General features: G+C 47.0%; 9 protein-coding genes and 1 non-coding gene across 13 annotated transcripts; 6 read left to right on the top strand and 4 right to left on the bottom strand.

Annotated features, from left to right (window-relative positions):
• Positions 1-53,718: 53,718 nt before the first annotated feature.
• Positions 53,719-55,052, top strand: LOC113833862 (POU domain, class 3, transcription factor 1-like; the record flags this gene model as incomplete). The annotated part of the gene is given in 2 exon segments (XM_027399500.2): positions 53,719-53,802; positions 53,805-55,052. Coding segments are annotated over 2 exon segments (1,332 nt in total), but the record flags the coding sequence as incomplete, so codon positions are not given.
• A 20,954-nt stretch (positions 55,053-76,006) lies between these two features.
• Positions 76,007-90,701, bottom strand: Utp11 (UTP11 small subunit processome component). The gene is made up of 8 exons (XM_027399218.2): positions 90,537-90,701; positions 83,723-83,784; positions 81,447-81,549; positions 80,879-80,992; positions 79,901-79,994; positions 79,671-79,801; positions 76,939-77,049; positions 76,007-76,277 (listed from the first exon to the last, which is right to left on the bottom strand). The coding sequence occupies exons 1-8, from the start codon at positions 90,597-90,599 to the stop codon at positions 76,194-76,196; spliced, it is 762 nt and encodes a 253-aa protein (XP_027255019.1). The 5' UTR covers positions 90,600-90,701; the 3' UTR covers positions 76,007-76,193.
• Positions 90,702-94,543: 3,842 nt separating this feature from the next.
• Positions 94,544-94,646, bottom strand: LOC113833907. Its single transcript, XR_003482098.1, has one exon. It is a non-coding gene; the product is annotated as a U6 spliceosomal RNA (small nuclear RNA).
• Positions 94,647-98,575: 3,929 nt separating this feature from the next.
• Positions 98,576-105,934, top strand: Fhl3 (four and a half LIM domains 3). Of its 3 annotated transcripts, none has more exons than XM_027399222.1 (6): positions 98,576-98,745; positions 103,166-103,342; positions 103,450-103,624; positions 104,625-104,794; positions 104,880-105,090; positions 105,175-105,934. In XM_027399222.1, the coding sequence occupies exons 2-6, from the start codon at positions 103,187-103,189 to the stop codon at positions 105,321-105,323; spliced, it is 861 nt and encodes a 286-aa protein (XP_027255023.1). In that variant the 5' UTR covers positions 98,576-98,745; positions 103,166-103,186; the 3' UTR covers positions 105,324-105,934. The 3 variants fall into 3 exon arrangements, with proteins under 3 accessions (XP_027255023.1, XP_027255022.1, XP_027255021.1); XM_027399221.2 differs by lacking the exon at positions 98,576-98,745 and adding an exon at positions 101,710-102,005; XM_027399220.2 differs by lacking the exon at positions 98,576-98,745 and adding an exon at positions 102,612-102,768.
• A 4,482-nt stretch (positions 105,935-110,416) lies between these two features.
• Sf3a3 (splicing factor 3a subunit 3) lies at positions 110,417-128,540 on the top strand. The gene is made up of 17 exons (XM_027399219.2): positions 110,417-110,599; positions 110,846-110,893; positions 111,221-111,273; positions 111,382-111,487; positions 112,313-112,385; positions 113,615-113,706; positions 115,606-115,688; positions 116,961-117,099; positions 118,348-118,416; positions 119,179-119,246; positions 119,477-119,584; positions 120,395-120,464; positions 122,374-122,538; positions 122,625-122,735; positions 123,900-123,990; positions 127,284-127,339; positions 128,253-128,540. The coding sequence occupies exons 1-17, from the start codon at positions 110,504-110,506 to the stop codon at positions 128,328-128,330; spliced, it is 1,506 nt and encodes a 501-aa protein (XP_027255020.1). The 5' UTR covers positions 110,417-110,503; the 3' UTR covers positions 128,331-128,540.
• Positions 128,541-137,654: 9,114 nt separating this feature from the next.
• On the top strand, positions 137,655-206,148 carry Inpp5b (inositol polyphosphate-5-phosphatase B). The gene is given in 25 exon segments (XM_027399223.2): positions 137,655-137,795; positions 138,343-138,469; positions 138,862-138,968; positions 141,994-142,091; positions 142,241-142,270; positions 144,419-144,529; positions 151,456-151,646; positions 151,648-151,837; positions 178,313-178,415; positions 181,007-181,174; positions 182,612-182,713; positions 184,449-184,563; positions 184,913-185,029; positions 185,576-185,763; positions 187,233-187,344; positions 188,170-188,279; positions 190,126-190,261; positions 194,771-194,881; positions 195,514-195,676; positions 197,163-197,398; positions 200,513-200,626; positions 202,488-202,572; positions 202,915-203,042; positions 204,257-204,368; positions 205,386-206,148. Coding segments are annotated over 24 exon segments (3,000 nt in total). The 5' UTR covers positions 137,655-137,795; positions 138,343-138,412; the 3' UTR covers positions 205,502-206,148.
• Positions 206,149-206,832: 684 nt separating this feature from the next.
• Mtf1 (metal regulatory transcription factor 1) lies at positions 206,833-257,531 on the top strand. Of its 2 annotated transcripts, none has more exons than XM_035439631.1 (12): positions 206,833-207,297; positions 207,948-208,009; positions 209,149-209,604; positions 227,354-227,592; positions 228,416-228,547; positions 231,888-231,961; positions 232,548-232,684; positions 239,172-239,249; positions 245,992-246,094; positions 246,546-247,135; positions 250,612-250,672; positions 252,350-257,531. In XM_035439631.1, exons 3-12 carry the CDS (start codon positions 209,200-209,202, stop codon positions 252,544-252,546), a joined length of 2,016 nt encoding a protein of 671 aa, XP_035295522.1. In that variant the 5' UTR covers positions 206,833-207,297; positions 207,948-208,009; positions 209,149-209,199; the 3' UTR covers positions 252,547-257,531. The 2 variants fall into 2 exon arrangements, with proteins under 2 accessions (XP_035295522.1, XP_035295521.1); XM_035439630.1 differs by having other exon boundaries at positions 206,834-207,297; positions 250,609-250,672.
• A 127-nt stretch (positions 257,532-257,658) lies between these two features.
• On the bottom strand, positions 257,659-258,735 carry LOC103163945 (uncharacterized protein C1orf122 homolog). Its single transcript, XM_027399230.2, has 3 exons — positions 258,688-258,735; positions 258,398-258,599; positions 257,659-258,135 (listed from the first exon to the last, which is right to left on the bottom strand). Exons 1-3 carry the CDS (start codon positions 258,720-258,722, stop codon positions 258,040-258,042), a joined length of 333 nt encoding a protein of 110 aa, XP_027255031.1. The 5' UTR covers positions 258,723-258,735; the 3' UTR covers positions 257,659-258,039.
• A 190-nt stretch (positions 258,736-258,925) lies between these two features.
• On the top strand, positions 258,926-263,523 carry Mtf1 (metal regulatory transcription factor 1). The gene is given in 5 exon segments (XM_027399229.2): positions 258,926-259,338; positions 259,905-260,019; positions 260,112-260,231; positions 262,371-262,513; positions 262,796-263,523. Coding segments are annotated over 5 exon segments (843 nt in total). The 5' UTR covers positions 258,926-258,946; the 3' UTR covers positions 262,869-263,523.
• A 1,402-nt stretch (positions 263,524-264,925) lies between these two features.
• Maneal (mannosidase endo-alpha like) lies at positions 264,926-270,609 on the bottom strand. Its single transcript, XM_027399228.2, is given in 5 exon segments — positions 264,926-265,562; positions 267,486-267,562; positions 268,734-268,843; positions 270,073-270,432; positions 270,435-270,609. Coding segments are annotated over 5 exon segments (1,359 nt in total).
• Positions 270,610-284,361: the final 13,752 nt, after the last annotated feature.

Raw genomic sequence — 284,361 nt, 5'->3', positions numbered from 1 at the left:
GGCCTGGCCAACACTGACCAACAGACACCAGGGCTAGAACAGAAGGAGACAGGCAGCTGCAAAGAAGGGGGACACCCCTGGCCAGTGCCATAGAAACCAGGCCTCTCTTCTGGCATGTTCCTTCCTCCGGAGGGAAAATAGCCAGGTGAGTATAAAGATCAGTCCCAAGGCAGGCTGCTCACACCAAAACTCAGAAACTGAATCTTTCTTACTTTTTTTTTCTGGGTGGCAGGGATAGAAGACGTGTATTTGCTGCTCCTGCAGAGGACTGGGGTTCAATTCCAAGCACCTGCATCAGGAAACTCATGACCACCTGTAACGCCAGCTCCAAGGAATCCTACGCCCTCTTCTGGCCTCTATGGACACACACACACACACACACACACACACACACACACACACACAAATAAAAATAAATAAATATTGAAGATGCTTTATAAAATATGTCATTTGGGGCCTGATCTGGATGGAATGTCAGGGCCAGACTCAAAAAGAAAAGGGAAGGCTGGGGCTGTTAGTAGACTGTTTGCCTAGCATGCATAAAACCTGGGGTTCAATGGCCAGGTCCAGTGGTGCATACCTATGATCTCAGCACTCAGATGGATCAGGAGTTCAAGGACATCTTTGGCTAGGCAAAAAGATGAAGTCAGCCTGGGCTATGTAACATCTACCTCAAGAGAGGGGGGGGGAATGAGAAAACAGAAATGGCACCTACCCTTCAAATATGATCCCTAGAGACCGCAGCAAAGCACAGAAACTGAGGCTGGATGTTGGCCTGCTCCTTTGACCCAAACATCAGGCCTCCAATTAAGGTAACCCAGCTGCAGGCTGCAGGGGCCCCCTTTAGATGGGTCCTTCTAACATATGAGCATCCCACCTGCTGTGGTTAAAGCTAAACCACCTCTGTGCCCTCACAGGAGTCCCAGGTGTCCCTATGGGTCATGAGAGGCCTTACCCAAAATCTGCAGAGGCCACAAGACAGGGTACAAAGGTCAGACAAGACTAGGTGTGAATCCCAGGTCATTTAGTCTCCCAGAAAATTCACTTCTCTGGAAAACTGTCCCATGATGTAGACTGCCACATGCCACATCTAGGACACAAGCTTGTGAGGATTAGGTAAGAACACATGTGACTCATTATTGCCTCCTTTATGCCATTGCTGGCTCATGAGCTTCACCTACCAGTCATTTAGCTACCAACCTGAAGCATGTGCCCAGTCTTGGTAAAGTCACACTGGCTCCAGGGATCACTGCCTTCTCTATCAAGTGTCACAGATTTCCTCAAGCATGCCACCAACTCAACATCTTCTCAAAGCTTGGCTCCTTTTTTTTTTTTTTTTTTTTTTTTTTTCAAGACAGGGTTTCTCTGTGTAGCCCTTGGCTGTCCTGGCACTCGCTCTGTAGACCAGGCTAGCCTCAAACCCACAGAAATCCACCTGCCTCTGCCTCTGGAGTTCTGGGACTAAAGGTGTGCACCACCACCACCACCACCACCACCGGCTCTTTGTTTTTTTAATCAAATTTTTAAACATTTACTATGTATGCATGTATGTGTGTGTGTGTGTACACATGTGTGCACACATGTGGAGGTCAGATGACAACTGGCAGGGGTCAGATCTTTCTGTCCACCATGTGGGTTCTGGATGGAAACTTATCAGCAAGTGCCTTTACCCACTGAGCCATCATCTCCACATACCCTTTGGGTCTTTTCTATTTGGATTCCTATTAGGACAGTCTCCCGTTCTTAGCCCTGGTCAGACTTTTAGTTTGGTTTCTTTTTTTTTTTTTTTTTTTTTTTTTGGTTTTCTGTTTGTTTGTTTCTGTTGTGTTGTTTTGGGAGACAGGGTATCATTATGAACCTTGATTGACCTGGAGCTCACTACAGACCAGGCCAAACTTGGACTTAGAGCAATCCTCCTGTTTCTGTACCCTGCATGCTGTGATTAAAGGTATGTACCGCCATAACCAATAAATTCTACTGTTTTGTTTTTTGCTTTGTTTATGTTGTTGTTTTAATAAAAATTACAGTTGGGATGAGAGCTTAACCCGCAGATGCCAATGTGAAGACTGTTTGCAGGGCCAGTATGAAGGGTTCACCACCCCATCTTCCTGGATAGCTAGAATTGGCGCTAGAGTACAGCTAGCTGAGGGGATGAGGAAAAGAGGAAACTGAGGTTTGGAGAGGTGACAAAACCCCTCCAAGGTCACATAGCAGGTCAATGTAATAGCAAAAGCCAGCTCAGCCAGATTCTACACCCCACATACTCATCACAGGTTGGTCTGAAGAGGTAGCTGGCCTCTCAACCTGCTGCATTTAGTTTGTGGTCCAAGCTCCACTCTGCTGAGCATCATCTGTTTCCTTTCTGGTACGATCATTCACAGGAGGCCTACTCCTCACCCTGTCTCCCGGCAGCTCTGCGCCCACCACCCTCAGCTAGCATAGGACTGTACTCTGGCACCAATTCCAGCTATTCGGGAAGACGGGGTGGTGAACCCTTCATACTGGCCCTGCAAACAGTCTTCACACTGGCATCTCAGCTTCCTGTGATGGCTGACCTTGGCGTCAACTCCACCGTATCTAGAATCAGCTAAAACCCAAGCAATTGAGCACACCTATGAGGGATTTTCTTTGTTGGATCATTTGAGGAGGAAGACCCACCCCCAAATCTGGACCACATCTTCTGGGAGGCAGCCCACATAAAAGGACATGGAAGGAGGGAGCTTTCACTTTTTGCCTGCTTTGCCCTCACTCTTGGCAAGTTCATCTATCCTGCTGCTGAAGCATCCTTTTGCTGAATCTCCTTCTTCCTAATCCTAATTCCTAAACTGAAGGCTTGCAGCTCTCTGGGACTTCCCTGGGACTCTAGCACCGGACTGGGATAGCTGAGACATCCAGGGTTTTGGAATGAACAACTACCATATCCTTGGCCTTTCCCTCAGGAGACAACCACTGGTGGACCACAGGATGTAAGACACTCTAATAATTCCATATATATTATATATATATATATATATATATATATATATGCAATATTAAAGTAATATGTTAATTTTAATATTATATAATATATATATATATATATAGTCTTAGTTTTGTTCCTCTAATAAACCTTGACTAATCCAGTTCCTAATGCTAAGCCATTGACTACTCTGCTAGCCAGGCACAAGGCCAGCTGGACCCTCTTCCCCAGTCATTTGTCAAGCTCAGGCATCTGCTCCCCCTCCATGGCTATACTCCAGAACTGACAACCAGCTTTCACCCTCTGGTCATGTGCCCATCCTGGGAGGTCAAACCAGGATGTAGAGCTTCTGGAAGCTGAAGGCACAGACCTGCCAGTGGTAAGAGGAGAGATACCTCGGGGCTAGCCCTAGAACTCGGGTCTATGGCTACCCTGGGGACAACCAGTGGAGGAAAAGATTCCCTTTGATTCATGAGCAAACCACCTGTGAGTCTGTGTACCACATCGAGGCAGAAGGCTCAGTCACAATCCTGCCCATGGGAACAGAGCGCTGGAGCAAGCCCAGCCTGCTGCCATCACAGTTACCCACGCAGCCACTGGCAACCAGACCCATAAGCACACTTACAATGAATACTCTGAGTCCACTCAGCCCCCTGTGACTCACAGAAGCCCACCTGTTCATCTGGTGACTCTGGGTGATGTACCTGCTTCCTCCCAACATTATGCTAAGTGTTGGGAGACATCAATGGAAAGACCACTCCCACCATTCAGGCACTTGTATACCAGCACTTGGGAGGCTGTGTATTCAAGGCTGGCCCGGGCCACCTAGCAAATCCTGTTTAAAAAAAAAAAAAAAAAAAATCCATTGTGAGGGATGCCAGGAACAAAAACAAAAGTTTAAAAAAATCTTAAGTGACTGATCATTTGGCATATTGAAAAGTGTGATGGTTGGCTTTAATAGTCAATTTGACACAATCTAGAACCACCTGAGCAGGAAGTCTCGGGGAGGGACTGTCTAACTTTGTCAGGTTGGCCTGCAGGCATATGGGGGCTGGGGTTTGGGGGCAGGGTTGCAGACTGTCATGATTAAGTTAACTGATATGGGAAGACCAGTCCTCTGTGGGTAGCACCATTCCCTAGGCAGGGTGGGAAAAGAGAGCTGAGCACAAGCAAGGAAGCCACAGAGTATGAATACATTCACTTCTGTGTTCTTGACTATAGGTGTGATGTGATCACATCAACAGAAATAAAACTAGAACAGAAACTAATTGGGGGGGTGTGGAGGAAATCTTATTCTAACTATGAGAATTGGAAAGTGGGCAGGGGAGCAGGTAGCAATTTCAAGTGATATGGTCAAGCCATCAAGAAGAATGCCACTTGAGGAAGGGAGGTGATAGTGTCATTCAACCACTTGTTTGTAATACTAAGCATCCATGATGCCACTCTCTGCCAGAGACGGTTTTAATAGTGGGGACACATTCATGAACAAACCCTCTACAGCTCCTATCCTCAAGGAGTTTCCATTCTGGCCTCCATCTTCGAGAGAAACCGTAAGCAAGCAGACCCATGAGTACCCATTGTGCCCAGACTTAGCCCAGGCACAGAGAACATAAAGACAGCGTTAAGAAAGCCGCTGAACCTGCTTTCTCTTGCTGTGACTTGACACCACAAGAAGGCAATTTATAAAGAAAAGTTTGCTTAACTCGGTGGTCTTAGGAATCTGACATCAGCCAAGCATGCTAGTGTTACACCTTTAATCCCATCACTCTTGAGGAAGAGGCACGGTTAGTTCTGAGTTTAAGGCCAGCCTGGTCTATGTAGTGAGTTCCAGGACAGCCAGGACTACATAGAAAGCCCCTGTCCCAAAACAACAACAAGATTTGGCAACCATATCTGGTGAAGTCCTTGCTGTTGGAAACACTCAGAGCATTTGCTGCCAAAGAGGGTCTGAGTATCCTACAGTCTCCCTTCCTCTTCCTATGAGGCCCCCATCCCCCAGCCTCAGGACCTAGCCCTTATGGTCTCATTAAACCTTCTTAGCCTCCCAGAGGTCACACTCCAAATGCCAGTCAAATATACCTTCTACCTTTTTAAGAGCCACTATACAGGATAGATTTTTACAATGAGGCCAGGTGTTGATGGCACTCATGTGTAATCCCCACACTTGAGAAGCTGAACCAGGAAGGTGGTGCTTCCAAGCTATCCTGAGCCTCCTCTCAGAAAGCTGGAGAAAACATTGTTCAACATAAATTTTGGGGATGCTCAAGCTACAGTGGGGTGAGGAGGATGTACATCAACTTTAAGCAAGGATGGTCTCTGGGTCTTGTCTCACAGATCCTTCCACAAAGCAGGGACTCCCACAGATCACCCACCAGAATCATGGCTGCACACAGAGGCACATGGAGTACCCTCTGCTGTGAAAGGTACACATACATACACACACAGAGACACACACATACATATACATACACACATGTACACACACACACACACACTTACCTCAACCAGGCTTAAAAGGCAGGCTCAGAGAAACTCTCTGAGACCATAGACCTAGAAAGTGAGAACAGACAGGACCCCTAAAGGGTCAGCAGTGGAAGCTAGGAAAGAGACAACAGTTTACTGCTGTTGCATGGCAGTGCAATCGACACATCCCAGTTCTGAGATCTAGTCAATGAGCCACAGTTTCCCATGTCCTAGACTGTCAGCCTCAGCATTCAACAAAGGCCCTCAAGCTTGCAAACAATCACTGAAATGCACACAGTGGCTAGATGCTTCAGTGGATAAGGGCATTGGCCACCAAGCTTGACAGCCTGAAATCCATCCCTGGGATCCACACGGTAGAAAGAAAGAACAGACTCCCACAAGCTGTCCTCAGACCTTTATACCAGTCTCATATAAAAACACACATCATGCCGGGTGGTGGTGGCGCACGCCTTTAATCCCAGCACTTGGGAGGCAGAGGCAGGCAGATCTCTGTGAGTTCGAGACCAGCCTGGTCTACAAGAACTAGTTCCAGGACAGCCTCAAAGCCACAGAGAAACCCTGCTCGGAAAAACCAAAAAAAAACAAAAAAACAAAAAAAAAAAAAAAAAACCATCACACACATACAGAGAAAGAGAGAGAAAGAGAGAGAGAAAGAGAGAAATTAAAAGTTAATTTAAAAAAAAAAGAAAGATATGTTCAGGGCAGTGGTGGCACACACCTTTAATACCAGCACTCAGGAGGCAGAGGCAAGTGGAGTTTAAGGCCATCCTGGTCTACAGCAGTGAATTCCAACATAGCCAGGACTACACAGAAAAACACTGTCTCAATAAATAAATAAATACAGAGAAATGCAGGACCCACAAGATCGCTCAGTGGGTAAAGGTACTTGCCACCAAACCTGGCAAACTGAGTTCAATCCCTGGGACTCACACAGTAAAAGAAGAGAACCAAAGTTCACAAATTATCTTCTGCCCTCCACTTACACCCTGTGACACAGGTGCCCGAACACATACACACACATATAAATAAACTAATTAATTAATTAATTAATTAATTAATCAAAAGAAGCTCATGCATTTTCACACAGGAACACAAGTTCAAGCAAGAGGTCAATCCCAGGCCTTCGTGCAACAAGGCCTGGAGGGTCTCTGACAATTAGTGTCTGTTGTCCCTTGTCTCCCTCCCATCCTACTCACAACTGCTGTTCTAATTACAAATTAACTTCCCTCTTTCCTTAACCTATGGCCATGAGCTGTATCTGCATATACATACATCTCATGTAAAATTGGCTTGCGTGTGGATCAGAAATGAGTGGGCACATTTGCATGTAAGTATTCACACACAAGCCAGCAAGAATGGGGAGTCTACAACCTTTGTGTGCATGCAAATGTGTATACATGAGTGCATATGTGCGTGTGTTATGTGTGTGTGTTTGTGTGTGTATATATAAATGTGTGTATGAGTGTGTAAAAGTGTGTGTGTGTGTGTGTGTGTGTGTGTGTGTGTGTGTGTGTGTGCAGGTTCCCAGCATGTCAGAGAAATTTATCATCTAAATCTTGCTTCCCAGGGGATGAGAGGAAGTGAAGCCAAGTTCAGGTTTAAATCACACCCCCACAGACAGGGAGAGGTTCCCCAGCCTTGCATGATTACCTGCCTGTGCATAGCAGAACGGGCTGGCAAGCAGGAGGCAGCGAGCCCATCAGCAGGGAGTCATTTGTTGTCTCCAGGCCCCTGGGACCCACTGTGGTTGCTCTAGGAGCGGGAGACCCAAATGTAGTGACAGCTACAACAAGCAACCCAGGTGCTAGGGAGTTGGGGGCAGGGTGCTGGCCTCCACCTCTGAAAAGCAAAAGGACAAGACCAGAGAGAAGCCCCACAAAGAGAACGGATCCAAGATGAAGGTGGCACAGATGCCAGGGCAGGCTGTCCCAACCTTTGCTCAACCTTTGCTCTGTCCAGGGAAGTGTGGCCTCAGAGCCCCAAGCAGCCCTGGGCAGCTTGAGTCCCCTTCTTCCCAAAGATAGTCTCCTCTCCTCTCCTTTTCCCTCCCTCTCTTCCTCCCTTCTTTCTCAACTGCTCCTTGCCTACCTCAGCTCTCAGGTCTGAGTATTCTGTTGTCTCTTGTGTGACTGACTGACTGACTGACATCATCTCTCCGTCTATCCATCTTCCACTCTTTTCACGCCTCTGCTTCCCTGATCTGCACATTTCCCTCTACAGAGTTCCTTGTCCCCTGGGACCTAGCTTGCATCACATCCCAAGCCTCCCAGTGCATTTCACTCGGCTAGAGCCTCTCACCCACCTTCCTTTGGGGAGTCTGGAAACAGGAGAGTTGAGATTCTCCAGCACAGCAAAAGCAGATATCTGTAAGCTGAAGGCCAGCCTGATCTACATAGCAAGTTCCAAGCCAGACAGGCTACCTAGTGAGACCTTGTCTCAAAAAATATAAATATTAGTTAATTAAAATTCCAATTCACAGATGAGGAAACTAAGCTCCCAAAACTTCCTGTGACTACGCAGCTGACAAGGAATTAAAAACCCTGGTCTTACTGGGCAGGGGTGATACACACCTTTAATCCCAGCACTCAGGAGGCAGAGGCAGGAAGATCTCTGTGAGTTCGAAACCAGCCCGGTCTACAAAGCAAGTTCCAGGACAGCCAGGACAGACTCTCACTGTGTGGCTGATCACACTCCTCCACCCTCAGCCTGCTGGGGTTACAAGCATGCCCCACTTCCTGACTCTAGGGCTGCCATCACCCCGTCTGCACAGTGGCAGCAGAGATCTTGCACTACTGATACAGGCCCAACTCCAGCAAATGCAGTGATTTCTGGCCTCTCCCAGACCCTGATCCCTAAAAGACCTTAGACATCAGCCACAGGGAGCCCTCATTCGCCTCAGGGAATCCCTGTGTTACCAAGAACGCTAGCAAGCCTCCAGTGTCCCAGCAGTTGGATAGTGACCATTAAAAACACTGGGCTCAGAGGAGAACCCCATCCGCACAGGGTCCCACAGCCTTCAATAAGCCTCCACCGGTGCCTCCAGCCCCCACCTGAGAGGTGTAGGCACCAACGACCCGCCAGGGCCTGCCCATTTTCCTTTCTTTTCATTGCCAGCTCCACGCACAGTTATAGACCCAGGGTCTCCACAGAGTAATTTACTGGCAGAATCTCTCCCAGAATCCAGCTTGAAACCAAGCTGTAAAAACAGCTTCGAGTGTAAATAATTCATGCAGACAATATGACTTTTTTATGTAAATTCGGTGCATTAACCCTCTATTATAATGATGGACGACAGATAGGGGCGACGTTGCCTTGGTAAGAGCTAATGGATGGCCGCCATAAATTCACTGCACATTTTATTGTGTTGCTGGAAATTGTGCCTTCAGGCAATGCTGTTTACTTTTATGTAAAACTCTAGGTTCCCTAAATATTACAAATATTTTACACCCAGCTCCTCAGCATTCGGGCTTTGCCCACAAATCAAGCTTTCTCCATGTGAGTTGTAATTAAAGGTTTGTTTTTTTGTTTTTTTTTTTCCCTGGGACAATTATCTCCAACTATAAAGAGAAATATTTTTCCCCTTTAGATGTTCCGTCATTGACTTATTAACAAACCCTTTGAAGGAGGAGGCAAGTGACTGGCTGTGGTACTTGGCAGGAGGTGAGTCTGCAGGCAAAGGGGCGCTGGGGTGCGGGAGTTCGGCAGCTGGCTTTTATGTCTGGCCGCCACTCCACTTTATTTACACATATGATATTCTGGGCCTTCCTCCCCCTCTTCCTTTCTATAATTCATGGCCGCTTTAACAGGGTAATTCCTCTAGCCAACTTTCCATGGGATCGGCCCCTGGCACGCCCCCTGACCACACTCATCCGAGGACTCATCGGAGGACTTGGGCCTTCAGGCCTTGCTCCTGAGAGGAGGAGAAATGGAATCACTGCAGCTGGCTGCCCACACACAAACCTTTCTGGTCCCCTGCCTGCCCTCATATATTGCCCAGAACTCCTTGGAAGGAAACTTGGGGTTTCCTACATCAATTACCTTTCAGCCCAAAGTGTTGGAAATGTCTGCTGGGCTCAGCTCCGCTCAGGCAGAGGTCAAGAGCATACCATGGTGTCTGTCAGAGGTCTGAGGAGAGAAAGGCCGGGACCTCAGAGGCTTCCTAATGAAGGGAGGCAACAGCTGGAGTAGCAGTCCTCTTTAAAAATAATCCTCACACTTGTTTATTGTTGTCATTAATATTAATGGACATGCTATTAATATTCATATAGCTGCATTAATATCATCCAGGAGCACCTGGGATCTCTAAGCACTCCTAATGGCATGTGGATTCAGCCTCCTGAGTCTCCCAACCCCCTGCCTAGCCACCCCACAGGGACAATGCATGCTGGCCTACACGGGTTCCAGTCCTCCCCCTTCCCACCCACCTCCATCAGCTCTGATTGGCGCCTGCCCTTGGTAACCCACAGCCACTTGGGATTCATCTCTAAGACCCAGGGGCTCTACTCGGAGGATGGGACCCTGTGAAGCCTAAGGACTCCTGGCACTTCCTCCCTCCCTAAAGGATGTAGGAAGTTTTCTGACAAAGGTAGTTCAAGAAAAATGGTTCATTTCCATCACCCCGCCCCCTCCAGAGAGCTCAATTTCCTGCAGAGTCCAAAACGGGGAAGAAAAAAAAAAAGGCACATTGGCTAAAAACAAAGATGAAATATCATTTTTCACTGATTAGATTGGCAAAGATAATTAGAATAGTGATGACTTGGGCCGAGCGGCTCACTTCCTGCGTGCGATTGCTGTGCTAATCCTGCTCAGTGCTAGCTAGCTGACTGAACCTTCATGGGTAGCCTGGAAGAGTTCCCTTTATAGGGCTGTAAATTCTCGACACCTTCCCCAAGTGCAATTTACAATCTGTAACAAAATCCAAGTTCTGCTTACCCTTTGACCCAACTATTCCAGTTTTAGGAATTCCCCGTATGTTTGTCATGGAAACACCACATTCTGCTTTTTGTCTACACATCTGCCTTCTTTCTCCTTTTGCGATGCTAGGAATCAAACCCAGGGCCTCACCCACACATGCCAGATGAACCCTCACCCACCAAGCTATACCCTTAGCCTCCTTATCATCCATCACCTGCTCTGAGACGGCTTCCCTGATGCCAAGACAGGTGACCTTTCTAGTTTCGTTTCTCTCTTTGCTTCCTAACTATGGGCTTTTTCTTGGTGGGATGGATGGAGTGCTAATTGGGTAAATATTCGTGAGACTGCTTAATACATATGCTCGCTGAAAAAAAATCACTGTATTCCCCGTCCTGTCTCTCCACATCACCATAAATTCCATGAGAGCAAGAACTGACCAAGGCTGTCCTGTACATGGTTCGTACCTCCAGCCCCTGGTATTGGGCTAGTATATAGATCCTGCTTGAATAACATCTTCAGTATAGATGAATAAATGGAATATTCAAAGACAGAAGCCCATAGATGTTCACTGTAGGGATGTTTATAAACAAAACAATTAGAAATACCTCCATCTCCATCAGCTGGGGACCTCGGGACAGGGAAAGGAAAGTGAAGCATATCCACAGACCAGGCAATCCAAACAAATAATGCAGGCATAAAGTCTGTGAGTGGATCTATAGGAACTGACATGAAGGATGTCCAGGACATATTGCTGAGTGGTGGTGGGGGGGGAGAACAGGTGACAGAACAGCACGTGTCATCTGATCTCGCTCAGGGTGGAACTGCATACGTAGAATCTATTTGTGTATATTTATGCACAGAGAGAAGTCTGGAGGGACGTTCACCAAAATGTTATGTGGTTATCTCTGGCTGGTGGAATCTGAGGTGGTTTTTACATTTTTTCTTTGAACTTTTCCATATTGTCTGATTTTTTTTTCTTTTTGCAATGAGCATATGTATCCTTTTTTTTTCCCTTTAACAAAATGATAAAGCTGCTTTCAAAAGAATTATAGGTGCGTTGGGAAGGATAGGAAGTGCTTTGTGAGGGACCCAAAGGCAAGGACACCAGACAAATCAGACTGAAGGGGGCTGGGGACACCCAGGAGCTTGTCTCCTTTTCTGGAATAGCTGGATACCCTCCCAGTCTACAGCAGAAGGGTGCGTAGGGCCAGACACCTGCCCCTGTCCATCCTCCAGGAGCCCTGCCTGTCCAGAGCGGAGTTTCTAGATAGGCTTTTCCACATCCGTGTCTTCTGACATGCTTTATCGCCTCGGAGCTGTTTTGCAAAATTCATAGCAATTTTCGAAGGCTCCAAGCTTCCTGGGACCAATTCCATTTTGAACAATAGCAGAGCGTCTGCTTGCGAGAAGGGTCTGCCCACCCCAGAGCGGCCTCCGGGCCCCTGTGAGCTGGGACTGTGGCTGAGTGTCGAAGCTGCTGCATGAAAATACATGAGCTCTTCCTCGTCCTTGTCCTCACCCTCCTCCCACTCGCCCTGCACAGGAGGGGGAGAAGGAAAGCAGACGGGAAGCAGCCTTCCCTTCACAGCACCCCCCCCCCTTCAGTGCCCTGAGGGGACCCTGCACCCCATGAGGTGAAACAAAGCCCCTCCCTATGTTCCTCTTTCTGCAAACTCTGGCTTCTTACCTAAGAACTACTCAGTGTCCTGTGGCAAAGCCAAGTGGCTTGACCAGTCCATGGCCTAGAGTGAGGTAAAGGCAGGGAGCAGAGCAGTGGTAGATTGCAGATACCTGCTCAGTGCCCACTCACAAGTCCATACTTCAGAAAACAGTAGGCAGCCAGGTATGTGGTAGGAGAATCAGTAGTTCAAGGGTAGCCTTAGCTACACAGGAAGTTCAAGGCCAGCCTGGGCTACAGACTAAGCCACAATGATTCCACCTCTGCTGCCTTTAGCCCAGCCCTTCCTCCATCTGGATCTAGGATGCAAGGCTGTGTAAAATACAAACCCAGCCTTCTGTGACTCCATATTCCCAATGGAGAAGGGGAGTTCTAAGTGCCTCTCCCTGACACTTAAGCCCTCTATGATCTGATCTGCCAGTCCCCAGATCCCTTCCACACCTCACTGTGCACACCACTTTGGTCACTCTGATGATATCAGTCTCACCAGCCCAGCCCTCGGTTCGGCCCATTACCTTTCCACACCTGGCGTGTGTCCTGTCTGTCATCCTTTAGGATCCAGTCTGGAAGTCATTTCATCTTTGAGTCTCCCTAGTCCCCTACCACAGGTGAGTCGGATGCTCCACCAGCCACAGCAAAAGGTCATCTCCATTCAATCAATAATTCACTCAACAATTTTTTTTGTGAGAACCTGTCTGTTGTAGCGTTCCCTAAACAGTAGGGTCTGTTTCTGTGCCTGCCTGCTCCCTCACCACACAGCAAGCTCCCTGAGGACTGAGACAGATTTTTAGGACTCAGCATTCACCCTCATCCACACATGTGGCCAACTGCAGAGATCACCATCGGTCCTTACTTCTCAGCTCAGAAGACCAGGGAGCCCTCAACTGGGGAAAGAGGAGGTTTCCTATGAGCAAATCCATCCGACCCTGTCCTCCTACTGTCCTGCTGTCCCTACTGTCCTTCCGAAGTGTTTTCTCTGTCATCATTACAGGCCTTGCATGATGGGGCCTTTTCTCCTTCAAGCTCCCACCTCCCAGAGCCTTTCATAGTTCTTCCCAAGATCCACCATGTCTTGCCTCTGGGCTTTTCACCTGATTTTACCTCTGCCTATGGCAATCTTCTGTCTTGTTCTTCTTGGCCTCTCAATGTCTGACACATGGGGGATGGATGGACAGATGAATAAATGAATTCCATTTTATAGTTATCTCAAGCTGATCATGTCTAATATGCATCACCCTCCTGCCAGAGACCCTTTCTGTATACACAACTTCCTCCTCCTGTGTCTATTGTCTCAGTGAGCATCCTCACCCATCTCCTAACAACTGAGCAACAGATGGAGCGCCACTGCTGGCTCTCCCTCTCGGCCCCCTCCGTTCATTTCTAATCAACCTCAGGACACCTCAGTGACACCTCCCACTCTCCCCCTACATCGGTAGTGGCCTTGCTGTCTCCAGTATACCCTCAGCAAGAGTCACCTCTCTGGCCACTGCTTCTCTCCTTGCCTTTGTTCATAAACAAGTGAAGAAATGTTCTTTTGTGAGGAAGGAGCTCAGCAACTCCCCATCACCCTCAGGACCCACAGCCTTGGGTGGTCCTCTCCAGTCACCCCTGCCCTCCATTTTGCTCTGCAGCCACTCTAAATGGGGTAGGTGGTGGTGGTGGTGTTACAACTCTGAACTCCCAAGGGATGGCCTGCGCTACCCAGGGTGTTTGTCTGCTGAGATCTCTAAGATATCACTTCACAGAGAAACATTCTCTCTGACCCATCTTCTACTCTGGGCTCTATGACACTCCATAGCACAGCACATGCTGGCCTGGGCTGTCTCTGTGACGACCAAGTTGCCATTGTCTGTTTCTTGGTGCATCTCTCCTGCAGTGATGTGACCATGCATTGCAGTGATCCAGTAACTGGTGGGCATGTGTCACCATGTGTCACCATGTGTCACAGGTTCATCAGTCCTCTGTCACACAGGCTCAGGAAGGTGGATTGACTTTCCCAAGGTCACAGGCTAGCAAGAGATGGAGTTGGACCTTGAATTCAGATGTTACCATTTCCAGGGTGTTTCATTCCTCTTCACAACAACTCTAGAGAGTTACACACACAGACACACACACACACATTCACACACGCACAGACACACAGACACAATTTTTAGACAGATATAGGAATACACATTGATGTATACAAACACATATAGGCATACACAAACACAAATCTCAGTCCCTTCAAACATGCTCAATGATCCACAGAGGTGTTTGCCCATGAGATATCATGATACACACACTCACACATACACATACAGTATTACACATAGACACATGTACACATAGGCAACATAGAAGCACAGTATAGACATATATATATATATATATATATATATATATATATATATATATATCCAGCACCAAGTAAACTCACAGGTGTGTACACAACCATGCTAAGATGTAAACCACACACACACAAAATTAAAGACATAAATAAATGAAACCACAGAGTCTTGTGCACACAGGCACAGGCAGACACACAAAAGCAACTTTCATACTACATGCATGCACTCATATAAACACAGGCACACATGTGTATTCACACAAGGACACATGCATGCCACAGAGCCACACAGAAGCAACATACACAGTGGTCTGTGTGCACAGATGCATTGCATGCACCTAGACTCCCAAGACATGTTAGTGAATGACGTGGGTCAAACGAAGCTGTCTGCTGGGGGTGGGGGCCTGTCTGAGGTACCTCGGGGCGCTCGCATTTTTGCAGCTCAGGAAGGCAGCTGACATACCAGCCTGGCTGTGATGGTATTTTGCATAAATGCTAATGTATTAATTACCATGTACAGTACACAGAGCTGCCATTTAAAAGAAAAAGTTAAGACTTTTTAATTCAAAAGCCCCATGTGGGTGGGGGTAGAGCTCTGGCCTGCGTAGGGTGGAAACAGGCAGCCATGCCCATGCCCTAGGCACTGCTGCTCTCCAGTCCCTGCCTGTGGCTTCCCGCCAATCCTCTGCTCCTAGATCCTTGACACTCTCTGGGGCCCTGGAACAACTAGGACCCCTGACTGGAAGAGTCAGAGAAAAGGTCTCAGCAGATAGAGGAATAATCCTTCTGCCAGGGCGAGAGCAGGAGCAGAGCCAAAGGTGGCCACGTGTGTTGGAGCCCCCCTCCTCTTGATCCCTTCCAGCACGGCAGTGAAGCAGACTGTATTCTGCCCAGGTTCAAAGCTCTCAAAGGCTTCCCAGGGCTCTTGGAATCCAGCTCACACTGGCAGGGCCAGGTGTCACACACCTGCCAGCTCAGCGGGGCAATCTCTTGGGCTCAGGAGTTCGAAACCAGCTCAACACACTGAAACCATCTCAAATAAATAAAATAAAAATGTTTAGGGAGAGTTTGCATGCCCCGGAAAAGCCTGTCAAGGCCCACACAATCCAGCTTCTCTCCCATGTCCCAGTGTTCTCCTGCCACACTCTACTTGCCTGCACTGGCCAGTGTCCCTAAGTGTCTCAAGACGGCAGACATCTCATCAGCCAGCCCTCGGCTCATCTGACACTCCTATCAAGGAGACCTGACATCCCCTGACCACCTGAAGAAGCCCTTCTCCTGTCTCTCTTTGGTGCTAGGAGTTTGATTTTGGCTTTATTTATTTGTTTGTTTGCTTGCTTGCTTGTTTATTTACTTATTTTTGTCCCTGTAGAACATTCTGTTGTTTCTACACTCTGCTGGTGGTTTGGTTTTGGTTTTGGTTTTGTCTTGACATGGTCTGTCACAGTGTGCTTTGGGAAGCTAGACCTTTGCCAGCCTTGAGTCACCGCCATGTCGCAGGCCAAAGGCCAGGGTCTGCCTGGCACTCTGTGCTGCTCTGTGCTGCGGTCCAGGGCTGTAAGATCAAACATGCTGGGAAAGCATTCTACCACTGGGTTGCACTGCCAGTCGGGGTCTGGCACTTTGTAAGCATGGTTGAAAGAATGGATGAGCTTGGCATGAATAAGATGACATTGGAATCCAGCCTGAACCCAAGAGCTAAGTGGGCATTACTGCTCTCTCCACTACCTGGTAAGACTGTCCTGACTATCCAACCACTGGGTGTGAGGGATTTATGTTGCTGGTTAACTAACGAAGGCCCCAAATAAAAAAGGTGAGCCCAACATTATACCACATACTGGAGCCCAATGCAGACCTCCTGAGCCTGCCCTAGCCAGCCTCCCCTGATGAGCTGAACAGTGCAACTAAACTAGCCCAGAGAGCCCTAGCCCCCTTCTCCTGAGGTTCTTCCTCCTACCCATCACCTTTTACAGCCCTGGGGAGGCAGAGAGTTGTTTCCCAAGGCATTCTGTTTGAAGAAATTAAAGCACAGTCTTAAAGAGAGCCAACACTTAAAGATGATCCCCAGGTCATCTATGGAACCTGGACTCAAATACAAGGCTGTGGCCCAGCTCTAGGCTTCCTCTGAGTGCACACACCTTCTCCTAACCAGCTCATGAGGATGTCCCAACAGCGAGAGGACAGCAATGTCTGTGACCCCAAACATGTCCCACCTCCCTGAAGAAGAGAAAAGCCAAGGTGGGCCTGGCAAGCAGGTAAAGCCAGCAGCTGATGAAGCTGGCTGGCTCATGCCCCAAGCTCTGGGTGGAGCCCTCAACTCCACCTTCACCCTTGCTCCCACACCTGCCCAGCCCCCAGCGACTGCCATTCCACACCCAGAGTCTCTTCCCATGCCCTCTGCCTCTGCCCAGATGGCTGCCAGTTCCCACCTAAACCATCGTGACAGCCTCCACCCAGCAACTCAGACCCTATTCTTGCCCCGAGAAGTTCCTCACCCACCCCCAGCTCATCCTAGCACTGCCCCTGTGGTGGTTTGTAAATGTGAGTCATTGAGACTACACCACCAATGTTCAAATCCTGGCCTTGCTTCTTACTTGCTGTGTGACCTTCAGCAAGTCACCTCACTTCTCTGTGCTTCGAGTGCCAAATCTATGAAATAGCAGGACCCTGGTAGGATTGCTGTGAGAATGAAATGTGTGATGCACCCAAAGCATCCCCGAGAGCTGTCCTGTAAGAGGCAGTTCATATCTGCTATTGTTTTTGTAACTGATCTGTGTCTTTCTACTCTACAAAATTACAACCTCTGGGAGGATTGGGCCTAGATCAGGCAGACTGCCCGCCTCTTCTTTGCCCTTGCTTGGCTTCTATCTGCCTGCAGCCTTTGTTCTGTCTTTCCTGGTCCTGATGGGTGCCAACCCTCTAGGGGGGAAGGGCATGCCCTCAGCAGGAAGCACTGTCAGAGGCAGAGTTCCAGGAGGCAGCCAGAGAAAGCTGTTCCTTGCTGTACCCTCCAGAGCCCCAAGTTCCTGGGAGCCCCCACATGGCCAAAGCCTCCCTTTGTCCTGAAGGTCAGGAGCAGAGGGCCAGCTGTGGGGGAGTTCCGCTGCCCCGCTCCGGACAGCAGCCCAGATGTGCGTGTTTGCACAGCCGAGCCCAGACTCTGAAGGGGCCTTGTTGAGTTCTCTGAAAGGGGGCTTGTGCGGCTTTCTTCAGCCTCCAGGACATCCAGCAGGAATGCAGCCCGCAGGAAGCCCTTCCTAGCAAGCCTGCCAAGTGCCCTTCTTGCTGGGGAATCAGGGACGCTGGCACAAACAGGTTGAGTTTGCCAAATGCAAACTGCAACCCTGGTTTCTGACCTGTGTCTAGGTTCCCCTTCTGCAGAACGCAGAAAGGCCCCATTCTCAAAAGCCATAATCACACAGTCATCTTGATTAAGAGTCCCGGCATCAGGAGCAGGATGTGACAGCTCATGCCTGTAAACCCAGAACTCTGGAGACTGAAGCAAGAGGATCACAGACTCCAGGCCAGCCTGGGCCACACACGAAACAACAAAAACAGGGGGGTTCGGGAGATGGCTCAGCCCCCTGCAAGCATGAGGGCCTGAGTTCACTCAAATAAAAAGCCAGCCACGGTGACACACACTTGTAATTCCATCCCTGGGAAGGCCATCTGGGGAAAGGAGGGTCCTTGGGGATTTCCAGCTAGCTAGTCTAACCAGTGAACCCAGATACCAGTGAAAGATTTTGTCTCAAAAAAATAAGGTAGACAGAGCGTACAGAATAAAACCCGAAGTCGCCCTTTGGTCTCCACATCCATGCACACATGTGCACACACACATATACACACAAAAACCAAATAATGGGTAAATGAATACAGGGTTCCCAATTCAGAAAAACTAGAAAATATTTTAATCTGCGAACCTGTTTTTTACCTGTCAGTGGGAGGGGGGAAGTTATAACTCCTGCATCACAGGATTGTCCTGGAGAGGAAACATGATGGGCACGAAAGACCAATGCACTGACATACAGTTGTTTGTGTTCAATAGCACTTCGTTCTTTCTCCCTCCAACTTCCCAGGCTCCAAACGGGCATGGGGCCTGAGACTGATTGTGTTGAGCACAGTTGTCCTCCACCCTGTCCCTCACCCCAGGCACAGTGACACGCAGCTGGACACCCCAAATGCTAACCCCATTACTTCATGTCCAGGCATAAGAGTCTCTCTCCCTACCTCTGCACACCCTCGTCCCTGTACATGGCTGCCCATGTGTCCTCAATTTCTATATATGATATCCCCTCAAGCCCAGTCCAGCCCTAGGCAGGACCAGTCCTTGGTCTCAGCTGGTTTACCAAATCCAGCTGTCCTTGAACATAACTGACATCTGGGAAAGGCTGGTTCCTGGACCTAGGCAGTCCCTGGAAATAATCTCTAAGCCCAGGCTTCTCCATGCATATCAATACAGGTACATTAGTCCTCTTGATATAGACACTATGGACATCATTAGTTTATTGGCATAGGTACATTCAGTGTAGTTGGTGCTCAGGCATGGATCCAGTAGGCAAGTTAGTCATCAGTTCAGATGGCCCCCAGCATGGCAAGTGCTCAGAGGGTCTCTTAGAACCATTGTTCCTAGGCACAGCCACCCTACAGGCACAGGTAGCCCCTGGATACACCTAGCTCATGGACTGTTGGCCCTCCCTGGGCATAGTTAACAGCCAGTTTCCTGAGCATGGCTGTGCCTGAGCATAGTTGGACTCCCAAATGATGAGTACTTGGAAAAGAATCAACTTTGAGCTTTAGTGCAAAGCAAACTGTGACGCAGGCCAAAGAGAAGACCCTGTGAGTTTGCATGATTCTGCCCTCCTATCAAGGAGCCAGAGCTGGGACTCACAGAGGAAAACACTGTTCCTGAGAGCCCTGAACTGTCTGCTCAGAGGTAGGCAGAGGTAGCAGGGCAAGAAACCAGGGGAGTGGGGTTTATGCCAGGCCTGCACCAGTCTCCTCTAAAGCATTTGGTCATTGACACAAGAGGAAAATTGTAAGATAAGACGGAAAGAGGACCGTTGTCCCTCTCCCCACCTCTTCATATGTGTGAGGAGGCTCCTGTGCTGGCAAACCTTCCCAAGATCTGAACAATACATTGGACATGTGTCTTCCAGCTGTAACGTTAGAATGCCCAATGAGGTGGCCCTGTCCTCTAGCTACCCTGGTCTGGTCAGTCCCACAACTTAATCCCAACCCAGTTCCGCCGGGCTCAGATCCACACTTCTAGAGTCTGTCCCATATGGAAGCCCTGTCCTGTTTTGGGCCTGTTCAGACCTCATTCCCTTGCCCTTGTTATTGTCTGAGGGAGCCTGGTTTCTGCAGGACAGTAATGCAACGTGGCATCCCATTAGCCTGAGCCTGCCCTTTGTACCCACCTCCCTCCCCCAGCCCCCACACGCATCAACGCTTCGTTGAATCACCAGGGTAGTAGTGCATGTCTCATCTGTGTCAGGGTCTAGGAACAATGTGAGCAACACAGTCAGGTCACCCATCACAGGTGACACCACCCACCCATCAGCCCGGCCATCCCTGACAGGACCCGCTGTCACAGGGGACAGCTCTGAGTTTGCTCATTCGGATCCTGTTTGTACCTTCAAAAAGAAAGAGAGGAATGCTGTAGCTCAAATGGGAACAGCAGGAGAAGAGCAGGCATGCAGCAGGGGAATTGCGCAGGCGGGCAGGGGGGCAGCAGAAATAGAAGAGGGGGAGATGATGCTCTGGCAATCATCCAAGTTAGGGCTGGCCAGCTGAGGTCCTCCAGCTGCTGGAGACGGGAGAGCCAGACCCTACAAGGTCATTTGTCTACTTACACTCCCTCCCTCACAACTGCCCCCAACCAAAGCCACATAAGCAGGCAGTCCAAGAGGATTTCAACCTGGAGTCCTAACTCTAGGCTTGGAAAGCAAGTCAACCAGAAGAGACTGCTAGTATTTAAGTGGATCAGTCCAGTTCAGACTGGTGCCAACTGACAGCAACCAGATCTAATTGATTCAAGCTGGCTTCGGCCAAACCAAGTCTGTTGGAGCCAGCTCCAATGTACAGGGCTGCCCAAGACTGGATGGAGCTGAACCAAACTGGCTGTGACCTGCTCAAATTCCTTAGGGCCGTTAGAAAGCCAGATATCCACACATTTTTCTCTCATGTTACTCTTGGCCATGTATGTCTTTATGTATTCCTTCCTCTGAAGACGTCACCAATCCTTTTGTTTCTAGTATATATTTAGTATGCTTTTTTATACGTCAAGCATTGCAAGACATCCCAAGTGTGTGTGTGAGCACATGCACACATGTACACTCAAGAACACATGTACACACATCTTCCTGCTGGGTCAGTGATAGGGAGCTGGATTCTATTGCATGACCTGTGTAGACCTAGGCTCAGGTCTCTGTGCTGCAGTTTCTCAGCTTGTGTGATCTTGAGAAGGTAACCTCATTTCTACCAGTCTCAAAAGTCAAGAACTCAGCTAGTGAACAGGACCTGCTTCTCAGAGGGCAACTTTTAAAACCCAGACACAGATATACACATAGGTATATAGATACAGGCTGAGATACGAGAAGGGAGCTACAGTTGGCATGAAATAACCACTTAATCTACAGAAGCTTTATAATACCATGATTAGTCCAGGGCTCTGATCATATACACAGAGAAACTCCCAAGGGGCAGAAAATACAAATTCAGACTGACCCCCCCCCAAGCTGGGGGGGTGGCTCAGCAAATAAATTGATGGCTGTACAAGCATGAGGATCAGAGTTCAAATCCCCAAAACTCATGTAAAAGCTTAGCAGGCATGCCAGACCATTGAGGAGGCAGAGAGAGGATATCCCTAGGGCAAGCTGCTATCTAGACTAGCTGGAACTGATGAGCTCCATGTTCAACAGAGAGCCTACCTTGACAAATAAGGTGGACAATGATGGAGGAAGACACCAGATGCCAACTTCAGGCCTCCTCATGAACACACACACACCCATGTGCCCACACATGTGAACATGCATAGACATACATGTGTATAATAAACAAATAATTGAATTTTTGTTAAAAATAAAGCCTTGGATGCCTTTGCTGCTGTTTCCTTACTGTGTGAACTTGGGTTCTGCAGGTAGTGCCTCATAAGCCTCAGTTTCCCCAAAATGATAGGGGGTTCCCACATTATTCCCAAGGATTGGCTTGAGTATTGATAAGAAGCAGTTTACCAAGCATGGAGCACATTGCTTGGAGCATAACTAGCACAGCGTCTGACACACAGTGGCTGTGCTGGTTACTTAGGTGCCAGCTCTGCCAGGTAAGGTGCTGAGTGCCTTGTGACTGTTGGATCCATGCTCACCACAGTCCTAGGAAGAGGGTGCTTTATTATCCCCATTTTCAGGAGAGGAAGACCACTGTGTGTGGTGTTTAAGAAATGTTTCAGGGGGAACAAGACGGATCCATTTGTCATGGTACAGAGGTAAAAGGCTGGGCCACAGGACATGTCTTGGGAAGAAAGTGGTGTGCTGAGAAGATGGAGGTTCTGCAGTCAGGCATATCTGGCCTTGGGTGCCCAGCTCATATGCTGTGTAGGTCTCCATTTTCTCATCTGTCAAAGGGGGCTAAGAAGTTTTCTTTTATGGAGTTCTGCAGACTCTATTACCTATGAGTTCAATGCTCAAAAATCCAAGCTGGGGCAAGAGAGATGTCTTAGCTGTTGAGAACACTGGCTGCTCTTCCATAGAAACAAGGTTTGATTCCCAGCTCCCACATGGTGGTTCAAAATTCCAGTTCCAGAGGATCTGACTTCTTCTTCTGGCCTCTGTGGGCACCAGGCAAACACACGGTACACAGACACACATGCAGGCATAGTGTTCATATATATATATATAATATATATATATATATATATATATAATATAAATAAATAATAATAAATCATTAAAAATAACTTTTAAAAAGGCAAGCTGCCTGTCTTCTTCCCCCAAAGATATTAGAATCCAAAAGTGTGTGAGTTTATGCAGTGATATTTGTCGGGGCGGTGGGGGGAGGACGACCTTACAGAGTGCACAGGATGGCATCTGTCAGTGTATGTTGTCTGTTTCTAATGTAGCACCTATCCAGCATCTCTCCCTTTCTACACACTGAACACCAGTCCACGAGGACATGGCCCCAACTACGTTGTTACCTCATCCAAGTTCCAAGCAGAACCAGTCAGAGTTGCACTGGAGAAACCAGCCCAATGATGTGACATCCAGCACAACCAGCCAGACATTGCTTCACGAAATCCAGTGGGGGCAGAAGAAAAGTCGGAGGTCATCTTCTGAGGGACGGTCCAGCAAGGACAGGCCTAGGGTGTGGGCCTTGGACTAGAAAAGATATACTTGACCTGCACTTGTCAACTGCCTATCTATGGCTGCCTTAGGCAGGGCCTTTTCCCAGATGGTTCTCTCTTCTCTGCCTGCACAGATGTCTGGAGCACCAATGCTCCCTGAACCCAGTGACAGTGACAATGGTGATGGTAAAGATTACACCTGGCACTTACTGACAATACAACATGCTAGACGCTTTTTAATGTATTTAATAATATGCTATAAAACATATTATTATATTCTCAGTTCCTGAGACACTGGGACTATTATCTTTATCTGACAGAAATTTAGAGTCTACATAACTATCCAAGTAACACCCATTAGGTCAGTGATGGAAGTTGTGTGTGTGTGTGTGTGTGTGTGTGTGTGTGTATGTGTGTGTGTGTGTGTGTGTGTGACACATGGCAGCGGGTGTGGGCAACACCCACACATGCACATGCAGAGGGCTTCAATGTCTTACTCTATCATTCTCCACTTATTGCCTTAAGTTAGGTTCTCTTACTGAACTAGTTAACTAGTAACTAGTTAGCCAGTGAGGTCTTGGGATCTCTACCCCACCACTGTGGGGATTACAAATATACAAAGCCACTCCTAGCTTTTCATATGGGTACTGGGGATTTCAATGAACCCAGTCCTCAAACTTACACAGCAAGTGCTCTTCCCCAGAACCTGAGGTTCCAATCCACACTTCCTCATTCCAAAGAAAGCCCTGTGGGGAATGCTGCTTGCCTCTCTGCTGGGATGCCTGGAACTTCCTTTTCCTCCTCTTTACTCTGCCAAGGTTAATATCCTCTGTACAAGAGAGCAGGTCCTGGGAGACATATAAGGAACATTGAACAGCCACTAACCTCAAAGTCAGTAAATAAAAATTACCACAGCGTGCAGTGGGCACAGGACAGAGACAAGTGCTGTATGGGTGACGAAACAGATGGGAACCCTGAAGTAGCCAACAGCAGCAGGCTGACCTGCTAGTCAGGTCTAGTGAGGCCGAGCTACCCGAACTGTAACCAGTACTCAATAGCTTCAGTGACTTCATACATAACACTGATTTTTGATCAAGTCTGCTGTGGGTCCAGCAACCCTTCAGGGCAGCTCTAGCTCTGTCTCCAGGGAGTGACTCAGGGACCCAGGATGCTTGGGTCAGACACTGGAGCATCTAGAACACATGGCTTCTGGGCCACCAGGGCAAGGAAACTGAGTTGGAATGCCATTCCCCATGTTTCAATCCAGAAGGTCATCTATCACTTCAGGCCACAGGTCACTGGTCAGATGAATCATGTGGCCCTGGCTGGCTACAAGGAAGGTAAGAAATTATGGAAGAACTAGAACTAAAGAGGCAGCAGCTGCCAGGAAAATGAAGCTATTTACCAAGCAACTCCTAATCATTTTTTGTTGTTTTTGTTTTGTTTTGTTTGAGACAGGGTCTCACTGTGTAGCCCTGGCTGGCCTACAACTCACTATGTATACTATGCTGGCCTGGAACTCACAGAGCTCCACCTGGCTCTGCCTCCAATGTGCTAGGACTAAAGGCGTAAGTCCCCACATGTGGTCCTAATATTCACATTTTTTATTTTTTATTATTATTTGTTTCTTTTTCTTCCTTCCTTCCTTTCTTTCTTTTCTTTCTTCCGACAGGGTCTCAAATAACTCAGGCTGGCCTCAAACTTGCTATGTAGTCAAGAATGACCTTGAACCAGGCTCTTATATTTAATGTTTTTTAATTATGTTACATGTAACTTGCGTGTGCATACATACACTAGCACCTGCACTCATGCTCATAAATGTACATGCCACAGCATATGTATGGAGGTCACATGACAACACACAGGAGTCAATTTTCTCCTTCCACCATGTAGGTCCTGTCTGAACTCAAATCATCAAGCTTGGTGACCAGCACCTTCACTACTGAGCCATCTCAATGACCCCTCTAATACCCACCTTGAAAAAGGAGACGGTTCTGTTGCCATGTCACGCACAGGCTGGTCCTGAGGCGACATGCCCAGTTCAGAAATGCCCAAATGCACTGGATTCCCATGAAAAGAGATCAAGTTTGAGAAGAGACTCCAAGTTGAATCTCCTGAGTAAACACTTGTCTCTGAGAGACAAGAGACTTCAGATCTTTGAAAGTTTATTAGTGGACGAAAGATATACACCACTGTTCGGGGCTCCAGGGAGCAGAAACAGACCAGTGGGAAGGGCATAGACAATTCCAATTCTGAGAGAAATATTCCCTGTCCCAATAACATGCAAACAGCATTCAGAACGCCACTTGGGGTGGGTGTTGTAGAAGAACTCAAGCATCAGAAGGAGTAGAAATAGACATAGGAGTCCTTATGGGTGGGACCTGAATGGCAGGTGGAGGGAGCATATCCCCATTCGGACTCTAAGCCTGGTATTGGGACCGTCCAGGCCTTCAGAGCCCCTCCTTGTCACAGTGTGCTAGTTTCTACCATGACAGCAACAAAAACAAAAGCCCCCAACTCTACAGGCTTATTTGTGAGGGGCTGGTCTTTCCAGATCTGCCGCTGCCCCCCCCCATTCAGCCTTCTCCCCGCTGCTCTGAAGTAACAAGCTTTGTGTCTGATGCCTCCCTCTCTCAGGGACACTTATGAAGGACACCCAACGTGAAAACAAATAAAAGGAAATCACCCCATCAGAGCTATAAGTAATAATCAATAATTCAAAGCCTTGATAAAGTCTTACTGGAGAGCGCTTCAGAGAGAAGGCACGGGCTGAGTTTCATGGTTAATTCAATGTCAATTAGCTGATTGCTAACTTCCCTCCAGCTAAATCGCATGCAGTGCAGGGGAGAGAAATCAAACGTGCTCTCGCTTTAACAAGCCTGGTGTTTCAATCATTCATCTCTGGCCGCAGGCTCCGAATCACTGTCAACAGACATTCCCTCACAGTTTTATCAGCCATTTCTGCATGCCACTGTTTTCTCTGCTGCCCTTAATTGTCCTGAGACTGGACCTGGAGCCCAAACTCAAGGGAGTAGCTTTCAGCTTCCTGGAAGATGTTAGACCCACAGCTCCTGAAACAGTTTCTCCTAGTAACTTCCTCCAAGACGTGTTGTGGTTACTACATGTAAACAAGAACAGACTGCTTGTTGCACCATAAAGGTAACTTTCCTCTGTCCAAAATCCTGAGTCCAGCACGAGGCTCACCCTTCTGCCTCTGCAGGCCCTGCAGAGACCTTGACTGTCTTCAGCACCATGGCCAGCACCTATGCCTGTAGGCTGGAGCTACTGGGGTAGGGATGGGGGGGCTCCCAGCTGAAAAGACTGCAGAAAAACAGATGAGAAGGAATCTCAAAGACCCATGAGATCACTGCCCACTTTTGCATGGAAGCAAAGAGGCCAGAGATGGCAAGGAGACCCTCAAAATTACAAGGAACACTCCATATCTCACGCTGATCCACAAAAGGATCATGACATTTTTAGTTTCTTCTTGGGATTCTTTAGGATGTGGGGGACACAAAAGTTACTGATACACAAGGAGACCCTGAGAAGTGCTGACTGGTGGAAGATACATCAACTAAAGCCCCCAAAGGCTTGCCCTTGCCCAAATTTCCTGCTAAGTTCCCTCTGCTGCCCCTACCACCACCACCACCACCACCACCACCACAGGTTTGCATAGCCCAGGCTGGCCTTGAACTCACTACATAGCAAAGGACAACCCTGAACTTCCGATCCTCCTACCTCTATCTCCCAAGTGGTACTGGGATCACAGACCTGTGCCACCATGCCCCGTTAGGTAGTACCAGAACTCAAGCCTACAGCCACACGCAGGCTATGCTACCACTATTATCAAATGAGCAATATCCCTAGCCCCAAATTGGGGTTTTAATGGGTCTTCCACATGGCCTTGCACTATGCACAGCATGGAGCTGCTAAGGGGTGACTCCTGACACACCCACCACCTTCCCAAGCAGGAACACATCCTCTTCTTCAATGTGCAGCTTACCTGCACCTAGTGGAGTACACCCACACACATGATGAGTGCAGACACAGTGTCCTGTGCAATACAGAGCACCCATGCACAGCCCACAGGCCTGGCCATCTCTTCTGCTTCCCTTAGGTGACAGCAAAGAAAACACATCCTCTCTCCAGCCTCCTTCATCACAGGCTGCCCCTGAGCTGCACACACAGTACCTATCTGTGCCAGCATCTTCTTAAGGATATGTAGGCTGTTTGTTTGAAGAACAGAGAAACACTACTGCTTCTGACCTTTTCTTCGGTGAGGCGTTAAGAGTGAAAACCTACAGTGCTACTGAGACCCAGGTTTGAATCCTAGCTTCACCGCATACCAGCCAGGGAACACTAACCTTCCTGAGTCTTATAAATTTATAAATAAGGGGTGGCCGGGCATTGGTGGTGCATGCCTTTAATCTCAGCACTCAGGAGACAGAGGCAGGTGGATCTCTGTGAGTTCCAGGCCAGTCTAGTCTACACAGTGAGTTCCAGTACAGGCTCCAAAGCTACAGAGAGAAACCCTGTCTCAAAAAAAAAAAAAAAAAAAAAAAAAAAAAAAACATAAGGAGCACGATACACACTAACCTTTATGGGATTGAGGGGACTGCAGACATAATCCATATGAGGGACTTAGCATGATACCCAGTACAAAGTATTTCCTAGGTATCATGATTTTTCTTCAGCAAAAGTTTCTTTTGGAAAAATTCCCAGCCACAGAGATATTCCTAAGGAGGTCCTACTCAGAGGCCTAGATCAGAGCTCAGGCTCCACCTGGGGCCACGTTCAAAGCTCTACTTATGACCCAGCCCCTTCCCAATGAGCCTTAGCTTCTTCCTCTATTAAGTGGGAATGATGGCCCTTCCTCAGCTTGCCTTCAGGAAGTACCACCGCGATGTCAACAACTCGTGAAATCTCAGGTGGTGTCAGCCTGGAGCGCCGAGCATCTCTCCTCCATATTTTTATGGCACGGGTGTATACTCTCTTGTGGAAGGTGAGGTAAAATGTAGTGGTTGAATCTGGCTCAAACTAAACCTGTTGGTCAGGCTAAAATGGAAGTCAAGACCATGACAGGTGGAGTTGAGGTCGGGTCAGGGCTGAGTTTAAGGCTGTGCTAGACTGAGGGCTGGGGAGATGGGTGAGTACCGGACGTTGAGGTTGGGGTGTGATCTGGTCCGAGGTTAAGACGGAATGAAAACAAGTTGGACAGCGGGATGGGTTAAGATTGGATGGGGAGCAGTCAGAGAAGCAGGGAGAGAGCTTTTGGATCAGACCAAAGTTGGAGTTTCAGTTGGGTCTGAGTCTGAGATGAATGACGAAGGGGATGCTGAACAGGGGCCAGAGTACGAGGCTCAGGGCCCTCTCTGCCGGCTCCCTCCTCCATGTAGCCTGGAGAAGCCGCCTGACCTTACAGTGAAGATGCTGCACACTGGCAGCTCACGCTTCCCCTCTCAGGTGACCGCTCCATCCCTTCGTTTCTTACCTCCTCTGTCTGCTCAGTCACCTAACAGCTGCACTGCACCCTGGAATGGCCACAGTCCTAACAGATAGGGCCCCTCACGGTGCGGAGGCGTTTTCTTCCTATGTTCATTACTTTTCATTTTACAAAATATCCTGATTTATTCTTTGACAATTTTATACATGTAAAGAATGTATCTTGGTCATATCCACCCCTTTTGTCTGTGTGTGTGCATGTGTAATATGTGTGCATATGTGTACATATGTTCAGATGTGTGATTGCATGTGTACATGTGTGGGGTGCATGTGTACATGTGTGGGGTGCATGTGTACATGTGTGGGGTGCATGTGTACGTGTGTGGGGTGCATGTGTACATGTGTGGGGTGCATGTATACATGTGTGGGGTGCATGTGTACATGTGTGTGGTGCATGTATACATGTGTGGGGTGCATGTATACATGTGTGGGGTGCATGTGCACGTGTGTGGGGTGCATGTGTACATGTGTGGGGTGCATGCGTACGTGTGTGGGGTGCACATCCACAGGGGCACACATGCGTGTGCAGGCCCAAAGTTGACACCCCAAGTCTTCCTGATCACCCCACCTTATGGAATTGAGGTATGGTCTCTCGCTGAATGTGGAGCTCACGATTTTGGCGAAGTCTGACTAGCCTGCTTGTTCTGGGCAGTCCCTGTCTCTGCCTCCCACACTGGGATTACAGGTGGCCATCACACCTACCTGGCTTTATTTGTGGATTCTGGGACTCAAACTCTGGCCCTTATGTTTGCCTGGCAAGTGCTTCACCACTAAGCCCTCTCCCTAGCCGTGTACTCATTTTTCTCATTGCTGCAACAAAATACCCAACAAAAGCAACTGAAGGAAGGGTGTATTGTGGACCACAATGTGTAGGGACGTAAGAGACATAACCCATTGTGTTGCAGAAGGCATAGAGGCAGAACCGTGATACAGCTGACCACATCCTGTCTGCAGTCAGAGGAGGGACACTGGTACTTGACGCTTGTCATTTTTCCCCTTTTACTCAGTCCAAGACCCCAGCTCATGAGATGGTATACTCATGTTCAGGGTGGGTCTTCCCACCCTCCCCGGTTAAACCTCTCCAGAAACACCCACACTGGTCTCTCATAGATGGCTCCAAATCCAGAGATGTTGACGACAGAAACGGATTATGACAAGTCCATCCCTTTTCAACTTGACACCCAAGCATACCACTTCCGTTAAGAGTTTGGTTGTGGGTTTTTGTTTGACTGGTTGCTGTTATTTTGAGATGAAGTCCCTGTGTGTAGCCCAGGCTGACCTCAAACTTGCATCAGTTCTCCTGCCTCAACCTCCCAAGTGCTGGGATTACATGTGTTTGCTACTATGCCCGGGTGTCATACATGGAAAGAAAAAGAGCAGTGCAAGGACCACAAAGCTGGTGCAAGTTAAAAGCTAGGAATGAAGCACAGGGAGCATGCCAGTGCAGCAGCGCAGGCCTGTTAGCACACACTTGGGAACTAGGAGAATCATGAGTTCAAGGACAGCCTCAGCTGCATAGTAAATCTGAAACTAGCCTGAACGACATTAGACTCTACTGAACAGAAGGGGTGGAGGGAGGGAGGAAGGGAGGGAGGCAGGGAGGGAGGGAGGGAGGGAGGGAAGATCAGGTCATGGAAGGTCTCTAAGCATGATGAGAGCCTCCTAGGTGATCCAAAGTGATAGACTCCAGCTGGGAACCAAGGAGGGCTCCATGGAAGAGATGGCAATCAGCTAAGCTGTTTGTGACATCAAGCATGTGATTTCCCTTCTGAGCCTCAGAACCTCTTGTGTTTGTTTGTTTTGAGGTAGACAAGCAGGGCAGGTACCATTTTTCCCAGGCTGGTCCCTACCATGGACCTCCTGCCTCAGCCTCCTAAGTGCTGAGGTTACAGGTGTGAACCACAACTTCTAGCTCTTAGACTCTTTGAGGAGGTGATGGTATTCCTATGTTGGAGGGCTTCACATTCCCAAGAAAATCAGGTGTCAGCGAGCGAGAATACAGGAGCTCCAAGAAGGCAGCCCACTCCCCCACACACCCCACACCAGGGGACCAGTCAGTCAGGCTTGAGTTGTCATCTCCCCAAGCTGACACCTGGTTGCCTCCTAGAGTTCCCACCCCTCAGAGAGCCAGGCATGATCTTCACAGCTCTCAGGACAGCTCCAAGCTGGACTAAAACCTAATGACTAGAAACCTGAAGGGTCATGAAATTCCACGCAGTAAAATTGACTGGGGAGATTTATTGATGGGGGAGAATTATGATGCTGAGCACTCAGGGCTCTGGGACGGGTACGGCATTGGATCAATAAATCTGGTCCACGTGTCCAGCCGATACCACACCCTACACCACCTCCACCCAGCAGTCAGAAACCCTGCTTGGTAGGAGACTGCACCAGACTCAATCTGCTCACCCTGCTATTCCTTCCTGGGCCACCTTGTCCCTGCACCATAGGCATCTCCAGGCTCTGGGGCCCTCCTGCATCGTCTCTGCCAGGCTGTGGTGGACCCCAGGACAGAGAGAGGAGGAACTGGCATGCAGGAGCTTCGGTATAGGACATACTCCTGCATCGCTCCAGACAACCATGTGGCCTCAGGGTTCGAGCTTCTTATAATCAGGACACAGGAACGGCTTGCAGTTGCCTATAGAGTAAACTGAGACAATTCTATGCTGTACCAGGATCTACAGAAGCCAAAGGTGGTGTGTGTGTGTGTGTGTGTGTGTGTGTGTGTGTGTGTGTGTGTGTGTGTGTTCACACACCATGCACTTGGGTCACACAGTGTACATGCATGCACAAACAGGTGCATTTCAAGTGTCATTCTCAGGTCTCAGCCAGCCACCTACCTTTTTTTCTTTCTTTTTTTCTTTTCTTCTGAGACAAGGTCTCTCACTGGCCTAAACTTCTAGAACTCCAGTTGGACTAGGGGTGACTCGCCAGAGAGCTCACAGATCTATCAGCCTAACACTGTGGTTACAAGCACATGCCACCACTCTCAGATTTTTATATTTTTAATGTGGTTCCAGGGATGGAATTTACATCCTTGTGCTTGTAAAGCAAGCTCTTTACCTACTGAACCATCTCCCCAGCCCAACACAGACTATTTGAACTACTAAAGGTAGAGCCCCTCCCACCCCCAGTATCTGACCCTACCTAGGGCAGAGGGGGAAGCTGCGGTCTTTTAGAACCCTCAGCCTACCTGCTGGCCCTTCTCTCTTATCTGCTCCTAAGTGTAATACCTCTGATCTATTGCCTCCTCCAGTCACTGATTTCCTTGTTGTTCACACATATCCAGCAGACCCTGCCCCAGGATCTTTACACAGGCCAGTTTGCCTGCTCATTCACTGAACTGTCACCTTCTCACTGAAGTCTGATGGGCTCCTTACCAGCCCATTGAAGTCTGAACTTCCCTGCACACTTCTGAAGCCATTTCTCACTTATTTTTTTTCCTCTGTAGCACACAACACTAAATGCTTTATATTCAAGGCTGGAGAGATGGCTTATGGTTAAGAACACACTGCTCTTGTAGAGGACCCCAATTCAGTCCCAGCACCCAAGCCAGGCAGCGCACAGCCATCTGTAACTCCAGTTCCAGGGGATCTGATGCCCTCTTCTGGGTCACTGCAGGCACAGGTGTACATGCAGGCCAACACACATACACATAAAACAAAAATAATTTTTTTAGCCCGGCAGTGGAGGCACACACCTTTAATCCCAACATTCAGGAGGCAGAGACAAGCAGATCTCTGTGAGTTTGAGACCAGCCTGGTCTACAAAATGAGTTCCAGGACAGCCAGGGCTGTTACACAGAGGAACCCTGCCTCGAAAAACAAGAAGGAGGAAGAGGAGGAGGAGGAGGAGGAGGAGGAGGAGGAGGAAGAGAAGGAGGAGGAGGAAGAGGAGGAGGAGAAGAACAAGAAGAAGAAGAAGAAGAAGAAGAAGAAGAAGAAGAAGAAGAAGAAGAAGAAGAAGAAGAAGAAGAAGAATTTTAAAGGAGGAAGAAAAGGAAAGGAACAAGTCCAGGAGAAAAGAACAAAAGAACAAATTTAAGCCAGGCAGTGGTGGCGCACTCGTTTGATCCTAGCACTCACAAAGTTGAGGCACATGATCTCTGAGTTCAAGGCCAGCCTGGTCTACAGAGTGAGATCCAGGACAGCCAGGGCTACAGAGAGATCTTGTCTCAAAAAAACAAACAAAAAAAAACAAAACAAAAAAACAAATTCGAGAGAGCAGTCTGGGCAGAAGCCAAGGGGCAGAGGTCAACAGCAGGAGTGTGGTCCTGCTGAGAGTGGGACTTGGCAGGACCTTCATGCAGGTTCCAGGGCAGTGCTAAAGACAGAAAACTCAGTCTTCCTCCCTGGGCTCCCAAGTACTGGAATTAAAGGTATGTGCCACTGTGACAACCAACTCTGCATTTGCTGATAAGATTTTTACTTTATTACTGTGTGTGTGTGTGTGTGTGTGTGTGTGTGTGTGTGTGTGTGTGTGTGTGTGTGTGTATACATGCCATGGCACTCCTGTAGAGATCATAGGACAACTCTGAGGATTTGGTTCTCTCCTTCGACCTTTATGTGGGTTCTGGGACTTGAACCAAGGTCTCCCAGCTAATGCCATAAGCACCCTTACTTGCTGAGCCATCTCACAGACACTGAATTTGCTTATTTTTGAGGCACAAATACTCCCACTAAGGCCAAGTTCAAATAACTAAGATGACATTATTGTGCTTGGCACCTGCAGGTCTGTGCAAGTAGCTCCCAGACTGTACGCTGGCTGGCAGGATGGTCTTTACCCACCCCACGCGTGCAGGACTAGCTCCCATCTACCTCTTTCCTTTAGTCCTTCCGTTATGATCTAGAAGGAAAAAGAGAAGAGGTCAGGGAGAGGCCAGCTCAGGTATGGCCCTTGTGTGACAAGATGTCAGCCATCTCCTACCCAGGGACTCCTGGGAACCAGTGTCAAAGGAGTGCAGTGGGTGTGTGTATGTGCTTTTTTGAGACATGATCTCACTAGGTTACCCAGGCTTACCTCAAATTCACAATGTAGTCCAGGTTGGCTCAAACTCTTAAACAGCCCTCTTGTCTCCTAAGTGTTGACACTGCATGTGTGTGCTACCATGTCTGACTATGGAATTCAGATTTTCCCCCTCCCTCCCTCTTCCCACAATCCCTGAACCCATTGCCACTTGGATATGCACATATCTCCCTCTGAGGAGGACCAAAGTCATAGGTACTCTTAGTGTCCAAAATGGCTTAGGGGTGGGACTCCCCAGGCTCCATGCCCCAACCTCCTACACGTTTCCTTTAAAGGACCAGTCCCCTCCAAGGAGCTCTGTCAGACCAAGTGGAAAGGCTCTAGGAGCCAACTTCAGAGGCTTGGGGCTGTGCCAGTCCCACAGAGCGCTCTTCCACGGGGGAGGCCTCGAGCTCCAGGGTTGGCCACCTTGCTCCCTGCCTCCTCCCACCTCCTCCCCAGCAGGTTATCAGCGTGAAAACAGGAAGGCTGGCAGTACTATTAATAAAACATGAAGCAGAGCTCTGCCCCATCAGGCTGCGGAGGCAGGCGGCAGCTCACAGGCAGCCCCGGGGAGGGAAAGAGCCCTGCTTCTGGGCCTGGGCAGGGGTAGCCATTCCTCCTCACTGATGCCAGACACCAGGGGCTGCCTCCATTTTTCTGACTGCTGTTTCTCTCCCCAGTGACCTACAGAAGCTTCAATCCATATAGAAAACCCTCTGGCCTGGGACCAGGAGACCAGGAATTTGGTAAAAGGTAAACGATGTATGCAGTGTGAAAAGAAATCAAAGTATGAGGAGTTAAGGGGGCTGCAAAAGAACAACCCAAGCCTGAGTAGCAAATCTGAATTCCAGCGCAGACCCACCTCCTAGGTGACTTCAGACAAGTCACTTTACCTCTCTGAGCCTCGGATTCTTTACTTGCAAAGGCAGAGATGATGGAAGAAATGGTAAGAAAAAGCCAAAGAAGATCTGGGGACTTCCTGCCACACAGCAGACACTCAATAGAGGGGTTACTTTGATGACTGTGGAGTTGGGCAAGCTCTTAACTTCCCTGGGCCTATAGGAAGATCACTGCTCTCCCTAAGGCATGGGAGAGTGATGGGGGCGGGGGCACGTTTGTTTGTCATGGTGGGCAGAAAGTGTTTTCAGGAGGGGCAGCTAAACAGGAATGTGAACCATGTGAAGAGATGGAAACTGGTCCTGGAAAGGGAACTAGGGAGTTCAAAGGCCCTGGGGTAGAAACGAGCTCAGCCCAGTATAAGCACGGAAGGGAGGACAGAGTGGCGGCAAGGACGATCTGTGAAGAACCAGAGAGGTGGGTCACCTTCAAAGGGAGAGAGAAGCCAAGGTAGAGAGTCGGGTTTGGATATGAGGAATTTCCTCACCCAAAGGCTAGTGTGTTAAAGGAACAGAGCCTAATACAAGGAGTGAACAGGGCTAGGGACTTGGGGACAGTGGCTGGGTCACAAGAGGCCTGCCTTCACTGATGAAAGGTGCCTTCACTAGATGAGAGAAATGTGTCACCAGGGGTGTGCCTTGGAAAGATGTCTCTCTCCCTGTCCCTCTCTGATTCTCTCCACTTTCTGGCTGCCAGGAGGTGCACAGTTTTCCTCCCCCAGTGCTCTGCCTCCACACAAGACAGTCTGGAGCCAGCAGACCCTGAGCTGAAACTTCCCACCAAGTGCACAGAATGAAATCCATCCCCAGATAGAGGGTTGCTCAGTGGCGTTTGCCACAGCCATGCAGAGTCGGCCTCACCAGCCTGCACACAGTGGATACTTTAAGGGCTGTGAGCTGAGGGCAGACACATTCACCAAGGTCTAAAAGCCTCCCCTGGTGAATAACGGGCTCTGGAGCAGCACTGCCCACAGAAATGCCACTCAATATTCACGTGCAATGTGAATCTTTCCGGTGACACATCCAAAAAGGTGACTATGGTGACTCATGCCTGTATCCTAGCTCTTAGAAGGAAGAAGCAGGAGGAACAGGAGTTCAAGGACATCTTCTATGTCCAGGCTGAGACTGGGGCTAGCCTATTCTACATAAGAATCTACTGTCTCAGAAAATAAAAATATGGAAACAAGTGAAATTAACTTTAGGAATGAATATATTTTATTTTACCCATCTCAATACATCGTCTATATAAAAAAATTCTCAGAGACATTTTACATTTTTTTTCCTCAGACTAAATCTTCCAAATTCAGTACACTCTTTATGCTTACAGCCTTTCAATTTGGCCTAGTCTTGTTTTAAGGCCTAGAAGCTACATGGGGCTGCTATTTGGGACATCGAGGGTGAGGACCAGAAAGAAAGCAAAGAGACAGAGAAGTGCAGAGACAGGCCTGGGGGAGGGGCAGAGACTGTGAGAGGAAAATGAGGAGGCAGGGATGAGCTCTGGGGCACAGGAGCCTCTACAGCATGGTGACCAGATGCTATGCTATAGGTACAACTCATCTAACCCTTCGAAGCTAGCTCAGTGGCCTTGCATCTGATCCCATAGAAACCGGGTAAGGCCAAAACCTGGCCCTCCAACCAGGGGTAAGGGGATGAGTCTGGAGTAGGTGTCACTTCTGGATAATCCATTCCTAAGCAAGCGCAGCCTCCTGCCTAGAGGTGTGGCTACGACTGTCTGATACCTCAGACGGGTTTGCCATAGGGACTGAGAATGGAACCCGAAGCAGGCTCAGGAATGAGACCCCAGAACCTGAGTCTGCTCAGGCCTGAAGCCCTGAGAAGCCAGGCCACTTCTCTGCCTTGGCTGCAAAGTGGGGGGCTGGCACTGTGTAAGGCCACAGGACACAGTGGCCACCCAGAAGACTCCTTATTCACCTGAGGAAGGACTACCCTGCCCTGATATCTCTTACACGTGAGCTATAGAGTCATACCAACAGAATAATTGGGTGCTGTTTCAGGATGCTGTGGTCTGGATGGATGGTCTCCTCAAAAACTCAGGCTGAGATTTGATCCCCAGCACCTCAGTGCCTTGAAGTGACTGGGCTGTTCAGAGGAATTAATGCAGCTCTCATGGGCTTGAAGCCACTTGCTAAAAAGCAAACTCAGCCCTCGTGTCCACCAGACTCTCCCCCAAGCACACCTGTTTCTTTTCTGATATAGTATAAGGCCCTGGCCAGAAGCACCCAGTTGATCTTGAACTTCTAGCCATCATATCCATGAGCCAAATAAGCATCACTCCAAAGGCCTGGTGTGAGCTATCAGTCAGTAACCCTGGCCCTGCCCACCTGATGACCAAGTTAATATCCCAAACTTATGGCTCTAAAGGTCACAAGTCTGGTCTAGAAGGAGCAGGAGCATCATGCAAGATTCCCCACCAGGGTACACAAATTGGGCAGCCACTGCCAAGCCATAGCCAAGGCAGACTTCTTCCTTGGCTCTACAAGGGGGGCAGTGTCCCCACAAACCAGATGGGGATAAGACAGAACAGAGGATTCACAGAACTAGAAGCACTGGCCAGCTCCCCAGAATACTAATTCAATGAGTAAAAGGGAGCTGCAGACTGCATCAGATATCAGTCAGTAGGCAGACAGGTGACCCAAGAGCTATATGGATGGAGTCACAGGTTGGTAGATAGGTAGGAGGAATGCCTGAATCCATGGATGGATATATGTGGATGGATGGATGCAGGCATGAATGCATAGATAGATAGGTGGGTGGGTGGATATTTGGGTTCAGGGATTAGTAATAGGTGGGTGGATGGATGCATGGATGATAAATGGATGAAGGCATGGGGAATTAGATAGGTGAGCAGGTGAATGGATGGTTGATGGGCAGACAAGTGAACAGATATAAAAGTAGACGGAGCCACGGTTTCCAGACCAGTACTTGCTTGGAGGAAATCAAGCCTCCAAGCAAGACTTGATTTCCCTTCCTCTCACCAACAAAACTCCTTTTGCCAGGTTTTTCACTCACTAGAGGCAAACTGAAGAAGCATCAGGCTTCTTCTTTGGCCCCTGGATTTTGAGAAAACTTCTCTCCCCAACGCCCCCTTTTGCACCACAAGTGGGTGAGGAGTTCAGATCATGGCTGCCAGCTAAGCACATGGCCACTGGTAACTGCCAGAAACTAGAAGCCCACAGGGGCTAACCCTTGTGAATTCTGCATCACAAAGAACAGGGTGAGCTGAACAGGCCATAGAGCAGCCTTGCTGCCTCCAGCAGAGTTAGTGAGTCTGACCAGAAAAAGTTACAAGAAAAAAAATTTTTTTGTTTGTTTTTTGTTTTTTGAGACAGGGTTTCTCTGTGGCTTTGGAGGCTGTCCTGGAACTAACTCGTGTAGACCAGGCTGGCTTCAAACTCATAGAGATTTGCCTGTCTCTGCCTCCCGAGTGCTAGGACTAAAGGCATACCCCACCACCACCCAGTGGAAAAAAAAAATTTTTTAAAAAGAAAAACAGAGGTCCTTCTTCTGTCCCTCCCTGGAGCCTTGGTCCTGAGCTGGGGTGTGGCTTCCCAGGAAGAGTTGATACATCTATCAGCTTGAGCAGTGCAGAAGAGTTGCGAATAGCTGGGTGAGTCTGGGTGGAGCAGGGCAGGGCAGGAGGAGAAGGGGAATGTCTTGGAAAAAAATTATTTATAATGTTACCTAGGTTAGGGGTGGTGGCGCACACCTTTAATCCCAGCACTTGGGAGGCAGAGGCAGGCGGATCTCTGTGAGTTCCAGGCCAGACTGGTCTACAAAGCTACACAGAGAAACTCTGTCTCGAAACCCCCCCCCAAAAAAAAAGAAAGTGTTATGTATCAGCACCTAGGATAGTGCCTGTCACAAAATGGGCACTAAATATTTGTTGAATGAATGCATGTGACTCTCACTGAGGTCCTCTGCTTTGAACATCGGAGGGCAGGAATCCTTATTGTCGCTACAGCTACTATGGGAAACAAACACATCAAGCCCATTCATATTCCACGTGTCCTCTCCTGATTTAGAATTGTGCAGCTGAAAACAAGGAAGGGCCTGAGCACTGCCTGCTGGTGGAGCTCCCTCTTCCCAAGTCCTCACCACACACACACACACACACACACACACACACACACACACACACACACATCCAGGTGGCCCTGACTAGCCAGCCTCAATGTCCCCTGCAACCCATGGCTAGGACTTACACAAACAGGACTCTCTCCTGGCAGGTGGTTCTACCTACACAAATGGCCTCCAGTTTCCACACATGACAACAACCAGGAGTGAAGACTCTTGGCTCCAACACATTTCTGAAAGTCTTTTATTGAGCATTTACTTTGTGCCAGCTGCCATGCTAAGCTCTCCACGATTGAACTCATTCACCCTCGAAATAACCAAAGAGGCTGATATCCTTATTTGGTGCCTAGCTAAGGCAGAACGAGGCTCCAGAAGGAGGTGGAGCTGGGTTCTGAATCAGAGCTGTGTGACCTTGGACAAGTTGCTGCAGCAGTCTGAGTCTGCTTCCTCCTCCACAAAGAGGAGATAAGAGAGCCTCTGCCCCTCTGGGCCCTTGTGAGGATTAAGGTAGATAATGGATGTAAATACCACAAGGTGCCAGGCTCACAGCCCTCAGAGGTGAGGTCAGAGCCTGCCCTTCCCCCCTTATCTCACCAGTTTCCCTGCCAAGGCTTGCAGGCTGGGACAGACCTTCTCCACAGTTCCAGGCACAGGGCTGGGCGCTGCCTGCACACACACAAATTATTGCTGATCAGCAGCTCTTCTCTTTTGGGGCATCTGGGGCCAGCAATTGCCCTGGCAGTACCAGGGGAGGGCACTCTGGAGCCAGGCCCCTTCTACCTCTCAGTTTCTGGGTGGCTTGGAAAGCACCTCTGCAACTCCACCACACTTGCTGTGGGCCACCCTGGGACTTCAGACTCTGTCTTACTTCCCTGAGTCTGAAATCCTTAGACAGTCTGCCTGTCACCATGACACCTATCTGTCCCCCTCGTGCAGGCACACACGCACGCGCACACTCCCCTCAGCTGTTCAAACCATCCATTCTGGAATCCCAGGCTCCAGTCTGCCCATTCTGTGCCCCTGAACCCACCAGCCACCAACCCACAACAGCCACTTGCACCCTACCCAGCAGCCCCGCACACATACGCAGACTTTCACCCACATCCACACAAGCCGTGGCCTCTGCAGGGCCCTGAAGCCTGACAGGAAAATCACAGACACACTCTGACATTAATCAAAGACTCTCATAAATAAATATGTGTAAATCATATGCAAACCAGGTAGGAATTTACATCTCTCTCTGATGAGTCAGCATCTCCAGGCACCAGGGAGGCTGACTGCTGCTTGGGAGGTTTGGGACAAGAGGCCTCAGCATCCAGGGGAGCCCACTGAACTCACCATCTCAGATTCTAGAATTTTCGTGTCGGAAGTATAGATCGTTTTGCTGCCACAACACGCTCTCCTACACACTAGCTACTAAAAGTATTTAATGAGATTATATGTGATGTGTTTAGAAGGGTCACTGGTAGCATGTACCCAGTTTATCTGCACTCTTCTCCATATTATCTCATCTAACTTTCACGGTAATAGCAATAACCATTATGACAGTAATAGATAAAGTAATAGATGCTCTTCTTTCTTGAAGGCTTCCAATACCACAACCTCCCTGTGTGCAGGCAGCAGAGGCCTAGTGTACCACCCCATCCCCCCAGGCCCTACCATTTCAGTCACTCCTGCCTGGCTTCCTACTGCCAGGAACTGCAGCTTTGCCTGAGGGCTTCTGCGGATCTCCAGGACGCTCCTTTTCCCCTCCTAGGGCCACAAGGGTTGGAGAGTCAGGGGCCCCAAGGCAGAAAGAGTGGTACACAGCCAGAGATAGGACCCAGCTGGTAGGAACGGAGTCATTCATCCAGTGGTGGAGCTTCCAGATGTGTGGACACTGATGCCCAGTGGGCCTTGGTTGGACAGGTGTCCCTGAAGCTAACTTGTTACTTGCTGAATAAAGCTCCAGCTGTTGGCTAAGCTCCCCATCTCCCCCATCCTCTCCCCCACTGTTTCCTGGATCCTTTCCTGTGGTTTGCTTGGGGGAAAGCTAAACTGCAACACCAGGTATCTCAAGCCTCCTAGTGACCACCCTACGAAACAAGGATATGCCTTTATCAGGGGCTCAGCACACTGTTCACATTTCCACCAGATCCTACTCGTCTGGCCCAGCTTCCTCCAGACTTTCAGCAACTACTACTCCCTCCTCCTTTGCTCTACAAGGATAAATCAGAAGTCCTGAACACCCACCCCATCTTCTAGCTCAGAAGCTCGTTAGACTCAGTGTGCAATGGGCTGATCTCATGATGCAAGACTCAGAGCTTACACAAAGTCCTCAAAGGCCTTTCCCAGGCTGGAATCCATACCCTTGTAGCAACTCCACTGTCTCCACTGGGGCCTCCTTACAGCTCTTGATACAGTCTGTACTGAGTCCTGTCTTCCCTTCTAGAAAGTACTATGCCTCCTATGGGCAGAAGCTGGTCCTTTCTGTTGTTATCATTTCAGTGCTTGGCCCCAAGCAAGAAATTAGTATCATCAATAGTGGGCCTGTGAGATGGGTCATGGGGGAAAGGGGCTTGCCACCAAACCTAATAAAAGTTCAGTCACCTGGACCTACATGGAAAAAGGGTAGAACTCACCTCCACAGGCACACATGTTCCCACACACAAGGGCAGGCAGACAGAAAGAGAAACACATGCATATACACACACAAATAAGCAAATAAATGTTTGTTTTTTATTTGTTTATTTTTAAATAATAGTTGAGAATGCTGACAACATGCTAGTAAACCAACATTTGAAAAGCAGAACCAGGAGGTGGTGGCACACATATTTAATCTCATCACTCTGAAGGAGGAAGAAAGCAGATCTCTATGAGTTCGAGACTAGCCGGGTCTACAGAGAGTGTTCCAGGACAGCCACAGCTACACCGAGAAACCCAGTATCAAAAAACAAAATAAATAAATAAATAAAATAAGGAAAAGAAAAAGAAAAGTGGAAGCAGGGGGACCAAGAATTCAGGGCCTATGGGTATGGTAGCACACATCTTTAATCCCAGTGCTTGGGAGACAGATGCAGGCAGATTTCTAAATTCAAGCCCAGCACAGTGTACACATCGAGTTCCAGGAAGGCCAGGACTATGCAGAGAAACCTACTTCAAAAAAAAAGAATAAAAAAGAAAAAAATAGAAAGAGTTCAAGGCCAACCTGGTAGCAAGACATTCAAAAAATAGCTGAAATGGGGTGTGTGCATACTGTTACATACCTTTACACCCAGAACTCAGGAGGCAGAGGAGTTGGATCTCTGAGTTCAGGGCTAGCCTGGTCTACAGAGCAAGTTCCAGGATATCCAGAACTACACAAAGAAACCTTGACTTCAAAAAAAAATGAAATGGGAGAACTATGGTTAAAGCTAGGAAAACTACAGCTTAGAGTTTGCAGAAATTCACCTGACCAGGCAGCTGAAAAAAAAAAAAAAAAAAAAAGCCTAAGTTTAGGCTTTTTTTTGCAAATCTGAATTTGACTGGTTAGCTCCCAGTTGATAATCTGAACTGCTTCAGCAACTGCTTCCCACTTCCAGGTAGGGGAAACTGGAGGACAACTGGAAAACAAGCCTCCTGAGACCAGCTTTTCCACCATGCCATCCTAGACCCCAGCCCCCAAGGTCCGGTGCAACTTGTCTACTCCTGGGCACTCAGACACAAGCTACAGTTTGAGGGGGGTTGGTTTGGTTTGGTTTGGGGGGACAGGGTTTCTCTGTAGCTTTGGAGACTGTCCTGGGAATAGCTCTGTAGACCAGGCTAGCCTTTACTCAGAGATCCACCTGTCTCTGCCTCCCAAGTTCTGGGATTAAAGGTGTGTCCCACCACTGCTCAGCTCAAACTACAGTTTTAAGAGTCCACAAGGAGTGGGTTGGACACATAAATTGTCACATGGGACACAAATGGGTAGTATACTGTATAGCAAATCCAAGGGGAGGGAACATGAGGCTGTATTTTATAACATACATATATAAATAACCAAAATACAGCATTTTGTCTGTTTGTTTGAGATAGTGTCTCTCATTGTAGTCCTGGCTGACCTGGAACTCATTGTGTAGACCAGGCTGCCTTGAACTCTCATATATCCACCTTCCTCTGCTTCCAAGTTCTGGGATGAAATGTGTGCACCACCATATTCAACATAGTTAATTTTTTAAAAGCAAATTTAGGTAGGGTACAGTGCTTCAGGCCTATAATTCCAGCACTTGAAAATCTAAGGCACAGATAACTGTAAACTTCAGCTTTAGAGAATTCCAGGCCATCCTTGGCTACAGAGTTAGACCCTGTCATAAAGATAAACTCCTACACACTGTCCTCTGACCCCCACACATGTGCTGTAGCATGCACAGGCTGTTGGTATTCAGGCATCTGTACTGGCCTGCCGTTGGGGTCCTGATAGGATACGTCCTCAGCTGCAGCCACTAAGAGCACCACCTATGTACATACACTACATTCCCTTTTAAAGATGAGCATTGCCCACCTCCTCTCTCTCTCTCTCTCTCTCTCTCTCTCTCTCTCTCTCTCTCTCTCCCTCTCCCTCCCTCTCTTTCTCTTCTGCCAATCTTGTTCCCAGGGACCAGTCTCTGCCCTCCTCTCTGCCCCCCTCTCTGCTCCTTATCGCTCCTTTTCCAATAACCCTCCTATGTGAGTTCTGCTGTATGGCGTGACTTATCTTCACGGTGTTTTAAATAAATTACAACACAGGCACAAATAAATACTTGTAATTTTAATAGAAGAACCCATATCCTATCTAGCTGGGCAAGGTGGTGCATGCCTATATACCAACACACACAAAACCGAGACCAAGGTCAAAGTCAGCCTGGGCTATATACCATACCCTTCCTTGAAAAGAAAAAAGAAGCCAGGCATTGGTGGCACACACCTTTAATCCCAGCACTCGGAGGCAGAGACAGTGGGATCTCTGTGAGTTCGAGGCCAGCCTAGTCTACAGAGTGAGTGCCAGGATAGGCTCCAAAACTACACAGAGAAACCCTGTCTCAAAAAAGCAAATAAAAAAAGAAAAGATAGTTATATCTACATCTATAACTATATGTTTATGTAAAATCCATCCATAGGTATATGAGACAAGCTGTCATTTTGGCAGATTAATTCAATTCTCCAAGCCTCAATTTCTTCATTTGTAAAACATGGTAATAGTGGCAAACATTTCTGTAAAGATGCAGCATGGAAGGCCAGGTATGACCATGAGCTCAGCACCTGCACAAAGCAAGCACTCATTAAACCCTGGCTCTTATTAAATATTGTGTATATGTGCAGAAGGTTCTGGAAAGACGTGTCTAGTTAGAAGAGGTGAGGCCAAGAGGCAGATACAGGACTTTCACTTCCTAGTTCAGACACTTCCAAGGTAAAGAATCTTTATAAATGAAACTGTTGCTTTTGTCAGCAGCAGAAAGTTACAGATACTCCTATTTGCTACAATAAAAGCTACAATGTCTAAACCATGTCTCAGGTATTCTCCTGGGACTCTATATCCGGCTCATGCTGGCCAGATGCCAGGCTGGCCCACCTGAGAAATCACTTTGCTCTACACAAATGGATGTTGCTAATACCTTACTTCTTTCCCCTTCGCCCAGATAAGCAATGCCCAGGACCCCACAGCTTCTCCATTAGAGTGAAGCCAGATTCTATACTCCTCCATCCCTCTGGGGAAGATCCTGACATGTGTTGGGACACTGTCCTCTAGATTTCTTGTCATCCACCCCACACAGAGGCTAGTGTGGCCAGGCTCATGGCTATCGATGGCCTTCCCTGCTTTGTTCCCTGCTCCTGCTGGCAGCAATGGTTTCTACTCTTATTATCCTAGTCATCTTCATTCTGGTCATAGATAAAGAATGTAAGGCAGAGAGAGACTGGGGTGGGTGGGGCGCACGCCTTTAATCCCAGTACCCCAGAGGCAGAAATGGGCAAATGTCTGTGAGTTCCAGGACAGCCAGACTGTTACACAGAGAAACCCTGTCTGGAAAAAAAAAAAAACAAAGACTAGGCAAAGGCTAGGCAGAACAGAGCCCTAACCAGCCCCGTCCTGGAGCTCTGGGTCCCTTACCCAGCCCACTTTGACTAGAGGCAATGACCCAGTGTGAATAAGAAGAACCAGCAGTCTCTGAGGCTGCAAGCCAGTACCTATAATATCTTCTCGTCATCCCCTTTTAAAAAAGAAAGCACTAAGCCAGGCATGGTGGTGCGCACCTGTAATCCCAGAACCCAGGAAGCTGAGGCAGAAGGACCATTGATTCTAAGCCAGCCTGATTTACATAGCAAGATCCAGTCTCCAAAACCCAAGAAAATAAATAAAAAATGTTAAAAGAAGGAAGAAAGATGGGTATATCTTTAATCCCAGCAAGAGATAGGTGGATCTCTGTAAATTCAAGAGCAGTCTGATCTACATATCTAGTTCCAGTCCAGCCAAAGCTACATGGTAAGTTCAAGGCTAGCCTAGCCAAGACCCTGTTAAAACATTTTTTTTAAAATGGGTGCTCACTATAAATCAGGAATGGAGCTGGATCCTAGGGGAACAGGTAAAATGGAGCCAGAAAAGAAAAATACAACAAACAATTCAAGGAATGTGGGCCTATAAATGCTATCACAGAGATGGGCTATGTCAGTGGGGCAGAGACCATGTCTCCGTCTGGAGGGGGAAAGGTAGGGAACACACTAACCACGCCTCCTTGGGGCTGGCTACAGGTGTACCTGGCCATGTCCCCAAGGGTGTGGTCAGAGTGATGTGAGGGAGGTTTAAGAGTGAGGGGCACGCACATGGTAGCCCCTTCTTCCCTTTCATCATCTGCTTGCTCTACTTACTCTGTTCCCTGCAGGCTGGCTAGGTTGCTCTGTAAGTAAGGCATCTCCCAAACAAATACCTTAATATCTTTACCTGACTCCGTATTGGTAATTCACACTTTAGGGAAATGTCCCAGTACTACTGACCCTTGAACCCAGACATAGAAAGCATGAAGCAGGGAGAAAAGCATTCTGGGAAAGAGAGTCTGGTGTATACAAGCAGGAGGCAGAGGAGGGCCTGGCTGCTTTGGGAAAAGAACTTGTGCTTCTGTGTTCAAAGAGACATAGGACAGGACCACCAAGGTCTGGAATTTGCTAAAGTGCATATACAGAAAGTCATGACATGATGCTCAGAGCCAGGTGTCATGGCTGAGCTAGGTCTTTGTGGGAACACTCTGACTTGAGTCAACTACTCAATAAGGATGAGAAGGAGGCAGAAACCTTCCAGTCCAGTAACTAAACTGAACCTGTCACTTCCCTTATAGCTTCCTTTAACCTTGGCTTCTGGGAGTCACTGAGGTACAGATTTGGACCATCCCTCAAGATACCCACACAACCAGACCACGGCACTCACAAGTACAGGTAAATTGATGCACTCCATATAAGTGCTCTTCTCTAACGGAGAGTGGAGATGGGAGCCTTCCACACACAGTTCTCAGCCACAGACCAAAGTAACACTTCAGGGTGATTTTATCTGCAATGACAAGCCCATTCCTGGGCTCAGGCAGGTGTTGTTCTGGACCCAACAGATGTCCCCAAGTCAGACACATGTCCAAAGCTCAAACAGACATTGCCCCCAGGCCGGGAAGATGTTGCATGATGCCCAGACAGATGTTGTGCCTGGCTCAAACACATGTCCTGAGCCCAGACAGAAGCTATCCCGGGGCCAGATAATGTGCTGGGCTCAGTCAGGTGTCCCAGCCTCAAACAGATGTTGTCTCCAGCCAGGCAGATGCTAGCCTAAACTCAGACAGATGTCTACCACCAGAGATACATAAAGATGCTGAAAGGTCTCTAGGAAGAGATCGTTTCTAAAGTTCCCTTTGCCCCTTCACCCTCCACCTGCCACCCCAAGAAAGCTGAAGAAGACCAGCTAACAAGCCCATAAAAGCCACCAAACCACATCCATGTACTCCTTCGTCTCCCCTCAGCTCCAAGCAGGAGGCGGCAGAGCCACACAGTATGAGCCATCTGCACTACAGTGTAGGACACCCTGACTGTCTGTGTAGCCGTAGTACTTGAGCTGAATGTAAAGGAGAGGGACACTCTAGGAAGGATCTAAGGACCTCAAACCCTCACTGGAGGACTGAAGAGGAGGAAGTGCTGTGACCTCATCCTCATAGACATACTTTGGCCAGCACCCAGGCAATCTCATTCCTGGGTCATTTAAAAGACTTGCTACCCCAAAGCTCAAGTGCATATAGTGAGTGTGAAAAAGGGACCCAGAGGCTGTCCCATGAGGAACAGAGTAGGAAGGATGGGGTCCTATCCATCAGCTTAGCTTTAGTTGGAAGTCCTTCTCCAAGAGCATCTTGCCCTGGGTTTAAAAAAAAAAAAAAAAAGTCCCCCTTGTGGCCACAGAACTGCCATCAGGAAGCTAGACTTGTGGATCTCCATCCAAGGCCTGGGGCCACTGGTGGAAAAGGCAGCTTGGTCACCCTACCTGTAGTGGGAGCCTGACTATTCCATCTGCCCTGAGAGGTCTCTGTTGCCAGCTGGCTCATGAATATGTAAATAAAGCACAAACCACATCTTTCAGCAGACGCTGGTTGGGACCTCCCTCCAGACCTAACCCTCTTGCCCTCAAGAGCTAAGCCTAGGCTGAAGAAGGTGAACGAGGTATAGTCTCACACACAAGAAGGCATCTTCAAAACAGACACTGGTGTGTGCTCTTTAGCACAAACCAAGCCCAAACAGTAAAAACAAACGCACACACTTACAGGAAGCCTTAAAACATAACCAGTGCACTTACATACATGTAAAGTATGTATGTATGAGCGACACTCACACAGCGACACTTCAACACTCACGTACATGAAATAAAAATTGTGTGTGTGTGTGTGTGTGTGTGTGTGTGTGTGTGTGTGTGTGCGCGTGCGTGCTTGCGTGCGTGCGTGCATGTGTATACGCAGAGCCGGTGATATGGCTCAGCTGGTAAAGACACTTGTGATAAGTCTGATTGTATGAGTTAATCCCCAGTCCCTGCACTGCAGAGTAGAAGGAGAGGATCAATACCCACAGGCGTCCTCTTGCCTCCACATATGTACCATGACATGCACATGTGAAGCTAACACTAAATTAAAAAAATGTAAAATACAGCCACAGTAATTCATGGAAGCCAACATATATACAGCCACCCTACACCAAAGCTCCCCAAGATACTAGCTACCACTGCAAATACAGAAACACAAGGCAACTCCCCTCCCTCCAGTCACCCCAACCAAGCTACCTACACCAGTCTTCAGCTGAACCACAAAGGCAACCCCCAGCCTCACTCTTCCAACAATGGTGACAAGGACTTAAACTAGTGCTCACTACCCTCACCCTACCCTGCTGCGGTGAATTTTGCACACACTCAAATAAAAGTGAGAAGGGAAGGAGGGAGAGGAGGAAGAGAAGGCAAGGAGGTCGGGGAGGGAGAAGGAGGAAGGAAGAAGAAAAGGAGGAAGCCAAGCCCAGTCCCAGCCTTTCACAGTAATTAATCCCCTCGAATAATTTACCCGTTTGCAGAGAGCATGTTCCACATAACAGGACTATGGGCACTGATCCCACTCAGACACTCCATTCTACGAAAATAGAAGTACATTCCAATAGCAACTAACCATTCCTGATTTAAATACTACGGACTAGAAGGACCATCACTCCCACGCAAAGGCCTGAGGTGGCAGGGAGAGCCGACGAAATGCATCCCTCCTTCTCTTCACAAGCAAAGACAGGAACTCTAAGACTCCAGTGACACTGCTTCCTCTGTCAAAAGCTGAACCACCACTAGCCCTGCCCTCCTCGGCCTTAAGCTTGAGAGGACTCGGGAAGGACTGAAGTTCAGAAAGAAAGGGGATTGCGGCTTTAGGTGGTGTTGAACACCTAGCTGGTGCCCACCCAATGGACGGAATGACCCCAGCACCCCCAATTCTACCTACAGAGGCTAGGGATCTATGTGTGGGGGCACACATCTGTAATATCAGCACTAAGGAAGCTGAAATGTAGATCGGAAGTTCAAAGGAATCCTTGTCTACATAGTTCATTCAAAGCCAGCTATAGTCTTTTTTTTTTTTTTTTTAAAGACTATGTCTTAAAAAAAAAAAAGATTCCAGCCCAGAGCAAGCAGGCAAGCAACAGGCCCCAGTGCATGGTCAGCCCTGACACCTTCAGCAAGAACTACTGGGGGAAGGCAGGTGGACAAGATGGCTCAGCAAGTAAAAGCCCTTGCTCCTGAAAGTTGTTCTCTGTCCTTCTCACATGTGCTGTAGCATGCACGCATCCACACACAAACTCACACCATACACACAGACAACAATGTAAAATGAAGTAAGAACTAATCTGAGGAACAGGCAGTTTCTGTTCCCACTGACTCACCCAGACAGCTAGTAAAGAGCAAAATAAGCCATGGGTACCCTTTCCAAACTTCCATAGGGTGGTAATCTCCCTCCACCTTCTTAATTACCATCAGAGCCCATCCTGCCCTGTTTATAAAGGAAGCTATGCAGAGGTCAAAGGTCGCAGAGATTAGGATACTGAGATTGGCTCAAGGTCTACAAGCCCTGAGCCAAGGCGCAGATGAAACCCACGACCCTGGCTCCCAGGCCCTGCTTGGCGTGTACATCAAATCCAGCGCGTGAGAAGAGTGGCAGAAGCGAAAGCAAGTGGTTGGTGAGTGCTACCCAAGCCCAGCCAGCCCCAGAGACTCCAAGCCCTTGGGTAGGAGGATGTACTAAGACTTTCAGCAGCCCAGCAGGTGGACCCTATCCCTCCTTCCTTCCTTTACCTCATCCCAGCATCCCAGATTTGCAAGGGCTCCTGGTGGTGCTTCTGGAATCTGCCCCCACACCACAAAGGCGTTCAACCACAGCTGAGCCTGCCCCCTGCCCTTCCAAGCCTCCCGACTAATGGTTTAGAAGAAATCTCCAAGGGCTGAGAGACCTAAGAAGAAAGCAGTCAGATCCAGCTGCCACCAAGAGACACTAAGCAGGACTGCACCTCTTTCTCCCCAAACCTGTGCTCATGAATCACAGCACAAGTTGTCCTACCAGGGACAGGGAATTGAACTGTAAGAGTGAGTGCATGCTGCCAGGTGCTGATGGTAACAGCCTCAAGAGTGTAGCTGGGGCAGCCTGTGTGGAGGTCTGTGTCTGTGACCTCAGGCTTTGCAGCCTGGAGCTTGCACAGCTCTGACTCCTCCCTACAGAGCCCTCCCCACACCCACACCCACCCCCAACTGCCCTGCAGCTCAAAAGGCCCCCCACAGCGAGGGCCCCATCTGCTGGAGGCTCGGTGACCTGTGTCAAATGAGCAGGCGCTCGGTCACACTCCAGAGCCTGGAGGAGGCTGTGCACTCTGGGAAAGCTGAGGAGCTCCTGCCTGGGGTCGGCTGGGTAGGGGCCCCATGAGGGAGCCTGAGACTGGCAGCAGACTAGCTGGGAGCTGCCCTGCACGGGCAAGAAGAATGGAGGGGAGGAGAAACAAATAGAAGAGCTTTCCTATCTCCTAGGGGCTAACATCACCAACAAACCACGTGGACCAGACCCTAGACTGAACACAGCCCACTCCTGCCTTCTGGTCCCTAGTACAGACCTGATGGTTCATTCAGGGAGTGGATAAGGGTGTCTGTGTGTCTTTGAGATGGGGAGAACTCTTTGTATCTGTTCACTCAAGTAAAAGAGTGTGTATGGCCCGTTCCAGCTAACAGATACCAAAGTGCACCTAATACTGTGTACTAGTCAAGAGTCACTGTGTTTGTGACCTCAGGGGCCCATTGGTCTCAGATTTTTTTAGTGTCAGACAAAAAAGACCCATTTCTGTCTATGTTGAGTGTCTGTGTCTGAACTTGTTTAGACACAGTTATTGCCTGTATTTATTTGTCCTGCTTTGTGTAACTGCAGGTTTAGCCTACTCATGCAAGACTATGTGTTCCTATGGTAAATTAGTACATGTGTCCCTGTGTTGGCTTGCATATCTGTATCTGTATGCTCAATGTGTGTGATAATGTTCATCTCCTGGCATGCCCTGACTATCCCATCTGCACCAGCCAAGAAGAAGGCACCTGACTTCCACGGGTACACCATGGCTGTGCAGGATGGTAATGAAGATAAGTTCTCTGGGTCTGTGAAGGTGGTGATCCTATGGCAGTGGCTCTCAACCTTCCCAGTGCTGCCGCCCTTTAATACAGTTCCTCATGTTGTGGTGACCCCCAACCATAAAATTACTTTCACTGCTACTTCATAACTGTAATTTTGCTATTGTTATGAATCATAACACAAATACCTATGTTTTCCTATGGTCTTAGGCAACCCCTGTGAAAGAGTCATTAGACCCCCAAAGGGGTCTCAACTCATAGGTATAGGAACCGTTGTCCTTATATCTATAGAGGCCAGTCTGGTACAGGTATCTGCCACGGGTCTATGGTGGTCCTCACACAATCTCCAAGAACAAGAGAGAAAAGTATTCTAAGATTTTCTATGAGAAACTTAACCCCTAGGAAAAGTAAGACTCAAACCCATACCATTGTAAAGGATCTAAAATCCCCAACACAAAGTTAAGAATTTTACCTTTCCTGGTTCATGCTGCTGCTCACCCCTGGGCAGTATCCACTATGTACAGGAAGGACACTTAAATGACACTCTTTGTTACATTCTTGGAGCATCAGAGCGATCCTAATAAACAGGCATCGCTATCCCCCCTTTAAGATGGAGAAAGAAGCTGCAGCTCCAAGAAGCAAGTGACTCGCACAGACTGCTTATAGGAATGTTAGCCCAGGGACTGAGATGTGCTGGGCCACAAGCTGGAGCCTGAGTACTGCTTTACTGAAGATAACCCTCTGTTCAGCACAGACCAGGAAACACAGCTTCCAGCTTGCCCTGGCCAGCCTGTAAGCATGGCCAGAGATAAGGCTGCAGGCCATCTTTGCCCTGAAGGCCAAAACCGCCACTTTTTGCAACCTACAGCAATGCAGAGAAGGATGAGGAAGGCTCAGCTCTGCTCTATACTCCGAGGATGCTGTCATTAGCTCCCCCAAGGGTTAAGGCACAGGCCAAATGATGGGAAAAACAGGGCCATGCCCATGGATTCTTCTAGCCTCAGTGGTAACCCCAAAATTTGTATGGCATAATATCTGCTGTCCAGTCATTTCCCATCCTGCAGCAGGGTCACAGATAGCTGTATAGACTGTCAAAGCTGGAAAAGCAAAGGAGGTAAATTGGTCCAAACCCTATAGCCCACTGTACAAATGAGGAAACAGATTTGGTTGCCCAGCCAGCAGACACCAACAACAGGAAAGATCAGAGTAAAAAGCCCTTTGTGTGTTGGGGGTACACCCCACTGTCTGACACCACCCTCTGCTCACCTTAGACAGGAGGACTATCAGATATCATCAGCTCTAATTTACAAAAAAAAAAAAAAAAATTCAGACAGAACAGACCAGAGTACTCTAACTGGGAAGACAGGGAAAGCTCCAGTTTAAGTCCAGTCTTCAGAGGAATGCAGGCCTGGTGAGGGCTGGCACTAGAGACTTCAGCTGTAGGAATCCAAGCCTTGGTCCTACTCTTCTTCGGTCTGGAGAAAGCTTAACCAGGTAAGTGGTCCAAGAGAACCTGAGCTGCCTCAGAGTGACTACTTCCTGGGTCAAGATCCAGGAAAACCAGCATTCCTATCTGGGTCCAGACACAGGAATCCATCACAACTCCTGCAGCTAGAATGGGACCTGAAAGTGCCTGCTCAGGACTGTGGCCAGTAACCAGACAACACTGACCTCTTCCATTCCTTCCCTTGGGGGCTACCCAGGGGCTGGACTTGGGGCATTCAGGGCTCAGAGGACACCGTCTATACCCAGGGTATATATACTCTTACCACTGTTAACTCTGTTCCCTGAGATCATCTCCACAGCAGCTGTCAGAGCCCTTGGATCCTTTCTTCAAATACATAAGCTTCATTCCACAGTCCTGAGTGGACCTGTCCACTAAGGCTCTAGCTAGGCCCCCAGTTTGGCACCCTGGAACCTCTGAATCACCTTGAAGCAAGACGAGGGGCAGAAGAGGGCAGGGCCTAGCAGTGGACGGAAACCCGGCACAGAAACAGACATAAGTATTAAACCATGCAGGGTAAAGAAACACAGACCAGCTGCAACTGAGGCCCTGCTCCATTCAGGATCCTTAGGAGATACTCCAAACACGGCAAGGATGAAGAGATTGGCTGCATCCCACTGTCCACTTCTCCAACAAGGACTCCTCAGTCGCAATTCCCTACCAAGTCCTAGTTGGCTTCACGGAAGGCTGGACAGCTGCCAGCCTACACACTGGATTTCTGAACTGTCCTTCCCTGAGTCAGTCCACCCAGTTTCCCGCCTGTATGACCCCATCATAACCAGCGCCAATGACCCACAACCGGTTCACGCTGGGAAGAACATGACGAAAAGGCTACAGCAGTGCAGGACAGGGCCCAGTATCCATCCCCCACCCACTGGTGGCGCTTTCTCCGGAACCAGTCTCCACCTCGAGGTCCTCTCATTCCAGAACCCCTCTCATTCCTGTTTACAGGAGCCAGCATCTGTGTGTAGAGCCTCTGCCGCCCGCTGTCCTGGTGCAGCACCGCCCACGAGGTACTCACCTGGCTTCGATGCCCAGGAGAAGGAAGGAGAGCCGGCGAAAGGCATGAAGCCCGAGTCGATGCGACTCTGTCCGTGCCTGCTGCACTTTCAGGACTGCAGAGGTCCGGGTAGTTGTGACGTTGAGTCTAGAGAGAGAAGGGGGAAAACAGAGACCATGGGAGCGGCGCGAAGAGGAGCGCTCGGTGCAACCTGGAAGCCGCAGGAGGCGAGGCCGCGGAGGTGAGCAGCCGCGCGGTACCGAGTCGGGAAGCCACGCCGCCTCGCTCTCGCTGCAGCCCACACTCGCGGGATCCTGGCCCGCAGGCAGCGGTGCAGCGCGGGGTTGGAGCGGCGGGCTGAGTCTCTGCTCGGAGCCCGAGCGCCTCCCGGAGCCCGCAATCCCCCCCGCCCCATTGGGATGCGGGCGGAAATTCAGCTTGTGTGGAACGTGGGACCGACCGAGCTCCGAGTCTCCGGCGCTGCAGGGAAAGCGGGGCCCACGCAGCGGGGACCAGAGGGGGTGCGGTCCCAGTGCCACCCCCACGCCACTCCCCACGTGGCGGCCGCGCCCCCGGGGCGTGAATGTGTACGCGGATGGTGTTGGGGGGGTCATGAATGAAGCCCCAGCGGCCAATCAGCACGGCCGGCGCGCGGGACCCCGGGAGCAAGGCCCAATGGCGAGCTCCGGGCTGCAGGCCCCGGCGGCGGGCGGGGCGGGGCGGAGGCCGGGCCGGGGGGCGGGAGGCGGCTCCGCGGGCAGCCAATGGGCGGCGGGGGTGGGGCTCAAAGCGCCCAGCGGGTCCCGGCTTTAAGCCGGCGGAGCGCGGCGGCGGGCCCGCAGACGGAGCGAGGCGGCGGCGGCGGCGCGGCGCGGCGCAGGGCGCGGGCGGCATGGCCGCGCAGTACTGCCGCGGCCCGGCGCGGAGCCGGCGGCACCGCCGCTCATGCATCCCGATGCCGCAGCGGCGGCGGCAGCGGCGGCGGCGCCGAGCGGCTGCACGCGGGGGCCGCGTACCGCGAAGTGCAGAAGCTGATGCACCACGAGTGGCTGGGCGCGGGCGCGGGCCACCCCGTGGGCCTAGCGCACCCCCAGTGGCTACCCACGGGAGGAGGCGGCGGCGGCGACTGGGCCGGCGGCCCGCACCTGGAACACGGAAAGGCGGGCGGTGGCGGCACCGGCCGAGCCGACGACGGCGGCGGCGGCGGCGGTTTCCACGCCCGCTTGGTGCACCAAGGGGCGGCCCACGCGGGCGCGGCATGGGCACAGAGCGGCACAGCGCACCACCTGGGCCCCGCCATGTCGCCGTCGCCCGGGGCCGGTGGGGGCCACCAACCCCAGCCGCTCGGGCTGTACGCACAGGCGGCCTACCCGGGTGGCGGCGGCGGCGGCCTGGCCGGGATGCTGGCGGCGGGCGGTGGCGGCGCGGGACCCGGCCTGCACCACGCGCTGCACGAGGACGGCCACGAGGCACAGCTGGAGCCGTCGCCACCGCCGCACCTGGGCGCACACGGACACGCACACGGACATGCACACGCGGGCGGCCTGCACGCGGCAGCGGCGCACCTGCACCCAGGCGCGGGCGGTGGCGGCTCGTCGGTGGGCGAGCACTCGGACGAGGATGCTCCCAGCTCCGACGACCTGGAGCAGTTCGCCAAGCAGTTCAAGCAACGGCGCATCAAGCTGGGCTTCACCCAGGCCGACGTGGGGCTGGCGCTGGGCACTCTCTACGGTAACGTGTTCTCGCAGACCACCATCTGCCGCTTCGAGGCCCTGCAGCTGAGCTTCAAGAACATGTGCAAGCTCAAGCCACTGCTCAACAAGTGGCTGGAGGAGACCGACTCGTCCAGCGGCAGCCCCACCAACCTGGACAAGATCGCGGCGCAGGGCCGCAAGCGCAAGAAGCGCACGTCCATTGAGGTGGGGGTCAAAGGAGCGCTCGAGAGCCACTTTCTCAAGTGTCCCAAGCCCTCTGCGCACGAGATCACCGGCCTGGCCGACAGCCTGCAGCTGGAGAAGGAGGTGGTGCGTGTCTGGTTCTGCAACCGGCGGCAGAAGGAGAAGCGCATGACCCCCGCGGCCGGCGCGGGCCACCCGCCCATGGACGACGTTTACGCGCCTGGGGAGCTGGGGCCTGGTGGGGGTGGCGCATCGCCACCCTCGGCGCCCCCGCCACCCCCGCCGGCCGCGCTGCACCACCACCACCACCACACACTGCCCGGCTCGGTGCAGTGACCCTGCGGGCTGGGTTTCCCACCGGCGCAGCGATGCCTCTGGCGCGCAGTCAGCCCGCGCGGCCTGGACTCTTTTTTGTTGTTGTTTATTCGGTTGCTTTGGATTTTACAAAAAGGAAAAAAGAAATCCCAGAAACTTTTAAACAAAACCAAACACTCCGGACCGAACCCCTCTCCGGCGAGCGGCGAAGAGCGGCCAAGAGGCTGTGTCGCCCCGAGTCCCGGGAGAGAGCAGCGAAGATCCGGAATGCGCCAACTCACTCTGGGCGCCCTCTGCCCACTGCCTGCTCCCTGTCCCCATACCCTCGACGACCCCCGCCCCTGCCCCCGGGCTGTTCGGGGCCGGATCCCGGCAGCGGCCTCCCCACAGCGAAAGGTAACGCGGTGCGGGGTTAGGGATTCCCGGGAGAAAGGACGAAGAGAGAGGAGAGTCCCCAGCAGCTCTCCCGGACGCGGACTCCCTGTAGCCTGCAGGTCACGGGGGGGGGGGGGGCTGTCACTTTATTCTCTACGCGCCTCTTCTCTCGCACCAGGATGCGCCCCACCCCCTCAGCCTTTCTCCGGGCTTGGTTTTTTACGGTTTTTATTTATTCGTGGAGCCTCTCGGTTCCTGGGGTCCTTCTAACTCCGCCCGCGCCCTTAATTTAAATCGCTGTATACTGTATTTATCGGGGCCCCGGAGGGGAGGCCGCGAGAGCCGCATCTGTGTATAAAAGCAGGAAATAGCCAAAGCTTTAATCTAGCCTAATTTATTTTCCCTTTCTCTTACCCTCTCCTCCTTCCTCCAAGAACGCAAAACAAAAAAAAACAAAAACAAAAAAAAAAACTAACAAAAAAAATTTTGAGTGTTCATTTTCGTTTCGTTTTACCCGAGCCCTCGTCTCGGTTCCTGGCCTAGCAGAGAGGGTCTGCGCTCCCACGCACACCCGAGTGGGAAGGGGCATCTCCGCCCGCAAGAGCGAGCACGCACTGCGGGCTGCCGCTTCCCTGCCGGGCCTTGCCCCTCCTGGCCTTAACGAACGAAACTTGGAAAAGTTGGAACTATTTTTTAACCAGCTGTAGAAATACACCATTCCCCCAAGAACCTTCTGCCTGATTCCCTACCGTTTACCCCTGCTCTCTTTCCAGCCCCTCGGGATGCTGGGGGAACTCTGGAGAGAAATTTTCCAAATTTGGGGTGAGGTGGGAACCATGTAAATATGTGAGATATGTACACACTGGCAAGGGGGGAGAAACATTTTGTGCTTGGTTTTTATTTTTTTGGTTTTCTGGGTTGTTGTCCCTCCCCGTCCTAAAGGGTTTTGTACGCCCTACTAAACCGAAAAAGATATTTTAATATGGTTTCCTGATTTCTGACCCATCTCTATTTATTTTCTGGATGTGTTTGGAGCTTCCCCCTTCACCATTTCTTCATCTGTTTGTTAAGGTTTAAGCTTAAATTTTATTTTATTTTTATTATTTTTGGAACAATGTTTGGTGCATTCTCTTTGTATCTTTATTGCAAAAAAAATAATGTAGACTGGGAAGTTCCCTTTATATTTATGTTATAGTAAATATTTTATTACTCACATAAACATGTACCCCAGGGCTGTGTCCTGTGCTCTTTACTGCTAGGGTTTGTTTTTCCGGGAAGGGGTGAGATTCCCCTACCAGGTCCTCTCTCCTGAAGTTCTGGACTCAGAGAGGAAAGGAACCACCAGCCTTCTTCTGGGTCAGTACCAGGAGTGACTGCCTGTTGCTTGGTCAACAGTTGGGCACCTGGCCCAAGTACACCAGTCTAGAGAAAATGAATCACATCCCTTCCCATTGACTTCTGAGACCAGATCAAGGCCTAGGACAGGAAACCATTGAGACCACATGGAACTTGGGGTCAGTCAAAGAAGCTGCTCGTCTCTTCCTGGATTACCAGCCTTGAATCTGTTTCCCTTGCCTGACACTCCAACCCCTAACATTGATCTCACCTTGCATTCCATGTACAGGGTCCAAGCCAAGTTTCATCATCATGAGGCAGCTGGGAACCTGGTCAAGCTCTTCCATCCTATCCCAACTGGTTCTCCATCCAAACAAATGGTACCCAAACCCACCTAGATACTTTGGACATCTGGAGGGTTCAGCCTGAGGTCCTGCAGAGCTAAGTCGGCTTGGGAAGGAGTCCTGCCTGTTTTCTTGGGCAGAACTAGTTCTGCTTTGCAAACAAACCACCAGTCCCAGCCAGTAAACCATGCTGTGGGAAAGGCTTGACACATCTCCTAGGGCAGACACCGAAGAACAGCACGGAGGGGAGAGATAAGTGTGCTGGTGAAAGGGAGACTGCAGGGCTATGCATCAGGACCTGAAGGGAAAGCATTCTGAGATGTTCTCATCTCAATTCTTCAGTAGCAGCACCCACTCAGAGAGCCCCTGTACTGGCTCTCCATTCAGCTCAAAACCCAAGACGGCTGGCATCCCAGTCAGGAAGATTTTTTTTTTTTTCATTTAAAACTCTTCCCGTTTCTGCCGTAAACCATGGTTCTTACCCCTTCTCAGGAGAAATCATACAAGGTCCCTCTTACTCTTGGTGGAGCACAGCTTGAAGGCACAGTGGCTTGCCTGGGGAGAAAGTTGTATCCCTAGTGAAGAGGTATTTGGAGCTGCTCAAATCTGGGCCTTGGAGGGCCCTTGGCTCTAGCTAGTAGGCTGGGTGATACCCAGAGTCAGGTGTTCCCTGGCTGGGCTGAGACCTTAGGATGACTGATGGTTCCTAGTGACTTTTCTGGGTTCTGCCCCTCAAGCCCAAGGGGGTCTTATCTCTCCAAGCACAAAGGTTCCTGAATTTTTCAAAAGCTCAGCTCACTCTGCTACTTTTTTTAAATTTTTTTAGTTCATGAATAGCCCTATGATGGGCACTGGAGTCCCTGCTGTTTTCCTGTCCCTGCTGAGCCTCCTTGTGCTTCTCAAGGAAGAGACAGACTTGTGGGCCAGCGGGCAATGGCAGAGTCGGGAGTCACTGGCCACCCTACCTCAACTTCTCATCTCATGCTTTATTAAATACAAAACTCTGAAGCCATTGCATATGCTTCCCTACTCCCTAGTTCCCCACCCCTAGATTCGTCCCTGCCTTGGGGGTCCCAAAATGGAAGCAAAGGAAACTTGGCTTCCCAGCCCAGAGTCTCTGCCGATTTTGAGATTGGAAAGGCCTCAGGGAAGACTGGGGCCTTTCACTGGCCTCTTGCCTGCAGCTGACACCAATTGATTGATTGATTTCCTAATTGTCTGCTTAATCTTGTACAAGAGGGTGGGCTTATTATTTCAGCAAGTCAACTCAAAAATAGCAAAACAATGCAGCCTCCCTCCTGAGAGTCAGTGGCAGCTGAGGATTGAAACAAAAAGAGGGAAAGGTGGGGAAGTGGGTGGGGGAAATCTTGCAGTGCAAGGATTTTGCTTAATGAGACACCAGCCTGGGATAGCTACCCAGTGATAACCCCTTCATAGCTGAAGGCCCTAGGGCTTCTTCCTCCAGACTCCTGCTCCAGACAACGTAGGAACCCAGAGTCCTGATCCCTTGGCAAAATAGTTTAAGAAAGGCACATCAGTTGTAGGCTTCTGTATTTCCTGTATGCAGGTCCACCTGCTTGCTCCAGAGTTCTCCAGATTTTTCATTTGTCAGAGAAGCTCGTGTCCCTAATGATAACCTCCAAAGAAGCCCAGCTTTCCATGGCAAACTTGGAATTTCTGAGGCCATCTCTCACCTTTTACACTCAAGCAAAAATTATTTCTTGTAATCATGCAGCCACAGATCGCTAGAACTGGTCTCATGAGAACACCTACCTGCTGATGTTTGTGTATTCTGTTGCATATGTGAAAATCCATGGCTGATACCAGAGCCACATGGTAGGGGGGAAATCCATATTATACTGAGAATCTGATCTAGAGCATTTTCAGGGGTAAGGGGCTGTTAACACTGAAAAGGGGGGTCACCTGTGGTCAAGGCAAACCCAGAAGGTACCCTGTCCTGATAACCGAGCACAGATATTCTTCCTCACCTCCTGCCCCAAGTTATACAGGCTTCTGTGTTGCTTGGCATTAAGTCCCAAGCAGTCATCCCTTGTCCCTAGAATGGTCTACCTGAGTCTTAACCACAGCTGCCCACTTGAAGCCATTTGGAAGTTCCTAGTCAGGCTCAGGGACTGCATAGGTGAAAATGAGTCAATGTGACCCACCCAGGACCAGTCAGTCCTCTTCCTTCCTGAACTTTCCATAACAAGGCTTGCACTCCAGAAAGGAGCTCCCCTAGGCAGAGGGTAGAGTGAGAGGTTATCTGGCCTAGCTACTCTCATAAATATAGCCAGGATCTTCCCAGGGTCTCAGATTAGAGTCTACTGCCAGAGACAGCTTAGAGACACTTCAATTTTGTCCTCTCCTGGAGTTAGTGTTTGCTAGGTCTGCCCGGGCTTCCCTAGTGCGGCTCAAGACTCCATGTGGGAGGACTGCCCTCTATTGGTCCCTGAGCTGGGACATGACACCACTCACCAGAAACACCTAATTGTTGAACATGTTCTCCTCCCAAGTCAACTTCAAGATGATTACTCCACAGGCTTTGCCAGCTAGAGCAGAGCTGACTGCAGGCCCCAAAGGAAGCAATCCTGCTTCACACACAGACAAAAATACGCCTGTTTGTGGCCCTTCCCTTTCCATCCACCAACTGCCCACTCACGCAGCCACACTGAGAAACCCACTACCAACCACATAGTGCCTCTTCCATGTCTCCTACTCACACACATCCCCATCACTCCTATCAGAAGCTTACACACACACACACACACACACACACACACACACACACACACACACGGCCTTACCCACACTACCCTTCCACCACCCAGACCCACCTTTCTGGTGCTGGTGGTTGGCACTGAACTCTTGAGAGTCCAGGTACCTGGCCCATGTACTATTTGATTAAACACACACCACTGTCTGCTGTCACATTGAGCCAGGCCCTCTCCTTCGGAGATTTCTAGGCACTTACCCCACAAACCACTTTCCAGATATGTCCCTGCCCGTCATTGCCCCAGCTCCTCCCAGATCTCTTTCTGCTCCTTTCAGATAATTAAAGTTAGGCTGCGTGTTTGTATGTATGTGTGATCTTTATTTTTTAAACACACACCCCCACACATACATATGCGTGTATATATACAAACACACACAGCAATTAGCTCTACCCATTCCACCATTGAACAGTAAAACCTAGCTATGCACAGGCCTCCACGTGGCCCTGTGATAAATCCAGTTTCACATAGTCACCAGGCTCCTGATGTCATACACACACACACACACACACACACACACACACACACACACACTAGAATTTCACAAAATAATACCCACTCTACAATACAAGAATATGACCCACCCCCTGCTTCCAACCTCCCTCCAGAGATCTTAATGGACTCTCCTCAAATGACCCAAGGACCAGGAGCACAGTGCTACAACCTTTTGCTTGCCCACCCCATCTCCAACCACACAGAGCAGTGGACACATCTCCCTGCAGAGCCTGACCAGGGTGGGTCTGGGTATTATTAGGCTATAGAGACAGCACGGAGGCATATGGTCTCGTACACAAGAAATAATGTTCATGTTAAATCAGACCTCATGCATAATGCATGGTGCCTGATCTCACATTATTTTGGGTGTTCGTCAAAATCAGTGTTCTTTCTTGTGAGGGCTCCTGAAAAGAAGGGAAAAAGGCGTTTGCTAATTACACCCACAGCCTGGACCCAGGGATCCCAAAGTGCCCTGGGAGCACCCTCTGCCCCACTTCACCCACCAGTGGGTCCTGTCCCTCTCCTCCACTCTGTCTTCCCACATGGAAAGAGGGCTTGCCTTGGGTTTGTAGCAGGCATAAGGCCCCGTGTTATTTTTATTTCTTTTCTCTCGGCTTTCTGTCCCTGGAGGGTTCTGGGGAATAGCGGTGGCTCCGTTGCTCTCACACCCGATTCATTTGCCGTTTTATGAACTCCTGGTTGATTCATCGCCTCCCTAAGTCAATGATTCACTCCTGATGGCTTTTCAGAAATCCTTCTTGAAGGGCTCCCAGTTATTCAGCTTTGAACAGGAGCCTGAGCCAAAGCAAACCTGGACCCTGCCACTGCCACTGCTCCCTTGGCCTGGAGTCGCCATTTGGGCTTTTGCAGAAGCTGAGCTGGGGAGGAGGGGGGGACTTCCTCCATGCGGATGGACGCTGGGAGAATCTCGAATCTCTCCAAGCGGTTCACAGCCTGATCTAGTCTATGGCAATGCCCCCTTCTGCTTCTGTGGATCACCTGCCTTCTCCTATGTCATCAAAGTCCCAAGAAACTTGCTGTGACTCAGGGGGCAGAACACACAGTGTGAGCACAGGGGCTGTGAAACGAAACAGACTTGAATACCATTCCTAGCTCCGTCTTTCATCAGTTGTGTGACCTTAAGCCAGCAACTCACATATCCATGCCTTAGTTTCCTGGTATGATGGCAATGGCCATTCTGTATTGTAGAGTTGTTTGGAGAATTAAGTAGGATAATGCACATAATATTTAACATAAGTGATGAATGAATCAAAGTTGTTTTATTCTGAGGCCTGAGCTTAGAGGTTACTGTATTGGAAAGAACACCATTAGATAATGAATAACCTCTGACCGGGGACCCCATTTTGTCCAAGGGCACTTTTATAAATAATACATACTCATCACTCACCTTGTGCTTTATGTATACTGTCTTACACAATATAGCCCCATTTTATAAAAGAGAAAACTGGAGCCCAGAGAGTAGTCATAGCTTAACCAAGACAGCATGACTAGTAAATGCCAGCAATCAGGGCAGAAGCCATTTTATTTGGCTCCTGAGCCCCTGTTCTTTTTATACTAAGGCCAGCAGCAAAAATAATAGTCAGTGCTTGAGTGTCTATTCAAAGCATGGAAAGCTCCAGGACTTGGGCGTGGAAATTGAGAAACAAGGGTGTTTGAGCTAATTGGCTACCACTATCGAGAATCAAGCATCCATGAGGATAACTTGCCTAAGATAGTTCAGATGATCAGGAAGTCCTCCTGAGTGGTCCACTCACTCCAAGCCTCCATATCCTGAACAGCCACACGTGTAGGATGGAGCCACACGTGTAGGATCTGCCCAGGCATTCATCCTGATGCATCTACCTATGACCTGTGAGTCTTCTGGAAAGTTCCTTAAACTCCCATACCTCAGTTTCCTCTTCTGTAAATGCAAGTAGCAACAGCATCTGCCCCATAAAACTGCAGTGAGGACTTGATGAGGGACGATATACAGCATGAACACTTAGAGCCTGGCATGTCATGAAAGCACATTAAATGTTAGCTGTAAAAAATAATTTTATATGTACAGTGCATATTATTGCTGAGCTGTTGCAGAAAAAATATAATAATGTCAAGTGCTTCCCCTACCACCACTACCCGCCTAGAATGATTTCTCTTCATTCATAAAACCACTATAGGAACTTTTTTTTTTTTTTTTTTTTTTTTTGGTTTTTCAAGACAGGATTTCTCTGTGGCTTTAGAGGCTGTCCTGGAACTAGCTCTTGTAGAGCCTGCCTCTACAAGAACCTGCCTCTGCCTCCCGAGTGCTGGGATTAAAGGCATGCACCACCAATGCCTGGCTAACCACTATAGGAAATTTAAGTCTAAAATTTCTATTCCCAGTCCACAGGTGAGGCCTGAGGATATTAAAGGCCTTTCTCAGGGTAACCCAGAAGATCAATGATAGGTGCAGCTTTTTTATTATTAATTTTTTTTCATTATTTGATAGGTGCAGTTTTTTTTTTCCTGAGACAGGGTTTCCATGTGTAGCTTTGGAGCCTGTCCTGGAACTCACTCTGTAGACCAGGCTGGCCTCGAACTCACAGAGATCTGCCTGCCTCTGCCTCCAGAGTGCTGGGATTAAAGGCGTGCGCCACCAACACCCTGGCTTAGGTTCAGCTTTTAAGCCTAATGCCTACTTCCATTTTGTGTCAATCCTACTTCCCCAACCATGTCTGCTGTTAGGTACTAGTACTGTGTACCAAGGTTTTGTACTGGCCTCTGCAGAAACAGCACCCAGTTGAATTAGGATGGGCCATGAAGACCAGGCAAAGATTTGCTTAGGAGTCCCTGGACCATGGCCCTGATCACAGAGACTAGTCAGTCATTCAGCCCCTCAACCCTCAGACCCCATTCACCTGCCTTTTCTGACCTCTGAACCTTTATAGCTTTTTCGCCCTGTTCAGGACCTCCAGCAGGCCCTGGCACATTTTTGACCTTAGCACAAAAGATTTAGTGCAGGGCAAGGGCCTCTAAACCTGATAAGGTCATAAGCCACGAGATTAAGTCCAACTGAAGTTTCCTTTAGGTTTCCCTGACTGGTTTTACTGCAACCCTGGCCAGAGGTTAACCACTAAGCCATTTAATGGGGTACCTCAGCCTCAGGTACTTAGGTGCTGGTCTCACAAATTGGGTCATTTGTCAGGATGGACCTCAAAGTATGAAATAAGTATTCCCTCATTCATTTACCCATCAGTCCATTCTACACTCACCTGCTCATCCATTCATGAAGCCACCCACCTATCCACGCAACCATTCAGCCACCTACCCTTAAACTACCTCTTCAACTACCCAGTCATCTGTCTGCCATCCATTCATCCAGTCAGTCCAGCTGATCAGAGGCAAAGAAGACCAGTGCCTCCAACCTCCACACACTTGTAGCTAGGTCTTATCCCCTCCTGGCCCTCAGCCATATTGGGTAGGTATATGGGAGCCAATGAGAAAAATGATGTTGGAAAAAAAACAATGAAATCTGTTGTTGTGTCTATGAAATTGTGTGTGTCAAAGTGCTGGAACCCTCCACACTCCACTTATTTCCACAGGGCCTCGAAGAAGGTGTCCATACAGCCTCTGGCATCAGTCTAGGTCCCCTTGCTCTCATTTCTTACCCAAAGAACATCAGTGCTGACCTAAATACAAGGGGTTTCAAAGGGCACTGGGGAGATGGAGCTTGACAACATAGCCTTTACCAAAGCCGGTACTGGCTTGCCTTTTTCTTTTGAATATGGCAGGCACATCTAAGCTCCAGGGAGATATGGGGTGATGGTCTGTTGCCAGCCTGTCACTACGTGGATGTGTAACTTGGAACAAATCCCTGCCACATCCATCACCTCAGTTTCCACTAGTGCAATATGGGGGTCTTCTCAGTTTTGAGGACCTCGCCTGCCTTCTAGCCTGGGTGGGCCTACTTCTTTGACAATGGGGCTTCTCTAACCAGCCCACACAAGAGGCAGGATAGGAGATGACGTGGTTGGTGTTCAGAGCCCTGAGGACTCAGCTCTAGCTATTCAGCCCCCCTCCCCTGACACAAACAATCCTCAGTCACCTCCCCCTCCTGCTCCCCAGAATCTGGGCACAGCTGGAGCCTGCTATGCCCTAGCCACCCCATGAATCACCCCTCTATGGTCCCCGGGGGAGTGGTCCAGGGAGCATCCTACGCTCCACGAGGAGTGAGGGCCAGAACTGCAGCCCTCAAGCAGGCAGTGTCCACAGAAACAATGGGGGCCTGTGGCTAACAGCCGGAATGCAGCCATTGTCCTGCCCTGGCCCCCAACCCCAAGGCCTCAGGTCCCCAGGCCAGGCAGGCTGGCGTGGATCAGTGCGTCAGACTCGTGTACCATAGCTGGGCACACATGACCTGCAGCTTACCTTCTCTGGTTAGGCAGGAGGGTAGGCTGATGGGCCAGACCCCACCTCCACAGACAACCTCACAAAGGATCCCCCTGCACAGAATGAGAGCCAATATGGGACCCACGGGAGCAAAGGCAACCTGCAACCTACTCATCCCTGGGATACTCCGAGACTCGCAGCAGCTCTGAGACCCAAGCTATACATCACAGTGGGGAGGGGACCACATTAGAATAATGCAGGATTAGAGTGGGGTTGCTATAGCGACGTATTAGGGCAATACATCTAGGGAGCCCCAGCCCCTTGGTGATGTATGGCTCTGCTCAGCTGTGGGGAGCAGGGGGAGGGGACCTGTCCCGCCCCTCCAAGGGAGAGCAGACACCAAGCACTCCACTGGAGGAGAACATCTGCATTAGACACTAAAAATAGGCATCTCAGAACCCTGTCAAGCCTGAAAGGAATAGCCAGCCAACCCCCACCATCCCACTGTCCTCCACATTCAACTTGGTGTCAACTTCAAATCTCAGCTCTAACCTTAGCCTCAGTCTCTGCCTGTGTTCTATCCATAACCCCAGCCCATAAGGTAGCACTAAGCCTCCAGCCCCTCCAGGCTCCATTTGTTTCATTGCTAAGGACCAGTCCCATACTGTCTCCCTGAATATCTGATGGTATTCATAGGACCTGGTAGGGGCCGAGGGTCTAAGAAAGGAATAGAGCCTAGCAGTGGTGGTGCACATCTTGAATCCCAGCACTCAGGAGGCAGAGACAGGGGGATCTCTGTGAGTACAATGCCAATTTGGTCTACAGAGTGAGTTCCCGGACAGCCAGGGCTACACAGAGAAACCCTGTCTAAAATAGGTGGAGGTCAGAGGGAAAGGAGATAGGAGAGTCCACAAACTCTCCTCAGGCAAGCCACTGGAAAACTCACCTGAGTGAAATCCAGGGAGCCAGTCTTAGGTACACGCATGTGCTGTCCCTTCTCACCAGAGGTCTCATGTGCTGACAATGCAATCCCATTGCATCTATCCAAGTCTATCCAGCTTCCCTGCACCTGATCTCAGGGCCATAGAGAAGCTGTACAGGTGACTAGAGGGCGGGGGTGGGGGGGGAGGAAGGAAGGAAGGAAGGAAGGAAGGAAGGAAGGAAGGAAGGAAGGAAGGAAGGAAGGGTAAGGTTGTCAATAAAGAAATACAAAAGAAAAAGAAAAGAAAAAACTTTCACATAATATTTGTACTGATATGTGACAGTCCAATGGCAGGCTGCCTTCCAAGCATGCTATCAGGTCATTTGTACTGGCTTGCCCACCTCCAAAGCCCTGAACCTCAACTCCTTGAGGGGGATATCGAGAGAAGATGCTCTAGAGATACCCGACATTTCTGCACCTACCTCAGAGTCAGGGTGAAAGGAGAAAGAAAGGAAAATCTGCTCCAGAAGCAGACTATCTGTCTTGACTTTTCGTGCATACTCCATCTTTGTGTTGTATGTGTGCATATGTGTGGAAGTGCATGTGTGCAAGGTGTGTAAGTGCATAGGTGTGCATTTGCATGCCCTGCTTCCTCATTAAATGATATCTTTTAGTTCATTCATTGAGTACAGTGATGATACAATTCCCCCAAATCCTTCCGTTTTGTTGTTGCTACTTTGTTTTGTTGTTGTTTTGAGACAGGTTCTTGCTACATGACCCAGACTGGCCTTAAACTCAATCAATGCCCTCCTGTTTCTGCCTCAGAAGAGCTGGGATAAAAGTGTGAGCCACCATACTGACTTTCTCCTTTTTTACTTTTGGAAGTGACACCAAGGTTCTGGTTGCAGCCTGGGCTCCATGTGGAACAAGAAGATGTGTCCACAAGAGTCAGCCTCACACCGGGCGTTGGTGGCACACGCCTTTAATCTCAGCATTCAGGAGGCAGAGGCAGGCGGATCTCTGTGAGTTCGAGGCCAGCCTGGTCTCCAGAGCGAGTGCCAGGACAGGCTCCAAAGCTACACAGAGAAACCCTGTCTCGAAAAACAAAACAAAACAAAAAAAGTCAGCCTCCATCACTGTCATCTCCTCCAGAAATAAGGAAGACCAAGATCAAAGGATAAGACAGAGTAGAGAACCCTTTACATAACCTCATCTCTGGTGCCATTCCCCAAAGAAGAAACAAGGTCTTCATTCCGGATTTTTCTCCCCCTATCTTCCAGTCTGTGTGTGTCTTCCTTCTCATGGTCAGCCAGACACACACAAAATACATTCACAATGCACATACTCTTACACGTGGTGGAACAGAAGAAAGACTAAAAAGAGGAGGTAGGAGGAGGACAGAGTGTGTGCCCAGAGGGCAGTTCCTGGGGTCAGGTGGCAGGGTGCCCAGGGTACTGAGTGGGCAGGAGACCTCATGGCTTCCTCTCTTCTCTAGCCAGCGACCAAAGGTCAGCTCAGGCGGCTCAGCCACGTGCAGTCCACCCACAGCCCTACTCAGGTCATGTGAGACCAGGACTGAAGCTTTGTCAACACTCCATTGTCTCCCAGAGCCTAGCCCATGTGGAAGGGGAAAAACCCTCTCCAGCCCAGGCTAGCTGGGGAGTCTCCAGAGCCTTAATCGGCTCCCAAAGGGATGCCTCCACTCAGGAGTCCTGCAGTCCTCATGGTGATGATGATGGTGATGCCCAGCAGGACCTCATTCCTCTTTGGGACTTCACCACCCTCAACAAGTGGGGAGGAGTGACCTTCCTTGGCATTGAGAGAGGGAACGAAAGGAAGAAAGGCCATCTTCCCCTGTTCTTCTATGGTCACACTATGCCACAGTGTGACCCCAGCCCCCCACCTCACCCATTCCACAGATACTCTGGGGGGAAAGAGAGCAGAGCAGAGAAGACTTAGACATGGCCCTGAAGGTCATCTTGCACGTCAGCACTGGGAGGGGCCACGGAGCCCCTTATGTCCTGGCTCTCAGCCTGGACCACAACACAGGCTCCATTGACTCCTATGTACCCTCTTTCCCAAATGCCCACAAAGCCATAGGCTCATGGTTCCTGCCCACAGGCTCCTGAGCCACAGAATCCACCCAAGAAGAAGGCCAGGGTTGGCCAGAAGGACAGATACTGCACCTGTACAAGAGTCTCCCAGATCCAGGGTGAAGATCATGGTCAACCTCTAAGTCCTGTCCTACCCAGTCTAGAATGAAGTCAAATGGAGATCCAGCTAGGGCACATCCCCAGCCAATGCCATCTCTGCCTACCAATAGTCTTATGTATACTTTAAGGATACCCCCTGACTCAGCCCCTACCACTAGGATGGAAAGCAAAGCCACATTGGTCCACTGTGTCTTACCAGGGGAGTCAGGTGAGGGAAGAGGGTTGTGCCTGGGGGAGGGGGACTGGAGGGAAGCTGGGGCTGAGGAGCTCCAGTGAGGGGAGGGCTGGCCCTGCCGGATGACAGAGAGATGATTAAACCCACAGAGAAGATTGATAAGGGAGCTAAACAGCTGCAACTCTGCAAGGTGGGCTGGGGACAAATCTCATCTTGTCCTGGCAGTGCTCAAAGCACTGGGGGGCTGGGCCAGCCTGGCTGAGCTCACGACCTGTACAAGTCCCACAACAGGAGCTTGGAGAGGCGGGGCTAGAAGGCCACTCCCTGCTTCTCCCTCCTGGCCCCTGATGATGGCTTCCAGAGCTCACCCCAGAAACCCCCGCCCCCTTAACACCTGGGCAGTGCCATCCCTTCTCAGCAGTGCCCCCTTCACCCACAGCATCTCTGCCTCAGCTCTCACTCTCGTTATTATTAGATGTGATTTACAGCGGAAGCGCTGAGTCAGACAAACTGAGATTTTCCCCTAGACAGAGGCAGAGGGAGAGAAGAGAGTCCTGGGGAGGTAGGCAGGGTCCTCAGGAGGGAGCCAGGAGCTGGGTATGTCGGACTCCAACTTCTAGAATGAACAGGGAGTATTTTGCTGCTGTGTTCTCCTGCCTGCTCTAGGCCCAGGATCCTCGGCTGGGATTCTTGGACATTCAGACCCCTTTTCTGACTTCACACCTGATCTCTGAGCCTGTCTTTGAGCCCTCAGATCCCCCTTTACACGTTGAAGAGGCGAGCCCAGAAGTCCTGAAGTATGGGAATGAGGTGATCCTACTGGGCCCTGTGTCCTCAGAACGGCTCTGAAGGTGGTCCCTGGCTCCCAGAGATGGAGAGAGGCCCCCGACCACCCCACCCCCAACTCTGCAAACAGACACTATCGCTGAGTTGGGGCAAGCGAAAGGCTATTGGGGAGGGAGGTGCGGTGTCCAAAGGCCCAAGACTGCCATCAGGGAAAGCACACATTTCTGCTTCCACCTTGTGCAGAAGAGAGTGGTGGGCAGGTCGGTCTCTGCTCCCTGGGTCTCTGACTCCCTGGCAGGGAGGAACTGGGCATTGTTGCCAAAAATAAACGTTCCTTCTCCCGCTCCCTGGCTCCCGGCTCCCGCTCATTAGGATGCGTGGCGTTTGGCTGCGGTCCCACACCTTGCAGCTCATTATAAATATGCAGTCGCTGCTGGCGCTACCCCAATCATCTCTGCAATCAGAGCTTTTAATTAGGTTAATTAAATTGTATCAAATCTCGCAGGGACGCAGTTCACTGATGCTGATGAGGCAGCCAAAACAGACCCCAGCTCCTTGGCTAATGAAGGCCGCTGCCTGCCTGAGCAGTGAGGGGGCAGGAACGCATAATAAAGGGGTACGTCCTCTGGGAGGAGCTGCTGCCCAGGCCCAAGCTCTGGAGACCCGGTAAAGGGTCTTCATCTAGCATGTTGGGCTCCAGCTGCAGCAGTCCCCAACCCCAGGGACTATCAGCTTCGATGGAGAACCAACCACAGTAAGCATCAGGAGCCAGGGCAGGTGGGCAGTGTTAGGCCTAAGCACCTGCCACCCCCTACCACACGCCACACGGCAAACTGTGAGTCTTGAGATCCACTGGCTCTTGAGATCCACTGGCTCTCTATGCGAGCTTCTCACTTCTTCCACGGAATATTTTAACAAGGCTCAAAAGCAAGCTCTCTCTCTCTCTGTCTCTCTCTCTCACACACACACACACAGAGAGAGAAAGAGAGAGAGAGAGAGAGAGAGAGAGAGAGAGAGAGAGAGAGAGAGAGAGAGATCTGTCACTGCCTCGTTGGTTGCCTTATTAGCCTGAGAAGAGGCCAGGCTGAGGCTAGGAAGCCCATCCCACTGCTAGCCTAGTCTCCATCTGCCATGGAGGCCATCTGCCCCTGGCAGGGGGTAGTTTATAATGCTACCAGCCAGAGACAGGAGGGGTGGCACCCCCCTCCCCAGCCTCTATGTGCCAGATGGACCCTGTATTTTCCCACCTATCACTCTACCTAAAGAACCCTCTCTGGGGGAGAGACACTTGTCCCAGAAGAACAGGATCAAATTAGCTAAGAGAGGTGATTCCTTCCTACTCTGGGCCCTTCTCTCCCTGTCGCAGGTCCTGCAATCTACCCCCGCCTGCTGGAACCCATACGGCCTAGAGCTGGAGGAGCATGGGGAGGTTTTTCCCTAATTTGAAGAATGGCAGGTGCTGCCATCTCCAAAGGGGCTGTCCCTGATATGCTCAGCTGGGTTCCAGCCTCTCTTCTTAACCCTTCAGGCTCTGGTTGTGTCTGAGTACATGAGGAGAAGATGGTGACTTTTTCAGCACTTTCAAGGTGAAGTTCTTTTCTGTAGGAGCTGCTTTTTTTTTGGGGGGGGGGGTATAGAAAGGGTTTGTTTGGTTGGTTTGTTTTTTTTTCCACCCAGTAAAGTGAAAACATGAAACTCAGAAACCAACCCCCAATATTTGTCACCTCAGAAAGAAGCCTTTGGGGTAAAGAGGGGGGGCTGTAAATTAGCTTAGCTCAGGGCAAGGGAGGAGAGTGCCCACCTGCCTCCAGGCACCAGGGTTTCATTAACACTGGTGATCTGAGCATGGCCATCAAGTGACAGACAATGAAAACAGAAACAGACTTCCTTCCCACCTTCCTTAACCCCCAAACTCAGGAAGCCCCCTGCCTAGGTCCTTGGTTCTATTCTAAACCAGCCTCTACTACCACCTGACAGGAACAGACTGCCTGACCTTCCGGCAGTAATGTGTTCTTTCATATGACAGGGTATGGCCATCACCCTTCCTAGGCTGGTCACGTTAGGTAGAGCAGATGGACAGGGAGAGCTGGTGTAGCTGAGACAGGACCTTCCAAAATGCCATGACAGTGGGCCTGGGAAGAGGAGGCAAGGAGATTCCTTACATGGGACAGAAGCAGTCAGAGAGATGCTTTCTCTGGCCAGACAATCTAGGGGCAGACAAGCAGGAGCATGACCTACCTGCACAGCCTCTTCTGGTCTCATGAGTCTCAGAAGTAGACTTGGGCTTTGGGGGAGAAATACTAAGGATCATGTCGAGGCCTTGCATACTCTAGGTCAAAGCTCTACCACTGAAGTGACATCCTGGCCCCTGGACCTAGAAACAAGCAGCTTTGCCTTTCCTTGTTGCGCTGCTGCTCTGGCATCCATATGCTACAGACCCAGAAGCCAGTGGGAGCCCTGCCAGCAAGGAGGCCCCATGACCTGGCTAGCTAGAGAGTGCACCCTCTGACCCCAGAAGGCATCTGCAAAGCCCAAGAAACCTGCCAGCTCAACCTCAGACAGTCTACCCCCACTCCTCCATTCCTCCACTCATCTGCGGTTTTGGGCCAGGACTCCTACCCAAGGCTCAGTGCGCCCTTCCCAATGCCCCATGCATGAGGCTTTGGGAACTGGCAAGCTGAGATGGCTTTGGGAGGAAAAAAGCCCAGAACCACACACCTACTTGCTTCATGGTTTCCAAGTCCCAACAGGCCCTGGCCTCACCGGCCTCCACAGGCAGGCAGAACAGTCTGCGTGTTGGCTGCTTTCCCTAGTGAAGGATGTGCGCTTTGATTGTTCAGTGACCCACAGCCAGCAGCACAAGGAGACAGCAAGCCACAAGTCAACCCTTAGACCTCCACAAAAGGAAACCCCCTACATCATCCCGGTGGACCAACCTCTGGGAAACCTGAGGCCTTGGGAAAGACCCTTAAGTCCCTACAGGATCCTCATTAAAAGTGGGAAAGCCACGATACATCCAGACTAAAAGGAAAGATCTTTTTCATGAAGCTCTCTTCTGTGGCATTAAATTCAATAAACAAATCCATACTCGGCATCTCTGGGGGGCAAGGAGGTTCTGGCAGAAGCTACTTTCGAGGTAGACACAGGCTCGCTGATAACCAACCCAGAAAGAGGCAGCAGCTCCACCTGCTGGCCTCTTTTCCACCTGGCAGTTCCTTCAGTGGACAAAAAAATCAGAATTAGATTCTTTTTGTGGGGGCAGGGGTAGGGGCGGTATCGGTTCGAGACAGGGTTTCTCTGTGGCTTTGGAGGCTGTTCTGGAACTAACTCTTGTAGACCAAGCTGGTCTTGAACTCACAGAGATCCCCCTGCCTCTGCCTCCTGAGTAAAGGAGGCACCTAAGGCATACCACCACCCAGCTGAATTAAATTCCTATACTGAAAAATAAAACAAGGCCTTGACATGCTCCTGTTTTAGTCAAAAGGATCCGAGGATGTGGCTATAAGCTAAGCTAGCTTGGAGACTGTCCCTTGGACAGATCCATGGGTTCCAACGGTTGTTGCTTTGAACTCTTGGCTTATGCCAAGACATGATTCTTGTTTGGTCCAGGCAAGTTCTCCACTTCCACAGACTGCCTACAGCCTTGTGGCACAGCCAGAGTGGTATACCATGTCAACAGGCCAAACCATCCCAAGCCTAAGAAGGTGGCTACAAAGAAAACAAAGCCTCTCCCTCTCCTAGCGAGTCTGTTTGTGGTCCCACTGAGAGCCCTACCTTAAAGCTGTGGCCTGGTCTCAGAATCCATGAGACTGGAGCTGTGATGGGTCAATGACAAGGGACCACTAATCTCCCCCCTTAAGAATACTTGGGACCGGGCTGGAGAGATGGCTCAGAAGTTAAGAGCAATGACTGCTCTTCCAGAGGTCCTGAGTTCAATTCCCAGCAACCACATGGTGGCTCACAACCATCCGTTATGAGATCTGGTGCCTTCTTCTGGTGTGCAGATATATATGGAAGCAGAATGTTGTATACATAGTAAATAAATAAAATCTTTAAAAAAAAAAAAAAAAAGAAGAATACTTGGGACCTCCAGACACTGTGGCTCATAAGTTTGCAGTGAGGGTAGAAGAGTAAGTTTGAGAGCAGCCCAGGCCAGCATGAGACCATGTCAAAAAATTAAAACAAGGGGCAGGGGAGATGGCTCAATAGTTAAGAGTGCTTGCTGCTCTTGCAGAGAATCTTTGGGTCCCAGAGACAGCCAACAATGATCAGCAACAAGGACACCTAGTTTTGATTACCTCCAGTTTGGAACTGGGGAACTCCAAACACAATGGACCTTACAGCCCCTTTGGACTGAGCACAGCCCCTTCAAGCATCTCCACTGGTGGTGTGTTATGTGCCCAGAGGTGGGTGCATAACTGTATCCATACCTGCTTATGGAGCCCAAGTTGTTCCTGCCCATGCCTCTGTTAACATGAGGGCCCATGCAGTGTTGTGTACTTTTGTGTGGGTGTACACTTTATGAGAAGGTGGGCAGGTATACTCCCAATCCTCTCCTACCTTTCTACCCAGGAATGGCAAGAGCAGAGCTGCAGTGCCTGGCAGCTATCCCCAGAATAAACCATTGCTTGGCTTATTAACTCCTTAGAATGTCAAATTCCCTTTCAAGTACCATCTAAAAAACACTATCTTTGCCTTGCTCCAGTCAGGGTTTTTCCTTTTCTTTTTTTTCTTTCTTTCTTTCTTTTTTTTTTTTTTCTTTTTTTTTTTTTGGTTTTTCGAGACAGGGTTTCTGTGTAGCTTTGGAGTCTATCCTGGCACTCTCTCTGTAGAGCAGGCTGGTCTCAAACTCAGAGAGATCCACCTGCCTCTGCCTCCTGAGTGCTGGAATTAAAGGTGTGTGCCACCAACGCCCGGCTAGCCAGGGTTTCTTTCTTTTCTTTCTTTTTTTTTTTTTTTAAAGATTTTATTTATTTATTATGTATACATCATTCTGCTTCCATGTTATATCTACACACCAGAAGAGGGCACTAGGTCTCATAACGGATGGTTGTGAGCCACCATGTGGTTTCTGGGAATATAACTCAGGACCTCTGGAAAAGCAGCTGGTGTTCTTAACCTCTGAGCCATCTCTCCAGCCCATAGCCAAGGTTTCTTAACAGTGTTGCCCACATCTCCATGGAAAGGGAGACTCAGATCATTGGCACTAACTGAGCTCAGCACCTCTTTACAAATTCTGCTCTCTGGAACCTTATTTTCAGGGCTCCTGGATCTGAATCCCACAGTATACATTCTGAGAAAACAGGCTTTCATTCTAGGCTTTACACAGGAACCCAGTAGCTATGTCACTTACTAACATTATAAATATACAATATATATACATATATATATGCCTGGAGAGATGGCTCAGAGGTTAATAGCACTGGCTACTCTTCTAGAGGACCTGGATTCAATTCCCAGAACCCACATGGTGGTCACAATCACCTATAATTTGTTCCAGGAGACCCGACACTCTCTCTGGCCTCTGCAGGTATCAGGCATACATGTGCTGCAGACATAAAGGTAAAACTCTCATATACACATTTTTAAAAAAGAAAATCTACCAGACTGATGTGGCTATTCCTCTCCAGGAAGTAGGGTATAAACAAGACTCCCAGAACCCTATTCTCAGTTCTCCTACATCTTCTGTAAGCCTGCTCAGTCCTGTTCTGACTAGCCATGGCCAACCATCCCTATATATGGGCAAGGAAGCAAAGGGTGGGACCCGAAAAAGAGAAAAAAACAGTTCCATATAGCCTGGGGTCTGTATTCTCAGGTGAAGTCATTTATAGCCTTGGAATCAGCAATTGGCCTGGAGCAGAGGGCAGGAACAGAGCCAGTCCTAGTAAATTCTGATGTGAGCTTTCTGAACAAATAGGAACCCATAGGGTTGCTAGTTCCAAGGTTGTCTATCTCTGAATGTAAGGAATGAGAAATGGACTCTTAGACAAATTATGAAACCACCCAAATAATAATAAAGATCCCTCTCCCCACTGTACACATTAAATCCTTAAAACCATTACTTCAGCCAGGTGTTTCGGCATGTCTGTAATCCCAGCCCTTGGAAAAGAGGCAGAAAGATCAGGAGTTCAAAGTCACTCTTGGCTACACAGCTAATTTTAGGTCAGCCAGGGTTCCAAGAGATCCCATCTCAAAATAACAAAAGAAAATCATGTTCCATTGCTGTGTAAGCATGAGGGTTGAAGTCTGATTCCCAGACAGGAATCTGTTGTTTTTCCCAGACAGGGTTTCACCGTGAAGCCCTGGCTGCCCTGGAATTCTAGATTAGAGGAGACCCAGTTGCCTCTGCCTCCCTAGTACCCACAATGGTCCTGCCACTGCCCAGCCCCAGAACCCATATAGTAGAAGGAGAGAACTAAATCCAGCAAATTGTCCTCTGACCCCAACAAGTGTGGTGTTCCTCACCTACCATCCCAGCAAAAGCAAGCAACGACAGGTGGATCCTTGAGGCTCACTGGCCGGCAGCCTCATAGAATCAATGCACTCCAGGCCAATGAGACACTGTCTCAAAACAAGGCGGACTGAGTCTCAGGCCAGGCATTGTCCCATGTCCTCTACATGCACCACCATATATGTGCATCCACCCAAACACAAACACACAAAAACAATGACTTTACCTTTTACTTTGACCTTCTATTACTTTTGAAAAATTCTGTAATATAACAAAAGTAGAACAGAGCTAGTGATTTAATTAAAAATGAGAATGTAAAATTTGCTTTAAGGAGTGTGACAAAAGAAAAACAGATGTGTAACTCTCCCAAATGGTGGACATACACCAGAATGCTCACAGCAGTTCACTTCTGTAGCCCTAACTCCTACTATGGAATAAACATTTGTTGTTCTTAAATACTGAGATCAGAAATTAATTCATCTATTTTCTACTTTGCTATATGAGATTATATAACTTGTATAAGGAAAAGTAAGTACTCTATGTAAGAGAATGAATTCATAATATAAAACAATGGCCGGGCAATGGTGGCACATAATTTAATCCCAGCACTTGCGAGGCATAGGCAGACGGATCTCTAAGAGTTCAAGGCCAGCCTGGTCTACAGAATGAGTTCCAGGACAGTCAGGGCTACACAGAGAAACCCTGTCTTGAAAAACCAAATAATAGTAATACAGAAACAATGATATTGGGGAAGGACTTTACTATTCTCACAGAAAGATATCAAAATCAGGTTGACAATAAGTCATGATTACAAAACAATAAGACCAAGATATCTGAACTAATGAAATCTGAAGTTATTACAAAAGGAGGAAAAAAAAAAAAAAGAGTTCTTTTCAATGTAGAACGACGAGGCTTATTTTTAACACATCAACGTTTTCGGCGAGTCTGGAATCTGTAAATAGCTGGGGAGTTCACTGTTTCTTTCTTCACCTTCACCTTGTTAGTTTTATCCTGTAAGGGTAAAAGGTGACCAGTAAACATAAGTAGGGTTTCATGGAGCAGCAAAGTCAGTAAGCTAGCTAGGGGCAAGCCGGACAGAGCCTTCTCCAAGTTCAGAAGAGCCATAGCCACCCACTGTGGACAGTCTTTGGGAAACTGAGGAGAGAGCAGCTCGAGTAATTATTTTGTTTAAATTATAAATTTAATTCTCTCTCAGAACCCCAGTTGAGAAAGGCCAACCTAAACGATCTGCAAGGCTGAAGAATTTGACATTTAGAGGAATGATAATGCGAAGGAGCTTCTTAGATTCCTTAGCTCTGCTATTTAACTGCACAATGTTGTCTATTTTTAAACACCCGTGAGTGGCATGCACTGTTTGTTAACCTGTTTAAATGTTACGGGAGCTGCTCATAAGCTGTAAAGTCCACATGCTACCTGATCCTACCCTCTGCTGCTCCAGGGCACTGACTAATAACCCATTATTACCTTCTTAATCAAGGAATGTTTCAACAGTGTCAGAGCAATAGACACTGGCTCAAACCACTGCCCCAAAGGAGCAGACATTTTCACTGCTGTTGATTTACACACAGCCGAGATCCAGTCTCAGTTAAGACCTTTGTAAAAAAGAGAGAGAGAGAGAGAGAAAGAAAGGCTCAAGCCTATGCCTCCTCACCATAAGATCTTTGCGGGTTTGAATTTTCTGTGCAACCACGAACAGCTTCTTCTCCCGATCAATCCGCTGTGTCAAGCAATCATACTGCTTTTGTCTTTCTTTAGCTATCCTCTACAGAATAAACATATATTTAAATAAAACAATTAACAAGACAAAAATGAGGAAGAAGCTAGTTCTTGAATCCAACTATATCAATACTTTCATCAGTCCCTCTTTATTCCACAATCAACTCAAAGTGACTACTAAAATGCCATCTTTAAAGTGAACACATTTACAAGTGAAAGCAACTGTGGAAACTACACTATCAAAATCTATCATTTAACAAATGTAGAAAGAGACCCAGAGAAGAAAAGTAACTGACTCAAAGGTAGAAAGTTTGCCTAAAAAGTAGTCAGGACTGTCCTGAGCCCCCTCTTCCAAGAGTGTTCCCAGAGGTGTAGGGAGAAATCCTGATTAGAGGTGCCGCTGGTCAGAGTAACAAGGGTTTAAGAAGGAGGGAGGTGCTCTCTTTCGCCTTGCTGAGCTGACTAGGAAGCATTTCAGGGTCCCTCCTGCTCAGGTGCAAACCTGGTCACTGGTTCCCTTGCGTTGAGTACTTTTCCCCAGTAAACTACCGTTTATCAACCTATCTCTGACTCCACTTTGTAAACATCAATACAGAGGTATACTAAGTGGCCTCCAACTGTGAGTGTCTCAGTTACTAGAGCTGAGGGCAGCACCCACCTAGGACTGGAAGCCTGAAAAAGTGAACACAGCAACAGAAGGTTGAGTGATGGGCAGGGTGCTGGGGCCTGAGATCTCAATCTCAAAGAGCACAAGGGGAATTTTTAGCACTGAGACCTGAAAGACTCAGCGGCTAAGGATTCCCCAAGAGGCTACAGTAATCCTTACATTCCAAGACTTGAAGCATCTGAGAAACTAACAACTTTGGCTTCTGCTCTGAGAGAGCACACAGATTGAGTCTCACTCATCCCTAATGCTTGGAACCAGAGTGTTTAGATTTCAAATTTGGGGGTGTTTGAAATATTTGAATGCACATGAGATAAATTAGGGATGAAAACCAAGTCTAAATAAGCTATTCATTACTTTTCATGTATTCCTTATATACAGAGCCTGAAGATAATTTTACACAGTATTTTTAGCGTGCCTGCATTTTGACTGTGGCCCATCATATAAAATCAGGTGTACAATTTCCCAATTGTAGTATATCAATACTCAAAACATTTTAAGTTTTGAAGGATGTTAAGATTTTATTGTTTTGGGCTGGATAGATGGCTCAGAGATTAAGAGCACTGACTGCTCTTCCAGAGGTCCTGAGTTCAATTCCCAGCAACCACATGGTGGCTCACAACCATCCGTTATGAGATCTGGTGTCCTCTTCTGTCTTCTGGTGTGCAGATATACATGAAAGCAGAATGTTGTATACATAATACAGAAATAAATTCTTAAAAAAAAAAAAAAAGATTTTACTGTTTTGAACTACCTGTATGTACATACATACAAAAACCTGTACATGCATATATGGACAAAATTTTAGTGTTGGGGAGCTGGATGTTCACAGACTTCAAGCCATTCACAGATTTTGTCTATCACTTCCAAATTGCAGACTTGAAATCTACTCACCGACAGCAGCCTCTTGATAAAAATAATTACGCTTTAAGCAAAGCAATGGAATGAAACAATCCAGAGCAAAATTGGCAGGCCTGAGCCCTCTTATCTTCATAACGGATCTGATGGCAGACCATTCTTTAGGGTCTGGGACACTACCCTCTGAAAGGACAATAATACTACCCGAGGTACACCAGAGATTCAGCTAACTGAAAACACAACTAATTGAGAAACAAGGCTATCACGAGAACATGTCAGCCGGCTCCTCAGCTTCGAGTGTTACAAATGTGAAGGGGCCTAGCACTGGGCCTCAGACCAACAACTCACCAGCTCGAGCAGAGTCTCTCTCACAGCGGTGGTTTCAGACAGCTTTTGTTTTCACTTTATTGCACAGACTGTCAAATTTATGGGATTACCCAATATAGTCAAACTAATTAGGGGTATTTATATTACTAAAGCAAGTTTAGCTGCCTCTGAGCTAGAGGAAACTGCTGTGAAATTAAACATTGGAAGCAAAACTGATGCGGTGTAAATGCTTCAAATCAAAACAGAACAGCTGTCTGCTTGAAACACATTGACAGCATTTTTTTTTTTTAAATGAGTCAGTCAGAAGTGAGAGTTCAACTCCAGAAGGCTTTGAGAAAAAGCCTGTCATCTCCACAACCCAGTTATGTGATAGAAAGCACCATAAGGAAAAGTCAATACAAAAGCTTGGTTACAAACGAGTAATATGAAAACATTTTAATATGCGTATTCACTGAAAAGGGTTCTAGATCAAAGCACCACACATCACAACCCTAGTCTTCAATGTTCCTCCCCTGCTCTGCGTTTTCTAAGTGTCAGCAAAGGATGTACGCATTAAAAGCACAAAGGACCAGATCAGAGTTGGGATTCAAACCCAAAATCTAAACTCCTGACCACTATGGAACATGTCCTCCAAAACAAATAAACAAAAAAACCCACTTCCACTCCATCACCAATTATCTCTCTACTTTAGCAAGGGTTTCTGAAGTTTCCCACAAATAATTTTATGAAACACCGTGGCAAAAAAAGAATCACAGACAAAAAAAAAAAACCCTAAGCCCCCCCCCACACTCCCATCTGAGTGCAATAGAGAAACATACCTTGAGTCGAGTCTGAGGGGTAACGCCTTTCACTTTCTCCTTCTGCAAGGTCTCTATCCTGGGTCTATTAAAGACCCTGTCTACTAGCTCTGGGGCTGTTTGCAAGTGAGTCGCAATATCAAACCGTTCAACTGAAATTCAAGACAATCTTTAAGGCACAGGTTGTCCCTAACACCATCCAACACACAGTGACATAGCAGACCATCCCAGACACCTTCAACATTTCATACCTTCCTTTTTGGTGTCAAAAAAGAACACGTGCTTATTCTGTTGCTTCCCCTGGAAATCCAGCAGGTGGAGCTCTGATTTCAGTCTTTCAATTTTCTAGAGTAAGGAATATGGTCTTTAAAGTAGGTTCTTCCCAAGTCTCAGAAATAAACTTTCAAGAACTTAGACATTTCACATCATCACTGTCAGTCAGCAAAGAATTAAAGAATTTACCGCCTCAATCTTTTTGATATTTTTAGGTACTGACTTTCATTGTGGTATCATCACACGTCTGACATTATACTTTGTTCTCAATGGTTTCATTTTTTTTTTTTTTTTTTTTTTTTTTAAAGACAGTGTTTCTCTGTATAGCCCTGGCTGTCCTGGAACTCACTCTGTAAACTAGCCTTGAACTCACAGATATCCATCTGCCTCTGCCTCCAGAGTGCTAGGATTAAAGGAATGCACCACCACTGCAAGGCAGGTTTCATTCTTTTAAATGGAAGCACTTAAACTTGCCAAGCACTAGCTAGTATTTATCAAACACTAGACTAGGCATTCCACAAAATTCAGTATTTAAAATATATGACTGAAATAAGCATTCTCAAGTTAACTGGTCCATAACCATGAGGCTAGAAACTGGCAGAGCCAAAATTTAGCCTAAATCGGTCTCATTCTCAAACCTGAACTCTATTTCACCATGCTGATTATACTTCTAAATCATCATCACGCCCAAACACACTGTAGACTGTGGAATGAGCTGATAACTTGACACTATAGAATCATTTCCTTTGTTGTCATTAAACCAGGACCTCGACACTTATAGCCTCTACCTCCCAAGTGCTGGAATTAGAGTTTTATACACCATAATATGCTGCGTCCTTTCTTATATTTTTGGTTGTGAACCTAGCCTTTAACAGCTGAGCCATCTCTCCAGTCCGTGTTGTGTCCTTTCTTAATCAACCAACAAAAATGCATCACAACAAAGATGCAGTGGTTACCTTCGCTTCTGCAACCCTTTTCATCTCTATATATTTGATATCCTGAGTTCTCATCAGCTTTAGCTGCTCTGGTGTCACTTCTTCCTTGGTCTCCTTGAAGATATGAACTCCATCCTAAAAGTGAAGTTTAACAGATAGTCTGTAGCAGAGTAAAGCCATTAGTAAGCTGTTAGCATAATTCATGTTTAAAGCAAAGACAAGCAGGAGTACTAAGAGTAATCCAAGGCCTCAGGATACTCACCCACCCTGAACAGACACATCCCCATTCACTTAGTCTTCAAACTAGAGGCTGGAGTATAACTAGGGGTACAGCACTTTGTCTACCATGCAGAGGTATGGGGCTCCATTTGCAATACAAAAATAAAACAAACGGGAAAATAAACAGAAGACGGTGCAAAGGTAGGAGCATGCTGACCAAGAAAAGCACAGTCTGCAGTGGACCTCTCACCAGGAGCACCTGGTCCAAGTGGAGAAGGACCACAAGGATGCTTCCTCACTCCACCTCATTCCCCATCCTTATTTCCCAACACTTAGGGCTCTGAACAACTATTATCTGTTTTGTACCTACCTGGAGCTTAGCCCGGGTCATTTTATAGTAGAATTCATCTGGATTTTTTTCAAGAGCCTTCTTCCGAAGAGCTCTGAGGAAATCTTGCTTTTTATGATAGTCACTAAAAAAAAAACAAGTCAGGAGAGATTCATTACAAAAGGAAGAAAAAAAGAAAACCTATCTACACAGATGAACTACACGCATTTAAAAGTTCATAATCTGGAGGCACATCTGCTTCCTCAACACTTGGGATGCTGAATAGAAGAATCACAAATTTGAAATCATCTGATTTAAAGTGAGCTTGTCTCAAAATACAAACACACAAAATCCCTCAAAGCAAACAAACCAATGAAAACCACAATGAACAAATGTTTAAGAAACCCAAGGCAGTGACCAGATTGCTCCATGGTCCACTATGACAAATCAGGCTCCCTGTAAGACCCACCATCCTCAGAGTCCTCTGTTCCAGTCATACAGGTGACTGTCTCCTTTCCACAAAAGGACACCAAATAAAGCACAACTTCAAACTCCTCAGGAAGGGCTGTGGTCCAAGCTTCAGCACCAAAGTACTGCCATAACTCACCATTCACTGCCACGGGGCACAGCAGCAAAATAGTGACCTCTGCAGCCATACTCCTAAGTAAGCCTGGGGAAGTTGAATAACCATTCTAATCCTAGTTTCACATATAAAATGAGTGTAACAGTAACCTCTCCAGAAGGTTGTTGGAAGGAATAAACAAACATGCAAACTCTATATCCTAGAACATTGCCTGACCCAACCACAGCACTCAGGGATAGGCTATAGCTCACCGGTAGAGAGCTTTCTCTCGAATTCATAAGGCCTAGAGGTTCAAGTCCCATTTCCTACCACACTACAAAAAGGAAACCAATCACAGCGCTCAGTTTTTACAATTAGCTTCAACAGTTCCAGGACAGCCAGCATGGTGGCATACAACTTTAATCCATGCACTCGGGAGCCAGAGGCAGGGGGATCTCTGAGTTCCATGCATCCTGGCCTACATGGGGAATTCCAGGACATCCAGGGCTACAAAGAAAGACCCTGTTTCAAAAGAATCCAAAACAACAACAACAAAAAGCTCTGGTGCCAGCCAGGCATGATACGTAGAAATGTAATCCTAGCACTCAAGAAGCTGAGGTAGGCCAGGCATTGGTGGCTCACGCCTTTAATTCCAGCCCTCCAGAGGCAGAGGCAAGTGGATCTCTGTGAGTTCAAGGCTAGCCTGGTGTACAGAGCAAGTTCCAGGACAACCTCCAAAGCAATACAAAGAAACCTGGTCTCGAAAAACCAAAAAGAAGAAGCTGAGGTAGGAGACCTTGAGTTTGAGGCCAGCCTAGACTATACAGGGAGAATACCACAAAAATAAAGTTTAAAAGGGAGGGAGGGAGGGAGGGGAGGGAGGGAGGGAGGGAAGGAGCTGACTGCTCTTCCAGAGGTCCCAGGTCCAATTCCCAGAACAGACATGGCAGGTAACAGCTGTCTATAACTCCAGTTCCAAGGGGCTCTGATGCCCTTTTCTGGTCTCCACAGGCACATATCAGGAGGCAGAGACAGGAGGATTGCTGTAAATTTGAGGTCAACCTAGTCTACACAGTGAGTTTCAGGCCAACCAAGGCTACATGGTAAGACCTTATCTCCAAAAATAAAATAAAATATTTTTTTAAAAATTAAAATCTGAGACCTACAGAAATCCATTTAATCATTACCACCCGCCAAACCAGGAGTATAAGAACCTCAGCTGACTTGTATGCTAATAAGCAATTACAAGCGTTTTGCAAATGAAGTGCTAAAGAAAAGAATAGACATATTGTTTCATAAAATGTTTTCAGAGTTCATCATCACCCACTCTCAGGCTCATGAATCCATCTTTCACAGCTCTTCATTCCACATCACACATAATGATGTAAGAGACCCAACAAATAGAATTTTATATTGCATCTTTCACTTCAAGAAAAGGGAGCAGAAAGATTCAGCATTTGGTTCAAACACCAAGGTGAAGGCAAAGCAACACCACTTTGAGAAAACCACATGGAAGGGCATATGAAAAAAAAAAAAAAACAAAAAACCGACAGTTCAAGCACTTAAATAAGTAACGCTCTGTCTGAACAAAGGGAAGCCTGGGGTCACAGGAAAATCTTTAACAGGCTGCCAGAGCTTTGAGTATTTTATCAATGGCAGGAAATTATTCCCCCATTAGACACTTGGACACTTTAGCTGTAATATGGGATGTTGTAAGCGTTCTTGGCAGCATCTCTACCAGAAATACTGGACTCACTTTGCACGAAGTTTGTAATCTTTCTTCTTCTCCAGCAAACCCAGCCGTTTTCGAAAGCCAGGCTAGAAGACAAAAGGAGAAAGATGCACTTAGTTCTCTTGGCAAACGCATGCTCAAAGCAACATGACACCTGACAGGAACAAGACTGTAGTACTCAGTAAATCTGTCCTTGGATCCAGCCCGATACCCTGTTCCACCCTCCTCCCCCTCACTAGGCCCTGCCCAGGGATGAGAGGGCTCATCCAGGAGCCAGACAGGTCACAAGCACCACTATAGTAGGTTTCTTGGCCTATTAAGGACAGAGAGAGAGGCAACAATGACTCGGCACTAAGCAAGCAGTTGCCAGTTGTACTAAAATTACTACCAACTTAATCCAAGGGCTTATAAAATACTATGAAGGGAAAACATAGTAACAGGAGGCAACTGTGGCTAAGGGAGCTAAATTTAGGGTTTTCAGACTTAGGTTCAATCCATGCTTTACCTCTTAACAATCTGTGACCTTGGGCAGATAAATCACTTAACTTCTCTGAGCTGTCATTTCCTAACTATAAAATAAGAACAGTAAGGCTGGTACTTGCCTGCAATTGACACTTGGGAGGCTGAGGCAGGAGGATTGCAAAGGCTACACAATAAGACCACAAACAATTAAAAAACAAAACAGAGAACAGTAGAGGCAAGCGAAGTACAATGGGAAAGTATTATCTCTGACATTCACTTCTGTAGCACGCAGCATTCAGTGACTACATCTTGAGCTATCCTTCTATTAGCTACAATGTTACTTTGAGTGCCTAATGTCAAGTTAAATTAGTACATGTCTATAATACCAGATCTTAAAAATAGAAACAAGAGGATCAGGAGTTCAAAGCCAGTCTAAGCTACATGAGACCCTGCATAAATTATGTGTGTGTCTATGTCAGATGCTTTTCTGACTTTTTGCTGTGGAGGACAGCTTTTGAGAATGGGTCAGTTCTTAATCCTTCTGCTTACTTGAACTCCTAATCCCCCTGCCTCCACCTACAGAGTGCTGGAATTATAGGTGTGTGCCACCATGCCTGGTATTTATTAGGTGCTGAGGATCAAACCTAGAACCTCTAGCTGCTAGGCAAGTACTTTACACACCCAGCTCTACCTACATCATCTTAACAATTATGTACCTACTCTGTTCCAAAGCAATGTGCCATGCTTGCTACATACCCCTATTCCTTCTTTATGACCATTACAAAAAAAGTAAAGCATATTCCAGAAGGGAATGGCATTTAGACAATGTATTCAAGAATGCAAAACCAAGGCTGGGGATGTACCTCAACTGGCAGACTGGTTGCCTAGCATACAAAAATCCCTAGGTTCAATCTACAGCACCACACAAACCAGGCATGGTGGCACACACCTGTAATCCTTACACAGAAAAAGTAGGCAGGCTAAGTCAGCCTTAGCTGCATATAGAGGAGATATTCACCCTAGGGATGCAAAACCACTAAGCCCCAAGGCTAAAACTAGAACACTACCTTCTGTGGCCAGTCTAAGCTATTTCTGAGCCCACTATACTCTCTTTCTGCTCTGAATAATGTTTGTTTGGCTCTGGTTTTGGAAGCAGGTTATCATACAGCTCTGATTGACTTCAAACTTATGACCACCCGCCTCATCCTCACAACAGCCTGATGATGGGTATGTGCCCACCATATCCTGCTTTGTGCTTGACTTTTTTTCCCGGGACAAGGTCCCATCTATTGCCCAGGTTGGCCTGGAACTCACTATGTTACTCAAGGTAGGGCTTGTAATTCTCCTGGCCTGAGCCTGCCAAGTGCCAGGATAACCGATCTGCACCACTATACCCATGCCTCTGAATAACCTTAACCTGTGAGGCTACACATTCATGTCTCTACTGAACTTGGGATGGGATTCTTACATTCACCTTTGTCATCTCTTAATCTTTCCAGGGATAACATAACTCAGTGAGTAAAATAACAACCCAAGAATGGCAAGATGGTTCAGATGGTAATGCCTGCCATTGAGCCTAGATTTGATCCCCTAGGGTCTACATGATGAAAGGAGAGCTGACCTCCCACAAGTTGTCCTCTGACCTCTATAAAGACTCCCTGGCATGGATGCCTCACACTCATACCCATAGAAACCAGTAACCATAATTTAAAAATATTTTAAACTCTATGTGGTGGCCCTAGCACTCAGAACACTCAACAGACAAGAGGCAGGGGATCTCTGTGAGTTCAAGACCAGTCTGGTCTACACAGAGTTCTAAGCCAGCCAAGGCTATGAAACAATATCTTAAAACAGACTTTCATAATTTTAATTTTTTTTGTTTGTTTTGTTTTGTTTTTCAAGACAGGGTTTCTCTGTGGCTTTGGAGGCTGTCCTGGAACTAGCTCTTGTAGACCAGGCTGGTCTCGAACTCACAGAGATCCACCTGCCTCTGCCTCCCGAGTGCTGGGATTAAAGGCGTGCGCCACCACTGGCCAGCCTAAAAAATTATTTTTATGGGCAGAGGTGGTGCATGCCTTTTTTTTTAACAGTTTAATCTTTTTTTAATTTTTATTTATTTATTATGTATACAACATTCTGCTTCCATGTATATCTGCACACCAGAAGAAGACACCAGATCTCATAACAGATGGTTGTGAGCCACTATGTGGTTGCTGGGAATTGAACTCAGGACCTCTGGAAGAGCAAACTGTGCTCTTAACCTCTGAGCCATCTCTCTGGCCCCGGTGGTGCATGCCTTTAATCCCAGCATTTGGGAGGCAGAGGCAGTTAGAGGCTAGCCTGGTATACAAAGTCATTTCCAGAACAGCCAGAGCTACATAGAGAAACCCTGGAGAGAGAGAGAGAGAGAGAGAGAGAGAGAGAGAGAGAGAGAGAGAGAGAGAGAGAGAGAGAGAGAGAGAGAGAGAGAGAGAGAGAGATGCTTACTCAAAAAAATGGGCCTGGAAAGATGGCTCAATGGTTAAGAGCACTGGCTGTTCTTTCAGAGAACCTGGGTTCAATTCCCAGCACCCACATGGCAGCTCATAACTGTGATTCTAGTTCCAGGGGATCTCACACCCTAATACATGCATGCAGGTAAAATACCAATGCACATATTTTTTTTTTTTTTTTTTTTTTTTTTTTTTTTTTTGGTTTTTTGAGACAGAGTTTCTCTGTATTGTTTTGGAGCCTGTCCTGGAACTTGCTCTGTAGACCAGGCTGGCCTTGAACTCAGAGATCTGCCTGCCTCTGCCTCCCAAGTGCTGGGATTAAAGGTGTGCAACACCAACACCTGGCCCATAAAATAAATCTTTAAAATTTTTCAGGGTTTTTTTTTTGAGACAGGGTCTCTCTGTGTAACAGCTCTTGCTATCCTGGAACTTGCTTTGCAGACCGGACTGGTCTTGAACTCACAGAGATCCACCTGTCTCTGCCTTCAGAATGCTGGGATTATAGGCTACACCACCTCCACCAAGCTTAGATTTGTTTTATGTGTATGAGCGTTTGGCCTACACATATGAATTGTACCTAATGCATGCCTGGCGCCCTCAGTGGTCAGACAAAAGCATCAACTGTCCTGAAACTGAAGTTACACATGGCTGTAAACTACCATGTGAGTGTTGGGAACCAAACCTGGGTCCTCTGCAAGAGCAGTAAGTGCTCTTAACCGATGAGCCATCTCTCCAGCACCCATGATAGCCATGATAACTTTTATCTTTAAAAAAGCAAAGGGAGAGGACGGGTGTTGGTGGTGCACACCTATAATCCCAGCACTAAGGAGGAAAGACAGGCGGATCTCTGTGAGTTCGAGGCCAGCCTGGTCTACAAGAGCTAGTTCCAGGACAGCCTCCAAAGCCACAGAGAAACCCTGTCCCGGGAAAAAAAAAAAAAAAAAAAAAAAAGCAAAGGGAGACTGACAGAGAAGGAAATTTCAAGGGTCAAAGGGTCAAAGAGCAAACAATGCAGAGAGCTGGCTCAGAGATTAAGAGCACTGACTGCTCTTCCAGAGGTCCTGAGTTCAATTCCCAGCAACCACATGGTAGCTCACAACCATCTGTTATGAGATCTGGTGCCCTCTTCTGGTGTGCAGATAAACATGGAAGCAGAATGTTGTATACATAATAAATAAAATCTTTAAAAAAAAAAAAAAGTTGCCTCTAGATTATTTTATTCCTTTTTAAATTTTTCTCAAGATTTTTTTAAAAATCTGTTTTTTTATTTTATGTGTAAGAGTGACCTGTCTTCATGCACACCAGAAGAAATCATATCCCATTATAGATGGTTGTGAGCCTCCAAGTGGGCTGTTGGAAACTGAACTCAGGACCTCTGGAAGAAGAGCCAGTGCTCTTAACCAGTGAGCCACTTCTCCAGCCCTCAAGATTTACTTTTATGTTCATTGGTGTTTCGTCTGCATGTATGTCTCTGTTAGGGTGCCAGATCCCCTAGAACTGGAGTTACAGACAGTTGTGAACTGCCAAGTGGGTACTGGGGATTGAACCCAGGTTCTCTAGAAGAGCAACAAGTGATCTTAATTGCTGAGCCACCTCCACAGTCCCACCTGTATATTCTTGAAACAGCTGATGTGATTTCAAGCTTTGCCGTAAGACAGTTCTAGCTGTACCTCTTTGGACAAAGTACTTGACCCTTGTGAGCCTTCATTTCCTCAAGGAAACATGAGGACATACTAATTTGCTTCCAAACAGCTGCCCTGAGTTAAATGGCCGTGAGAGTCACGCATGTACACTCCACCAAGTTCTAGCTAGCTACTATTAGTTTTAGATAGGCCTGTATACAGTCTCACAAGTAAGATGTTAAAATACACTACTGTGAGGTGACTCAGTGGGTAAAGACATTGGCTGCCAAGTCTAATGACTTAAGTTTGAACATGGAGATGACTCCTGCATGTTATTCTTTGACCTCCACATACATGTCTGATACTGCTTCCACTAAGCAGTCACCCTAATAAATGCTATTAAGCAGAAAGGGTGAACTGTGCTTAAGAAGACGCAGCACTATCACCTCTCATCCCTTTGGCTAACATCAACTACAGAAGGATTTTTAAAACAGAGGCGAGAAAGAGACAGACAGACAGAGGCCTCAGTTCTACAGCAGTCAGTTGCACAGTTTCAGAGATAATGTACTATCCCTTTCTTCAGCTTCTGTACAACAGGATCTCTAAAAGCCTTGCTGGTTGTTTATATGGGGGTTCTGCTTGCTGTTATTGTGTTTTAATTGTGTGTGTATACATGACATAAGTGTATGTGGGTATACAGGCTACTGCATATATGGATGTCAGAGGGACAAGTTCTTAAAGAGTCCATTCTCAAAAAAGAGGCCAATTAGTTGAAAGAGCAAGCATCTGTATATGGGGGGAAGGGGGTTGGGGGACAGAAAGGAAGGGAGAAACGTTGTAATTAAGTTATGTTCTCAAAAATAAAAAATTGCACACCCATTCGCAGACTCACATATAAGTTAATGTTCTGATTTAAAAAAAAAAAATAATAAGCTGGGACGTAGTGGTACACACCTTTAATCCCAGCACTTGGGAAGCCAGTCTGATCTACAGAGTTAGTTCCAGGACAGCTAGGGCTGTTACACAGAGAAGCCGTGTCTCCAAACAAACAAACAAACAAATATAAAAAACAAAAGCTAGCCTAGTGATGACAAGAAGACATTGTCAACCAATCCCCCCAAGGAAATGAGAACAAAAAATAAAAAATAAAAGCTGGGTGGTGCACACCTTTAATCCCAGTGCTCAAAGGCAGGTGAGTTCAAGGCCAACCTGGTTTATGGAGTGAGTTCCAGGGTAGCAGGGTAGCCAGCCAGAGCTGTTAGAGGAACACCGCCCCCCCCCCCCCGTCTCAAAAAAAAGTAAATATTTTTAAAAATATGTATAATTGTGTGTGTCTGTGTGTATGAGCATTGAGTGTGGGGCCTGTGGAACCTAAAAGGGTTCCACAGATATCATGGAGCTGGAGTGACAGGTATCTGTGAGTCCACAATGTGGGTGCTAGGATTTGAACTCTGCTACAGCAACCAAGTGCTCTTAATGACTAAGCCCTCGCTCCAGCTATTAAAGGCTTGTTTGAACATCATGTGATTTTTGAGAATAATAAAATGGATAATGTGATTCTGGGTATATCTTTATTTCTATCGGATATACCCACACCGACACATTCTCCTTAGAAACCCCACAATTATTTATTCTAACTAAAATTTCCCTCCTTTCTTCCTACCGAGGACTAAATCTTTTTAGGCAAACAGTTCACCACTGAGCTGCACGTCTAGAATTTTTTTAGACTTCTATTCTGGGACAGGTCCAAGTTGCCCAGGCAAGCCCTGAATTTGTGATCCTTCTGCCTTGGCTTCAGGAGTAGCTGCAATTACAGACCTGGGCTATCAGGTCCCCACAGTTTGTAAATGATCAAGTCACTCTCCTCAAGAAGGAAAGTACCACGATTTCAGTGTGAGGCATGTTACAGATCTACATGAACCACAAATCCCAAGCCAAAAGTTGGGCCCACTTTAGGAACACCTGTCCTCGATCACAACTCCTGCATGCGTCCGATGTGGGGCGCCCACTGCTGCTGGTCACCAGGGGAAGGCATGTGACACACCTCGCCTCAATTTATTCACCCACTGAATCTCCTACCGGAGACAATGGCAATCCCCCTAACCAGGTCCCCAGGTCTCCCCGACAAGGCACGCTGGGGTCAGGCCCCCTACGTCGTCGGATATTTACAGAAGGCAAGATGCGCTAGCCGGTATCCCGACGCTGGGATAGCGAGGGGGCAGGGGCCGCAGGCCGTCGCCCATGGGGCCTTCGAGGGCTTACCTGGCTTCGTTCTCGATGTTCCCGCTGCCGGGACTTAGCTGCTTTGCGAAAAGCCGCCGCCATGCCTACTGGGGTCCAGAAAAGGCTCACCAAACTCGACCACCGATAGCTGAGCAGCAGCGTCCGCCAAGACCAACGGAAGCAGGCCTAGCCGCTTGATGCTTGCACACTATGCAGCCTATCAGAAGCCTACTTCACCGGAAATACATCCCCACTCAAGCAGCCTACACAAGAGGCTTCTGGGAGATGTGGTTTTCTAGATCGGGTCACGTGATTCCTCCAGGGTTCTCACTTGTCTGAGAGTGTTCTTAGAAGGACCTAGTCTTCGTTCTCGTCGCAAATTGGCATCTGGGAACACGTGGCTGACACTGCCCTCTGGCTGAGCTCGGCTTGCGTGTGCGCATGTGCAGTCACCTGCGACTTGGCCTGGGTTAGAATCCTAAATAGAACCGGCGTGATGGCTCACACATTTAATCCCAGCAACTTTTAATTCAACGACTCTGGAAACAGAAAGTGGGATTCTGTAAATTCAAGCCTAGCCTGCTCTTACATAGTAATTGCCAGGCCAGCCAGGGCAACCTAGTGAAATGAAATCCTGGTCTCAAAAAAAAAAAAAAAAAAAAAAAAAAGGAAACGATAATGGTGGGTAGCACACACCTTTAATCCCAGCACCCAGGAAACAGAGGCAGGCAGATCTCTGTGAGTTCGAGGCCAGCCTGGTCTACAGAGCTAGTTCCAGGACAGCCAGTGCTACACAAAGAAACCCTGTCTCGAAAACCAAAAAAGAAAAAAGAAAAAAACTGGAAATAATGTGAGTTTTACAATACACTAGAAAGGCCCAGCGTTGGTGGCGCACGCCTTTAATCCCAGCACTCGCGAGGCAGAGGCAGGCGGATCTCTATGAATTCGAGGCCATCCTGGTCTACAGAGTGAGTTCCAGGACAACCTCCAAAGCAATACAGAGAAACCCTGTCTTGGAAAAAAAAAAAAAAAAACACACTAGAAAGAACACTTTAAAACCACCTTTGGCTCTGCCACTGACTACTGGCTGTAGGACTTTGAGCAGGTTTCTTGACTTTAATGAGCATCACTTTTCTCTTCCATAAAGCGAAGATAATAATAGCACGCTGGTCTTGCTCATAGGAGTGTCAAGGACACTGAGTTGCAGAATTGTATCTATAAGCATCGCAGAAGAGAATCATCCAATAGCAGTAAAGTTCTGAGTCCTTCACAACCATCAAAGAACTGGCTGGCTGGCAGACTCAGTGCAAGGTGGTATAATGTGATGGAAAGAGCAGTGAACTGTGGTGAGAGTGTTCTGATCCCACCCCCACCCCTATTCTTTTTTGTTTGTTTGTTTTCCAAGACAGAGTTTCTCTGTTTAACAATCATGGCTGTCCTGGAACTCCCTCTGTAGTCCAGGCTGGCCTCCAACTCACTGAGATCCACCTGCCTCTGCCTCCTGAGTGCTGGGATTGAAGGAGTGCACCACCACCATTTGGCCCACCCCTACTCTTAAACAAGAAAAGTTAGTTGTGCTGAGGTTTGGTATCCACATCTAGTTATAAAATAATAAAATACTATACCCACAGGATTGTGAGACTTAAATGACATAATATGTTTAAATTGCTTAACACTCTGTTTACTTGTTAGCAGGTTCACCATAACATTGTTTTGTCTCTGTTTTCTGGTTTTATTGGGTTTGGCTTAGTCTAATTCAGTTTGGTGCCTTGAGGCAGGGTCTAGCGATGTAGGCCTGCCTGCCCTGAAACTCACCAGACCAAGCTGGTCTCAGACTCAAAGGATTCTCTTATTATCTGCAGAGTGCTTGGATTACAAGTGTGCACCAGCATGCCCAGCTACGGGTGTTATTTTTATCATCACTAAAGCTACCTCTAAGTAGTACAAGAGAGAGCTGGACCCAGCACAGCAAGAAGTGGCATTTGGGGTTGTTTGCTCTGTCTCTCACCTTCTCTCCCTCTCTCTATCTCACATTCTCATTTTTTTATCTGTTGGCATTTGGATTATTTTCCACTACATGAGGCTCATCTTCGACAGGCTCTTTTTTGTTTTGTTTTTGGTTTGGTTTGGTGTTTTGTTGTTGTTGTTTTGTTTTGTTTTGTTTTTTGGTTTGGTTTGGTTTTTTTTTTTTTTTTTTTGAGACAAGATCTCACTATGCTGTCTCAGAACTCACTATGTAGACCAGGCCGGCCTCAAACTCACAGAGATCCACCTGCCAAGTGCTGGAACTGAAAGCACACACTAGTAGGCTTAGACAGGCTCTTTAATTGCATCTATTTTACATGTCACTGGTCACCTCTCCAGCTGAAGAATGCCATGGAAACCCTTTTTAGAGAGTCCAGGGGACAAGTGGGTATGAAAAGGGCCACAGTATGAAAAGTTTTTCCTGCATCTGTACACTTGATCTTTGCCCAGTTAGGTCCACATGCATTAGGAAAATTCCTAATTGGAAAGCAAGCTACTTCACGATCTAGTCAGGAACCGCCTTTCCAGCCTCGTCTCAAGAAGCTTAGCTATCTGATAGATGGGCCAGATACTGCTGTCTCCACTCCTGCCTTGTCCAGCAGCATCTGGGAAAGCCATGGATGTACCCGGGAGGTGGAGGACTCTAGAATTAGCCCTAGATTGGCATTGCACAACTACCACCCCTTAGGTTGGCATTTAGAGCCACATCATCAAAATCTTTGTAAAGTGATAGCAATAACCAGTTCACATGGGGTTTTTTAAAGACTAGAAAAGGTAATGAGTACCATACACATGCTACCCACATAGCATTTAACTGTTTTCTCTGCTTCCCTGCCTGTGTTCTGTCAAAGATTCTTCATTTTACCCTCTCTGACACTCTTATGGATTTGGGAGCACAAAGCACGTTTCTAAGGGATTTGAAAGAGAGTGTTTTTGCTAAGGCTGAGGCCTGCTCTGGGCATTGGAGTGTTAAGAGTAAGCAATATACCCAGGGAAAAAAGGAAAATTTCTCACTAGGAGGAAGGAGGTCTTGTGGTTGCAGGCACCAGAGTGATTCAGCACCGAGAGGAAGCCATGAGAGGCTTGGCAGAAGTGACCCAGACAGAGCCTTCTTTTAAAAGCTCTTGCAAGGCAAGAAGACAAGATGGAGCTCTGTGAGCTTGAGATAGGGAAATGTGTGTAGGAGTCCCCTGGGTAGGGAAGGAACAAACACCCACTTAACCTAAGCCTGTGGCCAGCCAAGCACTCTGCTTCCAGCTCTGGCTCAGAAGCACCTGTTTCCAAAAAAAGGGGGAGAGGACAGATGGGTAACAGGGACAGAGAGTCCATGAGGCTGATCCCTGAACTCCCTGGGGCACGTCTTCCTGCGCCAATGGAAAGAAAGTAAGCAGGGAAATGTGAACCCACTGGGAACAGAGAGGAGAAAGGACACAGCCCCCTGGCGTGGGTAGGCTCCCTTCCCCCAGGCTGGCCAGAGCCAAAATCTCCTAACTTTCTCTGACCTTTAGACTCCAAGTCCTAACAGCAGAACCTTAACACTTAACCGTGAAAGGGAAGGAGGGGAGGGCTCCCCACCTACTGAAGACTTATTTCATGGTCTTATCAGTCCTCAATAATGGTATCCTTGAGAAACAGACTGCCTTTCAGAGGTTCACTGACTACCCAGGTAATGGTTAGGGTCATTTTGGGCACGAGAAGCTTTGACATTTGACGGTCTGGGTTTCAACCTTGACTTCGCCATCCTTGGCAGTTAACGTATTTGTGCTTCCCATCTCCATCCCTCTCCCTCTCCCCCACGCCTCTTTTTCCACAGGGTCTCACTAAGCTGCCTTGGCTGGCTGGATAGACCAGACTGGCCTCAAACTGACAGAGATCTGCCTGCCTATGCTTCTTGAGTGCTGGGATTAAAGGTGTGCACCATCACAGGCCCAGCCTCTGTTTTCCCATCTTTGTTTTGTTGTTGCTGCTGCAGGTTAGTGGATTTTAGTGGAACAAATAACTACACAATAAAATCTTATTTAAAAAATACGGAATTCTTTATGAATTTGCATTTCATCCCTGCACAGGGATCATGCTGATCTCTGTATCATCCAGTCTTAGTATCTATGCTGCCAAAGTGAGCACCATTTTCTCACCTTTGAGAAGAAGATTAAAAATGTATATTTAGGGCTGGTGAGGCAGCTTAGTGGGTAAAAGCTCTTGCTATAACCCTGATGATATGAGTTCAATCCCCTAAACATATGCTGGCAGAATCTAACTGACTTCGGAGCCAGCAAGATGGCTTAGTGGGTAAAAAGCACATGCCACCAAGCCTGATTATTCCCAGGAACCACATGGCAAGAAGAAAGAATTCCTTCCCACAACTTGTGCCTTATTTCTTACATGCATGTTCATGTGTACAAACACACACACACACACACACACACACACACACACCAATTTTTTATAATTTATTTATTTTACTTTTTTTTTTTTTTGAGACAGAGTTTCTCTGTGTAACAGCCGTGGCTGTCTCAGAACCTCTCTGTAGACCAAGGTGGACACAAAATCACAGAGATCCGACTGCCTCTGAGTACTGGGATGAAAAGCCTGTACCATCACTGCCCGGCTATTTATTTTTAATTATATGTACATGTTTGTGTTTGCATGAATAAATGTCACCTGTGCTGGTGTCTGAGGAGGCCAGAAAAAGGCATCAGATTCCCTGGAGTTACAGGCTGCTGTGAGGTACCACACAAATGCTGGGGCCTGAGTTCGTGTCCTCTGGTAGAGCAGTGTACTGGCTGGTTGACATGGAAGGGTCCAGCTCACTGTGGGCAGTGCCACCTCTGGGCTGGTGGTCCTGGGTGTTCTAAAAAACAGGCTGAGCAAGTCATGAGAAACAGGCCAATACACAGCAGGTCCCTCCATGGTTTCTGCTTCAGTTCCTGCCTCCAGTTTTCTGCCCTGCTTGAGTTCCTGACCTAGTATCCCTGAGCAAAGCTGTCATGTGGAATTGCAAGATGAAATAAACCCTTTCCTCTCCAACTTGCTTTTTTGGTCAGGGTGTTAGAAAGCTAACAGCAAGCAGTCTTAGCCACTAAGGCATCTTAAAGATAACTGATTCCAGAGGGTTGACCTCTGACCTCCACACAAGCACACAGGTACACACACAGCACTAGCACACACATGTGAGCCCACTCAGGCAAACAAATATACACACAACACCTATAAAAATACTGTATGCGTCGGGCATTGGTGGCACATGCCTTTAATCCCAGCACTCAGGAGGCAGAGGCAGGCCGATCTCTGTGAGTTCAAGGCCAGCCTGGTCTCCAGAGCCAGTGCCAGAATAGGCTCCAAAGCTACACAGAGAAACCGTGTCTCCAAGAAAAACCATATATATATATATATATATATATATATATATATATATATATTTGTATATATATACAATATATATACAATATATATATATATTGTATGCATGTATATAGATATGTGAAAAAAATATATATATATATGTTTATTGGATAATCTTGTGCGTTCATTTATGTAAAGTGTTTAGGGAACAATGCAAAGTGGGAGCTCACAGAGTCCTGGTTCTTGGTAAAGCCCTTCAGTAGCACTTCAAACCACAAGAAAAAAACAAAGATTCTAAGATGAAGCACCTTCACTGCTCAGTCAGAACTCTCCCCTGTCTGAAGACTCCTATCTTAGTTAGGGTTTCTAGTGATATGAGGAAGCACCATGACCAAAAGCAAGTTGGGGCAGTATATTTGACTTACACTTCCATCATAGTCCATCACTGAAGGAAGTTAGGACAGGAATTCAAACAAGGCAGGAACCTGGAGGCAGCATCTGATGCAGACAGAGGCCATAGTGGGGTGCTGCTTGCTCAGCCTGCTTTCTTTTTTTATTTTTTTTATTTTTTATGTATTTGAATTACAAACAAGATTGAATTACATGACAATCCCAGTTCTCTTCTCCCTCCCTTCCTCCCCTACCACCCCCAACTAAAATCCTACCTATCATATGTCCTTTCTTCTAATCTACACCTGACTCAAAATTTCTGCTTCCTCATGACCTCTGCATCCTTCCTTTTCTTCCCTTCTCACTCTCGTAGCTTCCTCCCCCCTCTTGCCATGTTCTCAATTTGCTCAGGGGATGGTGACCCTTTCCCCTTCTCCAGGGGACAAAGTTTGTCTCTTTTAGGGTCTTCCTTGTTTACTAGTTTCTCTTCAGCCTGCTTTCTTATAGAACCCAGGACCACCAGCCCAGGGATGGCACCATCCACATGGGCTGGGTTCTTCCCCATCAATCACTAATTAAGAAAACACCCAAGCCAAGAGGGTGGTGCAGGCCTTTAATCCTACAGTCAGAGGCAGGTGGATCTCTGCGAGCTCAAGGCCAGCTTGGTCTACAAAGCAAATTCCAGGACTGTCAGAGCTGTTACACAGAGAAACTCTGCTGTCTCTGGAGTGGGGGGAGCAAGGAAGGAAGGAAGGAAGGAAGGAAGGAAGGAAGGAAGGAAGGAAGGAAGGAAGGGAAAATGCCCTATAGGCTTTCCTACAGCCTAATCTTATGGAGTCACTTTCTCAATTGAGGGTTCCCTCCTTTCTGATAACTCTAGCTTGTGTCAAGTTGACATAAAACTAGCCAGCACAGCTCTCATTACTGCTATCACCTCATCCCAGAACAGACCCCCTCGTGCTATTTACTCCAACCACGAATAGTGTTTGCTGCCTCCCTCCAGAGGAAGGGCAGACTGTCTATTCACCTCCTGGTAACAGGTGCCTGGCAGGGAGTGGCAGGAGGATCCAAACTGAAGCAGTGTGTGTCATTCACTCATCAGTTATTTATTGTGTGCCAAGCACTGGAGTAGATGCTGGGAATGCAGTAGTCAACAAAAAAATGACCCAACCTCTGTCCTCAATGTGCTTACAATTTAAGAATCAACAACGTAATAAGCAATCATTTAATTTTGAAAGGAAACCTGGCCTGGAGGCTGTCTTCGGACCTAGGAACCAGACACATGCTACAGAAGAGGAGGGGCCTCACCAGCCTTGGAGGGGTCTTAATCTCTACGGTGCAAACTTGGCGGGATGCAGCCTTGGATCAGGGGAGCCTCACTGGGCATCTGAATCACCATGGATACAAAGGTTATTTCCAGCATTAGTTTGTTGTCTCTTGTTTTGCAAACAGCATCACAGAGCCTCCCCCTTCCACCACCACTCCCCTCCAGATCGAGGCTATTTATTCTTAGTGACAAGCCTGAGGATCCCAGGGGGGGTGGCCTCGAGGACCTGGATGGGCCTTGTGTCCCTGGCAGGCGCTTGTCTTCCCTTCCCGGCACAGGGCAGAAGCTGGAGGATCAGAAACTGTATAAGTCCCCTCCCTTCTCCTTCACCGCCCCTGCCTGCAGCAACATAGCCACTCACACTCTTCACACCCCTCCCAAGAAACCAAAAGCTCATTGAGCCAAGGATTAGGGTCTCCCTTAGCATGAAAGGTCAAAACTATTCCTGGGGCACTGTAGAAAGCTCAGCGCCAAGGTACATCTGAGGTTGGGGAGGGAGGTTGTTGCCTGGGCTTTCGCCACTCAGTTATAGAATAAAGCCCTTTGAAATTGAGGAGGATAAAGCTCTCTCTCTTTAGCCCAAGTTTCTAGAAAATACCTTGATCTCCACTGCTAAGGCTATGCCAGCAGAATCAAAACCACCCCCTCCTGCAGGCTGGATTAAGGCCTCCTTCACAAGCTAAGGTTTAGTGTAACATCTAGGGATGAGCTAGGAGGAGATGATGAGGGGGTTTGCCCCCCCCCCCAGACGGACCCTGATCCTAGTAGTCCTGCACCCTTGGCCTGGGATCGCTTCTAGCAGTTCCCGTGGGTCCGAGGGGCATAGGGGGGCGGGCCAGGCAGCAGAGAGCCAGCAAGGCGGGGCCGAGAAGGTCGGAGCGCCAGGTTCGGCTGGGCTGGGCTTGCGGTAGGCAGGAGGGGGGCGGGGTCTGGCCCCCGCCGGCGAGTTGGGGGCCCGGGGGCGGGGTCCGGGCGGGGCGGGCCGCGCACTTCCTCGGAGGCTTAGGGCCGCGCGCCCACTCGCCCACACAGTCTGTCGCAGCCGGCTACCTCTCCGCGGCTCTCTCGGCCGGCTCGTCCCGGCCCGCAGGTAGGAGCCGTGGGGCGATCGGCTCCCGGCCCCACCCACGCCCGCGCGCGCCCGGCTCCCGCGCCCGCTTCGAGGTGAGCGTCCCCCGCCCCGTCTTCCAGCCCTAGTACCCGCGCGCTGCGCTCGTGCCGGGGTGCTCCCGGGAGCCCCCGCCACTGTCTCCTACTGGGACACCTCCAAGTACCCAGAGCTTGGGACCACGCGCACCAGCACGGACCTCACCGCCTCCGGGCCGGGAGGGGACCGCCAGAGTTGCAGGGGGAGGGGACCAAATTTGAACTAGAAAAACTAGAGAGATCAGGAGGGTTGGAGAAACTGAGGCTCTTAGGAAGCCTGGTAGAACAGACAAGGACGCACGCCCCAGGAGGCTACAGGAACCATTCAAACTAGTGCAGAGAATGGACCGACAAAGTTCTGGAGACACTGCGGGGACCCGGGTTCTATGGAGCATTTTAAGAAGCAAATGTATGACCCCAGGGAACTCATTGCTAGCGCCCTTCCCAGGGCCTTGGAGGGCCCTGAGGCTGAAGCTTGTTAGACTAGTGCTAAATCTGCCTCCCTGAGGCCTAAAGTGACTTTTCAGAGTCTGAGACACGGAGAGACCAAGACTTGGCCGCAGAGGGATAGAGATTCCCCAGAGTGGGCCCGCTGGGACACAGCTCCAGAGATACAGGGACACCCCCATCCAAACACAAAGACCGCAGCCCAAGGGTGCTGAGAAGTGAGGGCTAGAGTTCGCGGAAGAGAGACTCCTAGGTGCACGCACTGACAGCCGCCCCAGGCCTGAAAAGGTAGAGGCAAAGCTTGGGGGAAATTGACTCCCAGCCAGCCCATCCCCCAGGAGACAGAGGACCTGAGGCTGTAAAGCTGAGCTCAAGAAAGAGCCCCATGTACACACAGCCACTAAGACAGCGCCAATTTATTTTTAAACTCAAATCTTGGACGCTCTGCTTCAGCCCTGGGGGACTCGGGGGTGAATGAAATGTTCCTCTCCTGTCCTCAGAGCAGCTGCTGGATCTGCTCCCTACCACCACCACCCCCTTTTTTTCCTAAACTGCTTTGACTTCCAGGCCCTGTGGGGAAGAGGGGCGGGAGAGAGTTTGGGGTTGGTGCCTGGTTGCCGGGTGGGGGGAGTAGAGGGTGGTATTAGTTTCTCCCCTTAAGTCTCCTGTCAAGGGGGAGGGGGTCTGCTCTCATTCTGACTCACAGCTGCGGGGCCTGGTCAGGGTCCTCCTGGACTTTGGGGGTATGTGAAAGGGTTGAGCAGTTGGCATGGGTAATTGGAAAGACTTCTGGGTGTCTTCCAATGGCAGGATTGGCGGCTGGGGAGAAGAGCCAGCTCTAGTGTATCTCCTGTCCATCTATGTCATGTCCGTCAGTCTGTCGAGTCCATCCGTTCCCCCACCCCACCCCCACCACCCTAAAAGGCTGACTGACTGCCCCTTCCACCACTACCAAAGCATTTCTAGGCAGAGTTACTTGCTGGGGGCCAGGACACTTCTGCTCCAGGTCCTGAGCAGCCTTGGCCATCCATGCCTCCAGCCTGCCTGCCCTTGGTATCTTGTGCTGAATTCTAAAGAGGAAATGATATTTCCTGTCCTGCCTGCCTTTGTGAGATGTGATGCAGTGGTGGTAAACTATATATTTTGTGAATGACAAGGTGTCATACAAGTGTGAACACCTCTCAACTACCCATCTGTAAGATCTATAGGGTTTCTCTCCCTGGTGTGTCCAGCTGACTGGGCTCCAGTGAACCCCAGTGGTTCCCTCAGCTAGATCCTAGGCTTAGACTTCACTGAGCCTCTCCCAGTCACATCCCAGGTCAGCTCCTGCCTCAGCTCTGCCTGAGACCCACTGTCTGGCTCCAATAGGAGTGAGGGGTTGTAGTGAACAATAAGCGTGGCTACCATTTACCTGGACTTATTATCTGCTAGATGCTTTACAGGGATTATCATTACCCCCCTCCCTCTCCTAGCCTGACAGCCGTGCTGGGAGAGGGGGGGTAATGTTATCTCATTTAACTAGATGGACTAACGATCTCAGGGCATGAAAAGTATGTACCCAAGGTCACAGGATCCTCAAGTCAGGTTTATATTTTATGACTGAACCGAACTTCTACACACTGAACACCATACAGAAAGGAGTCTTGTCATTCAGCTCCAGGAAGCTCACCGGTGTGTGTAGAAATATGTGCATTAGTGGGAACCACAGATGAGGGTCATCTAGAAGATTCAATGTCTCCTCTGAACCTACCTGCTACCAGCCAGGAAGCAAGGAGACTAGCTCCTTGCTCATCCTTTTAGTCCTCCAGCCTTGTGAGGGAATGGGGAGAGGCTGAGGAGGAAGAGGAAAAGGGATTGGAAGAGACAGGTGGGCCTTGGTGGTGTCCTTTGCTCTGTCCTCATTAGAAACATAGATTAAGGGATTGGGGGATTCTGGGAAGGAAGCAGAAGGCACGCCCATACCCTATTTGGGGTGCCTCATCTCAGCCTGGTGACTGGCTCTGAGGGGGTGGATCCAGGGCTAGCCTGGGCCTGGGAAGGTAGCTGCTGTTGATGCTGCTGGCCAAGCCCGGAAGGAAGGAAAAGACCTAGGGCGCTCCCCAGTGAACACATGGTCACAGGCCACCTGTATGGCCGGCTGTTGTCCAGTGGCTAGCAGCCCAAGTAACCCTCAGATGCTGGGCCAGAGGAAACCAGGATCTGAATGACAGGGAGGGGCGTGAGAAGGAGAGGGCTCTCTCCACCCTTCAGCATAACCGGTACCCTGAGGACGCTCCACTCTGAAGGCTTCAGCTTTGGTGGCCTGTGTCCTGCTTTGGGTGTGAACCCGGTGTCTCCTACTTTGTGGAAGGGAAAGTTCAAACTCATAAGCCCGCAAAGAGGCAGGCCCTCCAGGTTTGAGACATCTGTCGCTGCCTGAAGTCTGAACTCTAAGGCAGACCAAGGTGTTGTGTGAGAATTTCCCACTGTGCTTGCTGAGAAAGCCTTTTCCTTCATCTTAAGCCAGTACAGCCATGGAGAAGGGGGTTAGGATAAGGGGGTTCCTTGGTGCACCCCTTTAACTTCCCCCAGTCTCCTTTGCAACAATGACACCACCTCTTTCCTGTGGGTCCTAGGGGAATCTTCTTCACTACCCAGCCCTTTGAGCATGTGCTTCATAGTGGAGGAGGGTGGAGCTGGGGAGTTCTGACTTTGGGCCCGGAGACTGGCATTGGCCAGCAGAAGAGACTGGGAACCCCATTTCCCTGCCCCCCCATTCTTCTTGCTCCTGTTCCAGAGGCAGCTGTGTGGGTGACCTCATCCCACAAACATGCTTTGTTCCTGAGAAAATGGAAAGTGTCTGAGGTTTGGTGGGGGGCTGGGTGTCTGCAGCAACAGCTCTCTGGGCTCCCCTTCTGTTACTCCCCGTCAGGAAGGAGCCTTACTAGGGCTCCAGGGCCTCCTGTTTTCTCACCTTTTCCTTCTCTGGCCTTAAACCCTGGGGAATCAGAAAAAAATAGGCAGAGGCTGTCTGTCCAGATGCAAGCCAAGGACATATCATGACCCTGGGTCTTTGCAGAGCTACCAGCAGAGACACCTGGAATGGGGGGGGGGGCACAGAGTGCTGCCCTCTTTCTGTGTCTCCACTTCCCTTCTGCCTCCCCAGGGATGTCGGTTTTCCCCTTTTTTTCTCCCTCTGGCTGGCAAAAAGCTGACATCTGGCCCTCTGCAGTGCCTCAGCTGCAGCAGATGTTGCAGCCAAGACTGCCCAGGCTGGTGTGACCAGAGACACAGCAGAGGTGGTAGGGGATGAGGCCCAGGGTCCAGCTGGGGAAATTTGGCTGTGTCCAGCTTGCAGGGTTTCCTTCCTGCCTGAACCTAGGCTGAGCCTCCTAAGTGCTTGCTTGGCTGATTCTCCAGGGAGGGGAGGCCCAACTTCTCACACCGCCCTCATCAGTCAAGCATCTCTCTAGCATTCCGCTGTTTCCTGCATCGGTGGGGAGTTGTGGGGGTGGGGGTGGGACAACAGCCCATCCCACCCGAAGCTCCCCAGATCAGAACTCTAGATGAATGTCCCCATATCTAAACTCCTATGGCCATCCCGGGAATGAGGAGGTGAGAGTTCGGTCTATATACAGTAAGGTTGGTGGCCCCCTGTCCTGGCCTTTAGCACCCTAGGGACAGTACAGAGAGTGGAAGCAAACCTCAGGCTGCACTGCGCTGCAGGAAATGAGTCACTGACCCAGGAAAAGCCCCCTCCCCCCAGATCAGCCAGGGCCTAGATAAGAAAACAACTTCTGCTTCCTGATTTTTTCCTGACCCCTTCCTATCCTCAAGCATGCACTGAACCTAAGACTCTTGGGTTCCCACAACAGTCTCCCCCTCCACCCCGACCTGCTTTCATCTCTTCTTTGCCTCCTCTCTTTTTTTTTTTTTGAATGCAAAGAGCTCTTGTCCTGTCTATGCTAGAGCCCTTCTAGGTGAACTCTGCCCCATCTTGTGTTCCTAACAGGGCTTACTCAGCATCACCACCATGAGCGAGGCATTTGACTGTGCAAAATGCAGTGAGTCCTTGTACGGCCGCAAATACATCCAGACAGACAGTGGCCCCTACTGTGTTCCCTGCTATGACAACACCTTCGCCAACACCTGTGCCGAGTGCCAGCAGCTCATCGGGCATGATTCAAGGGTAAGAACCAGACCAGATGGGTGAGAGTAAAGTGCAGACTGGTGGGAGGGGGGCAAGGATAAATCCACCAAGCCCAGATGCTAGTGCCCCCGCTCTGTCTCCCAAAGGAACTGTTCTATGAGGATCGCCACTTCCATGAGGGCTGCTTCCGGTGCTGCCGCTGCCAGCGCTCCCTCGCTGATGAGCCCTTCACCTGCCAGGACAGTGAGCTTCTCTGTAATGACTGCTACTGCACAGCCTTCTCTTCACAGTGCTCTGCCTGTGGGGAGACTGTCATGCCTGGTATGTCCCAGGGCCTCATCCTGGGTTTGGGACCTGTCATCTGAGAAGGGTCTTTGCGTCTGCCCATCTCATACGTGCATGAGGTTTGGTGTAGGTAGAGACCTAGGCATACTACAGGTTCCTGGAACATGTACGGATCTGTTGTGCATGTATGCTCTTTAGAGCTTAATGCACACACAGATTGATGCACCCAGCTGTACACTCAAAAGCTTGGTGAATACCAAAACTGACAAGCTGGAGGCTTAGTGTGTATTAGACCAATAGGCTTATGTGCGTAGCACTGACATACTTGATGCACACACAGGCCTTAGCATGTGTGAAGACCTGCATGCTTGGTTCATATAAGAGCTAAGGATATACTGAGATTCTCAGGGTTGCTGCATTGAAATTTTGTGTGCAGAGATCAAATTGTAGGCTTAAAATGTATGGTGTCCTGCACACCTCATAGGTATGTGAGGACTTACATGTGTAGAAAATGATATACCTAGAACTTGCAAAGGCTTAGCATGTACTAAACCTGTCATTCCTAGGGCATTAGGCTTTGTGTAAGCAGAGTTGCCTGGCTAGTGGGATCTTGCCTGAGTGTTAAACTGGTATTTCTGGACAGGTAGTAGTGGCACACAGCTTTAATCTCAGCACTTGGGAGGCAGAGGCAGAGGCAGGCGGATCTCCGAGTTCCAGAGCAGCCTGGTCTGCAGAGCAAGTTCCAGGACAGGCTCCAAAGCTACAAAGAAACCCTGTCTCAAAAAAACCAAAAGAAAAAAAAAAAAAAAAGAAAGATCCTATGAGGGGGCATGGAAGGTTTAACCTATGTGCTTAGCATGTGCTGAACCCTCATGTCCAGTTTGGGGAAAGAGGCTGGCATATGTAACATAGATGGTGGGAGTCTTACAACTCTACTAGGTTATAGAAGCAGTAGGGATAGGTTGGGGAGTAGAATTGACTGTGACCCTCGGGAACTTGGGACAAAGACTCTAAGTGGGATTCCTGTTTCCCACAGGGTCCCGGAAGCTGGAGTATGGAGGCCAGACATGGCATGAACATTGCTTCTTATGCAGTGGGTGTGAACAGCCTCTAGGCTCCCGTTCCTTCGTGCCTGACAAGGGCGCTCACTACTGCGTGCCTTGCTATGAGAACAAGTTTGCTCCTCGGTGTGCCCGCTGCAGCAAGGTGGGGGCTGGGCCTGTGAATTCAGGGTAAGACCTGTTGTGGGTGGGAATACTCACTCCCCTGCTGATGGGTGATGCCCCCACAGACGCTGACCCAGGGTGGAGTGACATATCGAGACCAACCCTGGCATCGAGAATGCCTGGTCTGCACTGGGTGCAAGACCCCCCTTGCAGGACAGCAGTTCACATCTCGGGATGATGATCCCTACTGTGTGGCCTGTTTTGGAGAACTCTTTGCACCCAAGTGCAGCAGCTGCAAGCGCCCCATCACAGGTGGGAGCAGTGGCGAGGCTGCAGGTAAGAGTATGGCTGTGATCCTGGGTGAGGCTGAGGGGCAGCAGCGCCACCAGTCTGCAAAACTAACCTCCACCTCTCCTCCAGGAGGAGGCAAGTATGTGTCCTTCGAAGACCGGCATTGGCACCACAGCTGCTTCTCCTGTGCCCGCTGCTCCACCTCCCTGGTGGGCCAAGGCTTCGTACCAGACGGAGACCAAGTTCTGTGCCAGGGCTGCAGCCAAGCAGGGCCCTGAGCCAAGGCTCCTGACTCTTCCCCTTTCCCAAACCAAGGGTTCAAGACTTTGGCTCTTTTTCTGAACCACTTTTGGAACCCAGCCCCTCCTTAGAATGGCCTCCACCTGCCCCTGTGTAGTGCAGAGGCTTCAGGGTTCAGTCTCCTAATTCCAGCATACCCAGCTGGTACTCTCTGACCCAGGCCCCAAATCTGGGCTCTTGTGGGACACCCATCAACTTAAGTTCTTCAAGTCTGGACTCCAGAAATGAGTCTTCCCTAGATCAAGGCTCTAGACACACACACCCACATCCTCCCCAAACCTGAACTCTGGGACGTAGGCCTCCTTAAATCTAGACTTACTGGATAGATTTTTAGGTTTCCTATGGGTGCCTGAGAAGTCCTCAAAGATAGATTGCACCCCAGTTTGACCCCATCCCCATCCCACCCTTTTCCGCGATGCAGCTGCCTGGATAGCAGATTAGGGGCTGCCTGGTTGGAGAGTCATAAGGTACAGGGTGCTGTCCGTCTATGAGTACCACTTTATTTCAGCTCCATGTTGCCCAGAGATAGGCAGGGGGGGTGGCTTACCCCACTTCCAGATTCTGCAATAAAACAGTGTGAGGGAGCACAGGCCCCCGTGTATTTGTCGGGAGGGTGAAGGAAGGTTCCTTGGCTGAGTCAGGTTTTTGTAAACCTCCTAGTGGGCGGGCCTTGGGGTAGGGATTCTCGCCCCAGGAAGAGGATCCCCTTTGGCAGCCACACTAGTCCCTCTAGCTTGGCCAGCCTCCCCACTGCTGGCGGAGGGCTTTTTCCTCTGGAAGGGAGGGAGGGAGGGAGGGATTGGGAGAAGTGCCAAACAGAGCCGGATGGCAGTGGGTTTCTTGGTCTGGTACACATCTTCCCCCGCCCCCAACAACCCTGCCCCAACCCGACATACAAGCACGGAGTTCTGATCCCCAGTTGGGCCCAGACCCTCAACCCCCTTCCCCCTCTACCCAAGGATTAGTGGGGGTGGCTCAGGATCCGCTCACGGCCGCACGTTTTTTTGCCAAAAAAGGCAAGGATGCAGCTGCACGCGCCGGGGAACATCTGGATCCGATTCCCAGCATGAATGGGTCATGGCCCCGCCTCTCGTGATTCACTGGCGGGGGCGGGAGTGAGCCGCCGGAGGGGCTGTCCCCTGGAGTGGGGCGATGGGGTGGAGCACTCTACCGCTGGACGCCTAAGTCGTCTGGGCTTGGCCCCTGGCCGCGGTCTCCGCGGTGGGACTGTGGCGGCAGGTACGCACCCCGGTGGCTACAGCAGCCTCTGGAGGCGGAGACTCGGGGGTAGAGGGGAGGTGCCAAGAGGAAACAGTGAGAGTGTAGTATCTCAAGAAATACTACTCCCTAACTCTAAGCCGGCCTTACTGCGGTTTCTCAGAGATGCAGACTCCCGGGTCATCTGCCTAAAGTCGCAAAGACAAGAAACCTGAAGATCAAGATTAAATCTTTGTACTGGCAGTGGTTGGATTTTACTGGGTGAGGAGGGAAGGAGGAACAGGTTCTTACTGTATAGTATAGCCCGGGCTGATTATCTTGTCTCAGCCTTCAGAGAGGTAGAGTGAGCCAACCCCTAGCCACTCGGAGGATCCTTTTGTATTCCCCCCACCCCCAACAAGAGTTTCTCTGTGCAGCTCTGGACCTGGATCTCCCTCAGGCCAGGCTGGAACTCAGATATCCATCTGCCTCTGCTCCAGAGTGCTGGGATTAAAGGAGTGTGTCACCATCGTCCCGTTTGTAGTTGGCCTTTTTTATTATTTTTGCTTGCCATGGCACAAAGTAGAGGTCAGAGGACAACTTATGGGAGTCAGTTCTCTCCACCATGTGGGGGAACTTAAGACTCAGGTGGCGCTGCACTCGGGAGGCAGAGGCAGGCGGATCTCTGTGAGTTCGAGGCCAGCCTGGTCAACAGAGCGAGTGCTAGGATAGGCTCCAAAGCTGCAGAGAAACCCTGTCTCGAAAAAAAAAAAAAAGGAAAAAAAACGACTCAGGTGGCTTGATAGCCAGCACCCTTCAGTGCAATCATGCCAACATCACCAGAGCCATACTGCCAGCCCAACATTTTCAACAAACTTTTATGAATGCTCACCATACATGCTTATAACAGCTGTAGGTCTACATTTTCCCGGCATTCTCCCACGACCAGAGAACTGCTGTTCTTACGCACCTGCCTTCTCAGCTTCCTGCACTCGAAGCCTTGCTAAAAGTTCAATAAACACTTGTTGAGGCATAGCAGTCTAAGCATAGAGAATAGCTGGGGAAAGACCCAGAGGCCTAAAGACATGCGCTGGTTTGGGGAAGCATAAGTAATTCATTACAGAGGGAGTGCCAAGCCACTAATATGGCAGGCAGAGCCGGGGTAGTCAAAAGTCAGGTGCCAACTTAAACAGACCTCACCCTACTGGTGAGCAGCCCTTGGAAATGTTGAAGCGGGGGCATTGGAGGGTCAGTTTGAGAAAGATCATTCTGGCTGTGTCTGAATAATGGATTAGCAGTAAAATGAGCAGGCTGATCAGAACACTGGTGCAGTGGGCCAGGAACTATCATGAGAGGTATGGCAGTGGCAAGGGGGAAGGTGGGGCCTAGTGACTGGTTTGGAAGCAGTGTGTAGTGAGTGTGTGTGGACAGTAGCATTTAAGGGAGGCGGCAGACCTGAGGCAGAGTGAGAACGGCAGGGCTGAGGTCCCCGGCTCATCTCAGAGAAAGAGAGTTGTAAATGGTTTCGTTTATCTCAGTATGAACACTGTTCAGATTCAACATCTCAAGCTTAATTTATTTTGAAACTAACATAGTGGGCTAGAGAGATGGCTCAGCAGTTAAGAGCACTGGCTGACTGCTCTTCCAGAGGATACAAGTTCAATTCCCACCACCCACATGGCAGCTCACAACTGTCTATAACTCCTGTTCCAGGGGATCCAACACCCTCACGCAGACATACATGCAGGCAAAATATCAATGTACATAAAATACAAATTAAAAAAAGAAGAAACTAACATAGTAACACCTGCTTGGCACATGCCTATTATCCCAGCACTTGGGTGCGGGCAGAAGTTCAGGATAATCTTTGGCTACATAGTGAATTTGGGACTAGCCAAGGACCCTGTCTCAAAAAACCAAAAAAGAAAAGAAAAGAAAAAGAAAAGTGTATGTACATTAAAGACAAAGAAGGAGGGATGCTGTATCTTGAGTATAAATAAAGAAAAATTTCAAGGAACTGGGGAATTTTTTTTAATGATAGTGCACTTTTTCTTTTTTTAATAAAGCATAAGGCCGTAGTAGCCTAGAATTCAGCAAGTCCTAACCATCCTCCTGATTTTTTGTTGTTGATTTTGGGGAGTTTTTTGAGGGGGGTGTTGAGACAGGGTTTCCTCTGTGGCTTTGGAGGCTGTCCTGGAACTAGCTCTTGTAGACCAGGCTGGTCTCGAACTCACAGAGATCCGCCTGCCTCTGCCTCCTGAGTGCTGGGATTAAAGGTATGTGCCACCACCGCCTGGCTGCAAGCAGTACTCTTAAGTGCTGATCAATCTTTCCAGCCCCCCAGATGTTTTTTTTGTTGTTGTTGTTGTTTTTGTTTTGTTTTGTTTTTTTTGTTTGTTTGTTTTTCGAGACAGAGTTTCTCTGTGTAGCTTTGGAGCCTGTCCTGGCACTCGCTCTGGAGACCAGGCTGGACTCGAACTCACAGAGATCCGCCTGCCTCTGCCTCCCGAGTGCTGGGATTAAAGGCATGTGCCACCAACGCCCGGCTCCCCCAGATGTTTTTAAATAGGAGATTTATTGAGGTTATAATTACCATTCACTTTAAGTGCTACAACTCGATTTCATTTTAGCAAAGTTGATAGAATTGTACAAATATTGCCACCCTCAAAAGGATTCATTCCTTCTGCTCTTTTTAAGTCACTTCTTATCCCAACCAACCCTTCTCTCATCTTCCCTTTGTCTCCATGGATTTGCTGATCCAAACATTTCATGTGAACACTGTTTCTGTTGTTTTTTTTGTTTTGTTTTGTTCCTGGTTTTTCAAGACAGGGTTTCTCTGTGTAGCTCTGGCTGTCCTGGAACTTGCTCTGTAGTCCAGACTGGTCTCCAACTCAGAGATCCACTTGCCTCTGCCTCCCTAGTGGCAGAATTAAGGGCTTTTACCACCACCACCTGGTGTTTGTTTATTGTTTTGAGATGCTCTCTTACTACAAAGGGCAGGCTGAGCTTGAACTTGCTCCCTTCCTGCCTCAGTCTCCCAAATATTAGAATTACAGGTGTGAGCCACTCTACTTGGCTCCAACTCTGTTCTCAGTGCATGCTGGACAAGCTCTTTATACTGATTCAGATCTCAAGTCCTAATCTGTGTGTTTGTTTCCTGAGTCCCAGTCTCTCCATGTAGCCCTGGCTGTTCTGTAACTCACTATGTAGACCAGGCTGGCTTAGAACTCACAGAGATCTGTCTGCCTCTGCCTCTGGAGCGCTGTTAATCTTTTTTGCTTCTTCCTCTTCCTCCTCCTTTAAAGAAAGGCAGCCTAGATCTCATTTTCTAAGCCGTACAGCCAGCACATGGTAGGCAGAGGCAGAAGAATTAAGGATACGGAGAATCAGAGGTAACCCTGTACTGAATAGCAAGCATTTCATTGCTTGAATATACCACATTTTACTTAAAGAGCCCTCTGCTGATAAAGGTTATTTCCACATAGGAGTTAAGAACAAAACCACCTCCTCACTTTACTGACAGATACTAAAGTCCAGACAAGGAGAAAACACCAGCGGTCACACCCTGAAACTAGAGATTCCAGTTCCTCTTTCCCTTCTTGTATCCTTCAACTTCTCAATCCCGGTCCACATCAGTGAGTCTTGCCGGCCCAGCTGGCCACAGAGAGCCCCAGGCAGCAGTTGCCTCTCACCCTCCGCCTACAGCATTTTTGCAGGCATTCAGTCGCTGAGCATCGCTCCTCCACACCTCCAGCCAGCGGGGGGCAGTGGTACCGACAGCAAGGACTTGCTCTCCGTGTGGTGTTCATTTTTTGAGGTCCCCCAAGGCACTTCCGGAACTCACGGAACTTTGGTGCAGCCGGATGCAGCGCGTTGAGAGAGAGACGGAGGCGCACAAGGCGGCAGGCGCTGCTTCCGGCCGTGTTGGTCGTCTGAATTGAAGCGCCGCGGCGAAGGGAAAATGGAAACAATTTTGGAGCAGCAACGGCGCTATCATGAGGAGAAAGAACGGCTCATGGATGTCATGGCCAAAGAGATGCTCACTAAGAAGTCCACGGTGAGTGGACCGTGGTCGGGAACGCATCCGGAGCCCCTGAGCGCTTTCTTCGGCCTTAGACCCTCCCCGCGCCCCATCTTCGCCTTCCTCCTGGGCTGCCTCTGCGCTCTGGCCTCGGTAACATCCTCCGAGGCCCCAGCAGTCCCTCTGCTTCAGCTCCTGAGACCTAAACCAATAAACTCGTCCTTCGGGTGGCCTTTCCAACCCCCGAACTCAAACTAACAGCATCTGTTTGCCTTTCTCCAGCTCCGGGACCAGATCAATTCTGATCACCGCACGCGGGCCATGCAAGATGTGAGTGCCCCGCTGTCCGCTTCCTTTTAGGTTGGGCTGGGCGGGGAAAGTGCTGGCAGGGAAGGTGCGGAGGCTCAGCGTGAGGACTGCTTGTAGGTGCTGAGAATACCCCGTCTCAGGTTCTTAGACGTAAGTCCTGTCTCTGCCTCCACATGCTGGCATTAACGGTGTGTGCCACCACTCCCCACTCAGGCTGTCTAGAGGAACTTTCAAGAGCTCGTATCTCATGAGGTTTCCTTGGGCTTGGCCAAGAAAGCCTTCGTTGTTTATTTAGCCCTGTCGTTGTACAAATTGCTTCATTCTGATGGATTTGTGTTTGCCTTTCAGAGATACATGGAGGTCAGTGGGAACTTGAGGGATTTGTATGATGATAAAGATGGGTAAGTGACAGTCACATACATCCCCTCAGCAGGTAGAGCTTCTGAGGCGGCATGGTGAGAGGATTGGCTTTGTGCTTTATACTCTTCGGGTTTGTCATTATTTTGCAGACTTCGAAAAGAGGAACTCAATGCTATTTCAGGACCCAATGAGTTTGCTGAATTCTATAACAGACTCAAGCAGATAAAGGAATTTCATCGGAAACACCCAAATGAGGTATGGTCTCCTGAAGTATTTCCCCAAACCTACCCTAAAATAAGAAAAGGTGCAAGGAAAATGGGGGTATGCCATTCAGATGTCACTCCAAGAAAGGGCTTGCCACTTAACTGCAGTGAGCATAGTTAGCTGACATCGTTCCTGACATCTCTCAGCCAGTAAAGGAACACAGTGAAGGCACGAGGGCCTACTTTTTTCTTTCTGATGAGAAATGATTAATTTTTGCTCCAGAGTTCTTTATTGGCTTCATTCAGATTTTGTCTGCATCATAGTCTAGACTCCTTATCCAAACTTACTTTCTCCTTTTTATCTTTCATAAGAATTCTCCCCCACCCAATACACTGTGCTCCTAATTCTGCCTTGAAATCTTCTACCAACACAACATCACTCTGCTCACTCCAGAGTTAATGAACACCTTCAGGATTCATGTCCAGCACCAACTCCTTTATCATATATCTTTTCTGCTAGGCGGTGGTGGTGCAAGCCTTTAATCTCAGGGATCAGGAGGCAGAGGCAGGTGGATCTCTGTGAGTTCGAGGCCAGCCTGGTTTGCAGAGTGAGTTCCAGGACAGGCTCCAAAGCTACACAGAGAAAACCTGTCTCCAAAAAAAAAAAAAAAAAAAACTTTCCTAGACTATCTCTTCCAATGCAATCCTTCCTTAAGAGCCCAGATTTTGTGGTAATGACTGCCTTCCAGTTATACTAAGCAAAGCAAGAGGAGAACAGTAGTAAGCTCCTGAACACCACAGGGCAAATCAGGTATCAGAAGTCCAGTTCTATGCATGCATGAGACACTGATCCACCTGCGCTTTCTCCTTCCCCCAGATCTGTGTGCCAATGTCAGTGGAATTTGAGGAGCTCCTGAAGGCTCGAGAAAATCCAAGTGAAGAGGCACAAAGTAAGTATGATTTAATGTTTCTTTCTGAGAAATTTGAAGCCATCCTGGGCTATATAGCTAGAACCTATCTTCTCTCTCTATCTTTTTTTTTTTTTAAGCCTTTATTTTTATTTTGTCTGTATGGGTGTTTTGCCTGCATGATACCTATAGACAGTGTGTGTGCTATGCCTGAGGAGGCCAGGAGAGGAAGTCGTATCCTCTAGGACTGGATTTTGAGTACCATTTGGGGGCTGGGAATCAGACCTGGGTCCAGGTCTAATATATCTGATATCATTTAAATCAAAAAGTTATGGACAGGTGTCTTTGTTTTGTTTTTGTTTTTCTTGTTGTTTTTCTTCCTTAACTATTGAGCCATCTGTCCAGCCCTTTCTTTCTTTGTTTCTTTGTTTTTCAAGACAGGGTTTCTCCTTGTAGCCCTGGCTGTTCTGGAACTTACTCTGTAGACCAGGCTGGCCTAGAACTCAGACATCTTCCTGCCTCTGCCCTCCCCAATGCTGAGACTAAAGGAGTACCCACCACCGACTGACCGACTGGCATTTATGTTTGTCTGGTTTTGTGATTTTTTTTTTTTTTTTTTGGTGGTGGTGGGTAGTGGTGGGTTTTTTTTTGTGTGTGGGGGGGTGTTTGTTGTTGAGACAGGGTCTCTCTACATAGCTATAGCTGTTCTGGAACTCACTATGTAGATCAGGCTGCTCTTGCTCCCATGTGCAGCTGGCCTTGAACTCATGATCCACCTGCCTCAGCCTTCTGAGTGCTAATTTTAAAGCAATGTACGGGGTAATGTGGAGATTAGATCTGTGTACAAAAATTAGCTCAGTTGGTAGAATATTGCTGAGAACCTGAGTTCACTTCCGACCTGTGTAAACCAGCATGGTGACACGTGCCTGTCATCCCAGCACTTAGGTGGAAGCAGGCACATCAGATGTCTGAGGCCAGTTTAGACCATATGAAATTCTACTTTTAACCCCCACCCCCGAGTACCTCAGAAATTGATAGTTGGGTTTTCAGATTGGTTTCTGGGCTATATTGGCATCCTGATGATCTTGCACAAAATACTTATTTTGTGCTATCTAAGCTCAAAATGAAAGCCTAGATGTGTTAATTTAATGAGAGTAAGGAGAACATAGGAGTGAAGGGCTACTTCATGGATCGTCGAACAGGTAGTGATAGAGCAAGTTCAGGAAAGTGGTCTGTAATATCAGAATCATTGACATGTGTGATTCCTACAGACCTGGTGGAGTTCACAGATGAAGAGGGTTATGGTCGTTACCTTGATCTTCATGACTGCTACCTTAAGTACATTAACCTGAAGGCGTCTGAGGTAAGGCCTGAAGAGGGGAGGGATGAAATCAAGATACCTAGTTAAAGTACATGGAGTGTGCCACATGTAATGTGTGTTGATATTAAGTAGGTGATCCCATTTCTTGGAATAATAAACAATATTTATAATAAAATGGCACCTGCCTACAGTTAACACAGCAAGCCCATTATTTTCTTTAATAATTTTCATTATTTTAATGTGTTCATGCAGTTGAAATCTGAGGGGAGTGTGCACATAGAAGCCAGAGGCCAACATCAGTTGCTTACCACACTTGTTTTGTTTGTTTGTTTTTTCTTTTTGTTTTTCGAGATACGGTTTCTCTGTGTAGCTTTGGAGCCTGTCCTGTTGCTCTCTGCCTCCCAAGTGTTAGGATTAAAGACATGTCCCACCACTACCAGGCTTCCGCTGTATTTTTTTAATAGAGGGTTTTTTTTTTATGTATTTCTATTTTATGAGTGTTTTGCCTGCATGTATTCATCATGTGTGTGCTTAGTACCCTTAGAAGCCAGAAAAGGGAGCTATATCCCCTAGAGCTGGAGTTTCATTGCACATGGTTGTGAGCCACTCTGTGAGTGCTGGGAATTGAATCTGGGTCCTTTTCCAGAACAATAAGTAGTCTTAATTGCTGAGCTGTCTCTCTGGTCCTGCCACTTTAGTTCTTGAGACAAGATCTTTCACTAAACATGGAGCTCACCTTTTGAGCTATTCTGGCTGGCTTGTGAGCCCCAAGGATCTTTGTCTCTGCCTTCCTGGCACTAGGAGTCTGGGTGTGTACCACCATGTCCAGCTTTTACATGGGGTTTGGGGATCTGTTGTTAGGGTCTCATGTTTATGCTATAAGCACTTGACTCATTGAACTAACCCCCTGCCCAAAGATAAATAACTTTTTTGTTCGTTTTCTGAGAAAGGGTTGCTCTGTGTAACTCTTGCTGTCCTGGGGCTAGCTCTGTAGACCAGGCTGGCCTTGAACTCACAGAGACCCCCCTGCCTCTGCCTCCCATATACTGGGATTAAAGGCATGTGCTATCACTGCCTGGCAAGTTTTTAAACCCATAAATACTCTGAATGTTCTTGTGTTAGATGCACAGTATGAGGCATGTGAGAAACATAACACGATCTCTGTCAGAAAAGGAATAGTTCATGTCTTTTTGCGGGGCAGGTGTTTATTTGTTGTTTGTTCAGTGATGAGGTTTAAAATGGCAAATTGGTCACATGGAAGTTTAATAGTAAGTTCATAGATGGGGCATGGTGGCACACCTGTAACTCCAGCACTCAGGAGTCAGAGGCAGAAGGATCTCTGTGAGACCTTGTCTTTATGGGGAAATGTCCCCAAGTTCAGCTACTAACCTGTAAACTCTGCAGACAAGATGTCTTGTTCTTTTTTGCACCCCCATGTTTGGTTCAAAGATCTTCAGGAAGTGGCTTCATGAATTAACATAGGTAACCTTTCAGGACCTTATTTGAGAATGGCAAAATCCTTAGACAGGAGCCTGGCCCACCCTAAAAATCCAACATGTGACTTGTTTGGATTTGGGTTTGTTAACTTGATCTTGTAGGGTTAGTTTCATTTCCAGCAATCTTCTGCTCACTTAAGTGGAATCAACAGCCTTAGGGATTGAAAGACAGGAAAGAAAAGCCAAGCCTTGATACTTGGTTAGAGAACAGTCAATTTGGCCTTGCTTTTTAAAACAAAATTTATTTATTTGGTATATGTGTGCAGTGCCCTTCAAGTATAGAGGTCTAAGGGTAACTAGAGGGAGTTAGTCCTCTGCTTCCAAGAACTCAGGTCTTTACACTTGGCAGCAAGCACCTGTATCCACTGAGCCATCTTTCCAGCACTTGACCTTACTTTTTGAATAGTAATTGACTTGTCTTTTGTTATTTCTCTTCTCTTTTCAGAAGCTGGATTACATCACTTACTTGTCCATCTTTGACCAGTTATTTGACATTCCTAAAGAAAGAAAGAATGCAGAGTATAAGAGGTAGGCATTAACAGTTTGCTGGCCTTTTCTGGATTTAGCTAGAATTTCATGGGAAGTTTTGAAGTCAGAGTTCTGGCTTTTGTTGCATGAATGTTCTACATAAATGACTTCTGGATTTATCAGAAGATAAGTGAGTGTTAGTTTAAAAATATTTGTGATGCTGATATAATGGTGTGTGCCATTAGTCCCAGCACTCTTAAGAGGCAGAGGCAGGTGGATCACTGAATTTGAGGCCAGCCTAGTCATAGTCCAAGCCAACCAGGGATGTATAGTGAGACCCTGTCTCAAGAAATAAAATAAAAATCTGTATTTTTGGTTGTGGACAAAGGTATCTTTGTTGGTTAGGGTTTCTATTGCTGTAAAGAGACACCATGACCATGGGAATTCTTATAAGGGAAAACATTTAATTGGGTGGCTTAAAGTTCAGAGAGTCAGTCCATTATCATGATGGGACATGGTGATGTGCAGTCAGACATTGTGCTGGAGAAGTAGCTGGGAGTCCTACATATTGATCCAGAGGCAACAGGAAGGTAACTGAAACACTGAGTTTGTCTTGAGCATATTTGAAACCTTAAAGACCACCCCCACAGTGACACAGTTCCTCCCAGGCCACACCTATTCCAACAAAGCCACATCTAATAATGCCACTGCCTATGAGCTTATGGAAGCAGTTACATTCAGACTACCATAGTATCTATGGGAACGTCTGTGGTCTTACCCATACCTTCCTTAATTTTGTGGAATATAGAAAAAAGTCTGTTTGGGGACCTCTGAAGTTTTTGGAGTTTAACAGGGAAAGTTTCCAGGACTGGCTACGTGCTTGGATCTGGTATTAAGTGGAAAGTAATAATGAATTTATCACACTTTTCCTTAGTGTTCCTAAGCTTGCTCTTTCTCATATTCTGTTTACTTGACCTTTTTTTTTTATCTGTGAGTTAATTAAGACCTAGTAATTGACATTACTTCTCGAGGATAAAAGGAGGTAGGAAAGGTCATGATGTGAAAAAAAAAAAATTACGCTCATTTTAAAAATTTAGTGGTGAACCAGGTGGTGGTGGCACACGCCTTTAATCCCAGCACTTGGGAGGCAGAGGCAGGCAGATCTCTGAGTTCCAGGCCAGCCTGGTTGAGTTCCAGCAAAGTCAGAGCTACACAAAGAAACCTGTCTTTAAAAAAGAAAAGAAAAAGAAAGAAATGAAGTATAGTTTGCAGGGCATAGCAGTATGTCACAGATAGAAGCTGTGATTGCTTTCTCTGTTGCGTGTTCTGCAGATACCTGGAAATGCTGCTGGAGTACCTCCAGGATTACACAGATAGAGTGAAGCCCCTTCAGGATCAGAATGAACTCTTTGGGAAGATTCAGACCGACTTTGAGAAGAAGTGGGATAATGGTACCTTTCCTGGATGGCCGGTGAGCTTCAGCGGGGTTCATGCCCGGGAAGTGAACTTAGGTAGCAAGTCTTTTTCTGTCCTGCTAGCAGATCCCAAATAATGACACGGAGGCTTACTGTTAATTATCATAGCCTGGCCTATAACTTAGGCTTGCTCCTTACTAGCTCTTATAACTTAAATTAGCCCATTTATATTAATCTACTTCCTATCATGTGGCGTTACCTCTTTTCCATCTTGTACCTCCTGTTTCCTCTCTATCTTCCACATGCCTAAAATCCTCCTTCTCTCCTTCCTCTCTCTGGAAATCCTGCCTATACCTCCTGCCTAGCTGTTGGCCACTCAGCTTTTTATTACACCCATCACAGCAATACACCTTCACACAGTGTACAAATATCCCACAGCAAGCTTACTATTTCAGTCTTGAGTCTCTGCTTCAGGACATTGGATGCCAGTCCCTCAGGATCAACTCTACCCTAAAGCAAGGCTTTCTTTGTACACTTTGAACAAGATTTGTCAGGACCCACTGGCCATTGTCTAGGGCCAGGGGTTTTTTGTTTGTTTGCTTGCTTGCTTCTGAGACAGGGTTTCTCTGTAGCTTTGGAGCCTGTCCTTGAACTTGCTTTGTAGACCAGGCTGGTCTCAAACTCACAAAGGTCCACCTGCCTCTGCCTCCCCAGTGCTAGGATTAATGATGTGTGCTATCACTGCCTGGCTTGGGCCTGGGATTTTTTTTTTTTTTTAATATTTTTTAAACATTTATTTTTTTATTTTTTATTTATACAACGTTCCACTTGCATGTATGCCTGCAAGCCAGAAGAGGGCACCAGATCTTGACAGATGGTTGTGAGCCACCATGTGGTTGCTGGGAATTGAACTCAGGACCTCTGGAAGAGCAGACGGTGCTCTTAACCTTTGAGCCATCTCTCCAGCCCTGGGCCTGTGATTTTTTACAACCATATCCTGATTACTCTGTGTCTCCTGCTGAACAAAATCTGATCGGTTTGAATGATTAGATATGACACACACACACACACACACACACACACACACACACACACACACACACACACACGTGTTCTGTTGATAAACTTGAACCTTCAGGAAGAAACTAGCCATCTTTTTAATTTTTTGCTTCATTTCTGTATGATTTGATCATTATTTGTAAATGTGATTAAAGAAAGGGGCCAGCCAGTCCTGGGAATTTAGACGGCTCGCGTACCTTCATTCATCTTATTAACCTGGATCTTAAACTTCTTGTTCTTGCCAGAAAGAGACGAGCAGTGCCCTGACCCATGCTGGAGCCCATCTTGATCTCTCTGCATTCTCCTCCTGGGAGGTATGTTTTAGGACAGTAGATGATAGTAGCCTTGCTTGGCCATCTTTGTGTTGTTATTAAATTTATTGTGTAGGAGTAGTTGTATGTCTCTACACATGTGCCACAGCACGCATGTGCAGATGATAAGCTGTGAGCATTGGTTCTCTCCTTCCACCAGCTTCTCTCCTGAGGCTCAAACTCAGGTTATCACTTAAAGCAAACATTGTTTCTTTCTTAGCTGTCTCACTAGCCCTGGCCATCCTTCAGAGGGACCACTTGCTTCCTGTCTTCAGTGTCTTAGACTTGCAATAATACCATTTCCTGAGGACAGGCATGTACTAGGCATATGGAAAAACCAGGAGGAAAAAACCTTTCAACTTCTTTAAGAGAAGTGTGATAAGATGTTACAGTATTTAGAGTTAGAGGGTAGCTGCAGCAGGAGAATTGCTGTTAATGTGAAGCTAGCTTCAGAATGATACCCTGTCTCAAAACACAAAGACAGTAATTCTAAAGGAGAACAGTGTACTGGAGACAGCTCTGTTGGTGTAGTGCTCTATCAGCAGGTGTGGGGTCCCAAGTTCAGTTCCCATCTCTGCGAAAATACTGGTAGGACCGATTCTACCTACAGATAGAATTCTACCTACACCACCCTCCCAGTGTGGCAGCATCTAGACATGGCAGTAGTCTGTCTCTGGATACTGAAAGCTAGGTTGGCTGTAGAATGTAGTCTTGCCTGTGGAAAAAGCTAATTGTTCTATTTTGTAATTAATTTATCTTTTGTAGGAGTTGGCATCCCTGGGTCTGGACAGGTTGAAATCTGCACTGTTGGCTTTAGGCCTGAAATGTGGTGGGTAAGAACCCAGTTTTTCTATCAAAGCTACTTATTGTGTGTTTACTGTGTGGTTCAGATTTTGTTGTTTTCTGTTGCCCTACACTGCAAAAACTATCTTGTGCAGGGCATGATGGTGCACACTTTTAACCCCAGCACTTAAGAGGCAGAGGCCAGTAGGCTCTGAGTCTCACGCCAGCCTGCTCTACATAAAGTTCACCCTAAAATCCTATGTACCCCCTGCCTCCTTAGGACCCTAGAAGAGCGAGCTCAGAGGCTGTTCAGCACCAAAGGAAAGTCCTTGGAGTCACTCGACACTTCTCTGTTTGCCAAAAATCCCAAATCAAAGGGTACAAAAAGGTGAGTAGCTGGGGCGCATCTCTATTCTTATTTTAGATTTCTTTCCCGTAGGGTCTGCTTTCCCTCTTTCCTTTTGCTTTGCTTTTTCCTTTTAAGACAGGATCTCCTGTACCTCAGGTTGGCTGCAAACTTGCTACATTTCTGGGCAGGACCTTAATCTTTTTTTTCAAGACAGGGTTTCTCTGTGTAGCCCTGGCTGTACTTGAAGTTGTTCTGTAGACCAAGCTGACCTTGAACTCACAGAGATCTGCCTGCCTCTGCCTCCCTACTGCTAGGATTAAAGGCATGTGCCACTGTGGCCTAGCTTCTACTTTTACTAAAGACAGTCAAACGTATTCAAAAGCCACATACCTATACAGAGTATTTTATATTATTTTTTTGTTTTGGGCATTTGGAGGTTTTTGTTTGTTTTAATGTTCTTTTCTAATTTGTCATACTAAGCCTGAATAGTAGTTGTTACTCTAATTTTTTCGGGGGCTTGGGAAAGTTGCAATATGTGCCCTTTCTTGCAGTTTCTAAGCAGTGAAGTTAGGACTTTGTCATGCATTTGCTTGCAGGACTTCCTGTATACTATGGTCCTCTATAAGTTACAGTATTAGGGTTGGAATAGTCTTACGGGGTCATTGACTTTATAGGCAATGTGAAGAGGAGACAGCAGGACTTAAAGCAGAGAGCTTGCTCTGCATGGTGTTATGTTGCTCGTGTGCCTGGGGGTTTCTAATGCAGTCACAGAGTCAGTGCTCCTTTCAGGAGTAAAGCTGTAGGTGCAGAAAGAACCTTTAACTGACACAGCTTTCTTCTTGTTCTCAGAGACACTGAGAGGAACAAAGATATTGCTTTCCTGGAAGCTCAGATCTATGAATACGTGGAGATTCTAGGGGTGAGTGCATTGTCTTGTGAGAGCTGTGGTGCTGCTCCGTGTGGGAATTAGATATGAAGAATTTTTTTCCCACGTTCAAATAAGGAGGGGGTAGGCAGAAAATTCATTTTAAATTGTGGTTCTCTTGAAGTCCTTGGCCCTTCAGTAGGTTCCTGTTCTGTTGTTAAGTGATATTCCCAAGGCTGCCCAATTCCCACAAGGCCAGACATAGACAACAGACCCCCCCACCCTTTCAGCCAGATCAAGAATAATGCAGCTCTTTGCTGAGGTTCAGCATAGACCGGGGGTGACCCAAGAAGCAGGCACTCAAAAGGCAAGACAAAGGTGATTCATAGCAGCGCTTCAGGGGTGATTTACTGTGACACAGTGTTCTGCCCATGTGGAGATTGTAAAACCAAGCAAGGCTAGAGGAAGGCTAGTACCAAGACGGCTATGAACATTCCTGCATTGTCTCAGGGAGTCCCAAGGGTGGGTGGGAGGTGGAACAGGTTTGACTTGTCCAAGATAACTTGTTTGTATATCTGCCCTTTCTGTGGACAGAAATAAATGATTCTGATTTATTTTTAGCACCCACCAACACAGCTGGGGAAGTAGTCCCCTGCTGCTTCTCTAATGAGTGAGTCTCTTGAAAGATTGGTCAGACATTAGATGTCCGAGGCAGTGACCATGGGCTGTTGTAATGTGGGTAGCAGTGTGGGTGGCCAGTCCTCTGAAGCTGGCTGAGAAGCCATTACCTCCGTGCCCTTGGCCTGATGTATGCCTACTGCTTTCTCCCTTTTCTGGAAGTGTTTTGCTTTTTCAACCAGGACATGGCACCTCTGAATTCTAACCAGTTCTACTGAATTCTAACTAGTTCTAGCCTGTGCTTCCCAAAGTTGCTCTCACTCTGAACCATAGGATGTTTGTCATTACTTCGCCATTTATTTATGGCTGTTGGTTTTGAAGCATTATACTGAATTTTCCATATGAAATGAGTGTGTCGTGGTCCTTAAGTACCTCACACTGAGGTCAGAGAAATGAGTGGCTGCATTGAAAGTCAACCAAATAGGGAACTCATTGTGAATGGAAGTGGCCGTCTTGGGCAGGGCGGTCACCACAGTAGAAAGACTGGCTCAGCAGTGCTGAGACCTGTGAGGATCCAGGCTTGTGCACTAAAACCTTGGACTTCCTTCAGAACCAGGTGTGGACTGTGAGCATGGTTCTAACAAGAAGGCAAGACTTACTCTCCTATTTTCTATTAATTTTTAAAGTTACTGAGTGGGGTGTGTGTGTGACAGAGATACATGTGTATGTATGACATGTATGTGACGTGTGTGAATATAGTCTCACATGTGGAGGTCAAAAGACAAGTTTCAGGGGCTGGAGAGATGGCTCAGCAGTTAAGAGCACTGACTGCTCTTCCAGAGGTCCTGAATTCAATTCCCAGCAACCACATGGTGGCTCCCAACCACCTTGAATGAGATCTGGTACCCTCTGCTGGCATGCAGGCAGAAGACTGTATACATAATAAATAAATAAAATTCTTTAAAAAAAAAAAAAAAGACAAGTTTCAGGACTCTGTTCACACCTTCACACCTTGGTCTGAGGCCCCATCTCCCTCCCATTGGTACTGTGCTTCATGCTGCAGACTAGTCTGCCATGGGCTTCCAGGTGAGTCTCCTGTCTCCACCTCCCATTGTGTTCTAAATGCTAAGATTGTAGATGTGGTTTTTTACCTGGATTCTGAGGCTTGAACTCAGGTCATCAGGCTACCTGGCAAGTACTTTTTAAACAGCAGAGCCGTCTTGCCAACCCTTATTCTACAACCAAAACCTATCCTTGGCAGGAAAGCATCAGCAAGAGTTAGAGAAACTGTCCCTTCATGTCTACACTAATTTCCTCTGTCTTTGCTCTTTATTACCCATCTTAGGAACAGCGACAGCTCACTCATGAAAATGTACAGCGCAAGCAAGCCAGGACAGGAGAAGAGCGAGAGGAGGAGGAGGAGGAGCAGATCAGTGAGAGCGAAAGTGAAGACGAAGAGAATGAGATCATTTACAACCCCAAAAACCTGCCCCTGGGCTGGGACGGCAAAGTAAGCCTCATGGGACCCCTCTCCTCTCCCATTGTGGAAGCACACAAGAGCTTGGTAATCTAATGCTGTTGTTTGGTTTCTTTTAGCCCATCCCCTACTGGCTGTATAAGCTTCATGGCCTGAACATCAACTACAACTGTGAGATTTGTGGAAACTACACCTACCGAGGGCCGAAGGCCTTCCAGAGGCACTTTGCTGTAAGAAGTTCAGAGCCTTTTCTCTTGGGAATTGAGTAGAAACAACTCTTTAGAGAGGAGAATGGTAGCAGTCTGTGAAGGCCTCTAGTGTCCAGAGCTGAAAGGAATCAGAGAGGCCTGTGCCAATGGCCATCGGCTGTGCTAGCCCTGAAACCTGGGTCGTATCTGGAATCGTGCTACCACTCTGCTGTGGAACTTCATGTGGCTTCCTCCTGCTTGTTCTTATACTTTTCTCTGGAGACAGGGTTTCTCTGTGTAGCTTTGGAGCCTCTCCTGGTACTCACTCTGTAGACCAGGCTGGCCTTGAACTCAGATTCACCTGCCTCTGCTTCCCAAGTGTGGATTAAAGGCTTGCGCCACCACTCTTTTCTTGTTTTTCTATAGCATCTTGGACCATCTCTGGCTTCTTGGTCGTCTCTACATTGCTATTAAAGGGGGCTGAGCAGGTTTTTGTAGTTGTGGGTTCTTTTTAGGTTTTAAATAGGCCTTTGCCTCTTTGCAGAAAAAAATAGGCCCTGATATTTACTGACCTATTCTTGACACAAGTTGTGTCTGAGTACTACTACCTCATTTTAAGTGGGTTCACCCTTGTTGCATTCTGTCCATTTTTGGAGGGCATTTTACATAATGGAAGAGACTTAATACTAGACAAACATGGCGAATTACATGAACTCCCCTCTGAGACATGTTACTAGCTGCCCCTGGGTCTTTTTCTCTATGCCTCTGATGAGCTGAGTTTTTCTTAGTACCACCTCAGGTGATTGGGGTTGGTGTCCAGGATAAAGCCTATGGTGGCTTTAAGCTGAAGTTGTGATTTCACCATGCTCTGTCTGCTCAGCAGTTTGCTCCTGTACCTCCAGGGATACCAGCCTGCCCTCACAGCCCTGCTGCTATGGTTGCTGGCTCTATCAGCTTCTCCATAGGATTGAGTAATGAGTCTGAGTTGCACTTTTCTAACAACACCAACCCTGGAATCTGATGTTTGTAAGCCTGAGACAGTGCAGCCCTGCTTGACATTGCCAGCCTGTGTCAGTCACAGCCAGCTGTGTGTGTAGACACACCTCAGAAGGGATGCTTCCTTTTGCTGGAGTTGGGTCTGGTAGAATGAAGTGAGTGCTCTCTCAACTGTCTCTGCTTCACATTGTCCCTTTGCTTCTCTTCTAGGAATGGCGTCATGCTCATGGCATGAGGTGTTTGGGCATCCCAAACACTGCCCACTTTGCAAATGTGACACAGATTGAAGATGCTGTCTCCTGTGAGTAAGCTTGCGGTCTCTTCCCTAGCCAGAGCAAGTGGCCCCTCCTACAGCTGTGCCAGTGCCCTGCTGTCTCCAGGCCCAAGGACAGAGGTTGTGACTGTAGAAAGCTTCAGCACACAGGCACACATATAATTAGTGCATTCTTTAGGGGAGTGAGCCAGGCAGTAGTACTGATTATATCTCCCTTGAAATAAATCCTATGCTGAGGTTAGAACAGGGCTTTTAGCCTGAGTCTGTGAACTTTCCTCTCTGGAAGATTCTGAGTGTATGTTATGTGTTTACACTGAATTGACTTTAACGTGTTAAGAATCAGTGGTCCAGAAGAGGAAAACAGAGATGGCTTGGTAGGCTTTTTTTCTGAGCTGCAGATAACAGAACACAGCAGCAAAGTACTTGTTGGAGGAAGAGCTGAGCAGAATGTGTGATGGGCCTCTCCTTGCCTAGCAGTCTCTGCTACTAACACCTTCCTGGCAGAGTCCTTTGCTTTCTCACTCACCTTTTCTTGTTGTGTTTCACTTTATGCTAGCTAGACAGTTGGGTTTGGCTTGGTTTGGTTTTAGGTAGGGTCTTACGATGTAGTCCTGGCTGTCTTGGAACTCACCATATAGACCAGGCTAGCCTCAAACTCAGACCTGCCTCTGCCTCCTGAGTGCTGTAATTACCTGTATTGCCACACCCAGCTTCAAGAGCTTATATATGTGTACATATGAGTAAATGTGTGTGTATGTAAAGGCTATAGGTTCCTTAATCACTTTCCACCTTATTTTTATTTTTTTAATTAAAAATGTGTGTGAGTTTGTGTTTGTGCTTGCTTATGTGACTTTTTGTACACTGTGTGTGTCCAAGATCCAGTGGAACAGAAGTGAGCATCAGATCCCCTGGAACTGGAGTTACAGACATTTGTGTGCTGCCATGTGGGTGCTGGGGTGGTGAACCCCAGGTCCTCTGGAAGAGCAGCCAGTGCTCTTAACTACTGAGCCATTTTCTCCAGCCACTCTTTTTTTTTTTTTTTTAAGATAAGCTCTGTCCTCAAACTTGTAGCCCATTGATTGAGCTAGGCTGGAGTCCAGAGAGTTACCCCCTCCCCTTCAGCATCAGGGCCATGGACATTGTGCTGCTTGGCTTTTTTTTTTTTTTTTTTTTTTAAGATTTTTATTTATTTCTTATGTATACAATATTCTGCTTCCATGTATATCTGTACACCAGAAGAGGGCACCAGATCTCATAATGGATGGTTGTGAACCACCATGTGGTTGCTGGGAATTGAACTCAGGACCTCTGGAAGAGCAGTCAGTGCTCTTAACCTCTGAGCCATCTCTCCAGCCCGTGCCGCTTGGCTTTTACATGGGGGTTAAAGATCTAAACTCGGGTCTGCATGCTTGCATCGTAGACTCTTCACCTTCTGAGACATATCCCAGCTCTTGTTTTCTTATGGGCATGGGGTCTGACTCTTGGTCAGACTGCTGTGAGACTCACTTTGAATTGGTGGTAATCCTCCTGTCTCAACCTCCTATGTGCCAGGATTATAGGCATGAGCTACCACATCTAGCACAATTAACTTCCTGTTTTATTTTTTTCCCTTTTGCTTTGTTGGTAGGAAATTGAAGCATAGTTTATAGAATGAATCATAATTCTACATTTCAAGGGCTGGAGAGATGGCTCAGTGGTTAAGAGCACTGACTGTTCTTCCATAGGACCTCAGTTCGATTCCCAGTACCCACATGGCAGCTAACAACTGTAACTCCAAGATCTGACACCCTCACACAGACATATATGCAGACTAAATGTCAATGTACACAGAATAAGAATAAATAAATTATAAAAAAAAATTCTACATTTCAAATGCTTAAAAAATTTTTTTTTCTGGACCCTGTGGTGGTAATGGTACACACCTTTAATCCCAGCACTTGGGAGGCAAAGACAGTCAGATCTTTGAGTTTGAGGCCAGCCTGGTCTACAGAACAATTTCCAGGATGGTCAAGGCTATACAGAGAAACTCTGTCTTGAAAAACAAAACAAAAACTTTTTTTCTTATATTTATTTACCACATGTGTATGTTTGCATGTGGGCTCACATGTGTGCATGGCACTGCATGTGTAGATCTTCCACTGCATGCGCCTGTATAGGTCAGGGCACCTGATGCAAGGTCATGCAAGATCAAACTCAGGTCATCATTCACAGGCAGTTACTCATATTTTAAGATTAAACATGCATGCACACTGCATATTCAGGCAAAAAATAAAAAATAAAAAGGTGGCAGCAGATGTTGACTGCTTTTTCAGGCAGTCAGTGTGGATAGTAATGTGGGTTATAGTTTGGTTTGCTTTCTGTCTCGTGAAAACATAGCCAAAATCAACTTGGGAAGGAAAGCGTTTATTTGGCTTACACTTTGACATCACAGTCTGTCACTGAGGGAAGTTACTGTAGGAACTCAAGACAGGAACCAGAGCAGAGGCCATGGAGGAACACTGCTTTCTGGCTTGTTCTCATGGCTTTGCTCAGTCTGCTTTCTTAAAACCACCTACCTGCCCTGAGGGGGCAGCACCCACAGTGAGCTGAGCCATCCCTGTCAGTCATTAATCAAGAAAGTACACTACAAACATTATCATGGGGACATTTTCTCATTTGAGGTTCCCTCTTCACAAATAACTGGTGATGCACTCCTTTAATCCCAACACTCAGGAAGTAGAGGCAGGATCTCTGAGTTCCAGGCCAACCTAGTCTACACAGTGAACTCAAGGACAGCCAGGGCAACAGAGAGACCCTGTCTCAAAAGAATAAGAAAATGTAGCCAGGACATGTATTTAAGCCTTCTCAGCTATGATCCATTGTTATTTTACTCCATAATCCCTGAGGACTGCTCCACATTAACTTCTTTGAAATAATTTCTTTTTACTGTTATAATTGTTTCATGAGGTAGGGTTGCCCATTTAGCACAGACTGGCCTCAATCTCACTATGTAGCCAAGGCTAACCTTAAACTGCCTGATCCTTCTTCCTCTGTCTCCTAAATGTTGAGATTACAGGTGTATGCCCCCAAGCCTGGCATTTTTTTTTTTTTTTCATACTCTATTCTAAAAAGTCCTAATGTACCTTCCTTTTACCGCACAGTGAGATCATGGTAAATTTCTGAATAAAAGGAGTTTCATCTGTAGGTGGTTCTAAATCAGAATTCCCTCTGGGGGCAGCTGGAGTCTTGCAGGAGGGGCTGCTGGAGCAGGGCAGTGGGAGTGATGTGACATTGTACCCCGTGGACTGTGGGTCCTAATGGTTGCTTATCTCATCCTGCAGTGTGGGCCAAGCTGAAACTGCAGAAGGCTTCAGAACGATGGCAGCCCGACACCGAGGTGGGTGCAGATATGGAGAGTGTTAGGTGTGACATCAGGTGGCAGCTCCCTTACCATGCAGAGAGGAGTGGAAAGGAGGTGTACTGCAGGAGCAAGTGTAATGGGACAGTGTCTACATAACCCTGTTGTCATACTTAAGTCTATTCATTAGGCAGTTATGTTCTCCCACTGAGGGTGATGTGAACAAGAGCACCCAGTCTCTTGTGCTACCCTGAGGATTTCTAAAGTTAAGAAGTCTGTCACCTCTCCAGGCGTTGGTGGCGCACGCCTTTAATCCCAGCACTGGGGAGGCAGAGGCTGGTGGATCTCTGCGAGTTCGAGGCCAGCCTGGTCTACCGAGCAAGTTCCAGGCCAGGCTCCAAAATAATACAGAGAAACCCTGCCTCAAAAAAAACAAACAAAAAAGTCTGTTACCTCTTAGATGACTGAGAAAAGTATCTAGTCAGAGGAAGTCCTCATTTGGAGTGGGGATGTGTCCTTGTTGGGCTTGACATGTCTTGGAGATGAGTGCCACACTTTGAAAGTAATGGTGTCTGGGTCCTGTGGAGACTGGCGGTAGTCTCCTTTATTCAGTATCAGTATTTCAGTCAAGAGCCTTTCTAGCTTTGTAATGTAGGCCTGAAGCACCAAGCCTGTTTGGCCTCCCTGTCATCAACTGCAGTGGCCAGTGAGCAGAAACCCAGACTTTTTGGGAACCATTTCACATTGCTGTGTTTGGCCAGCCTTCCCCTACCAGGCTTTCTTGCCTCAGACACAGGGTGAGCACAACTGGTGCTGCTCTAGATAACTGGAGGTAGCATTGTTCCCTTGTGGAACTCTAGTTGAGAAAGCCATGTTAGATGAATGCTGGTTTCTGGGTACCAGGGTTTGCTGTGGAATTCTGTGTAGCTAACAGAGAGCCCTTCCTTTTCAGGAAGAATATGAAGACTCCAGTGGCAATGTTGTGAACAAGAAGACATACGAGGATCTGAAAAGACAAGGACTGCTCTAGTGGTCGGCCTTGCCCAGGCTTCCCTGAGATCTGCTTTTTCTATTTTTCCCCAACCAAATGCTCTTAAAGACTTTTTGCTATGTAGTCTTCAGTCTAGTGTGTGTCTTATAGAAACAAGACATGCTGGCAGATTGCAGAATTGAGATGTGTTTTATCTTTGTTTTATATTAAAAAGATCTGTGGGAAAATAAAACCAGCTCTTGTTCTGGATGTGTTGGTTCTGAAACCCAGGTTTATGAAGTAATGTCCTTTTGTTCTTAGTGCCTGTCTGCTTTGTTCTCGCCAATTTCAGGAGCAATTTAGGCTTAGGAGGTAGTTCTTATTGCCTCTATCATGTGAGGTAATTCTCTGTCTGTATGTGTCTCACTCTATAGCCCAGGCTGGCCTTGAACTCTGACCAATCCTGCTTCAGCCTCCGAGTGCTGAAATTATAGGTCTTTACCACCACACTGGCATGTGTCAAGTGATTGACACCTAACCTTTCTCCTTATCATCTGTACCTTCCTTGCCACTCCCCAAATGAGCATCATACTAGAATGGGCTCTGCCCTCAGTGAGTCAACTATCAGTGTACACATAGAAGACAAGAGGGTGAGGACTGAAAGTAGCCTCAAGGCTTGCCTGTTTTACATACAGAAATTAGCCATAGACAAAAGGAAAATGTGGGATATTTGTTCACACTGACACTCCTAGTTTAACCTTCAATCAGGGGGCAGTTATTGACTAGCCAACCAGAATTAGCCATAGAGGTTTTGGAGAACCCAGAATACATATAAAGAGACACAGGAAGTAGTAAGGAGGGACTTAGAAAGATTTGCAGGCCCTTTGGACGGGAGAGAGAGAGAGTCTGTCTGTCACTGGTTGCTTCTCTGCCATTTCTCTGATTAATCAGGTTTTTCCCCTGATACCTAACGCCCAGCTGTGGCTGGCAATCTTCTTCCGTATACCCATTGTCCTTGTCATGCCCGTGGCAGCAAGGGTCTCATCACCCCTACTCTTCATTACATCTCTCTGGTCAACCCATTCCTTGTGTGATATGTGCTTTGGTTCTGCCAGTCCTTAAAGGCCAGATGAGCAGCTTCCCCATGGGGCTTGTGCAGCAAGGAACCCATAATCACATCTACCTGAGTCATTTAGGAGCTGATTACTCAAAACTAGGCCAAGGTGAAAGGAGATATTGCCATGTGGAGAAAGAGCAAGTAAAACCTTGGAATGGAAAATGGGGGAAGCCTTCTAGCTGAAAAAGTACCCACTGGGGGCTGGAGAGATGGCTCAGCTGTTAAGAGCACTGACTGCTCTTCCAGAGGACCTGAGTATAATTCCTAGCAACCACATGGTGGCTCACAACCATCTATAATGAGTCTGGTGTCTTCTTTTGGCCTGCAGGCATACATGCAGGCAAAACACTGTATACAACATAAATAAACCTTTAGAAAGGCCATACTGGACTGTCAATGTTCCACTGCTTTCTGCTGTCACATCCTTCAGAGTGGGAACATGAGACTCCAGGGTTCATGAGATGCTTTTACAGTGTGGAGAGGAGATAGGATCAGAGCCTGAGGAGTCCTGTGAATTGTGCCAAAAAGGCCTTGCTGGGAACTGTGCTCACCAGTTGCAGCAAAATCTGCCCCTTTTTTTCATTGCTTAAATTTAACACTCCCCCCCCTTTTTTTAGACACGATTTCTCTGTGTAACAGCCCTGGCTGTCCTGGAACTTGGCTGAAGACCAGGCTGGCCTCCAACTCACAGAGATCCACCTGATTCTGCCTCCCGAGTGGTGGGATTGTCCAAAACATTGAATCATTATTATTTTATTTTTTTACAAAAGAATGTAACTATTGTATGACTGGCTGTACACTCCTGGGTAGATACCCAGAAGACTCTAAATCAGCACACCATAGAGGTTGAATCAATCTGAATGTCTGGTAAAAGACAAGAAAGAGAATGTATTCCAAATGTACAATGAAATTTTATTTGGCTGTAAAAGAACAAAATGGTATTCAGAGGCCCAAAAGATGCTTCAGGAGTTAAAGACAAGCTTGAGCTGGGTGTAGTGCGATGCATGCCTTTAATCCCAGCACTGGGGAATCAAAGACAGCAGGATCTCTGTGAGTTTGAGGCCACCCTGGTCTACAGCCTGAGTTCCAGGATAGGCTCCAAAGCTACACAGAGAAACCTTGTCTTTAAAAATCAGAACAACAAAAGATTTCCCCCCTTCTCTACATTTTTTCTTGTGCTTGCTGTGATAACTAACTCTTCCCTCGTCCCTTAGATGCCCTCATTGGCAGGAACTCTGGGAGGACACGTTGCCCGTTATGCTCTCTTTGAGAGCCCTCCCCAGCTGTCAGGTTTCCGGCGTTGTCAAATAAGACACCTTCCCATCCCAGTTGGACCCTGGGATGTTGGTCCTCTGCTCCGCCAGGACTGCCTGCTGACTTTATTTTATCCCGACTGCAGTGTAGACATGAACTGTACTTCCTTCTTTTGCATGTGGCTTCTGTGGGTCTCCAGAGGCAGCCATGTCAGACCAATTCCCCAAACTGACAAATGATTGGAGGGAAGGAAGGGCTACTAGCAGCTTCTAGTGGCTGCAATCGAGCCTCCCCGACTTGTGCATAGATGCTTGATGCCTTCTGCGTCTTCAGGTGTGCAGTAGGTCTACCGCTGGATGGGACAGGCACAGGGAATGCTACAAATGTTCCTTCCATCCATGGAAGGGCACAGACTAAAGCTGGTAGATGAGAAGCTCTATGGACACTCCCATACACATATCCTCATGACCATGTCTGATTCTGCTGAACCCCCACCTATCATACACCTGAGCTGCCCCTCCAGCCATGTCTGTTCAAACTAGAGGCAGAAAAGGACTTTACACGGAAAGTCTGGGTCCTTTTCAAAGTTCAGACCTTAAATCCTTACAGCATGGACCATCTTCTGGGCTTTACTTTTCACTGGAACCAAAGGCCCTGGGTAGAACATTGGGCCCTTGACCCCTTTATCCTTTGAAGTCTGATGTATCCTTGGAGAGATACTGACCACAGAATAACTAATTTTTTTTGAGACATAGTCTTATGTAACCGAGACTGGCCTTGAACTCCTAATTCTCTGATTCTACCTACAAAGTACTGAAGTTACAACTGTGCACCACCACTCTCAGCTAAGAACTATTGGTTGAGTGGCAGAAGAAAAGGAACAGTGAGGAGGCTGAAGGCGTGAGGGGTGAAGGTGAAGAGAAGAGCCCCCACTATCACACTTCATCTTAGCACTTTTTACTTCCCACGTATGGCCTCATCCATGCAGTCAGTAGAAGGTCTTCAGTGAAGGCTGTATCCCATCATCCTAGATGTCCCGAGCAGAGAGATCTGAGTGTGTGGCCATTACAGGGAACAGAACCCTTGATGGTCCTGGGAGTGGCGGGGACGAGGCTATGCTCAGCTTTGCAGGCTTAGGCATAATGAGAATGGTTCCCATTTCCATCTCCAGCAGGGAAGATGCCAACCCCCAGTTTAACAGACCCTTCCAGGTCAGATCCCACAGCGGCTAGGATCCCTGACCTCAGGATTAATTATACACACCCCTGCCCTTGGCTCACTCGGATCTACCTTAGTGAGGCAGGAGAGTCTCCATCCTGAAAACTCTTGAATCTTGGAATAGAGCCTTTTGAGCCCCTCTGTGACCCAGAGTTCCCCTGGCTTGCTCTCTAGTCCCCCACTCTGCCATCCTCCCCACAACTTCAGATGTTGGAGGTAAAGGAAGCCAGACCAGAGGCACCCATTCCAATGCTGTCTCTCCTCAGACCGAAGATGCTGCGTTTGCCATGCCAGCATATATTCTCAGAGGGACTGATGCTAGAATGCAGGTCCTTTTATGCGTGTCTCAGGCTGTGCCTCTGACAGTATGACTTTCTTTCAAGGAGGAAAGAGACTTCCTGAGACCTCTTGTTCCCTATCAGTAGTCTCTCCTGCTCCCCAGCTTCAGTCCATTTGTCTATATAATGCAATCATAGGAATCTCTGCAGCCTCCCCTGGGCTGCTCAGGGCTGGTTCTTCCTCTCTCCTATTCAAGATGTCTGGGGCCAATGGTTGCCACAGGACTGCTTTCCTCGAAGGTGTGTGTCCTCAGCTTTGATATCCTGTCCTTCCTGGACCCTGGGACCAGGCCTAGCCTCAAGCTTGTTGCTGACTCAGATGCTCCTGTTTCTCCTGACTGCACATCTCTTCCTTTTAACCCCTGCATAGCCTTTCCTTTACCTTTGGTCTGGTTACTTCCTGCTGTGTCACCCCCTTCTCTTCCTCCAGCCAGTTCTACTGCTGGTCTTCCTGTGAGCCTAGAATCTGACAAGAGGTCAGCTGAGCCCTGCTCCAGTCCAGGTAAGCAGCGTGTGTAGGAGACAGACCTTTCCTGACTGAGGCTCTCCCCTTGAAATGGGGCCACGGCTGGGCTGGAGAGATGGCTCAGAGGTTAAGAGCACTGACTGCTTCTCCAGAGGACCAGAGTTCAATTCCCAGCAACCACATGGTGGCTCACAACCATCTGTAATGAGATCTGGTGCCCTCTTCTGGTGTGCAAGCATGCATGCAGATAACTGTATAAATAATAAATAAATAAAATCTAAAAAGAAAAGAAATGGGGCCACGGCACTCAAATACATCCATAGACCTTCCATAGATTCCACTGCTTCAGAGCCATGTACTGCCAGGAGGTGAGGTTGTCCCACCAGGCAGCAGTCTGGGGACAACACTGCAAGGTAGGGGGAAGGGTGTGATGGGACCCAGAAGGGACACCACTCTAAGATGAAGAAGGATAGGGGGATATTGGAAGGTCTGGGGACAGAGATTCAGAAATGGGAGGGAGAAGAGTCCCTTTTACTATGCTGGGAGAAGCTGAGATAGGGCCTAAGACTGGGAAGAGCCACGTGCTCCTGGGTGTGCCTGCCTTTCCTTACTCAGCTAGTTCAAATTCATGCCCCTGCACACTGCAGTGCTACAGTGGAAAGCCACTCTGTCTAGTGCTCCAGAAGTCTTCAGTCTCTGGTGAGCGCTCGACCCTGACACTCTGCAGTTCCTGCCCCCGGCTCTGACTTCCATAGCTACTAACCCACCCTAGCCTTTGATAGATCTTCAGATCTCAGCTCAGTTGTCACCAGTCCCCTGATCTCTATCAACATCCTGACCTTTAAATCCTATCTAGCTGTGCTGGACAGTGGTGGCGCACGCCTTTAATCCCAGCACTTGGGAGGCAGGGGTAAGCAGATCTCTGTGAGTTCGAGGCCAGCCTGGTCTACAGAGTGAGTTCCAGGACAGCCTCCAAAGCTACACAGAGAATCCCTGTCTCAAAAAACCAATAAATAAATAAATAAATAAATAAATAAATAAATAAATAAATAAATAAATCCTATCTAGCTGACTCCTGCCTTTGAGGTCCTCATCAACTTCCCCAAAGCTGGGTTTCTTACTCTCTCACAGGCCCCCTTTCCTGACATATTCCTTCCTTAGCCCAGTCCTCTTTCCCCTCTCCTGCAAGCTTCAAAGGGATCTAGAGCAACCACCTGTCCTTTCCAGGGTGGTAGCAGAGAGGACTGCTGGGTTGTGAGCTGTCCGTACATCCCAGAGGGGCAAGGTGGGGCTGTGGCTTTGCAAAGGTGTGTGCTCCCATCCGAGAGTGTCACATTACTTCCCCAGGCAGAGTTCTCTGTTTATAGAAGCGGGGGTCTCTGAGCATCTCAGGGGCCAAGCAGCTCCCCCATGCCACCTGAGTCCACTCGCTGGAGAAACTGAGTATCTTGTAATCGGCTGCCTGCCGAAGTCCAGGGCACAGGCAAAGTAAGGTTCTCACCTCAACTCTCTGTCCAGTATTAACCCTTCAAACCTCTCATTTTCTTCCAAGAAAAACACCTGTACCTCCATTTTCTGCAAAGGGGATACCTACTTCAAAGAGCAGGACACTCCAGCCATGTATCGCAAGGGCTTGAACTTCTGTGAGGTAGGACCTTAATGCTCTCAGAATTGGGTATGTCTTCTCTCAGAACTGTAGGCCTAGAGGATCTCAACAGTGAAATCTAAAGGGAGATATGTTTGTGGAGAGAGAGCCTGCCTGGGGTTGAGCAAGCTTGAACCTCTCTGCTTTGCATAATGTAGAACATCAGGTGGATTTTTCCAAGTCTCCCAAATGGGGTTCCTTGTTTCTGACCTACTGGTTTTCTGGGAACTGACTGCCAGACCTCATGGGGAAGCTCAGCTCAGTTCTAGTTTCATTGAGGCTTCTTGTTTTCATGAGCTGGGGGAAGGGCAAGGGCAATGTGAATGGACCTGTCTGTTCTTGGAGCTCAAATGGTCCGGCTCAGGCTACATTGCAGGCTGCAGCCAGGCTTGCCTGGCAGATACACCCAGGTGTCACAAAGCTGGGACTGGGCCCTGCCACCTGGAGTGTTGTCAAGCCTAGGCCTCACCCAGATGCCTCCAGCTGTATAGGACTCTTCTCTTCAACAAAGCCACTCCAGGAGTCACCAGGAGCCTCCTGCCCTGGATCCTGATTGCAGCTACTCGGCCATTCCTACGCATTCTCTGCTCCTGCCCCCAGTGCACTACTTGGGTTCAGCAGAATCAGAGAGCAGCATTTGAGAAGACTATGTGGGCCCTGCAAGCCTCCACATCTCCCTATTCCAAATCCTGGCCCTGTATCTTTAGTGAGCGAGACTTATCAAGTCCAGGTTCTTCCCTTCCCCATTCACAGGCCTGAACATGGGCCCTCCAAGGTGACAGGTCCTTATCCACGATCAAAAGGAGAAGCTTGTGCTTTACTGGAAGGGATACATCTGCCTGGTCCACATACTGTGGAAAGAGCCCCAAGTCCTGCAGGGAGAGTTCCTTCATCTACAGAAACAGCCTGGTCCCATCTCATATTCCCCAGATGCTCCTCTCCAGGCAGCAGCATTAAGGGGCTTCCCTGCTTTCCTTCAGTGACATCTAACCCCTTGATTCTAACCAATTCACTTTCCCCTCATGTCCCACATGACTTTGAAATTGCAGTCCAATAAACGTATGCTGTGGATATTTCTAGGAAGAGACAACGAGGAAGACATCCCCGCTTCTGGTAGGGGTTCGGATATGCAGGTTGAACTGGTTAGCAGAATGCAATTCAGAACAAAAAGTTACAGTGGGGATCAGCGAGATGGTTTAGCTGATAAGAAGGGCAAGTGCCACTAAACCTGGGGACCTGAATTTGATCATTCACATGGTGGAAGGAACCAACTCTGACAAATTGTCCTCTGACCTACACAAACAACATGCATGCTGGTGTGTGTGTGTGTGTGTGTGTGTGTGTGTGTGTGTGTAAACAATAAATACATGTAAACATTTAAAAAACTATTTTTAAAAATTACAAGGTTGGCTGGGCGGTGGTGGCGCACGCCGTGAATCCCAGCACTTGCGAGGTAGAGACAGTCAGATCTCTGAGTTCAAGACCAGCCTGGTCTACAAGAGCTAGTTTCAGGACAGCCTCCAAAGCCACAGAGAAACCCTGTCTTGAAAAACCAAAAATAAGGGCTGGGCATTGGTGGCGGACGCCTTTAATCCCAGCATTCGGGAAGCAGAGGCAGGCAGATCTCTGAGTTCAAGCGAGTGCCAGGATAGGCTCCAAAGCTACACAGAGAAACCCTGTCTCGAAAAGCCAAAGGAAAAAAAGAAGAAAAACCAAAAATAATACTAAAAAAAAAAAAAGTTACAGTGGTCACCCACCAGCATTGGAAACCCAAAACAGGAGAATTAGGAGTTTGAGGCAAATTCTAGTCTAGCCTGGACTAAATAGTGAGACCCTGTCTCAAAACAACAGCAACAGAAAGTCACAGTGGTCGTCCCTTCTCCAGCCCTAGCCCAACTGCTACTGTTACTTTCCTTTGGGACAAAGTTGAGACATACTATATTTGATAAGCTAATTTATTCAGTAACTAATCCAATGAGTATGTTCTGGGCTGGAGATGTGGCTCAGTGATAGAGTATTTAATGCCTGGTTCCTCGGTTCCATCCTCAGTACTGCTCAGAATAAATGACATTCTAAGAGCCACTGTGCCAGAAACTGTGCAAGTGTGGTGAGGGCAAGACTCAGCCTGGTCCCCAGGGAACACCTAGCTTACTGAAATAGCTAACAGTTGAGAGAGAACCATTCTAGAATCTTCCATCTGAGCTAGTTTCTTCTGTCCTGTCTTGAGCTATATTCTTATTTGTTTTTTCGAGACAGGCTTTCTCTATGTAGCTTTGGCTGTCCTGGCACTCACTCTGTAGACAAGACTGACCTGAAACTCATAGAGATCCACTTGCCTTTGCCTCCCGAATGCTGGAATTAAAGGCGTGCAGCACCACTGTCTGACATTGAGCTATATTCTTAACCTAGATGGGAACAATGAAGCCCAGAGGAGAATGGTCCTGTAGATGGCCAATAGAATATGGGAAAGGGGCTTGAGAACAAAACCTAGTAGGGCTGGCTGTCTAAAAGACCCCGGGGGTTGGGGTGGTTGGCATGAGATGGCTCCATAGTTAATGGCACTTACTGCTCTTCCTGAGGACCCCAGTACAGGTACAATTCCCTACATACACATCAGGCAGCTCATATCTCCTGTAACCAGCTTTGAGGATCTCTGGCCTCCTTGGGCACCTGGACACACGTGGTGCACATAAACTCATGTAGGCACACACACACACACACACACACACACACACGTAAAAAATAACGGAACAAATCTTAAAAAAAAAAAAAAAAAAAAAAAAAAAGACCCAAGAGGGCCACATCCTCCTCCACTCTAGGAAAAGTGTCCTCCACACAGTCATCACCACCACACACTTCTTGTTCCATCGGTGGACCAGACGAGCTAGATAGGCATGAAGGACACTCGGCAGTTCCTAGCTGGGAAACATGACACAGGAATTGGAGTCAGACTTTCCTCTGAGCCCCCAGCGCTTGTTGGCTGCAGGCTCTGTCAAACAGGTTCACCTCTTTGCCCGTTTGTTTCTCCACTTAGGATGTAGAAAAGGTGGTTTTCCATAGTCTTACTCCGTTAAGTCAAGACAGGGTAATTATTTAGAAGAGTTTATAAAACATGTGAATAGTTGAGGATGTAACTAACTCGAAGATTAAAAAAAAAAAGTTAACATTCTTTCCGTTAGGGTAACGTGACCATCTTCCTTCCGCCTAGGGCAGGAGCCCATGCCCTTTGATTTGGTGGGCTGAATTAAGGCTTTCCTTGGACAATCTTTCCAGACCTGGGACGCCAGAGTAAAGTAGGAAGCCAGACTCTAGATTCTAGATCCTCTTTGGGGCGGGAGACCCACGCACTTGCTCATGATTGACTCGGGCATGCTGGGACTTGCAGGCTGGCTGACCATCCTGTGACGCCAGGGCCGCTGGGAAATGTAGTCCTTGGCCTGATCCGGGACATCGGTGTCCCACCGGCCCAGCGGTGACAGCTCGCGAGGTAGGCGGCAATGACAAGGGTCTGAAATAGGTGCAGAGTGGGAGGGAGCTTGCAAGCTGGCTGCTGGGGCCCCTGTTCTGTGGATGCCAGAATGGACACCCCCGGCCTGCAGCTGATGCAACGGGGCCTGTTGGGTGGGGCGGGGGCAAGGAGCACCGGGACACTTTTCCATGCTCCAAGAAAAAAGGAGCGGGACTCGGTTATTCCCCAGTATAAGACCCTCCTAGCTGAGAATAAGAAGTCTGTCTCCCATCCCTATTTGGATATGCTACCAATCTTTCCCAGATGGACCACAACTGCTCTCTGAAGAAGGAGTCAGAGCTCTGCCCAGAAGCAAGGGGACCAGCAAGTATACTGGACCCCATTGGGACCATCTGGTTGCTCTCCCAAAGGGAGATTCAGCCAGGGGCAAAGGAGTGGAAACCCATTTCCTGGAAACGTAGAGAGAGGCTCATTGTTGAAAAGAAAGAGAGGAAAGGCTTAGAGGAGCAGCGGGATGATCAGACCCCCTTTTCCATCTACAAAGCTCCTCCTTCTATTCCTACAGCCCCCAGAAGCAGCTTTCTTGCAGCATGGGAGGTTTTCACGTGCCCTTCATCAGAGTTTGACGGCTCAGCATGGACCAGTCTGTGGCGATCCAGGAGACACTGGCTGAGGGGGAATACTGCACCATCATATCCTTCCCGGCTCATGCCCGCCTTGGTGTTGGGAAATGGGATGGAGGGTGTGGAAATTTCTGTTCTCTCTCTCTCTCTCTCTCTCTCTCTCTCTCTCTCTCTCTCTCTCTCTCTCTCTCTGTTTCTCTCTAAGCCATATGGTAATGGGTAAACCAATATTCACTAAGTATTCACTTGGCTCTGGTTTCTCTATGAGAAATTTTAATATGCAGATGTCCTCCAAACAAGTTGTGAAGTTGGGGACTATTATACCCATTTTGCAGATGAGGAAAGCTCAGAGGAGTGAAGTAATTTGCCCGTGGTCACACAGTGAGCAGGAGGGAGAAAGGCATCAGTGGTGGAGTGGGCCTGATGGGGAGGCTTGTTCTTAGCTTTTAGTTTCCCTTCACCCAGAGCAGCAGGCTGTACAAGGTGTGCTATGTAAGGGGGACAGCAGGCAGAGTCGCCTGCTGGGACTGGTGCGGTACCGGCTGGAAAATGGTGCACAGGAGCATGCGTAAGTATAGCTCAAACTCTACCTGTGTGGGCCAAGGGTTGTTCTTCACTATCCTCCAACTTAACGTCAGTCATTTTGTCTGAGTCTCCTAGAGTAATTAACATAATGATAGTATTCTTGGAACACCATGTTCTAAGCCCGTTATAACCAACAAGATGAGACATGGAAGCTTCTAGAAAAGAGACAGTTACCACACCTGGCTAGATTTTGAGCTTGTGTGAGTGCCTGAGTTCGGATCCAGACACTGTGATCCTAAGCAAATTGTTCTTCATAGCTCTGTTTATCCAGAGTAAAGATTAGAAGGCCAAACTGGAAATGGGACTCGAGCCAGTGATCCTCGCACTCAGGAAGCTGAGGTACAACTGTTACAAGTTCTAGGCCATCCTGGGCTACATAGTAAGTTCCAAGCCAGCCTAGACTGACAGAGTGAGAGCCTGTCTCAGAGAGAGGAGGAGGGGCTGGAGAGATTGCTCAGTGGCTAGAATTCTCTTGCAGAGGATCTGAATTTGGTTCCCAGCACCCACACCCAGATCGAGTGGCTCACAACCCCTGTGACTCCAGTTCCAGTGGCTCTGAACCCTCTTCTGGACTCTATGGGCACTTGCACTCACATGTTCTTGTGTACGAGTGCGAACACACACTCACACAGAGTTATAAAAGAAAATATTTAAAAAGAGAGAGGGCGAGCTGGAGATGGTTCAGTTAGTGAAGTACCTGCCACACAAGCATGAGGACTTGAGCTTGGATCTGCAGGATCCATGTAAAAAGTTGGGGTGTGGGGTGTGGAGAGATGGCTAAGTAGTTAAGAATACTTGTTTTTGTAGAGGTTCTAAATTTGGTTCCCAGCACCTTCATCGGCAGCTCACAGATACCTGGAACTCCAGCTGCAAGGGTTCAGATACCTTCTTCTGGTCTCCATGGGGATCTGAACTCATGAGGCGCGCGCGCGCACACACACATACACACACACACACACACACACACACACACACACACACACACACACACACACACCTATACATAACTAAAAATAAATCTTAAAGAAGTTAAGGGAGGTAGAGAGACAGGCAGATCCCTGAAGCTGATTGGCTAGCTAGTTTAGCTGAATCAAGGAGTTTCAGGTTTATTGAGAGACTCTGTCTCAAGAAAATAAAAATGTCGGTGCTGGAGAGATGGCTTAGAGGTTAAAAGCACTTGTTGCTCTCAAAGAGGACCTGGATTGGATTCCCTAGCATCTACATGGTGACTCACAACCATCAATAACTACAGTTCCAGAGAATCTGACATCCTCTTCTAATCTCTGTCAACACCAGGCAGGCAGACAGATGGTACAAACACATACATGGAGGCAAAACATCCATACCCATAAAATTAAATAAATAGATCTAAAAAGCAGTTTTACAAAGTGGAGAGCGAGTAAGGAAAGACACCCGAGGGTCACCCTGCAGCCTCTGCATGCGCATGCATGTGCACACAAATATGACCACACGTGCGCATGTGTTACATACCCACACTAATGAGCCACACACAAAAATTTAAAAATTAAAAGAGAGAGACTAATGGCTGGGAGTGGTGTTACAAGCTTTAGTCCTAGCACTTGGGAGGCAGAGGCTGACACATGGCTGTGAATTTGAGGCCAGCCTGGTTTATTTACATAAGGAGTTCCAAGACAGCCAGAGCTATGTAGAGGGAGCCTGTCTTGGAAAAAAAAAGGGTTCATTCAATGTTGCTTGGCAACACTTCGTATTCCACAGGAGCAGAGGGAGTAAATAATACCTGCAGAGGTCTCATAGCTTGTAGGTGAACCTCAGGATCTCAGAGCCAGGAGGGAGCGGGCTTTAGACATTTTCTACTTTGCCACTCCAACTTGATAGGTGGGGAAACCGAAAGACAGGGAGATGAAGGGGCTTCATAAGGACACACCGTTGCTGTCACTCACATGCTAGATGGTACCAAATTGCTTTTTCTTCCAACTGTGAGGAGTTATGCTTTGATGACCTCATCCATAAATTACAGCTTTCCTGGGCACTGTGGACGGAAAAGGCTTAAGGCATAAGTATGGCTAGTGCACTGCCAGCCAAGCACTAGAGGCTACCACTAAAAGGATTGGTATTGGCACAGACTCCCCAAGACCCAGTTCTTAGCACAAAGGAGATTTATTCGCATCAGAGGGACAAAGGGCAGGGAATAAGAGACAAAAACAAGAGATAGAAGACAAGGGAGAGGGGAAGAGATACTTGCCCCAGAGGGACAAAGGATTGCATCTGGAGAGAGAGGAGACAGATGTGACCTTTAAGCAAATGGCAGTTTATAAAGGCGAAAGGGGAAACCCCATATTAGTATTAAGTGTTTAATTTTGATTTGGCATGTTAATTAGGAGAGTCAAAAGGGGGCTTTTGATTGTTGAACTTCAATATTTTGATAGCTGGACATTGGTGGTCAGCCTCAAGGGGAGGAAGTAGTCAAATAAAGGAATAGACCTTTGTGGCTAGCTTTAGAAATGTAATCTAAGGATTTAGCAAGGTAGAGGGGCTGGGGGAGAAAGGCAAGGCCTGTCAGAGCCATGTCTGTCATGCTCAGGCCTACTAGAGCTCCTTCAACTACAAGCACTGTAATGTAGCAGGCCTTTCTTTGGACCGACAGCTCCTAATAATAACGTGGAGACTTCTTATTAAGTATAAAAGCTTGGCCTTAGCTTAGGCTTGTTCCCAACCAGCTCTCAAAACTTAAATCAACCCATTTATATTAATCTGCCACGTGGCTTGCTACCTCTCCTCTGTACCATATGCCCAACTTCCTCCACATCTGGCTGGTGAATCTCCTGCCTCAGATTCTTTCCCAGAGGTCCTATCTCCGCCTGGAAGTCCCACCTATCTTCTTCCTACCTAGCTATTGGCTGTTCAGTTCTTTATTAAATCAATTTATTAAACCAGCTTAGGTGGATGAGGAAGGACAGAGACACATCTTTACAATCAAAAAGACTATCCCAGCACTCTAAAGTGTACCCTCTGCTTTCTGCCTCCAGTCTCTTCCTGTATACACACCGGAGGATGGCCATCACAGGAGACGACGTATCTCTGGACCAGATAGTGCCACTCTCAAGAGATTTTATGCTGGAAGAAGGTGCTAGATGGTCTGGGTGGTATAAATTACTCTCCTCTGGGCCCCCACCCCAGTCATCTCTGCCCTTGCTGTTGGGGGGCGTGGGAACGGAGGATGATGTGAGAAAGGAATGTTCAGTTGCTAAAGGCATTCTCATTTCCCTCCCTCAGTGTCCCCAGATGGTGAGCTCTACATCCTTGGTGAGTAGTCTTTTCAGTCTGGGTTCCTGTTGGGGCATTGGGACAGGATCTTAAGACAGAGAGGTGGTGTGAATGAGAATGTGCCAGAAATCCTAGCATGTAGAAGGCTGAGGTAGGGGGATTGCCTTGCCTGGACTACACAGTGAGTTCTAGGCCAGCTAGCACTATTGACTAAGACTGATTCAAAACACAACAACAAACAAAAATGAAACTCTTGGGTTGATGGGATGGCTTAGTGGAGAAAGATGCTTGCCGCCAAACCTAACTACCTGAGTTTGAGCCCCAGAACCCATGTCGTAGAATGAGAGAACCAACTCCTGGAAAGTTGTACTCTAGCTGTCACACACACACACACACACACACACACACACACACACACACACACACACACACACACCTAAATAAATAAATGAATGTAATAAAAGATATCCATGCTATCGGAAATAAGACCCTGAAGAGTCAGACCCTGCCCCTCCACTACTAGTTATTTTCCATCACTTATCCCCTTGTCACTGCATTTAAATCCTCCAGTGCTTTCCATCACCTCAGACATCACAGATTGTCACAGCAGAGTTCTCTTTTCCTTCTCTTCTGCCTCTTCTTCATTTTTGTTTTCCAAGACAGGGTTTCTCTGTGTAGCTCTGGCTGTCCTGGAATTCACTCTGTAGACCTGGCTGGCCTGGAACTCAGAAATCCACCTGCCTGTGCCTCCCAAGTGCTGGGATTAAAGGTGTGTGCCACCAAAGCCCATTGAGTTCTCTCTCTCTCTCTCTCTCTCTCTCTCTCTCTCTCTCTCTCTCTCTCTCTCTTTTGGTTTTTCGAGACAGGGTTTCTCTGTGGCTTTGGAGGCTGTCCTGGAACTAGCTCTTGTAGACCAGGCTGGTCTCGAATTCACAGAGATCCGCCTGCCTCTGCCTCCCGAGTGCTGGGATTAAAGGCGTGCGCCACCACTGCCTGGCTTGAGTTCTCTCTTCTTAAAAAAATTATTACACAGGCAGTGGTGATGCATACTTTGAATTCCAGCACTCAGGAGGCAGGGGCAGGTGGATCTGTGAGTTCAAGGCCAGCCTTGTCTACAGAGCAAGTTCCAGGACAGCCAGAGCTACACAGAGAAACCCTGTTTCAAAAAAACAAAAACAAAACCAACCAACCAACCAAACAAACAAACAAAAACCCCAAAACGTTATAGACACTAATAGTAAAATGACACAGATACTAGAGTAATTGGAAAAACTTTTTAAGAGGCCACCATAAAAGTGCCTTACTAGCTGGGTAATGGTGGCACACACCTTTAATACCAGCACTAGGGAGAAAGAGGCAGGTGGATCTTTGTGAGTTCAAGGCCAGCCTGGTCTCCAGATCCATTTCCAGATTGCCAGGGCTACAAAGAGAAACCCAGTCTCAAAATACCAAAGGGGAAAAATTATCACACTAATTAGTGTGTGTGCTGACTTGAATGGCATGGTGCCTGTGTGAAGGTCAAAGGACAACTTGTTCAGGCTTGCCAGCAAACACCTTGACCTGCTGAGCAACCTCCAATGGCCCTGGAGTCACCTCTTCTTGTGAACGTCACACCTTTCAGCTTGGCCCTTCCCCATGCACCATCTTGTCTCTTTCCCATGTCATTCTCAGTGCCTGGAACTACTGTGGACCGATGGACAGGCACACAGTCCACTTCTGCATGCTCTTATCTCACAGGGCAGGGAGGATACAAGTCTGGAGAGCTTGTCCCCGCCAGTTCCATCTGGTATAGGGGTGGCAAGGCTGAGTAACACTCAGAGCTGGACTCTCCTCTCCACAACATGGAGATAATTCTTGTTCGTAAGAGGAGACACACAGGATTCCTTTGCTGTTTCATTAGCTGAAGGTCAGAGGAGCACTGGGAGCCCAGATTTTTTCATTTGACATTTTGCAGATGCCAATCTTCCTGCCCACCCCCCCCCCAGACAGGGTTTTTCTGTAGCCCTGGCTGTCCTGGAACTCACTCTGTTGACCAGGTTAGCTTTGAACTCACTGAGATCTGCCTGCCTCTGCCTCCTGAGTGCTGGGACTAAAGGCTTGCATTACCACCGCTGGGCTGGGATTCCACTCTTGACAGCACATTTCAGTACTTAGCTCCTGGCCTCATTTCTTGCCTCCTCTCTACAGGCTCTGATGTGACGGTACAACTGGACACAGCAGAGCTCAGGCTTGTATTCCAACTACCTTTTGGTTCACACACCAGGATGTTCCTCCAGGAAGTTGCCAGAGCCTGTCCAGGTAGGTGGTAAGAACCAGGCTTCCAGGGAAGGCTGTGTTGGCTGCAGGCACTGGCCTACCCTCTCAATAGCTGAGCCCACTGGGATCATACACCACAGTTGCTGCACCATCTCAAAGCTGCTGGCATGGAGTCACAGTACCCTGGGCTGCCAGCCACCTATTGTATTTGCTTTTCCTTTTTGAGATGGGGGTCAGGCTTCCAACTCCTAATCCTGCCTCAGCCCCCATCCCCAGTGCTGTGATTACAGCCGTGTCTCACCACACCTGGCCAGCATTTGTTTTTCTCTTTTGGGTTTCTCAATCTGAGTGTTAACTGGGCTGTAACTCTGAGAATGCAGGGCTCCTTCCAAGTTAGCTAGGAGGCCCAAATTTCTATATCCATAGCTACGATCAAGGGAAGTCTGTCAAATGTATTCTGTTCCCAAACCCTGCTCTGTTCCCCACTGCAGGAAAATAAAAAAGTCTAGCTTTGGCTCAGTAGAGAGAAGTTAGTGGACATTTGACAGGATTTGTTTAGATGCGAGGTCAGCCAGGCAAGGAGAGGAGAATTTGTATACAGAGCAGAGGCCTGGTGACAGAATATGCAAATTCATGCTGCCCGGTGCTGGGGCTCAGGGGCACACCCAGTGCCATTTCGCAGGAGCTCCTTTAACGCTAACATCTTGTCTCTGCAGGGATGTACGGAGGGTTTGTCTCCTATTATAACCGCCAATGGGGCTGGACCTTATGGCTCCAGGCATCTCACTAGATGCGTCAGAATGGTGACTGGCTTTGGAGGCAAACTGGCTTTGGGGTAAAAGGAAATCAGGTCAAGAATTATAGAGCCTTGAATGGTTAAGGAGTTTAAGTGTTATTATATAAGCAGGAAACTTTACCTCTAAATTGTAAAATAATAAGAATAATTTATGACTGTTAGTAGTGGTTATAGGTAGGAATAATAATAGTAACAGTAATAATAATAATAATAATAATAATAATAATAATAATAATAATAATAATAATAATCCAGGTTGGGCATCCCTAATGTGGAAATACAAAACTGGAAATCCTCCAAAATCCAAACTTTTTTTCTTGTTTTGTTTTGTTTTGAGACAGGGTTTCTCTGTGTAGCCTTGACTTTCCTGACACTTGCCCTGTAGACTAGGCTGGCCTCAATCTCACAGAGATCCACCTGCTTCCTGAGTGCTAGGACTAAAGGCGTGTGCCACTACAACTGGCTCAAACTTTTTTTTTTTTTTAAGACAGGATCTTATGTAGTCCAAGCTGGCCTCAAACCTGCTATGTAGCTAAAGATGACACTGAACCCCCCCCTGATCCTCCTGCCTCTGCTTCTCAAATGCTAGGAGTATAGGCCCAAACTTACTTAGTTTTCTTTAGGCAGGGTCTCATATAGACCAGCTTTGAACTCACTATGTAGTCAAGGATAGCTGTAAACTCCTGATCCTCCTGTCTCTACTTCTCAAGTGCTAGGATTACAGGTATGAGTCACCATGCCTGGGTTTTATAGTGCTAGGGATCAAAACAGGGCTTCATGCAGGCTAGAGTGATACTCTACTGAAATACAGTTCCATCCCTTTCATTGTTACTTTTGTGTTGTTGTTTTTTGAGACAGGGTTCCTCTGTGTAACAGTCCCAGCTGTGCTGGAACTTGTTCTGTAGACCAGGCTGACCTCAAATTCACAGAGATCTACCTCCCTCTGTCTCCTGAGTGCTGGGATTAAAGGCGTGCACCACCATTGCCAGGCAAAATCCGGAATTTTTAGACTGCCAACATTGTACTGCAAATGGAAAATACCACATCATGAAATTCTGTTTTATGCTCAAAATTATTAAGTATTGTATATAATCACCTCAATCTGTGTGTGTAAGATATATGTGAAGCATACGTGAATTTTGCATTTAGATTTGGGTTCCTTTGCTAAGGTTGTCATCATGTCCCCAAATATCCCAGCATCTGAAGTCTGAATCCCTCTGGTCCCAAGTAAGTAGAGTAAGAAAGTCAACCTGTTAAAGCAAAAAGCAGGGCTCTTCAGCTACACAGGCCTTGGATTTGACCGTTCCTTCACTGTGTGGAAGCTGTCTCGCATCTCTTAAATCTTCCTTTCTTCTTCTTCTTTTTCTTCTTCTATCTCTTCCCCATCCCTCTTTTTGAGGGAGGTTTGAAATAAAGTATCTCTCTATAGATCAGGCTAGCCTCAAAGTCGCAAAGATCTTCCTACCTGACTCCCAAGTGCTGGCATTAAAAATGTGTGCTACCACCCCAGGCCTGTTTTTCTAGTTTACTGTATGTAAAAAGTATCTTTCTCATAGGGGTTGTGAAAATAAAAAGAAATAACACCCGTGAAAATGGCTAACGCACAGAAGTCCAGAAAATGCTTCTCCTCTCTCTATATGTCTAAAGTGTTTTTTTTTTTAATTGTTGATTTGGGTTTTTTTTTTTTTCAAGACAGGGTTTCTCTGTGTAACAGCCCTAGCTATGGCACTCATTCTGTAGGCCAGAATGGCCTTGAACTCACAGAGATCTACCTGCCTCTCCTCCTGAGTGCTGGGATTACAGGCAGGCAGGCACCACCACCACCTGCCTTAGACTCTTTTCCAAGACAGCTAATCCTTACCATAACCTTACAAGGTAGGTATTATCAGTGACTCTATTATATAGATGAAGAAACTCAGGCTTAGTGAGAGCAAGTGCCTACCTGCCTATATGGCTAGCAAGCTAGCAAATGGTGAGAGCAGGCCTGGCTAGATGTCCTCTGCATCCTGAGGCTTTGCTCTAGGGTTTCCTTGGCCTGTGCCTTTCTTTCCATGTAAACTGTTCAGAGAAAACTTCCTGGAGGAGTTTATGTTGAAGCCCAGACTATAAGGAAGAGAAAGCATTTTTTTTTTCTCCAGTGGGACAAAAGGAGGGGAAAGGGCATTGAGACTTATGGGCAGAGCAATTGGTGGGACTGAACTTGGTCAGGTGTGGAGAGAGCTAAGCCAGGAGAAGCTAGCAAAGGACAGCTCACAAAGAGTAACAAAGTACAGAGGAGCTTGGACTATGCCCTGTAGCTTGTGGAGAGGCCTTAGCAGAATTTCCAAATGTTTTCAGTAAGCTTTACAAGTTTAAGAAGCTCCTCTGGCAACAGGTATGGAAGGCAGCAGGCACCTGGAGCAGGGGAAGCAGTAGAACAATAAGAAGGTATGTACTACCATAAAGAATAAGGCTTAGGGGGCTGGAGAGGTGGCTCAGCAGCTAAGAGCACTAGCTGCTCTTACAGAGGCCCTGGTGTGATTCCCAGTACCCACATGGCTGCTTATAACTATCTGTAACTCCAGTTCTAGGGGACCTGACACCCTCTTCTGGCCTCCTTAGGTACCAGCATTTGTATGGTATACACTTATAGATGCTGGCAAAGCATTCATTCATATAAAACAAATTGGTTTTTAAAAATGAGACTTAGGCCAGGGACATGGCCATGGGACTGGGGAAGAAGTGATAGAGAGATAGTGAGGAAATCATTCAGCTGAGATCAAAGGTGCCAGGAGGCCATGAGTTTGGGTTGTGTTGACAACTTTATCCCAACTGATTAGAACAGTACCTATATATATTAGACATGAAATAAATGCTTGATGAGTGGAGGAACAGAGTGTGGTATTATTACTGGTGGTCAGGGTCTGGGCTGGGTGTTTCTAGGTTCTTGGCCTCTTATCCAAAGAACTGAAAAGAAGGGCTCACCTAGATTGCAAAAGAAGCAAGCTATCTTCGGCAAAGCAAAGGTTTAGTGAAAGTTACTGAGGGAGACACTGTCAAGATTGACAGTGGGCTGCCTGAGGAAGGGTCCTCAAGGGTCCTGGGCTATGCCTAGTGTTAGATGAATTTGTTACTAAGGGGTGTAGTTTGGGTGGTTTTCTATTTGTATCGGCGGGTCAAGTCATACATTCATTTTTTTCTACTCTGCGTATCCTTCCCCTGATGCCTCTGATTTTAATCATATGCATTCCCAGTTATGCATAGGCATAAGACGGTAAATAGAGAATTTTCTCTAAAAGATTGCTAGAGGACACAGTTTTGCCTTATTGTTGATGCACCCAAACTAGTTCAGGCTGGGTCAGGCCTTCTATTCTTCTTCACATGTAGATCCACTGGGAATAGGATTGAATAGAAAACTGTCTAAATTTGATTGCTATCAGAGGTGGGGAAACTAACACTGTTGTTCAGAGGCAGGAGTATGTGGAACCTGTCCAGGTAGGAGGTTGAGGTAGTTCTGAGGTTGCTAGGTCATTGTTTAGAGAGGGGTGTGTGTGTGTGCATGGTATGTGCAAGTCAAGGAATTAGGAAGCCAAATGAATTATTACAAAAGGTGTGTGTGTGTGTGTGTGTGTGTGTGTGAGAGAGAGAGAGAGAGAGAGAGAGAGAGAGAGAGAGACAGACAGACAGACAGACAGACAGACAGACAGAAGTTGGTTGATTAAGGATATATTACTTTGAGGCTTGAGTGTCTGTCTTGTGGATATTTTACTCTCTTACTTGCTCTTTCCTTGGGGGGGTGGTGGTCCACAACCTGCCTAGGTTAACCAGCAGGGAAGTTATGTACTAACTTTTATTTCTCTGATGAGATTACAACAGGGATTCCTTAGGAAGGAACCTAGGTGACAGGGACAGATGGCTATTCACCAACCAACACTTTACATATGAAAGGATTAGGGCCCAGGATAAGGCTCCACGGGACTGAACCAGGATGTACTTATTAATCCTCCCTGGGTAAGGCAGTGCCTTGAACAAGAAACAACAGGTAAAGAAAGGAATGGGCTCACATTAACTGAGCATCTATTATATGCTAGACATTTTTCCTAGCTATCTAGACAATGCAAACCAAACCATGATTATTATTTTTCCATCTGTGGAGCAATAGTTGTAAGGAGTAGATGCCCCATTTTATTGATGACCCAAGTTTTAGGACAAAACCCCTCTAGATCTGGTAACCCCAATAGTCTAATCTTGCCCACTGACTCCAATTTTGCAATTAAAGAGACTAGTAAAGACCAGATCTGATGGTACACACCTTTAATCGCAGTACTCAGGTGTCAGAGGAGGTGGACCTCTTCAAGTTCAAGGCCAGCCTGGTTTTCATAGCCAGTTCCAGGACAGTTCCAGGACAGAATTATATAGTGAACAAACAAAAAAAGTAAAATACATCTTTTTTTAAAAATTATTTATTTATTATGTGTACAGTGTTCTGTCTGCATGTACGCCTGTAGGCCAGAAGAGGGCACAAAATCTCATTACAGATGGTCGTGAGCCACCATGTGGTTGCTGGGAATTGAACTTAGGACCTTTGGAAGAGCAGGCAGTGCTCTTAACCGCTGAGCCATCTCTCCAGCCCGTAAAATACATCCTTAAAAATTTTTTTTAAAGGAGAGGGGCTTTTAAATGTCATGAATAAGCTGACACAGAACCTGTAAGAAACTTAACCTGAAACCATTTATGAGCTGAAGTAACAAGATAGGTTTTTGACACTAAAGCTCTCAGAATGCCACACTTTTAGTTCAGACCCCAGCTTGGCCACTTCTTGTATGTGAATGCGGGTGGTTCATTTGCTTCTTCATACTTACTTTAGTTTTATGATCTATCTGATGGAATTGTAGAGATAAACTTGCCTTACCTAATAATCTAGGGGTGTTGTGAGAGTCATTTGAGGCTGTATATGGGTTGGTACAAAGTAATACTGAAAATAATTTGAAAGCAGTGTCCAGCCATGCTGCAGCCCAAGACTTGAGCTTAGATCTCCTCGGTATGATGTCCTTTCAAATCCAATTCATTTGGGTCTGGTTCATGCAGTTCTACAAGCTGAGCAGGCAGGACAAGAAGGGTTTAGCAAGAAGGGTTAATGCCAGGGTTAGGTAGTCAGACCTGGGTTTGAATCAGAGGCAAAAGTTGCTCAGGAACTTGTGTGTGTGTGTGTGGGGGGGGGCTGCCAATCGAGTTAAGAGTACCAGAAGATTGTTTTGGCTTTTTTTTAAAAGATTAACTTATTTATTTTATGTGCATTGGTGCTTTGCCTGAATGTATGTCTGTATGAGGGTGTCGGATCCCCTGGAACTGAAGTTAGAGACAGTGGTGAGCTGCCATATGAGTGTTGGGAATTGAATCCAGGTCCTCTGAAAGAACAGCTAGTGCTCTTACCCACTGAGCCATGTCTCCAGTCTCTGTTTTGGCTTTTTGTAGACAAGATTTCATTATATTGTCTAGGCTGGCCTGGAATTCACAATCTTCCTGAGTGCTGAGATTACATGAGTATAGCTCAGGCTCGTCCTTAACTTCTGATCACCCCCATTTCTATGTCCTGAGTTCTGGGATTACAGGTGTGTCACCACCACCACCACCACCAACCACCACCACCACCACCACCACCACCACCACCACCAGTTTTATGTGGTGCTGGGTATTGAACCCACAGCTTGGTGTATGCTAGGCAAGCACTCTACCCAGCTACACTCACAGGCCCCCAGAGGGCTTGTCTTAATGGTATATTTCATTGCATGTGAAATCTAGCTTATTTCTGGGTTATCTGGAGTGGCCAGGTAGTTGCAGGTGGTTGGGGGTAGTTAAATCCCCCAACCCATTCTTCAGTGCTGACATCCAGCTAAGTCTCCTACTTAGCGCTCACTTTGTGACCTTGCATTTAGCTTTTCTGAACTTAGTTGCCTTCTCTATAAAATTAGGATAATAGTTCCCTACCTAATAAAGTTTGTAGGATAATGAAGCAGTCCTGTTTTGGCAGACCACTTTCGTCTTCATTTCTGTTAATTACGTTTGGATTTCAGGTACACACTGTGCAAGAGGAAAGCGGGCCTGGAGAGTCTCCGCCACACACAGTGTTACAGAAGTGCAACTGGCTTTCCAAACCCCTGGCTCAATCTGTGTTCCATTGTCCCTGCCACAGGTTTTGACCCTGAGACCAGGGATCCGGAGTTTCTGTGGCTTTCTAGACACCTGTGCGCAGAGCCAGATGCTCAGTCGCCGAAACCGCGCGAGTGGAACTCGGACCCGGGTAACTGGAGCGGGTTCACGCCCATTGGAGGAGGCAGGTATCAGTCTCGGAATGCACGGCGAGGATTGGAGGATGTCTTGCTTCAGGGGCTTTTGCTACATTCTGCTTGGGGGCGGGGCCACGGAGGAGTCGGAATTTCTATTGGCGGAGGAGGCGCATGGGGGCGGGACCGTGGGAGGTCGGAGCGCGCGCGGCGGGCTGCGGGATGAAGCGCTTGAGGAAGCAGCCTGGGAAATGTCGGCGGGCGGCGGCTCTCGGGAGCGCGACTGTGCAGGTCGGGCGGTCGCTGCGGAGTGGGTCTGCGGTGTCGGGCCTTCGGGAGGACTGGCGGGTCGGCCAATGGCCTTGTGGGGCACAGGTCAAGTCTTGGGATGCTGAGGCTCACTCAAGTTCTGCCGGGAAGTTTCTCTCCGCCAGGCGTCAGGGCGACAGGCCGGTGATCAGCGGGTACCCGGGAATCCTGAGGCAGAGGGGTTAGGGAAGTCCCGTTGGTGGCCGGGTGCGTGACCTCGGGTTGCTTGTTACCCCTCTCGGCGTTTCGGTTTCTCCAGCCGAGATAGTTCCTCCGTCCCGGCCTTGCGAGGGTGGCCAGTATCTGTGGGGGTGTGCGCGACTGTGACAGAGTTGTCTTCATGAGGTGTGGTGTGTGCTGGCGCTCCCTGTGTTCCACAGAGGCTGGGACAGAGTGGCCTGTGCACGTAGCTGTAGTGCAGGGGAGCCCTGGCTACCGTGAGACTGGAGGCCATCAGGGATGAGGTTACAGGTGAACCCAACTAGGTTTTTGCCACTTGTCCCTTGGTGAATAACGTGCAGCACAAAGGCTAATTGTTGAACATGATATTGTATTTTGCACAGGGAGAGAGAGGCTCGGGGCTGAAATTTGGGTCAGCCCTGTGATTTAGGGCTCTCTGGTGTTTGTTTTTTCCCAAGGTGTTGTCCATGAAGCACCAGGCTCCTGAGGGCTTTGGCGCAATCACTAATACCCATTTCTACCACCCCTGTCCGACCTTACTAGCGGTGGAAATCTGTCAAGTAGCCTTGTCAAGTATGGGCCAGGATGTTTGCAATTACAAGGCTTGGAAAGTATGAGGAATGAAGTGAGGAGACACGTTGGGCAAGTGTTTGTAAAACCAGAGGAAACTAGGTAGCAGAGGACTTCCTCAGTCTTTCCTTCCTCCAAACTACCACAATGTCACCGAAGCCCCCGATGGCCCAGATAATGTGCATCTCTCTTGGGCTTATCTCAAAGTTCACTTGTGCAGCTGTTGCTTCAGTTTCCATGACCTTCTGGTTTGTGGTATTGGGACTGGTGAGTGTTTAAGGTTAACATCCTCTTCTTGTCCTTTACAAGAGGCTGCCAGAAACATAGTGAAGTAAATCAGCCCAGTGGCAGCACAAAGTGGTGGTCCTGGCTTCTGCTCACAGGCTAGAGCTGGGCTATTTGGAGTTCTTTGGGCTTCTGGTAGAGAGATATAGAGCATGAGAAATCAGGCCAGCCAGCTCTGAAAAGAGTTATCTGCCCCAGGGTGAGAAATGTGCACTGGTCGCAGAAGCATTCATTTCGTTTCACAAAGGAAAAACTGGCCACATGATGGAGAGGAATTATTGTCAAGATTTTGCTTTGACTTTTAATTCAAAAGATTCATCCCCGTCATAATACCCAACAGTATGTGAGATTACATGAGTAGCCGCTAGGTTGCTGCTGTTGAAATTGGAAAAAATGGTACCCAACCAAGCCCCCGTTTCCGTTTGGGTTATCTCTGATTCCAGAGTTGCTCTGCCCTCAACAGGGAGTTGCTTCTTCTGTAAGAGATGGAAGGAGCCCTTCGGGCCACCTCTGGATGCACCAATAGATTCAGTCTCAGTGGAAACAAGTAGTGGATTTTGATTCTTCCCATGTGTAGACTGTCAAAATACCCACTTCCCCAAAACCTGGGGAACTAACCAGAGGCAGAATGCTGCCTCCTAGTGCTGTTTGTAGCCAGGTGTGGTAACAGATGCCTGTACTCTCAGTACTTGGGAGGTGGAAGCAGCAGGACTAGGAGTTTAGAGTCATCTTTAGGTGTACCAGTGAGCCCAAGGCCAGTGGTCAGATGGGCTACATGAAATGCGACATCACCTTACTAAAACAACAGCAACAAAACCCAAAACAGGCCAGGCGGTGGTGGCGCACACCTCTTATTCCAACACTTGGAAGCAGAAGCGAGCATATCTCTGAGTTTGAGGCCAGCCTGGTCTACATAGTGAGTTCCAGGACATCCAGAGCTACACAGAGAAACCCTGTCTCAAAAAAACAAACAAACGGGGGCTGGAGAGATGGCTCAGCGGTTAAGAGCACTGACTGCTCTTCCAGAGGTCCTGAGTTCAATTTCCAGCAACCACATGGTGGTTCACAACCATCCGTTATAAGATCTGGTGCCCTCTTCTGGTGTGCAGATATACATGGAAGCAGAATGTTGTATACAAATAAACAAATAAAATCTTTAAAAAAATGAGACCCCAAAACAATAACAAAAACTACTTTACATCAACAGCTGACATTCTGATGGAGAAAGGTCTAGTGTATAAATAGAGCTGAGGGGGCAAAGGGTCAGTCTGGCAGCAGGGTGATCCTTGTAGGGTAGACAAGGGCATTTTTAAGGTCTTGGTGTTTGGGGGGCAAAGTGAATCTAATTTTCACCTATCCCTTTGCCTTGTTAGAGGAAGATCTCACTTTAGTCATTCTTTCCCCTGAACTCCTTTCTTTGATTTGTCTCAGCTGAATTTAAGCATACCAAATGAGGCTGGGGAGATGGCTCAGTGAGTAAAATGCTCACCTTGCAAGTTCAAGGACCTGAGTTCATATCCCTGGATCCCGTGTAGGGCCAGGTACCATCGTGGCATCTGTAATCCCAGGGTTCCTGTGAGGAGATGGGGAGGTGGAGACAGGAGAATCTCTGGAAGCTTGAAGGCCACCAACTCTATTGTATTCAAGGATGAACAAGAGACTTTGTCTTAAACAAGGTGGAAACTCATCATGCAAAGATTTAGATAAGAGAGTTCCAGAGTCACTGGTGAGGTTGTAGTAGGAAAAAGAGATGGAGCTAGTTTCTGACTAAGTCTGTGTTTTCAGTGTCACAGGTGTCTGGGTGCTGGGCTGTGGTGTGGGATCACAGTGGCTGACGCTCTTGCTTTCTGGAGTGTTATGGTCTTGTTTTGACTTTAGATTGGTCGCTGTTTCAGACAGTAGCTGCTCTGCTTCATTACTTATTTTATTGCTCTTAACTTTGGGATGCTCTATCCTTCCTTAATAAGAACAGAGTGTGCCGGGCGTTGGTGGCGCACACCTTTAATCCCAGCACTCGCGAGGCAGAGGCAGGCGGATCTCTGTGAGTTCGAGACCAGCCTGGTCTACAAGAGCTAGTTCCAGGACAGACTCCAAAGCCACAGAGAAACCTGTCTCGAAAAACCAAAACCAAAACAAAACAAAAAAACAGAGTGTGGCTTAAGAAATGCCTCATTATTGCTCTCTGGCAACCAAAGGGCCTCTTAACCCATATAGCCCCACTGGGGATAATGCATTTATTTCAGTCTGGGTTCATGGCAGAGCCCTGGAGTTGTATTCTGGAGGATTCTGAGCAATTCTCAGGGAAGTCCCGTGGGGGTAATTTAACCAAGTGACAATAACAAGAACAGTAAAATAGCTTATTGGGTAAAGGCACTTGCCACCACACCTGATGACCTGAGTTTGACCCCTGGAATTTATATGGTAAAAGGAGAGAACTGACTACCACAAATTGCCCTCTGATGGCCAAATCTGTTTGTACCGAGGCATGCACTTGGATACTCACTTCACACACCTATACCCACACACAAATTCAAATTCATAATAAATAAAGGAATTAATGTAATTTTAAAAACCAACAAAGTGGTAATAACCAATTTTGGTGATTTGAAGCAGTTTCTTTTTCTTTTCGCCTAGTTGATTCAAAGTTAGGCAGCTTTATAGTAGCTCGTGTGTGTGTGTTTGGAGGCCATAGATCACCTCAGGTGTTGTTCCTCAGGAGCTGTCCATCTTGGTTTTGGAGACAGGGTCTCTCATTGGTCTAGAGTTCTCATTAGTATAGGCTGACTGGGTATAGAGTCCCAGGAACCTCCTGTCTGTGCCTCCTCGCTCCTGTGATTCCAGGTGAAAGCCATTGCACCTGGCTGTTCACATGGCTGTTCGAACTCAGGTCTCTTTGCTTCTGCAGCAAACACCTTACTGACTGAGCTCTCTCTAGCCTTGTAACCAAATTCTCACTGAAGTATGCTATGAATATTTTCCCCTGGACCCAGGAAGCGAAGCATTAAACAGCCTGGCCTGTGAAAGGAAATGACTGCTATTTATATCTCAGGGTAGCATAAAGGGTAACCTAGATTACCAGAGTCAGAGCCAGAGAAAATGTTTAAAAAAAATAGCCTGTGGGTTGCTTTTCTGTGTCTTTCATCTGGCTTTGTCTGTATTAATAAGTAAAACCTGTGTGACCGATGTAGTCTTTCATTGTGCAGCAGATGAATTTGCCTTTTGTTTATCTTTGAGGTAGAAATACTGCCCATCATGTTCGTCACTGTAGGAAGTTCTCCAGGCTCCTAAGCAAATTGATTGATTTTGAATCTACTTGTCTCTTTAAAAAAAATGGTACTCACTTTTCTTCCATTTGTTGTTTCTGCTCTCTTTTCTTCCTTGTCCCATTCAACCTCTTGTTTCTACAACAGGCAAACCTCCTTAATAACTGTTTTCTTAAGAATATAGTTGGTTTTGGAATTCTGCAGTGTCTTGTCTGAAACAAGAGAGATGACCCACTCAACTAGCAGTGGAGCTTTATACAGAAATCCTAAGGGCCTGACAGTTCAGGAAGAGGGAAGCATCAATATTTACAGGAGGAAGGACAGTGTTGGGGCATAGAAAATGACGTGTGTGTGTGTGTGTGTGTGTGTGTGTGTGTGTGTGTGTGTGTGTGTGTGTGTGTCGTTGCCTCAAATACACAGTAACAACAACAAAAACACAAAAAAGAAAAATAGCTGGGTGATGGTCATGCATGCCTTTAATCCCAGCTGTTGGGAGGCAGAGGCAGGTGGATCTCTGAGTTTGAGGCCAGCCTGATCTACAGAGTAAGTTCCATGACAGCCAGGACTAAGACTATATAGAGAAACTCTATTTCAAAAAAAAAAAAGTCCCAATAAAAACAAAAATAGCTGGGCATGGTAGCACATGCCTGTAATCCCATCACTAGGGAGGCTACATTGATCCTAGCTTGCTATTATGTGCAAGTCCCCAGCACTAGAAAAAAGAGTGAAACAATCTTTTTATAATTTTGTAGACTTCACAGAATGAACCATATATGAACTGGAAGCTAGCATATATAACAGGGAAGAGGCTTTCGTTCTTGGTGTTTTGATAAGGATTTAAGCAAAGTATGTGTCCAAATGGCCTGGATATTTTAAAAATGAAAAACTATCGTTTTTATACATTAGTAACCTGTCTCAATTGTTTTTTTCTTTTTCCTTTGTATGTGTATGTGGTGTGTGCCTGTGTGTATGAGTGGAGTGTGTGTGTGTGTGTGAGGGGGTGTAAACAGATGCCTTTGTCGGTGTGTGGAGGCTGGAAGAGGGTATAAGGTGCCCCCTTCCATCTATTTCTGCCTCATTCCTTGAGACAAGGGCTCTCCCTGAACCTGGAGCTTCACTGTTTTTCTGCTAAGCTGGTAGCCATTGAGTCCAGCAATCTTCTTATGCCCCTAGCCCCTTTTTGCTAGTGCTGGGCTTACAACATACACAGCCGTGCTGTCTTTTTCCATGGGTGTGGGGATCTAAACTCAGGTCCTCATGTTTATCCTCATATTTGTATAGTAAGTGCTCTTACCGACTAAGCCATTTCCTCCCCTGCTGCTTGACTGCCACTCTGTAAAATGGGAGTAAAGGTTTGCATCCTGAAAGGAGGAGGAATGCTTACTTACTTAGGGGTACTTTTGCTTGGGAAACAGATGTTGTACATGCCTACCCACAAGAGCTTAGACCCCAGCCAGAGGCATCCTGAGCCTGTCCAGGAATGGTTTCCTCCATCGAGAACTGAAGACTCTTTCTGCCATGTGGGTCTAGGATATTAGACTCTGATTGTCAGGCTCAGTAACAAGAGCCATCTCTTCAGCCCTGGCTCCATTTGTATAAACTTGAACTTAATGTCTTGCTGTTTTGCGTTGGTAGGTGCTCAAAAGAAGGTCTGTGTGAACCAGTGAGATGTGGCTCATTAATTGTAGCACTGGGAAGTGGAGACTGGAGACCAGGAGTTTGAGGGCCAGCTGGGCTACTTGAGGCCCACTCTTAAGGAGGGGAAGATCTACCTTTGGTTGAGCTGAGGACACTGTATAAATTGTAGTCTTCACAAGCAGCATGCCCCCTCCCCTTCTGTGAACCGCTCTGCACTCCTTCCCCCGCTTCCTGGCTTGTTCTCCCCACTTCTCTTTCAGCTTTATCACCAGACCACAGACAGTTCACAGAAGGCCTGCTGAAGAAAGCCAGGAGGAAAAGTCAAGTGGCCTCTAATAGCCCGTCACTATTGACCTGCTGTTGTCAAGTGATTGTACAGGAGTCTCTCTTTGAAGCTTGTCTGGTTGCTTTTGTCCTTGTTTACGTAATTAAATTTGTACAGGGTACAAACCAGATTTTAAATTTAAGACTAAGGGCACAAAATGTGATTTGTATACTCGAGTCCCTGTTCCCCTGTCCCTGACTCCTTAAACATTTTAATCTTGATTTCCCTGTGTCCATCTCCCAAGTGCTAAGATTACAGGCCTGTTTTTGTGGTACTTTTTATAAGGACACAAGATACTGGTAAATGTTAACAAAATCGACAAAACTAAATGATTGAAGCATAGTTATTTGACTTAGGAGAACATAGGAGAACTTGCAGGAAGGCTGAGTGCAGACTCAGGCACCTACCCTGCATAAGGAAAGCTGAAAATACCTAAGCCACTGGTAGTGGTGGACACCTTTAATCCCATCACTCAGGAGGCAGAGGCAGGCAGATCTCTGTGAGTTTGAGATCAGCCTCGTCTACACAAAGAGTTCCAGGACAATCAGGGCATGCATAGATCCCTGGGGCTCACTGGCCAATCTGACCTAATCCATAAGCTCCAGGTCATTGAGGGGCCTTATCTCAAAAAGCATACACATGAGCATAACACACACATATACAGTGTATTACATTTTTTTCCTCATTTGTGCTTCCGAGATCTATATGGATATATAAAGTCACATGTGTGTAGAGGATAGGCAAATAGATATGAAGCCATCTAGGGGGACGAAGAGGGTGAATGGGAAGGGGAGGGGAACGAAGAGGAGGGGAGTGGACATTGGGGTGTGTGTGTTCAAAGTGCATCATATACATTCATAGAGATGGCCTTATGTAGCCCAGAATAATATAATAATAAAATAATTAATTAAAAATGTCCTCTTATCCTCTAAAGAAAAAGAAAAAAGGGAAGTCCAAGGTTTATGTGGAGTTCAAAGTCTTACCATTTGGCTCAGAATGTGTCACAATTATTTGCTGTTGTAATTTATTAAGCAAGTGCCGTGATCTATGGACCCTAATACTGTGCTGTAAAAGTTCTAGGGGCCAGGTGTGGTGGTGCATACTTGTAAGGTGGAGGCTGGAGGATCAGGGATTCAAGGCCATCCTCAACTACATAGTGAGTTCATGAGTTTGAGGGCAGTCCACCATGAGACCCTGTCTCAAACAACAAGAAGAGTTCTGGAAGGGAATCTTCATTTTTGCTTTTGTTTCTTTTTAATCAACATGACAAAATCCCAGAGGAAAACAACTTAAAGTGGGCTAGGAGATGGGTCAGTGGTTAAGAGTACTTGCTGCTCTTATAAGGGCCTGAGTTCACTTTTCAGCACTCGTGTTGGGCAGTTCATACCACCCATAATTCAGTTCCAGGGGACTCAATTTCTTATTTTGGCCACAGAGGATACCCACACATATGAGTACCTTTGTGCGTACACACACACACACACACACACACACACACACACACACACACACACACCTGTCTCCATTGCTTTCTTTTTTGTTGTTGTTGTTGTTGTTGGTTTTTGGTTTTTGAAGACAGGGTTTCTCTGTATTGTTTTGGAGTCTGTCCTGGAACTCAAGACCAGGCTGGCCTCAAACTCACAGAGATCTGCCTGCCTCTGCCTCCCAAGGGCTGGGATTAAAAGTGTGTACCACCATGGCCCGTCTTTTTTTTTTTTTAATTTAAGATTTATTTAACATTGCGGGGTGGTGGTGGTGGTCAGGATGCAGAGACAGGTGGATCTCTGTGAGTTCGAGACCAACTTGGTCTACTGAGCAGGTCCCAGGACAGCCTCCAAAGCCACAGAGAAACCCCGTCTCACCCACCACCACCACCACCCTCCCCTGCAAAAAAGATTTATTTAACATATAAGGGTACTGTGTTTGCATACCTTCCTTCACAGAAAGGGCATCAGATCCCTTTATATTGTGAGTTACCTTGTGGGTGCTGGGAATTGAACTCAGGATCCCTGAAAGAACAGTCATTGCTCTAGTCCCTCCCCACTTCTCCTCCTTTTTGTTCTTTTTTTCATGTTTCTGTTTGCTTTAGATTTCTGGTAAAGCAAAAGCATCCTACTCTGGAAGACCATGGTAAAAGTAAACTGTTCACTCTCTGGCATCCAGGGAACATGGAGAGTGAGGGGAGAGGGAAAGGGCCTGGGGCAAGATGCATCCTTATGCCAGAAGAGGGTGTCTGATCTCTTGGAGCTAGAGTTGTAGGTGGTTGTCAGCTGCATCTTTACCTTGATCCTTAAAAGAGCCTGATGTAGGTGCTGGTAAGTAAACTCGGGTTCTCTGCAAGCGCTGTCTCCAGCCCAGAAGGCTTATAGTCCAATACTTCACTGTGAAAGGACACTCCATCAAGCAGTATGGGGTTTAGAACTAATGGAGAAGGAGGAAAAGAGCGGAGCAAAATTTCTGAGTGTCTGCTATGTACCAGACAATGTGTTCTTTATTTTGAGACAGGGTTTTATTCTGTATCCTGTTCTGGTCTGGAACACACTGTGACTCCAGGGCTGGCTTTGAAGAGGCCTTCTATGTGTGAGGGTTACAGGTGGTATGAGCCATCATAGCTGTGCATTTGCTGATCATTTGGCTCCTTTGTAAATGTGGTCGAGCTAGTACCATTTTACAAATGAGGAAACAAATCTTGTGCTTGATATAATGGATGGAGCCAGGAAAATATCCAGCTTTGTTTATTCCCAAACGTAAGGTTTTCCCTGAAGTCCCCTGTCTCTTAAAGTGCCAAACAAGGCCCTCTGAATTCACAGACACCCATTGAAGACTTGGGTGGGTGAGCAGGGTTGTGTGAAAGTGGCGGCACTGGTTGAGGCTGGGTTCTACAGGCGAGGTGGCCAGAAAGGAGGGGCTACATGGTGGAAGTAGAAGTGAGGGTGGCATGTGTGGGAACCTGTCCTTCTAGATTGAGATGTCTAGGAGGTGAATTAATGAGGGAGAATAAAGCCAATATGCAAAGAGCCTTGGGTGCCAGTTGAACCAGTTTTGGCCTTAACCTGCAGGCATCCTCTAACCCTGAAAGTTTTGGAACAAAAAGATGAAATCAGAGTTTCATGTGGCCAAGACCAGAGACTACATTGGGCAAGGAGAAGTGGGAGGACCGCTTAGCAAATGAGGTGATTGCCTGGTTGCAGAATAGCAGTGTGAGAATGAAGAGACACTTGGCTGACTCCCTCTGGAGGCCCCACAAGAAGGCTGAGTGGATGGCAGGATGGCGAAGCTGAGGTCACAGTGATGAAGGCTGCTGCTGATGGCAGAGAGAACGTAGGGAAAGAGCATAGAGTGGGACCACAGTTTTACCTGGGACCCACTCAAGTATAGAGCATTCTGTGGGAACTCTCGGGAGATAGGAGGGCTGAGCTGGATGGCCCCCGCCTACAGTAAGCCATGATATCTGGCCATCCCCAGAGGAAGGAGCAGGCTCAAATCTGCACTGGGAGTTCTGGTAGCTGCCAGCCATATGTGCTTGTTAGCTTATATAAGTGAAGTTTAAAAATTGAGTTTCTCATTTGCTGTAGTCATTTTCCTTTCTTTCTTTCTTTCTTTCTTTCTTTCTTTCTTTCTTTCTTTCTTTCTTTCTTTCTGAGATAGGTCTTGGCTGTCCTGGAACTCATTATATAGACCAGGCTGGCCTTGAACTCACAGAGATCTGCCTGCCTCTGCTTCCCAAGTGTTGGGATCAAAGGTGTGTGCCATCAACCCCGAGGTGCTGTAGTTACATTTTATGTGTTTGGTGTAGTTAATGGTCACACTATTGGACAGGGCATCTATAGAACATTCCATCCTCAAACATCCTCAAAAGTTCTTTTTTTTCCCCCCCCTGAGACAGGGTTTTACTATATAGCCCTGGTTGGCCTTGAGCTCACTATGTAAAACAGGCTGGCATTGAACTTAGTGCTGTACCTGCCTTTGCTTCCCAAGTGCTTGATTTGTTTGAGTTTTTTAATATTTATTTGTGTGTGTCTGAGTGAGTAGGGTGTGCCAGTATGCCTGTGGTGGTCAGATGACAACGTTATGGAGTCACTTCTCTCCTATCTGTATGTGGGCTCCAGGGATTGAACTCAGGTCATCAGGCTTTCATGGCTAGTGCTTTACCCAACTGAGCCATCTTAAAAGACCAGAAATAGGATATTTTGACTTGGGTTTAAGTTTCAGACTCCACATGAGTGGTAGACCTGGCATCAAGGGTTTGAAACTGAGGCTGTATTCATTTTGTAGTTTTGGGCCTTCTCCCTGCCTCATTTGACTTCTAGAGCACCTTGGCTACTGAGTGAAGGATGGCTTCGAGTTAATTATGGAAAAAAGATATAACAGTAGGAGGAAGATGTAGTTGATTTTCTTCAGCTGAGGAGCAACGGCTTTAGGGTAGATAGCTTGTTCTAGGTCACACACAGTAAGAGGCAGTGGAACCTAAGTGTCTGATTCCAAAGCCTGTGTCTTTATGTAATTCGAAACCACAGATTAGGGCTGGGGATGTGGCTCAGTCGGTAGAGTGCTAGTCTCATGTTCACAAAGCCTGAGGTTTGACCTACAGCCCTGTATAAACTGACTGGCCATAGTGGCACATATCTATATTCACAGCTCTCAGTATGGGAAGGCAGGATGATCAGAAGTTCAAAGTCATTCTCTTCTACATATTGAGTTTATGACTAGCCTAGACTACATGAGGACCACCTCATATATAAAACCCAAACAAAATGAAAACAAAAGCAAAAATAAGCAAAAAGAGAAACATCACCACAGTGAAATGGCCATTATTAAGTATTTGCTGTGTACCCTTCCAAATTTTCTTCTTAATTAACTAATTGTTTATTTTATGTGTATTGGTGTTTTGCCTGTATAAGAGTGTTGGGTCCTCTGGAACTGTAGTTACAGACAGTTATGAACTGTCATGTGGTTGCTGGGAATTGAACATGGGTCCTGTGGAAGAACCACCAACCAATGAATCATCTTAATAATTGAGCCATCTCTCCAGCCCCCAGATTTCTTTATGTTTATAGATCTCTATTTTCTGATACTTTCAAAAAATTCCTGGCTGGCTGTGATGATGTACATCTTTAATCCCAGCACTCAGGAGGTAGAAGCAGGTAGATCTGTGAGTTTGAGGCTAGCCTAGTCTATTTACTGAGCTCCAGGCCAGCCAGGGCTACTAGAGAAACTGTCTCAGAAAACAATAACAAAAACAACCCCCCCAACCGAACAATAGGCTATGAGTTTGAAAGAGAGAAGGAGAAGGGGAGAGTTACATGGGAGGATTTGGAGGGAGGAAAGGATAGGAGCAAATTGTATAACTTTTAGAAAAAAAAACAAACCAAAAAAGTATTTTTTAGAAGTTGTTTCTTTAGTTTACAATTTAAGAGGCTAAAGGTCCAAGTTTGAGCAGCTCCATCTGTTCAGGGCATTGCAGTACATGTAGAACAGGCTGTTTTGTGTCCCCCAACCCCCCATAGGATTTCTCTGTGTAGACCAGGCTGAGATCCACCAGCCTCTGCTTTCCAAGTGCTGGGATTAAAGGCGTGTGCCACCACTGGGGGAAGGGGGTGAGGGGTTGGAGGGTTATTCTTTCTGTAAGGACTTGCCATTGAGGAGACAAACTGGTGTCTTACAGGATAAACCTTAATCCTTTCTGAGACTAGCATCCCCAGTTGACCGGATCACCTCAGAGCCTCAGCTTTTAGAAGTTCCACTACCACTTGCCATTGCTAAATGAAGGCTAGCCTTCCAGAGAAGCCTTGTGGGCAAGCTGCATCCAAACCATAGCAGTATGTATGTATATTATGTATGTCGTATATGTGAATGTAGATTCACAGTCCTTTCTCACACATGGCGATATAGCTGGCCACACTCATCACCACCATCTTCCATGTTTCTTCGGCACTTCTGAACTCCCAAAAGCTTTGAGGGCTGAAAAGAAGTTTTGTTTGGCTCAAGCTAGATTTGGTGGTGAAACTTCCTTTTACTGATATGAGTCTATTTATAGGCTTTATTTATCGAAGTGTTGCTATTCATAAGTTGTACTGCATCTCAACTTCTACTGGGATTTTTACAGCAATGGTGTAGGTAATGTCTTATTATCCTAGAGTGTCCCAAATTCTGAGTTCCAGTGTACACTGGGCTTGGAGGTTTCGAAGCCAGGTTCCGTGGGTCTGTGTTTGACTATACTGCTATTCAGGCTAAGAAGGAGCCTTAAAAGGAAACATTATCTGTTAAGGTTTGTGTGGGAAGATTGTTGGTATTTTTTTTTTCTTTAAGATGTGAATGCAAATCCCAGCACTCAGGAGGCAGAGGCAGGTGGATCTCTGTGAGTTCGAGGCCAGCCTGGTCTCGAAAAACAAAACAAAAGAAAACAAAACAAAAAATATGTGAATGCAGAGTCAGAATTAAAAAAAGAAAAAAGAAAGAAAAAACATTCCACACTTCTCCACACCCAGATCAAGCTTCATGCAGTTGTTAGGACTGACCAACTAGGTAGGCTGTTGATGGGAAATGACTCCAAGCGTAGGCATGATAGGTAGTCATCAGGAATGCTTTCAAGGATCACCCCTGAAAAATGTCTCCTATGAGGAGAAAACTGAGACTGTTTTGTTTAGTATTCTTTATCGACTGCCAAGTATGCAGCATTTGTTATGGCAAGCCAGCGGCTGCAGGAAAAAGAATCCTGTGTCCTCTCCCGAGAAACCTGTGGTCCAACTAAAGAGGTGAGACATCTAAGACCCCTGAGCCAGTTAGGGTTCTGCTGTGACAAGTCCCTGCACAGATGGAAGTACCATGAGCTGGGTGTGCTGGGATCCCAGAAACTGGAAGGCAGAGGCAGCAGGTTCCGTAAGTGTGAGGCTAGCCTGGGCTATACAGCAAGTCCCTGTCTCAGAAGACATGAGGGTGCTGGAGAGGTGCCTAAGTTCACTTCCTGGCACCCACAGGCATTTCACTACCACCTATAACTCTGGCTCCTGGGGATCCATGCCCTCTTCTGGACTCCTTAGGCACCTGAATTCACATGTACATTCTCTCTCCTCTCCCTCCCTCTCTCCCTCCCTCCCTCCCTCCCTCCCTCCTCCCTCCCTCCCTCCCTCCCTCCCTCCCTCCCTCCTTTTCTCCCTCTCTCCCTCTCTCCCCCTGCCCCACAATTAAAAATAAAATAAATCTTGAGGCTAGAGAGATGGCTGCTCTTTGCAGAGGTCCTGGCTTTATTTCCCAGAAACCACACGATATCTCACAGCCATTTGTACCTCAGTTCTAGGGGATCCGACACCTCTTTTGGCTTCTGCAGGCACCAGGCGTTACATGTGGTGCTGGCCAACACCCATATACATAAACTAAAATTTCAAAATTAAAGAAGTATATCCTTTAAGTCAGGACGTGGTGGCACATGCCTTTAATCTCAGCACTTGGGAGGTAGAGGCAGGCAGATCTTTGGGAGTTCAAGGCCAGCCTACTTTACATTATACAATTTTGTACAACCTAGGGCTACGTAGAAAGACCCTGCCTCAGAAAAAAGATAAATAAATAAAAATAAATCTTTAAAAAAAAAACCAAACAAACCCACGAAATTGGGCTGTAGAGATGGCTTAGCAGAAAAGGCACTTGCTGCCATGCCTGACAATCTGAGTTCAGTCCCTGAGACCCAAGTGTCAGAAGGAGAGAACCAACTCCCACAAGTTATCCTCTGACCTACACACACACACACACACACACACACACACACACACACACACACACATACACACACACACTTAAACAAAAAGCTAATTAAAAAGAGGGCCAATAAGCTGGCTTAGCAGATAAAGCACTTATTGTGCAAGCCCAGGAACCTGAATTTTATCTCCAGAACCTACATAAAGGTGGGAGGAAAGAACCAACTCCACGGAGTTGTCCTCTGACTTCCTTCCAATAATAAAGGGGGGGGAAAAGACACTGGTGGAGGAGGAGAAGTAAGCAGAATAAGAGGGAAGAAGGAGAGGATCAGAGATGGCTTTATGGAGATGGTGGTCCTGAGTTGGGCTGTGGAGTTGAAGGGTGAGTGTGGCTTACCAGATGCTGACGGAATTGGCAGGTGGGCTTAGATACACACAGGGTCACGGGTATGGCAAAAAGGTAAATAGTTTTGATGTGAGTAGATTGAGGACTTGGAGAGGTGGGGATGAGGGTGGGAAGTGCAGCTGGAGAGGCAGCCTGGGTTATCTGTAGCCAACTTTGCATGTGCTAAACCCACAGGTGTTCAGGTTTATTTGAGAGTGACTCAAGTTATTGAGGGACCTTATACACAAATGACCTGCTGAAATGGTGCTTTCTTCTGACTGTTGATGCAGCAGGTTGGAGGCGGGGATGGCAAGCATGCACTTTGTGGAAATCAAGGCTGAAGCTAAGGCATGGCCATGGGGATGAATACGAGGGCTAATAGAAAAATATTTAAGAGAGCCTTTAATTCTAGCACTCCAGAGGCAGAGGCTGGTGGATCTCTGAGTTTGAGGCCCAGCCTGGTCTATATATGAAGTTCCAGGACAGCCAGGACTACATAGTAAACTCCAATCTCTAAATAAGTCAATAAGGATAATATTCCTAGATCTGGTAACTTTTCTTCTTTTTTAAAAAATTGAACTGTACATTCCCCCCCCCTCCTCTTCTCTCCCCTTTCACTCCCCCACCCTTGCCCTAAATGCTCCCAATTTACTCAGGAGGTCTTGTCTTTTTCCCCTTCCTACCCAGATCCATGTATGTCTTTCTTAGGGTCCTCTTTGTTACCTGGGTTCTCTGGGATTGTGGCCTATAGTCTGGTTGTCCTTTGCTTTATGTCTAATATCCACTCATGAGTGAGTAGATACTGTATTTGTCTTTTTGGGTCTGGGTTACCTCACTCAGGATGGCCTTTTCTAGTTTTTTTTTTTTTTTTTTCTTTCTTCTCCAAGACAGGGTTTCTCGGTAGCTTTGGAGCCTGTCTTAGAACTCGATCTGTAGAATCTCTGAGAGATTCTGTAGACAAGGCTGCTTCTGCCTCCTGAGTGCCCAGCTTAGACCTGGTAATTTAACATGAGAAGGAAAGAAAAATCTTGTCACCTCTTGGACTGGGTGACAAGGGATTGGAGGGCTGAGTCTGGGGAGAGGCCGAGAGGAACTAGGGAAGCTGGGGCCAGAGAGGGAATAGTGCTATGTACTAAGGAGTAGTAAATGCGGTTGACAACCAGCTTCCATGCCAGATCCTAGGGAGAAAAGGTTCCAATAACTGATCGTGGCTGGAAATCCCCCAAATGGTGCTCCCTAGTCACTAATGAAGACAATCCATCCCACGGAGAGGACTGGCAAGAGGGAGTGGTACTAGGCAGCTTCCACAGCACACTACCTCCATGCCATGGGCACACTAAATGGCCTTTAAGTGCACAGACATCATAGTCATAGCTCCCAAGGCTGAGAAGCTCAGGTCTCTCTGCCTGTTACAGAGCTCTGTCTTTACATTTTCCAGCTGGTGATGTTAATGTTACTATGTTATAGGTCAACAAAGGAAGACCCAAAGGAGGAAGTGACTTGTCATTTACACAGGAAGATGGTGGTGGAGTAGGCCTTCAATTTCAGTCCCCTGATACTTTAATTCTGCTACCACGGTGCAAGCCTGCTATACACCATCACCTTTTTACATCTCAGGGACTAGTAGCTGGGGGTGGGGGTGGAGCCAGCCCTGCCTCCCCAGGCTTATCTTTTAGTGGGAGTGGCATCCAGTGTCTGGTATAGATGAATGATTACAAATTTTTTGTTGTTTTTATGAGACAGCATTTCATGTAGTATAGACTGACCTTGAACTTCTGATCCTTCTGCTGGTGTGCACCACCATGCGGTTTCATGCAATGCTGGTGTGGGACCCAGAGTACAAACTCTCAGCTGAGCTACATCTCAGGCCTAATTACAAATAGTGTATGAGTAAAATTACTTGATATCAAATGATGCTAGTACTAATAGACAAACTATTTTTTTTTTTTTTTTTTTTTTTTTTTTTTTTTTTTGGTTTATCGAGGCTGGGCTTCTCTGTGTAGCTTTGGAGCCTATCCTGGCACTCTCTCTGGAGACCAGGCTGACTGGCCTCGAACTCACAGAGATCTGCCTACTTCTGCTTCCCAAGTGCTGAGATTAAAGGTGTGAGCCACCAACGCCCGGCCCTAGGCAAACCTTTTTATTCTTAAGTTTACTTAGGATGTGTGTGGTATGTAGGGTGTGTGTGTGTGGCTGTGTATATGTGTGTCTGTGTGTGCATATGAAAGGCTGGGGTCAACATAGGGTGTCTCTCAATTATTCCCTGTCTTATTTAGGTTTTTTTGAGACAGGGTCTCATTATGTAGCTCTTGCTGTCCTGGAACTTGCTCTATAGATCAGACTATAAAGCCTCAAACTCACAGAGGTCCGCCTGCCTCTGCCTCCCGAGTGCTTTGATTAAAGGCGTGCACCACCAACACCCAGATAAATCTCTCTTATTTTTAAAATTTTATTATAAGAGCACACCCTTGCATTTGTGTGGATGTCAGAATGACCTTGTGGGAGTTGGTTCTCTCTTTCTGTCTTTACTTGGGGAGCAGGGTTAGAACTCAGATTTACATCTTGCAGCTGCAAGTGCCTTTATCTTTTAGAAGTTAGATGTTGTTCCTATGCTTCTCTGAAGCCCTTCCGAGACTAAGTATTGACATAGGGATGTAACATGAAAAGACCCAGAGACAGATATTGGGGTTCATGCTTCAAGCTAAAGATCAGAAAAGCAAAGCAGCTGGGCACTAGCTCCCACTCTAACTCAGACTGAAATGTGATCCTGTCTCCACCAAATCTCAGACTGTAACCTCTCCTCAGCGTGGCTGAAGAATTCTGAGACTTCAACGTCTTCCTATCCTCAATGTGGCTGGAGAATGAATCCCTGATACTGACTACTGAAGATCCTGCTCCTTTCCTTCATACCCCTCTAGTGCTAGAATTAAAGGCTTGTGATCCCAGGTGCTGAGATCATCTTTGTCTGAGCTGTTTCTCTAAAGGACTGGATCAATCGTGTGTAAATCTGGGTGGCCTTGGACTTAAAGAGATCTGTCTACCTCTTAATTCTGAGTTCTGAGATGAAAGGTGTGTACCACCACCTCCTAGTTTCTGGCTGCTGGGATTAAAGGTGTATATTACCACTGTCTGATCTCTATAGCTTGAGACTGATTTTGCTTTTCTGAATCTTTAGGCAAGCTTTAATAAATCATAAATAATATATCACCACATAGGGACATAGTAGGAGTGTAAATTTTCAATGAGAACACAGATCTATTGAACACCAGATAGCTTGTAGCTCAAGGGAGTTGGCAGTTTCAACAGTAGATGGTGCTGCATTCCTGGTGATGCTGTTCGTCTTGGTGGTTTTGTGATTAAAAGCAAATAAACAGGGTGAGTAAACATCACCTTATCAAAATGTTGGGAACTGAAGGGTTTGGGAGTGTGGAATTGTTTTTTTTGTTTGTTTCTTTTTAGACTTGCTTATATATAATACGATTTATTATGGAGATGGTACCCAAATGTAAACATGACATTTAAGTAGAGCTTGTACATACAGCCAAAGGTATATGTTCGTGTGAATGTACATGTGTGTACATGTTTGTGTGTGAGTGTGTGTACATGTTTGTGTGTGAGTGCAGGTGTATGCATGAAATGTTGAATTGTGTGGAATTTTCCATTTCTGTGCATCATGGTAGCGCTCAAAAATTTTGAAATTGGACTGTTATACAGAGAAAGCCTTTTTTTTTTTTTTTTCTCTGTGGCTTTGGAGCCTGTCCTGGAACTAGCTCTTGTAGACCAGGCTGGTTTCGAACTCACAGAGATCCACCTGCCTCTGCCTCCTGAGTGCTGGGACTAAAGGCATGTACCACCACCGCCCGGCGAGAAACCCTATCTTGAAAAACAAACAAATTTTTTTTGGAAACTGGCCATGGTGGCATAGGCTTGCAATCCCAGTACCTGGGAGGCTGGGGATGGAGGATTTCTGGAAGTTTAAGGTCAGCCTGAGCTAAATAGCAAGATTCTGTCTCAGAAGACAAAAAAGGGAGGGGGCATGAAGAGGAGAAGGGAGATGGCTCAGAGGTCAAATGCTTGCTACTCTTGCAAAGGACATAGTTTAGTTCTTGGCATCTATGTTGGGTACATATTAGACCCAATGCTCTCTTCTGGCCTTCTTGGACATCCACACTCATGTACACATAGCCCCACATAGACTCACATACAAACACACAATTAAAATTAAAATAAGCTTTTAATCCAAGTGTGTGTGTTTGTGTGCATTTTGTTCCTGGGGAATTGAACCTAGGGCCTCACATATGCTAGGTAAGGATCCTACCACCAAGTTATAGATCCTCAGCCCTTTTTTGTTTTGTTTTGTTTTGTTTTTTGTTTTTTGTTTTTGTTTTTTTGGTTTTTCGAGACAGGGTTTCTCAGTGGCTTTGGAGCTTATCCTGGCACTCACTCTGTAGACCAGGCTGTCCTTGAACTCACAGAGATCAACTGCCTCTGCCTCCCAAGTGCTGGGATTACAGGCATGAGCCACCAACGCCCGGCTGATCCTCAGCCCTTTTATCTGTTTTTGTTTTGTTTCAAATAGGAGCTCAGGAGCTCATTCTGAAGCACAGGTTAACCTGGAACTCAGGACAGTCCTCCCTCTTCATCCTCCAAGTGCCATAATTTTGAGTGTATGCCACCACTCATACTGTGTAATTTTTGTTGTGTTTGGTTTTCAAGACAAGGTCTCTCTATTAGTATCTCTAGCTGTCCTAGAACTCAATATGTAGACTTGGCTGTCCTGGAACTCACTGCTGAGTAAATTTTTTACTTAAATGTAAAAAGATCAGGGTTCAGTGGGTGAAGATGCTTACCTCCAAGCCCGGTCACCTGAATTGTCTCATCCAGTACCCGCTTAGTAGGAGGAGAGAACCAACTCCCTCAAGTTGTCCTCGGACCTCGGCAAACATTCTGTGGCACATGTGGCTCCCCTCTCTAATAAATAAACATGTATTTTGACAGTAAGGTGCTATGAACTGAGGAAATTTAGGAGCTTTTAGAGTAGAGATAAAGGGGTATCCTGGAACGGAGGGCTCCCACAGTGTCAGAGTGAGCATCTAACATCTGAGCCCAGGCTTGGATGGCTGAGGAGTGAGCAATGTGGGTGTCTGGAGGAAGTGAATCCCAGACAGAGGGACTAGCAAGAGGAAAGCCCCTGGTATGAGCTTAACATGTTCTGGGAACAGTGAAGAAGGAAACAGGGCAGGGCCAAAATGTGTGGGGTCCTAGAGGCATCAGAGTCCCAGGGCAAGGCCTTCTCAACTCTTTCCTCTGAAGGTGTGTTTTATTTTCAGTGTGATGGGAAGCTGTTTGAAAATTTGAAGCAGAAAAATGACCTCATCTAATATTCTCGTGTACTTTAAGGTTTGCTGTGGCTACTCTATGGCAAGCTAACAACAGGCCTTGTACAAGGAGGCACACACACAGGAAGCTGCTGCTGTAGTCTGATGAGAACTCCTGGTCATGGATTTGAAGGCAGAACTCGCTTTGGTTGTCAATGAATTGAATGTAGGAGGGAGTGAGGAAAAGGAAGAGCCAGGATAAGGCCTTGGGGTGTTTGTTTCAGGTCAGCTCTAAGTAGCTCAGGCATCTTTGGACAGCAGTGGTCTCCCAAGTGCTGAGACTATGGGTATGTCTCACCCTGCTAGTTGGAGCCCTAAATTCTTTTGTTTTCTTGTCTTGTCAAGACACAGTTTTATACTGTAGCCTAAGCTGCTGTCAGACTTGAGGCAATTCTTTTGCCTCAGCCCTGAGTGCTGGGATTACAGGCATGTGCTGCAGTACCCAGGGAGTATGAGGTTTATAATCTGATCAGCTGGTTGAGTGCTGGTGCCATTTTTACTGGCATGTAGAAGATGAGGCCAGGATGTGGCTGTAGGAACTGGCAGTCAGGTGGAAGGTGGAGCAGAAATGCAAACCTGAGATTTTGTTTAGTTGTTGGTTTGTTTGTATGCCATGAGATAAGTTTTCATACAGTTTTTCCATAGTATCCCAGGGCAAACTGGAACAGTCTGACTGGGGCTCCCTAAGACCCATACATAGGTCAATGGAATCATGCAAAGCACCTGGTTCACAGTGCAGCTTGTTATTTGTGGCTTTTCCTCCAGGACTTTCAGATGATGTAGGTGGAGACTCTAAAGGTGTTTAGAAAACTTAACTCTGCTTTTCCTGCTCAAAAGTCTCCTTGGTGGGTGGGACATTCTCCCACATCTCTTTTTCTTTCTTTCTTTCTTTCTTTCTTTCTTTCTTTCTTTCTTTCTTTCTTTCTTTCTTTCTTTTTCTTCTTCTTCTTCTTCTTCTTCTTCTTCTTCTTCTTCTTCTTCTTCTTCTTCTTCTTCTTCTTCTTCTTCTTCTTCTTCTTCTTCTTCTTTTTATCTGTCTTTGAGGCAGAGTCTCTACATAGCCATTGCTCTGACTGTCCTGGAACTCACTATATTGACCTGGCAGGCCTGGAATTCAGAGATCTGCCTCTTTTTTTTTTTTTTTCCATTTCTTTCCTTTTTTTTTTTCCCCTCCTAAGACAGGGTTTCTCTGTGTAGTCCTGGTTGTCCTGGAACTCACTCTGTAGACCAGGATGGCCTGGAACTCAGAGATCTGCCTGCCTCTATCTCCCAAATGCTGGCTGTTACCACCACCCAATTGGTAACATGCTCTTTGTTCCTAGCACTTGGGATGCAGAAGCAAGTGGATCTTTATGAGTTTGAGGCCATTTGGAGGTCAGAGAACAATTAGGGAGAGTTAGTTCTCTCCATTCACCATATGGGCCCTGGGAATTTAACTCAGGTTGTCAGACTTGGTGTCAAGTGCCTTTACCTACTGAGCCTTCTCCCTTCATGGTGCATCTTATCAAAGCATGTCCCCCATGTTCACCTTGTCTGCCATTTTCTTAAAGCGGTAATGAGTCGCATTCCTAGACTGTTCTCCTTGTGCTCATTTGCATTTATGTAACAAGAGACCCATACGGAGGTAATAGAGAGGGCCTAGAGGTTAAGAACACTGGCCACTCTTGCAGAGGACCCAGGTTCAGTTCCCAGCACCCACATGTTGTCTCACAACCATCTGTAACTCTAGTTCCAGGGGATTCTATGCTGTCTCCTAACCTCCTTGGGCATCAGGCACACAGGTGGTGCAGTACATACATGTAGGCCAGACATTTACACACATGAAATAAAAAAATCTGAGGGTGGGGGAGAGGTAGTTGAGAGAGCAAGCCATGTAGTTTTTAAAATCCTGAGACTAGGGCCGGGGAGATGTCTCAGTGGGTAAAAGTATGCAGAATCTCCAGCACTCACATTGAAAATAAATAAAAAATGAAACCCTGAGGCCAAGTGAGGAGGTTAGGGTCTGAGGAGGAGAAGAGCTAGGGAAGAGGTGCTGTGCTTAGGATCTTGCTAGGGCCTGGGTGGAAAAGGGAGGAAGCCCCAAGGACTAATTCCCGAAGGAAGCAGTGACATCCACCAGGACTTACTTCAAGGAGGTCAGAGTGGACACAGCTGCAGACTGGGTGGACTGCTGTATCTGGCCACATTATTATCAGTTACCATAAGCAGCAGGTAGTGGGAGATTAGAGACAAGGCTTCCTGGACCACAGAGGGCCAGACAAGGCTGGACTGCAGCAGGGTGAAGAGACAGGATAAGAGCAGAGGCTGGATAGAGATGAACATCCCACACAGGGTTTTGGTCTAAGCTCCCAATACTAAACTCTTTTACATGTTAGAACTTTTTTTTTTTTTTTTTTTTTGAGATGGGGTTTCTCTGTGTAGCCCTGGCTGTCCTGGTACTCAAAGGTCCTCCTGCTGGGATTAAAGGCAGGCTCCACAACCGCCCTACTTGGCACATTTGCTTACAAGTATTAAACCGATGTTGATAGGTAACTATTAACCAAAGTCCATATTCAGATTTCCTTAGATTATTACCTCATGACTTTCTCTGCCCATAGTCCCATTCAGGACCCTTATGACATTTGAATTGTCATGTGTCCCCTTAGTTTCCTCTGATGCCTGACAGTTTCTCAGTCTTGCTTTGTTTGTGATGACCTTGATAGCCCTAAGGAGACTCCCTTTCCTCCTTAGCCTAGGCCCCTGTAGAGGGAGGGGACAGTCTATGTGTCAAGGGTACAGGTTATCAACATGACTTTATCACAGGTGACCGTTGACCTCAGGAAGTGCTTGGCCCATTTCTGCCCCACAAAGCTTTGATTTCCTTCCTTTGTGTGCTTCGTCACTTGGAAGGAAGTCACTCTGCACATCCTAAGGAATATAGAGTTAGCTTCCCCCTCTCTGAAGGGGAAGCTGCTATGTGAGTTATTTGGAATTCTTCTGAGGAGTTATGTCTTCTCATTTGTTTTATCATCCCAGAGATCATTTATTATTTATTCCCATATTTTTAGCGATTTCCTACTTTCCAGTGGTGTTGGGTATTTCAGGCCCATTTTGTGTATTTCCGTTCTCAGTCCCCAAATAACCATACATCTCAGGAGCCCAGTATTGGAGATCAGTATTAGGAGCTGAGGTCTCACATCAAGTGTGCTCATTGCTCTTTGTTCCTGCTTCTGAGATGACAGCAAAGGACTATGTGTCTATGGAGGGGGCGGCAGGTTTTTGTTTTCGTTGTCTTTGAGAAAGGGTCTTATGTATCCTAGACTCAAACTCACTGTGTAGTTAGTTGAGGATGATTTTGAACTTCTGACCTTCCAGCCTCCACCTAGGATTGTTATAAACTACCACATCCAGTTTCTATGGTGCTGGGGCATGAACTCAGGGCTTCATGCATGCTCGACAAGCACTCTCCCAACTGAGCTACATCCTCAGCCCATAGGAACATTCTTTTATTTATTTAAATTTTAATCGTGTATGTGTGAGTATACGGCATGTGTTTATAGGTGCACTGGGAGGCCAGCATCATCGCTGGATTGGAGTTACAGGTGGTTGTTTCTATATTTAATCGCCTGTATTAAGATAAATATTAATTTATAATGATATTTCTAAGTCTAATATGTTACCACATGGATCATTCTAGCTCTTTCTTTGGTCATCGAACCCTCCTGCTCCAATAATGGGTGGGTTGTTTGGCTTACATCATCCATCATCTCTACTCTGCTCCACAATTGTTAATCTGTCCCCTGTGGTAGCCACATTCTGAACTGGAACATCTGCTTGCCTACAGTCTCATCTGCCCCCAGGCTTACAGACTTCTCATTTTTAAAGTTTTGTGGCTAACACTTTTTTCTTTACCCCATGTCGGTGTGGTGGTTCCATGCTTTTGTGACATAGTTAGATGCCTTTGTCAGTTTCTGCATTTAATTCCAACAGTCTCTAAGGTCTTAAGTAGTTTTAGTTATTTATTTTTGGCTGGTGCTAGGAATTAAATCCAGGGTCTTGCACATGTTTGGTAAGCATTCTACTGCATCTCTAGTCCTTGAGTTTTGTTATTGATTTGTTTATTTCATTTTTTGAGTCTGGGGCTTATTATGTAGCTCTGGGTGATCTGGAACTTACTAAGTAGACCAGGCTAGCTTTAGACTCACAGAGATCTGTCTGCCTCTGCCTCTGAGTGCTGAAGTTAAAGGCATGTGCCACCACTGCCCTGGCCCCATCTCCACTTCTTAACTGCTGGAATTACAGGTATGTGCCAACTAGCCCAGTTTTTGTGGTGCTGAGGATCAAACCCAGGGCTTTGTGCAAACCCAGGCGTAGTGCCAGGCAAGCTCTATGCTGACTGAGCCACATCCCTGGCCACTCCATTATCTTTTGATGCCTAGACTAGTGTCATGTACTTACTCACTGTTACAGCTTCTCCCTGGATAGTTTCAATGCTCCAATAATACTTGTCCTTCACATACTTAGCCTCACACCCCAGAACTCCCAACATCTACAGGTCTGGTTACTATTACTGTGCTGTACCTTACCTAGGAGGTTATGTAAATAAAATCACACTCTATAAGGCATTTTTGGACTTACTTCTTTCACGTAGCAAAGTGCATTTGAGGTTTACTCTTGTCTTCTTGTGGCTTTGAGATTCATTCACTCATTCATTTATTTTGGTTTTTCTGAGACAGGGTTTCTCTGTCTAGCTCAGGCTATTCTGGAACTTGCTCTATAGACCAGGCTAGCCTCGGATTTACAGAGATTCACCTGCCTCTGTCTCCTAGCTACTGGGATTAAAGGTGTGTGCCACTGTTGGGTGTTGTCCAGCAAGGTTTAGTTAATGTATTTTTTATGTGTATGAGTATCTTGCTTACATGTGTGTATGTGCACCCACATGCATATCTGGTCTGCAGAGTAAGAAAAGGGTGTTGGATCTCCTGGGACTGGAGTTACAGGGGATTGTGAGCTGCCATTTGCATGCCTGGAATCAAGCTTGGGTCTTCTGCAAGAACAGGTGCTATTAACCACTGAGTCAACTCTCCAACCCCCTCCCTTTTATTTTGTGGCTTTATAATCCACAGTGCATTCCTTGTTTGTTTGTTTGAGTCAAGGTTTCACATTGTAGCCCAGGATGGCCTGGAACTTGTGGCTATCTCCCTGACTTAGCCTACCATGTCCTAAGATTGCTATGTATCACTATGCCTGACTTCCATTCCTTTTGTGTATGTGTGTGTGGTTCATGAACGTGTCTTAATCAGGGTTTCATTGCTGTGAAGAGACTCCATGACCACAGCAACTCTTATAAAGGAAAGTATTTCATTGGAGCTGGCTTACAGTTTCAGAGGTTTAGTCCATTATCATCATGATGGGAAGCATGGTGGCATGCAGGCAGACATGGGGCTGGAGAGGTAGCTGAGAGTTCTATATCTGGATTGGCAGGCAGCAGGAAGAGAAAATGAGCCACTGGGCCAGGCTTGAGCTTCTGAAACCTCAAAGCCCACCCACCGGGACACACTTCCTCCAACAAGGCCACACCTATTTCAACAAGGCCATACCTCCTAATCCCTGTCAAGTAGTGCCACTCCATAATGACCAAGCACCCAAATATATGAGCCTATGGGGAGTATTTCTATGCAAACCACATATTGAGCATGTAGATATGTATGCTGATCCAGGCAAATGTGGGGGCAGAGTAAGATGTTGATTGTTTTCTGCTATCACTGTCTATCTCTTTGCCTTGAAACAGGGTCTCTCATTGAATCAGAAAAATCTCAACATTTCAGCTAGGCTGGTGGCCCAGTAAGCTCTTAGCACACTCAACTCATCTTCACCGTACAATGCTGGGATCATAGGCAAATGTTTGACTTTTAAAATGGGCTCTAGGGGTTTGAACTAAGTAAGGGTTTTCATGCTTGTAGAGCAAGTGTTATGTAGCTGGTCTTTCTTTGGACCACCAACTCTTGAATAATGACATGGAGACTTTATTAATTATGAAAGCTTGGCCTTAGCTTAGGTTTGTTTCCAACTAGCTCTTCAAACTTAAATTAACCCGTTTGTATTAATCTATGTTCTGCCATGTGGCTCGTTACCTCTCCTCCAAACTCTATGTCTGACTTCCTCTGAATCTCACTGGTGAATCAATTGAAGATTGTGCCAGTTAAGGAAGGCTTGTTGTCGAGCTGGGCATTGGTGGTGCATGCCTTTAATCTTAGCACTCGGGAGGCAGAGGCAGGCAGATCTCTGTGAGTTTGAGACCAGCCTTGTCTCCAGAGCGAGTGCCAGGATAGGCTCCAAAGCTACACAGAGAAACCCTGTCCCCAAAAAACAAAACAAACAAACAAAAAAGGAAGGTTTGTTGTCTTTGGGTATCCATACCCCCACCCTCACCCACGGTAAAAATAAATAAGAGAAACCAAAAAGAAGAAAATGAAGTCCTTAGCAAAACAGATTTCTGGGTTTCATGTTACTTTTTCTGTAATTTGCATTCCCAGAAGGGGGTGGAATAGCAAGAATAGCTTTGTTTTCAGCAGCAAAGCCATCTTGGTAAGCTACCTTTCCACTCTGTACATGTCATGTGCAACTGCACCTGTGGGCCAGCATGGGCTTTGCAAGAGTTTCTAAGCAATGTATAAGCTGCCAGTGATTCTGAGGTTATTGTCTGAGAAGCTGTGGTTTGTGCACTCAAGCACACTAGTATACTTTAATTCCCTCTCCTTAGGTGGCTCTAACTTGGACAGCTCGAGGCCAAATGGGAGAGGCCTTCTTATGGACCAAAGCTCTGGGGCCAGGTGTCAGGATAAACCAGACAACTCTGTTGCAAGGTAACGCAACTCCCCCCCCCTTCATTTGTGTCTTTTATGAGTGAGACTATATTCATCAGAGAATAATCACCCTCACTGTGTATAACATAAATTGTTCCAAGCCTGAGAAATGTTTCTAATGTGCGTGACACAGCTCTCGTACTGTGTATGCCAAGTTGCATCCTCTTACTGGGACTGTTGTTTACATCAGAGTTTCATACTTTTCTGTTCTAGAGCTAAGGAGACTCAGGTGAGAAGAAATTACATAAGTGGGTGAAGAGAAGGCTCAGCAGTTATGAGCACGGAGAACCCAAGCTTGATTCCCAGCAGCCACATGGCTCCAGGGATTTGATGCTCTCTTCTGGGAATGGTGCTCATGTGTACATATCCTTATGGAGACAACATTCACATGCTTAAAAATAATAAAATAAATCTTAAAAAAAGAAAAGAGATGCTGATGGATAGGGGCCCACACCTTTAATCCCAGCACTTGGGAGGCAGAGGCAGGTGGATCTCTGTAAGTTCAAGGACAGCCTGGCTACAAAGTGAGTTCCAGGATAGCCAGGGCTACACAAAGAAACCCTGTCTCAAAAATAAATAAATAAATAAATAAATAAATAAATAAATAAATAGGAAGAGAAAGAAAAGAAAGAAAGAAGAGACTACATAGGTTGGGTAGAGAAGATGACTCAGGAGAGAAAGCATTGTCTCACTAACTTAAGGCCCTGAGTTCAGATTCCCAGAACCTGTGCTTTTTTTTTTTTTTTTTTTTTTTAATAAGGCATCAAACTTGAACTTGTAAGCTCTCTTACTCTCCTGTGGAGATTTAGAAAATGGTCTAGAGAGATACTTTGACAGTTTAGAGCACTTATGTGCAATTGTGAGAACCAGTCCAGATCCCAACATCTGCGTACCAACCAGCTGCTAGGTGAACACGTGTTTGTTATCCAGGTCCCAGGACAGGAAGATGGGGCATGGGAACAGGAGGATCATTGAGACTTGCTGGCTTCCACCCTGGGCCAAACAGGAGCCTCAGATTCAGGGAGAAAACTATTCTAAACTACCTGAAGGACTAGACAGTGATGGAGGAAGAGATCTAGTGCCCTCTTCTGGCCAGTGTGTGCATTCAAACAAATAGATCATTTTAAAAAGCTTAAACTTGGCCAAAGTGGCTCTCTCCTTTAATCCTAGCACTAGGGAGGCAGAGGCAGGTGAATCTCTGATTATTCAAGGCCAGCCTGGTCTACATGGTGATTACAGGCCATTCCTCTACACAGCAAAACTCTTGTTTAAAAACAAACAAACAAACAAACAAACAAGGGGGTTGGAGAGATGGCTCAGTGGTTAAGAACATTGACTACGCTTCCAGAGGACCTGGGTTCAATTCCCAGCACCCACATGGCAGCTCGAAACTGTTTGTAACTCCAAGATCTGACACCCTCACACAGACATACATGCAGGCAAAACACCAATGTACATAAAATAAGAATAAGTAAATTTAAAGAAAAACAAGCAAAAATATAGGAAACTGAAAATGTTTGATTTTCCCCCTCACATTCTTTTTTATATTTTTCTGACTTGGAAAACACTTATTTTTTCTTCATTCCTTTCCCATCATGTACATCATATATAGTGTGTTTTCTAGTTCCTCCTACTGGTGGTAAGTAGAATCATATGGTCAAGATAAAATACTTTTTGGTCAATGTTGTAGTTACACCTTAAGGAACAATGGGCAATCCCCAAATTTGAATGCATTCGGGAATCTGCCATTCTCCAACCATTTGGGTATCTATGTTATATATTCTTAAATTTGTTTTGTTTTTTTGAGACTGGGTTTCTCTTTGTACACCTGGATGTCTTGGAACTCACTTTGTAGACTAGGCTGTCCTTGAACTCACAGAGATCCGCCTGCCTCTGTGGGGGGCATTTTTATTCAAACAGCCATACGTGTCATTTAGTCAGTGCTGGGAATGGTTTCAAGAGCCTTATATACTTTAGTACATTAAGACATCTTCAATGAGTTTCTTAGGTTGTAACATAGGACCCTAGTAGGTGAATATATCATATTTTTCTTACATTAGCTCTTGAATGATTTATGTCTTGACTACAAATACTACATAACAATGTGATCTAAATTTCCATTGTCTTTTTATTTTGGCTTATTCCAAGGGGTCCAGAGGACCTTACATTCTTGTTCTATGAGGCACAAAGGTTCAGAAGGAATGCTGTCCCATCTGAGTTCTAATCATGCTCCACTCCCTCCAGCAGGAAGAGTGAATTCTACTTTTGTAGCACTGGGGGTTTAAACCTAGGGCCTTGTGTATACAAGTCAAGTGTTCTGTCTATGGAGCTTTGTCCCAGTCTTCCTTCTTTTTTCATTTATGGTCCCTTTGTGACCCGAGATGCTGTGAATATATTATCAGAAAAAAAAATCTCTATGTGTAATTAACATGTCAGTTTACTTAATCTCCCACTTGTTATTAGCAAATAAGTTTAACTTGGACTCTCTTATTCTTCTGTGATACAGGTGCTAATGTGTGGGAACATTTAGCTTTATATTCCTTTTTCCATGCCAGACTCAAAGTGTGATTAAATTGCTTTTATTTTTCCAGACAGAATAAATCTAAGTCTGAAATTACTGACATGGTTCGCTCCTCCACAATCACAGTATCAGACAAGGCTCACATTTTATCCATGCAGAAGTTTGGGCTGCGAGACACAATGGTGAAATCACATCTTGTGCAGAAGGAAGAGGATTATACCTACATCCAGAACTTCAGGTAGCTACCCAGGTTCTCCACAGTTTTATTTCTCTTAAGACAGGGTGTCACTATCTAGTGTTGTCTGGCCTGGAACTGTCATGTAGACCAGGCTGGCTTCAAACTCAGGAGATCCCCTGCCTTTGCTTATGGAGTGCTGGGACTTAAGGTGTGCATCAGTGGATTTTCAAAATGACCGTCCTACTCTCTGGAGTTTAAGCAGCTGCCTCATACACCTTGGATTCGGAAGCAGATTGCTCTGTTTGATGTTTTTCTTTTTCAAAAAGTATCGTTGCATTCCCTTTTTGGGGGTGTGGGATAGGGCATAACGCCCCCCTGTGCTATCCAGCTCGGTCTAGAACTTAGTCATCCTCCTGCCTCAGCTGTACAAATGCCAGGGTTATAGATATGTGCTACTGTGCCCACTCTGAACGTGCTGTGTCTTCTCTGGGCAGGCTCTGTGGGTGATGGCTGAAGTGAGTGGCACATCTTGCAGGTGGCTGCAGAGATATTTACAGGGATAAATGAGTACAGAACAGTGAGCAGTACCCAGAGTCTCAAGTTCTTGCCTAAGGTTTTCTATTCACTCCAGGCCTTTGAAGAAAACCGTTGAAAATGAAATGAAAATGAAATTCATTGACATTCAGTAATCCTGTTAGCTGGGGTAACTGAACATTAAATGAATAAAACTTTCAGAGTTCTGCTGGAGCTTTAAAAATCATTGCACTGGGACTATTTGGTAAAATAACATTGTTTCTAGGCATCTGGTGAAGAAATAACCTTTGACCACTCCTGTCACTTTTACCAAAAGGAATTATTAAGCGCTTACCATCTTTTTCCTTTTAGTAGCACCCACAGGGCAAAGTCATTTTGTGGCTTATGACACCACAATGGCTATTTAAGGGAAGGAGGAATGTTCCAAGCAGGCTGGCTTGTATACTTGCCTATCTGTCTATCTGTCTATCTGAGGTAGTGTCTCTCCATGTAACTGTGGTTGCTGTAAACTCAGTTTGAAGCCCAAGCTGGTCTTGAACTCACAGCAGTCCTCCTTCCTTACTATCTCAAGTGCTAGGATTGCAAGCATGTTCCACCACGCCTGGCTCAGAGAAGAACTATGTTGTTTGCAGTTATCACAAAGGCCGATTGCTGACCACCTCTTTGGTGGTGTGATTATTGGTCTAGGTTAAATAGGACATTTCTTATGTGTTTCCCTTTTGTGTTTTCAAGACAGGGTTTCTCTGTATAGCCTTGGCTGTCCTAGAACTACCTCTGTAGACCAGGCTGGCCTTTAACTAACTGTAGGCAGGGCTGCCTCTGCCTCCTGAGTGCTGGGATTAAAGGCATGCGCCACTACTACTACTGCCAGTCCATTTTTTATGTCTTAAAATGCCATTCCATGGAGACTGAACCTTAGACTTAACTGTTTCCAGATCACTGATTGAGTCTCTTTGGTTATAGGTTTTTTGTGGGTACATACAATGTGAATGGACAGTCCCCCAAAGAATGTCTCCGGCCCTGGCTGAGCCACAGCACCCAGGCCCCAGATGTGTACTGTGTAGGGTGAGTGCTCCTCTTCTGTTGTTCCCATGCTGAAGGAATGGGGACATGAATTGAGCTGAGTCTTCATAGCAGGTGAAGGAATTGAAACATGAGCTCAGCTCAGGGACAGCTGCTTCTCTGTTTGATGCTCTGGCTGATAAATAGAGGTCTGGCCATGTACTGTGCTTAGCATTTAAATGCCAATATTAATTTAGTATAACCTTCTGTTAAAATTGGTGTGTCATTAATTGATATTCAACACATTTTTCTTCTGTTAAAAATTGGTGTGTCATTACTTGATATTCAACACATTTTTGGTCACAAAGCAAAAAATATTTTTGCCAGGATAGGAAGGTTCCCTAAATTCTAATCAACTAGTCAGTTTTGAGTATGTGTGTGCATGGGTGTAAGTGCATGCATTAGTATGGGAGCCAGAAGACAGTCTGGCATTCCTTAGGTGCATGTGTGTGTGTGTGTGTGTGTGTGTGTGTGTGTGTGTGTGTACAGGACAGACAGAGACAGGGTTTCTCTCTAGTCTGGGGTTCATTAGGACTAGGCTAGTTGACCAGCAAGCCCCACGAGTCTGCCTGTTTCTGCCTCTCAGCACTGGATATGGATCACCATGCTTGGCCTTCATTTTTTTTTTTTTTTTTCTGTTTTGAGACAGGGTCTCACTGTATGGCTCTGGCTGGCTTGGAAGTTGCTATATAGACCAGATTGGCCTTGAGCTCACATAGATCTACATGCCTCTGCCTTTGGAGTATTGGTAGTAGTGGTGTGAGTTACCATGCCTGGCCCTATGTTTAACTTTTTTGTTTTGTTTTGTTTTGTTTTTTTTGAGACAGGGTTTCTCTGTGTAGCTTTGGAGCCTGCCCTGGCACTCGCTCTGGAGACCAGGCTGGCCTCGAATTCACATAGACCCACCTGCCTCTGCCTCCTGAGTGCTAAAGGGTTTAAAGGTGTGCAACACCACTGCCTGGCATGTTTAACTTTTTTTAACCATGGATTCTGGGGATCAAACTCAGGTCCTTGTTCTTGAAGGACAAAATACTGACTGAATCATCTTCCCAGCCCTTTATTTTATAGTTTTGAGAAAGGTTTTACCATGTAGCACTGGCTGGTTTAGAACTTGCCATGTGGACCAGGCTGGCCTTACATGTGTAGCAACTGTCATGCCTTTGCTATACACGTACTGGCTTTACAGATGTGCACCATCACACCTGGCTTGGTTTTATTTTGTTTTGCTTTTACAATGCAGTGGATTGAACAAAGGCCATTAAAAACGTGTTTGGCAAGTGCTTTCCTACTGAGCCCCTCCCTGAACTCAAGCATTAATTTCTGCACACTATCCTGTCATCACAGTCTGGGGTACAGTTGGTGGGAGGGGGACTTAAAGAAGCCCAAATGATGTATTGGAAAAAGCTAGAACTTGAGGTTTCTATAGATCAAGTAAAACAAAACCAACAAATAGACCTAAATGTGAATTCCAATTTGCCATTTGTCCTTGTTGACCTAATGATTCTAGATGTAAAACTGGGGCGTGGGAGGTGCTTCCTACCAGTTCAGTGGCTAGATCATAGAGAGGAAATGAGCTCATGTTCAGAGAAGCACCTGGAAGTCGCACGGCATTCCATTCTCTGGTTCTGTTTGCTTTTAGCTCCTCTGGAGGGTCCCGCAGTTCAGCATTCGAGCAGACTTAGTGTACATTCCCTGCATGTTGCCTTTGTCTCTGGTTCACTGTTGCCTCTCCTCATAGGTTCCAGGAGCTCGATCTGAGTAAAGAAGCCTTCTTCTTTCATGACACCCCAAAGGAGGAAGAGTGGTTTAAGGCTGTGTCAGAGAGCCTTCATCCAGGTGCCAAGTATGCAAAGGTAAGGGAGGAGCCAGGGACGTCGTCACTTTCTGTATCCTGCAAGGAAAGCCAGAGATAAGTGCTCAGCTTATTGGTGATCCTTCAGTAGAAGCCATTCCTAGTCAGCTTCACATTTCTCCAGAGGAGCCTGTCTGAGCAGAAAGATGCAGGGTCTGGGCACTTGTAAGTAGTTTGGGGTATCACGTAGCATGTGCAGTGATTGGCACAGACTGCCTTGTGTCCTGACCTGGGGGAGGAGGTGCATTAGTACTTCAGCCAGCTCCCACACCACATTTCCCTCAGAACACTCTGGTTTCCAACTTCTGTCTGCCACAGCCATCACTTGAGAATTGGGCTCTGTGTTCTAGGTGAAGCTCATCCGGCTGGTTGGAATTATGTTGCTGTTGTACGTCAAACAGGAACACGCAGCACATATCTCAGAAGTGGAAGCTGAGACTGTGGGGACAGGAATCATGGGGAGGATGGTGAGTCCTTGGTAATGTTTTGCACATGGAGGACCTTGATCTTGTTTTGACTCAGCTTCTCAGGATGTAGGAATCATACAAACCCACCTGAGATGCTGCTGTTTTATGATGAGCTGGATTGAGCAGACAATTTAGAAATCCAGCTGGTGCATTTCTCTATCCTAGTAGTTAGTCAGTGCCAGAGCCTCTGGTTGACTGACCTGTAGTGTAATACAGTACAGAAACTGTTTAGGCCACCTAGGAAAACAGAGTCCTCTTGGTTTGCAATGTCCTCTTCTTGCTCCTAGAATCCTGCTCTTAGATTCCTCTGCAAGAGCTGCATTGGACATGTGGCTGACTCACCAGTGATACAGAGAAAAGAACAGAAGGTCGAGAGAGGCAGATCCTGACCCGAGCTTTCTATAAATGGCTAGTCATTTTGCTTGGAGATTTGTATTCTTATCTGTAAGATATAGCTAGTAACCCCATAAGGCCATTATGAAGACAAAGGCAAAATATGTGAAATTCTGAAGGTTTAAATGACTGAGGAGGGGGTCCTTTTACTAGGGTAACAAAGGAGGAGTGGCGATCAGGTTCCAGCTGCACAACACGAGCATCTGCGTTGTAAATTCCCACTTGGCAGCCCACACAGAAGAGTACGAGAGGAGGAACCAAGACTACAAAGACATTTGTTCTCGAATGCAGTTCTCTCAGGTGGACCCAAGCCTTCCCCCTCTCACCATTAGCAAGCATGAGTGAGTCTGAGTTTATTCCCTCCTCAGTCCCCTCCTGTGACTGCTAGGCTCTGGGTTCTCTGTCATGCTGGGGAGGTGAATGCTGGAGGGTGGGTAGCTGCCAGCTCTTATTTGTCTCTTGGAAATTCTTGGCTTCCTCACTTACCATCTGGAAGACCTCTAGAACCATTGTCAAGCATCACTCATCCCTGGAGAGGCATGGGGTTTATTTGCCTAGAAATCTGTCTTGATTTGCACTGGGAGCAAAGCAGCCAAGGAGCTTGCATCTCACGCACAGTTTGGAATACTGTTTTAGGTTTCCATGTCTGTTCTTCCAGAGCACGTGCAATTGAGAGTTGGACCTGTGCTTCTTGCCTGCACTGGCTCTTTCATTCTTGATTCTACTCGTCAAAACCATAGTTGCAACTGCACAGAGCATATTGTGTCCATTTTTGTTCATTCTCTTTATTTCATTTATCCCCCAAATTTGCTATTTTATCTGATTTCAAAGCCTTGGAATTTTAGACTTTATGATCACAACTGAAATTTGTGAGTCTTCTTTTATAAAGAGGAGGAAACCACTGGGGTCCTGTCCGAAGCAGCAGAACTGTCCCTGGCTTGTTGGTATTCTGGAAGCTGACTGGATGGCTGTTCTTTTCCAGGGCCCCTTGTAGAGAGTATGTCTCCTTTGTGAGGCTGCAGCTGGCACGGCCTTTTATTTGCTTTTAGCCTGAGTATGTGTTTGCTGGGGGAAGGGGCACACTGCTAGGCAGATTATTTAGTGGCATGGCTGTTGGCTTCAGGTAGAGCAGTATTTGACTTCATGGCATGTCTGATAACCTCAGGGAGCAGCAACAGGGATATATAATGAACCATGTGATATAGTTCTTCCCAGGAGTGCAGAGTAAGCCAGTGATGTGGTGGGCAATCCCGGCCTTACTATTAAATGGGAGCTTTGCTTCAGATAGTTTTCCCTTGAAAAATGCCAAGAGCATGTTTGTGGGCTAGAATCTAACAGGGGTGCCTGGGTGACTGGTGGGATCTATACTTCTTGATCTTTTTAAAACTACTTACTACTATTCAATAAACAACTATCTTGCGTTTAGACATCTTTTGTTTGTTTGAGTCATGGTCCACTATATAGCCAAGCTAATTTTTAACTGGCTATACTGCTGAATCAGCCTCCTGAGTGCTTGGGATTATAGGCATGTATCATGACACCAGCAAACAGGCATTGCTTTTAGATTTTATGAGTCTGTCTTTTCAACCATACCTGAATAAAACTGTCAAGAACTCCAGCACATTTATGAAGAGTGTGAGCCAAGACAATTGAGTCAGCAGTACCTTAGATGTGTTAGTAAGTGGGTGGGAAGGAAAATTCTGCCATAGCTAAGTGTTTGTCCCCCTCTGGGACTTCTGTCTGATGTGTCCTGAATAGGAAGGTTCAAGCCTCTCCTAACCCCTGTCACTTTTGTGCTCCGTCCTCACAGTGTGATCTTGTGGCTGGGGGATCTCAACTACAGAATAGAAGAGCTGGATGTGGAAAAGGTGAAAGCGCTCATCGAAGAGAAGGCCTTTCAAACCCTGTATGCATATGATCAGGTACAGATGGGCACCGTGCCTTCCTCAGGCAGCTGCTCCTCCGCTGTGAGAGGAGAGCCCCATTTCTCCTTCCCCAGCTTGGGAGGCTTCCCTGAGGACCTGATGTCCACTCATGCCTGCATTCCATCTGCATTCCTCTCTCTTGGCTCTGTTCTGGAAGCACTTTGTGTCCCTTAGAGTAAAAACATGCTCTTTCTTGTCTACAAAGAGATCAGGAGTTTGTTTTTCCTTCAGTAAAGAACCCACTTGGTGTTTTTTTAGGTGATTTACTAATTCTCTCTAGAATGAGTCTGCTGCTCCTGCCACCTCCTTCTCACAAGTTTTCTCCAGTGTGAGCAAACTCTCTCAGCAGTTCTCTTCACTTTGATAGTCAGTTCTGTGGCCTGCTGTTTCCACCGTCATTTGACGTAGCATGTCCTTCTGAGAGCAGCAGCCACTTCACAAGCTGACTTTCTTTGCTGCTCTCCTCAGACTTGAGGCTTACTTCTTAGGTGCTCAGAACTTCAGGATGCTGAAGCCGTCTTTCTTTTCCACCTGAACTCTTGTCTCCTTCTTGACAACCTTGGCATCATTAGGTCTGATTCCTTCAATTCTCCTTCTCTCTCCCTGCGCAGGATAGTTGAAGGAGAAGAGTCTTAGCTTTGCTGTTTCTCTTCATGAGATCATTTCCTTACTGACTCGTGGCATAGGAATGGTTTTCTCATGGGTTCTTATGTTCTTACCCTTTGAAGTAGGGCCTGGGATGTGGATTGATTTCATGGTCTCCACTAATCCCAGGTTTGACCTTTTATTCTGAGGGCTTTTCTCTCCCATTCTTTTGTATAGCTGAAAATCCAAGTGGCTGCCAAAACCGTCTTTGAAGGCTTCACGGAGGGTGAGCTTACCTTCCAGCCTACTTACAAGTACGATACTGGCTCTGACGACTGGGATACCAGGTGGGTCAGAGGTCACTTCTGGGGGTTAAGGAGATACAAACCTAGGAGTTCTGGGAAGTACTTGCCCTTGTGGCCCTGTTTAAATTCCTTGTGACTCTCCATGTTTTCCACTGTGGCCAAACATTTCCTCTTGGTATCTACTCCCTAAACTCCTAAACCCACCCCTCCACATTATTTCTTTCTGACTTAGGCATCATTCTATCATGGGCCTTGATACTGGATACTGATTGACTTTCCTTTTTTTTTTTTTTTTTTTTTTTGGTTTGTATTTTTAGATAAGGTTTCTCTGTGTAGCCTTGGCTGTCCTGGAACTCACTCTGTTGACCAGGCTGGCCTTGAACATGCAGAGATCCGTCTGCCTCTGCCTCCTGAGCGCTGGGATTAAAGATTTGTGACACCACCACCCAGCTTTTCTTTTTAAAAAGATGAATTTATTTTATTTATTTATTTTTATTTTATATGTAAGAGTGTTTTTGTCTGTTTATGTATATGTGCATTGTATGCTGGCCTGGTACCTGCAGAAGCCAGAAGAGGGCACCAGATACCATGGAACTGGAGTTATAACTTCAGCTGGTTGTAAGCCACTATGAGGGTGCTGAAAACTGAACCCAGGTCTTCTGCAAGAGCAGCAAGTGCTCTTAACTGCTTAGTTATCTCTGCAGCCTACCAATTGACTTTGAGCTGTGTTTAAGGTAGTGTGATGATTCTGGCTAAACCTGTGCCTTGGTCTTAACATACTAGTTGATATTTCTTAATAGTGCTTACCACACTCCTGGATATATTTGATTTGTATGTCTCATTCTAACCTGTGAAGAATCTTTTGAAGGGGCTGGAGAGATGGCTCAGCAGTTAAGAGCACTGGATGCTCTTCCAGAGGACCCAGGTTCAATTCCCAGCATCCACGTGGCAGCTCACACCTGCATGTAACTCCAGTTTTAGGGGACCCAAACCCATGGCAAAACACAAATGCACATAAAAAAGTTAAAAAAAAAAAAAGAAAGAACATGTTGAGGTAGATGTAGTTTATTATGAGACTGGGCACTGAGTGAGGTACAGAAAGTCATGAGACTGGGCACTGAGTGAGGTATAGAAAGTCATGAGACTGGGCACTGAGTGAGGTACAGAAAGTCATGAGACTGGGCACTGAGTGATGTATAGAAAGTCACGAGACTGGGCACTGAGTGATGTATAGAAAGTCACGAGACTGGGCACTAAGGTATGGAGAGTCCCAGAGCCTCCCAAACATGCAGGTGGTAGAGCAGAATTTGAACTGGGGCAGCAAAAGTCCACAGCCTGTTCCCCTAACCACTGTCTTCTTCTTCTTCTTCTTCTTCTTCTTCTTCTTCTTCTTCTTCTTCTTCTTCTTCTCCTTTTTAAAGATTTTATTTATTTATTATGTATACAGTCTTCTGCCTGCCTGCAGGCAGACGGCACCAGATCTCATTCAAGGGGGTTGTGAGCCACCATGTGGTTGCTGGGAATTGAACTCAGGACCTCTGGCAGAACAGTCAGTGCTCTTAACCGCTGAGCCATCTCTCCAGCCCTAACCACTGTCTTCTAAGGAATACAAAGTGCTTATTCTCCTGCTGCTTTTTCACTATCCTCACACGATGATATAGGGCAGGGACTCAGTCTGCAGGTTTCTGTTGGAGCTTTCACAGTTGCTGTGGATGACACCCACAGGGACACCTTGTTCCTCCATGGACCTAATCATCCGCCATCTTACATCCCCTGGCTGCATGGACACAGAGGTTCTGCTTTGTTGCTCCCGCCTGAGCCATGGCACACAGTAAGCAGCAGGTCCTGCTCCTTCTGTGAGCCTACCTGTGTGGACTTTGTATTTCAGTGAGAAGTGTCGTGCTCCTGCCTGGTGTGACCGTGTCCTCTGGAAAGGAAAAAACATCTCTCAGCTGAGTTACCAGAGCCACATGGCCTTGAAGACCAGTGACCACAAGCCCGTCAGCTCGGTGTTTGACATCGGGGTAGGTGGGCTGCTTGTTTTTATATCTGGGCTACCTTTTGTCTTTCTGATCTCCTCCTCTTGACTGTGAGGAAGCTCATTTTCAAATTTGTTTAAGGTCCTGGAAAGATGACTCAGATATTAAAAGCCCTTGCAGTTCTTGTAGAGGATCCAAGGTTGGTTCCTAGCACTCATGTTGAGCTACTCAGGAGCACCTGAGCAGGTGAATCCAGCTCCAGGGGATCTGGTGGCCTCTGCAAGCATTTCATGCATGTGGTGCACAGACATACATGCAGGCAAAACACCGTCTTAGTCAGGGTTACTATTGCTGTGATGAGATACCATAACTAACACAACTTGAGAGGGAAGGGTTTATCTGTCTTATGTTCAGAGGCCATGGAGGAGTGCTGCTTGCTGGCTTGCTTCCATGGCTTACTCAGCCTGCTTTCTAATAGAACCCAAGACCACCAGGCCAAAGGTGTCCCCACCCCATCCGCAATGGGATGGGCCTTCCCCATTAATCACTACTAAGGAAAATGTCCCACAGGTTTGCCTACATCTCCATCTTATGGAGGTATTTTCTTAATTGAGGTTCCCTCCTCTCAGATGACATTAGCTAGTGTTAAGTTGACATAGAACTAGCCAGCCCACAACCATATACATAAAATAAAAAGTAAATACATTTAAAAATACAATAAAATTTAAGTGTAAAGTTAATTACTACTTGCTTTTGTATACATTTGAATACTTCCACATACATGGATGTTCCCTTTTGCTTCTTGGACTTTGTTTATGCATTTGCAGCTGAGTGTGTCAGTATTCTAGTGTTCTGCATGCAACACACAGACCTTAGAAAGAGCTCACATTGTACACACTCTGAGAACATCTTTTCCTTCACTGAAAATGTTTTAGGGCTGGGGAAGCTGGTACAGAACTTGCCTAGTTTGCATGAGGTGCTGTATTCAGGTTCCAGAACTGCACAAACTAGATATGATAACACATACTTGTAACCCCAGCACACAGAAGGTGGAGATAAGAAGATCAGGGGTTCAGGGTCATCCTTGGCTACATAGGGGACTGTCGAGAGACTCTGTTCTTCCCCTACTCCCACTCCAAGAGATAATACGTTTTAGGGGATTTTTCATGACAGTAATGGTACAGTTTCTTCTCATTATTTTAGTTTTTTTATATTTTTGTATTGTGTGTGTGTGTGTGTGTGCTCATGGCAAGGTCAGGGACCTCTGAGAGTCCATCATGTGGATTCCAGGGATCAGATTCAAGTCCTCAGGCTTGGAGGTAAGCCCTTGTATCTGTTGAGCCATCTTGTAGGTCTGCTCCTTAGTAGTTTTAAAGGCTGAAAACTTTTCTGTAGTAGGGATGAACCATAATGTATTGATGATTTGTTTGCAAAATATCTCCATTACATGTGGTGCTTAGTGACCATCCTTTGTGTGTATTTTTTTAAAAAAAGATTTTATTTATTTATTACGTATACAGTCTATACAGTCTTCTGCTTGCATGCCAGCAGAGGGCACCGGATCTCATTCAAGGTGGTTGTGAGCCACCATGTGGTTGCTGGGAATTTGAACTCAGAACCTTTGGAAGAACAGTCAGTGTTCTTAACCGCTGAGCCATCTCTCCAGTCCCTTGTGTGTATTTTTTTTTTTAAGATTTATTTATTTATTATGTATATACTGCTCTGCTTGCATTTAGGCCTGCAAGCCAGAAGAGGGCACCAGATCTTATTACAGATGGTTGTGAGCCATCATGTGGTTGCTGGGAATTGAACTCAGGTCCTCTGAAGAGGTCAGTGCTCTTAACCTCTGAGCCATCTCTCCAGCCTGTCTGTGTATTTTTTAATTTTTTGGTTCTTTGTGACAGGGTTTCTCTGTGGCTTTGGAGGCTGTCCTGGAACTACCTCTTGTAGACCAGGCTGGTCTCGAATTCATAGAGATCTGCCTGCCTCTGCCTCCCAAGTGCTGGGATTAAGGCATATGCCACCACCGCCAGACTCTGTGTGAGCACTTCTATAGACTGAAATTCTCTCTCTCTTTCTCTCATTCTTTTTTTTTCTTTTTCTTTTCTTTTCTTTTTCTTTTTTTTTTTCTTTTTGAGACAGGGTTTCTCCCTGTAACCCTGACCCTGGCTGTCCTGTAACTCCCTCTGTAGATCAGGCTGGCCTCAAACTCGCAGATCCACCTGCCTTTGCCTCCTGAGTACTGGGGTTAAAGGCATGTGCCACCACTGCCTGGTTTAGACAGAAATTATTAGTGGTGACATTAGTAGTTCGAAAAGAATTATATTTTAGCAGTGTGGTGGTGCATGTAGTTGGAACTATTCAGAGAGCCGTGACAGGATTGCTTGAGCCCAGGAGTTTGAGACCAGTTTGGGAAACATAGCAAGAGTGAGTGAGTGTGTGTGTGTGTGTGTGTGTGTGTGTGTGTGTGTGTGTGTGTGTGTGTGTGTGTACACATGTACCATATATTTTTATTAGTTTAAGAGAGGGGTGCAGTAAACGTATGTAAAGGAACACAGTAAAGAAACTACCTACAGCCCTTCTCCATTATTTTAATGTGAATAAGAGAAAATATCCAGAGGCATCTGGAATAGTCCAGAGCTGAGAGAAAGAAGACAGCATGGCCTCTGCTAGGAAGTGGGAGAGAATAGTGGAGATAGTGAGATCAGAAGGGATAGAGGGTAGAGCACAGCAAAAGAGCAAGAGGATAGCAAGAGCTGGGGGGGGGGCAGTGACGGACAGACAGACAGACAGACGGAGGGAGGGAGGAAATAGTAGAGAATAGTGGGCTATATAGGAAGGATGAGTAGCTGGGGGAGGGAGAGGCCAGCAGACTACTGTGGATTTAGAAACATGTAACCGGTCCTGTGATACTGAAGGAGCCTGGAGGCCAGTGTGGGATTTGATATGCTGATATGCGCCACAGATAGCCATATGTCCCTTCTGCCAGAGGTAAGGGAAATGACTACTTTTGGTAGATGGGAACTGGTTTCACAAGTTCCTGAGGAATGCTTTTATCTACCCACTAGCAATCCTCTGTAGTCCAGCATGAGCTCGTTTCTACATATATGGGCTGCCTAAGACCTAACAGTCAGCACCTACTGATTTATCATGTCTGTTCCCAACAGCTCTTACCATTAAAAAAAGAGAGAGACTTATTTATTTTTTTGTTTATTTGCTTTTGTGACAAAGGCTCACTATGTAGACCAGACTGGGGTCAAACCCAGAGATTTGGATTAAAAGTACAGGCCACCATGCTGGGAAATATTTATTTTTTTTTTATGTGTATGAATGTTTTGCCTGCATACATGCATATGTAGTGCCTGCATGCTTGGTGCTCCCAGAGACAGGGAGAGGGCATGAACCTCCTGGAACTAGAGCTCTAGATGGTTGTGAACCACTATATGAGTGAGGGAAACCGGTCCTCTCTAAGAGCAGCCTGACTCTGAACCACTGAGCCATCTCTCCAGCCCCAGTTCTTACCATTTTATACTTCCACCAACTGCATATGAGCTCGATTTCCCATAACTTTGCCAATAATTTTTTAAAATTTATTTTTAGTTCATGTGCATTTGTTTTTGTTGTTTTTTGTTTGTTTGTTTTGCCTGAATGTATGTCTGTGTGAGGGTGTCAGATCCCCTGGAACTGGAGTTACAGATAGTTGTGAACTGCACATGCATGCTGGGAATTAAACCTGGGTCCTCTGGAAGAGTAGCCAGTGCTCTTAACTGCTGAGCCATCTCTCCAGTCCCCACCAATAATTTTTTAAGAATCTTCTTAGTCAATATGATGATGAGAGAATGAGAAAAACCATTGTTTTAGGTTGCATCTCCCTGATTCCTAGTGAAGTCAGACACGCCAGTACTCATTATTTATTTGCATTTCATCACCAGTGGTTTCTGTGTTGCTTTGTATTACCTGTTCTTGCAGGTGTAGTAGAGTAGATGTAGGTCAGAATCTGAAATTAGAGAAAAGCCTAAGGCTGGGTGTGGTGGTTCTCGACTTTAAGCTGTGAGTTAGATGCCACCCTATTCTACATAGTGAGATGTTCTCTGAGGGGGGTACTAAGTAATGTTGTAATTAACATTTTATTGTTGGAAAATGAAAAAAGGTGTTTATAATTAAAATACAGAAGACAGAGCCTGACATATTCTTCCTTGCCGATGAGTTTGGGTTAAAACTATAGAGAAAATATCCCACTGATGGCCTTTGGGTGGCAGCAAGCAGTACACAGATAGAAAGCATCTTTTGACCAAGACCTGGAACCCAACAGGAGGAGCAGCCAGGACATTCCAGTGTCCTCCTGCTGATCAGGAAGCAGACAACCTTGCAGTAGCTTGGGGATCCTACTAATCTGTCATTAATTAGGTTATTTGTTAACGAACTAAATCTACTTAGCTGTCACTTTCTGAAATGCAGGCAGCTGCTGTTTCCTGATGCCCCAAGCATCCTCAACTCCAAGAAAGAAGAATGGGCAGAAGGCTGCATACTCAGTCTCTAATGTTTCCTTCCTAGGTGAGGGTTGTGAATGAAGAACTCTATCGGAAGACACTCGAGGAAATTGTCCGATCCCTGGATAAGATGGAAAATGCCAACATTCCCTCTGTGTCACTGTCCAAGCGGGAGGTAGGAAAGACCCAGACTCATTAAGAATATTAGCATCAGGGGTTGGGGAATTAGCTCAGTTGGTAGGAGCTAAGTTAAAGTTCCAGAACCCATGTTGGTGTGGTGATGGGTCCTGGGCATTGTGTTGGGTATGGTGGCACAGCCTTTATTCTCAGAACTGGGGAAGCAGAGGCAGGTGGATCTCTGAATTCGGACTAGCCTGGTCTATAGAAAGTTCCAGGAATTCCAGGTCAGCTAGGGCTACATGGCTCAAAAAAACAAAAACAAAAACAAAACAAAAAAAACAAATGGAGTTTGAGGGAAGACACCTTATGCTGCAGATGTCTAGCCCTTTGGCAGAGTGAGCTTGACCTTCAGGTTCAGGGGCCTACTTGAGCTTGGTATTTTGGAAGTGGTTTCAGATGTAGAAGATGGAAGCTTTGTTTGCTTCAGGAAACTTATTATAAATACAACTTGGGCTTTGGCTTGCCTAGGCCATTAGTCTTCATCGGCAACTGTGCCCTCTCAGCTAAATACATTGCAGAGAGGCGGTCCTTCATTTTCTTTCCAAGACAAATATTTTTACCAATCAGGGTGGTTGCGCAGCTCGAGAAGAGAACCCTGGTTCTAACTGGTCCCTTGTCTGTTCCCAGTTCTGTTTTGAGAATGTGAAGTACATGCAGTTGCAAACCGAGTCCTTCACGATTCATAATGGCCAAGTACCCTGCCAATTTGAATTCATCAACAAGCCTGATGAAAAGTCTTACTGTAAGCAGTGGCTGACTGCCAAACCCAGCAAAGGCTTCCTACTGCCAGGTAACACGTCTCTTCCTAGGTTCTGGTTTCTGAATGTTCTGCCTGTCCGTTTCATTTTTCAGCATGAGCTTTTTGCTTCTAAATGCTTTATTCTTGGCCAGAAACTTTTCTTGTTTTGCTTTGTTTTGTGTTTTTGAGATAGAGTCTCTCCATTATATAGCCCTGGCTATCCTGGAACTCACTGTGTAGGCCAAGGTAGCCTCACAGAGATCTGCTTGCCTCTGCTGGATCTGAAACTTCTCTCCCCCAAATCCCTATAGGTGAACCCAACCATATATAAAATGTAAAACACTGAGGATGGTCATGTGTTCAGTTTCAAGAACATTTTAGTCACTTGTGTGCACCATAACCTTGCAGAGTTGTGAGATTATGGCTGGTGCTGTTACTTCAGGGGCCATCTCTACTACCTCTTGTTGTAATCAGTGCCCAGGTGTCTGAATGAAAAAATAAAAAAATAAGCCGGGTGGTGGTAGTGCATGCCTTTAGTCCCAGCACTTGGGAGGCAGAGGCAGGCGGGTCTCTGTGAGTTCGAGACCAGCCTGGTCTACAGAGCGAGTTCCAGGATAGGCTCCAAGCTACACAGAGAAACCCTGTCTTGAAAAACCAAAATAAATAAATAAATAAAAAGTAAAAGGGAAAGGACATGGCTACTCCTAGGTATGGTGAAGGAGAAAGTTTATTATAAATAAAAGGGAGAGCGTAGAAGTAGAGACATCTGGGAGAGTCCAGAGTGGACATGACCAGACTGAGCTGGGCCATATGGGGAGAAAGGGAAGGGAAGGCAAAGGGGGAAGAGAGAGGAACCAGGTGCAGCAGCCAGGAGGTCAAAGGCACAAGAGAGTCAGGTAACCAAAATGCCTGGATTATATAGGGAAGAACCTCTGGAAAAAGGGCAACCCAGCCCCGGGGCTGGAGAGTTCAGGATAGAGCGTGGGGTATACCAGCCATACCCTGTAACAGGTAGGGACTGAGGGATGCTGGATATGTTAAATAAGCACCTCAGCCTCGTGTCCCGGGGTTTGAGACTTAACAATATCCACCCTTGTGGAGAGAGAGATAATGAGTAGTAATCTAGTAATGGTAACAGTCGCTTACCCCCCATGTTACATTCCCATTCTGCAACTGGAGGATTAAGAATGTTTCCTGGGTAGTTCCCAGGTGATAACTTCCCTGGACCTTCATAGGGGCAGGTGTTTTCATCTTACCTGGTCCAAGGCTGGTCCTTTGATTCAAGCCTTCTTACTGGATTCATTCTCCTGGTTTAAGCTCTGCTACTCAGTACTTGAGTTCTTAGCATTTGTCTGCAGTTTGCATGTGTTACCTTCACATTTCCAGACTGGACTATGCCAAGCACACAGGTTCTTGTCAGTTGATACCTTCTGCTTCCTTTCTTAAGCAGCCTGTCTGCTCTGCTCTCTCTCTCCTGGCTTTTCCTCTTTCTCTTGACTGCTCCCTAGCTGATGTTACTTTTAAACTTTTTCTGCAGATTCTCACGTTGAGATAGAATTGGAGCTCTTTGTAAATAAGGCTACGGCCACAAAACTCAACTCAGGTGAAGACAAAATTGAAGACATTCTGGTTTTGCACTTGGAACGGGGAAAGGATTACTTTTTGTCTGTGTCTGGAAACTACCTGCCCAGCTGTTTCGGGTCTCCCATTCATACATTGTGCTTCATGAGGGAACCAATCTTAGACCTGCCACTGGAGACTGTTAGCAAGCTGGTGAGTAGCAGACCTGAGGAAACATCCAGTAGTGGGCAGCTTGGGTCAAACACTGTAACTCTACCTCTACCTTCTTGGATGTAAGCTTTTTGCAGCGTAACAAGCCACCCCCAGTCAAAATGATAATGAGATGTCTCTCATGATTCTTGCTTTTTTTCTGCTGGTCCAGCTGAGGCTTATTTGTGCTAATGTAATGAGGCAGCAGCTGTGTTGGCTGCCCTGGTGAAGGTAGCCTCTCTTGCCTGCCTCAGTATTGGTTGCCCTCTGGCCTCTGTACATGGGCCCTCAGCTTTCAGGAAGTGAGCTCAAGCTTCTGCAGGTAGAAGCAAGAACAAGAGAAAAGCGAACACTGTACATAGCTGATGAAGCCTACACAATACCACTTCTGCCTTGCTGTGTGGTTTGGAGCAAATTGTGAAGTCAGCCCAGATTCCAGCATAGAGAGACTCACCTCCTGCTGTAGACAGCTGCAGAAGATGGACACACTTTCCAGGCTGATTTCATACCTGTTCACATGTTAGGGCAGCAAGCGGTGGTAACAAAACTCCATAGGCTGACACTTTATAAAGAACAGAAGTATAGTATTCACAGTTTGAGAGGCTGAGGTATATGGTGAGGGCCCACTTGGTTCGTAAATGGCTGGCTCAGTGTCCTCATATCAGGAGTGAGAGACTCTTGGTGTTTGTTTTGTTTTTGTTTTTGTTTTTTTTCCAAGACAAGGTTTCCCTGTGGAGCCTGTCCTGGAAGTGGCTCTTGTAGACCAGGTTGGTCTCAAACTCACAGAGATCCACCTGCCTCTGTCTCCCAAGTGCTGGGATTAAAGGCATGCACTACAACCACCTGGGGACTCTTGATTTTCCTGCTGCACACCAATCTCATTTGTGACCACACAGCCCTCAAGACCAACCACCTTCCAAAGGCCCCACTTCAGATACCATCACATTGGTGACTGAGATTCATCATGGTAATCTCAGTGGGATGGAGGAAACACATGGCATAAACATTCAGTGTCCAGCAAGCAGTGCAGAGGAGAAACTTAGCCTCGATCCTGCTGGGATTAAAGGCGTGTGCCACCAACACCCGGCACTCGAACTCACAGAATCTAATCGGCAGTATCGACGGGCGGTGTGCACAAAGGGCAGGGAATTAATCAATGCAAGCTTATGACCCACACTTACTGGGAATTCCTCGTTCATGGGGAATAATTGCAATCCCTGATCCCCATCACAAATCGGGGTCAATGGGTTACCCACGCCTGCCGTCATAGGATAGGCACACACTGAGCCAGCCAGTGTAGCGCGCGTGCAGCCCCAGACATCTATTAGAGCATCACAGACCTGTTATTGCTCAATTTCCAGTGGCTGAACGCCACTTTGTCCCTCAAAGAAGTTGGAGGACGCCAATCACTCAGGGGTAACTAGTTAGCATGCCAGAGTCTCGTTCATTATTGGAATTAATCAGACACGATCCTAGATCCTAGTGAGAGTTTCCGTTATAAAAAACTGTCGGACTGGAGAGATGGCTCAGAGGTTAAGAGCACTGGCTGCTCTTTCAGAGGTCCTGAGTTCAATTCCCAGCAACCACATGGTGGCTCACAACCATCCATTATGAGATCTGGTGCCCTCTTCTGGTGTGCAGATATACATGGAAGCAGAATGTTGTATATATAATAAATAAATAAAATCTTTTTAAAAAGTTAAAAAAAAAAAAAACAACTGTCATCTGGGAGCTGAGAGATAGCTCAGCTGATAAAGTGCTTGCTATGCAAGCATGAGGACCTGAGTTCGGTTCCCCAAAATCCATAAAAGAGGTACATGTCACCAGGCAGCAGTGGCACATGCTTTTAATCCCAGCTCTTGGTAGGCAGAGATGGATGGATCTCTGTGAGTTGGAGGCCAGCCTGGTCTACAGAGAGAGTTCCAGGACAGGGACCAAAGCTGCAGAGAAACTATCCCCCCCCCCAAAAAAAAGTACATGTCTGTGATCCCAGTGACCATGGGAACCCATTGGCTAGGCACTCTAGACAAATTGGAAAAGTTCCAGGTTCAGTGAGAGACCCCCTGTCTCTAAGAATAAGTGGAAATCAACTAAAGAAAGTACTCAGTATTGCCCTCTGGCCACCACATGCATATGTACGTACATAGACACACACACACACACACACACACACACACACACACACACACACAAAACAGATAAACAAATAATGGTGATCTGGCAGTTTATCCTAAAATAAATTTGCTAAGAACCAAAAGACTCATAGACCATTCAAACACAAGGGAACAAATTACCAAAAAATTTAGGTAATTTCTACACCTTTTTTAAACTCATATTTTCAGTTAGGGACTCTTGAACTATCCTGTCTATTATTCAATGTAGATGAAAAACAAACCCAGTCAAGGAGAGCAATTTGTCATAGGTCACGAGGTAAGTGGCAATGGACCTGGAGCTTGGGCTCACAGTTCTGGGCTAACAAGTGTGTGCTCTTTCCTCACTGGTTTTATCAGTGGAATGTTGGAAGAACTTTTTTCTATGAAATTAGGGTATATACTACTCCATTCATTGAAACTGCTTGCCATAATTCTCCTTATCCTTAGAAATTACCTATTGTAAGCCGGGTGTTAGTGGCACACACCTGTAATCACAGCACTTGGGAGGCAGAGACAGGCAGATCTCTGATCTCTGTGAGGCCAGCTTGGTCTACAAAGTGAGTTCCAGGATAGCTGAAGCTACACAGAGAAACCCTGTCTTGAACCCCCTTCCCCCCAAAAAAAAGAAAGAAAAAAAAAAAGAAGCACCTTTTGTCACCCAGGTGTATTACCTGGTCTTTTGTGTTGTTTTGTTTTGTTGTTTTTCAAGATAGGGTTTCTTTGTAGGTTTGGAGACTGTCCTGGAACTCTCTTTGAAGACCAGGCTGGCCTCGAACTCACAGAGATGCCTTCCTCTGCTTCCCGAGTGCTGAAACTAAAGGCGTGTGCCACCACTGTCTGGGCTGGTCTCCTTTTCTAATTTTTACTTTTGGCCTCACTGAAGAGCTTTCCCTTCCTGTTTGCTGTCCCCATATCATGCATTTTCCTGAAGTTCTACCTTGTCATGATTTTTCTTTCTTTGGAGACTTTGATGCCAGTGCAGACAGCAGATGACAGGAGCCAGCTGGAGAACCCCATGGAAATCCCCAAAGAACTCTGGATGATGATCGATTACCTGTATAGAAATGCTATCCGGCAGGTAGGTTGGGTTAAGGCAGTCAGCTGGGACTGTAGCCAGGCTGCCTTGAGAACTTGTATGGAAAGCGTTTGTCCCAAGGAATCTGTGGAGAATTTTTCTTTCCCCAGGGGTGAGTGCATGTTTGGTTCTTGACCCTGATTCTGAAGCAAAGCAGACTTCCCAGCTGTGTGTTTCTTCCCCAGGCCTCTTAGTCTCCCCAGAGAAGGGCTTCTGAATGCCTTCTGGGAGGTCATTTTGATGTCATTTTCAGGAATCCCACCTGCTTCTGAGAATGGGAGGGGCTATCTTGTTGACATTTCAGACAGAGGACAGCTGGCACTTCCAGGGCCTGAGTCTGTATAGATTCAGGCAGGCTTGCTGGGGTTAGTCGGTCAGATGACTGACTTGGCTATAGGTTTGTGAGGTCTAGGCTCCAAGGCCAGGAATGGAAGAGGGGGCCACAGGAGGCTGAGGGTTGAAAAGAATTCAGGGAATCACAGACTATGAAAGATGTATTTTATTCAGCAGCACACAGGTCACTAGTCAGGCTGACACTGATAGGCACCCACGCACAGGACTTTACACAGGCACCCACATGAGCTATACAGAGGCTGGTAAAGGCAAAATCTCTTGCCTCTAATTTCAAAGCCATATTCATAGACATTTTAATATTGTAGCAAAATATATTCATATTCTCTTTCCCTCTCTCCCTCCCTTTCCCCTTACTGTTCTCCCTCTCTTCTCTCCCTCTCCAGTCCCCACTCCCTTGCCCTACACTTCCAGTACTGGGGACTACACTCAGGCTTCATGCATGTTAGGCAAGCGCTCTAACAACTGAGCTGTTGTTTTCTGAGATAGTATTTCACTATAGCCCAGGCTAATGGCAAACTCACTAGTCTAAGACTAGTATTGAACTCATGACCTTCTTGCCTCAGTCTCCTACATGCTGGGACTGAAACGATAGCATGTCTGCCTTTTTCTCAATTTTCCCCACCCACACTGGTGTTGCAGTATACCAAGTTGTGTTCTGTTTATCCCATTGCTTCATTTAACTCTCATAACAACGCTTGGAGGAAACTTGCCCTGAAAGGTGAATAATTTACTCCCAAGCTGATTAATACACAATAGTGGGCTTTGTTTTTTAAAATTGAGTATGTATTTGTATACATATTTTACTTATTATTGTTGTTGTTATTATTTTGGCCATGCTGTTATTGGAACCCTGGACCTTAACTCACTACCACTGACCTACACACCTAGACCCAGGATTCAGTTTTATAAGAAGTCGGTCTTCTCTGTAGATCTTTCAAGTATAATTTGTTAGCAGTATATGTAATATTTTTATTATTGATAGTTATATTGAGTTGCTTTATGGAACAAATGAATTCAAAGTATCTTGAGACTTTGGAATGATGGAATGATGTTTACTTACATATTTTTATTTGCATAAGGTCTGAGGAGTCTTTGCCTAACACACACACACACACACACACACACACACACACACACATCTGTTTTTGTTGTTGTTGATGTTTGTTTTGGCTGAGGATAACAGTAGCTTTTCAGTCTTACACATGGCATGTCACACATAACCCTGTAGGACACATGCTCTGTGTGACTTTTCTCTTATCCTGGATCTTGTCTTTGTAGCATGGCCTACCCATAGCTTTATAATGCATGCCTAATGACCTGTGGTAAAGCCATGCCTGGCAAGGCCTGAAGATGAATTAGTCACATCAGCCTAAGTCACATCGTCCACTGGGGCAATTCAGAGATCTCACTACACAGCTGCATTTTGGACTCTGGTGATATGGGTAAGTCAGGAAATCACTGCCAGTTTTCTGAGGAAATAATTGTTTTGTGGCTTTCTACCCTTTTGCAGGAAGATCTGTTTCAGCAGCCAGGCCTGAGGACGGAATTTGAGCATATAAGGGACTGTTTGGATACTGGAATGATTGATAACCTCTGTATCCTTCAGAAATTTGTATGTGCATATGAGAATATGAGAACTTTTAAAAGAGAAAGAAACATATCTCAAAGCCCGGAGTCTAATACTGTGCCCTTGGCTAACAGGCTCTTGCTCAGAACCTGCTCAGGGAGGATATTATGACTTCCAGCAGTCAGTGTGGCAGGAACTCAGGAGAGCCTGGCTCACCTGAGAAACAGCATGGTGCCTTCCAGATGTGGGCTGGCATCCAGCGCTGAGTAGAGTCTGCCTGGGCAGGCAGCCCTTCTGGCACATGCTTGTCCCTGGACCTTCTCCTATCCCCAGGCAGCACCATCACCTGTTCCTTAACAGTGGGCCAAAGGCGCTAGCAACCATTCCGTAGCCGAAGCCTTGCTGCTTTTCCTAGAGAGCCTACCAGAGCCTGTCATCTGTTACAGTGCCTACCATAACTGCTTGGAGTGTTCTGGCAATTACACAGCCAGCAAACAGGTGAGGGGAAGCACTGAGCATCAGCATGCATAGTAGCTAGCCCTGGGCAAATGAAGCCTACAGAACAAAATAGAACAGCCCCTCAAGTGTGATGGCTCAGAAAATTAATATCTTACCTTCTCCTGCAGTGGTTTGGAAGATTAACAGCTTTCTTTCTCAAGCCTGCTCTTCCTCCCATGTCCCCTTTGCTTTTAATAGCATCACTCTTAATTCCAGTGACTCAACCCCGATACTTGAGTCATTTCTGATTGCTCCCACTCCTCACCTCCCACGTGCCCAGTCCCATTGATGTATCACTTTCCTACTCTCTCCATTGTCACTCTGCTTACTTGGTGCAGTGTTCTGTGGTAATGCGCTTCTATTCTTTGTTTTGCATGCTACAATTAGATCGTGAACTTAAAGGTGCTGTCTTTTTTTTTTTTTAACAAAACCATACTTACCTCTTGTTCACTGTTTTTAATGATCCTTCCCCTTCCTTCCTTCCTTTCTTTTTTTTTTTTTTTTTGTTTGGTTTTTGAGACAGGGTCTCTCTGTATGACCAGTCTGGTCTGGAATTCAGTGTGGCCCAGATTGACCTCAAATTCACTATCCTTCTGCCTCAGCTTCCCAAGTACTGAGATCACAAGTGTGCATCACCACACCCAACTCAATGATTGCTACAATAATGTACAACGGTAGCCAGCAGTAAGGGTTCCAAAACCGTCGCTCATATCCATTGAACGTGGGTATCTTCTGGAACCTACCTTTTCCCAGCTCCCTAGTTGATTCTGCTGTGCAGATATGTGAGCTATTCATTGGATTCCAGCCCGGATAACCCTTTCGGGCTTAGTGCCTGTGCAGCAGTATATTCTTGCCAACATTGATGTCTCCTGTTCTCCCTGATTATCATCTTGCTTTCTCTTGCCTTCTATGCCCCCAATTCCCTAATCCTCACTGCTACAAGTCTAGTTTTATCTTATATTCAAGACCCAACTAAAATGTCTTAGTTCCCTTAAGTTGTCTGAGAACATGGAAATTCTCAGGAAGTCTGACCACTAAATTCATGCAGCATTTGATCTTTGTGCGTGTTTAATACTTATGCCAAGTGGTGAGTGATTAGCTCTGTGTATTCTTAGTCACATTTGTAAGTCATGTTCTCAGTTCCTGGAATACAGCAGGCAACTTGTCAAGTAATGAGTGAGTGAAGCTGAAAACCGCATTTCTCCCTTTTTCAGGTCATTTCTACTCTCCCCACGTTCCACAAAAATGTCTTCAACTACTTGATGTCGTTTTTGCAAGAATTGCTGAAAAATTCAGCAGAAAATCATTTGGATGAAAATATTCTAGGTAAGTAGCCAAGTGTCTAGGGCAAGCATCTCTACAGAAAAACAGAGGAAGAAAGTGGAATTAAAATGTGTTTTCTTTTCTACACTCATCTTTTTCCTCATCTTGCCTTCCTTTTCTCCCCAAGCTCTGAGGAAAGTGTTTGCCTTTTTTTTTTTTTTTTTTTTACTTTTTTTTGTTTTGAGACAGGGTTTCTCTGTGCAACAGCCCTGGTTGTCCTGGAATTTGCTTTGCAGACCAGACTGGCCTTGAAATCACAAGAGATCTGCCTGCCTCTGCCTCTGGAAGCTTCTTTTACTTTTTTAAAAGACAGGGGCAAGATATATCTGTTGCCAAAGCTCAAGCTCTCCATGTAGCTCATACTGGCCTTGGACTCAGGATCCTTTTGCCTTGGTCACCTGAATGCTGCATATGTCCAGAATATGCCCTATTCTGGACAAAGTTTATATGCAAATAAGAGTTTGCAGTTGGTGGTAGAACACTTACCTAACATGTATGAGGCCCTGGAGCTCCCTGTTTTGGCTGGACTAGCTGATTGGCAAGTCCCCAGAATCCACCTCTCTCCACTTCCACATCACTGAGTGTGTAAGCCAGTGTGCCTGGCTTTAAAAAGGTGGGTGCTGGGGTCTGCACTCAGGTCCTCTCATGTTTGCATGGCAGGCACTATGCTGAACTGAGCCACCTTCCCAGTCCCTATTTATTTTTGAGGCAGAGTCCCACTGTGTAGCTCAGACTGGCCTGGAATTGAGGACTGGTAGGGATACTGACATCTATCACCACAACCAGTTGTTTGTTTTTCCAAGAAGAAAATACCTGGGCATAGTGGCACACACCTTTAATCCCAGAACTCAGGAGGCAGAGGCAGGTGGATCGCCTGAGTTTGAGGCAGCCAGGGTCTGCCTTTGACAGATGTGTGTGTGTGTGTCTTTGGGGTAGTCTGCTTTGGGATAGTCCAGCCTCTTTCCTAACCACCCTAGTGTCCTAGTTCCTAATGGTGTCTTCTGTTTCTGTCATGCACAGCTAGTATATTTGGCAGCTTACTGCTCCGAAACCCAGCTGGTCGCCAAAAGCTTGACATGGTGGAGAAGAAGAAGGCCCAAGAGTTTATTCACCAATTCCTCTGTAGTCCAGTTTGAACCTCAATCCTCCTCTCCTGTTTTACCCAAGGCAGCCACAACTGTCAGCTCAAGAGCTGCTCTAAAATGCTCTGCAGCCAGCTGGAAGCAAGAATGGTAGCCTAGGCCTGACCCATGCCATTGGCTAGTACTCCTATGCTGCCTTGTGAAGACATGGGACAAATCCACAATAATAGAACTGACATTCAATGTTCAACTTTAGTTATTTAACACAAATAGATCTCTATTCATTTATATTTTTAAAAAATTTAAGTAACTATACATTGCCTTACTCAAACTGTCTCCAGGAAATACAGTGAGTTCCCTGTATCCCTGACTGAACATCTCATAATTAGATATTTGGACTAACTGAAGTCCTTGAAGGAGAATGAGTTGAACAGCAGGAATTTGATTGGATGTTCCTGGACAAACAAGTTTTAGCCATTCCAGATGCTTCCACTGTCCAATCTGAGGACATGTATATACTGGGGCAACTCTGTCCCCTTTGTACTTGGCTCCAAGGCCTCTCAGTGGCCCCTAGAAGCATGGAAGGTCTTTGGTGAAACAAGTGGGATTTTGTAGGCCAGACAGTCCTCCCAACTGTATATAATGCATTCCCTCTCATATGTGTAATATATTTTAATGATAAATGTATTTTTTAACAGTCATGATTGTATGGGTTTTTTTTTCCTCTTAATTTTCTTTGTTGTTATGTGTGTGTGGGTGTTGGTGGTGTTATATGCATGTGTGATTGCTGGTGCCAGGAGAGACCACAGATCTTTGTTAAAATGTAATTATATGCGGTAGTGAGCCACCCAATGTGGGTTCTGGAAATTGAACTCTAGTCTTCAAAAGAGCAGTAGATGGATGACCTTAACCATCGAGTTTTCTCTTCTCCCCTCATTCCCCTCTCTTAAAATTTGGTAGTTCTTGGCAGATGGGCCTTTGTGGCTTAAGCACAGAAGCAGCTGGTCAGGGGCCAAAGAGACATGTGCAGCAGGCTAGCGTGTGAGAGTCACTATTCAATATCACCCAAGCACAGCAGTTTGGGTTTGAATCCTGATCTAGCCTATAAAGGCACTGCTCCAACCTAAACGTTCCAGAGAAGTCGCTCTTGGGGAAGATAAGCAGTGGCTTATACGAGGATCTAATAATTATATTTACTGGACTAGAGTAGAAGTATGCCCAAAATCGCTTCTTGGCTTCAGAATACTGCTACCAGGTAGTGGTTTCAAGGGTCTATAGGGATGAGTGTTAACAGCTGAAGAGGGGATGGGCCAGTAGGTGGCGCTGACCCTCCCGAGCGCGAAAACCCTCCCTAGGACAGGAAAGTTGGGACTGCCAGCGCCGGCGGGCGTCAGAACGGGAGGCGTCTGGAGCACTCGGCTCTGCTTTCGGGTCCTGAGCCAGGTTAACTACGCTGCGTTACGAGGTCGCAGTGGAGGGAGAGGAGGGATGCCGCGGGCTGGCCTACGCGTCTGAAAAGCGGCGGCTGACTGCGCCCATCCCGCTGCAGCTATGGGCACAGCCCGGGCCCCGGACACCTCGGGTTCTCCCTCCCCGGAGGCGGTCCGCTCCCTACGGTCTGCTTCCCCAAGCCGCACAGGAGCGGCTGACGCCGCTCGCACCTCCCACAGTCTGCCGCCGGAGGCGCGAGCAAGAGCCAATCAGAAGCTGCAGCGGGCGCATGGACACGCCGGCTTCTCCTTCCTCCGGAAAGCGGAAGCGGAAGTGACGCGAGGGACAGGTGGGGGCAATCATGGTGCCGCTGGGGAGGGGAGAAGCTGCCGCTGCCGCCGTTGCCGGGAGCCGCGGAGGTAAAAGCAGAAGCTGGACTTGGCTGGGGCTGGGACTCCCCGGGGGGCGCGGGACTTGGGCTCCCTGCGGAAGCCGTTCCCGGTGGAGACTTCATTCCACTCACCAGAGGGACCCCACCCCTCCTCCGTTTCCATGGGGATGGGTATCCAGCCCCCCTTTTCTGTTTCCATGGAGACCCGGACCCTGCCCCTCATCGCCCAGCTCGTAGCCCCCAGCCAGCCTCGGGGTTTTTCTATGTAGCCCTGGACTGGGGGTGCCTTCCCGGTCAGGTTCCTTCTGCCAGTCTCTCAGGGGTGTTCGGTTCGCACTCCTCGTCCTCACTCATACCTCCTGATCTTGTTTGTTACGGAAAGTTGGTCTCCGCGTTGCCGCCGAAGGTGCCGGGACAGCCCACCGGGAGCTCTCGGTATTCTTATCTCTCCTTTCAGATACAGAGAAACGTGCATTTCTAGGGTTGCGTAAGCAAAGGTTCGGGCTGGTTCCTCTCAGATTAGATCCCTTGACCTGTGTCTGGTAACTACCTCGCCTTGTCGCTCTGGCTGGTAAAGGCTCACTTGCAGAAGAGAAAGTGCAGAACCAGGCTGAAAACCAAGTGATGTGCTGATTATTTTAAATTCTCCTTTTGTGTCTGCCAAACCCACGTTTGTAGAACCTGTGTGTTTTCGGGTGAAGGAAGACTCACCATTCCAGACCATGAAAGCTTCAAATTTGGTAATTTCCTCAAGAGACTGTATCTTCGAAAAAAGACTTTTATCTGCTTGTCTGTCATTCATTTTGTTGATATTTCCTGAGTTCCTCGTGTCAATATGCTGTGCTAGGGACAGCCTTTCGGGGCAGAAAGCCTAGTCACGATGTACAGGCATACTTTCAGGTCCTTGTCATGTTTTAGAATATAAGTAATTAAAATGATTTGCATTGGCTGTTCTTTATTGGAATTAACCCCTCCACCCCATGTGTTCTAGAAACGACAGAAGGAATCCATACTCTTTCTACTCTCTGACAAGATTGTGCTTTACATGTAGTTTCTCTTTCACTCCTTATGAGACAGGAACTGTTAGTCCCGCTGTAGAAAGACAAGGCACAAACAGGTTGGCCAAGCAGTAAAGGGCAAAACCAGGAATTGTAGGTGATGATGTTCAAAGTGTTGTTACTGCACCATCAATTACATGAGGCTGTATACTGTCTCACAGTGTAATTGAGAGGGAGGGTGTTTGATGAGAGTGCTTCTCTTCAGGTTTACAGCTACGGTCCCTTGAAGCAACCACCTGTTTGCTCTTTTATCCTCATTAGGTGCATACCCACCTTTAAAGTGTGTGACAGTAAATCACATTTAGAAGGTCTTGTGAACTGCTGACTTTAAATTTTTGAAGAAAAAAGTTATATTGCTTTCCCTTAACAGTGACTGATTTTGCCAATTTTTAAATATTTTCAAGGAAGATAATTTTTTTTTTTTGCTTTGGTTTGCTGATTTTTTTGTTTGTTTGTTTGTTTGTCTTCCTTTGAAATTCTCACTGTGTATCCCTGGTTCACATGGAACTCACAGAGATCCACCTTCCTGTACCTGCCAGGTGCTGGGATTAAAAGTGTGCACCACTGTGCCTAGGCCTGGATCACTGTCTTTTTTTTTGGTTTGTTTTGAAACAGGGTCTTACCATGTAACGTGGTTGGCCTGGAACTCGATATGAAGACCATGCTGGCCTTGAATTCAACATACCTGCCTCTGCCTGGCAAGGTCTGGAATTAAAGCTTTAGTTTGCCTTTTAAAAGGCAAAGGGAAAAGGATCACTACAGTGGTTAGGAGGTAGTTGAGTCTCATGCTGTGCCTCTAACTCTGGTGTTGTCTGTTGCAGAAAGGCCATTACCTTTCCATTTCTCACAATTGGGCTGAGCACAACTGAACCATGGGGGAACACAGTCCAGAGGACAATATCATCTTCTTTAAGGGAGAGGAAGATGACCTAACCCCGGATGACAAGATGCTCAGGTTTGTGGATGACAACGGACTGGTGCCTTCCTCATCTGGAACTGTCTATGATAGGACCACTGTTCTTATAGAACAGGACCCTGGCACTTTGGAGGATGAAGATGATGATGGACAGTGTGGAGAACACTTGCCTTTTCTAGTGGAAGGTGAAGAGGGCTTCCTAATAGATCAGGAAGCAATGTCCCAGGGTTATGTACAACACATTATCTCACCCGATCAGATTCATTTGACTATAAACCCTGGTTCCACGCCCATGCCAAGAAACATCGAAGGTGCAACCCTTACTCTGCAGTCGGAATGTCCAGAAACGAAACGGAAAGAAGTAAGTAAAGCAGCAGATGAGGGCCCAGTGTGGCTGTGGGGCAGCTCCTTATGCAGCGTGCTGGCAGTTTTTTACTGTGATTAAAGGAGATCCTGGGCTTAGAGCCTGTGGTGGTAGTCTTGCCTCTCAACAACACATCTGTGTCCTGTTCTGTTGTGACTGCTTTCTAGAACTGTTGGATTGTATGGCCACATTGTAACTGAGGAATACTACATTGTAATATCTCAGATTTTCCTCTCTAAATCATAAATAAAGTAGAAATTTCACCAAAGTGAATTCATGTTTATACTACAAAAGTAACAGCATGGCTACTCTGATAACAGAGTGACTAGATTTGTATGTAATAACTAGAACTGGCTATAAATGATTTGTTTTGGAGATGCCTGTGAGAATGTGCTTTATTAATTTAGTGAATAGTTAATAGATAATAGCGGGTAGTTCTTATCATTCAGGCCAGAGAACACAAATGAGACCAGATTAGCTGGAAGTTGTCACATTCATATTCAGATACTATGGATGAAGTAATGCCTTTCAGGGTATCTTGGAACTGTAAAGCATTTTTAAAATTGTAGTAGTGAATTTGAATGAAAGGCCTAAAGGTAGTGAGTGGTAAACATTATTCGGGAACTAGTGCAAGTTAATTTGAAAAAAACAGGTCACTGCAGTTCCTGTGCTGAGGACTCCATGTCAGGTACTACCAAGCAGAAATAGGCTTAATTTCTGGAGGAAATATTTTCCTTTTTTGTTGTAGTGGAGGTTTGAAATTACATACAACTTGTATAGATGACTTATTCATGACATTTGGCTTTTCCTTTATAACTCAAGGGCGGAATGCCTACCTAGCCTACATGAGAGTTTGAACTCTAGTATTGCAAATAAATGAATGACTTATAAATAAGTATCTTAGAGCTATGAATATCTTAGAGAAACCATCATTCCTCACGTCACAGTGGACACGGTAATGTTTGAAGCATCTCCAACATCTGTTTGGTCTGTACTTGAATACTTCCAGAATGGTAAGAGCACAGGCTTTCATAGCTCAGTCCAGTACATTTGTTGGCCTGCTCTGATTGCTAGGAAGCTTTTGCTTGTATGAGACGCAAGCCTGTCCTTGTGTGATGCTGCTCCCAGCCTCCAGTTCTGTCTCCCCGAGAGCCTGCTTCCGTGGGACAACCTGCACATCTTTAAAGGTCCTGTCATGCTCTTCGGTACAAGCTAGCCACCTACACTCAAATACTTTTCTGATGGCACCTCCCCACCCCCACCCCAGTCTCTCATCAGTCTGGTTGCCTTTAATTGAAGGAATTCCAGTTTTTCAAAGTCCTTTTAAAATCCAGAGTTGAGCATAATCTCACAAGAGTGAGTCAGCAGTGCCAGTTGTGTGGTGCTTATCTATGTCTTCATCTGGACACTGTACTATAATGGCCGTGCCATCTGTGCTTTATTATCAACATCTCACCGTTTGCTTGTACTTGGAAACCTCTAGAATAGTGGTTCTCAACCAGGCACAGTTTTGCCCCCCAGGAGACATTTGGTTGTCACACTGGGGAAGTGCTAACTGGAATCTTGTAGGTAGGGGTAATGATGCTGTTAGATACTTTATAATGTACAGGACAGCCTCCGACAACAAATCATTAACCCCCGATGTCTCCAGGGCTTGGATGGAGGAACCCTGTTCTGCATTATCATGAATGCAGCTGTCAAGTTTTGTTCTGGTGAAGGTAGCCAGGCTTGTAAGCCTTTGGAGTGTCTCCATACTGGAATTTTCTTGATGGTTTCAACCCAGTATGTGAGCTTGTATTAGGGGTTCATCTGTCTTCAACAGAATATTATTTGTTGTTGCTGCTGTTGTTTTTGAGATGTTCCCATGTAACCCAAGCTGGCCTCCAACTTGCTATGTGAAGTTAAAGTTGACCTTGAACTCCAGCTCTCCTGCCTTCCCCTTTCCAGTGCTAGGATGACAAGCATGCACCTGGCCTCACAAACATTTGCCAAGCAAGGTGCTGTGATTGCAGATGGTGATTTGCAAAATAGAGGTAGAAATACCTGATGGCAGTAATGTGAGCATTGGGGATAAAGTGTAAGTGTGAAGGGTACCAGTGCTGTGTTTGGGAGCACAAGGAGCTCACTTGTGTGCTTAGGCGAGCCTTCAAGGTAGTCTTAAAAAGTGTATTCAGTTTATGAGAAAAGCAGGGCAGGAGAATTTCTGAGACATGGGCACAAAGTGAACAAAGAGAGGGAGGTAGAAAGCAGAGGCCCCTTCCCCTCTTTAGGGAGTGGCCAGCCATCCTTCTAAAATTAGTGTGTTTTGTTTTCTCTTTTGAAACAGACTTGTGCAGCCCAAGCTTTCCTCAAAGTGGTGATCCTCCTGCCTCTCTAGTGCTAGGATTACAGGCATATACCACACGTGACCAGTACATTTTCTGTATAGGGCTAAATAGTAAATGTTCTTTTCCTTACAGACTATGTAGTCTCTGTTAACAGTCAGTTGTAGACCATGCACATATGGGCTGGGGGTAGAGCTTAGACTGGATCACATGCCACAAGGCCCTGGGTTCTATTCCCAGAACCACAGCACAGGAAAAAGGATAGCATGTAAATGAGCATGCTGGCCAGAATTGACTTAGGGGCTGTAGTGAGCGTCTCGGTCCTTGGACTAAAATCCCGGGAGTAGCAGGAGATGGGGATAGAAAGATAGCAAAGATCCAGATCTAGAACATAGTGATAGCTCCACGAGTGTTTGTGATGTTTACGAAGAGTAGGAGACTTGCAGATCTGGGAGCCAGGAGTAATGTGGCTAGAGGAGCGTATAGATGTGGCGCACGCCTTTGATCCCAGCACTCGGGAGGCAGGGGGGTGGGTCTCTGTGAGTTTGAGGCCAGCCTGGTCTACAGAGTTCCAGGACAGTCAGAACTATATAGTGAGACCCTGTCTCAAAACAAACAAACAAAAACAAAACAAAAGAGGAGCATTTTAGAAGGGATATTCTGGCAGCAGCAGGTAGCCAGGAAACAAAGGAAAGAAGGGACGCTATGGCCTGCTAGAAGACACTTGAGTTTCATTTAACAGTTGAAGGGGAGAATCTAAGACCCAAGGAGCTTTGTCTGCTGTTGGAATTTGCATAATGAGCCCTGAGTTGAATGTGAGTCAAAGGTTTTGAATCACATTCATTGAAAAGATTTGTTTAGGCTAGGTGGTGGTGGTGCACACCTTTAATCCCATCACCTGGGAGGCAGAGGCAGGTGGATCTCTGAGTTCAAGGCCAGCCTGGTTTACAGATGGAGTTCCAGGACATCCAGGGCTACACAGAGAAACCCTGTCTCGAAATCCCCCCCCACCACCACCACCAAAAAAAGGGAAAAACAAAACAAAACAGAAAAAAGCTTCGTCTAGGTCTGGGCATGGTGGTTGCACACCTTTCATGCCAGCACTCTGGAGGCAGAGTCAAGTGGATCTGAGTTCAAGGCCCACTAGGGCTATCCAGTAAGATCCTTCCTCAAAACAAAAGATAGGTTTTTCTCAATGCCTTGAGTTGCTGCTGGTTGATGAATGGTAAATATTTAGTAGTTGAGAGTCTATCACGATGTGTCATTCAGTCGTGTTCAGACTGCATGTTGAAGACAAAGTGGCTAGCTCTGCCTTCTACCCACTACCTCCCCACTCTAAATGGTGAGTCTGTTAACAAGAATTGGCACAAGAGCAAAGTTGGTGGGGAAGTGAGTACATTTGGTTGGTGCGTACTGAATGTAGTCCTTGGGCGTAAGGAGCATAAGTTGAAACCCACTGGAAATGTGGGTCTGAGGTCAAGCAAATGACACAGATCCTAGATGCCTTCAGGGTGGCCACACAAACAAGGAAGAAGATAGGGACTGGAGAGAGAAAGGGAGCCAGAGAAAAAGACAGTAGTCAGGAGAGGTGGGTCAGGAAGGCTGACTTCCTGTATGGCCTGGAAGAGGGAGTAGGGAGGAGCTGGAGAAAACACTAGTTCTTGTCTCTTGTACTCAACATTTTGAAAATGTTTTCAGTTGAGCCCTGGGCACAGAGTGTGTGAGGTAGAAGTAAGCTGGGATGAGAGAGCAGGAAGCAGAAGTGTGGAGTTTTGTTTTGTTTTTAAAGTTTGATACTTGGAAGAAAAACCATTGAGGCAGTAGTAGTAGCTCAGGGGCATTGAAACTTTGAAGTTTAGAAAGTTAGAGCTGGGCATGGTGATTCATGCCTTTCAGTCCCAGCGCTGGGGAAGGAGAGGCAGATGGAGTTCTAGGCCAGCTAGGGCTACGTAGTAAGAACCCATTTCTAAATTAATTTCATTAAAGCCTCAAAAGTTTTGGCATAGTTTAGGCCCTAGCTTTAGGCCAGCCTCAGTTAATGATTACTGTATGAGTGTTCATGAGCAAATGTTTGAGAAATGTTAAGTAAAATCAAACTGTTTCAGAACTTATCAGGCGGGACCTTTTGGCTTGCTAATAACTAAGAGAAGTATTTTCTAAATTCTGTAAGCTTATGTTATAAACCATTTTCCAGACATTAGCTGAGCATGGTTTGGGAAATGCTGATCTAAGCAGAAGAGAAGATAGGAGGGTGGATGGGATTATGCAATCTGATATTAGCTGTCACTTTCTTGCTTTGTACTCCTTACCAATTAGTTGCTTCTGTTTGCAAGCCTGGCTTGCCCCATTCGTTTCTTGGGGCCATTTAATCGTGAACAGGGTCAAGGATGTACGAGCTCTTCATCCAGTGTACTATGGGTTTATCTCATAGGCTCTTCCTTCTCTCTTCAGTTTTTCTATCCTATATGTAACATCTGTGTAGAAGAGTCTATATGCTAGACTTATTTATTTTCTGAATTGGATTTTAACAGCAGCCGATGCTGGCCTCAGACTCACAGCAGTCTGTTGAAGTCTGAGATTAGAAACGGGGGCCACTGCCCTGGTCTTAAACTGGTATTAGGCTCAGTAGGTTTGGGGCCTCGATGGGGATCAGGAAGAAGTAGCCACAGCCCTGTCTTCGGAGGCCAGACAGACATTCAGGAGGCTTGCCTTACCTCAGTCAGTGATTGACAGTGGTTCTATTTTGGCTTACAAATCCACTTAGTTGGCCTGAGGAGGCCAGTGTTTACAGATGATAACAGCTGCATGATCTTTAACCATCCTTGTCCCGGGAGCCTGTTTTAAGCATGGCTGTTTTTGCTGCATGGCATTCACAGGTACTGCTCTTGAGAAATGCAATCCTTTGATAACTAAGTCTTCTTGGCTTCCTAAGCAGCTTAGTTTCTGAGTCAGATGTTAGCCTGATTTTCCTGTTTACCCCGGGTTGTACCTTTGTTTCCTTTAGTGTGCAGTTGGCTTACTGATCACTTTCTTCCTCCTCCTCCTCCTCCTCCTCCTCCTCCTCCTCCTCCTCCTCCTCCTCCTCCTCCTCCTCCTCCTCCTCCTCCTCCTCTTCTTCTTCTTCTTCTTCTTCTTCTTCTTCTTCTTCTTCTTCTTCCTATTATTTTCATCATGCTTATCTTACGCAAAAACAAGCCAACCAGGACCTTGCCACACACACTGTCTCACCCTACCACAGACTTCTGGGCATCCTGGCTCTTAGTTCACATTTCAGGTTCTCATCCTAACTTTACTGCTTTTTCCCTGTGGATTGGTAGCTTTGAGAGCTTCTGTCAAAACACTGTCATTCTGCATCCCATATACTCAAAGGCCTCCTAAATAGTCGGCAGATATGAAGAAACCAAGGGTCCAAGGATATTGTTCATGGTACCCTAAATATCCCAGAGCATTGATTGGGAAAGAATGGCTTTCCTTGCAAGAAGCAGGTGCAGTGGTCTTTGAATTTTGCTCTTGGAGTATTGGATTACTGTCAGTGGCCTTCTGAAAGGAGGGGATGGGTTCTTTCTCTTTCCTATTCCTCTTTTTTTATTTTATATTTAATTTTTTTTAAAATTTTTTGAGACAGGGTTTCTGTGTAGTCCTGGCCGACCTGGAGCTCACTGTGTTGACCAGGTTGGCCTCAAACCTCTTTGCCTCTGCCTCCCAAGTACCAAAGGCATATGCCATCACAACTAGCTGAATTTATTTAGCCTGACAGATTTTAAGTAAGAATAAAGGGGTTAGAATGGGGTGGCTTGTGCCTATAATGCCAGCATCTTGGAAGGCTAAAGCAGAAGCTTGCCGTGAGTTTCAGGCATTCTGGGCTACATGGTACTTTGCAGGCCAGCCTGGGTTACAATGAGAAATCTGTCTCAGGAAAACAAAAGGGAGCAAACAGAAGTAAGGGGGATTTGACTCCAGTGTTCAGAGCCTTTTTTCAGTTTTCCTTTATTTTAGGAAGACTGATCGAAGCCTGGTGGTGGTGGCACACTCCTTTAGTCCCAGCACTCTGGAGGTAGAGGCAGGCAGATCTCTGTGAGTTCTAGACCAGCCTGGTCTACAAGAGCTAGTTCTAGGACAGCCTCCAAAGCCACAAAGAAACCCTGTCTCAAAAAAACAAAACAAAACAAAACAAAAAGACTGATTGCAGTCCTGTTCCTCAGTGGGAATCCTCGGGGAGTGGAGCTATGCGCTCAGACACACCAGGGTGTTTAACTGTGCTGGAGTGGATCCACCCACCTTCCACTCTGCACGCCACGATTACATTTCTTCACAGATCCCTGTTCAGCTCCCACGGGATTGCCATTCAGAACTAGGACCGATGAGCCTGTCACTGCTTGAAAGTGTAGTGTTGAGCATCTGCTCATTTCCCTCCAAGGTCTGACGTAACTTTGGTCAGATGCTCTGTTAGTTCTCAGAACCCTCTGGTGCTTGGCGAGCAGTAGGGAAATGCTGGTGGCTCTGTATGGCTCTGTTGGAGGCTAGAGTAGGGTGTGCTTTCCCTGTGCCACCACGTGAAGCCGATTTATCAACGTGTCTCCTCCATGAGGGCATATGTGATACTTGTCCCTGTCTCATCACTGAGGCCCTCTGGCCTGGCAGAGGAACCTGGCTGGTTTTAGGCACACACTGTGTTTTAAAGTTGTTACCGTGGGAGCTCTGGGTCTTCAGTTGATGTTTTCTGTGGACTGTAATAGGTTCTCCTGACATTTTGTTCTTGTAAGAGTGGGAGAATATACTTGAATTTTAGTTCTCTCCCCTTATTTAAATCCAGCTTATTCCAAAAACTGTTTCTTCTTCGAAAGATGATTTCAGCCTTGGTCTCTTCTTTTTTGTTGTAGTGTATACTTGCTATGTGGCCCAGGCAAGCTGCTCTCTGTCCTCTTTTGTAATATGGAAATAAAAATATCCTGCTGCATTCTGTGATGATGCAGTGAGATTTATGTAATATAAAAGTGTACCTCAGTGTGCCTCAGATGCTGGGCACAGCAGCCGTTCAGTCACATGTTCTCTTGCTTTTTTTTCCCCTCACAGACCCCTGTTCCTAAAGGTTCAGAGGTCATGTCTAGTTTTAGAAAGGTTAAAACTGTCAAGGCTTTTATGTTAGGGACTGATTTGGGAAGCATGTTCTCCTTGAGACAGGCTGTAAATTGTGGTTGGAAGCGGAAGTGCTAGTGCACACTGGGGAGGCCGAGGCAGGGGGATCTGTACATTTCAAGGCTGTCTAGTCTACATAGTTCAAGGCTAGTCTGAGATTCTGTCTTTAAAAGTTGGGGAAATGTGATTGGATTCCAGGAGAGCCCGCAGAAATCTTAGTCCCAGCCTACTTAGCTGAACTTTCCTGTGAACATCATTGTAACTGGGAGGGGTTGTTGTGTATTGTTTGTTTTGTTTGGGGGGAGCTAGGGAATTGAGCCCAGGGCCACCAGATGATGCTAGGCCAGGGCTCTGCCACTAAGCTACATCTTCAGTCATCTTTTTTTTTTTTTTTTTTTTTTTTTTTTTTTTTTTTTTTTTTGTTTTTTGAGACAGGGTTTCTCTGGCTTTGGAGGCTGTCCTGGTATTAGCTCTTGTAGACCAGATTGGTCTCGAACTCACAGAGATCTGCCTGCCTTTGCCTCCTGAGTGCTGGGATTAAAGTCGTGTGCCACCAACGCCCGGTTTATTTTTGTTTTTTTAATTTATTTATTTATATGTATGAGTATTTTGCCTGCATTTATGTCTGTGGCCCATTTGTGTGCCGGGCATCTGTGGAGGCAGAAAACACCTGATCCCCTGTAACTAGAGGTGCAGCCTGTTGAAAACCACTGTATAGGTGCTAAGAATTGAATCTGGGTCCTCTGGAAGAGCAGCCAGTCCTCCTAATCACTTAACATTCTCTCTAGCTCCTCTTAAAAACAAAAACAAAGACAAAAAACACCCTTTTTGTTTTGAAATAGGTTCTCCCTAAGTTGTTCAGGGTGGCTTTGAACTCAATCTGTGGTATGGGGATCATTGTACTGGGATTACTTTTCTATATCTTCCTGGGTAACTGAGACCATCAACCTGAGTCATTAGACCACAGTTTTAACCATGTTATAAAATGAGGGCATTTGTGGTTCCCAAACAAAGGTTGGTGAACACTAGTCCTTGCCACAGGTAATCTTTTGTTTGTTTGTTTGTTTGTTTGTTTTTGAGACATGGTTTCTCTGTGGCTTTGGAGGCTGTCCTGGAACTAACTCTTGTAGACCAGGCTGGTTTGGAACTCACAGAGATCCTCCTGCCTCTGCCTCCTGAATGCTGGGACTAAAGGCATGCACCACCATCTTTTGCCCTCATTGGTGTCTTGTAATTCCCTTGGTACCAGGCCACTGAAAGTTACTTTCATGGTGGACATATGGGGCACCAATATCCTCCAGCTAAAAGTGAAGGCTTTAATATAATTTTATATTTCATCTTTTTAACAATCATAAAACAAACAGTTAGTCCCCATTTTACAGAGATAAAAAAATGAAAGCATAGAAACATCTAGCTGTCGGTCCCAGTGCCTGGAGGTAGAGACAGGTGAATCCTAAGGGTTCTCTGGCTGTAGAGTCTGAGAGCTCCAGATTCAGTGAGAGACCCTGTCTCAGAAAATAACATGGAGGCCTGGTGTGGTGGCCCACACCTTTAGTCTCAGCACTTAGGAAGCAGAAGCAGGTAAATCTCTGTGAGTTTGAGGACAGCCTGAGCTACATAGTGAGACCCTGTTTATGAAGAAATTAGAAGACAATCCTGATGTCAACCGGTCTTGTGCATGCTCACACACAAGTGCACACACCCTCATACACATACGCCATGAGCATACACACCTGCAAATAGGAACATCCAGTTCTCAGGTGGTGAAATTGAGACTTGAACTGGGGATTGTCTGGATGCCAAAGTCAATGCTTTTTATGACAACCTACCAGTTTACAAAGGTCGTAGTCAAGACACAGGCCTGTTGGCTGCTGACAGGACTGAGAAATGAAAGGCCAACTGGGTGTCCTTAGTTTGAATGGGTAGAGGGATGAGGTGTGCGCACAGCTCTGGAGAGTGATGGCTGTGTGACTTCAGTTCTGCTGGGCATTGGAGAAATTGGACCAATTCAGAGCACTTAGATTTGTGATTCAAGAGTTTTGATTGTCCATTTGGAATAGAAGAAACCAGTGCTAGTATGGAGCAGTTTTGGTATGGGGAAAAGGGACAGGAAGTCACTAGTGATGGGAAGAAAGGGCAGAGTTCAGTTTTTTTCTCCCTGGGGTTTTTTGTTTGTCTTTTTGCTTTTCTTTTTTTTTGAGACAGAATCTTGCTATGTATAGCCATAGCTAGCCTGGAACTTACTATCTTGATCAGTCTACCTTCAAAGTTGGGGCAATGCTCCTGCTTCCGCCCCTGCCTTCTGAGTGCTGGGATCAAAGGTTTGCACCAGCATACTCAGTAGCTGTAACCACCAGCCTATCATTTATTGATGAGGGTTTGTCTGCTCTGGGCTCAGAACCAGGGACTCCCTTTCTTTATCGAAATGTGTAGAACTGAGTTCTCTCCATCTCCTTTTTTCTTCTAGCAGAAACTCAGGTTTTTCTTTCTTTTTCTAATTTTTAACAATGTCTCCTGAAGCCGGGCGGTGGTGGCGCATGCCTTCAATCCCAGCACTTGGGAGGCAGAGGCAGGCGGATCTCTGTGAGTTCGAGGCCAGCCTGGTCTACAAGAGCTAGTTTCCAGGACAGCCTCCAAGGCCACAGATAAACCCTGTCTCGAAAAAAACAAAAAACAACAACAACAACAAAAAAGAATGTCTCCTAAAGTTCTGCCGCTTCCTTTTCTTCTGCTGCTCCTGTTTTCTCTGCTTCTGCCGCCTGAGTGCTGTGAACGTCTCTGCTAAACATTTCTGTTTAGAACCATTCACAACACTGTCAACCTCTGAGCCCTCATCCCCTCTGGACATTCACAGCGTTACCCTCCATGCTGAGGGTGCTCACCTGGGCATGCTTAGTATCTCCTGGGAGTCTCTGGGCTCTTTAGCAGGGCCCTCCACAGCTGTCTGAGTCCACATGAGAAAAATTAAAGCCAGGTTTAGATGTCTTAAGGTCTTTTTCTTCATGTCCAATGGTGTCTCCAGTGCCAGTATGGTCCTATTACAGATACTGTCATTCGTTTTGACAAGCAGGCTACCTGCGTGTGACTCTTCCCTGAAGTTTCTGGGTTCAGCTCTGTCTTTCTGCTCTGTAGATAAGCTTGCCTTAGTCCAAGTTTTAAGTCCCATTTTTGTATATTGCCCTCATGTGCTCACTATCCATCATCAGTGTGGCTTCTCAGACCGTGTTCTTGCCTGTCCTGCCTAACTCTTCTTTTTGTTTGAACTTCTTGAGAGCAAGGGCCATTATTGCTGTTGTTGTTGTTGGCACTAAGCACAGTATAATTCTAGAACACAATTCTTGAAGTCCATAAATGCTAAGTTTTAGTCTCTTTTAAAGGTACATGATGTTGCAATATCTCTTCTTTGTGGAATGACACTCTGCATTTTTTTTTCAGCTTCCTGTTCTGATCCTGTTTGAGATGGTTTAGGTTTCCCTTTTTGTGAAATTTGTTGCTATTTTAAAATAATTCTGAAGGATACTCAACAATGATGTCTACTTATTGTCTCCAGATGAAATGAGAAGTTGATCATTTATTCAGTTTATCATTGGGAGAAAAGGCATCTAATACTCAGCACCACTTTTATTTTACTGTTTTTTTTGTTTGTTTGTTTTTTGTTTTTGTTTTTTTTTTCTTGAGATGGGGTTTCTCTGTTTAACAGCCCTGGCTGTCCTGGAACTCTCTTTGTAGATCAGGCTGGTCTCAAACTCATAGAGATCCACCTACTTCTGCTTTCCTAATGCTGGGACTAAAGACGTGCACCACCACTGGCTAGGATAGGATCTTTACTATGGGTATGTAGCCCAGCCTGGCCTTGACCTTGTGTTAGCCTTCCTGCCTCAGTCATCCTGCTGAGTGCCACCATAACCAACTTCTGTCCTACCTTTCAGTACCATTCCTGGTCTGAGTGCTTTCCTACCTTTTTGTCCTCAGTTTCGCTCTGGTTCTAATCTGCCAAGTTTTCCTGAATGCATGGTTGGCTTACTGCTGATGCTCTGGTCACTGCCACACAGTTCCAGTGCTGGTGCTGGGGCAGCGAGACGGAAGTCTTAGCAGTCGGTGGTCTTTGCTACACTTGACCTGGCTGACACCCCACTCAAAACTTCCTTTCCCACATGGCAGCGTTGGGGTTTGCTGCTGTTTGTGTGTATGTGTGGGTATGCGGTACAGGTATATTCACATGTGTAAAAGCACCTGTGTATACATGGAAGCTGAGCTGATAGTGTCTTCCTTGCTCACTCTGCACTTTATTTACTGAGGCAGGATCTCTCGCTGAACCCGGAACTCACCAATTCCAGCTGTCTTCCCCTGGCAGGCCTGTCTCTGTCGCCAGAGTCTGGAGAGAATGGTGACCCTCATGGCCAAGAGCCTTTGTGTGGGTTCTAATCATTAAGTATTGCTGGGCGTGTTTCATTAATTCAAAATCTAAATGGAATGAGTGCTACTTTCCACAAGTCTAGTCTCTCAAGTTGTTAGTGAGCAAGGTAGCTATAGGGCCTGCTCTCATGCAGTTTACAGTTTAGATGAGAAGCATCCATTCATTAATTTAATTCAGTAAATATTTACTTAGTGCCTGATTTTCCAAGTCCTGCTTGCCTAGCAACTGAAGGTAATAATGGAAATTGTTTAATTATGTAACTGTTTAATCTTAATTGTATCTTGAACTTTAAAGAAGAGATGGTGTCTCTCCATTGGGGATTAGTCCCAGAAACACTACTTTTTCCTCCAGCATACATGGATCCTCAGGTTCCATATATAAAGGGATCCGAGTGTTTGCATGTAGGCTCCTGTAAAATTTAAATATTTAAAACATGTATTTGTGTGTAGGAGCATGTGGATGTCAGAGAACAACTTTGTGGAGTTTGTTGTCTGTGTGTCCCAAGGATTGATCTTGACAGCAGGCATCTTTATTCACTGATGATCTAGCTCCTGACCACCTTCTCCTGTATACTTTAAAGTAGCTGGCCTTACTTATGACACGTTTAATACAGTGTAGATGCTCTAGAAATTGTTGTTTAAGGAATAAAAAGTGGTTCTGTACATGTTCAGCACAGGCAACTGTTCTTGTTGTTTGTTTGTTTTTTTTTTATTCTGAACATTTTCACTCTGTAATTGACTGAATCCATGAATGCAGATCCCCCAGGTTCTGAGGGCTGGTGGCCCAGGAAGCCGTGAGAGCCTAGAGTAAGCCTGCCTGTCACACTCAGAACTGAGGCTAAGGACCAGTCTGAGAGAGGCCCTTGAGAAAGAAACATCAATAGTGGAGTGGCTGGCCTAGTACAAGAATTCAGATGGAGTGGGGCAGGGAGTGACTGCATTGCCTACTGCAGCCACTTACAAAGTAGTCATCTGCCATGGAAACTCAAGGATGAAATTCTGTCCTATCTCACCTCTGTGATGGACCTTACGATGGAGACAGGGTCCCCTTTCTTACCCTTCAGGGATAGTGTTGAAATTTCCATTTGTAAAGTTAGCACATGTACATGAGAGACTAATTACCAATGCAAATTAAGTGTCGAATGAGTGGTTAACTTGCATAACACTGACATTTAGAGGAGGACACTGCTGGATAGACATGGAGGATTATGGAGGACCTTGGTAGGAGTGAGACTTGAATTAAAGGGAGAGGCTCTGGAAAGCAAAGAAAGGAACTAGACATTTCCAGTAAAGGGAGAAAAGAGCACAGGAAAGGGGCGGGAACTGAGAGTCACCGAGGATGAGTGTGCTGTGCCTCTAGGCCTAGGCTGACCCTCCTGCTCGCCTGGTTCCTGAGTCATACAGCAGAAAGTGTTGAAAGGCCCTGGGAATACCCTTGATCCTACCTAGACACTGGGACTTTTTTGGTGAGAGGCCTTGGCGAGCACCAAGACATATGACTGAGTGAGTCAGTTGAGGGAATACAGAGCACAACCTGTGTGGCAGTGGGAGGGCGATCCATGGGTAGGTGATCAAGAGCTTGTGAAAGGTCCTATTAGAAGTTAAAAAGAAGAAGGGGTGGGGTGGGAGGAGGAAGGAGTCAGTGCCCCTCCCCTGTCTAGCAAACTAGCTGACAGGCTAAATCCCTTTTAAGCCTAGTTGTTTGTTTTGTATAGCTCTAGAGTACTGTTTCTCTACATGTGGGTCTCGACCCCTAGGGGTCAACCAGCCCTTTCAAAGGGGTTGCCGACGACCATTGGAAACCACAGATACTTACATTATGATTATAAAAGTGGCAAAATTACAGTTATGAAGTCTCAATAAAAACAATCTTATGGTGGGAGGTCACCCCAACACGAGGAACTGTATTAAAAGGATCACACACAGCATTAGGCGGTTGAGAATCACTGATCTAGAACTGTTTTTTTTTTTTTTTTTTTTTTAACGTGTCTGTGAAGGGCAGAGGCTTCAGAGTCCAGGAGTGTTGGGAATGAGCTCTGGTCCTGCAAGAGCATCTTTTCAGCCCCTGTTTGTGAGGATTGAACCCAGAGCCTCAGGCATGCTAGACAAACACTAACTAAGCCACAACTCTGGCCTCAGTTGTTATTTGTTTAATTATTTTATTTTGGTTTTTTGAGACAGGGTTTTCTGTTCAACAGACCTGGCTGTCCTGTAACTCACTCTGTAGACCAGGCTAGCCTCTGCCTCCCCAGTTTTAGAACTAAAGGCATGAACCATCACCACCCAGCTTATTGTATTTTATTTAAGTAAAGCTCTCAGGTAGCCTAGACTGGCCTAGATTATCTGTATAGCTAAGGATGACTGAATGACCTTGAATTTATTGTTTTATTTTTGTGGCAGAATCTCACTGTATAGCTCTGACTGGCCTGGAACTCTCTATGTGAGCCAAACTGACACCAAACTTACAGAAATGGATCTGCCTCTAAGCTTCCAAGCTCTATAATCAAGGCCACCACACCTGTCCAACCTTGAACTTTTGATACTGAGTGCTGAGATTCCTGACACACCCAGTTTATGTCCTGTTGGGAACAGAACCCAGGGCTTCATGCATGCTGGGAAAGCACTCTACCAGTGAGCTGCACTCCGTCCCAGTTGCAAAAAAGATTTATTGATCTTTTTCAGATCAAAATAATAGTTCATAATGTGTGAAAATTGTATGAAATTCAGGCTTCAGTGTCCATGAATGTTTTTGGAACATGGTAGTGTTCGGTTACTTGCCTGTGACTTCTTGTAACATGCAGGGCAAGGGCTGTATAGTGACAGAGACCATAAAGTCCAAAATATCTTCTCTTTGACACGACAGAAACCTGTCCACCTTGAGTTATACCCACCCATCCTTGGCTCAACCACCCTTTCTGAAACAGAATGGTCACTGTCTCCTCCCTGAGGCTCTGCCCTTCCACCCCCAGCCCTGATTTTGTCATCTCTGTGCCAAGGGCCACACCATGTTTTGTTTTTTATTTTTTGTTTCTTTTTTTTTGTTTGTTTTTTTGAGACAGGGTTTCTCTGTGTAACAGTTTTGACTGTTGTGGAACTCACTCTGTAGACCAGGCTGGCCTCTGCCTCTTTTTTTGTTTTTTTTTTTTTTTTTTTTTTTCGAGATGGGGTTTCTCTGTGGCTTTGGAGGCTGTCCTGGAACTAGCCCTTGTAGACCAGGCTGGCCTCAAACTCACAGAGATCCTCTGCCTCTGCCTCCCAAGTACTGGGATTAAAGGCATGTGTCACCATCACCCGGCTTTGTTGTTTTGAGACAGGGTTTCACTATGTAGTTCTGGCAACCTTGCATCTTACTCTGTAGACCAGGCTGGCCTCTGCTCTTTTTTTTTTTTTTTTTTTTTTTTTTTTGATTTTTGGGTTTTCGAGACAGGGTTTCTCTGTGGCTTTGGAGGCTGTCCTGGAACCAGCCTGGTCTCAAACTCACAGAGATCCTCTGCCTCTGCCTCCTGAGTGCTGGGACTAAAGGCGTGTGCCACCACCGCCCTGCTGGCCTCTGCCTTTTAAGCACTAGCATTAAAGGTGTGTACCACCACTGCCAACTGCTTCCCCCCTCCCCCTTTTTTTAACCAGGTCAATTTCTCTGTGTAGTCCTAGCTGTCCCTGAACTTGCTTGGTAGACCAGGCTGGCCTCAAACTCAGATCCACCTATGTCTGCCTCTCAAATGCAGGGATTAAAAGTGTGTGCCACCATATATATCTCCCACCGTATTTTTTTTTCTCCCCGAGACAGGGTTTCTCTGTGGCTTTGGAGGCTGACCTGGAACTAGCTCTTGTAGACCAGGCTGGTCTCGAAATCACTGAGATCCACCTGCCTCTGCCTCCCCAGTGCTGGATTAAAGGCGTGCGCCACCACCGCCCGGCCCTTCCACCGTATTTTAAGCTGCACCCACCCCACTGGGCTTTGTGTGTTCTTTTGAGGCCTTCATTCACTTTCCTCCAGGAATTTTCCCTTTGTTGCGGGGCAGAGGTGTGTAGTAGCTCAGACATTAAGACAGAGTCTTGTAATTCAGCCTTGGCTGGCCTCAAACTCAGAATTCCTCTTGCTTCCGCCTCCCAGGCAGGCGCTAGGATTACAGGTATGCACCACCACCCCAGCTCTTGGACTTTTCCCTCTAGAAATTAAGCCCTCAGCTCAGCCCAGAAGTACTGGTCCTGGCTCTGCTCTACTTCTTTCATTTCACCGCTATCCGGACTCCCGCCCCAGCCTTGCAGGGTCTCTCTGAGTCATTAGGGAATCCTTGTGTGGGAATGTATATGTGGGGGGATGGGGAGGTCTGGTTGTTTTCCCTGCCCCGCCCTTTGCTTACTCTGCCGTTTGTCGTTTTGATCCTTTTGTTTCCCATGAGACCCCTCTTTTAGCTGCTGTGACATTCCTTGCTCTAGCTCTTTCTCTCACTTCCTTACCAAGTTCTTTACTAGTTAGTGTGTTAGATGCTGCGTGCTCCCCCTGTTATAATTAAACTTGTGGGGGAATTTGCGTGGGGGACCTTGGCGGATTCCATGGCAGGCGAGGGTGACCCAGGCGGAGGGACAAACATGCTAGGCAGACAGCATAAGTGGGAAGTTTTTTAGAAAGGGGAGGGAGGAAAGAGAAAAGAGCTACCTTTTCTAAAAGACACAGAGGACAGAAGAGAAGAGGGAGATAGGAAAATCTTGTCTGCCCTAGGGGAACCCTGGCAAAGAGGAGCTGGAGAGACGGGAGCAGACAGAGAGCTGGAAAACAGAGGATCCGGAAAGTGGGCGGAAGTCTTTGTTTTAAAGGGGTCCTTTGCACCTGGGCTGACCAGGGTACTGCCTGAGTGCATTCTGCCAGGTGACGGGCAGGCCAGCTTAATGCCTGAATCCTTACACACACACACACACACACACACACGCACACACGCACGCATACACGCATGCACGCGCGCGCGCGCACACACACACATACACACACACACTCATCCTTTGTCCTGTGGTGTGAGCTATTTTATAGGATACTATATGTGTCAGTTACTGTATTAAAATACCTTACATAAATTATTCTTAATCCATTTTTTGTTGTTTTGTTTGTGTTTGTTTTTAGTCAGGGTTTCCTCTAGACCAGGCTGGCCTCAAACTTAGAGATCAGTCTGCCTCTGCCTCCTGATTTCTGGAATTAAAGGCATGTGCCACCACTGCTCAGCAAATTTTTCTTAATCCTTGAGCAGCTTTTATTTTATTTTAACGTTTATCCCAGACTGTGGTAAGGCATTCCTTTCATCCCAGTATTGGGAGGCAGAGGTAGGCAGATCTCTGTGAGTTGAAGGACAGCCAAGGCTATTCACAGAGAAACCCTGTCTTGAAAAGCATATGTATATATACAATTTTTAGTTACACATAGGTTTATGACTGTATATGGGTATTTTCAGGGCAAGTGCAGGTGCCCATGGAGACCCAGTAGCTGGAGTGATAGGCGGTTGTGAACTGCTGGGTGTGGATTCAGAGAACTCAGGCCCTCTGTAAAGCAGTGAGTGCTCTTAACTGCTGAGCTGTCTCTCCAGCTGCCTACAACAGCTTTTGGAAAGATAGACTTAGGGCTTGGGATGTAGCTCAGTTGGTCAAGTGCATGCCGTCATACCCAAAGCTGGGGTCACTCCCTGGTACTGTATGCAAATCTAGTGTGCTGATACACACGTGTGAGCTCCCAGAAGGCAGAATCAGGAGGATCGGATGTTTGAAGCCTCAAGTTTGCTGTCAACTTGTATTTCATGAGTCCCTCCCTGTCTCAGGGTGGAGAAGTGAGATCTGGGCAGCTGTTTTCCCCTACTGATAAGGTATCCCATGTCCCCTGTCAGGTCAAGCGGTACCAGTGCACCTTTGAGGGGTGCCCCCGCACCTACAGCACAGCAGGCAACCTGCGTACCCACCAGAAGACTCACCGAGGAGAGTACACCTTCGTCTGTAATCAGGAGGGCTGTGGCAAGGCCTTCCTCACCTCCTACAGCCTCAGGATCCATGTGCGAGTGCACACAAAGGAGAAGCCATTTGAGTGTGATGTGCAGGGCTGTGAGAAGGCGTTCAACACACTGTACAGGTCAGCCTCTCCATGGCTCTGCCAGCCTCCTGACTCTGAGCTTGGGACCACAGAACTCTTCTCCTTGCATATGACAGCTTTTGACACTTTGGAGAGCATAGCTGCACTCAGCTACTTAAAATGCATTATCAGAGCCTACTACTTAAAAACAGGTGTACCATGGGCTGAGGAGATGTGTTGGCACATCTGTGTGTAGGCTTGCATCTCAAGGAGTGACATCGTGGCCTTGGGATTTTTAGTAGTTGGCGTAGTCTTCTGACTGGCACAAGGCTAAGTTGGCACATAGCCTTTGAAATAACTTTCTTCTGTCCTGAGAGATGGGAAGTTGCCCCACTTGATGTCTGTTTTTCCATGTTTGTGTCAGGAGACTTACATAAATCTTCAATATTAGGCATAAAATAACAGACCATACCATTCTGAAAGTGCCTGATCTTGTTTGGTCCTAGAAGCCAAGCAGGTTTGGGCCTGGTTAATACTTGGTGGGAGAAATAATGCTGGCTAACACTGATGTGTACACTGTGCAAGGCACAATTCTAAGTGCTGGCCCCCAGAACAGCTACTAAGTAAACCGAAGTACAGAGCAGTTGTGTAAGGTACCTGGCCAAGAGGTCAGGGCCAGGACTTGAACCCGGAGGGATCTGTCTCTGATTAATGCTCACGCCACTATGCTACTTTCATCTCTGCATTTCTCTCTGGGTGAGGTCAGATGCCAGTGTACTTTGGTAGCGCATTCTGGTGCACTTGGTCCTACTGTGTGTTCGGCTGGCACTGGGAGGCTCGGTGGTACATTCTGCATGACGCATTTCTCTGGGACATTTTGCAGGTTGAAAGCACATCAGAGGCTTCACACAGGGAAAACGTTTAACTGTGAATCTCAAGGCTGCAGCAAGTACTTCACCACACTCAGTGACCTGCGGAAGCACATTCGAACCCATACAGGAGAAAAGCCATTTCGGTAGGTCTTGCTGTTTTCTGTTTGTCACTGACCAGGTCTTAGCTGGGTATCTTGATAGACTCTAGGAAGTTTTCAAAGTAGGAAGAAAGCTGCCTTACCCATTTCTTTTGGTGGTGTTAGCTTCCCACAGGGTAGCAGTGACCGCCTGCTGCAGGTTGGAGGAGTACAAGTGGACTTTTTCCCTGAGTGATAGCTGGCTGTTATGCCTCATTTTTTTTCTGTATTCTTTAAAGGGTGTTTGTTGAAGCTGACTTATATGGTAGATACTTTTCTTTGCACTAGGGAAGTACTGAGATTCTTAATCAAGGGCTGGGGAGGTAACCTGGGCTACAGAGTGAGACCCTGTGTCAACACCCCTTTCCCCTAAACAAAACAAAGCATCCTTAGTTGAGTGGGGAAGAGCCACAAGTTGTAGACAGTGTCTGAGCTATCAGCCAAAGTGGCTTGAGCTTGGAAAAGGGAGACCTACCTGAGAAAGGAGACTTAAAATTGTTTCTGAGCATGCTCACAAGGGAAAGTGAGGGTAGGAGGCTTAGCTCAGTGGTCTGCATGATCGACTCTGTTACTTAGTTGCTGTTGCTTTTAATATCTCATGTTTGTATACGTATAGAGCCACATGCTTTTGTGTAGATATTTCAAAATCCATGTTTTTAAAAAAATTTTAAATTTATTTATATTTTATATACGAGTGCTCTGTATATATATTTCCAGAAGAGGACACTGGATCCTATTACAGACAGCTGTGAGCCACCATGTGGTTGCTGGGAACTGAACTCAGGACCTCTGGAAGAGCAGGCAGTGCTCTTAACTGCCAAGTCATCTCCACAGTCCCCCAAATCCACATTTAAAATTTTAGTTTTAAGTATGTATCTGTGTGAGCACATGTCATATGTGTGCTGATATTCGTAGAGGCCAGAAGCTGGTATCAGATCCCCTGGAGATGGAGCCCTCTATGAGGGCTAAATTTGGGCCCCCTATGAGGCAGCAAATGTTCTTGACCACCGAGCCATCTCCCTAGCTGCATCATCCACAGTAGATAGGTCTGTAACCCTGAGGCGGCTTGTACCCATCCTCTTTTCCTCGGATGGCATTTAACACACGGCGTGGCTCCAGACACTCAGTAAGTGTTCACAAGCAGCCTTGGAAGATTATATGACATTTTAATAAGGTAATCAGTTTGTAAGGACCCCCATAACTGAATTTTAAGTATTGCTAAAGATTTCCCATAAACAATGTTCTTGAATTCTGACACGGGATATTGCTTAAAGTTCTTTCTTTCTTTCTTTCTTTCTTTCTTTCTTTCTTTTTTTTTTTGTTTGTTTTTTTGAGACAGGATTTCTCTGTGTAGCTTTGGAGCCTATCCTGGCATTCCCTCTGGAGACCAGGCTGGCCTGGAACTCACAGAGATCCACCTGCCTCTGCCTCCCGAGTGCTGGGATTAAAGGTGTGTGCCACCAACGCCCAGTGCCACCCTTCCATTTTCAGGTCACTGGTCCTTCTTTGCACACTTGCAGGCAGTTGAAAATTCTCCAGGAGCAGCTAGCTCCAATTAAATGGAATTGAGATTTTAAATTACAGATACATTCCTGAGTCTCAGCCCCATTACGAACAGGAGGTTACAGTCTAATTGGTTACTCTGCAGATATTTAATCACCCCTACCAGGTTGCTAGGAGGACTTTTATTTCTATACAGATATGTGCGTTTATTTTTGTGATGATTAAAACAGTTTTGTTGTGAATATTAGAGGAGACCTAGGTAGATACAGTGATGATTATACGTGACTAAAAACCAAAAGGCTTTAAAGAAACTTTCTATTTAAATAAGTAAGATGTTTAGATATGTAAGAAAACATACATATGTATGTTTTAAGTTGTTGCTATATAACAACTAAAACAATGTAAAGAACTACACAGACCCTGCTTTTGAGAAAATATAAAAAAAAAAAAAATATGCACACATCTGCCATGGTGGTACACACCTTTGTTCTCAGCATGGGGACGTAGAGGCAGGAGATCTCTGAGAGTTCCAAACCAGCCAGGGCTACATAGTGAGACTCTGTCTCAGATAAACATGCTTTCCCCAAATGTACGAAGAGAGGAAATAAGATTGGAAATGAGAGATGCCTTAAAGGAATCATGTGATAAATGTGTTAGTAATCCTGAGGAGGTGAGGATTGTCCTTGGCTTTGATTATCGAGAAAGTATGTGGGGACTAAGAGTATAGCTCACGTAGCACTCATGATGCCCTGGTCTTAAGCTTTACCACTGCATAAACCAGGTATAGTGGTGCATACCTGTAATCCTAGCTACGGAGTGAATTCAAAGCCAACCTGAGATGTGGAGGGGATCAGCTAAAGCTAAGCACTGAGGATTATGGCTAGTTCTTGACTGCAGCCACACAAGTGCTTTGGGTTTGGTTTGTGTTTTTATGCTGTTTTTCCAGCTCTATGCATATATATATTCCCCCACCCCTTTTTGAAACAGGGTTTGCTCTGCAGCCCAGTTACCCATGAATTTGTGAGCCTCCTCCTGCCTCAGCCTCTTGGGGCTAGGATTATAGATATATGTCAATAGTCCCACCCTTATATGTCTCTTTACTCACCCTTAATATACATAATTCAGTGGCCATAGGTTTTTTCCATAGATTCTCACTGTCAGCACAGTTCTGTCCTTTGCTTAGTCAGATTTTTTTTTTTTTTCTTTTTTTGGTTTTTCAAGACAGGGTTTCTCTGTGTAACAATAGCTCTAACTGCTCTGGAGCTAGCCTTGTAGACCAGGCTGGACTTCAATTCACAGAGATCCGCTGCGCCTGCCTCTGCCACTTAAGTGCTGGGATTAAAGGCGTGCGCCACCACCGCCCTGCTTACTTAGATTTTTATCGTTGGGATGCTCTCAACACTTGCCTTTACCTAGAGGCCAAGAGATGCCTATCTTGGGCTCTCAGCTCCTGCTCATTCCAGATCTGCCACTTTTCCCTTCCCTTTCCGTCAGATCCATTTATTCATTCATTCATTTATTTATTGCATGTGTGTGTGTATCACAGTACACACCATCAGAGGACAACTTGATACATTTGTTTCTCTCCTATCATGTGGGTTCCAGGGACCCGAACCCAGAACATCAGGCTTGGTGGCAGCAGCACCTCTACCTGTCCATCTTGCCAGCCCACTCCTATGTGTTTGTTTTCTTCCCAAGTGCTCTCATTCCAGTTTCTAGAACAGCTGTGACTAGTGTGATCTTAGCGGTCCAGACGCTGCTCTAGTGCATATGCACAAGATCTCCAGGGTAAAATAAAGCTCTCACCCAATGACTCTTGTCTCTGCTTTAACAACTTATCTAGATGTGATCACGATGGCTGTGGGAAAGCATTTGCTGCAAGCCACCACCTTAAAACTCACGTCCGTACGCACACTGGTAAGTTGAGACTGATCTCCATTTTTCTTTTTCTTTTTTTTTCTTTTTGGTTTTCAAGACAGACTCTCTCTGTGTATCCCTGACTGTCCTGGAACTGCCTTGGTGACCAGGTTAGCCTAGAACTGGAGAGATCCACCTGCCTCTGCCTCCTCAATGCTGAGATTAAAGGTGTAGGCTACTATGCCTGGCATAATTTCCAGTTTTCCTTTAAACCTTCAACAGATCTGTCCCCGTTTCTCTTGAAACCTGTAAAATGAGGAAGAGAGCAAGCACAGTCAGCATGGCCTTCACCTCTACAGTGCCTGTGTTTCTTTATGAAGGATCTAAGGCCTGGGTCAAGAATTCAGCCTTAAGCCATAAAACCAGACATAACCTTTCAGCAAGCTGTGAGGCAGCAGCAGCCTTCTCTGCAGGCCTCCAGGAGGCCAGGCCACTGCTGCGGCTCTCCTCTGCGATGGGTTTTAAGATGGAAAAAAAAGTCCACACTAGTTGGTTTAGTTGTTAACACCTCTTGCTCAGACCTTCCCTGGTTAGAAGAGAGAGCTTGCCTGGAGGTGAAACTAACATGGCTTCTTCATCCCTGCAGGTGAAAGACCCTTCTTCTGTCCCAGTAACGGCTGTGAGAAGACATTTAGCACTCAGTACAGTCTCAAAAGTCACATGAAAGGTCACGATAACAAAGGAACCACATACAGTGCACTTCCACAACACAATGGATCAGAGGTATGCTCTTGTTTCCTGTTCTGATGTGGACACTGCAGGGCAGCAGCTGTTTGCAGCTGTTGAGTCCTCTATTACCTAGAGAGGGAAAAAATGGTTCAGGATCTGTGTGCCTCTGTGCGGGGTGTGTGTGTGTGTGTGTGTGTGTGTGTGTGTTCGTTCATTTTTGTAAGGGTCCTCATGTGCAGCTGCCTGAGCTCAGAGGACATGCTGCTCCTCGGCTGCTGTGGCCTCTCCTTTTCTTTTGTGACAAGCTCTCACATTGGCATGGAACTCGCTAAGTAGACTAAGCTGACCATCCAGAGAGCTTCAGGAGTCCTGTCTCATGTCTCCCCAGTGTACAGATTAAAGCTGGGGAGCTTTAAAAATATAAAAAGCATAGGTTTGGGTGCTTGAAATCTATGGACTTAGCTATTACCCCAGCCCAGTGGTTTGGAGTTTTGTTTTGTTTTGAGACAAAAGTTTCATCTGACCCATGGTAATTCTCCTGCTTCAGTCTTTCATGTGCTGGTATTATGACATAAGGCCTCATGGCTGGCTTGGAACTCTTAAGATAGTGTCATTTTCCTGCAGAAGGTGATAAGTTTGTACTATGGAATGGAAACTAACTAATATGGTCTCACATATCTGTCAATATCATATAGCCAGGCTTAGTCTGGAGGGTTCCCAGCCCCTTTGATTGTCTGAAGAATAAAAGGTTTGAGAGTGCCTACCTTAAGACACTAAGCTGCAGAGGACGTCCATGTACATTTTTAGGAGGTTTGGTTTGTTTTTTGTTTTGTTTTGTTTTGTTATAGGTATTTTTATTTTATGTGGATGGTTGTTTACTTGCATGAACTTGTGTAGACATACCACCTGTGTGCCTGGTACTCTTGGAAGCTAGAAGGGGGCATTAGATCCCCTGGAACTGGAGGGATAGCTGGTTGAGAACCACTGTGTGGGTGCTGGGAACTGAACCTGGGTCCATCTCTCTCTTAAACTCTGAGCCCTCTCATTTGTTATCCGCCCCCCCCCCCAACCCCACATCCTTGGTTTTTGAAGACAAGGTTTCTCTTTGCAGCCCAGGCTGTCCTGGAACTCACTCTGTGAACCAAGCTGGCCTCAAACTCAGAGATCCGCCTGCCTCTGCCTCCCAAGTGCTGGGATTAAGGACGGGCACCACCACGACCAGCTTCATCTGTTATTCTTTATAAGTCTGTCCATCTTGCTCTGCTACGGCTCCATTTTAAAAAGATCTTAGGACGTTTACTATTGCTTGCCCTTTCTTTTTGACATTTTGTTAATTGGGGTGCAGTCATGGAAGTTGGTTCTCGTCTTCCACAATGTGGGTCACAAGGATTGAACTCAGGCCACAGCCTTGGCAGCTGTGCCATCTGCCTACTGAGCCATCTTGCTAGCTCTTTCTAGTGTGGTAGTATTTGATGACCCATATCTGTTAATCCTGGAAAGTGAGTAATGTCATTATCTTACTTCTTTGTGGATAAAGAAATGGAAGCTGGTAGAGGAGTCGGTCAGTTCTCCCTTATAATGATCTGGGATTGCTCCACTTTGTGCAGTCCACTTCTGTTTTTTTTTTTTTTTTTTTTTTGCCCAAATCTTTGCAAGGAGTGGCTAAGTAGGTTTCCTTTTCTCCTCCCTCCCCACACTGCCACCTCATCTGCTCTGGATCCCTCCCTGTTCACTCTCTGCCAGAGGCGCTCTGCTTGGCCTGAGGCAGCAGGGACCATCTCTACTGCTTTTAGTCCTCCAGCCTGTATTTCCCCCAGCTCCAGGCTAACTTATTCATCAGTCTCCTTTGGAGTAATGAAATTCAGAAAGTATGAAATAAGCTTTATATTTTTGGAGAGGCAGCACACTCAGAAGCCTGTGGTTTCTGGTTTTTAAACAAGGGTCCTTTTCAAAGCTCTTTCTCAGTGCTGGTTAGATGGCTCAGTGGGTTAAGGTGCTTGCCCCAAGCCTCATGTGAGGCCTGAGTGTGATTCCCTAAGCCATAGTGAGTGGAGAGTCCCAACTCCTGCAAGTTGTTCTCTGACGGGTGGCACTGCCCCCAAACACAAAATAAATGATGGAAGAACTCTGGGTTGTTAGTAATATATATGATAACTAATATTTGCTAATGGAAGGACTCTGGGTTGTTAGTAATATATATGATAACAACTATTTTGCTGAATGTTAAGTGTGTGCCTGAATCTGTTCTAGGTGTTGCCTTGCTCACACTCCATATTGTCACCATTCCCACATTACTGGTTAAGAACCTTAGAGAAGCCAGGTGGTTGTGGCACATGCCTTTAATCCCAACACTGGGAGGCAGAGGCAGGTGGAACTCTGTGAGTTCAAGACCAGCCTGGTCTACAAAGCTAGTTCCAGGACAGGCTCCAATGCTATACAGGGAAGCCCTGTTTCAAACAAACAAACAAACAAACAAAAAAAAACCCTTAGAGCAAGGAGAAATTAAATAATTTGCCAAGGTCTGCATAACTTGATATGAACGTGACTTAGGCAGGCACTGTGACTCCAGAGCCAGCCTCTTAAGGTCAGCATTGTTGAGACAAAGGTGCCGTTAGTTGTGAAGAGGGTGGCTTCTGTGCTCACCAGCCCCAGTTCAAACCATTCTTCTGTCACTAAGAGCATGGCCTTAGGCAGCTACTTCTGGGCACCTCAGATTCTTCATCTGATAAACCAGGCAAGAACTGCTCTCCTTGGGTCAGTATCGGGTTCTTGTTTTGTAGCAGCATGGAGACTTGAACTGCAAACAACACTGAGTGTACTAACCAGGGTTCTCTAGAGAGAGTAACAACTTACAGAATGAATCTGTGTGTGTATATATATATATATATATACATGTGTGTGTATATAGATGCGTACTATGTATATATATGTGTGTGTGTGTATATATGTGTGTATATATACATAATATACATAAATGTATATGTATTTATGTACATATACATAAATATACACATATACATAGTACACCTCAGAAAGTGCAAGAATCCAGTAATTTTTCAGTCCCCAAGGCTGGATGTCTCAGCTGGTCTTAGTATGCACCAGAATCCTGAAGAAGTAGGCTCTAATGCCGGTGAAATGGACTTGGTAGCAAGGGTAGGAGGAAGGAGGCAAAAGAGAGCTTCCATCTTCCATGTCCTTTCTATAGGCCCAGATTAGAGGTGGATCTTCCCACCTCAAAAGGTCAGTGGTTCTCAACTTCCTAATGCTGCAACCCTTTAGTACACTTCCTCATGTTGTGACCCCCAACCATAAAATTATTTTCCTTGCTACTTCATAACTGTAATTTTGCTACTGTTATGAATTGTGATGTAAACATTTGTGTTTTCTGATGGTCCCTGTGAAAGGGTTGGTCTGTTCTAGATTAAAGGTGTATCTTTTCACCTCAGTGATCCTGGTTAGAAATGGATCTTCCCACTTGAAATGATCCAGTTATACCAAAAAAAAAAAAAAAAAATCTCACAGATGTGTCCAGTTTTTTTTGGTTGGGAGGGTTAGTTAATTCCAGATGTGATCAAGTTGACAACCAAGAATAGCCATCCCACTGAGCCTTGGATGTACCAGTGTTCAGTCTTGTAAGAGTGAATCCCTGCATCTCCTCTGTTCAGCAGAAGGCTGACTCCGGATTTGAGGCTTCAGGGACTTTCTGCAGTGCCCTGAGTTTAACATTGACAGTGCCAACCTGGGCCTGTCCAGCCTCCCACTGACTTCTTCACCCAGATAATATTGTAACCTGACCTGTCCAACCTGCTTCTCCTGCAGCTTCTTCTCCTCCTAGCTGCACAGGCAGCCAGGTTTCTCTAGTGGAGGTCCCAGTCTTGGTGATCCATCCCACAGCCACTAACACAGTCTGTCCCCTCTACCAAGAATCTAGCCTAGTGTGATGGGTATGCCTATTACCCAAGCATGTAGGGTGTAAAAGGAGGAGGATCAAGAGTTCCAAAGCCTGACTGGGCTCTGAGAGAGAACAAAACAGACAGACAAAAGCCCTGTGTTCTAGACAGGATTCTATCTGGTCATTTTCCTGGTATCTTCCCAGTCATTCTGCTTATGGTGTGTGCCTGGATTGTGATATTACTTGTTTAGGACCTCTGTGTCAGTCCAGGCTTCCACAGGCCACCCTGCCTACATTAGCTAAAGACCTTTCTGTCTGAACCACAATGCAGATAAGGTCTGTTCTCATAATTGCTCAGCAGCTTTTTGTTAAGGTCACAATCCTGTCAGTAACCCTCACGGCCCTGGTTGCTTATCTGACATCATCCATTTCTTGTCCTCTCCCTGCCATCATATCACCCTCTATGTGGTAACCTTGCCACGTGCTCTGCCCGACATGAATGCTGGAGTTCCCACCTTAGTTTCTACTCAGACACCTTTTACATGGCAGGCTTTCCCTAACCATCTAAAACAAGAACTCCTGGGCTGGCGATACAGCTCAGTGGGTAAAGGCCAAACCTGACAGCCTGAGTTCAACTCCCAGAACCCCACATGATGGAAGGAGAGAACTGGTTTCTGAAAGTTGTCCTCTGCACTACAGATGGCTTCTGAAACTGAAACCAGGAGGCAAGAGAATAAAAAGCTGTTTCTTTTTTTCCACAGAGCACTCATCTCCTGTGCTTTTTATTTTTGTTGTTTTTTGTTTTCTGAGACAGGCTTTCACTGTGTAACATCCCTGGCTGTCCTGGAACTCGCTCTGTAGACCAGACCTCAAACTCACAGAGATCTTTCTGCTCGCTGAGTGCCGGGATTAAAGGTGTGCACCACCACTGCCCAGCCTATGCTGTCTTTTTTTTTTTTTTTTTTTTCCTGGTCTTCACTAGAATGGAAGCCTGACAGGTGCAGAGACTGTTCTGTTTTGTTTATTCCTGGCCTGGAACAGTTCCTGACGCTCAGTCGCTGGAGTGCTCTTGTGCTTTGGGGCCATTGTTAAAGACAGTGAGTGTTGCTGGGGCTCAGGTTGTGACTCAGCAGCTAAGAACATTCGCTGCTTTTGCAGAGGACCCAGGTTTGATTCTTAACACCTAAGTGGTAGCTTACAATACTAGTTCCCAGGGATCTGGAGCTTTCTTCTGGCCTCTGAAGGCACCCAGGACTTACATACATACAAACAAAATACTCTGAAACATAGAAATAAAAATAAATCTTTTTTTTTTTTTTTTGAAAAGAAAAAGGATTATTTGAACTTTAAGCCAGCAACACCAAGACAGGTAATCTGATGCTTTGGACAATACTGAGTGACTGGTGCAAGTAGGGCCTTGGCTATATGGGAGATACAGGATTTGATGGCCCAAGAATTCCTCATACTTCTCAGTAGTATGCAGTTATGGTTTATTTCTGTAATTTAGTTATGACTGATTGTTGACCATGTATACCTGGAACTGATAAGCAGACTGCATAAGTAAGGGCCGTCTGTGTATGTTGAATATATACATGGGTAGGAGTGTGGGACCCACTTGAATATAAGCAGGATCCCACTTTAGGGTAAGGATTATGGCTCGTGTTCAGGAATCCACAGTTCAGAATGGCCTGAGCAGCGGGATTTGAGCAGTTAACCCTTAGCAGCTTTCTGAGGAGGACCTGGGGAGCCCGAGTGGAGACACTAAAGGAAGGAGGATTGACTGCTCAGCCAGAAGCACTACATTTGTCTTCTGTTAATTAGCTATATACCGGGCACATCACTCTCTTGTCATAGCATCGATTTTCTCATATTTCAAATGAGAGTATTAAATAACACTTCTCCAGTTCATTTTAATAGCAAATGAGTAGTGTGAAATCACTCATGGAGGTTCACTGCAGTCTGTAGCTCAAGTCTCAAGTGATCCAAAGCTCTCTTGTGGCCTCTTTGAACAGCAGGCACACACATGGAGGCAAAGCACACATAAAATTAAACTTAAAACAACAACTATTAATCACTTTAAGAAACAATTGAGCATGGTGTCTTGTTACCTGCAGTCCCAGCACTCGGGAGGTGGAGGCGGGATGGTCATAAACTCAAGGTCATTTCTGGCTGTATAGAGAATTGGAAGCCATGCTGGGTTATGTGACATCTTGCCTCAGAAGAACTGGAGATGGATGGAGCGTATATATTCTAATAAGAATATGGAAGGATTTTAAGTTTGTTTTCTTTTTCTTTTCTTTTTTTTGTCTTTTGTTTGTTTGTTTGTTTTTTGAGACAGGGTTTCTTTGTGTAGCTTTGGAGCCTATCCTGGCACTCGCTCTCGAACTCACAGAGATCCACCTGCCTCTGCCTCTGCCTCCCAGGTGCTGGGATTAAAGGCATGAGCCACCAATGCCAGTCTTGTTTTCTTATTAATGAGCTATCTACTTAGCCCCTGCTTTGGATGTGTCTGACCTTTCTTAAGTGACACATGCAGACATTGGAACCTTAAGGACTTGGTAATCAAGTATTTTTATCATGTAATATGCCACTATAATTTTCACTTACTGTATTTGTTGTTTAATTGTGATTTTTTTTTTTCTTTCACAGGATACAAATCACTCACTTTATCTGAGTGAGTTGGGCCTTCTGTCCACAGATTCTGAATTGCAAGAAAATTCCAGTACAGTAAGTGTTCCTGAGGAGGGGTGCTGGAGGAATTCCTCTTTGAAAATGGAGGAGGGCCAGTCTGAAGTCTCCTAGATGTAATTCTGTTCAGTCCCTGACATGAGGATTCTTTTTCTACTCTGGGAATGCCTTTGGCCTACATCATTTATTTGATGGTCTTTTGGTCCCAGAAAATTTCTTATTTTACTAATTTAGGCAAATATTAACATTCCAGCAGCCACTGTGTAGCCTACAGTGCAACCAGGAACGTGTGGTTTGGCCTCAAGGAACTTGAGGTCTAGTTAGATGTGCCAGAATTTTGAAGTTCCTGGACTTGTCTCTACCTTGCATCTCACTTGCCTTAGGCTGTTTCCTTCTTTAAGCTCCCCTTAGTGTACATTTGCAGGGGGGCTTACTGTGCAGGCCTCCATTAAGGGACAAGTCCAGACCTTCATCTTGTCACTGTGGTTCCACAGTGTGCTAACAGACCACTGCACGGAGTCTGAGCTTATGCAATCCAGCTGTTCTCATGTTTTCCCTACACTAATTTTGAGGTTTGTGCTCAGGCTAGATTTTCTGTCACTCTTCATAATGAATCATGTCATTGAATGTGTTTAAACACAGGCTGAAGAATGACTTAGAAATGTTAGAGGGAAATGCTTCCTTTTCTCAACTGTCTTGTATTTTGAGACAGTCTCACTCAGTATATATAGTCCAGGCTGGTCTCGAACTCAGGACAATCTAGGCAGGCTTATTTTTCAGCCATCCAGATGCTGGAACTACCTGTGTGAGCCACCATACTGAACTGGAAAACCTTTCTTAAAGTATGGAGGTCAATAGAGTCAACAGTAGCACCTGTGAGAGTATAAGGTCTTATCTGGCGGCACCATTGATCGGAGACTGAGGCAGGAGGATCATTGGAGTCTAGCAGTTTGAGACCATTCTGAGTAACAGGCCTGTCTCTAAACAAGAAGAAAATAAAGTGTATGCTCTTGTGTTCTCCACAGAGTTAGCATAGCTGAGAGTGATATTAAAAAGTGTACTTGGGGGGCTGGGGATTTAGGAAAGCATGATACCCTGAGTTCCACCTCACTCTGTGTGTGTGTGTGTGTGTGTGTGTGTGTGTGTGTGTGTGTGTGTGTGTGTGTTTTGTTTAACGTAGGGCCTAGGGCATACTACACAAGTATTCTACCCCTGAGCTAAATCCTTGGCCCAGATAGAAGATTTTCATAGCTAACATTTGCTCTTAGGCATAAATGAATATGTTTATGAAAATAGGAAGTCTCAGTGGAGAAATAGGAACTATTTAAAAATGAAACCAGGTATGGTCGTGCATGCTTCTAACCCTACTACTTGGGAGGATTGCCAGGAATTTGTGGTCGGCCTATACTGTATAAGTGAGACCTCCTCCCAATAAATACATAAAATAAACCAAGCTTGACTTGATATTTGGGCACTAAAGTGATTACCTGTAATCCTAACATTTGTGAGGTACAGGTAGCAAGATTGTACATTCAAGGAGCTATGCTACAAAAAACAGTACATTTGGAACTGAAAATTAAGCCAGATAATTCAAAACCAGGGACCGGCCTCTCTAAGTTACTCTCTGCTCTCCGTAATATGATGTGTTCCTGTCCATGTGTGCCCTTGAAGGAATGTAAAGAAACCACATGAAAAGATTCTTAGGTTAGACTTAACAGTGAAGAAACAGAAGAGAACCGTCTGTTAAGCTAGAGAACAAAGGTGAGAAACATGGAATATTCCACATGATGTCACTCATATTACAGAACAGATTTTCTGAAGTTTATACTCAAGATGTCTAGGGTGCCCTAACCTCAGACTTCCGGGTCCAGTGTTCCCGTAACATTTATTTAGTCCATGTGTGTGCACAAATGTTGCACTTGTGTGTACAGATACATGCCACAGCACACATACAGAGATCAGAAGACAACTTCTAGGTCCTGGGGATTGAACTAAGGACATCAGACTTGCAAGGGCCATCGGGGAGCCCACCATGTAGCTGTGTCATATAGCTGAGAAGTCCACATTGGCCAAGACAATGACATTAGACTTGGAAGCTCTTGGGAGCTCTGAGGCCACCAGGGAAGACACCTGATAAATGGGAACCATTTCCAGCATAATTACATGTGCCAAGAGAGGACTCCTCTCCCCTAGTCTGCTTTGCTCCTGGCACCCAGTGTTTAGCCCAGATTTGGGAAGAATTTTTTCAGTCTTTGAAACCAAAGAGCAGTCAGACTAATGTGAGATCTCTTGGTAGTTGGGGGTTGGTAGAATCAAATGGTAAACAGTGCATGAGATTATCATCTTAAGGGTGTGTGTGTGTGTGTCCTAGAAATGAGCCTGTTTTGAGAAGGGGCTGGATCTACCAGGGAGTTGCCACTGGGTTTTTTGGTTGCTGACCTCTGAGCTCATCTGGACCTGAACAGCTCCTGCTGTTTTTCCTGCTCTGACCCAGAGCTCTACTGTCCTCACCTCTACTTTGGAGAGTCATTTCCACTAATTCTGCAGCCAGGGGTTTTGCTCTGAACCCTGGTGGGGGCTCAGCACCTACCCTTCCTCCCTCTCTCCTGCTCTTCCCGGCCTCCCTCTTTCTTCTTCTGTGTTTTGGAACCTTTATTGAGGAGCATTGTGTATGCACACAGGGACATGCGCCCTGAGTGTGCTGCCTAATGATTCGTCACATGGTGGCTCCCCCTGCCCTCGCCCTCCCTCCCCTCCCCTCCCCTCCCCTCCCCTCCCCCCCCCCTCCCCTCCCCTCCCTTTCTTTTCCTTTTTTCTTCCTTCTTTCACCTCTCTCTGCCTCTCTCTCTCTCTCTCTCTCTCTCTCTCTCTCTCTTCTCCCTCTCTCTCCTCTCTCCCTCCTCTCTCCCTCTCTCCCTCCCTCCCTTTTTCCCTCTTTCCCTCTCCCCACTCCCCCCCCCTTGTTTTGATTTCTTCGGGTCACAGTACAGATTCTGAAAGTCACAGAACCTTGGCCTGAGTCCTGACTCCACTGGGCAGGGAACTAGCGGTGCTGCATAGGTCGCTGCCATTCAGTGACTGCGCTTTTCCCTTAGTTCTTTTTGTTTGTTTGGCTTTGAACTCACAGAGATCCTCCTGTTTCTGCTTCCCAAGTGCTTAGATTAAAGGCATGCACCACCACACCCAGCTCCCCCTTGGTTCTTACAGCAGATAGAATCAGAGTAGAATAATTGCCTCTGAAGCAGCTCTGAAACTAAGGACTTCCACACTGGGGACAGCCCCAGTCACCATGTTCTGCACAGCAGCAAGGCAGCCCTTGAGCTCCCTGTCCCACAAGAGTGCCTGGAAGATAAGCTGGCAGCTGAGACAAAGCTCACCCAAAGATAGGTTTTACCTTGATTTGTAATACAGCATCTTCCTTTTTTTTGGGGGGGGGGGTCCGAGATAGGGTTTCTCTGTGGCTTTGGAGCCTATCCTGGTACTTGCTCTGTAAATCAGGCTGGCCTCGAACTCACAGAGATCCGCCTGCCTCTGCCTCCTGAGTGCTGGGACTAAAAGCATGCACCACCAATGTCCAGCAAGCATCTAAGTGCTGGAATTATAGGCATGAGCCACAAAACCCTTCTTTTACAGTGAACACACACTCTTTTTCTCTCTCTCTCTTTCTCTGTGTGTGTCCTCTCTCCTTTCTCCCTCTCTTCTCCCCTCCCTCCCTCCCTCCCTCCTCCCTCCCTCCCTCCTCCCTCCCTCCCTCCCTCCCTCCACGTGTTATTGAGAACACACGCTCAGAGCTCAGTCTCAGATGTTGGTCCTCACCTTCCCTGTTGTTTTGAGGCTGCAGAGTCTCTATTGTTTTTTTTCCATCAGGCTGGGGATTCCGTCTCCCTTTTCTCTGACTGTGGAATGCTGAGATTGCATAGGCTCATGTTGCTCTGTTTAGCTTTTCTGGGTCTTCTGTGTATGCAAACTCAGGGCTTTGCACTTGGGTGGCAAACAACTTTACCCACTGACCCATTCCCAAGTTCCCTCTTTGTCATCCTCCTTCCTGCCCTTTTTTCCACCCTCATTTTTAAATTTGTTCCTTTGAGACAATATCTCACTTTGGAGCTCAGGCCAGGTTTAACAGCCTTGTTGATCCCCAGCCTACCAGGACTCTGTGGATATAGGCAAGAGCCACCATGCCCGGGTGGATTGCTTTCAATTACTTTTATTTGCAGTTCACATAAAATCTGTATTTTAGGGGCTGGAGAGATGGCTTAGCAGGTAAGAGCAATGGCTGCTCTTCCAGAGGTCCTGAGTTCAATTCCCAGCAACCACATGCCCTCCTCTTCTGGTTTTGCAGGTGTACATGCAGAAAGAGCACTCATATACATGAAATAAATAAATTTAAAAAAATATGTGTTTTAACCCTGACTTAAACTTTGGGGTCCTTGGCTTACACTGTTCCAGGATGCATTGGACTTCAGACAACTCGAGGGTGTCAGAGCTTCCGGTCCCTATCCCTACTGTCACCCTGCTTTCCTGGACTTTTGTGAGCAGATGGCTTTGCCACATAGAATTCTGAGGTGGACAGTGGGCAGGAGAATTGTAGCTTCCTTTGGGGGGGGGGTGCAGTTACCCAGGGAGGCCAGAGGCATTGGATTCCTCTAGAGTTTGACGCCCAGATGGTTGTGAGACATGGGTACTGGGAACTGAGATCTTCAAGAGCAATGTGTGCTCTTAACCACTGAGCCATCCTTCCAGCTCCACCTTTTAGTTTTTTGAATGCCTTTGACCTCTGGCATTTTGTGAAGTATAAAGCTTTCATTGTTTTTTTGTCACTGAGGTTCTTAGGTTGGTTTGATTTCTTACTGGTTTGATTACTTATGTTACATATTAGAATGTAATGACCTTGAAAGATATGTCACTACTGTAGAAGAGGGGCAAACCTCAGGGAATTATTTCAGTCTGTTTTCTATTGCTGATAACACAATACCACAGACTAAGCTTTACAGAAAAGTGATTTACCTTGGCTCATGGTTCTGGAAGCCCAAAATTGATGGGCCGTGTGTGTGTGTGTGTGTGTGTGTGTGTGTGTGTGTGTGTGTGTGTGTGTGTGTGTGTGTGTGTGTGCAGGTGGAGGCCAGAGGTCTCTTGTAGAGGTCCACTGTAGTTTGGGACTGGATGGACGTCTTACTGAACTTGGAGCTCACCATTGTGGGTAAATTGTCTGGTCAGCAAGCCCCAGGAGTCCTCCTGACTCTGCCTCCGCAGTGCTGGGATCACAGACATGCACCACTGTGTCTGCCTTCGGTTATTATCATTGGTTTATTTTGTGGGGGTGTGGGTGCTGCATCTAAACTCAGGTCCTCTGCCTACATGACAAACACATTACAGACGAAGCCCTTAATCTCCCTTCTTTATTTTGGGGGACAGGATCCTCCACATGTAGTAGCCCAGGCTAGCCTTGAACCTGGGCTGGCGTGGACTTTTCTGTCTCTGTCTCAGACTCTTGTATACTGGGATGACAGTTGTGTGCCATACCTGGCTTTAGTGGTAGCCTCTCTGGCAGGAAGGTTGAGTGTGTATGAACTGGTCTCTTTCCTTTCTTTTTTTTTAAGACAGTCTAGCCTGGAACTGACAAAGATCCACTCACCTCTGATTCCCAGTTGCTTGGATTAAAGGTTGTGGTGTCAGGCTTGGCCTCTTCTTTATTTTATTTATTTATTTATTTTTTTTATGACAGGGTTTCTCTGTAGCTTTGGAGCCTGTCCTGGAACTTGATCTGTAGACCAGGCTGGCTGGCCTTGAATTTACAGAGATCCAAGTTCTGGGATTAAAGGTGTGCACCACCAACACCTGAGCGCTGCCACCTCCCTTTTTATGAAGCCAGTAGCACTGAGTGTTAATCTCACTGCAGTGACGCTATCTGATTCCCACTCCCCAAGCTTTATGGGGATTAAAGCTTATATATACATATATATATGGGATCATTTTGGCTTATTTAACATGAGTTTCCATGAAGCAAATTATAGCAGTAATATTCAGACTATAATCTCATCTGTATGTAGGATTTGGTCTTTTAAAGCAAGGTCTATAAGATTTAGATTTACTTTTATATACATGAGTGTTTTGCTTGCACACTGCATGACTATTGTCCATGGGGGCCAGAAGAGGGAATTAAAACCCCTGGAACTAGAGTTATAGATGGTTGTTAGTAGCATGTGGGTCCAGGGTGCACCTAAGCCCCATCCCATCCCCAGGCCCCTCCACTTAAATGCACTAGAGTAAGAATTTCAGGCTTTGTAGAGCCTATAGTCTCTGTCATAGCTACTTGCCTCTGCTGATGCATTGTGAAAACTGCATCCCTGTGCGTGTGCCTGCATTCTAGAGACACTTTATACAAAAACTGGTCATCTACTTGTAGGGCAGAGCTGCTGATTCTTCATGGCTCAGTTTCAGGGAAACACACATTCCTTTGCAGGAGGTGGAGATGAATGCTGGCCATGATGGTTCACACCTGTAATCCCAGGGCTCAAAGACCAAGGCATTAAGATCAGTTCAGGACTGGGCAATTTAATGAGACCCTGTCTCAAAAGAAAAAAAAAAAAAAATTGAGTCCTGGGATGTAGCTTTGGAGTGGAATGCTAGCCTGAGGGCCCTGGGTTCAGTCTCCAGTACCTACAAAAGGGAGATAGGAACAGGAAGCCTATCAGAAGGTCATTCTAGTTCCCCTGCTTTGTATATATTCTCCAAGGGAAGACTTTCTCAGGATGATGGATCTCACCTCTCTCCCTGTCAGACCCAGGACCAGGACCTCAGCACAATTTCACCAGCAATCATCTTTGAATCAATGTTCCAGAGTTCAGATGACTCTGTAATTCAGGATGACCCTCTGCAGACAGGTATGTTTTCACTTTTCAATCCATCCTTTCCTGAGTCCTCGCGATGCTCACGGAAGGTCTCCTTTTTAGTCTCCTGTTGGATTCCAAAGAACAGCAAGAGCTGTGGACTTTTTTCCTTTAGTGTGCCACTCCGTTCATGAGTGGGTGGGACCCACAAATGAGGCTGTTGATGTGTCCATAGCACTGCTGGAATGGAATATGTGTACAATATGGCTTCCTGCTGCCAGATGTCTTCTGACTAATCATGCCGAAAAGCTTGCCTCTTCCCTTTGCAGAAGAGCCCCAGGATACTTTGTTCTAGTTCAATTTACTTAGTACCTATCTTTATAAAGTGTGTTTGATCAGGAAGTCAAGCCAGCTAGCTGTGAAGTGATTGGCCCAGAAAGGCTGTTTTTGTGGTGCCTATGGAGCTTGGGATGTGGATACATGTTACTTCTTCTTTTCCTTGCAGCTGCCTTGATTGATAGTTTTAATGGTGACGCAGAGTCTATCAGTGATATTCCACCACCTGCAGGAAATTCAGCATCTTTATCCCTTCCACTTGTACTGCAGCCTGGCATCTCTGAGTCACCCCAGCCTTTGCTACCAGCCTCAGCTCCGTCGGCTCCTCCACCTGCCCCTGCCCTAGGACCTGGTTCCCAGCCAGCTGCATTTGGCAGCCCCCCTGCTCTCTTACAACCTCCAGAAGTGCCTGTTCCCCACAGCACACAGTTTGCTGCTAATCATCAAGAGTTTCTTCCGCCACCCCAGACCCTCGTACCAGGACTTTCTGTTGTTGCTGGGGCTCCTGCATCAGCAGCGACGGCAGTGGCATCAGCCGTGGCAGCACCAGCCCCACCACAAAGTACTACTGAGCCCCTACCTGCGATGGTCCAGACTCTGCCCCTGGGTGCCAACTCCGTCCTAACTAATAATCCCACCATAACCATCACCCCAACTCCCAACACGGCAATCCTGCAGTCCAGCCTGGTCATGGGAGAGCAGAACTTACAGTGGATACTGAATGGTGCCACCAGCTCACCACAAAACCAAGAACAAATTGTAAGTGTTACTCCTAAGCACACCCAGGGGGGTGAAATATAGAGGACGTGTCCCTCCCATCCGTTCTGTTTTCTAGTAGTACTGGGGATTGAACAAAAGTGCCCTATCATCCAGTACATCCCCAGCCTTCAGTCTTTTATTTCAAAGGGGAGATGGCTAACTTGTCTACCTCAAAACACGTTTCCATGTAGCTGTTTCCCCCAGTAAAGTGTTGCAGATCTGGGGGGAATGGGTTGATATCTAAGATAAAGACAAGAAAACTAACTTTTTAAAAACTTTTTTATTCATTTAATTTTTACGTTCCAATCCCAGTTCCCCCTTCCTCCTTCCAACAAGAAAAACAATTTTAAAGTTTACCTAGTGAAGACACCTGACCGAATATTCCCTCTAAAGCTAATCACATCATCTAGTGCCACACAGGCTCGCCCAGCCTGTGGCCTATGGGCTGCATGTGTCCCAAGATGGCAATGAATTTGGCTCAGCATTAGCAGGCCACATCATCACCTTGTGACATCAAAAGGTTGGCCTCTCCTGTGAAGGAAAGCAGTCAGCAGACCTCAGAGGCCCAGGGATATGTCAGGAAAGCACATCTGTTTACTTCTTTTTTTGTTTTGTTTTGTTTTTTGTTTTTGTTATTGTTTGTTTGTTTGCAGTACAAGGAATCAGACCCATTGTCATACACATGCTGGGCTAATACTCCACAACCTAGCCTCAGGCCCCTGGGTACTTTTCTAAAAATGCCTTTAAGTCTTGACTCTGGAAATAATTGGCCACCATGTCAGTGTGTTTTGAGAACCTAGTATTTGCCAGATTCTATGCTGAGGATACAGGAAAATGAAAAGTGTGATTTAAGGTGTACATTTAAGTAAAGAGACTAAAATATTAATATTACCAACAGGTGAAGAGCCTGATAACACCAGCAATGAAGCAAAGCAAAACAGAGCCCTTTGGCTGAGCTCTTAGCTTATATGAAAGGGATGACTTTTAGGATGTTTATTGTTGAGAGGGGTCACATGTGTGCCATGGCATATGTGTGGAGGTCAGAGGGCAATTTGTGGGAAACATTTCTTGGTGGCAGGTGTCTCTACCTACTACGGTGTTTCCCCCCTCCTTTCTTTCTTTTAGATAAGGTCTGGTGTTAAACTCGGAGATCCACCTGCCTCTGCCTCCTGAGTGCTGGGATTGAAGGCCTGGGCCACCAAGCCAGGCTCCACTAAGCTATCTTGTCAACGCTCTTTTAGTTTTTAAAGTTTTATTTTTAATTTTTATGTATGAATGCTTTGTTTATATGTCTGTCCACTGTGCTAGCCTGGTACCCTCAGGAGCCATAATAGAACGATTAGTCCATACAAGGCATACTTGACAATAGGCAGGATATCCTCAGAGCTGTGCTAACACTTGAAAGAGTTCAGACACTCAGAGACTTGCATGGCCACACAGATCAAGTGGGCCTTGAGCCATGGCTAGGAATTGGGTGGAAAGTAGGAGGAACTACAGAGGGAAATTTGCGCATAGGTTTGAATGAACTGGAAAGATAGTTTAGAAATGGCTAGGCAGCCAGCTGTGGATGAGATGACCAGGGTCATTGGAATGACATTTCCAGTGTTCTCTCCCAGTCTGCCTGCTTAGAGTCTTTATTGTTTTTCTGAATCTGCACTTGGGAGCTGTTAAAACAAATGCCATTCTTTTCCCTGTGTGGGAATCATTTACATATATTTAAATATTGTCCTCATGCCTTTAATCCCTTTGCTGAGGAGGTATGGCCTCAGCAAAGAAAACTAAGTCTAAGGCTAGCCTGGGCTACACAGCCAGATCCTGTGTCTCCACATTCCCTCCCCCCATAAAAAGTGTCTCCCATCTCTTTTCTGTGCTATCCCCTATGTTGAGGATAAACTTACACAAGTGCTATACTACTAACCGAGCTCCATTCCTCAGCCTTCTATCATTTCCGTTTATAGTTCTATCTCCATCTTAGCCAGAAATCAACATTCTTCCCAGACTCATATTGAAGTACATTTTGTTGTTTTAAAGTGAGATTTAAAAAAAGAAGAAAGCCCCCCTACCCTGCCCCCTCCTCCCTTTTTTTTTTTTTTTTTTTCCCAGATAGGGTTTATCTGTGGCTTTGGAGGCTGTCCTGGAACTCGCTTGCTCTTGTAGACCAGGCTGGTCTCGAAATCACAGAGATCTGCCTGCCTCTGCCTCCCGAGTGCCCTGCCAAGAAAGCCCCTTCACGACACAAATACAAAAATACTTTTAAAATTTGTTTTTATGTGTATGGGTATTTTGCTTGCATGTATGTCTGTGTACCACATGTGTGCAGTGCCTGTGGAGGCCAGAAGAGGGCACTAAGTCCCCTAGAACTAGAGATAAAGACTGCCAAGTAGATGCTGGGACTTGAACTCTGGTCCTCTGGAAGAGCAACCAATACTCTTAAATGCTGAGCCATCTCTCCAACCCCGAGAAACCCTTTAATATAATAGGAAGTAAAGTGAGATTCTAGGACAGGTTTTTGTTTGTTTGTTTGTTTTTGTGGTTTTTTTTTTTTTTTCTTTTTGCTTGTCCCCTTTTTTGAGATGAGGGTATCTTACATTAGGTCTAATCTCAAACTCTACAACCAAGGCTGGCCTTGAACTCCTCACCTTCTAGCCTTAGCCTCCTGAGTGCTTTGTGCCTGTGCATAATGTATGGTCTTCCTAGAGACAGTATAAAGGTTGATGTGTACGGACTGCTCCAAGATGAGTGCTCTCATGCAACACCTCATTCTTCTTCGGAGGCCCTTGAGAGGCTCTTCAGTTATCATTCCAGCCTTTGTAGGAAACCCAGACTCTAATGACTTACGTCACTTGGCTACAGTCTCAGTGTGGGAGGGAGAAGCAGGTGGATGGCAAGTCTGTGACTAACTAGCCTGGGCTACATAGTAAGAGCGTGTTTCATAAGACAAAAGGAAAACAAATGAAAAAGTCCACTCACTTGCCTGGCAGGTGATAGAGCCTGGACATGAATCTGGTTTACCCAAGTCCAAGACCCACAGCGGGACTCTCCTGAGCCTTCAGGGTACTGTGTGCTCATGATAGATAACCTTAGCCTGCCCTGGGGGGTCAGTCTACACCCTGGGGAGCAAAAAGGAACTTTCCTGCTCTCACAAGAGAATTAGGATAGAAGGCCATTGCTTGAGAAAAGCAGCCTCGAAGGAGTCTTTGGACAAATGCAATCCACTGGACTAGGCATCTGGGAAGCAGCCAAGTCATGGGAACAAAGCTAACTATAATGTCAGCATGGAATGTCAAACAGTGCAGTGACCTCATATCAGTGCACAAACAAAACACCCTTCAGTACAGAAATGCCTGAACACTGAGGGTTTTCTGTCTTCTTGGGTGACCACTACAATTGGGGAAGTTATGGATCCTTGGATGGCTGCCCTATTGGAGTGGCCATAAGTGTGATTTTGTTGTGTTGTGTTTTGTTTTCCTCAGCAGCAAGCATCGAAAGTCGAGCAGGTGTATTTTACCACTGCAGTACCAGTAGCCAGTAGCACAGGTATGTAATTCCATGTTAGCTTTAAAAGAAAGTTCTCTGGACTCTTTGTCCATGCTTCCATTTTTAAGATTTTTTTTGTTTGTTTTGTTTTGTTTTTTAATCGTGAGGCAGCCTTATTAAGTTGACATTCCATTGTTTACTGAGTAGCCCAGTGTTCTCATGGCAACCAGAAGCCGATGTGTTGCTGATGAAAATGTGGGCTCCATTCTTTACCTAGTCTGAGTGCTTTCCCGTTGATAGAGCTTGTAGGTGGTAGCAGGGGAAAAAGGTTAAATCACAGTTAATGCTAAAGAGGGCAGTTGTTAATTCACGGGCTCTTTTCTAATTACAGTCAGCAGCAGCAGCATCTGGGTCAGAGACCTAAGTAGAGCTGGAAGGTCCTTGCATTTCAGAGCTGTTTTCTTTTTATTTATTTATTTTTTCTTTTGTGGTACTGAGGCTTGAACCCAGAAGCTCATGCATGCCAGTCAAACTTTGTACCACTGGGCTATATCCCCCAGCCAGGCCTTCCATTTCAAACTTACTCTTTTTTTTTTTTTTTGTATTAAACCTAGAACCAGGCATGGTGGTACATGCCTGTCCTACCAGCACCGTGGGGCTAAGGCTGGAGGATTGAGAGAATTCAGCTCCAGGTTAGCCTGGGCTGTGTAGTGAATTCTAGGTCAGTCTAGTAAAGTCCTGCAGTGACAGGTGGACTAAATAATTAAGGGAGCGAAATAAGGGTAAAGGGAAAGAGAGATAAAAATTGGGACCTAGCTGGGTAAGTGGTGGCACATGTCGGGAGGCAGAAGCAGTCAGATCTTTGAGTTCCAGCACAGCCAGGGCTACACAGAGAAACCATTTCAAAAGACAAACAAAAACTTTGGGGCCCAAAGAGATTCCTTGACTTCCCCAAGATTGTAAGTGAACTTGTAGGCAAACTCTGTGAGAAACATTCCCACCCTGTGTCCTCCCACTGGACTTCAGCTCTGTTGTACGCAGAACCCGGCTAAGTACAGAGCCCATGTGTGCATACACGTGAAAGTGAACTGAGAGTAGACAAAGAGCCCATGTGTGCATGATACCCGTGAAAGCGAACTGGGAAAGGATACGAATGTGTGCACATAACATCAAACATGGCCCTAAGAAGCTGGGGTTCTGAGCAGGTCCTGTGCAGTGTGGTGAGGGCTGCAGAAGGCAAGCAGCAATGCTGTGCGCATGTGCCTGGTGCTCAATACTGGCTGCCACTGGTTGGTCATTTGCACAGCCTGCAGGGAACACCCCCTGGGGCAGGAGGAGAGCAGAGCGTCAGCTGGACCTTGAAAGATGAGAATAATTCTTCTGAAGAACAGCAGCTGCCCGCCAAAAGTAAGAGCCTAGAGAATGAAGAGGAGAAGAGAGGCATTTGCTATGGACTGCACAGACAGGCAGCAGAGAGAGACAGAGTGCATCTAGATTGTGTGGGTGTCTCTTCTAAGAAGGAAGCATCATAAAGGGCTACAGGAATACCTGACAGGCTTTTTCCCTGAGAAAGATCCTGGTCCAATTTAAAGCATAGCAAAACCCAAAGCATGGTGTCTTTCCCACCCATCACGCTTGTCTTCCCTAGCATTCAGCTCTCCTTAGTCCGTGTTTCCCCACCCATCTTGCCTCTACTCCTGGCCACTTGAAGAGCAGTCTCTCTCACCTCTCTCACAGGGAGCTCTGTCCAGCAGATTGGCCTCAGTGTTCCTGTGATCATCATCAAACAAGAGGAGGCCTGTCAGTGTCAGTGTGCGTGCCGGGACTCTGCGAAGGAGCGGGCGGCCAGCCGGAAAAAGGGCTGTTCTTCCCCACCCCCTCCAGAGCTGAACCCCCAGCCTCCTGATGGGCCCAACCTGCAGTTGCCACCCTAGACATTTCCCTCACCCGCCCCCCTCCTCCTCCGCTGGACCCTCTTCCTGTGAGCAAAGCAGACAGGCTGAGGCTCCTCAGCCCCTCTGAAATGTTAAGTGCCATGGATGTGTCAGAGTTCCTGTCCCTCCAGAGCCTGGACATCCCATCCAATCCAGTTCACAGTGAAGCACTACTGCAGGGGTAAAAGAGATGGGCCTGGCCAGCAGCTTCTCGAGGGAAGGGCCTGTGTGTGCCCCTACAGGAACAGGGTGAGCAGGAATTGTCAGGTGTGATGCTGCCTGCCATCATGGGGTCAGAAATTGGAAGGATGAAGAGATCTGCCATCACCTTTCAGACATATTTTCTTTACTCATATCCCAGGAACATCCATTTTAAGGAACTGATCTTTGGAGGAAAACAAAAACAAGAAAAGAAAAAGAAAAAAAAAAGCTAAGTTATAAGTGAACTGTCTGGCTGCACTGTATGTCACTTTTGCTTATTGTTATGTGAACTTGGAAATTAAGGTTACTGGTATGCATAAAAGTTCTAAATGAAAGGGTGTGGTTTCCATCAATTTGGTACTGCCCATCACTTGCACTGCGGTCACTGTGGATTGGGCAGGAGAGTTCAGTGTGCTGGGTGTTGCCCCTCCTTCTGTGTCTTTTTTAATCTGAGGCAATACCTGTCTGGAGGGCCAGACCACTGCTCAGTGGAAGCGGGTAGTGGCAAGGACAGGTGAGAGTTGTGAGCTAGACAGGGTGAGATTGTTTTGTTGGCGCTTTGTTTCTGTGGAGCTTGGAGTAGATGCAGAGGGGGTCAGTCCCGTATCCTGCTTAATCCCTGCGGGCAGCTTCAGGCCCCTTGGCCATAGTGATTTGTGGTTCTGCAGGACCTGAGGCAATTGTTGACAGCCCTGTTGATAATGTGCTAGAGCTGGCTCTAGCAAAGCCACAGTCTTTGCCTTCTTGGCTCTTTCCATTTCTCAGCACTTGTCAGGGCTGGAAGCTTGGAGTGCATTCCTCCTGAGGAAGCACCTGTTTTCTCCTAAAGTGAACACAAGGCTTATGGCCAGTGGCTGTCAGTCTGCCTATCTTTGATGGTGTTTGTTTCCTCAGCAGAAGGGCTGCTTCTCCAGAGAGAGTACAGATCTAAGGGAGTTGGATGAAGTAGCAGGTGGTACCCAGTTCTAGCCAGGCTTTTGGTTATTCCCTCCAATCTCCATCCTTCACATCTCTGGATTTTGCATATAGCCTTGTATAGTGCAAACAAGGATGTGATTTCTAAACAAAAAGGAAAAAAAAAAAACTAAACGATGATCTTCTACTCAGGGTAAAATAAGAAAATTCCCCTTCCACCAAAAAGCCTGAAGCTTGCAGTCAGTTACCTCGTTTGGAATGTTTCATTAAGTTGTGTTATAGGATTTTTTTTTTATTAGTGTATTGAATTATATTCATCTGCCGGCCTTTGGCTCCAGGTTACTGCCTCTTCAGATATGAGTACAATCCATAGGAGAATGGGAGTTGCTGTCCCTCGACATTGGTGCTTGGGAAGCTCCTTGGCTAGCTGGGCCCAGGGTCTACTGCAAGGAGCAAGGTCCAGTGCCCAAACAAGACAACAAGAGAGGTGTGTGGGCTGCCCTCCTGCTGTCTGGGCCTTCCCTCAGAGCTAGCTAGGATGGTATCCTTTTAGAAGGCCCTGTCTAAAGGCAAGAGGGTCGTGGCAGCAGTAATGGGGAAAAATGGGTGAAGGTACAAGCAGCTAGTCTCCCATTCCAGGAGTTGACCAGGAGTGCTAATTTCTTAATGACATTCTATGTACCCTCTCCCCATTAGGTTTGGGCAACTGTAGGCCTCAGCAGAAATCTGTAAAATAGGAAGAACCCTTTGTTAGCACAGCGGTTAGGCCCCCTTGAGGAACCAGCTGCTTGGATACAGGTTGTCTTTGGCTGTCTCTAGCACTTGCACCTACAGGAAGCTCTGCACTCAGGCCCTTGTTGTTTTCTTTTTAACCTCTGAGGAGAGCAGTGACTGGGACCCGAAGGTGACAACCTGGGAGCTGACATAGGAAACAGGAGCCCTGGGAGGATGTGTGGAAGGTTTTAATGGTTTATATATGGCTTCTTGGTTAGCTAGGGCTGTGCTCTTAATAGTCCCCTCCTGGGTCACTGGCTTTTCACTCACCACATTGAGGGATATGGAAGAAACTTGTAAGCAGCGTGGAGGCTGATGAATTTCCAGGTGAAGGAGTTAAGTATTTATTTTTGTGGGTGACTACAGAACACAAGAGACTTGCAGGTTGAAATAGCTTTTGGAAGTGGAGGAATGGGCTTAAAATCAGTGGCTGTGCAGGGCCAGGTGTGTTCCACAGGGTAGACAGACTTCCTGTCATGCTCTGCCAGCTCTCCTCTCATCCTCCTCCCAGAAGCCCAGCTTCTAATGCCAAGGACCTTCGAAAAGAGGGAGCCCCCTGGCTAAGCTAGAGCCAGAAAGACCCTTCATGGAGAGAGTGGCTTCTCAGGGGAATGAACTTAGGGTAAGGCTAAGAATGAATTCTGGCAGGTGGATTTAAGCCCTTTCTTCCTCCCATGGCAGCCTTCACCATTGTCACCCTGTAGATCATACTTGGGGTACCACTGGCATCTCCAGTTGAGCCCCTTCTAAGAGACTAGTCCACAACAGGAGTGGAGTGGAGCTGGTGGACTTAGGAGGTGGTCAGGTAACCTTGGTCCCACCAAACTGCCTTATAAATGGAGCCCTTCCCAGACTGGAAGGTGGCTCAGTCTCCTTGACAGGGTCTGGCCAACTTCATGGGGCAGCACTGGTTTGGTGACTGGAGTGGTGTCATTTATTGACTCTTACTCCGGTTTAGAAGATCATGGTACAATGCCAAGGAGGGGCCTTGAGATGCGGGGACTTCTAGGTAGAAGGCAAGGGGTTTCCCTTCCAGAGAGTCAGTACATGGGAAAAAGTAGTTTTCCCAGTCAAGGCAGTGGACTGGTGGGGTAATGGAGGTTGATGAGGTTTTCCTGAGGCTTTGTATGATGCTGAATGTGTCCAGAGGGACAAATTTGCAGAACCTCATATTGGTATATTAAAGAAATAATAAAATAAAAGCACTTTAGGTTACTTTATCTTTAACCCAATTGCTGCAATTTCTGTTGTGTATGTATATATATACATATATATACTTTCCACAAAGTTTTATTTTTTGCTCAGAATAAAAAGTTGAGGTGTGAAAAGAAAAGCACTTACTTTGGTGCAATATATGCGTAGCTTGACAGTCGTTATCCCATGTGGCCCTGGCCCGGCCTGTTTTTCCTGCTCAGTCAGCCCTGTGCTGAAGCTGTCCATAGGGAAACACTATCGTCCATCTATCTCAGCAGCTGTTCAGTCTATGCAAGCCTTCCCCGTGTGCCTGGGCGCCCCCTCAGGCCCTCCGAGGAACTGCTGCAGCTGTTTTCTTCTGACTGTTGAGCCCCTTTCTTCTACCACTTCTTGGTCCCTTACTATCTTTCTGCTCTTCACCATGACAAAATGACCTGGGAGGGATAGACAGGTTGTTCCTAGGTAAAAAGCTGGCACCTTCTAGACTTTCATATTTGTAATCACATCCACTGAAGGTAAAACAGCTTCTCCGGTGTCAAAGTATTGATTTGTGGAACTGCACCACTATTGCTTATTTACAGCTTTTTTTTTTATACCCCCAATCAGAAATATGTTGGAAGAAAGGAATGGGCAATACAAGCCATTTCTGTACTGCTCTCTGCACCACCTGTGTTGGTTCAAAGCGGACTGCCAGGCTTCATCAAATCCAGTAATAAAGCCACTAATAATCTCCCTTACAGGCTCCCACCTAATCTTAAATGCCCAGCTGAAGACCAGAGGCATTTTAAATACACTTTAGCCAGAGCAAGATTTCCACAGATGCAGTTTGCAAGCGGTTCTGCTAAGAAACAGATAGGAAACTGTCCATCTCTATTTGAGGTAGAAGAGGTTCAGCCACAAAACCAGATGATACATATTTCTGATTGGTCAAGCTGGCCTGTTCCTGGCATATTCTTGGGGCAGAGATAAAAGGGTCTTGTTTCTTATGCCCCTGCCGTTGGGGGCGAGGGGTGGTCGATCATTAGCCTGGGCATTTCTCACTGTTACTTATGGTGGCAAGAGGGCTTCGCAGTCTGCACTGAAAATACAATTTATTGGATCTGTCAAGGCATATTGTAGTACAAGCTTTTTCTAGAAGTGGGTTTAAAAACCATGCACTGCTCCTTTGGTGGTGGCCTACTGGGCCAAAAAAGAAGTGCTAATGTCACATCACTTTCTCAACTCAATGCAGTTTCTACTTTTTTTACAGGAAATTTTTTCGTAAAACTTTTCTTCCACCAAAACCTAGGGTGTTTTTGCAATATCCTCATTGCCCTTGTGGTGCCAAGTCAGAGGCTCATCTGCCCTGGCCTCGTGTGTTCTCAGGCCTCCCAAGAGCTGTTTGATTCAACAGTCTTCATCTTTTGTTGTAATTTGGGGAAAATGTCATTGAGGTTGGAGTCCCAGGCAACTGTTCCCTAGTTCCAGTTTGGGGAAGGTAGCTGGAAACAGGCTTTTCTGGCTATCTGGTTCAGACCGGTCCAGAAGAAGCCACAAATTCTCTTTTCTAACACACACTAATCATTGGCCAGTGGTCTTGGTGACAAGTTTTTAAGACCCAAATAGTTTTATTTGGATTATGTAAAAGTATCAAATTTATTTTAAATGTAAAACATGGGAACAATGGACTTCCACTGAGCGATATGAAAACGTTACAGGTTCAGTACTTCCAAAGGAAGAAACTTCCAAACCCAAAAAAGAATAAATACGAATTTGTATTTTTGAAGAATGTGAAATAATGGTGTTTGCTTAATTGCTCATTTTGTATAAACTTAATATTGTACTTTAAAATATCTGCTATGAAGTGAAAATTTAACTTTTTGGAATTGAAAAAGCAATATTAAATACTAATGAAATCTTAATTAAATGCTTATTTAAATCTGGTAGTACATGTGGCATTACTTCCTGTCCCTGGTTGACATTCTCTCCCCACTCCCCACTGCCCAGTCATCAAGTCTTGGAGGGGGGACAGAAAGGAAAGATCGGTCATCAGGAGTCTGCAGGTTTCCTTTTAATCAAGACTCTGCTTAAGTGTTTTGTGGGGCAGAGAGCCCCCAAAGCATGAAATGAACATGTAATACCACCTGGAACCCCCAAAGCAGGCCAGACCACTCTGGCCAGCACTGCTGGCCTGCCGGAATCCGAGTCCTCAAGACTGGATATTCGTTGGCTACATTTCAAAACAGTACTGCCTTCAGCCAGGACAACGTGGGAGTGGACCCAGCTGCCAGTAGAGATGCCATCCCAGGCTGAGGGCCAAGTACCAGCAACTGCCACTGAAGACTGGCCCCTTTAGTGAAGGGAGTTGGTCAGAGTCCAGCCACCGGCCCTAGAAAGGGACAGAAGTCAGGGTGCCCGGATAGGAAATGGTCAAGGCTCCGCAGCTCCATCGCCAGCATCCTTTGGAAGGCCACCTCTGGCGGATACAGCTGGCTGGGGCGGCGCTCCGGACTTGGCTGAACCGTTCTAGTTGGAACAGAAAGGGGGGGGGGGTGTGATAAGCCTGGGAGGAAAGGCTCTAGGTTAGGCCCTGCAGGGACAAGGCCACTTGGCATCTCGACAATACCGTACTTTCTCCAAAACCTCACCCAGATCAAAGGAGGTTAAGTGTAGAGCGGTGGGGATGCTCTTGCAAACCCGCCTCCTCTGGGGCTGGGGTCGGGCTTTAGGCAGTGTAGACAGTGGGCAGACCCCACCTCCCCAGGCCCAGCCCGGAGTGGGCACTGACCCCGCCGCCAGCCGGCTCCGGACGCCGGCGGCCCAGCTGCCGCAGCATCTCCTCGCAGGCGGCGATGGTGTCCAGGAGCTGCCGCTGCCGCTGCTCCACGGCGTCCAGCAGCTGCTGGGCGCGCTCATCCCGGGGCGGCTGCGGGGGTGGCCTCCCGCCGAGCCCCAGCCCCGCCTTCCCACGGTCCACGCCGGCAGCCTCCCTGCCCAGGAGAAGAGACAGCGTCAGGGCTGGCGCTGGGCGGCGCGAGGTCGCGGCCCCGGCCCCCCGCCCCGCGGGCCCGCTCTCACCCCCGTGACCAGGCTGCGCCCGGGCCCCACTCCATCGCCGCCCGACCACCACCCCCACCCCCTGCCGGCCGCCCCCGCCCCGGCACCGCGCGAGGGCTCAGCCAAGCTGCGCCGCGCCCCGCCCCGTCCCCACCGGTCTCCTTCAAGTCGCCTGGGGGTCGCGGTCCCTTTAAGCTGCCCGACGCGGAGGCGGGGCCGAGCCTCGGGGGCAGGAAGTTCGGCGCGTGCGTCACTTCCTCCCGGAAGCGGGTCTGGGCGGATGTCTACTGCGCGTCCGTGTGCGGGGCTGAGGGCCGCGGTGGCGGCCGGCATGGGGCTGAGCGACGGGCCGGCGGGCTCTGGCCGCAGATGCCGCCTTCTGCGCCCGCCCGCGCCCGCTCCGGCGATGCCGGGGGCCCGGCTGTTGCGGCTCCCGGAGAGCGGGGCCGTGCAGGTCGCCAGCCCCGAGCGCTCCGGTTGGACCGAGGCGCTGCGGGCCGCCGTGGCCGAGCTGCGCGCCGGCGCCGTGTTGGCGGTCCCAACTGACACGCTGTAGGGTCTGGCCCGCTCGGCGAGCTGCTCGGCGGCCCTGGACTGCGTGTATCGCCTCAAGGGCCGCAGCGAGGCCAAGCCGCTGGCCGTGTGCCTGGGCCGCGTGGCCGACGTCTACAGGTGAGGCCGCCCCGACCCGGCCCCGCTGGGGGCGGCACCGCGGGAGGGGTTTCCGGTGACAGGCTTGGGAGACTGAGGCGCCGAGTGCGGGAGGGGCTTGTCCTGGCTCACCCAGGAATCCGGAACTGGAAGCGTGTTGGGAGCGCTTAACGCGTGCCAGGCTCCGCATCAGACAGCGCACCGGTGGGAAGGCTGAATTAGGCGAGCATGGCACACTGTTCTCTTGGGGCCCTTGTGATGGACGGAGGGGAGGCCCGCGGGAAGAGGGAATCGCCGGTAACAATTTAGAAGGAGTGGCTCCCGGGTGATAAAATAGTTGCAAGTTGTATTCACGGTGCCGCGGCGCTATGGTGATTGTCTTCCAGACAGGTGTGTGTGTGTGTGGACTTGTAAGTCCGGGGTACTTCTCTGGAGTTCTGCCTTGTGCCAAAGCTCCGGGGAAGAGGGAGAAGGGAGGCAGGCAGCTCTCGTTGTACACCCAAAGGACGCCTTTCCTACGTCTGCCTTCGGTTCAGGAAAGGTCCACCAGGGTGGTTTGGAGTGGATTTGTGTTCTTTTGCCACCAGGTACTGTGAGGTGAGAGTACCCAAGGAGCTCCTGGAGGACCTGTTGCCAGGACCAGTGACCCTGGTGATGCAGCGCTCCGAGGAGCTCAACAAAGACCTGAACCCCTTTACGCCTGTGAGTCGCATTCGGTTTTCCCTGTGATCTGAATCGGACTCCTTCAAGCCCTTGAAACCTTCCTCACACTTCCTTTTCCTCTTGCTTCACAGCTTGTTGGCATCCGGATTCCTAACCACGCCTTCATGCAGGACTTGGCCCAAATGTTTGGGGGACCACTTGCACTGACCAGTGCCAACCTCAGCTCCCAGACCAGTTCTTTGAGTGTTGAGGTGAGAATTGGCCCCGGCAGGCTAAACTGCTGTCTTCCCCAGAACCAGTAATGCTGACCCTGCCCTGGGATTACCTGGCAGAAATTTGGGCCTCTGGTGCAACAATGAGAAGGATACCCATTTGGTATGGTTTAGAGGAGGGCATCCAAATAAAAGAATCTTGGAAAGGAGCCGGTAGTACATACTTGTAAGGCCAAGGCAAGAAAATCTGCCCCCTCCCCCTATAGGGTTTTTCTTTGTAGTTTTGGGTGTCTGGAACTCACTCTGTAGACCAGGCTGATTTTGAACTCATAGAGATCTACCTGCCGCTGCTGGAATTAAAGGCATGCTCCACTGCCACCTGGCTTTTAAAGTTGCTTTTTGTTTGTTTGTTAATGATTTTTTTTTTTATGTGCTTTGGTGTTTTACGTGTATGTGTGAGAGTCTCAGATTGGAACTGCAAGTTAAAGACAGTTGTGAGCTGCCTTGTGGGTGCTGGGAATTGGACCGTGGTCCTCTGGTAGAGCAGCCAGTGCTCTTAACTGCTAAGCCATTTCTCCAGCCCCCAGAAACTTTTTTTTTTTTTTTAAAGAGTTGGAAAGTTTTATCTTGAGAGGCCAGGGAAGAACAGGTGTGTTCTTTGTATCTGTAATAATAGATTTAAAAAAAGATGCTGGGATAGTGGCTCACACCTTTAATCTCAGCATTTGGGATGCAGAGGCAGCCCAGTCTCTTGAGTTCAAGGCAAGCCTGGTCTACAGAGCAAGTTATAGAACTTCTTAGAGAGACCCTGCCTCAAAACAAAACAAAAATAGAAAAGATTACCAGAAGTAAAGACAGCCTTGTGAGAGGAGCAATTGTCAGACTTGACAGCAGTGCTGAGAACTTGGGGCTCTGAAACATTAGTTCACTTCTCTGTCATATACCATTAAATGAGTCCCAACTTTTTGCCAGCTTGCGCTCACTCTCTCTCTCTCTCTCTCTCTCTCTCTCTCTCTCTCTCTCTCTCTGTGTGTGTGTGTGTGTGTGTGTGTGTGTGTGTGTGTGTGTGTGTGTGTGTGTACGTGCATGTTTGAGATAGGATCTTTTATGTAGCCCTGAATTTCTTATATAAAGCAGGCTGGTTTTGAACTGACTCTGCTTCCTGAGTGCTGGAATTAAAGGCTTAGGGCAGGGTCTTAACAGCTATAGCTCAAGCTGCCCTTGAACTTGGGATCCTCAGGCCTCTCCATTTTTGGATCTATACCACTGCACCTGGCCTCACCTAGTTTTTGACTCCTAACCATATTGTCTTATCTCTGCCTGCCAGATAGGCCTGAGACAAGATCATCCTGTCTTGGCTATATGGTTTAGAACAAATGAGCATAAAGAAACTTTGCTCTCTGTTCCTACAACATTTCAGTTAGGTGCAGTTAAGTGATGGGGGCCTTGGAAATCCAGTATCAGCTTTATTTGTTCTTGGTAGCCGTATAGGTATGGAGCCGGGTGGGGGAGTTACCGGAGGAGGGGTAAGTTCTTACCTTGTCAACAACCCTGGGCCAGCACAGTCATTGGCATTTATGATTTTCTTATCTCCAAGACCCTGACCTAACTGCATTGGTGACTCTTCACTGGGGGGGGCAGAAAGACTCTGGCTCATTTAACACTGCAGCCTTCTGCTCACGGCCCAAGGACTAAGTGCTGGTGGTGTGTTTTTGCAGAGCCCACCCTGTTTTCTTCTCTGTGCTCTGAGCTTGACTTCCATTGAGGTCTAGGATCTGGTTCCTAGAGCTAGAAAGACCCTTAGTGGTTTTCTTGTCTGGCCGTCTCACTTTAGGAACCTAGATGAAGTAATTTTATGCATCACACAGACATGATGGAGAGTCCAGGGTTAAAGCCCACATCTCAGGGCTCATACCCATTGTGCCGCTTATTGGACCTAGGCCTCCATAGCGCCTGTAGTATTTTAGGTTCCTTTTGGTACATTAAGATTTTCTTTATGAAAGGTATAACTTGGAAATGCATGCACCTAAGGGGGCTGCAGACTTGGTGTTAATTGTGCCCTTGAGATAGCTGAGCATAGCTAAGGTTTCTCCTCTGATTAGAGGAAGATGCCTGGATTTAAATGTGAGTCATGTATGCAGAGTGACAGTATGGTCATGCCCCTTTCCCTCTTTTCAGGAGTTTCAAGACCTCTGGCCTCATTTGTCCCTGGTCATTGATGGTGGACCGATTGGGGATAGTCAGAGCCCTGAGTGCCGCCTCGGCTCTACTGTGGTTGACTTATCTGTGCCTGGAAAGTTTACCATTATTCGCCCAGGCTGGTGAGTCTCTTTCCTTTGCCATTGGAATATGAAGGAGGTTGGAGAAAGAGTAGCTTTAACTACAGAGTTCATCTCCGTCTTGCATTGGTTGGGGGTCACTGAGGGCCCCCATAGGAGGTGGTGAGTGGGATGGGACTAAATTTGCTGGCATGGCTGGCTTTTTAGTATTCATCAAATTTGATGAATAGAGCATGGGACAGTAACTTTAGTGGTTACTCTTCAGACTGGTGGGCTCAGTGCCCTGAGAAATAAGACTGTAACTGCCTTCTGTGTCTTCCTCAGTGCCCTGGAAAACACTACAGCCATCCTCCAACAGAAATACGGGCTGCTCCCTTCCCAGAGGTCATGTTCATGAAACTTGGGAAGACCCAAGGACCATGCTGGATACTATGTGTCTGCTCACTGGTTGGCAAGGCCTCATTGGCAGAGGCTCCTGGAGCTACACCTGTAGCCTGGCTTTTTAGGGAATCTCTCTCTCTCTCTCTCTGAACACTGTAGGCCAGAAGCTACAGGTTGAGCCTTGTAGATTCACATCTCAACCAAAAATTGAACAAAGGTAAGAACATTCTTAGAGCAACCTATTATTTTAAGGCCTGCCTTTTAAGTTAAAAGTAAATTGAGTAAAGTTAGAATGGATTAAGAGCTTGTTTCGGTGGACAGTGGCTCTTCATGTCAAGCCTGCTAGAAGCACTAGTGCAGTCTAAGAGTCTCAGGACCAATGCAGGAAAGTCCAGAAGCCCAACACAGATCTTTCCTGGCTATCAGAGTTCATTTTAGGGAAATTATCCTAGGGGGTCCCAAGTGAAATAAAACTGGAAAATAAAATCTTGACTGTTTTCAACCAGTGACTTCCTTATTTATTAGTAAAATAAATTATATGGTTCTGTGTGTAATTTGTTTAGCTTCCTTGTTTACTCAGAAGCCTTTGTTCAAACGTGTGTCAAATATTGTACAGAATTATTTGAGTATTTAAGCTATATTTTTATTATTAAAAAATGCTGCTACAAACAGTTGTAAATGGTTTATTTTTCTTTTGAACTATTTCCTTGGGGTAGCATTTCTAGGTCAAGGTGTGTATGTGCATTATGGCTATGGATGTAGATTAGCCTTGAGAAGATCTGAGCCAGGTTTCATTGAGGACGCCTGTCTCTTCCTGCTGGCCTTGCTGTGTCCAAGCTGTGTGTGCGTGAAATGCAATTAGGGCTGGGCAGGTCCAGCCCTGTTAACTAAGCTACAGGCTGGGTGGCCAGCTCTGCTCATCCCTCAGGTGGGGTTTAGTTGTCAGTAAATGGGCTGGCTGTCCTTGAAATGACCTATATTCTACCTCATCCTCGCCCATTTGCTTCCATTTCCTAGAGTTATGGCTCAGCCTTATCCTGTAAACCAGTACAGCGGTTTCCAGTTTTTCAAGTGTTATTTTGAGATTCTTGCTGAAAAATATTACATCGGTCTTAACTTTAACAAGGATCCTTGCAGTTAGCATTAGTTTGTTTATAAATAAGTACTGGCTGGTTAACTTCCCTCTAGAAATCTTACATAAACTATTTAAGCAAATCCATCTCCATTGTGCTAAAACTAGCCAGTCCAGCCATATGCTAATTTGTCATAGACTGACCTAGCGGTCAGCATTTATGAGGGCCACAAGAGGAATGGGTGCTGGCAATCACCGCTTCATATTTAATACAAATCATAGTAGCACTCAAAGTGGCCCTAGTGGTGGCCTCCCCAGCCTAGACAGCTGAAGGGAGAGTGGCCTGGTGTTCTCTGCAGCTGTATGTTCATCTGGGAAAGGCTCTGGAGCACAGAGGTATTTTCTTGGAGGAAAAATAGCTGAACTTCCAGGCCTGGGCATAGCTGCAAAGAAGAGCAAAACAGCCAAGGTGCATAGTTACACCAAAAGCAAGATATCCTGTAAGCTCGGAGAGGGAACTTTGACCAAATCCCCCAGCACCTGACAGTAAGGTGCCTAGTAATGAGTGGAGGCTCGGAGCAGTGCTTCCTGGTGGTGCGCACAGGAGTCTACTGGAAGGGCCTTAAACAAAGCCCCGTTATAGAAGTGTCAGATTGAGCAGGAAGGTGTGGGAAGGCGCCTGAGAAAATGCAGGCTGTCCAAAGGAAGTAAGGTGCATGCTAGCTCAGAACCCTGAGACCCTTTAAGCACAGTGGCTGACAACTCTCCTACACAACCTGCCACAGCTGAAAGCTAAAGGATGTGGAGCTACCCTGGGCTGTGTGCAGCCTCCTGCCAGCCACCTTCATCCAGCCTTGCTTCCCAGTCCCAGGGCCAGGCTCTGTTGTACATGAGCTAGCTGGCCCACACACCCACAAGCACCCAATTGCTACTTGGGAAGAGTGTGTGCCTGTATCCTCAGCTGAACCAGCGTGGAGACCAAAGGTTTGCGTGGTCACCCCTCACATCAGCCATTGCTCCTTTTCCTTGATGAAGTGCTCTGCCCAACGGCGGGTCAGCTCTAAGTACAGGCTGGGCTGGTGAGGCAGGTAGTCCAGATAGAGGCGAGTGGATGTCTTCTTGGGAACAGCCTTCTCGATCTGTGTGCCCTCATGCCACTCATTGAAAGAGGTGATGGAGACAATCTCCGGCCTCACAGTCAGGGCCGCCTGTAGGGCTGTCTCATAGTACTTGCCATTGACCCTGTTCCGAGTGTTGTGGTTGTTCCAGGGCCGGATGCTGGTGTCGATGTACCCAGGCCCCACGCTAGGAATGAACATCAGATTGTTGGTATCACAGAAGTTCTTCACAGCTTTCCAGTTCTGATGGGAGGAGCCAAAGGAGAAGCCATTGGAGGCAAAGTAGGTGTACATTCCATCGAATCCTGCTGCAAGGATCTCATGGGTGTGGCCCTCCTCCACCAGCAGCGCTATAAAGACCCCATCATAGGGAGTGTTGCGGATCGAGTGGGGCCCATTTTGTGTCAGGAGGTGGGCCCAGGCCTCAGGGGGTGTCAGATATGAGTCGTAGATATAAAAGAGTGGGAGGCTCTTGCCCATGCTGTTCCTATAACGGTAAAATGCACCATGGGAACCATACCTGAGGAGCAGGAGGGAGAGGCTTGAGTTGGTTGTGAGAAGCCAGCACAGCTGGAAGATCAGCCACAGGGGAGATCTTTTTCTGTGCTCACAGCAGTCTAGAATTCAGCAGGTTACATGTCGAGCTTACACTCCATGTATTCATCTGCCTCCCTTCCAGCCCTCCCTGACCTGTCTGTCATCCTCAATCCCTTCTCCCGAGCCAGGCCACCACGTCTTCACCTGCATTTCGGAAACAATATCCTAATTGGTGTCTAGACTTCCATTCCTGCCTTCCTATAGGATCTGACCTGTCTGTGGCCTGTCAGGACGCCCCTGGCCTTTTTACCAACCTTTATGTAACCTTGTCCCGTCGTAGCACACTCCATCTGCCAATTGTCTCTCTGCCTAGGATCTTACCCCTTTCCCCGGATCTTTGCAGAGCTAACTTATTATTTTATTATTTGAGACAGGGTCTCACTATGTAGCCTTGAGCTCAATAAGTAGACCAGGTTAGCCTTAAATTAAAGGTGTACACCAGCATGCCCAGCTAGAGGTGACTTATTTTAAAAAAACAATGTTGAAGCAGGGATGAGTGGTGGGTCTGGGAGGAGTTAGGGAAAGGAGTAGGAAGAGTAATATGATTTTTAAAATTAGTTTCAATATATTTTTTAAAAGAACTATTTGCTAGAGAGATGGCTCAGAAGTTAAAAACAATTGCTGCTCTTTTCGCAGACCTGAGTTCTATTCCCAGCACCTACATTAGGTAACATGTAACATGCCTGCAACTCCAGCTTCCTCTTCTGGCCTCCATGGGCACACATAGACATACATATACATATAAATAAAAAAATAAAATCTTTTAAAAACTGTTGGGGATTGAATCCAGGGCCTCAGGCATGATGTTACATGCATTTTTCCTAGCACTTGAGAGGCGAAGGACAGCAGACCAGGAGTTGAGGGTCACGCTCAGTTACATAAAGAGCTCAAGGCCAGCCTACACTATATGAGACTCTGTCTCAAAAACAACAGAATTCCAAGCTCACTCATTCCTTTTAGCTTAACAACCATATTTATACCTCAGTTCTGGGAGCTTCGGAGTCCACCATCAAAGTGCCTAACAAGTTTGGTTCTTGGTGAGAGCTCTCTCTCTGGCAGATGGCCACTAACTGGCTGTATGCTCACATGGAAAGCTAGAGTCAGCCTCTGGTGTCAGCACACAGGATAAGTCCTCTCAGAGAAGCACATATCACCTCCCATTCTAAAGTAATTCCTTGAGAGCTGGGACATAAGGGACATGCTCATGCTTAGCATGCAAAGGACCCTGGTTTGATCTTCAGAACCATAAAGCGGCGGTGGGGGGGGCCCCAAAACTAAATTTGTTGGACACATTCTTTTCGTTTTTTTTTTTTTCTTCGAGACAGGGTTTCTCTATATAGCTTTAGAGCCTATCCTGGCACTCGCTCTGGAGACCAGTCTGGCCTCGAACTCACAGAGATCCACCTGCCTCTGCCTCCTGAGTGCTGGAATTAAAGGCGTGTGCCACCAACGCCTGGTTTTGGGCACATTCTTAACACAAAACTTCCCTTTGCTTTTTGTTTATTTTTATTTTTTTCAGTACTACAGATTGCTGTGGTTTCTCACTTCTTGGTTGGGGAGCTCTGCTGCACCCCCAATCACTAAACTATAAGTCAGAAACCTCACTAACGATAATAGCTGTATGTGTGTGTACTGCATAGTTTTTCAGTGAATAGTACAAGCATGTATGAAGCACCTACATACTAAAACAAGACTCAATTAGGGCCGCAAAACTGGACCTGAAACTGCCAGACTCCAAGCCCAGTCCTGTCAACAACTGCTGGGAACACATGCATTCCACCCTTACATCGCCTGACCTGGCCTTCCCACCCTTTTATCCCTACTTCTATCTAGATTCCCATCTTACGTGTCAATGATGTACTTGATGTTGTCATGGACAGTGATGTCATCCCGGCCCTTGTATGGTTGGATGTGGAAGGCCACCTGCCACAAATAGAGGAGTTGCAGATCAGGTGAACAGTCAGGAGCACAACACATTTAGCTTAATACCCCCAACCATGGCTTGTAGGGAGGGGCTGAATTCAGGAAAGCATGGCAAGGATGGGCACAATGAAGGCTGGCACTGTCTTCAAGTCAAACATGAAGGGTGAAAGTTTGTCCATGTCCCACAACAGGGCATCCAGGAGTCATCATTCTGGGGTCACTGCAGGATGGTGCTAAGGTTTCTACTTCTTTTTATTGTTGTTGTTTTGTTTTCGTTTTTTGTTTTTCAAGACAGGGTTTCTCTGTATTGTTTTGGAGCCTGTCCTGGAACTCGCTTGGTAAACCAGGCTGGCCTCGAACTCACAGAGATCCACAGGTCTCTGCCTCTCGAGTGCTGGGATTAAAGGCGTGCACCACCAACGCCAGGCTAAGGTTTCTACTTCTATCAGCTCCAATCATGAACACCATGAGTCATGCCTACTCTGCCAATGGAAAATGTGCCAGTGGTGACCTCGGGAAGATGAGGGGGTTTCTCTTTCATTTTTCTTCCTTCAGCACAGATGTAGGAACTGACTTCCTCTATTGATGTGTTTGAGGAGAATGGCAGCACACATTTCCTTCCACTCGAAGGGGAACCTGCATATGGAGGCCAGTACTGTCCTCCACTGTGGAGTGGAGTCTACAATTGTATCTGCAGATCCATTTGGCTCTTGCCTACCCAGCATACAGGATCAAGGGTCTCCAATCTAACCTATATTCTTTAATAAAAGTGAAGGGACTGGAGTGATGGCTCAGCAGTTAAAAGCACTTGCTGCTCTTCCAAAGGACCTGGGTTCCCAGCACCCATGTCAAGTGGCTCACAACGAGGTCCATGAAAATCCAATGCCCGTGGCCTCTGCAGGCATCTGCATACATCTGTACATACCCCCACACAGATAAACAGGTGCATAAAAACTCTAAAATACAACTAATGTAAAAAGGTGATATTTATAGTCTTCCATTTGTTCCCTACTTAGTTTTCTCAAAATTAAAGATGGTAGCAGTTGACATGGCACTACACCCTCTCCCAATGCCCCACTTATGCTTGTCATCCTCAGCCACCCAGCACTGACTGTATGGCGGAAAAGGGCCATTCTCCAGAATGAGGACTTTTGTAACCTTTTGAACTCACCTGGATGTTGTGCTGATGGGCAGTGTCCAGAATGGCAGGTACCAGATCGTCTGAGGGCTCCCCATTATCATCAGCCATGCCAGGGGGGTACCAGGAAAGAACCAAGACTCCTAAACAATACAAAAGCCCCTTCAGTGGTACACAGTGTAGCCTCCTACCACAGCAGAGATTTTTCTCAGAAATCGTCTCCAACTGCAGGATTCCTGAAAACCTTGAGCCAGGACCCTGCTAGGTTCCTGGGAACAGACCTGGGACCTATAGCTTAGCGGGCCTCGGAGCTGTCCACACCAGCAGTGCTGAAGTTCTGCAGCAAGGCTGCAGGAGGGCATCATCAAGTAGCAGAAGGAAGGGTTACAGTGGCAATCAATGCCACATTCGCCTGGAAGCCACAACCCTGACTCTGGGGTCCTATCTGTGAAGAAAAGTCCTGTGAAGAAGTCCTATCTTCGTGCTTCCCACGGGAGAGAGCACTGGCGCTGACTGACTGTCTGTCTAGAAGGCAAGCCTGGGCAGAAAAGCCTGCATCTCAATTATCTTTGTGCATGTCCCATCCCTCTCCTTATGCGTTCATTCATTCATTCATTCATTCATTCATTCTTTTGGAGCTACCATCCCTCTATGTAACCTTGACTGGTTTCAAACTGGGAATCCTTCTGCCTCACCCTCCCAAGTGCTAGGATTATAGGATGCACCACTAAGCCCGGGTCCAGACCTTGCAGCTCTCCCTCAAACCATCTGAAGTATAACAAGATGTATCATTAAAAGCTAGACAAAATCTAAGCTAGGTGAGGACCACCCCAGTGTAATGCAGAACGTTCTCCAGGACCTCTAGCTGGGCACTTGATGAAAGCTCCTGTCATGTGTTGTGCCCACCCTCGGCCCTGCTAGATCAACCATATAGCTGTTGCACTCCCCTGCACCTGCTGTGAAAGTAGAGGGCTCCCCGGGCTCTCCTCTGAGCCCCAGACTTGAGGGGCCAGGTTCTCCACTCTCCCAAAACCTGGAAGTACAACATACTTAAAGCTACTCTTCTTACTTCCCCTACTCGGGATAGTTCTAACACACACACACACACACACACACACACACACACACACACACACACCAACTCTACTCTATGGAAGGTCCCTGGGGTTGTTGAGGGTAAGAAAGGCCCAGAAGGCACAGTGGGAAATTAGAAGTAAGGGGCATAGGGTGTAGTAGGCCCAGGATGAGAGTGAGAAGGAAGGGCTATGAGGTCAGGTTGGTGGGAGAGTGGGCCCTGTGGCGGGGCATCAAGAGCTGAGAGGTGCAGGAGGGAAGGGCGAGGCTGGGGGACAGACTGGCTAAAGGGACTCACCGATGGCGGCTTCTTTGAGCTGGGTCATGTGCTCTCGTAGCACATCGGGATCCCGTGAGCTGTAAGGCCCCAGCTCCGGGTAGAAGCTGGAGCCCAAGTCGTCTGGAGGGCTATGGCGGCCACGCGGGTAGCTGGCCGAGATCTTGGGGTCCCAGTGCGGCACCATGACATGGTCCCAGTGAACATAGTGGCCCTCGCGCCGGGGACTCCCGTACCACGAATAGTAGAAGGCATGCAGGTCGGAGTAGACGTGCAGGCTCTGCCGGGGCGCGGGATCAGCCTCTGCGGGGCCCAGCGAGGCGCGGGGGTCGGCGGTGCGCGGCGGCGGCGGGGGCGGCGGCGCGGCGGGGGCGGCCGGGCGCGGGCGGGCGCGGGATTCGCCTCCGGACGCCGCTCGAAGGGCGCTAGCTCCGGGCCGGGGCCCAGCGCCGGCAGCCCGTCCGGGGCCTTGAGCGTGCGCAGCCCCATGAGCGTGCCGAAGGCGAAGAGCAGCACCAGGAAGAGGGCGATGCAAGCACGGCGCCGCCTGCGGGCCATGGCTTTCCCGCGGTGCCGGCCACCGCGCTACCAGCCCAGGAGCCGCGCCATCCCTACCGCTCGCCCCCCGCCCGCCCGCGCGTCCCAAGCCACGGCCCGCAAGCGCCGCGCGCCCAAGGCGGCTCCGCTCCTGTTCCCCGCAGTGCGGGCGGGCCCAGCAAACACAAGATGCAGTGGCACCGACCAAGTGAGAGCCAGTAGAGGGGGGACCAGGCAGAGGAGCGCGAACCCAGCCCGGTGCCGGCGCAGAGTCCCGGGACCAGTGCACCTGGGGTCCGGGTGGGGTGCAGGACCAGACCTTCCCCGTAGAAGGCCGGGGCAGAGGGTGGGAGCCGAAGGTCTCTTAGCCTCCTTACCGAGCCCTCCTTCCACTGAGCTCTGTAACCATCACCCCAGTTCTCTCGAGATCCCCAGTACTAGAAGAGGGCCGTTGGGCCGCCCTGCAAACTCTGGCTGGAGCCAGGAACCTAGTGGAAGGCCACAGCTTGCACTGGGGCCTAACCCCAGGGCCAGGCCTGCCTCTGCTGTGCTCCCTGCACAGTAGTACTGCCTAGAATTGACCATCGATGCTCGGTCCCCATTCTTCCTCAACTCTGCTTTCCAGCAGGCAGGCAGCGCCCCTTCCCTCCCGCACTGAGAGTGAGTCCAGGGCCTTACACTCATGCTTGGCAAGAATTCCACAGCAGTGAGTTCAATCCTCTTTGCTACTCTGTATTTTGAGACTAAGTTCCCTAGGCTGACCTTGAACTCAGTCTACAGCCCAAGCAGACCACCGATTCTTCTGCCACTGCCCAGGTGACAGGTGTGAGCCACCACTCCGGTGTTGTTTATTGTTTTCTGAGACAAAAACTAACAATGTAGCTGAGGCTGGCCTGAAATTTTCTTTATGTATGGCCCTGGTAGTCTTGAACTCAGGATATTTTTGCCTTTGACTCCAGACTGCCGGTAATACAGGCATGCATCACCATGCCTGGCTTCTCGCAGCCATGAAATAAACATCCAGAAGCCTTCGGTACACTTCCTATCACTTCTCATTAGCATAACTTGTATCACATTCGTGTTGAAGCCAACCCATTGCCAAGGCCAATCAGAAATGTGAACAAAATTCAAAGGACTCAAGTGTCTGTGGTGTCTCCTTCTCGCCTTTGCAGCGTAGGGTTCTGTGGAGAAGGTAAGAGCAAGTCAACCTTCTGACCCAGGAGAACAAATCAACAGCAGAGGCGGAGGTGGCCTACTTACCGTGCTGACATACTGCAAATATACATAGATAATCAGCCAGAAGTCAGGGTCTAGGTCACCCAACCAAAGAAAGATGGTGGTCAGAAGTCCACCTTCCAGGCAGAAAGAAGACCAAATAACTAGGGGGGGGGGGTGCTTCAAGGAAAGGCTTATAGTTCTGACACCACATTGAGGTCCTCGGAGAAAGCCTGTATTTCCAGAAAGCTGGCTCGCAGCACAGTGAAACAGGAGTTATCAAAGCAGTTCTTTGCTTTCAAATGTTAAGTGAAGGTGAAAACAAGCGAGAATGGGCCATTGAGACGGTTCAGTGGGGAGTGGTCTTTGTTGCGGAAGGAGCCTGATGATCGGAGTTTTAATTCTGGGACCTCCGTGGTGGAAGGAGAGAACTGAGCTCCATAAGTTACCCTCTGACCTCCAGATTCATGGCATTGTACACGCACACCCCACCCCATGATACACGCACACGTATCATGTATCATGTAAGTAGATAAATGTAACTTTTAAACAGCCACCAAATGGAAGAGAGCAGACAAAAGGAAATGGAAATGCTGTAGCTTACAGATAAAATACTGGTTGGACATGGCATGCCGCTGTGGTCCCAGCACATGGGATGCTGAGATGGGAAGTTTGAGTTTGAGGCCAGCCTGAGGTGATCAGTAAGAGCTAGTTTTAAAGATAAAAAGCTAACCAAACAATAAAATATTGCTGTCTACAGCAGTGTTTCTCAACCTGTGGGTTTTGGCCCTTATCAGATATTTACATGATAATTCATAACAGTAGCAAAATTAGACTTATGAAGTAGTAATGAAATAACTATGGTTGGGGGGTCACCACAACACGAAGAACTGTATTAAACAGCCCCTGTATTAGGAAGGTTGAGAACCACTGGTCTACAGGCTGGAGAGAGGTCAGTTAGGAGCATTGGTTGCTCTTTCAGAATACCCCAGTTTATATGACAGCTCACACCTGTCTGTATCTTCAGTTCTAAGGATCTAACTTCTTCTTCTGGTCTTCTCAGACACCAAGCATGTATGTGGTGCACAGATACACATTCAGGCACCCTATATGAATAATTTATATTTTGAAAACATTGTCTAATACCCCAAAGATTTTATATTTCTAAAACAAGAACAGGTTACTATACAAGTGAGGGAAAATGTTTATTAGACTTTAAGAAATATCTCTTGGAAATTAAAAACAATAGAACCCCATTTAAAGAGTTATTTATTTTTATTTTATAGGTGTCATGCCTACATATTATGTGTGTGCAGTGCCCAATAAGCCCAGAAGAGGGCGTTGAATCCCCTGGAACTGGAATTGGATTCTTTATATTATGTTACAATATGTATTATATAATGTTAAAATTGTGAATTGGAGCTTGTAAGATAGTAAAAGCTTTTGCTGCCAATTCTAGAGACCTGAATTGAATCTCTAGAACCCACTGGGAAGAGAGAACTCCCAAAGCAGTCCTCTTACCTCCATATACGTATGAATGCTTGTGCACACACACACCCAACACACACACCTTTGTTGTTGTTGTTTTGTTTATTTAACATAATTTATTTATTGCTTCTTTGGGAATTTCACATCATGCATCCCTCATATCCACCCCTCACTGCTGCAGAGTCTCCACACCAAAAGAAAAAAATTCAAGACAGGGTTTCTCTGTGTAGCCCTGGCTGTCCTGGAACTCACTCTGTAGATTAGGCTGGCCTTGAACTCACAGAGATCCACCAGCCTCTACCTCCCAAGTGCTAGAATTAAAGACCTGTGCCACCACCACCCGGCTAAGAAAAAATTTTTAAAAATTAAAAATATTAAGTCCAAACAAAACAAGCGAGCAAGCAAACAAACAAAAAAGAACAACAGCACACAAACAAACAAACAAACAACAACAAACCCTCTTCGCTCCTCCGTCTTCCCCACCTCTCCAACACCTCATTTGTCCTGGTGGCATTGGGAGCTGCCGTGTGTCCAATCAGCTTTACTTGCAAATGTTCATTGCAATGAACCATTGGTCTGGCTCAAGGCCTCTGGTTTCTAGTACTTCATCATCCCTGGATCCTCACTGAAACTCCTCTCAGACATCTTGCAGCTGCTGCAGTCATGGAGATCCTGAGGGTATCATTCATTGTGAAGGACCAGTCCCTTCACAAGTTCCAGCGGGTCCTTTATGGGGTAGATGTTAGGGTGGGCCAAGCCAAGGCCGGGATGTGGGCCTGGGTGGTAACAGAGCTGGTTAGTCCTGGCCACATGGAGGGGCAGAGCTGGCTTTCCTATGTCAGGGCCATCTTTCCCAGGAACAGTGAAGAGTGGGCTGGCTCAGCATGGCCCTCTGATTTCATCAGCAGGGTTCCTAGGGCCCCTGCTAAGGCACGCATCTTACAATAAAAGTTTAAAAAAGAAATTACAGGGCCAGGAGAGACGAGTCAATAGTTATGATCACTTGCTGCTCTTGCACAGTTGGGTACCTGAGTTGGGTTTCCAGCATCCCCATGATGCCTCACAATCATCCATCCCTAAGTCCAGGGCTCCGTGGATCTGACACCCTCTTCTGCACTCCATAGGCAACAGGCACAAACACGGTGTACACACAAGCATACAGACAAAACACTCACAGGCATACATAAATCTAAAAGAATCTTTCTTTCTTTCTTTCTTTCTTTCTTTCTTTCTTTCTTTCTTTCTTCCTCCTTCTCCTCCTCTGCCGCCTCCTCCTCCTCCTTTTTGGTTTGTTTTTTTGAGACACGGTTTCTCTGTGTAACAGCCCTAGCTGTCCTGGAACTAGTTCTGTAGATCAGACTGGCCTCAAAGTCAGAAATCTGCTGCCTCTACCTCACTACCTGGTTCTTAAACACCCTGTGTTGGTTCTTTAAATCCATAGGTCCTGCTCACATTTCCATGCTTCAAGGCATCTTCTCTCCATGGTCTCCATCTGAATCTCACTTCCAAGGATGCTTGCTTGCTGACATCTTCACCTCTTCTTCACATCCATCTGCTATCATTTCATAGAGGACAAAACAGAGACTCCTCAGGAAGAGGTTTAGCTCAATTGGAGCCACATCTGCCCCAACTCTTCACGCAAGTGTCTCCTGTCCCTGGACACAGCCCTTGAAAACACTAACAGAGCTGCTCTTGACTGGCTTCAGATGTGGGTGGTCTGCTGCTCTCCCTCCCTGAGGTTTACAGAGCAGTGTCGGGGCATAAAGGGCTCCACTTAGGAAGGCTTAGTTCAGTGCAGATTCAGAAGCATGCTCAGAAAGTGTGACTAGACACGGAAGAGGCAACCCAGAGCCGTTGGCCCTAGGGGATGAAACTCAGGGATGGAAGAGGATGATGGAGATCACATCTTTATTACAGGACTTACAGTACGGTTTCACAATGTACAATATTTGATGAATTTAAACAAAGTGAACAGCGGATCTTCTAAGATTGTGGCTGCAGCAAGAAGGAATACAGGGAAATGGTTGTCTCACAAGTTTGTAGTAGGATTACACAGAGTAAGGCTGTTCATACATGTTTGCATTGGGCCAGACTCAAGAATTATTTTTACGTGTGCGTGTGTGTGTGTGTGTGTGTGTGTGTGTGTGTGTGTGTGTGTGTGTGTAGACACCTGTACCATGGAGTATATGTAGAAGCCAGAGGATAACTGTGAGAGTCAGTTCTTATCTTCTACCATGTGGGACTTGAGGATTGAACTCAGGTTGCCACTTCCAAACTATCTCTGTCTACTGGGTTATCCAGTTCATTCTTTTAAAATATTTTCTTTTTATTATGGGGGGGAGGGGGTGGCACGAGCCTTTAGTCCCAGCACTTGTGAAGCAGAGGCAGGCAGATCTCTGTGAGTTACAGGCCAGCCTGTTCTACACAGTGAGTTCCTAGTCTACATAGCCAGGGCTATGTGGAGAGGCACTGGTTTGGATATGTCTGTCTGTGATAGACAGACCTGAGTGATCTCTGTGGTCCCCACTCCCTGATGTTCTTGACAGTCTACAGTCCCCTTCCTTGAGCATGAGCAGGATCTGGGACAAGCTTCAAGCCAGTAGAGTCTGGCTGTGATGAGGGATGTTGGAGACATAATTAGGTTCTTAAATCAGGTCAGTCCAAGTTAATTAAGATAGAGATGGTCCTGACTTAATAAAAAAAATCCTGAAAAGAGACTCGGAAAGAGAGTCTATGGTGGGCTTAATGAAATAAGTGTTCTCAGGTGTGGGGCACAACCCTGCAAGTCCAGCACTTAGAAGATGGAGGCAGGCAGATCAGAAATTTAAGGCCAGACAGGTAGGTGAGGTGGCACATAGATTTAATCCCAGAATTCAGGAGGCAGAGGCAGAAGAATCTTTGTGAGTTTGGGGCCAGCCTGCCCTATATAGCAAGTCCCAGGCCAGCCAGGACCACATAGTGAGATCCTGCCTAAAAAAAGAAAACAAAACAAAAACTAGAACTTTAATGTCAGCCTTGACTACATAGTGAGCTGGAGGCAAGTGTGGATATATTTAAGAGTCTGTCTTTAAAAAGAAAGGGTTTGTGGGGTGGGAGTGAGAAATGAAAGATGAGAAGGTGGAGGAAGGAAAGGAGTGACAGGAAGGAAGCCTGCAGCCCAGTAAATCCCTTGACTGCAGGCTTGAGATGTCCTCAGGAGGGGGTCCAGCTCTGTGTATCTGACCTATGAGGCTATACTACACACAGTAAGTGCATAGCATTCCAAGCTGCTGAGTTTGTGGTCCTGTGACACAATACTAGAAAAGAAGTTGTCTTTGCTATCATCATCACTAAACACACAGGCCTGAGGGTTTTAGTTGGGAGTCCCTAGGGTCTGGTCTTAGCTTGGCCATGATTTTCTTGGACTTTACTTAATCACCCTGAATGCTGTTTGTCTCATGTAGCTCAGTGTGGCCTCAAACTCTTATCTTTGTACAGAGGATGAGCTTGGATGTCCCTGATCCTCCAGCCTTCACCTCTGGAGTGCTGAGATTAACAACTACACCCAAGACTTCCTTGTAGGTGGACTTTTCTGTCCCACCACCCACTCACCAAATGACAACACAGAGGCTTAGTATTCATTATAAATGCTCAATCGATAGCTTAGGCTTGTTTTCAGCTAGTCTTATAACTTAAATTAACCCATTTCTATTAATCCACATGCTGCCCCGAGGCTCATTTACCCCATGTCCATACTTCCCCTCCTGCTCCATCTATCTCTTGGTGTGTCCTACAATTCTGCTCTTCTCCCTGGCATTCTCACTGCCCTGAAAATCCTGCCTAGCTATTGGCCAATCAGCTTTTTATTAACCAATGAGAGTAATACATATTTATAGAGAACAAACATTGTTCCACAGTACTTTCCAGATTTCTTTTTTTCTAAGAGAATATATTTACTTTCTTACAGGTTAAGTGTATGATCCCCCTGCCTCTACCTCTGGAGTGCTGAGATTATAAGACTACCTAACTATACCCAGATTCCCAGCTTTCTTTCTTTTTAAGACTGTATCTACTTTCATTTTGTGTGTATGAGTGTTTTGCCTGCATGTATTTTTTTTGTTTGTTTTGTTTTTTTTAAGTTTTTCAAGAAAAGGTTTCTCTGTGTTCCTCTGACTGTCCTGGAACTCTCTGTAGACCAGGCTGTCTCCGCCTCCCAAGATGGGATTAAAGGCATGTGCCACCACCGTCCAGATCTTTTTTATTTTTTTAAGTTTGCCTGCATGTATGTACATGTACCGTGTGTGTGTGTGTGTGTGTGTGTGTGTGTGTGTGTGTGTGTGTGTGTGTGTGAATTGTGCCGTGTGTGCCGTGTGTGTGTGTGTGTGTGTGTGTGTGTGTGTGTGTGTGTGCGCGTGTGTGTGTGCCATGTGTGCAGTGCCTACAGAGGCCAGAAGAGGGCATCAGATCCACTGGAGCTGAGGTTGTTTATAGGTGTTATGAGAAGCTTGTTGTGGGTGCTGGGATCTGATCTCAGGTGCTGTGGAAGAACATCAAGCACTATTAACCTCTCTTCCAACACATTAATTCTCAAATCAGCTAGACATTGTTTGCTGCTTTACACTCATCTATTCCACTGAACTTAGACATTTTGATTTTCCAGGTGTAGGGTTTAAATTGCATTCTTTTTTTCTTTTTCACTGCTAGGGATGAAACCTCAAGTGACATGTATCAGACAAGAGCTCCACCACTGAGCTCTGCCCCTAAGCCATACCTTTCTTTTTATTTTTAGTTTGTCTTTAGGTGCTGGGGACTTGGCATTTCTTTTTCTGTGTGGTTCGGAGGAAGCTTTCCTTTGTTGAATGGGATCTGGTGATTGGTTGTCACTCTGCCACCATCCCAGTACAGAATCTTGCTGTTTGATACAGATGTACTCCATTCTGTTACATCTCTCTTCAGCCTGAGCCACTGTCAACTCAGGATGTTTCCTGTTACATCCAGCTGACAAATGCTCACAGCTAGTGTTCCCATGGCACCCTTTCCCGTGACAGCTGCAGCAGCTCCTGGTGGTGAATGTAATTGAAACTAATAGGTTTTCTGCCCCACCCCACCCTTATAATAGGTTTCTCCACCAGTGCAGTAAGTCAGGTCAACCCATGGCATGTTCTCCAGTCCCAGAGATGGAGGCCTAAGAAGCTGCACCCACGAATGAAAGCAGGGAGGCTTTATAGGTTGTAGGCAAGGGATGATGACATGTCCACCACTATCTGGGTTTGTGCCCAAGTATGGTCAAAAGCCATTTTAGATGTGGACTTGAGCAGCTGGAAACTTCAGGGGGGGAAGTTGCAGTAGATGCCAAGAATGTGGAACTGGCCTTTTGGCACCTTTCCCTGGTTTGGAGACTCTGAGTGGGTGGGATTTGGAGAGAGAGACAGGAATGAGGCTTTCTGGATCATGCAGGGGTAAGCTAGAGGTTCCAACCGAACAGAAACATCCAAGGAGTGCCAGGCCACTCCCCTCTCTTTTAAAAAGCATTTATTTATGTATTTATTTAGCATGTGTATAACTGTTTTGCCTGCACGTACATAGTGTACCACATGTGTGTCTGAAGAAGTCAGAGGTCAGAAGAAGATCTCATATCTCTAGGAACTGGGTTTACAAATATGTGTGGGCTGCATACAAATGACTGTAAGTATCTGAGGAGCCGGGACTAAACCCTAGTCCTCTGCAAGAGCAGCCATTGCTCTTCACCAAGGAACCACCTCTCTAGCTCTTGGGTTTCTTTGTTTTTATTTTGGTTTGGTTTGGTCTTGGTTTTCCAAGACAGGGTTTCCTCTGTGTAGCCCTGGCTGTCCTGGAACTATTGCTTGTAGACCAGGTTGGAATTCAGAGATCTGCCTGTCTTAGGCTTTTGAGTGTGGGTATTAAAGGCATGTGCCACCACGCCCAGCTTGTTTGTTTGTATGGGGGGTTTTTGTTTTGTTTTTGAAGGAAGGTCTCACTAACTTCTCCAGGTTGGCCTTGAACTCATAATTCTCCTGTCTCAGTCTCCCACATGCTGGAATTACAGGTATTTGTCACCACTCCTGACTTGCTTCTTATTTCAGATGAGAACTTCTTTTCTTGGACCCTTAATTCCGAAGGTCAGGGATGTAGCACGTGCCAGGATGAAAACGATTAGCCAATCATAATCCTTATTGATGTTGGAAATTGCAGAGAAGTCATTTTCTCTGAGCAGAGGATTAGAGCTAGGACAACCAAATAAGCCCCGGTCTGCAAAAGCATCTTGAGAGAGTGAAGGTGGGGTTACCCGAGGGAGGGTGACTTAAAGTTCAAAGCAGATTGTCTGAGATGGAGCGGTCACAGGGTGTTTCTACCCGGACAGAAATTTTTGAGACAAGGCTTGGTATAGTTGGGTTGACCTCCGCTCACTACGTCACTAAGAATCACTTGGAATTCTGGTCCTCATTCCTCCATCTCCTGAGTGCTGCCATTGCAAGTTTCATCACTGCGCTTGGCTTATGCAGTGCTAGGAATCGAATCTAGGGCTGTATGCATGTTAGGTAGGCACTCTACCAATGGAGCTACATCCCCAGCACTGACTTAATATTCATTCATTCATTCATTCATTCATTCATTCATTCGCTTGTTTATCTGCAACATAACAGAGAAACTTTATTTAGAGTGGAGTGATAGTAAAGTTAGAAAGAAATACACTGTTATGATTGACAGGAACGCAATACAGGAGGTACTCAGGCACTAAAATGTCTTTGGTATATATGTATGTGTGGTGATTTGAATAAAAATGACCTCCATAGGCTCATATGGAGTGACACTATTAGGAGGTGTGGCCTTGTTGGAGAAAGTGTGTCACTGGGGACAGGCTTTGATGTTTTAGATGTTCAAACCCAGTTCAAGGCCCAGTGTCACTCTCTCTTCCTGCTGCCTGAGGGTCTGGATATAAAAATCTAGGCTCCTTCTCCAGCACCATGTCTGTCTGCACACTACCATGCTTCCTGCCCTATGATGGACTAAATCTCTGAACTGTAAGACAGCCCCAATGAAACGTTTCCTTATAAGGGTTGTCATGTTCATAGTGGTCACAGTAATAGAAACCCTAGCTAAGCTGGGTGGTGGTGGCGGCACACGCCTTTAATCCCAGTACTTGGGAGGAAGAGGCAAAGGGATCTCAGTGAGTTCGAGGCCAGCCTGCTCTATAAGTCGAGTTCCAGGACAGCCAGTACTGCACAGAGAAACCCTGTCTCAAACAAACAAAAGAAAGAAACCCTAGCTAAGACAGTATGTATGTATGAAGTATGGATATATGTTTGAATGGTGGCACAGGCATGTCATGGTTTATGTACGTGTTGGGGCCAGAGGACACCCAATGGGAGTTGGTTCTCTTCTTCTACCATGTGGGTTCCTAAGATGAAAATCAGGTCATCAGGTGCCTTTACTGGTTGAGCCACCTTGTTGATCCAGGAATTACAATTTTCATTAATTGATATTACTTTGGTTTTTTATGTTGGCTTGCTTGCTTGATTTGTTTGTTTTTGTTGTTTGCTTGTTTTGTTTTGAGACAGGATTTCTCTGTGTAGTCCTATAACTCATTTTGTAGACCAGGCTGGCCTTGAACTCAGAAATCTGCCTGCCTTTGCCTCCCAAGTGCTGGGACTAAAGGTGTGCACCACCATGCCTAGAAATATTATTTTGTTAATTTAACTCTGTTAAATGGAGGCACTGTACAATAGAGCTTGAATTAAAACAAACAGGGCCTGAAGAGATGGCTCAGTGGTTAAGAGCACTGACTGCTCTTCCACAGTACCTGGGTTCAATTCCCATTACCCACATGGCAGCTCACAACTGTCTATAACTCCAGTTCCAGGGTATCTGGCACCCTCACACACACATGCATACAAAACACTAAAGCAAAATAAAATAAAAATAGATAAAATTTAAAAACAAACAAAACCCAGCTCTTCAGAGAAACAGGCGTTTCTACTACATCCTACTTGTTGCATTAGGGGCCAGCCAAGGAATTTGGAGGCTTGAGGCGATTCAGGATCTGACGCCATCCAATCGTAGAAGCCTCCAGCCCCTTGCTCACATTGACACAGCAGCTTCCATATAGAGTGGCTCCCTGTGCACATCCTCCTAAAGGAAGGCGTATTGTCACACAACTCTGACCCCTTGGCAGTTTCACTTCTCACCAAAAATTAATGCACTGCTTCTAATCTCAGACCGCGGGATAGATGCTGATTGAGTGCACCACCCAACTTCCCAGGGCATAGATTCCTTCTTAATGCTTTATGTCCGGTTTACAGGCCTGGACCATGATGAATTCACCAAGGTAAATGTCACTTCTGATACCACTTGGCAGCTGGCCAGGCAACGAGTCATGTTGACACCTCCATCTCTTCAAGTCTGTTTCTTTCTTTCAGATTTTTTGGCTTTCTTACCACCCAGCTCAACAAACTGTTTTGACCTGCACTTTTCTTCTGTAACACTTTACCTACTTCTATCTTTCTTCCTATATCACCACTTAATCTTCCTTCATCCTTTCTCCCCACCCCCCATTTTGACTTTAATGAGCAGTGGAGTTGAATAATACTATAACAGAGCCTGTGTGTCAAGTACTGTGTTGAGCTGTATACTAATCTTAGATACAAGCTGGGAGTAATGGCACATACCTGTACTCTCTACTTAGGAGATAGACACAGGACCATCAGGAGCTTAGGGTTGTCCTCAGCTACATAGGGAATTGGAGGCCAACTAGGTCTACATAAGACCCTGTCTACAAGTTTCTTTTTGTTTATAACTCCATTTCATTTTTACTTGAGAATCAATTACCTCAGAAAAGAATACATCTTGGGTATGTCAATTCCTTTGTTATGCTGGTGAGGGAGATATGGAGTGGGCAAGGAAATCGACAAATGAAGATGTCCTTTTATGGAATAAATCTCCTTGCTGCTCTGCACCCCCAAGTTCTTCCCCAGAGCGGGGCTTGGTCCGGAGTTTCCTTGTGCAGTGTTAGTATTCTCCATGGAAGAAATGACCTTCTCTGTCCAGGGAGGAACTCCCTGCGTCTGTGAAACCAGAATCTCCACATTTAGAAGCCCTTTCAGTAATGTGGAGATGGGAGTTATGATAAAGTTGGATCTGTGGTGCTGGAGAGATGACTCAGCAGTTAAGAGTGCTGGCTGCTCCTACAGAGGGCTCGGGATCAATTCCCAGTACCCACATGGCAGCTCATAACTGTAACTCCAGTCCCAGGGAATCCACATTCTCTTCTTACCTCCAAGGGCACCAGGCACACACATGGTGCACAGACATATATGCAGAAAAACATTCTGCATATTAAAGTAATAATGCACATTAAAGTAATAATGAAGTAATTTTAAATAAATAAATAAATAAATAAATAAATAAATAAATAAATAAACTGAGGTCCTAATACTGACCTCTTTAAAAAAAAGTTTGGATCTGCATCCTGGAAGACCACTTAAAATTATTTTTGGTGTTGAATTGGGTCTCACAGTCTGTTTCATGCTCTGGTCTTAGAAGACGGTGAAGTAGAGGAAGCCTCCTCCCTCCTATTGAGCTTCAAGGAGCCTGAGAGAAATGGAAAAGAAAGCAGTTGTTTCCAGGTGTGTCCTGAGCCCCTCATTTCTTACTCCAGGAAATGAAGGCTGATTGGCTCCTAAGCACACCTGCCAGAGAGTCTTGGTTACAGACGGGAGGAGTGGGAAGTGACTTCTGGCCTGAGTATGAAGATTCTGCCACCGAAAAGTTCTCTGGGGCAAGCTAAAGTTGAAGCGTCCAGACTGGGCCGGTTCAGAACCATGGACAGAAACCCTGTCAAGGAGATCCTGCAGGCTGAGAGTCCAGCACCATGGCCAGAGCTCTCCTTCCCTTCTTGAGCCCCTCCCACCTCTCAGAGCTATTTCAGAGAAGGACTGTAGGGTGGCTGAAGACTATGATAAACAACGATTTGGTTAATAGGAGTATCATTCTGAAGCATGAAGGGGGAGGGAGGGGAGGAGGGAGGGAGGGAGGGAGAGAGGGGAGGAGGGAGGGAGGGAGGGAAGTCTTCTTCCAAGGCCACAGCATAAAACCTTGATGGACTGTGAGACCGATTTAACCCCGAAAGTAAGCCCAGTGGTCTTTCAGGGTGCTGTCCAAGTTTATCATAACTCCCATCTCCACATTACTGAAAGGGCTTCTAAATGTGGAGATTCTGGTTTCACAGATGCAGGGAGTACCTCACTGGACAGAGAAGATCATCTCTTCCATGGCAAATACTAACACTGCACAAGGAAACTCCGGACCAAGCCCTGCTCTCCGGAAGTACATGGGGTGCAGAGCAGCAAGAAGATCTGCAGGATCTCTTCGTCAGAGGTTACCTGCTCTGCAGCCTCCTGGAAGAGCAGAGTCCACCTTGGAACAACTCCTATTAAGATCTGGCTGATTTGCATATGTCTGCAAACACAAGGGCTTCTTTGCTCTGATTGTATTATATATAAATGAATTACCCACAGGAAGAATGAGAAGAAATAATTCACTCCCCTTGCTTCCCATTCCTAAGGTTTCTGTCTCACAACTCCCCCACGTGCATGCAGCGGAGTCTCCCAACAGCCACGGTGCTTTGTGGGCATTCTATGTAGCTTTACCCAGTTAACCTCATCCATCTGTTCGGCTCCCGAAAGGTTCATGTGTCGTTCAAAGGGGGCCATCGTTTCGTTTTTGTACCCAGGGTCAAAAGCTTTGGGCTGAAGTCTCTAGAGCTGTGGTAAGAAGCCATGCCTGATGCCTTACTGACTGCCAAGGGGATAGGACCTGGCTTTGAAGGGGGGGAGGGGGAGGCCTGGTGGAGTGAGTACTCATTTTGAAATGAAAGGAGTCCTGGGTCTCTAAGCAGCTTCTAAAAATACCATCTCCCAGCGCTGGGGGAGGGGGAGGGGCAACTGAGCGTGAGGAGAATGAAAATAGGAGGAAGGTGGGGGATACAAGAGCCTTTCTTCAGGCAGGTCTTATTTCAGGGACCCCACCTAACTCTAGAAACTAGACAGAGGCCGGCCACACCTCCTATTGCTT

The sequence above is a fragment of the Cricetulus griseus genome, chromosome 2 (assembly GCF_003668045.3).
Source record: "Cricetulus griseus strain 17A/GY chromosome 2, alternate assembly CriGri-PICRH-1.0, whole genome shotgun sequence".
Taxonomy (NCBI): Eukaryota; Metazoa; Chordata; class Mammalia; order Rodentia; family Cricetidae; genus Cricetulus; species Cricetulus griseus.
Note: the sequence above shows the minus strand (reverse complement) of the source record. Positions and strands in the feature narration are given on the sequence as shown.

What these genes read in the sequence shown, in the direction of transcription:
- Utp11 (XM_027399218.2), bottom strand. Translation starts at nt 90,599, where the DNA reads ATGGCGGCGGCTTTTCGCAAAGCAGCTAAGTCCCGGCAGCGGGAACAT. An exon ending in TTTTGACACCAAAAAGGAAG is followed by an intron (nt 79,802 to 79,900) that starts GTATGAAATGTT and finishes CTTGAATTTCAG; the next exon opens with TTGAACGGTTTGATATTGCG. An exon ending in AAACCCGCAAAGATCTTATG is followed by an intron (nt 76,278 to 76,938) that starts GTGAGGAGGCAT and finishes TTACCCTTACAG; the next exon opens with GATAAAACTAACAAGGTGAA.
- Fhl3 (XM_027399220.2), top strand. Translation starts at nt 102,724, where the DNA reads ATGTCCCCATATCTAAACTCCTATGGCCATCCCGGGAATGAGGAG. An exon ending in GCCATCCCGGGAATGAGGAG is followed by an intron (nt 102,769 to 103,165) that starts GTGAGAGTTCGG and finishes TGTTCCTAACAG; the next exon opens with GGCTTACTCAGCATCACCAC. An exon ending in GGTGTGCCCGCTGCAGCAAG is followed by an intron (nt 104,795 to 104,879) that starts GTGGGGGCTGGG and finishes ATGCCCCCACAG; the next exon opens with ACGCTGACCCAGGGTGGAGT.
- Sf3a3 (XM_027399219.2), top strand. Translation starts at nt 110,504, where the DNA reads ATGGAAACAATTTTGGAGCAGCAACGGCGCTATCATGAGGAGAAAGAA. An exon ending in GTACCTTTCCTGGATGGCCG is followed by an intron (nt 117,100 to 118,347) that starts GTGAGCTTCAGC and finishes TGTTCTTGCCAG; the next exon opens with AAAGAGACGAGCAGTGCCCT. An exon ending in CCTTCCAGAGGCACTTTGCT is followed by an intron (nt 122,736 to 123,899) that starts GTAAGAAGTTCA and finishes CTTCTCTTCTAG; the next exon opens with GAATGGCGTCATGCTCATGG.
- Mtf1 (XM_035439630.1), top strand. Translation starts at nt 209,200, where the DNA reads ATGGGGGAACACAGTCCAGAGGACAATATCATCTTCTTTAAGGGAGAG. An exon ending in ACAGGAGAAAAGCCATTTCG is followed by an intron (nt 228,548 to 231,887) that starts GTAGGTCTTGCT and finishes CAACTTATCTAG; the next exon opens with ATGTGATCACGATGGCTGTG. An exon ending in CACAAAACCAAGAACAAATT is followed by an intron (nt 247,136 to 250,608) that starts GTAAGTGTTACT and finishes TGTTTTCCTCAG; the next exon opens with CAGCAAGCATCGAAAGTCGA.
- LOC103163945 (XM_027399230.2), bottom strand. Translation starts at nt 258,722, where the DNA reads ATGGAGTGGGGCCCGGGCGCAGCCTGGTCACGGGG. An exon ending in GGCGCAGCCTGGTCACGGGG is followed by an intron (nt 258,600 to 258,687) that starts GTGAGAGCGGGC and finishes TCTCCTGGGCAG; the next exon opens with GGAGGCTGCCGGCGTGGACC. An exon ending in CGGAGCCGGCTGGCGGCGGG is followed by an intron (nt 258,136 to 258,397) that starts GTCAGTGCCCAC and finishes TGTTCCAACTAG; the next exon opens with AACGGTTCAGCCAAGTCCGG.